This window comes from Ochotona curzoniae, unplaced genomic scaffold (assembly GCF_017591425.1).
Source record: "Ochotona curzoniae isolate NIBS_2020 unplaced genomic scaffold, NIBS_Ocur_1.0 contig_1014, whole genome shotgun sequence".
NCBI lineage: Eukaryota > Metazoa > Chordata > Mammalia > Lagomorpha > Ochotonidae > Ochotona > Ochotona curzoniae.
The window spans coordinates 7994409-8282766 of NW_024464920.1; positions in this window are offsets into that span (position 1 = coordinate 7994409).

Below are 288358 nucleotides of genomic sequence, written 5' to 3' on the forward strand. Positions count from 1 at the left end.
CTAGTATCTATGACACAGTTTGAAGACCTGCATGCCATGTCAGAGTATGTGGGTTTGAATCAAGGCCCTGCTCTGGTTATGCTAACATGCACCTGCTGAGGCAGTGGGGGATGTCTCAGGTAGCAGGGGTCCCTGCCACTTTTCTTGGAGACCCTGACTGAGTGCCCTGTTCCTGGCCCAGAGCTGGCATTTTGGGAATGAACCAGTGGGTGGGAGTGATTTTTGTTTCTTTCTCTCTCTCTTTGCCTTTCAAACAGATGAATATCCACACGAGTTTTCTGCAATATCATTCCTTGTATAGTTAATAGGCACTCATATAAAACAGAGAATAAATGTGAAGGCCAAAACTAGTATATATTTTTTTACTTTGGATAAACCAATTAAAACTGGTTTCCTTTGTTTTCTATTTTCAAATGACTATTTTTTAATTCTTAGATTTATTAACACAGAGAAGACAAAGTGCATGAATTTTAAGAATATAAGGACACCTTTTTTTCCTCATCCCGTGCCCCAGGTATTTCAACACAATACTGAATGTTACAATCCATGAATAGGCAAAAAGATGAGTCACTTCTCAATCTCCTGATCAGAGAATCTTCTTTACAGACACAATACAGGCTGATTATGCAGGGACTAGTCACTGGTAAAGGTCTTTCTACTCTAGGTCTTGAAACATGGATATTCACAGCATAAACGTGAGCAGAGTATGAATAAATTCATTTGGTTGTGGGTATAGGTTTATCAAAATATAAGTTCCATCACACCTCCATTATCATAAGCAAGAAGAAGGAGATCTTTGCAAAATGTGTTGGCATGGAAATTGCGAAGTGCTAAAAAAAAAAAAAAAAAAAAACCTAGGGGCTTCTAGAGACATTTGATGTGATGTTATGGTTGAGATGGATAGCCACTGGCTTTCTGGCTTTCTTTGAGGCTGTTTTGAAGAAAAAATAACATTCACCGAACATGCTGAATTTATGAGGGAGAAATTATAAATTCATGGTACTGACCTGATTTCTCTCAGGATGTGTGCACATTTATAAGGATGGCCAAGACGACAAAAACCTTGCCTTTAAAAAACAAAAAGCCAAGAAAAAGTGGTTTCTCCTCCTCATGCCTCACATTTCCTGCTAAATTCTTACATATTACACTCATCCCTTTCTCTGAGACTTCACCCTATCGATTCTCCCGTCCCTACACTCTGCACCGCGTCCTTCCTGCCTTCCTACCCTGAAACACACGGAGCTACTGCTTCGCTTTCTAACCAGAAACCTGCCTCACTTCCTTCCTCTGTCACCTATTCTCCAAAATTAGTCTGCTCCTCTTACTTCCTTTTTGGATTTACTCTTAAGTTTTGAAGGTCTTAAATAACTTCATTTTAGAAAATGTGTTTATTTTATTTGAAAGGCAGGGTTACCGAGGGAAAAAGAGAGTGAGATATTCCATCCACTGGTTCACTATCCAAACGGCTGCCGGGACAGACACTGGACCTGCCCAAAGCCAGGAGTCAGGAACTTTTGAGTCTAAAGACATCTTTGGGGCCTGGCACTGTGGCCTAGTAGCTAAAGTCCTCACCTTAAACGCACTAGGATACCATATGCGCACTGGTTCTAATCTTGGCATCCCCCCTTCCCATCCAGTTCCCTGCTTGTGGCCAGGAAAGCAGTCGAGGGTGGCCCAAAGCCTTGGGACCCTGCACCTGCATGGGAGACCTGGAGGATGTTCCTGGCTCCTGGCTTTGGATTGGTGCAGCAGCAGCCATTGCAGTCACATGGGGAGTGAATCATCGGATGGAGGATCTTCCTCTCTGTCTCTCCTCCTTTCTCTATATATCTGACTTTGCAATAAAAATAAATAAGTTTTTTTAAAAAGAAATATTTGAGCTTTACCTACACCAACTACCCAAAGAAGTTAAAAATTACAGATCTAGCTGCTTTAGCTTTTAGAATATAAAAGGATGAGTTGATATTTTATAAGCTAAATACAAAGACATAAAAAGCAAGAACCATTTATAATACCTCCACTCTTTTCAATGTACTCACATGCCCACAGGTGGGGCAACCAGAAGATTATGAAACATGCAGAGGAAGAGCAAATTCAACTACCTCCCCTATCCTGGCATTCCAGTCTACACTCTGGAAAACTCTACTGAAGAATAAGCTGGGCACAAAACACGGAAATGCAGAATCCTCTAAGATGACAAATGCAGGTATTGCTTTTATGCCGAGAAACAAATTATCTTTGTCACTGACCCATGGAAGTTCAAATATCTTGGGTATTACAACCTAAAAAGGCATTTCCTATTTGAAAGTAGATCCCTACAAATTGCCCTAACCAAATGAGGACACTGGGTGTATGCCAAATATGTACATGCCAATCTGAGAGGCCGTTTTAAGTGATTATAAATAACTATTTTGGATGGCTGACAACTGATGGTTTGTATAGTCACTTGGTTTGTGTTGTCATCTTTCTTAGAGCCATCTAGACACTCTGCCACTATCCACCTTCATTTCTGATTGGTCATTATCTTTAGCTTCAAACATGCCCAGTGCATGAAATTCCAGGCTGCCTTAGAGGGACAGCCCTATTGTATCGGTTAGCAGAGTTAAGAAAGAAACTTTTCATGCCAAAGGAAGGTTTCTTTGCTTCAGTCAAAGTGTGCAGCTAAACAAAGTCTTACGTGAAGTGTGCATACACTTTCAATCAATGCACGACAACTCCTTTCACAGCCACTGAAATCCAAGGATGAGTCTGTATACACAGGAATACTGACAAAATCAGGAATTCTGGCATGAACTCCTCAGTATTTGAAATAGAAATCCTATCCGCACTAATTAATTAAGTGAAAGTGTTTTTAAATGAAGAGATTTTCCATATTATCACATTTTAGCCTCAAACCAGGCCTATGAAAAAGTGTTATATGACATGAAGTTATGCAGTTAGTCCAAATCCTTCACCTAATAGATGAGAAGTGGAGTTTCTGTCCAATCTCATATCCTAACTTACCACTCTTTTCTGCTTCTTCTCAAAGGAAAATCAACAAACATTTACACTCCGGGGTTTTATGTGTATTTTTTTCCCCTCAAGCAGATGATCATGATACGATCCATACATTTTCTTATCAGTGGTCAATGTACTGCCCTAAATAAAGTCATGTCTGAGAAAACTAGATGAGAACAGCCCTTGTGTTGTTGAAGTTTCTTTAGAGAAACAGAACTAACACGAGATATATAGAGATATTTATTATAGTAAATTGGTATCTGTGATTTTTGGAAGATAAATCCCAAGGTCTGGTGCTGGGAGCTGGAGACTCAGGAAGCTGATACTTTAAGTTCAAGTCCAAGACCCAAAGCAGAAAGAGACCAAGGTCCCAGCATAAATGCAGTCAGGCAAGATAGACTAAATTCTCCCTTACTTAGCCTTTTTGTTCACCTGAAGCCTTCGATCCGTTTGATGAAGCCCACTCACATTAAGGGGAATGTACAGGCTAGTAATCTGAATATTAATCCCATTCATAAATACTTAAAAAGAAACACCTAGAATGTTTGGCCAAATAGCCAGATATCCATACCATAGTCACGTTGACACAGAAAATTAACTATCACGATATCCCCAATTTTTTTCAACAGAAGAGGAAGCTAAGACTAAGGAAATTGTCCCCTTTCACCGTGATGAGAAGCAGATGTGATATCTAAAAATTGACCTTCCATTGTAAAATCCCATTTTCTTGTTAGTTCCTTCTCCCTGCTATCCATGCCTGTGTGAACAGGCCTCACCCCTCTTGACGGTGATGAGAAACGAGGCGAGGAGTTAGGGATGGCAGCCATGATCCTACTATTCTAAGCAAATCCCCAAAGTTCTGGAGCATGAATTGTATCATCTCCGTACATTAAATTCCCTTGCCTGAAGCTACGGGCCGCAGATGAACAGGTAAGACATTAACAAATTTAAAAGGTAGTTCTACTGTAATCATAGCAGGAGATGGAACAGTTGTTGCTTACTAAGACTTTCCAGCTCACAACTCCTAATAGTTCACACCCGTCTCCTCATCTCATTCTTTGTCTATTGTGTATATATTTCCACTCTATGGGTTCCTTCTCACTGCTTTCTCCAGAATGAAGTTAAGTCAGCACTATCTCATTCTGTGTGTCTTTTTTTTTTTTCTTATTTTCAATTTTCCCATTATGTCATTGACATACAAGGGCTGCTTATGGCTGGGAAAAGCCACAGTGATGCCAGCACTGCTCAGATCTGCAACTCAGCCAGGGCTGTTATTTTCCAGCGATGTTCTTGGCTCACACTTGTGGTCATAAAAGTTTAAACACTCTACAGCACTTTCTGTGTTTGTGAGATTCTACCAGCACCTCCCACTAACTTATCAACAACCTTTCTACTGTTCTCAACTAAATTTGATGTTTCTCTTCTCCAAAGCTACAGCTTTTCCTCAGTATTATTGGGTTTCAGAGTTTTAACTCTTCAGTCTCTTCATCTGGAAATGGTAACACCTGCTCTAGCAACCCCGTGGATTCATAAAACCAGAATGTAAAACCTTGAATTTCTTCCATGATAGCTTCTATTCTTAAGTTCACCATAATAATGCATGGGATGTTTTGAAGGGTCAAATAAGTACTGTAATATCTATAAAAAGAAAGAACAGCATGGCCACGATTCTCTGCTCTCTGAAGTAATCGTGTCCATTTTCATCTAGGATTGATCTTCTTAGTTCTTGAAAGTTCTTTGAAAGATCCTTTTCAGGCGTCATTTCTATACAGCCAATAGCTGAATTTTATGTTTGTGTAGAGTTCATTATTGGAGGAATTTTTTCATGTCAGGTCTGTTCCCCAACATGTACAGCATCCCCAACTATAGACTCTATTTCAACGTTTCCAAAGAGTAAATATCTTACCTCATCCTATATAGAAATATCCATAAATACCCATATACTCTAGACAGAATATTTTAGTGATCCAATATCTTTAGTCCGAAACTGATCTACTGCTTACTCTACAGGCGAGACTGCTCCAGCAATCTTCGCTACAGTTATGGATATTCATTTAAGTATATTGTTTATGCTGCTTTCACACTAAAACAGCGCAGTTGAAAAGTTGTGGCAGAGACATATTATGAAGAAAGCCTAAAATATTTACTACCTGGTCTCCATGGCATGAATGTTTGTGTCATGCCACAACTCCAATGTCAAAACTCTAATTACCAATACAAAGTTTTAAAGGTGACAGGGCCTTTCACGATGAACAGATGCTGAGAGCAAAACCTTCATGACTGAGACCAGCAACCTACTGAAAGAGGCCCCAGAGAGCCATTTTGCCTCTTTACTGCCACTTAGGTTTACACTGACGAAGAAGAAAGAGAGGGAGGTTCAAGGGGAAGTATGATTATGTTAGAATTGCATCTATGAGGCACATGAAGTCTCTTCTCCTGTTACTAATTAACCCTATCTTTCAGAAAAGTTTACCCTGTGAAGACAGCCCTCAGCAGCCAGCCACCTGCATGCTGGACTGACCAGCATCTGAAGCGATGTGAAAGAGACTCATGCGGTTTATGAGCTGCTTGGTTCATGGTGTTTTATCACCACAGCCTAAACACACTAAGATATATCCCGTTACAGAAAGTTTGTTCAGCTCTTAAACTATCCTTAGACATTTTCCATCACCTGTTTCTAACTCATTCCACTCTACCCTCTATAAAATTCCCTGGCACTTTGTACTCGCACAGCTGAGGAATCTGTGGCACAGTACAAATCAGCTCCCCTCTTACCAATATTTTCCCCACCACATGCAGGTGAGTTTCAGTTTTCTGTCAGTTACTACTTATATCTGAACAGGATCTTCCCCCAAAAAATGTTATCTCTGCTATAGTTTTAACTGGCACTCTTGATCTTGAAGACTTACATCTCTTTTTTATGTTAGTGTCATTTTAGTGTGGTGGTGAAATTTATCAGTCAATTCTGCTCAGAAAATGACAAGCCACTCAAGGTACTTCAAACAGGAAAGAACTTAATTTAAGGAATAGAGAAGTTTGGGAACATTGTAGTAGCAGTTGGGATTTCTTGTCTGTAGTTTACTGTTAGTACTCAGAAAACTGCAGAAATCACCAGAAACTGTCAGCAGTGATCCAGAATTCTGAGGACATGAGCCAGGCGCCAAAGTACGAACTAGCTGATGATAACTGTCAACCTTCGAGCCACTGAGGCTACCGCTCTACACACTCTTGCCAGGGAAACAGTAATATCACACTTGCATCTCTCCCACCAACCACCTAACCAGGAGACATCCCGCAAGTGAAGCTGGGAAATGAGTTCCCAGGGTTGCAGTGGCGGAGGTGCCAGGGATGGCCACCTGTGGGAATGGATGCTGTGCTGCCAACGGTCCTGCACAAGAAGCAGGTAGAAATCAACAAGAGAGTTCAGTCTGCCATGCTGAACTTCTCAAGCTGCACTTCTTCCTCTGTGCCATGAAGGTGGACACAAAACTATGGTTGCCCACCAAACAGAACGCTGCAGTCTACGCCCACACACAGGGGTGGGTACTTGCTGTGATGTGACCTTGTCCCAATCACTGGGCCTTGGTTTCCCTCGATCAAACAGAGAGGCAGAGAAAAGGCCAAAACAGAACCTGGAAACTGACTTTATAAATGCCACGAAGAGAATAAGACAGTGCATGTTAAATGTTTAATAAAGTACAAAATGCCACATAAATGGAAAACACAGCTCCGCAGACAAATTAATTCAGGCTTATGTTTCTGACTCGGAAGAACAGCAATGTATGTCTCCAGGGGTTATGTCTCCTGTCAATCTCATCTCGGACTTCTTTTCATCTGTCCCTTTTTAATTAAAAAAATAATACTGATGCTATTTCAAACCCTAAGCGTAGCAAAATGTCATGAGTATATCATGTTGACATCATTCTACTTCAGTCTATGGCAGATGTTCCATCAGAGAAGACTAAATTTGAAGATTTTAAGCTCAAAGACTTGAAGAAAACTCAAAAGCCTACACAGTCTTATTTTCATGCGTGGCCTCAAGGTTACAAGATGTGTCTTAATTTCTACAAATCCAGCTGAAGTTCTTACTGGCACTAGCAATCACAACATTAAGTGTTACATTCCACCAAAAATAAAACTTTTGTAGCAAAATAACAGAAATGAGTTCTCTCATTAATTTGCACATGTAGCATCCTTCTTTTAATCAATTCTAGTTTTCTAGCTTGATTATAATGATTAGGAGATTAAGAGTGGATTGATAGATGAATCAGGATCATGACCCAACAGAGAACCAATTTTGTGTTTTATGGTCATGCTTTCTTAAAAGGAAGGGGTAGGAACACCATGTTACAATCACAGCAGATGTATAATCCAAAGAGAACTTTCAAATGACTGAAAGTAAACTTAGATTTGTAGCTTATGGTCATCAATGGCTGCCAAAAAAAAAAAAGTTTGAGTTTTAAGAATGTAAGAGGAAAATGTTCCTAAACACTGGAATGATCTTTGGAGAAGAGAAATGAATTAGGTAACTCAAGGCTCACCTAGGCATAGATGTCAGAATAAATTTTGATAAAAAGATAGTATCTAAGAAGATTTATATTCCAGAACAGGGCTTTCCTGAATGTGATCTATGGACACTGGAGGGCAGTAAGCACATGAGGGCAAAACTGCTTCTACAATATAGAAAGGCATTATTTATACTTTCAAACCCTTGATGCTGTTGTGTTGCACAGAGTTAAGACAACGCCTACATTGCCAGCATCCCAATAAGAAATATGGAGTCCCAGCTGCCCCAATTCTAGTATAATTTTCTGCTAATACTCCTGTAAAACCTGGGGAATATTCCCCAAATGTTTGGGCCCCTGCCACCCACATGAGAAATCCTGGCTTAGACCTGCCCAGCCATAGGCACCGTAGTAAGTAGAGGAGTAACCCGATGGATGGAAATCTTCCTCTCTCCTTCTATTTTCCTCTCCTTCTATCTTTATCTCTCTGTCCCTCCCTCTCTCACTGTAACTGCCTTTCAAATAAATAAAAAAAATATTTGAAAATAAATAAATATTGACCCTGATGACATACCACTTTAATATTCTTTCATATTAATTTGTAAATACTCACAGTGGATAACTGCTGCTTATCAAGGATTATCTCATGAGTATTTAAGTTGCAATGGGACTAGCAATCTGTGTCATGCCGTTTCTTCTTGAAGGGAAACAAGGCAAACTATTGTCATTCAGACTTGAGTATTTGATGGATATTTACTCAAGAACATATGATGCCAAGGAACTTCTTGTTATTGGCATTGAAACTCTACAAGCTTCCCCTCAGTTTTTGGACAATGACGGGTGACCGACTCTATCAATTACTGCCAGGAAAATCTGATAGCTTCTGTTGCCAATTTTGGAATGCTTGTACTGGCTACCTTAAAGGCTTTTATGAAAAGCTAAAATTAATATTCATAAATGTGGTGTTTTATGTTGCTTAATGAAACACAGCCAGAAATGCAAAGACTGCATGTCTGAAGGAAATATTATACTTGGCCAATGTGTGATGTGAGAAGTAATATATTTCCAAAAGTAACATGCAGAATCAATGGAATCCCAATCAAAATCTCAACAATATTCTTCTCAAAAATAGAAAAAAATGAAGCAAAAAAATCATCTGGAAACAACAAATGGCCACAAATAGCCAAAACTATCTTGAGGAATAAAAGTAAAGCTGGGAGGAATCACAATTCCAGATCTTAAGACAGACTACAGAGCTGTGATAATTAAAACAGTTTGGTACTTGTGCAGAGAAAAAGATCAATGGAACAGAATAGAAACCCCATGTATAGGCAACTAATCTTCAATAAGAGAACTGAAAATAATCTAGGGAAAAAGGTTGGTCTCCTCCCAAATGCTGTTGGGATAATTGGATAGCAGCCTGAAGAAATAAGAAACAAAGTCCTGCCTGCCACTTTATAAAAAAAAAAAAAATCAGCTCTAAATGGATCAAGTACCTAAATTTGAAACTATCAGATTACTAGAGGAAAACACTCTACAAGACATGGGCATTGATAAAGACTTCTTAGAAAAGTCACAAAAAAGCAGTCAAAGTCAAAATAAACAAAGAAGCTTCTGTACAGAAAAGGAAACGATCAACAAAGTAAAGAAGCAACCAACAGAATGAGAGCATTTGTACACTATAAAACAGATAGAGGACTAATATCAAGGATCTACAAAGATCTTCAGAAACCCAATGACAGCAAAATAAATAATCCTGTGAAGAAATGAATGAAGGAAATGAGTAAGTATTTTTCTAAAGAACAAATTCAGAGGGCTAACACATATGAAAAAAATGTTCAGGTTCACTAGTTACTATGGGTAAAACAAATAAAAGCTATATTGAGGTTCTATCTAACCCCAGTGATTGATCTACATTTGTAACTCTTACTACCAACACCTGCTGGTGCGGATGGAGAGAAAGGTACCCTGCTCCACTGTAGCTGGGAATGTAAGGTAGTGCAGCCATTATGGAATTCAGTATGGAGATTGCAAAGCCAACTGAACATTGTTCTACCATATGAACCAACTCTCCCACTTCTGGGAACATATGCAAAGGAAATGAAACCTGAATTTGAGAAAGCGACCTGTAATCCCGTATTTACAGCAGCACAACATACAAAAGCGAAGACATCAAAACAAACTAAGAGGAATGGATAAAGAAAATGGGATGACTGTACTCCATGGAATACTACACAGCCATTAGAAAGAACGAAATTCAACCATTTGCAACCAAATGACCCCAACTAAAGATCATTACATTCAGTTAAATAAGTCAATCCTCAAAGGATAAATAACATATGTTCTCTCTGATATATGGCATTATCCATAAAAATACAAAAACAAATAGATATATAAGGGAACAAGTATACATATGTAATTACACATTATATAATTTCACAGATTCATTTTGTAATAGAGATCTATAAACTGGCAAGTGAAGGTAGCTTTAAGTATGCATCTCTACTCTTGAATGAAAGGAGGACTACCAGTGGAACAGTTCAACATACCTTGACAGTATGAAACTATTTTTTTTTTATCTTATTCTATACCTATGATGCCATGGTACACTAAAATAGCACAAATTTAAACTTGAAAATGACTATACCACTGTAACAACTTGGGAGAGAATGGTAGGCAGGGGAAATCGGATGAGATAAAGGGGAAAGAAATGGGGGAATTTCTATACCTACAAAACTGCATCATGGAAAACGATAAATATAATTTAAAAAAAGAAGTAATAATCGAATAAAGACTTGTTTAAGTAAGAGATATACAGATGAATTCTCTTTTTTAAAGAGTTATTATTTATTTTTATTGCAAAGGCAGATATACAGAGAGGAGGAGAGACAGAAAGGAAGCTCTTCTGTCTGATTATTCACTCCCCAAGTGATCACAATGGCCAGTGCTGTGCCAATCTGAAGCCAGGAGCCAGGAGTTCTTCCAGAGACTCTTTTAGGTCTCGCACACGGGTGCAGGGTCCCAAGGCTTTGGGCCATCCTCGACTGCTTTCCCAATCCACAAGCAGGAAGCTGGATGGAAAGTGGAGCTGCTGGGACTAGAACCGGCGCCCATATGGGATCCTGGCACATTCAAGGCAAGGACTTTAGCTGCTAGGCCACCTCGCCGGGCCCAAGATATATAGATGAATTCTAATGAAACAGTCCAAAGAACTATTAAAGTGGTTTAACTTCTATATTATAATCAGCCATTTAGAAAGGAACCACTTATAAGTGAACATGGGAACAGATATCAGAGTCCACTATTATCAAGCCAGTAATTAAGATGTTTTACAAAAATAGAAGCCATGGCTTTGTTTTTACATGGTTTTAATTTAGAAACTGTGTTATTACTTTAGAACTTTATTTTTATAATCACATAATTGATGTTAGCATGAAATGAATTATTTTTACATAAATACTTAATTTTTTTATTAAAATATGATACTGAGTAATAAACACAACGTAAGCTAAAGGAGTAGCGACCATAATACTTTCTAAGAGTGTAAAGGAATCCTGGGCCTGCACAGTTGAAGGATTTCTATCCTATTAGGTGGTGTGTTCACTAGTTAGATTATTAAGAGGCAGTGGGTTCATAGACGTTAATTAGGTTATAGGAGCCCTGTCTTCAAAAACGATCAACACTGGGCTCAGGAAGTGGGTCAGTTCTCATGAGATGAGTTTCTGTCCTGACTCCCTCTTCTGTCTGTACCATTTGCTATTCTCACACTTTCTCCTGCCACTCTGATACCATCTATCTCAGCTGAGCAGATACTGGTACCACATCCTTGAACCTCTAGGACTGCGAGCTGAATGAACCTCTTTGTAAAGTGCTCTGTTTCAGGCATTTTGTTATAGTCACAGAAAATGGACTAAAGCAATTGTCTTCTTGATCTTATTTATTTCTGTGTTCACCTTCTTTTAATAGTACCTAACATAAAATAGAACAAAACAAGTGCTTGATGAGAAATAATACTTACTTAGAGAATTTTAAAGTCACTGCCACTAATTGTACACATTAACTCAGCATATTTTTTTTTACCCAGTGTTATTAGATAGCCAGAGAAGAGATTAATATCTCATTTTCTCCCTGAAGGTAAGAGAGAGAAGCAATAAAATAAGGAAAAATGAAATTAGTTAGTACTTTTCTCCAGATTGACAGATTAATAAGTGGCAAAGTTGGAACTAGGACCCTGATTTTGAATTATTACCTAAAATTCCGTCCTATTTTATATGATAAAATAATGCAAAAATTATTGGGATATTCTAACTCTTAATAAAACAATTAAAACAACTATTTAAAAGAAAATAATTTCCATGAAAAAAAAACCTCATTTTAATTTTTTTAAAATGTGTACTATTTTCCAAAGAAGAGCCATATAGAATCAGAGTTATTTTAAACACTAAGAATAGAAAATTTCAAGATGGTGTTTGATTTTGAGCAAAAGAATTACAACTGAGTTTCATTTATTATACAAGGCAGAATGGCATAAAAGATGTATTAGTCTTATTTTCTGAATGGGGCTGTATAAATGGAATGTCTAAAAAATCAAACTGCTCCTTTGAATTCTATGAAGAACGTTAGAAACAAATGAACCATGCGGAATGTCAGGAAATGTATTTCTTTTGGTGAGAGGGCTGAATTTCAGGGTTGGGGTAGATGGTGAGAGAACAGTAAATTATGTTATAGGGTGTAGACTGGACAGCTTGCACATTCCTGCACAAATATCATCTTGCTTTGAGGCAGCATTTGAGCCAACATCTAGTCCCTATCTCCCCACAACACATATTTAACACTGAGTCAACAGAGATTCCTTGGTCGTATGCTATTTCCCCTTTGAACCAAGTTAACCCTGTACTTCTTCCCAATTTTATACAAGTTTAACTAGAGCTTCTCCCTGGCCTATAGCCTCACCCATCTTCCGTTGGCCTGTCTGAAATATGGCCAAGGAATTCTGCCAAACATCAGACAAAGCAGTTGCTGAGCCAGCGTACCTGAACCTGATTCTGCACTAGTGCTCTGACCTACATGTATGCATTGGTTTGGACAAACCCAGTCATCCTTTGGTTTGTTTTTGTTGTTGTGAAAATGTCACAGCATCAGAATACTTTGTCTTACACAAAACCAAGGTTGTTGTTAGTCAACAAAGATTGACTAACCACTAGACCAAAACGAATGTGCAGTTTGCTTTAGTAAATGAAATTCCATTAGTATGTAGCATGTCCATTCCTTTATATATTATCTTTGCCTGTTTGCAACACAACATGAAGTCTCATGAAACTTAAAATGTTTAGTGTCTAGTCCACTAAAGGAAAATGGAGCTGAACTCTTTTTCTACAACAGGAAAGCCTCGGATGTGGTATTGGCTTTTACTGTTATTTACTCTGTCCTCAGAGTCTAGCCAATGCCCTTCACCGTCCTACTTGCCCACCCCTTCCTGAGATGATGAGTCCTACTTTGGCCATCTCAGATGACCAGACAGCAGTGGCTGATGAGCCACACAAGCTGGCTTTTCTTTCCAGATTCTGATTCCAAGAGGAGAGGCAACATGACTATTGCTTCCTCTATGTTCCTCCAACCTAATTTTTTTTTTCCTGCAAATTTCGTTTTTTCTCCCACGTCTCACTTTTCTCCTACTTTCTCACCCATGACAACATTCTCCTTCCCTAACTGGACAACACTCTGGGTGACCGGTGTGTTAAAAAGCAAAACAAAACAAAAAAACTCTTGTTCTCATCTCATCCATGTGTTCAAGAACAGACAAGATTTTTATTGTTTTTCTCCTTTGAAAAGAGGAACGCTGCAGCTTGGCCATGCTAGAAGTGACGCATGATTTGACAAAACTTTCAGTCCTCCACTGTATTCATTATCCATAGCTGTGTGAAAAATTATGCCAACATTCAGCAGCTTTGAGAAACAACATGTATTACCTCTGTGTCTGTGCGTCAGAACGGCAGGTGCAGCTTAGCTGGGTCATCTGGCTCAGGATCACTCGCAGGAGGCAAACAAAGCCTCCCCCTGAGCCTTCATCATTGCAGGTCTCTCTGCTGGAGGACAAGGCTGCTTCCAAGCTCACTCACATTGCTGCTGGCGGGATGCAGTTCCTCCATGGCTCCTGGATGGAGGCCAACCTGAGTTCTTTGCCACTGGGGTCTCTTCATGGGCTCTGGCATCCAATATGGCCACTGACTTCATCAAAGTCAGCAAGCAAGAAATACCAGAAAGAGTACCACAAAACAGAAGCCAGTTCCTCTGTATAGACTCATCTTAGAAGGAACTGTCCCTTAGGCCACATTCACATCGCAAAGATTGAGTCCCCATACTCAAGCACAGGAGAGAACAGCAGGGTGAAAAAATAAGGAAGCTGGAAGCTGCTTGCCACTGTCACCTGTGCACTCCCCTCTAGTACTTAGCCTTCCTCTAGTTCCCTGCTGCTTCCTCACTCTTCAGCACCAAGATCAAATACCTGGCACTCATAATTCACACACAAAATAAAGCTTTCATTACCTCCATAGACTACACTCTAATATTCATTCCATCAGCTGAACCACCACGCCAGGGAGTTCTCACGCTTTATTTCCCTGTGGAATCCGAATAACTTGATATACTTAAGTAAGCTGTTACCCCAACTCAAAGCATATTTATTGCAGAATAGCTACAATGATTGCTAAAATACATGCTTTTAGGCTTCTATTACTTTCACAGGGTTTTGCTTTGTGAGCAAGAATAGGCAGTAATAGGATTCGGTTATGTACATCTTTCGCATTTTTTGGTTGCATATATTGGATTAGTTTTAGCCACAGCAAAAACTCAAAGATTTGTCTGTATGGAGATGTTTCCATCATAACAATGATTTTATTCTGAAGCAATATCATGTAGAAAGTCATGCTTCTAATAGAGGCATTTGTGTTTGCTCGCTGTCTTCTGCAGGAAGAAATGAAGATTAATTTTTCTGCAGCCTAAGCCAAAAATAATACCAATGTTCCTTCCATGCACTGCTTCCCACGGAACTATGCAATTAAAGCCCCCCATTTGCACATCCTCTGTGCTATCTCATAGCTGACTTTAAGGGCCAGACTGAACTCATCTTAACACCAGCCTCCAATTCCTAGTCTACCTCTAATATTCTTATGATACATTAGTCCTCCAGGTATCATCGGGAAAAAAACAAGAGAAACGAGAATTAGAGGAAGTCAGCTCTAGGGTACACGGAAGGACTTTCAAAACGTCTTCTTCACTGCCTCATGAACATCTACGTTTAAAGATATATGCGTATCAGTAAACGGATTCACTCCTTCACGGTACAGTTTCTCTTCTCACACAATCTAATTAGAGCAATTTGTGTTTAAGAAGATATTGATTTTGCATAATGGCTTTCTCTTGTATTTACACACAGACAACATGCTTCCTTGCTTAACCCGTACACCAATCTGGTTGAATGACATGCAGGCACTCTCGTTCAGAAGTCTACCCTGGCATCAATATCTCAAAGAGAGAAGACTTCAAATCGCCTGCTGTTGACAGTGCTAGTGAATGTATAAATAAACCAAAATCACAGCAGAGGGCCGGGAAGGGAAGAGCTGCATTTGTCTGACCTTGTTAAAACTGTTGTGCTATGGGACTCGGCTGCTGAAATTAAAATGAGTTTTGTTGGTTTTGCTCTTGGCTGGGGCCTCCTGTGCTCACTGAATGATAACTCTGGCCCATCCCAGGGACAGGTAGAATTGAAAAGTCTCTTTATTTCCATAGGCTTAAGCCAAAGCCCTCCAAACAAGCTGTTGCAGAGCTGAGCCGGAGCAGGGTAATGCCGCGGTTGGCAGCTCATGCGCGGCCTCCTCCTTGGCGATCCCAGCCACCGCTCTTATCCACTTCAGCTGTCTTTTAAAAGCCTCCTTCTCACAAAAGACGGGGCTGATCTCAAGGGCCTGGGAAAATAGAAAATGTTCCTAGTGTGATGGGAAACATTGTCAAGCCCTGAAATTCTGTCGTGAAGCATCAGACAGCAGTGTGCAGTCACAGATAAGAAGAGGGACTAGGGCTGTGTGCGAGAACCAGTGACAGAGAAATTAAAATAGATGGATGAGCTGGAATTAGAACAAGGGAGAAGCGGCAAGGATCAAGTCACTCTTCAGAGGTGGTACAGCCAATGTTCTTGTTCTTTACTCTTTCTGGTTACACTTCTTTCCTGCCACAGGTGCCCGAATGAGTGTTTCGGATGAACAGGCAAGTCAAGCTGCTGGGACCCAGGACATTTCTGCTGTGGTTCAGGAAGTAGATTGCTTGCTAATTTCAAAAACGGGCATGAAATGCTGGAGCTCTGGTATTGCTTGTTCCTGGGTTTAATCTTGTAGTTTCGGTGGACTCTGCAGCCTAGGAAAATCAATATTCTAAGGAAGCATGGCATCTTAACCTGATCTTTTAGACAATCATGTTTATATCCTTATTGAAAGATTGACAGTCCATTTCTATCCAGCTGTTCATGGAGTACAATGAAACTCAAAGGATAAAGACCACTCACACTGTACGCACACCAGATGAGCCAGAACAGTTGCTACCATTGAAAATGAGAAAAGTGAGCAAAGCCAGGGACGCTGTCTTCATTTTTCATGACATCAGCTTACATAACAAAGTAGATTCCAAAACACTATTATTGTTAATGGCTATGTACCAAAAAACAAAGAGGGTTTTTTGTTTGTGTGTTTGTTTGTTTGTTTGATTGTTTGTTTGCTTTTTAAGCTTTCAAATATTCTGGGAATGCATCTTCCAGCAGAAAATACAATTTCATTAGCATTTATGACTATCCTTCCAGGGATGTTTGCCAAAGGGATAAAAGCAGAAGCAAAACAAAACAAAACAAAATAAAAACCACAGCAGACCTTCCACAGGCCCACACAAAGGTGCTAATTAGTAATGGCTTTGCTCTATGGGCAATGGCTCAGGATGTTAAGACTTGTGACCATAAACCTATTTCCATAATGGGTATATAAACAACAAACTGCATTAAATGAGATGAAAATTTCACTTAGTGCAATTTCATGTAGACCTGCGGCCTCAAAGCATATGAGGAGTTACTTTGCAGAAGATTATGAGAAATTATCTTCTACAGAGAAAATGAGCCCCTGCCTAGGTAGGGCTGGCCTGAGTTGTCCAACAGTGAGACTATTTCCATACAAAATAGATGAGTTACCGAGGGAGCTGGAAACAGCATTCTTATAGTTTTTGGAAAAAAAAAAAAAGAACTCATGGCAACTTTACTTAAAACTTCTAATATCCCGGAGTAATGTTTTCATGAAATCAATGGCTACCAGCAGTGATCATTTATTAAATAGTCACCATATGCCATGTCCTGTAGTTTCACATCTCATTTCATTCTTGTAACAACTCTGTGGAGGCATTGGTGCCCTCATTTGTCAGATGGCAAAGATGAGGGTCTGTGAAGGCGAGCCAGCTCTTACAGTCACATTGGTACCAGTAGGATAGAATCAGGATTTAAACCAAACTCTGCCTTATCCAAAACCAAAGCCTTAAATAGGATGAGGCCGGGCCCCAGTCAGGACCCAGGGACTTAACCAAGATATTCCATGCCCATGTTGTTAAGAGGGTCCCAATTATTTGAGTCATCTCCACTTTCATCTGGAGTCAGGAGCCAGTACCAGGCATCAAACCCTTATACTCTGATATGCAACCGTGGATATCTTAACTTCTAGGCTACACGCCCAACCTTTGTTAACCTGCAAGAGACAGAAATGCGAGGGCTCCGAAGCAAAAAGCCTGTGGTCCTGTTCTCTATTGTACTAGGATTCATATTGTCTAGTGAATAATTTAATTCTAATAACTTAATTCGTAATGTCTAATTAATAAATTCCTATTTTGGTAATTTGGCTGAGAAATTTGTAAGTGGGTTAGTTTGATAACTTAATTCTCCATTGCTCCTGATAGTGTGAGAACAGAGTTCCAGAACTCCTGGAAGCTGAAGCATACATCCAATAAATATTAACTTGGCCCTTGGAAATGGTCAAATATTGTTCTTAATGCTTGATTTTTGAAAATGAAGCCTCATTGCCAGTTTTCTCCTTTGCCTGAGGCAAGGCCTCTGGGAAGCAGGCAGAATGGCAGAGTTTGAGCTTATATTTGTAAAAGAGACAAATAAACAGAATTTGGGAAGGAGGAAAGAACTATGCCTTTGATGAACACAGGAGCGGGACTCCCACACTGAGAGCAGCACAATTCACAATATCCGAGACACACAACATGGAATCAACCTAAATGTTCACCGAAAAGGAAAAGGATTTAAAATATTTCAGCCAATGGACCCTGGAAGGATTTCCTCAACACTGGAGCAACAAGATCAACACATCCCAGAACTACTGAAACCACTTAAAACAGCGCCCTCACAACTTGCTCCCCACTGGGGACCCTAGGGTGACACCAAGTGGCAGTCCGCCATTCCTGGATACTGACGCAGTTAGGCTGCTGGGAGCAACCCTCAACTCTTCTCTCCATCCTTCTACCAGACACAGGAAGAAAAAAAAAAAAAACATGGAAACAATTGTCTCATCCACTTTCCCCCATTCCTTGGTCCTTCCTGTTCTAGTCAGTGGTCCAATGAGCATGCATCCTTCTCAACTTTATAAACATCATCAAAAATAAAATAACTATATAAAATCGTTAAAAAGAAAATGTTGTATAAATATAGGCAAAGGAAATTTACTCGGCCTTCTAAAAGGAAATGTCATTTATAGCAACCTGGATGGGCCTGGAGGACACTGTGTTATGCAAATTAAGCCAAGTAAAGAAAGGAAGATACTACGTGATTTCACTTACGTGTGGACTCTTACAAAATGTGGAATGCAGAAAAGGAGAGAACGGAATGGTGGTTAGCAGAGGCAGGAGAGCTGTGGGCTTTGGCAGATGTTGATGAAAAGATAGAATTTCAGTTAGAAGGAAGGGATAAATTCAAGAGATCTCTTACACAAAACAAGGCTGTAATTAATAACAATGTAGTATATTCTTAAAAATGACTGAAGTGCTGAATTTCTAATTTTCTCAATGTAGAAAAAAGTCATATGAGGTAATGCATATGTTAGTTTGCAAAATATGTATATCAAAACATCATGTCGAAGACCATATATAATATAGTTTTTATATCAACTAAAAAGGATACATAAATAAGGGCCCAGTGCAATAGCCCCGTGGCTAAATCCTTGCCTTGCAACCACCAGGATCACATATGGGCCCTGTCTCATGTCCCGGTGGTACCGCTTCCCACCCAGCTCCCTGCTTGTGACCTGAGAAAGCAGTTGAGGGACTCTCCCAAAGCCTTGGGACTCTGCACCTGCATGGGAAACATAGAAGAAACTCCTGGCTCCTGGCTTCAGACAGGCTCAGCTGCAACTCAGCCCTAGCTTTTGCAGGCCACTTAGGGACTGAACCAGTGAATGAAAGATCCTTCTCTCTGTTTCTCCTTTTCTCTGTAAATCTGACTTTCCAATAAAAATCAATAAATCTTTTTTTTAAGTATAAGTTAATAAGTAGTAAACTGAGTCTAAACAAATAGATGTGGGGTTACACACATGAAAAATATATATGCCACTAATAATCCTTTGAATTTTGAAAAGGGCAGATACAGAAATGAATGAAAAGTATGTTGTGCATTGTCCTGAGAATACATTTTGTTCTAGAATGTTTGGGGATATGGTAGTAAAACACAGTCCCAGAAGTTAAGATTTGCATTAGGAATGGCTACATCGAGAATCAAGATGGCAAAACAGGGTAAGGACACGTTTAAATGAACTGAAAAACATTTAATCAGGATCCTGGAGACTGTCAGACACAGGAAAGCAGTGGACACAACAGTGTGGTGTTGCAGTGACTGATACTCCAGTGCCATTCAGCTAACCGCCATCTGAACTCCACCTGCAGCTGGAACTCCACCAGCAACCAGGTGGCAAGGGACTTTCACCGGGAGCTTGGGAGGTGAACCCAGACAAAGAACTGTCCGTCCTGCTGGTCCGTTTGATTTGACCAGGATCAGAGGCAGAGCACCAGATCCCAGACGGGCAGCGCGAGAACAGGGTGGATGTCATAGCCCAGTCAGCCCCTTAGAGCCGAATTGGGCGCCATTTTGCGTAAGGTCTCAAAAGCAAGGGAAAGGACTAAGCATACACTGGACTGGGAGTGAACTCATTTCTGACTCAGTGAACTGCAGCAACGTGGCATTCTACAAGTTCCACCCAAGACAGGTCTGGGTAGCCCTCAGATCTGATGGCCAGCAGATTAAGAACTTTAGTAGTGGTACATCAGGTGCCATTTTGCACACTGTGGCAATAGCTCTGGGACTGCAGGGGACAACAGTGATCTGCACATGTGCTGAGCTCCCCAGAACTGAGTTCCATGGATTGCACTGGTCCCACAGGAAAATAATACCAACTGTGGCATCGTACCAGTCAAAATAAGTCCCTGTGGCACCTAGACCTAATGTCCAATAGGTTACAACAATATCAGCGCCACCAACAACCTAATTATATACGACACCTGGAGTCTCTAATCCTGGGACCTGCTCCAACCGGAAGTGGCAGAAAGGTTGCAGAGACAATGGTGCAGACTCAGCACGGTATCACAGGAGGTGAAGATTGATGAGTCAGGAGCTGGGGCTATGGAGACCACGGTGGAAATCTAACATAAGAATCCAGACCTGGGGTGTCTCTCTCTCCCTTCTCTTTCAAGAGGTACCCCACCTCCTGGCTTCTTTTCCGGAGGTGCTTCCCCTTCCTTCCCTCCCTGCTCCCCTGGTCCCTTCGCAAATAAACTTTTCTGTTTGCAACAGAAAAAAAAAAGAAAGAAAGAAAGAAAGGAATCCAGACCTGGAACTTGCTGGAGCTTCTGGCCCAAGTGGCTGCAAGCAAAAAGTTGTATATCAACTGCAATAAGTAAAATCACATTGTAGACCTGTGGGTGACACAGCTTAGAAACCTGCCCCAAGAAGAAGACTCTGCTAACCAGAAGTACAATGACCAAGAGCAAAAGAAGAGACAAAGGCACAATGAATATTACTGAAAACTCCCCTGCAAAGGAGCAAAACCCTAGGCCAACTTCAGATTAACTGAGGAAGACATCGAGAAAATGGGGGACACAGAATCCATATGACTCATTTTAAAGATTCTAATAAAAATGAGAAGCTCATGCAAGAGTTTGAAGCATTTAAGGAACCAATAAAGCAAATCAAGGCTGATATATCAGAAATTAAGAACAGAGTAGAGCAAATTAAAGGTACAGTGGAGAGTCTCCAAAATAGAATGAAGCAAGCAGCAGGAAGATTCTCAGAATTGGAAGATATTTCCTGTCACCAGGGGGGAGCAAACAAAAAGCCAAATATAAGAGTAATGGCCAAATATGAGAGTTATGGGAGTCCCAGAATGTGCAGAAAGAGAAGCTGAGTTTGCAAATATATTTTATGAAATAATAAAGGAAAATTTCCCTAATCTGGAGAAAGAATTGTGAAACAAGATCCAGGAGGGGCACAGAGCTCCCAACAGGCTTGATCAAAAGTGATCTTCACCAAGATACATGATTATCAAGCTCTCTTCAATCGAACATAAGGAAAAGATCATTAAATGAGCATGTGAAAAAAAATCAACTGACATATAAAGGAATGCCAATTAAACTCACAGGAGAGCTCTCACAGGAAACTCTACAGGCAAGAAGAGAATGGATGACATATTCCAGATTCTAAAAGAAAACAATTGTCAGCCCAGGACAACATACCCAGCAAAGCTTTCTTTTGTCTTTGAAAATGAACTAAAATTCTTCCACAGTAAAGAAAAGTTAAAACAATTTGCCTCTTTCAAACCTGCCCTACCAAGGATACTTCAAGATGTTCTCTTGACAGAGAAGAGGATTAACACCTGCCAAAACCAAAGGCAAATGGGAAGAACATCCCAGTAAAATAACAAAAGACTATACCAATGAACAACCCATTCCTAAAACGACAGGACCAAAGTACCACCCATACATATTAAACTCTGAATGTAAATGGCTTACGCTCAATCAAATGGCATAGATTAGTAGACTGGATTAAAAAACAAAACCCATCTGTTTATTGTCTGGAGGAGACACACTTCACCAACAAAGATCAGTGGTTGGTTTCATCTCTTCAAAGCACTTTCTTCTGATTAAATCATTCAATGACTCGTAGATCATGCAGTGGCATCATTTTCTGCAAGAATGGTCTTGATTTTCATTTCTTCAGCTACACATTAGTCATTTAATAGCATGTTGTTTAACTTCTTGGTGCTGTTAATTTATTTGTTCTCCCTGATGTTGATTTTGTTTTGGGGCTCTTCATTTCAGGGGATGTATAGTAGCTATGTAATGGAGACTGTCATATCTAGTAACATATCATTTAACTTCATGGCATTGTAAATTTCTATTTTTTTGTTGCTGATTTTGTATTATGATTTTTCATTTAAGGGGAAGTACAGTAGCTGTGAAATGGAGACTAACATCCAGATGTAAGGATGCAGTGTAGTATGCATTTTTGCTTCCAGACAAAGATGGACTTACAATGAAACTGTTTACTATATCTTGACAATAGGATTCTGGACTCTCTGCCATTTTCCATGCCAGCAATGATGGACATATGACTGAGTATGAAGAATTATTTGTTAGTAATAATATAGAGGAACTACGTTGGGGGGGAGGGAGGGAATTGGGGAGGGGATAAGGGAATATTGGAACTGTATCATAAAATGATAATAATAATAATAATAACATGTAAAAAAATAAACCTAATAAATGTTCAAAAAAACAAAAGGAGTGGCTGCATCGTAAATTGGTATTGAAACCAACCCCTGGGTTTCCCTTGAAGCCCACTGATGCGTGAGAATCTGAGTCCTAGGCAGATGCCCTGGCTCGTCAACTACTCTCTGAGCTGCAAGTACCTGCTGATGCTCATCAGCCGCAGACATGCACCATCAACACAGCCTAGAGGTGAACTGTAAGGCTGATTCACATGGAAGAGGCTGGAAGGAGGAATTTGGACAGAAGCGGGGTAAGTTAAGGCAGAGCTTTTAGCAGGGCTCTGAAACCAAGCTGTGGTGCAGACCCACTTACTTGGTGACACAGGTGAAGAGTTGAATGGTGTATATGAAACCAAGTGTGCAGTCCATACAATCATCCCTTAACCCAAACCATGTGATCTCCAACTCCAGGGCCCATGGCAACATCCATGTCCATGGAATGTTCAAATCTGGGGTTCCTGTCTTTAGAGTGGTCAACTTTAAAAGCTGGGGTGACCAGAAGCAATGTTTTTGCCCAGAAGTTTTCTGATTTCAAATGCTCTCAAAGCCTAATACAATGCAATTGATACAAGTCAGAAGCTTCCCTATATTAAACTGCCAGGAGTAACACAATACAGGGTGGAAAAATCACCAAGGAATTGCTTTCTGTTTTTAAGGGAAATTGCTTCCCAGATAAATGTTTATGGTTTCTTAATAATCTATAAGCACAGCAATTAAAATGAAGTTTGCGCTCATCATTGGAATAAAAAAAGGTATCAGTGTTTATGCCATAATTCAAAAGGCAGATATTGAAATGACTTAAAAATATTTAGTCATGTAACAAGCATTTGAAAGTCCTGACTGTAATTATGCCCTCTGCTCAACACATAATGTATAGTAATGAGCAGCTGCATACAGTTATTAGCCTCAGCAAACTTCAGAGTTTAACCAGGAAGTTGTAAAATAAGCAATTAAAAGTGTTCTGATTATCACCATGCGGAGGTCAGAGGATCAGAGCGCCAATCATCAGTGTGGGGCCCCCAAAGCCTCTGACCTCGCTGGAAGATTGAAGATTTCAGCACCTTTTTGCTGAGCTGCAAATGCAGACTGCGCAGTCCGGGGGAGTTCAAGCCAAGGGTGGGCCTGTCCATCTTTCACCAAGGTTTGTTCCTCGGTAATGCTTCCGCACCAGTAGCACAGAAGGCTTATCAGTAGAAGCTATGGCAGGTTGACCAACTTGTTTCGGAATACACAGTTCAAATGAGACTCCCATCAAGAGCCTCCTCCTTCGTACTTTCATTAATGTGTGTCAAGTACTTTTCTGTCTTGTGTTGAGATCGGTGCCCATGGCCAGTACTGCTGGACACCTCCTGACACGGTGATAGGCAGGTTTCCAACAACAATAGTTGGGGTTTTTTTTCTCCTCTCTTCCATTAATCATGGCCTCTTGCCATGTAGAGTCTCACAAATGGACACAAACCAATCAATCACCCTCATAAAAATGTCAACATTCATTCTTCCCTACTGTGAAATGAATACACTGACCTTAACACAAATGTAGAAATAAATTTTTTTTTTAAAATCTATTTCCATGGTGGACCCTGGCTACCACACTTAGATTTCTACACTTTTCAGTTTGACAAGGTTGACATAGCTGAGTTGAGTTTTCTGTTTCTTTTTATTTTTTGTCTTCATAAAGCTGAAAACAGATAAATGGCATTGCCCTAAATATACTAACAAAAACAAATTTAAATAAGGCTTTAGGAAAAGTCTCTGTTCAAAAGGAAGAAATGAGAGGAAACTGGATCAAAAAAGAGTTGGTGGGGGGCGCAGTGTTTATTCTGTACGGCCTTTAAAAACAAAAACTGAGTTGTCTCCATCTAGGTACTTCAAATAGCTAACCAGATATCCATTTTAAGTTGTAATATATGCAGTACAACACTAGATAAAAATGGATGCTCTAAAACCAGCAAATGTCAGCCCAAGTTCTGTACCCTATTTGGTAGATCTGTGTGTGATCTTGAACAGGCCACGTCACCCCTTTAGCCTTAAACTTTCACCTGTCCACCAGGGACAATGATATCCCCCAGGAATCATTTCTCATTTCTCAAGGATTTGAGTACCAAATTGGAAACAGAACTTCAAGGCCTTTAAAGGAACAAACTTGGAGAATAACCTCATAGAGCACATTACCTAGCCTGGAAAAAGATCAAAATTCAGCATGTTAAGTACAGCGTGTATTGAACCTGTATCGCTTTTACACATCATAAAGTAGAAAAAATGTAAGTTTAGTCACAAAGTTAGGGAGCATCTGTAATGGATTACACATTTGGGGGTGTGTGTTTATGTGTGTTTCCTCCTTTAGCACTTATAAATTGTTGAAATTGTCAAGAAGCAGAAAAATAACCAAGGCTGCAAGTCATGTCTCTTCCACAGCTACTGTATACCCACTAGCCTCAGGACAACTCTAATTCTGTGTTTGAGGAACACATCACCTCTTTCCACATATTTCTCTCAACAATATGTTTTCAACCATTTGCAATATCAAATTTAAAAGAGAGTGAAAAAAGGGAGAAAGACAAGAAGGGATAAAAAAGGAGGGAGAGGGAAGTTAGAAAGGCATGAGGGAGTTCTGAGGGAGGGAGGCAGGGAAGGAGAGAAGGAAGGGAAAAAGAATGGGTCAGCCAATGTCAACCTTAGAAGAGGGATTACGTCACATAACTCCTGGTCTCTTGATTCTGTAACTCTTTCACACTCTGTAGTTGCCATCTCCTGGGGATCCCATGGCACCTGCATATAACCATCAGCTCACATTGGCTTCAACATGTCTTCTCTAACAAAACTACATTTATTCAGAAAAATGATCTGAAACCCACTTGGTAAATAACTGATGATAGTTTATAGTTACCCTTCTCATGGGCATTTGCATTTCCAGAGAGAGAAAAACAAAACTTATTCCTCAAGCTATGATGTGGCGTGGGGCCCTCACTGGAAGCTGATCCAATGTGCTTGCCCTATCTTGGACTTCTCAACCTCCAAATCCATGAGCTTGATTGAACTCAGTCTTGAGTATTTTGTCATGGCAATACACAAGAGATTAAGACACCTGTCATGTGCAATCCTCATAATTGCATTTAGGGCATTGTTACACCCATTTTACTGAGGAAAAAGGTGCTCAGAGATCTTCAATAACTTAATCCAAAGCATTCTACTTAACAGTCATGGATCTGGAATGAGATTCCAATTCAAGTAGCCCAAGCCCACGGCTTTGGTTGGGATTTTTCCTGGTTGCCCTGGAATTGTGGCTGTCACTACACAGCATCAGGATGACTCTCGTCCTGGGGGTGAGAGACCCACTGCTATTGACCCAGTATCAGGATGAATTGGAAGCAAGAGAGAAGGCAGCAAAGTGACACAGTGAATTTTATCTGAGTATTTAAAATCCATAACAAGAGCCACCATGAAGTTAAAAAAAAAAAAGAAAGAAAGAAAGCAGAACTAAACTGATTTTCTAAACTTCACAGCAACGTTATGCTAGGCATGTGTTTGCAAGCAATGAATCTCAACTGAACTTGAACTATGGTTATGCAACAAGGTGGAGGAACCCACCATGGGGGGAGGGGTATGGGAGGGGTGGGGGGAATCCCCAGCGCCTATAAAACTGTACTACATAATACAATGTAAGCAACAATAAAAAAAAATAAATAAAAAATAAATAAATAAACTTCACAGCAACGCCTTTTCTATTTGGTTTTTCCATTTCCTCTTTAAAGTTTTATTCCAGCTTTCCATATTATGTGGTTGGCCCTGTGGTAAGGGAAAGAATCCTTTCTAGAATCCTTCTGCCATCCTTGGCTTTTTTCACATTGTAGTCTTAATTTGATCAGCAGTTACAAAAAGGAAACATTAATCCTGGGGAGAGGACATTGTTCGTGGCCAGACAGCTTTGGTATTGTTTCTAAAGTGGAGTGTTTTTTGCTTGGATATGAATTTTGCCTCTTGAGACACTGGAATTCCTTAATGTGAGAACAGAAGACAGGATGAAGTTGCTCAGAATTGGACAGATGTCATCTGGTGTGGAGAAGGCCTGCCAGCAGCAGCAACACATTTTGTACCCTAGCTAAGCTCCTGGACAACAGGTCCCATGGATACTACTGTCTGGGTGTGTGGTTGTACAGTTTCAAAAGGAGGAAAATGAAAAATGAGCTTCCTCCCACCATCATGACATGCTGCTTTCCTGTGCTGGGAGTGAGAGCCGGCATAATGTGTTTATCATGAGCACTGCTACCATTTACATAACCCTTACTAGATTTCAGGTACCTTGTTCAGTGCTTTCTCTAAGTATCTCATTTTTATCCTTACAGTAACCATTAGGGATAAGCACTGTTTTAACAATGGAGGAGAATTTGTTTAAGGCTTAAGCAGCTGTGCAGAACTTGCCATGCTCTTAATCACCTTGCCATATGGTCTCCTGAGTGTCCATTATGTACCAGGCCCTAGGCTAAGCCCCAAGGATAGAAGCATGAAAATAATAATAAAAAAAGAAATGGTCAGAGAACTATCAGTCTAGTGGAAGGAACAGGTGAATGAACGAACTGCAATACCTTCAGCACTTAGCACAGCGCTGGGCCTGTGGGAGACATTCAGTAGACATTTATTACAGATGGATGGATATAGTACTACATTGATGGAGAGGAGAAAGAGGTTCTGTGGAAGCCTGAAGAGACCAACCCTAGGATGCTTACACTCAGATTTAAGGTCAAAGTAGGAGTCCACTAGGTGGGGGCAGCCGTCTCTAAGATGGACTCCATATTTCTCTTTCATTATCATTTCGCTCCAGTTGAGCAGCTCTGAGAATTCTCCCATCACCAGAGAGCAAAGCGAAGCCCTGAACACGTTACTCTTCATTCTCTCTCTTCCCCAGGGTGCTATCAAGCCTCTTCTTGGTTTTCCTTCTTCTCCCCCTTAAGGGCAGGTAAGCTTCCAGGAGTAGAACATGAATTACACATGAACCTGGTACCTCAATTTTTCTAACTAGGGATAATTAGCATTTGCAAGTACAATGTTAAATTTCAGGTCTCCATAAATACACAGCAATAATTAACAAAACAATGGCAACGATAAAACTATCTTGCCTGCATTTACATTATACAGAGCTTTATGATACACAATGAAGTATCAATGTACATTAGATAATGATAGATCCTAAGAGCCAGGTGAGACAGACAAAGCAAAATAGTCCTTCTTCCATTTGCCATAATTAATGTTCAGGAGAGAGGAGATGAAGCAACTGACGGACACGTACACTTGCTAGTTTAGTGCTGGTAAGTAAGCATTCTTACCTCATTGGGATTCATGGTACAGAGGGCTTTGTGGTCCCTTGTTGGTGACTAAGTAAACGAAATATTACTGTATGACTTATCCAAGGCACTGAGGTAGGAAACAGGAAAGCTGGGGTTGAAAATCTATTTTTCCTATCCTCAGTACAATGCTTTCTGCATTCACTCACTTTCTTCTTCATTCCTCAATAGAGTCAGAGTAAAAAAGATATGCGACCAAGCATTTCATCTTTTCAGGGTTTTCACATGCACTATTACTACTAAACGCTAGGTGCTCTGGCAGTCATTAATCCACAGGGCACCAAAACCCAGCTACCTCAGCCACAGATGTTTTGGTTCAGGGTCAACTTTTGACAAAACTGTGAAGTATTTGAAGTTCAAGGTCTGTCTTGACCTCTTCTATTGCCTTTCAAAACCGCTGTGTCTTATCTTTCTTTCTTCTTTTCTGCACTATCCTACTCCACCTAATGTTCTTTCCCTCTTTACTGCTTTGTTATTTCACATAATGCTTTTATTCTTAGGAATGAAATGTGTGTTTGTGTGTGTGTGTGTGTGTGTGTGAGAGAGACAGAATGAACGAGTGTATGTTGGAAGGGGACTTAATGTTTGTAACAATTTTATGACATGTGAAATAACACCCACTGTACCTTGCTACAATGCAGGATAAGTTCTGTGAACCATCCACAGCCAATCCAATTTATCCTCCTCAGAGTAGAAGCCCTTGAATGGTAAGAAAGCAGTTACAAGGATACCGATAATGAACAGATTCTGGCCACACCCACGGCTGCTACCCGAGACATAGGGCAAAGGGGAGAAGGGCAAGAAATCTAGGCCTGGAGATGTCCCGAGGGGATAAACATTTCATCTGTCACAATCAGTAAAAGTGATGCCACCCACTGCCCAAAGGCAATGGCAAGCAATACATCTGCCAAGCCAGGAGAAGCAGGATGAGAAGCAAAACTAAAGGTGCAATAAAGATTTGGGCAGCTCTGCTATGCTATGAATCCTGCAGGCCAAGGGAAGACCTGTAAGCTGGAACAGGAAAGGAGCGTGATCAAATATGAGGTCAGGGTGGAGAGCATCAGGAGGAAGATGGAAGATCAGTTAGCAGTTGAGTGCTGCAGGTGCATAGATACAATATGTTTGGGAACTTGAAGCAAAGCAACAGAAAGAGACTGGAGAAGTCCCAGCTTAGGGATTCCACAGTCTAGAGCTGGGAAAAGTCTTAGGACTGACCAGGGATACCGTTCCAAAGAAATGAACGTGGAAACCACCATCAGAATACAGGCTGCGTAACACATTGCATGATTTTATTAGGCTCCCAGGGCTTACAGGTGGGTCCATGTCCAACACTGAATGACACAGGATGTCTCAAGCATACAAACCATTTTCTTTGCTGCTGTGTCCTGACAATCTCAGGGTTAACACCTCTGATCTCACAGGACGACCAAGGGCATTTTCACTGCCACATCTGCTCAGAGCTTCTGATTTATGCCCTGTCAGGAAGATCTATTTCTTCAGTAATTGTCCTGTTTCCACCAGTGATTTCTTCCCCCCTCAGGACCTGAGATTGCAGCTTAGCTCTATGGCCTCCTGAGGCATATCACCTAAAATGTTCCCCTTGGAAATTGCTCCTGCATATATTCTCAATCAAAACCCAATAAAATGTCTAAGATCTTGTACTACCCTGTAGGCTGGGAATTGCACACTAAAATCATATCCCAGCACATCAAACAAAAGGCCAAACTAGTCCCCTTTGCAACAACACAGGTCTTTGGAATTACAGCTGGGCGAATGCAGGTTTGCTTACTGGATTGAGAGTATATACCTATGATATTGATATTTTTGGAAATTCCAGTATGCATTGGTTACACTAAAACTGTAATGAGTATAAGGGGTCATTAGTGGAAGAAATACATTCAGATTTATCCTTTCACTAGGATGTCTCAACAGCAAAACTTGAGAGTAGAATATTCTTAAAAGCTGTCCCTCCAAATGTTGTAATAGTTCTCTTCCCCAGGATGAACCCTGAAGGTCTTATCAGTTAGGAAGCATCTCACGCTGCTGAGACAGAGAGTAACAAACAGTTCTTGCAGCAAAGTAGAAGCCCACTTCCGCTCTGGGGTAGAAGTCCATATGAATAGGCAATTAGCTTTCACTCTGAGAAGAAAGTTGCTTCTGTATTGTTATTTCACTTCCTTGGGTATTGTTCACCACTGTAAGCCATAGTGGAGTCACTGGCACCACTGCTCTGGTTTAGAATTTTGGAAGGTAGAGAGTGGAGTTCTCATGGGATGAGTTCTAGCAGGTGTTCTCATCACTTGTACTCACATCCCTTAGCACTGAGCCCTGTGAAATGCCTAAGGGAGCTGTGGACAGTGGCTCCTGGCTGACAGGCACTGTCCCTTCTGAAGCTCGAGAGTGTTGGGAAACAATCAGCAAGCCATCTCAGCCCAAGTGTTTTAACCCTAGTCCTTATCTTGGGAAATTATTCCATGTGTTCTGACCACAGTGAAGTTCTTGACCATGTTTTTTCTATGCAGCGCTGCATGCCACCCTATCTTCTTAGAACATCTTCACTCTCCTTCTCAGCTGCGCAACTCTCACACATGCACTAAGAGCGATTTCACAGAATAATTCTTGCAGAAGAACTTCTTGTGAATCCTGTTTTTCTCTCACTGAACAGAAAGTGTTCTAAGACAAACCACGTGTAACAGTATAATGTTTTGTAACTTTTTTTTGGTCTTCCATAAGTTTGCGAGTTTCCTGAAACTTTAGAAAAGAGTCCTTCTGCAAACCCAAGAATCTCTGTAGTTAGCACCCAAGCTTCAGAATTTTGTTTTACTAAAATATTTGTTTATTGCTTTACTTGGAAAGTCAGAAAGAGAGAGGGGGGAAGAGATTGAGAAATCTTCCACCAACAGATGCACTACCCAAACGCCTGCAATTGTCAGAACTAGGCTGCTCCCAAGCTGGGAGCCAGGAGACTCTTCCAAGTCTCCCACGTGGATACAGGGGCCCAAAGTTTTGGGCCATCCTCTGCTGCTTTAACAGGACATAAGCTGAAAGCTGGATTTGGAAAACAGAGCACCCAGGACATGACCTGGACCACAGGGCGTGCCAGCACTACAGGCAGAGGATTAGCCTACTACAACACCATTCTTCACAATAGGACTCTGTGGTGCAACCAGTTCAACTGTCACTTGTGACAGTGGCATCCCACATTAGAGTCCCAGCGACTTCACTTCTAACCCAGCTTCCTGGTAATGTACCTTTTAAGGCAACAAAGACTGTTTCATATGGTCAGATCCTGTCACCTACGCAGAGTTCCTAAACTGGAGTTTTTGGCTACTTCAGCCTAGTCCAAATTTTGCTGTTGTAGCTATCTGGGGAGTGAACTTGCAGGTGGAAGTTCTATCTTTCTTTCTGTCTCTCCTTCCGGAGCAGCCTAGAGACTGAATTATAATTTCTGAAATGTTAACACTTGCATTCCATTTACACTTCATAAATGCTTACCAATAAACAAATGAATGATAAATAGGTTCCTAGATTTCAGTTAAACTAGACCTCCAACAGGAATGAACAACCCCTATCACTTTCTTGAACACAAAACATTAGCACCACAAGGGACTTTTGCCATGACAGATATTCATCACGCCTGACAGAACGGAAGTTGCAATCCAAAAAGACCTCACAGTGAATTCACAGATGACACCATCTCCGAGGATGCCAAGTTCATGGGACGTCACTGTCTCCGACACCTTGAGTTTATGTAGCTGCCCACGATATTAAACATAGTATTCTCCTGCTTCACCTTTCAAAAACAAGGTTAAGCTCGGGCTAGTAGACCTGTTTGAATCAACATGGAAATGTTTCCCACTCTGCAGGTTTCTGATCATTTCGGGGCATTTATTCCTTGTTTAGAACCTGCTCATTATACCGTTTTACTGCATAATGAAGACAAATGCCCACAGTTTAGCTACAGATTTGGTTAATGACAAGATGTGTAATAATACAAGATAATAGGGCCAGGCCATTGCATTCTAATTAAATATTTTTTGTCAGATTCCTCCCCTCATTAATCTTCTTTTATTTGCCATGCTTCACAGCCATTTCACTTTCCACATACATGTAATTTTAAAAACAGAAATAGTTTCATGGTTTTTTTTTATGGGAATTGGGCATTCTCTTCTCTGTGTGTGTTTATCTGCAGATAAGCCATTGAGTTTAGGAGGGAATATATCACACGTAACCCAGACAAGACCTCTAATTGGTATGCCAGCCCACGCAAAGCTATCTGATTGCATTCAGTAACTGGCAGGGACAGAAAGCATTTCCAAGGGAAATAATATCTCACTGTGAATCTGGGAATATCTGTAAGAACTGAATAATTTTACTGTCTCACATTATGCAAAATTTTCAAAAGACAAGGTGTCTGCTACTCAAGCCCACCCCTTAGGGCAGTGACACTACCCAGCGTCTGTTACAGAAGCCAATGTCAAGTGCTTGGGGCCGCAGTCAGAGGTGTAGAGCTTGCACCTTTCCAGATCATTTTCTTGCATTGGCAATAGTATTTACCTATCAAGAATGGTTGAAAGCTGAGATTTCATGAGTGATCTGGCTCCCGGCAATAAACTTTGAGGGGACAGTGTCTAGGTTCTAACAGCCCTTAAAAGCTGCTGTAAGGTGCAAATGTGAAATGATAAAATCCGGACGGCAATGGCCATTTTCAGAATGATCCCTGCAAAGCTTCACTGAGAGATCTGGCGGTTGATGAGGCATCTCCATCAAAATGTGTTCCCAGAAATGCACCCTTCACGATACCTGTTTCATTTAATGGTGATCACTCTCACCCCCACTCCCCCTTCCCATAACTAAAGATGATTACGCTGACAGCACGCTGTGTCTCACCCATCATTTTCTGTCAATTTTCTTGCCTCTGGAAAGGATTCTGTTTGGGTTCTTAGATTAATTCTCTAGGCAAAACACTCGCCTCCTATGCTTGCTATTTCTGTTCAAAATAGATATCCTGAGAGAGTTAACTGTACTAACAAAACCCAGACCATGATTTAAACACAATACGCCAATTACAAGTTTTCATGGGAGGGGTGGAAAAGGACCCAAGGATAACTTTCTTACTGATATGTGTACTAAACATGAAGTATTCATGTGAACATGACTGAACAGCAGGATTGCTCTTCAAGCTCCCACCCAACATTCTAGCTTGATCTCCCATCAGCATCTTGGCACATACTGCACACAGCTCATGGGTGTTTAGTCCCAAGAGGAAATCATCATCATCATCATCATCATCATCATCATCATCATCGTCGTCGTCACAACAGTCTCAGGAGGAGGGAAAGCGAAGTAGGGAATCCCTATACCTCTATAGAACAAGAAATATTTGGGATGTCATCCTAGACATCCTTCAACAGCACCAGAAAATGACAATTTCTGGCTTTGTTGTTTGAGATGTGAAATGAGCTTATTTGAAATTGAACTTTGATTTTCCATAGGCTCCATTCCCATGACTCCAAAACCCACAGCAGTGTCGAGACGTGTTTGTGAAGACATGTCAGATCATCCCTGCTCTGTCCCAAGAGGTCATCCCTGTAAGGATGTTTCTTTCTTTAGGTGAATGTGTTAAATATGCCTTTTAAAAATTATTTTCCATGAACAGTTTTATGGATGTATAAACGGTGTCCTATGCTGTGGTGGCTGAGCTCAAGGCCTGACGCCGCTGCTGCTGACTCCACATTTTCCCCTCTAGACCTCTGGAGTCAGCAATGATGGCTCAAGAGCCATCGGAGTCCTGGATTCAATTTCTGGCTCTAAGCTTTTGTCTTACCACCCTTGGTGATCTCAAGCATTTGGGGAGAGGATCAGGAGATGTGAGCTGTCCTGTCTCTCTGATTGCATATTTGTGTGCCTCTCCAATGTTAAACATTACATTAAAAGAAAATGCTTGATTGGGCCGTGTGCAGCCTATGGTGCTGGCATCTTATATGAGTACCAACTCGAGTCCTGGCTACTTCCATTCTAGCTCCTTGCTAATGGCCAAGGAAAGAAACAGAAATGTCCCAAAGTTCTGGGTTCCTGTACCCATGTTGGAAACCCGGAGGAAGCTCCTGGCACCCAGCTTTGGACTGGTCCAGCTCTGGCCTCTGTGACAATCTGGGAAGCAAACCAGCAAATGGAAGATATCTCTGACTCTTACTCTCACTCTGGAAGCCAAGATACCAGGACTCAATCTAGGATTCCCACAATTAGTAAAGTTATTTTAACCCCTAGGACAACTGTCTGTCCCTCTACACCTTTTTATTTTTCCTTTTTCCTCCAGAATATTATGCCAGAGACTACTTTTAATTCCTTCCACATTATGTGCCTGTCTCTAAAAAAAAAAATAATAATCACACTGCCATTCAGCTTATTGTAAATAAATTATTACAATAAAATCACATTTATACACAATTGTTTACCTCTTCCGATATTTAGTTGGTTTCCTATCAAGACATCTTATTCACATTTCTCAATTCTCAACTCCTTTCTAAGCTAAAATGGTTTCTTAAATTTCTTTGTTTTCATGTAAATTATTTGGTGCTTATAAATTGTAAGATTGTTACCGTTCTGTCCATGTCCTCTCAATTAAAGAACAAAAAGAAGAAGAAAAAAAAAACCAGGGTATTTTGTTTTCTTTCTGAAGTCAAGACCATGCAACAATATATGCCTGATCTCTAATTTCTGTAGTTGTTAGTAATCACACAATGTGTCATAGGGTTCCTACTTTACAATAGTGTTTCTTTTTCAAATGAATTTGACATCTGATTTTTGAGCAACAATCAGTACAATGCTTTGAGGGAGGCTGCAAAGGAAATATGCATTCATATATGAAAATATTCAGATGGCTCCCAACATGTGATGGTTTGACATGCGACTTTTTTTTTTTAAACTTTGGGGATGTGAATTGCTTCCTAAGTACCCCCATGTTGAGACCACTGTGCTTCTTGGTTGTGAATCAATCCTGAAGACCCCCAATGACAGAGTAACTTTTCCTTTGAAGGTAAGCAAGGGTACTGAGACCTGGTAGTTTGCAGGAGAGGGACCAGATGATCTTTATGGGTCAGACTGATATACCAGCCTCCTTTGAGTCCTGTGTGGAACTTGTTATCATCAAACAATACTGACCACCAAATACCAGTCCAAGTAAAAGCTAAGGCTGGGGACTTGTTTAGCAGGACCAGATCCTAGTACCTGACAGAATGATGGATCAGGAGACGCGTCATATTAGGCAGGGCCATGACATTAACCAGCACACGAGAGAACTGTTTCCAAAGTAGATTCTGTGGGGGATGTGTGGGCCAAACCCTGTGGAAATACTAATCCCACTGGTTAGCTCAAGAGTTGGGGTGGTGATGGACTAAGCTAGGTGTGACCAAGGAGCCTGCCATCACTCACAGGTAAAGGAACTGACAACAGTCTGGACTGGTCAAGGCAGCAGCACCCAAATGTACATCCTGAATAGGGTGTGGGGTGGGACAGGCTGCAATGTTCACCAGCTCATACAAGGCCAAATGGAAGTCCAGACTATGCCGGATACAGGCCTAACACCCACTGGAATATATGAGAACTGGGTCTGGAAGTGGGTCAACTGGAGGGAAATTCCCCTGTTGGGTCATAACTCTTGCTGGTGAACACATGGTCCAGGCCTGGGGGTTGGATAAGCTTGGCAAAGTAGCTACAACAGCTGGCTAATGTGTGGGTTGGTAATGGATCAGGGTGGACCAGGCAGGGCTGAGCAAACCTTAGCTCACAAGCAAAAATAGAAATCAGAATGGAGTACAGATCATGCCAAGCTAGGCTTTTACACTTACTGGTCTGCATGAGCCAGAGATGCTAGGCCACAGCATCTAAGGCAAAGGCCAAGACAGGTGAGGTACTATGCCAAGCTGGGTCAGAGCAACCACTGGCATGCACATAATTTAGGGCTGGGAACAGGCCTGGTTGGGGAGCTAAGGAGACACCCTACCTGGGTTGGGGTTCCCACTGAGGAGTGCAGGGGCTGGAGTGGGGGCTGTGTTCTAGTCTGGATATGGCTGCAGTCTCCCTTGGCACAAATGTGGACTGGGATTGGATGTACCAAGCTGGGCTAGGCTCCAACACTATCTGGTGCTCTGGAGGACCAGGGTAGATGTAGAATGGACTAGGCTAGGTCTCTGCCCCTACTGAGCCATGTGTGAGCAGTGTCTGGGTATGGATGAGCCTTGGCTGAGATGAAACATCCAACAGTAAGAACCAGAATGAGTTGAAGGCCGCTGTTCCTGCTAGGACAGGAGCTGGACTGAGTAGGGCTGGTTCATGGACCCACCAAAATGTGTGAAATCTGACACTGGGAGAGGTTCTGATGGAGGAACCTGGGCAACTCCTCTGGCAGGACACAGTCCCTGCAGGTAAGCACAAGAAGCATGATAAAGAACAGCCCAGAACAGGCCAAGAAAGTACCCACCAACATACATTTGGCACAGGCCAGGCTGAACCAGTTCACATCAGCCACTGACGAATACAAGCACAAGAACAGTGTGGGTCAGGCCAGGTATGACTGTAACACATACCAGTACACATTACAGTTCGGATAGGGTACACACTGGGCTGGGCTAGACTGTAACTCTCACCAGCTGGAACTGGGGGTGGGTCAGGCCGGGCCACAGCACCCACTAGCAAATGCCGAGGTGAGATGGGCCATGCCAGACTGGGATGAAGCGCTAGTAGGAACCAGAGATGAAGAGGGTAAAGCTGGTAGGGAGAATGTGGAGGGCCCCCCTGTTGGAATACCTCGCCCAGTAGAGAGCAGGGTTGGGATGGGGGCAGACCACACCAGGCAGGGCTACAACACCTGTGGGCCTCATGCAAGCCAGATCAGGGAAGAGCCAGGCTTGGCTGACTGTCCCTACTGGTGCAAACATAAAACAGAATGGGTGAGGGCTGGTTGGGTTTTGCCACAGCATCAGATAGCAGGTGCTGGCACCGGTGGCTAATCTGTCAAGATAAACTACAGAACCATCCAGAAAGTGCATGATCCGGGAGTGTGAGTGGCCTAGGAGAGAAATAGTAGGCACCTCCCTTTTGGGTTACCACTATCACTGTAGAGCATGAAAATGGGGCAGGGTGGCAGGACAAAACAGCACCCACCAACATGTGTGTGGACTGGATAGTGGAGCTGATTGGGCTGAATTAGGATTCAATGCCCATTGACATGTATGAGAGCTGGATTGGATGTGGGACAGACTGGACTAGTCTGCTGTACATACTGGCAAACATGGGAAGCAGGGCAAGCGGTGGGGCCTGGTGGAGGTTACTGGGGGTCACTTCAAGTAGGCTGCAGCTCCCACTAGTTTGTGTGAGGGCTGAGTGTGAAGTGGACAGAATCAGGCTGGACTGCAACGCCTGTTGGTTCCAATAGAAGACAGGGCTGGAAACAGAACTGGCCCAACAATTGCAACCACCAGCTGATTGGGGCAATGGACTGTGCCGGGCCCTGTACTTGCAAGTACACACAAGAATCTGGTCTGGGATCACCTCAGCAATGTTTCTTTTGGGGATCTCCCCAAACAAACTGCCAAAATCAGAACCCTAACTATGAAGAGAAGTGCAGGTTCCATGGTCTGCCATGGAGTGCAAGTGCCAGAGCTGAGCCTCCTCAGAGGCTGAGATGGAACAGTGGAGAGCATAACCAGGTGCACATGGAAGATATGGCAGTCTATAAGAACCTGCAGAGGATACCTGGCACCATAACAGAGGACAGAACAAATGAATCAACTACCCCAGCCATATATACATTGGCAGTGAAAAACTGGGCAAACAGAGACTCTATAGTGGACTATGTCAATCAGCCAGCGTCCTCATGGTGCCTACAATGGCAAGATTGGCAGCAATTCATAACTGTTGAACTATCAAAACCACTTGAGCAAGACCCTCGGGGCATGCCCCACATTGGGGACCTGGGATGGGTGGGAGACTGGGTGGGACTTCTCCCTTTATCTCCCCCTTTACCCTAGATACAGAAAAAAAAATGTGGAAATAAGTCTTACCCACTTTCCTGTAGCTTTTGAACCTTTGTGCCTAATTAACTATGTAAAGATTGTAAAAAAAATTTTTTTAAAGTTCATGGAAAATGGAATGATGCAACAAAACAGAGGAAAAAAAAAACACCACTTTATGATGGTGCTGTGTGATGTATGCTAAGTAGAAAATGTACTGTTTTGATTCGGATCCCGTCCTGCACTGGTGAGATGCAGTAGTTTCTCCTCCCACGATGCTAGGCAATCACTGTGAACCGCAGACCCGGAAGCCTCGAGATCACAAAGCAAAGCAGCCAGGCCTCTCAGAGGTGCTGTGCTGTGCTGCTAAGATGCGATGCTCAGTAGGTGAGTTGTATTAAAGGAATTGTCAATTTATGATGTGTTTATTGGACTAGAATCTTGTAGTATTATTTTGTAAGAAGCTTGCCTTTAAACCTTAGAAAAAGAAAATGTAATCAAATGGAACATTTGCTACGTATTACCAAGCTCTATCTATTTTACATATATATCTCATCTAATTCCTGTAACAACCTTGCAGTGTGAGAATTTTTATCCAAGAGAGCTGAGTTTTATGGAGATAAATCAACTTGCCTTAGATTATATACCTTCTAAATAGTGAAAGTGGGAGTTGATTCCAGCTATACCTGACTGCAAAAACTCTAAAATATTAAGTCACACTTACTTATTTTTAAGGGCCAACCACCGAAGATGTCCAGGAAGATGTATCAAGGCAGCACCTCTAGTGGTCAGTGGTGGAACAGGAACACGCATGGGGAGCAAAGCCTTACAGACTAGTAGCTATGGGCTTACACTGAACTAACTAACATGAGGTGTCTAGTCAGGGGGATGGGGGGTGGGGGAGGGAACGGGGGGATGCTATATTTTTTTCTTTACTGGTTCAAAAAAAAAAAAGTCCTGTGACTATCTGGGACCATTTGGGCAGTGTGTTAATCCATGAACTAAGTAATGGCTCCTGCCAGGGGGAGTATATTATCTGTTTACATCTGGATACTGGGTTCACCGTCACTGTCTTTGAGAGCACCTGCTCCCTTCTCTCAGTTGATGTGATTCTGACTGAGCTGGGGCAAAGAACAGAGTGCCAGCCCAAAGAGAGCCATATCAACTGAGAGAAGAGAGAAGATATTCTCAGACAGTGAGATGAGGGCTGGATATCCCTGACTACTAGTCTTCTCTCAGAAGTAAGAAATAATTCCTGAGAATATGAATGCACGGTTAACTTCAATTGTGCGTGGTTGCAATCGGTGTCTTAGACTGGAAGCGACAATGGACAAGATTAGTCACTTAGCTCTACTGGGAAGGACTGACAAACAGCAACGACGGAAAGCCAGGCAGCCGTTCGTTTACACCTTCACTCATTCTACAAAGATTCCTTGCTCCAGTAGACGGTCATCTACTGTGTGTCAAGCACTGCCACAGGTGCTAGGGATGGAGAATAGACCCAGCAATTTCCTTAAAGAACGTCCAACTTAGAAGGAGAAAGAAACAAGTCCCCAGGTCAGCTGCAGCACAGGGAAGTGAATGCCTCATTCCATTGTCTCCAGCAGAGGCCTTTCTGACAGCCATGCCCCCAGTCTTAAAAGTATTTGCTAAAAAGAAGGCAAGCACAAGTCATGTATCAGGAAAATGTCACAATCAATCAAGTGCCTGTGACACTCGTTAGGAATCTGTTCACTCTGGGATTCCAACAGTATTCTTCTTCCTTCTTTGGGAATTCTAAAACTAGCCATAATGAACTCCCCCCACCAGGGAAAAGGAGATCAGGAACAACGAAGCCCCAAATCATTTCCATTTGATTTTGAGATAAATAGCAAAACACAATGTGGCCTCGATCCAGAGACTTGCTGTGAGGCTACTGGCAAGGCATTTCACAGCACTGAACCTTTGTCTATGCACCTACAAAATAGGGGGCAATGCGGACTGGTGTGAGAATCAGATGCAACACGTACAGCTCCCAGAGAAGCATGTGGCGGCTTTTACTATGTAATATCAGCACCTGCCACTCTGTTGCACATATACAGTTTTGCTATTATTATTGCAATTGCTTTTTCAATGAAGCTCAGAGAGGGCCATGGCCTGCGTGAGAATTCCCAAGTTCATGAGAAGTGAGGACATGGCTTAGACTCTGGTTTCATGACTATTGTTTGAGGCTTGCAACCTGACATCATTCCTACACTACCACTCATTGTACATTACCCATCATGCTTGACTGAAACTGCACCTAAAGTCATTGGTGTTCCCTGAGCACCTGCCTGCTGAGCGGGCAAGTGTGGCATTGGCAAGAAGAGTTGGGGTTTGTGGAATAGTTTCTTCTGTTCAAATCCCATTTGCATAGATTACCTCTGTAGGATTAGGCATTTGCCATAGATACTCTACTCATAGAGAGTCAAAGTTGGGATTCTCCACCAGTTACTAGAATGAACTTCAGCTTGCTCACAGAAAGACCCACAAGTCAACTCATTTAGGGTAAGCATATTCATCATCATCATTTTCCAGGAAATATAAATCAGTCAAAATTGTGATTGTGGTTTTCATGTCTTATGGGAAAATGGCTATTTCCAGAGATTCATTTTGTAAAGGCGAGGAGGTAAAAAATTAGGGATATGACGTGAAATTTCAGTTTTTACCACTGTTTGGCAGGAAATTGGGAATGTTTTACAGAGTTCAGACTAAGTGAGGGGTTTATACCAGCCAAGGCATGCTGCATAATCCATTTTTTCTTTATTTAAGACCATGGATGAGGCTAGTATTGCAATGTAGCAGGAAAAATTGCTACCTGCAATGCTTACAATATGGTTCATCCACTTGTGATCTAGCTGCCTGTGAATATGCCTGAGGAAGCTGCAGAAGATGATCCAAGCCCTTGGGACCCTGCACCCATGTGGGAGACCTAGAAGAAGCTCCTGGCTCCTAGCTTCAGATTGGCTTAGTTCCAGCCATTGTAGCCATTTGGGGAGTGAACTAGCAGACAAAAGATCTTTCTCTCACTCTCTCCTTCTCTCTGTAAATTGCCTTTCCAATAAAAATAAATTGATCATTTTTTTAAAAAGATCTCCCTTTCCTTTAAACAGTAACAATAAAGAGATTGATATCTCACTGCTGCTGCTTAGAAGACCCAAATCACCCACAGAAGTTCAGAGGTTGATGCATTTGAGTGAAGATGATCCATTGTCACTACTGAGAGAAACCAAAAGCCACTATCTCGGAAGGATGCTACACCAGATGGGTGCTACCCAAGGAGAGGTGTGGTATTCAGGCCATGAAACACCCTGCACATAGTAGGTCCGTGAACCTGGAATAGCTTGGAGGGCCTCTGCTCTTAGAAGCTGCTGTAGTCACTACTGGGAGACACTCCCAGAATGGGGCTTCTCTGGAAGATCCTTTAGTAGAAGTTACTGCAGAAAAGCCCAATGCCATGGAGACTCGGAAGGACCAAATCCCAAATGCCATCAGAAATATAATCGCTCAAAAGTCCTTGTCCAGCCCACTCCCTGAAAGGCACTCTGCCTGGACGAAAGTGTACATTGGCATAAATACATATACACACATTTGAGATGTGGGTTGGTGGACAGCCAGTCAGAAACAGGCAGTGTTTTAGTATTTCAAATGCCATCCACTCCACTGAGAGACCTAATGGGGTTGAAGAGGTCTAAGCAGTAACCGGGCTTCAGGATCCTGGGGTGATGAATGACCGAAGAAAGGGAGGGCTTCACTAACAGTAGAAACATGATGAGAACTTGGATCCTATTTCAGGGCAAGTAACACTAGCATTCCACAAATTTCCAGACAGAATACAGTTAAAAAACAGACTATCGTGCTACAATGGCATCCAAACTCATTGGCCTCCTGAACTGTGCAGAGTAGCCCTTGCCAGTTCTTGAACAATAAGCCTCCTGTACGTTTTGTGGTATATGAATTTTTAAAGGTGAAAACAAAATCCTTTCCCTTCTCATCCCTGCATCTTGCTGCAAAATGTGGCTTCCAATTCAATGCTTTCAATGACTTTGGACGATTTCATTATCTCAAAGTTTTGATTTTCCATTGGGAAAAATACATATGTACTTCAAATTGCATTGTGAAACTTCAAATGCAAAAATTAAGTACTTCATATAATGCTTAGCAATAACCATCATGGCAATGATAGTAATATTTATTAAATGCATAATATATCCTACATACTGTGATTCCAGTTTAATTGCATAATAATCCTCAGATTAGGTGCTATAATTATTATCAGTAACCTAATTTGACAAATGAAGACATTGAGAGGTAAAGATAAGCAATGCTCAAAGTTTCCCAGTAAGTAAGTAGCAGAACCAAGCTTTAAACTCAGCTGTCCTGATGTTTAAAAACAAAAACAACCCACTGGTAAAAACCATGAGAACCAAAATGGAACCATGCAAGCCAACCCTGAGAAAATGGAGTCACTCGAGTCACACTCCTGTGATCCTCACTATTATAAAAGCCCCAATCTTGCATAAAAGGTTACTGCCATCTCCCTCTGTCTCTCCTCACTCTCTATTTAACTGACTTTCAAATAAATAAAAATAAATCTTAAGAAAAAAAATACCTTTGTGAGGACATTAGTCCAACAACTGCGTATTCACCCTGGCATTATACCACCTGGCTACTGATCCTTGGAGCAAAGGAAAATTGTTTCAAAACACCTTATTTTACCATTAACACCCTTGTGTTGGTTTGATTCTCCAAATGTGCCTGTGATTTGTCAAAGCACATAGCTTCCAAACTGCAACGATGTGCTATACTTTCTTCTATATAGAACTGGTATGTTAACACAGAGAATGGCATATTAGTTATATTCTGCATACTAACATGCACAGGCAGCATTTATTCTCTTACTCAGTGCTCACTGTGCACCTATTAAGTGAAAAGCACTGCAAGAAGCCAACCATGAATTCCCAGAGACATTTTTTTTCCGGAAGATAGCTTATTAGTTCAGTATGAAGCCCACAAATTAAAAAGATGCTAAAGAAAAAGGAGTTAACTACTACTGTCTTGCTGTTTTCAGAGCTGAAAACTGGAAAGTAAAGCAAGAAAAAGCAAATGAAACATGAGGCAGAAATAGCTTGGACACCAAAAAGAAGCAGTTTGCACCATGAGCTCGAGCTCTCCACTTCTGTCTTTGCGATGTTGGGTGCTGATATCATTTCCTGGAAAACGTTTTGGAGACTAGAAATCAGGTGCAGTTTCCCCCTGGGCCTCATCTACCACCAGGCCTTCAGGGAGCCCCCCCCGCCCCAGTATTCCCCACATCAAATCAAGCATGTTGGCCATCAGCATGCTGCAGCTCCTCTGGGGGTCAACACTTCCAACACACAGGAACAGAAACATGTTGCATAGCACCACGTTCCAGATTATTCTCTGTGTTTTGATGGCAAAGAAGCCAACAGCTTGGGGCCTGCTGCAACAGGGAGCTATTCCCGTAGGAGAAACAGAACCTGTGGCTGTCCTCAAGGCCCACATGTCTCATCCTGAGGCAGTCACACCCAGGGTACTGGCAAGATGGAACCCTTTACTAAAGATAAAGATGCAGGAAATAAATGCATTCTGTCAGCCAGGCTGCATGCAAAATATCCTGGATGTCAGGACAAACCCCTCAAGTCCTCCTCTAGAGGCGAGGTATCCAGGTGAACTCTGCCTGTCCCACAGAGCTGGGACAGAAGCCTCACTGGCAGCAGGTTCACTGTGCCTGAGATGACAGCTCAGCAGGCCAAGCCACCAGGCAGTCAGCATTACTGCTCTTGCCACTTCAGGCTAGAGGCAAATATTTCTAAAAGAGCATCTTTCAATAACACCAAATCATGATGCCTTTCTAGTCTCTTTCTGTTTTATCACTTTAAAAAGGAAGTTATTCACAAATACAAGGACATATTCCCCTTTTCTGAGTTTTCTGAGTACACAATGCCTGCTTCTCAGAACAAACACAATAGGCCCCAGGTAACATCCTGGCGCAAGAGAGAGGTTTGTCTGTGCCTTCTCCTGGGTGGCAAAGCACACTTCCACCCTCGTGTCTGGGCAGCTCTGCTGCTGACCTGCTCGGCAGTGTCTGAGACCCATGACAGGGGCCATATTGAAACCTGATGTGTCAGTACCAACTGCTTGGAGGCTACAGTCAATCTTATGGACAAGCTAGACTAAGCCAACAGGAATTCATTATGACTTAGAAGGGGGGAAGTTATTAGTTTCCAGACAATTATCAGCAAACTGGCAGGAAGCTGCCTGTTGTGGTGACTCACTGTCTGGCAATAATAATTCATAAAATGTTTCAGAATAGTCCTGATTAGGCAAAGGGAGTTAAAGAAACCAGTCTCTGTGTAGCTCCAGCGTTATTACCCAGCCACCCCATGCATCCTCTCCCCTTGACTTTCTCCAGCATTTATCTTCCCTGCCATTGACTATGCCAAATCATACCTCCCCTTCGAGCCAATACATGAGGTTAAAGTTCTGAAATAGCCAAACTGCTATGTGCTCTTGCACAATACAGACCCCAAAGGCTCACATTTAATATCGTGTCTGCAGAATTTGTGGGATGTTAGAGCAGTCATTTAGGGTTTTAATACCACTTATAAATGCAGTAATTGCACTAGGTAATTAAGAGGTATTATCAAGAGGGTGACATGAGTGAATATGTATTAAGTATTGGACAAAGGCTCTGTCCTGCAGGAGCACTCAGATGTTCTCCAATAGGATGGTAAAAGTGATGTCACATACCCCACCGTCACTGGGGATAAAGCAGGGCGTATGCACAACGGATGTCTTGGCTATCCCTACAGATGAGACACAAAAAAGCGTCAACATCCCAAAGGATAAAGAAGTCACCCCTTCAGAACAAGATGTCTCAGTCAAAAACCCTGGAAAGGGCAGCATTTGAAACGAATTTCAACAGTTGTGTAGGATGTTATCATGCAGAGATGAGATATGGGAAAAGCCATTCCAGGCAGTGGAAACAGTATGAGCAAGGGGAAGGAGGTGGGAAAAAAATCATAATTTATGGAGAAGGTGTAGTTCAGTTTTAGGTGGAAGGATACAGACACATGGCTGGAAGAGCAGTCTAAAAATCAAACCTGGTGGGGTCGAAATATCTACTAGTATGAGAATTATTGGAAGGCAACAGGGAGCTGTTTGTAGTTCTTAAATGGCTACACGTAACACACTTGTACTTGCACGAATTTTCTAACTTGGCATACGGCAAGATTTTTTACAGTTTAGACTAGAGACTAGAAGACTCCATTTGCAGGGCAAGGATGGCAGGGGCCATTAGAACTACTCCTATATGTGGTAAAACAGACAAGCCCAAATTCAATGGTGTGAAATAACAACCACTTACTTAGTCCTGAGGGATCTGTGACTACAGTAGGGTGGTGTTCCAAAGCAGCTGCCAGATCATTTGCACCTATTGTAGGCTGGGGAACCCAGGCTAGGATAGGCTAGGCTCATCTAGAGGGGGGCGTGTTCCAGTGAGCAACCAGTAGTGTGCCAAGTGGCTGTCTAATGATCAGGTGTGGGAGTGGCGCAGTGCAATGACGGTCACGTGGTGCTGATCAGAGGAAGTCCCAGGATCAGACCACATTTAAGGGAGATATAAGAGAGGCTAAAATGTCGAAGGGTAAGCCACCTGGATCAAGAAAAGCAACTTCATCCAGGAAAGGGAACTAACATGTGACTATTTTTACAGTCCACAGAAAAACTATTAGGATTTAACAGATATCGCTGCACAAACATATTCAAGCAAACAATGAATATGAATTCCAACAGACCTTTGTATGCTGTTGAATATGGAAAAGTAGCACCAACAAGGGGGTACTCAGAAATCCTTATGTGGGCTTGTTGCAGTAACATCTGAAGATAAGTAAAGGGTTTATGGCCCACTGACCAAATGTAACCAAATGTGTTTGTGACTTCTTAGGACAAAAAAGCTAAATGTAATGGGCTATGAGAGAAGAATTGATCCATGAAGCAATTTGATAGCAATCGCCAACAGCTTACTGAGAATTAAAGTAATAACAGAAAACTGTCTGAAATGGTTCAAGAGAATAACTTGCAACAATGAAAGTGAGATCATTAAGCAAGGAATAAAGAGAAAGAGCCAGTCCAGGAGTGCTGAGGCTAAAAATTTAAAAAGGAATTTCAGGGACTCTTGATTTCCATTCTATCTTTCTACTATTTTTTGAAATGTATGAAGAAAATCAGACACATCATCACCAAACAGCATGCAATTAAAAGGATAGTCAGGACCAGCCATCATTTTGCTAAATTGATTTTTCTCAATGATGTTTGCAACCCCTCTGAGGTTTGGAAGAGAAGTCTGCTTAGCTTACCCATTTCTTTCCCCCCGCCACAAGCATGTGCACATTGAGATTGGTATTGTTGGACTGCTCATGAATGCTAAGTGCCAGCCATTGATTTCTGTCTGTGTGGGAGGGAATGGAAGAAAGCATTTCAATCTGTGAGTCGGTGATCTCTGCACAGCTTCTGGCCTATTGGTACCCAGAGCTCCATCGTGCCATGACAATGGGACTTTTGTGGGCAGTCTTGGCACAAGCACCAAGGATGAACTAGGCACAGTGCCCCAGCAATTCTCAGCTGCAGTTCTGTCCAGTTCTGGATGCGGCTAAGGCACAAGGGCCAGCCTGGGAAGGCTACATTTGTCACTGCCTGGGACTCACCAGTGCTAGGAACAATCTGTTGATGAACGTTGCACACTGAGGTTTTTTTTTCAGACATAAGCTACACATGGCTGTTAGTGCTATGATTCTGTTGCCAAGAGGTATTTCCAAGCCAGTGCATACACAAGAAGTCACTTTGCTGAGTGACCCACAGCCAAGAAGGTAGTTTCTTCATGTCTTGGCACTTCATTGTAGAATGTATAGACTGGAAACCTAAAGCAAGTGCTTAGTAAATAATAGCAAATGCTTAAGTAATCACAGAGTAAAATTTGTTAGTAATTGAGCATTGCTGCTGGCTGTATCACCATTCTGAGACCTAAAGGTCTGTAAATACACACTTAAATGAGGCAAAAGGCAGAGTATTCATCTCTGCATATGCATGTGGTTCTGTTGACATTTTGGTCTGTTTTGCTTGGTTAGCATATCTTCTTTCTTTCCTGACACACTCCAAGATACATTGTGAATGACGCATTACTAATACTTTAACATGCTAAAATCCTTAATTTAGTTCAAGTTGATTCAATCGTCCCAGCACCAAGATGGGCAAACGATTTAAGAATGACCAGTACGACTACTGAAAGAACCTTGGTCTCAGTCTCTCATTATCTCCTGAGTGACGTGACACAGATGAAGACAATGTGATCTGTAGGATTTTACTGATACTCTTGGGAGAAGGGCACTGTCACTTCACTGGGTTTGCTAAATAAGCAAATTCCAAGCTAGAACTGCTACTGAAAGAAATATTATCCACATAAAAAGGAGACGCAAAGGACGATGATATGAGGAAGATTATTCCAAATGACATATTCTGAGTCCTGGGATATAGCTATGCCTTAAGCCAACACCATTCCTTGACTTTTAGATCACAGACACCAATACATTCCACATCTTCCTTAAAGGAGTTTGACAATCCCTCCTTGAAACTGAAACTGAAAGGCAATTGAAAATGAAAGCACCCCCAAAATCCCAAAGATTCCTTACTTCGTCTATTTTGTCAACATCTTTTGGGTCAGGTGAATATGGAAACTGTTAAAGGTGATGCATAATTGCATATGCTTAGAGACAGAGACTAGAAATAAACTGAATCACTCTATGTATTTCCTCTTTATGGGGATGAATGCCTTAAAAGTCAGACAGATTTTCTTCTAATAGAAATTAAGCTCATTTCCTCTCAACAATCATGCATAATAAATTCCATGTCTTCCTTCTTAAAATCTATATATGGGAGAAGATACTATTTAGAAGATACTATATATGGGAGAAGATACTCTTTCAATCTCTCCATTAAGATAGACTTCTATTCTTCAATACTTTGTTTAAGTTTTGTTTCAACTCCTTTGTCCTCATTACTTTTTAAAAGTTGGGATAGCCCAACAAGACAAATATGTTTTCCCTGATTTATGGCAACTACCATACAAAGTATTTAGAAGAAGCTATATATATATGATCAAAATTGACATTTCTGATCAACATTTTGATTATTGCTTATACTCCCTGTCTATATTCCTGAGGAACAATTTTTCTACTTATTATCTGCTAAATTATTTACTTAGTAGAGGATTAAGATTGTAATTATAAAATAAACTGAAAAATATTTGAGATTGGCATATGTCTTGGCAGTTAAGAAATCACTTGGGTTGCCCACATCCTGTACTGAGTGCTTGGGTTCCTTGCCAGCTCCATTCCCAATCTATTCTCCTAATAACTAATAACATACACTACAAGAAGCAGGAAGTGATGACTAACGTGTTTGGGTCACTGACAGCCATGTGGAAGATCCAAATCAAGTTCCTGGCTCCTTGTTCTGGCTTGGCCAAAGTCCATCATTGCAAGTGTTTGAGTCAACCAATGGACGGATAAGAGTTCTCTCTCTCCTCTTGCTCCTCCTTACTCAATCCCAAAGAAGTAAATTCACTCCATTTTTAAAAATAATTTGAAACTACATGGGGCACTTGTTTGGTGTCTCCATTATATCAGAGTGCCTTGATTACATTCTATTTGTGCTCCTGACTCCAACTTTCTATGAACACAAACACCCTGGAATAAAAACACCGTAACTTGTGTCCTGGCCATGCATGTAAGAGCCTGGATTCAGTTCTAGGCCCCTGATTTCAGCCTGGCCCCGCACCACCTGCTGCAGGTATTTGATGGATGAACTAGCAGATAAAAGGTCTCTCTCTCTCACTTTCAAGTAAAATTCAAAAAAATTAATTTTCTTCTTTATGTGAGAGGCTGTGCTATTTCAACTCAAGGTGTAAAGAAAATGAATGTGAAAGAGACAACATATGAATGGCAACCTTGCTTTATCACAACTGGATTTCATATTAACTAATATAGGACTACAGAAAGGAAGGAATCCCTAATAAGGACTTCTTAAAAGACCCACTTCCCAAAACACCTGTACTGGCAGCAAATTTTCAGTATGAGTTTCAGAGGGAACAGATCATTTTCAAACCAAAACCCTTGGACAGCAAAGTACTTCATTTTCTGTTAGCTGAATGGATTGCCTGGTCCCATGGTGCTATCTTGCACTATGGCCTCTGTATCTATTGTTTCAGTAATAGAAAGCTATTGCTTACCTGAAGTTTGCTTCTGAGTTGGGCAGAACCTCAGGCAAATTCCAGAGGATCTCTGTAGACACAAACATGATGAGTCAGCAGCATCTTGGTAGCACACATGACATGGCCAAGAACATCAGATAACCAGCAGTCAGGTTTGCTTGCCCAGCCTCCCTCCTGGAATTGAATCCAAGCTCTTGGACCTGGAGCAACTTTTTCAGGTGCAGAATTCCTTGGGTCCTGTTATGAACCAGCTACAAGAAATGGGAAGCTAGGAGATTTTAAGGAGTATATTTCTATTGATGAAACTCAGATGGCACAGGTTACAGAGGGGCCTTGGCACCTCAAAGTGTGAGGGTAGAAACATGCAATTTTCTCTGTTATGTAGCGTCAATGCCCAGCACAAATGTACAATATATTTTATATGAATGGACTGAAATGCTTTCTTTTGGTAAGAAGCTGACAGAAATTGCTAGAGGAAGTACAATATCAATTCCAATTTCCCTCACCATATTCTTATTTCATCTGACTCAGAATAATGGTAGCTTTTTCACAATGCAGATGCACATCAAAGCTAGGGCCAGGCACAGTGCTTGAAGAGCTTGTAGCTAACCAAGCAGATGTGAGGTAAATGAATACAGAACGGATCCAAGTTCCTAAAAGCACAAGGCTACAGATGGTTTGCTTTCTCCTTCCATCTGCAAATAGATGTGAAATCCAGTGGTTTGCCTCAGCTTCTCTACAGTACTTTAGTTATGTTCTTAGACAGATCTAGGTTATTTTGCCATGGTAATTCTAACCCTGTGTGAATCACATCATTCCTCCAGGCACAAATCTGTCCTGCACGTAGATCTTCCAGAAACAAGCTTGAAGCTGCTGAGTGCATGATCACTTTCCTTTCTTGACTCTCATTAAATCAACAAATTCCAACCAAAGTACAAAGATAATGAAACACAATAAAATATAATGAACAATCGTATTCAAGACAGAAAAGACGAACGTGACTCCAACAAAAATACATGAATCACATCTGCTAAATATTAAAATGTTAAATACACACATATATAAGAATTAACAGCAAAAATAAATATCCTCAGACTTCTCACAGCAAAAAAAAATCCTCAAATAAAAATAAGAGATAGTTTTCTAAATATTTACACAATGATTTTTTTTTTTAAAAGTAAGACATGACTGGGATTCTGAGGAGAAGAGAGTAACTGTAGTATAATGGCTTAAGCTGCCACTGACAATACTGGTGTCCCAAAAGGATGCTGATTTAAGTCCAGCTCTCTAATGCCCCTGGGAAAGCAGTGATGGATGGACCAAGTGGTTGAGCCCTGCACCCACGTGGAAAACCAACATGACATTTCCTGCTCCTGACTTCATCCTGGCTCTGCCTCCTGTTACAGTCATCTGAGAAGTGAACCAGTGGATGGAAGACTTCCCTATCTGACTGGCCCTCTTGCTTTCTCTTTAAAATTAAAAAAAAAAATTAAATCATTCATAGAGAAAAAGAAATTTGGAAACCCATGTATTTTTTTTTCATGGTTTACATTTTATATGAACTCTTCTATGTTTATTGGATTTTGATTTTTTTTTCACACACAAAAAATGAACTTACCCTTTAACTTCATTTTCTACCAGTTTTCTGAAGCAGGCTCATCTGGATAAACCTGTAAAGCATCCCAAGAATCAGATCCAGTGCTTCCGTGTTCTCCTCCAGGTCCCTCCCTCACAGCCCTTCCACCTGCTCCCCTGGGGTCCCTCCCTCACAGCCTTTCCATCTTCTATTCCCGAGGCAGCCAAGGATTGACTTCTATCACTGTGAGCTGCTTTGCAAGTTCTGTAGAATTTCTCTAGAATTTGAGTGGAATCATACAATATTTTTTTCAATACAATGTTTTTGCTTTTGATCTAGCTTTGTAGCACAGCCACCTTGAGATTTACCCAATACATTGTGTGTATCAGTAGTTTATGTTCTTTCACCAGTACATGGTAAATATTCCAATTTACTTATTTACTCAACTATTAACCAACAATAGGTTTGTTTCCAAATCACAGTATTACCAGAAAACCTGCTGCATGTACTTCACAGTAAGTCCTTCTGTACATGTACTTGGACAACTTTTGGGTGGGAACATAGAGAGGAGTAGAATGGCTAGGTCAAAAGGTAGGTGCATCCTTAACTTTTCAAGTATCAAGCTTTTTTTTGCAAAAACAAAAAAAAAGTTCTATAATTGTTAATTTCCATCAACAGTGTATAAGAAATCCAGTTGATCCATATCTTGGCCAACATTTCGTAGAGGTAAGTTTTGGAAGTTTGAATTATCCTGTACACATGCAGCGTTCTAAGTTACAGCTTTAATTCACATCTTCCCAGTGACAGTACATGCTCAGCATGCTCCACATATTCGCCACGCATTTAGTTTCCTAGGTGAAATATCTGCTACAATCTTGACCTCTTTGAATTCAGCAGTCCATTTTCTTATTACTCAGTTTTGAACATTTTAAAAATATTCTGAATACAACAATATAATAAAATAATCTGAATATCATGTACCAGATAATGTGACTTGTAAATATTCTTTCCCAGTCAGTGGCTTTTCCTTTTCCTTTGACTGATTTATTTTTTATTGAAAGGCAGATTTTACACAGAAGGAGAGAGAGAGAGAGAGCGTCCATCCTTTGGTGCACTCCCCAAATTGGCTGTATTAGCCAGAGCTGAGCTCCCATATAGGTGCAGGGACCTAAGGTCTTGGTCTATCCTGTTCTGCTTTCCCAAGCCATAATGAGGAAGCTGGGTTTGGAAGTGGAGCAGCCAGGACATGAACTAGCACTATATGCAATGCCGGGCCACATGTGGGAGAACAGCCTGTTAAGGTACCTTACTGACCCTTTCATTCTCTTATTAACACCATTCAAAATAGGTTCTTGAGACTGCTGCAGTGGCATAGTCAGCTGAGTCTCAGCGGCACTGCTATCCCATTTGGCAACAAGTTAATGTCCCAGATGCTTCACTTCCCATCCAGCTCCCTGGTTGTGGCCTGGGAAAGCAGCGGAGGATGGCCCAAAGCCTTGAGCCTCTGTACCATGTGGGAGACATGAAGGCAGGTCCTGGTTCCCAGATTCAGTCAGGCTGGATGGTTGCAGACATATGAGGGGTGACCCAGTGGATGCAAGACCTCTCTGTGTTACACACCTCTCCATAATTCTGCCTTTTCAGTAAAATAACTCTTTTTAAAAATAGGTTCTTAATTTTGATCATGTTTTCCATCAATTTTTCTTTTAAACAAGGTCCCAATGATGTGTTCCTATGTGTAGTTCTAGGATGTTTATGATTTTAGCATTTCAACTTAACTTTCTAATCTACTTTGAGCTTTCTGCATTTGATGTGAGGAAAGGATTGAAGATCACTTGTTACACATGCACACCCAGTCTTAAAACACCATTTGTGGAAACTATTGTGGCTGGGTTTGGGCCTAATGCATATTTCTTAGGTTCATGCCTCTTACTCCAAAAAACATTTTAAGTACAGTAATTAATATAGGCTGCAAGTTGAAAAGGCTTATTTTAAAAAAGGAAGTCATAAACAAGCATGGGCCATATCCAGGGATAGAGAGGACCAGAAGAGACTGTAAGAGTGCATGCTTCTACCTACCATCCACCGCGCCCTGGGAAGAACGCACTTCCCCTTTAAGGCTTTTTAGACTTGGGAAGGGGCGTGGCTTTGTGCTACCACCGTCAGGACACAGGTAAGAGGAAGCACTTCTTGGATGAGAAATCTTTTGACTGACAGGTGAGCTGATAGGATTGCAGAGGGTGTAGGAAGGGTATGGGTTCCAACTAAAAGTAACTATCTGTCCCTTATCTAAATGACTTTTCTGGGGGCCAAGGTCTTGGCGTAGTACATTAATCCTCTACTTGTGACACCCACTGGCACCGCCATCACATATGGGCACCAGCGAGTTTCTGGCTGTTCCACTTCCAATCCAGCATTTCTGCTAATGCCCTGGGAGAGCAGCAGAGGATGGCCCAAGGTCTCAGCTCCCTGCACCCACGTAGGAGACCCAGAAGAAGCTCTTGGCTCCTAACTATGAAGGGTTCAGCTGTGGCTATTGAAGCCATCTGGATAATGAACTTCTCTTGAACCTCTCTCTGTGTCTTTCCTTTCTTTATAAGTCTGCCTTTCAAATAAAAATAAAGCAAACAGCCAAAACGATACACTTTCCTGTCTATTACATTGTCTTTTACCTTTTGTTTAAAAGCAGTTGACTCATATAATCAGGTGCATTTCTGAACTTATCAATGTGTTCCATTGATCTAGTTTTCTATATTGCACTAATACCACACTATCTTGATTACTACAGTTTTAAAATAATATTATAATCAGGTGGTACAAATTCTACCAATTCATTTTATTTTTTCAGTTTTTTCACTCCTTACATAATCTTTCTGCAAAAAAATACTTGATAAGCTTACTATTTGAAAAGTTAAGCATACATCTACCATTTGGCCTAGCTGTTCTACTCCTCTATTACCAAACCAAACAAAACAAAAAACCCTGCAGCAACTACTTCAGAGTAAGGCTTTGTGTACATGTACACATATATATTTGGGCACATTTTGGGCATAAACACAGAGAGGAGTAGAACCCACAGCATTATCATGTTTCTGATCTTCAGGGGAAAACACTGAATCTTTCCTTAGTTTAGCATTAGCCACCGGTTTATAAGATATCCTTTATCAGATGAAGGAAGTTTCCTTCCAGTTCTAGTTTACTTAAATGTGTATTAGGAATGGATCAAAGACTTTATAAAGTTTTTATTTATTTGGAGAGAGTCCTGTCTGTGTCCACAATGACCCCAGGACAGAGATGAGAACCAGTAACTGGGAGCCAGGTCTCCTATGTGGGCAGCAAGAACGCAGCCACTGGGTTTTACCAGGAAACTGGCATCAGGGGTAAAGTTGGCAGTCGAATCCAGTCATTCAAACATGCCATGTTGGCAACCTTTCTGCTGAGTCAAACCCATGCCCTGGGATCTTTAAGAGTATTTTTCCAAGGCAGTTTTTTTTTGTGGCCAAATGGGCCCAACTGGAAACCATTATGCTAAGGGAAATGAGCCAATCCCAAAAGGTTAGACTACATGTTTGCTTTAAGATGAAATGATGTCAATCCGAAAAACAGTACCTGTAAACTGTAATATTATTCCAACCCCAAATAGCCTATATCTCATGCAATGATATTGTGAACAAATCAATGTGAGTCAGACTGCTTATGATCTACATTAAAGAATTGCAAAACCTAATATACTTTTAAGATCCTATGCCACTCAGAAATGGGGTGGGAGAGCAGAGAAATCTTCCATCTCCTTAGAATGTGTGAGAAAGACGTGAAGTTTTACCTCTCAGGAATATAACAGGTAATTCATAGACAACAGACTTGAATCAGCATTAGACATTAGTAAAACTACAAAGACATATAGGGGGAATCAAGAGCGATCCTGACAAACTATTAACAGGAGGTCACATGCACAGAGCAGGGGGGACCCCAGAATGGAGCAGGTGGACAGGAGGAGGCTTGTATCCCAACCCTGAAGACTCCCAGATCCTCACCAAGGACTATCAGTACAGGCACCAAGGACTACATCCCAGCTGCCAAGGAGCCTACGGGGAATTGGAGTGCCTTTGGAGGCCAAGAACTCTGAAGTCACTCCTCCCCCGCACCGTTGGGATCTACCACATGGGATGGAAGAAGCCCAAATCCTTCCTGGCAGGGTCCAAGGTCATCAGAACAACAGCTAGGAGCCCTGAGTGGCCGGCAGAAACGTAATAAAAGTAAACTTCCTTCAGGACTAGGGAGAAGAGCTTTCTTTGGTCCTTACTTAGTTCCAACTTTAGATCCCCACCCTCTCTTGCAATGACCATCAGGGTTGCTCCAGAGTCCCCTCCACCAAAAAAAAAAAGGAAAAAAAAAATTAGAATAGACAGAGAACAACAAGGAAAGCTTAGAAACAGACAGAAAATGGTCAGCGCGGATTCACAAATACCTTATTAGGTGGGACACAAAGATTAGTTACTCCTTACTAAGGTATCGAAGATTTCTCTGCACACCCCTCCTAAAACTGTTCTGCACCTCAACAGTTGACATATGCCTTGTTAGAGTTATAAGCCAGTTTAAACTATCCTAAAATTTGCCAAGTTCAGCAAAATTATGATTCAACACTATAAACTGCTAAATATTAAAATGAATATAGACACAAGACAGCTGAATAGTACCCTATAACCATTTTAAGGTGTATAGAAGCTGGTTATATATAAACTAAAATTGAAATGTCAATGAAGTAGTCATAGATTGTGGTTAAGTACTTGCATTTTTTTTAACATATTGGTTACTCAATACCATGTCAATTAATTTCATAATGTTGTAAATTGTTTTTGATGTTGTGTTGGGGCTTTTAATTGATCGGGATGATATTCTGCCAGCTCTGCCTTCAGACCAGAGATGGTCTCCCCAAGAAAGCACTGAATGTATCTGGACAATAAGATGCTGGACTCTGCTTGGTGTATGTTTGCAAAGAAAGAATTTTGACTTAATTTGAACTGGAACACTGCAACAAGGTGGAGAAATCCACCATGGGGGGAGGGCTCGGGGAGGGGTTGGGGAATCCCAGAGCCTATGAAACTGTGTCACATGATGCAATGTAATTAATAAAAAAAAATACATCTTTTAAATCATCTACAAAAAAGAGCATTTTTCCAGTCTTAACTGGTATGTCCTATGGATTTTATTTGGCCTGTTAATATGGTAAATTACATTTATTAATTTTGAATGTTAAATCAATTTTGGACTCCCGGAGTGAGTTCCTCTGGGTGGATTCAATTTGCTGTTGCTAAATTTTGGTTAGGAATTATTGTGTCTGTCTTCCTGAGGAATGTTGGTCTTTGATTTTCTTATTATATGTTTGGTTCTAGTGTCAGAATAATGTTAACTTTATAAAATGGACTTGGAATTATGCTCGCCAACTTTCAGAAAAAGTTAGTATAGTTGATACTTGTTACATATAGCACAATATTGATATCAGTGGTTGAAAAAGTTCCCAATCTTTTACTGATTTTCCTGATTTTTTAAAACATTAACTTTTCAGCATATTTTAAAAAACGGATTGTATGTATGCATATGTGTGTAAAAATGTAAGAAAATATTTATTTTTTGCATATGTTCAGATTTTCCTTTCATTTTATATACTAGGGTGAACACAAAAGTTTTCTTTCCTAGAGATTCATGAATACCCGGATAAGATAATTTTTGAAAGATTTTTTAAAAAATTGACAAGGAAAACTGATGGCAGCATCATAAGCAGATGGTAGATTGAAACAATTTCTAGAAGAACAAAGAGTGCAGACTGAGGAAGCAAGGATGGACTGGGGGTGAGCACCTGGCCTGTGTTTGAAGATGCTGCTTGAAATGCCGGCGTCCCAAGTCACATGACCCAGATCCTAAAACGAGTGTACACTCTTGGGAAGTAGCAGGTGATGATTCCAGCAACTGGACCCCACCCATTCATGAGGGACACTCAATTTTAGTTCCTTTAGCTCTTAATTGTTCACCAACCCAGGTTGGCATACTACAGGCAGTCGGGAGAGTGAACCAGTGGATGGGAGACCCAAGTGAAACAGAACACAGGCAACAGCGTCTATTGCTGTACTCCCTATTGGTGAAATTTTGATATGTATAGTTTTTTCCTTCTTTCCCATGTTTTCTTGCTCATAATCATTTGTGAGGGCAGATTTAGATACCCTGTGGTCGCAGTGGCGTTATTTCCATGAGGTCCTGCCTCATGCCCTGGGGAAAGGCCAAGAAGGGCGTGTACAGACAGGGCTTGCCGGTCCTCTCTAGCTGTGCATGAGTATCAGATCATCAACTCCTGCCAATGTAACAAGGCCTCCACCGAAGCCTCAAAGGACAGAGCCTGGAGAGCTCCCAGAGAGCTGAGCACACAGAGCTTTCCAGAAGGAGAGCACCGGAGAGGTGGCAGGAGCTCTGTATCCCTTCCTGTGTGCCTTGCCTTCTTTGGATCCCTTTATCTGTGTCTTTCGTGACAGCCTCCATGATTATCTGGTAAATGTGTTTGGGTCTTGTGATCTACTCAAGCAAGTCAACTAAATGCAAAAAGGGGACTGTATGAATTCCTAATTCTAGCCTGTTAATCGGAAGCCCAGGAAAGGCTACCTGTAGGATCTGATGCAATCTCCAAGGAGACATGGCCAGAGTGAATTGTGTTAGAGGACACCTAGGTGAATGACTGTGTGTTTGATATGTGGTACAAAGTCGAGCATATCTGCTGACAGGTAGGATCTCCTGTGAGAGGTTGAGGTGGGTTTTCTTTCTGTGTCTTTTGACCAGGCTTACCCCAGGTTTGCAGGATCACACTTGCTCAAGGACATTTGATTTCTTTGGTAATACATGTTAGTGCAGGTGTGCAGTTCACTTCCCCACAGGAACTTTGAGAACACACAGTTTACCGTGTCTGTTCTCTTTGCACAATGCTGCTATGTACAACAAGAATATAAGTAAGAGAGATGAGAGAGAAAGAGAGAAGCTAATCTTTTAGCCTGCTTTCTGGCTGATAACAGATTTCCAAGGCATCCCATAGAAATTCAGATAATAGATTATATGTGCTTCCTTCTCAAGCAATAAAATGACATGGAGCAGAGCAAGAACTGACACAGCACACATGTGATAGACCTCCTTACTGTTAGTCAATCCAGGGGTTCAGGTTTTGTTCCTAGAGTATAGATTAACCTAAAATGACTAACATAAACTCCAATATCAAACAAGGAAATCACACACACACACACACACACACACACACACACACACACACACACACACACACACACAAACAGAAGGTTCTTTAAAGAATAAAACCAAACAGAATAAAAATAACTTGTATACTGCTTCTCCAGAGCATGAACCTTGTCCACTCACATGATTCTCAACCGTCGGTGGCCAGGCCTGTCCTGTAGTGTACCTGCTGTTTCTTGTCCACTGCTAGGGCTCTGCATCAGCTTTCTTCTTGGTTCCTTCTGAATGCTATGAGCAAAGAAGCAAACATCACTGTTCAGTTCAGGGAAGCTGCAGTCTGAGGTAAGACAATATTGGCCATAAAGGATGGTTTCAGGGAAAACCACTGATTCTGAACAGAGCCAAAGATTCCCATCTTTGGAAGGAGAGATGAAAACCTCAAAGGAAAAAAAAAATAGAAGGAGATCTTATTTATTTTCCAAGAGAGTTGAGAAAATAGTTTGTCACTAGCACAAACAAAGCCCAGGTTTTGCTGTTGAAATTCCCCCTACCCTTCTGCAGGTCACCCAGTTGAGCAGCGGGCATGTTCCTTCACAGCTAGCCTTGCCCGGGGACTATTCTCTGTCTCCTTTATGTATGAAAAAATGAGGAGTATAAAAATCTGTCTGAGGCCAACACAGATGATAAGATGATAACAGCCTAAACGGTGACACAGTGGCAAGCAGGCTTCAGCTAGCCAATGGCCCCGCCCATGCAAGTTACATGACTATGAACTCACTTTCTTTCTATTATTATTATTGATGTTGCACTATTTGGGGACCGATGGTGGCAACAACCTAATCCTTAAAATAAATGATTCGAAAAACTAACAGAATAAAGCAAATACAGTGAAATTTACAAAGATAATGACACCCCTGTTCCAAATGAAACATAATTTGAAGAGTGCACACACAGCTCAGAATGATGCGGACCAGGGGATTGGGGAAGGAACAGATAACAATGTATCAGTCTGGAAGGCCCAAAGCCAAAAGACTGGAAGAAATCAAAAGTATGGACAGGAGAAAGTAAAGAAATACATGGTCTTGAGCCTATTTGTGTGACAGGCAAAAATTATTTGGGAATAAATTTTCCTGCCAGATCCCAGGAGAGCTGCGACCTTGACAGGGTGATTAGAAGAGAGGATAAGGTTTCCAAGTGCTGTATTATTCTGTTTTCTGTCTCTAATGCTGACTATAATGATATTTGCAGCTTGTTAAGAAACTATTAAATACACTCATGACTTCAACATTTTTCTCTAAGTACATTACATGTACAGAAAAAATGTTAAGGAATACAACAAAATAGAAGCCATCCCATATGGGTATCAGTTTGGTGTCCCAGCTATTCCACTTCTGATCCAGCTTCTATGGGCTGGGAAAGCCGTAGAGGACGGCCCGAGGCTTTGGGACCCTATACCCTTGTGGGAAACCTGGAAGGAATCTTGACTCCCAGTTTTGGACAGATCCAGTTCTAATCATCAAGACCATTAGGGGAGCGATTCAGCACATGGATGATTCTCTCTCTCTCTCTCTCTCTCTCCCCCCCTGCCCTGTGACTCTTAATTTCAAGTAACGTAAATAAGCCTGAAAAAAAAACAATATACACAAAACTTCTAGCAATTAAGACAGCTAAATGTTCATTTTGACAATGCTAATCAAGTATTTCAAAGCAAATTTCCTAAAAGCAAAAGTAAAGAGATCTCAAAACTAGGTCAAATGGAGGGAAAAAGTAGCCTGCAAACAAAAAAAAATACTGAAAGTAAATAATTATCAAATCTCATCACTGCTACAAACGTCATTAGCCTTGGCGATGTTATGAATAAAAATATTTGTTAGATAGCATCATTCACCACAGCATGCAAAAGAAATCTGTAAAACCTTAACACAGTCAGATATCTGTCAGATAGCATAGTGTATGTGAAGCATACAGAAGTCCCATCATTTGTTGAAAGGAATAATACATCTCCCCTTTTGTCCCTTTGTTTCCTGTTTTAGATTGCTCATTTGGTTTTTGACCGAGCTGAACCTGCACTGACAGTGCTAAATTTTTAGACATAGCCCCTAAGCCAAAGCTCTTATCAAGAAATTAGATAGAAATCATCTCAAAAATTCAGATATATGGAAACCTCAAATGGCTACTCCCAAAAGTAAAAGCCTTTGCAAATGGCTAATTCCATGATCTGACTTGTCAATTCCTCCTAAGAAAGGGAATATGGTGAAAAACTAGTGGGTGGCTATAACCCCATTCTTCAACGTGATCATCGAAGACACATCCTATTGCATTGTTCGAGTGGCTAGGTGTTCAATACTTACCTAGTTTTTCCTTCCAGACTAATCAATTTCCTTGAGCATCTTTTCTGTCTCTCCATTCATTAATTGTGGTTACCAAGTTTGTTTATCAATAATAAATCTTGCTTTGGCTTCCCCCTCTGCTTCATCAACATCCCAAAGTTTTGGTTAATTTGGTTAATTTGGCATTTGCATTTTTTTCCTCAAACCTCAAAGCCTGCTTTCTGAAGTGGAGCCAGTTCACTGTTTCTGAGACTATTAGAACAGTATTCTCTATGTAACATCTTTTCTCTTTCAGAGGCCTCTTCTCTCTTTACATATGACAAAAGTTGTATCTATTTTCCAGGTTCTCATTATTGACCTCTTTCTGCACGTAATGGACTATTATCAACCTAATTTTAAAGGGTAAATTCTGCCAAGAGATGGCCTTTTCTTTGAAATGACACCTTTTAAAAACATAAAATAAGAGAGCGACTGATTTGAAACAATTAGGGAGTTACATTTTCTTCGTAATGGCAGTAGCATCCGTGACAGAAGTCACTGGCTGTTATTTCTTTGCCTTCAATTAGACACTGAACTCCTTTAGCCGGAATCCCTGCCATCCTCTTCCCATTAGTTGGTTCAGGCTGGGGAAATTGTATAGCCTCCAACTGTGTCAATCCTTTGTATTTTATGGCTATAGCCTTGAATAATATTCAATAATCAAAGAGAGTGAAGTTAAACAGACACTTGCATGCTTCTATCTCTTTTCCATGTGTTTCTCATAGCTCAGGCCCTGGCAAATGGCTATGTTGCCATTTTTCAATAATTTATTTGTAGAGTGGCCAATTTACCTCTGGGTTTGTGTGACTGAGTGGAAAAAAAATAACCAAACCAGAAATGACAGGCATGGCATAACCCGTCAGCTGCTGCAATTAAGTAATGTTCACTGCCACAACCATCGAAGGGGGTGGTTCAGAATCATGAAGCATTAGAGGTATGCAGGAACATCCAACCACATCATTTTATATGTGAGAAAACTAGGTATGGAGCTAAATGGGAGTGCTCAAGGTCACACAGGTGCTGCATCAGAGCTTAATGGTGTTGTGGTTTCTTTATTTTCCACCTGCTCACCACACTCAGCTGTTAGAATGACCCTTTGCCAACTGGCTTTGTTATATCGCTCTCCTGCCTAGAAACCTTCAGTGGCCCCTTTTGTTTCTGGTGTCAGAGCCATGAGCAGTGAGCAGTGGCTGGCAGCAGCCCAGGGCTCTGTCGGGGAACAAACACCTGCAATGAAAATAAATGGTCAGCTCCAGCAGCAGCTGGGGAAGTCACATGGCAAAAGAGGCAGGTCATTTGGGTTCAACTCCCAGTGGCATCACTACCCCGGGCTGTCTGGACATTGGCTAAGCCCTTCCAAGGGTCTTGTCTTGCTCATTTGTAAATGCACGACTTAGACTGGGGGGCTGTCTAGGGTGTCCCCGGATCCCACCAAAGGAAGGAACAGTAAAGATCTCTGTGGTCTTTTAGCATTACACAAAGCTCTGAAATGGAGATCTGGCAGGTACAATTTCTGAGCTTTCCTTCCTTTCAGATTTGGAAAGAAGAGTGTGTTTTTCTCCACTTGTGAAGGACATCAAAACCAGGGAAATAACTGACCTTGACATTCAGCTCTTCTGATTGAATTTATGCACTGCAGCATCTAGCCACTCCGTCTTGAAGAAGTTTGCCAGCCTCCTTCTCTGTCTTCCACAGTTTCTTGTCCTCTAATAGACTGGTCTCTTACTGCTGCCGTCTTCTCTCCTACCCTCTGTCTTCTTTGTTTCTCTCATTCTTCCTTCAGTTTTCCTGTTCTGGTGTCAAACAACCTATGTTTCCACACCTGAGTCAATGGAAAAGTTTTTTTTTAAGATTTATTTATTTTTATTGCAAAGTTAGATATATATAGAAGAGGAGAGACAGACAGGAAGATATTCCATCCAATGATTCGCTATCCAAGTGGCCACAATGCCTGGAGCTGCACCAGTCTGAAGCCAGGAGCCACAAGCTTCCTCCAGGTCTCCCATGTGGGTGCAGGATCCCAAGGCTTTGGGCTATCCTCAACTGCCTTCCCAGGCTGCAGGCAGGAAGCTGGATGGGAAGCAGGACTGCCGGGATTAGAACCAGCACCCATATGGGATCCTGGCGCGTTCAAGGCAAGGACTTTAGCTGGTGGGCTACCATGCCGGACCCTGGAAATGTTTTCTTTAAAGCTTAAGCTAACCTATGTGATAGTGAGAAGAGGAATTTCTGAAGTGATAGACCAGGATGGCTTTTCTCAATGCAAACAAATAAGATTATTGTTGGTGAACAATCCTGGCTTTTGCTCTCTGTATTAACAGAATGTTCAACCAAAGCATATTATTCATCCAGCAGAAATGACCAGAATATCCTCTGCTGCAGAATATTGAACTTGCAGGATATGCTAGTTCCTGGTTCATCATAAGTCGTTTCCAACAAAAGAAAGGATTCATTTTTCTCTGTGTTAAGAAAAGTTGGTAAGCAGAGCTGTAGGTAGGTCTGAAACTGTGAACTCGGCATGGATTATCAATCACTGCACGGTTCTCGCTGCAGGAACCTCGAGCCTCTCTCACTGCTACCTTTTGACTCTTAATAAGCAGCCTTTTTTGTGCACTTAGAAACAAGAAGGGAAAATGAGGGAGGAATAGGATACAAAGGGAAAGGGGGGTAAAAACAAAACCAACAAAGTGGGAGAAAGTTTAGAGTGGGAAAAAGGAAAGGGCTCTCACAAGGGAGATATTACTTGATCAGCTTTCCAAAGGAGTCCTCAACAAGTGTGTGTGTGTGGAATACAAAGGGTTTGTTGCATGCCAGTCCGTGAGATTCCCAAGGCTCTTCCTTTATGAAATGCATTTTCCCCCTGTCAGACTTTGCCATTACAGGGGCACTGTTCGTGGGTTGGGATTTTTCATCCACTTGTGACCTTTCTCTCCTGACACCTTGCTTACAAGCTAGTGTTCATACCAGTTAACCTTCTCTGTTTTTCCCAGGTGACCTATTGAATTTCCCGCAGGAAAAATACAAACTAGCCAATTTGCTTTTTCATTACCCAGAGGACAAACATAAAGTGGGGGAGCCTTTTATCTTGCTGCCCCAACAAACCTCCTCATGACTCAGCATCGAATGAACATTGGCTAGGCGTTATCTAGTGTAAGGTTTTCTTTGTGTAGGGAATGTCTTAACATCCAGGGCAATAATCTGCATTAAGGAGAAAGAACTAGAACATACTCATGTTTTATCCATGGCTTCCAAATCCTAGAGAAAAAAATCCAAAAAAAATTTATAGGCAAGAAACCTAATACAAAAATTATTCCCACCTTCAAAGCCTACATTTTGAGTCCTAGTGTTTAGAGGAGAAACCAGCCCAGGGACATGGTGGTTTCACACTCTTACTATGTCAGTTGGCCAGTCTGACTGTTAACACTGAGCCCAATGAATGACCTTGCCCCAGATTCCACAGTTAACACAGACTGAAGTTTAAGAAAGCAAACTCCTGAATTCAGTCCAATGGTCTATAGATTTTTGTAGCTGCCAATCACGAATCCCCTCTCAAGGCTGTTTAGACTTGCTTCCCCAGCTTTCCTCAGCAGAGGTGTCAGTGTAGAAAAGCACATGAAAGGCATCAGTATAGCCAATGGCAGCCGGTTTTAATTTAGCAGTGATCCCCATTTCTGCTAGCCTGGAAGGGCTGTGGTGATTTATTGGATCTGAGTAGAACTCTCATCCATTATAGTTTGTCTTAACTTAATCAAAGGTATCTTCTCCCTTCGGAGCTTCTCACCTACAAACTCTGCGGTCACCATGATAAATGTGCCAGCTTGACTCCTTTCTCTGATTACGATGAATGAAGCATCACAGGCAACTTGATACATTCTGCTAATGCCGAGGCTGCGGTGCTGAGGTGACTATGCGGTGCAGCGATGGCTTTGTGGGGAGCGGGAAGGTGACTGCACTGGGGCTTTGATTGAGTGATGTAATGGGTGATTGGGAGCAGAACAGAATTCACAGGGATGTCTCGGTTGCTTAAAAGATTAAAAAAAAAAAGCAAGGCAGGTTTCCTTGTTTATTGAGAAGAGATCTCTCCATTAAAAGCAATATTGCATCCTTTCCCTCCATCCACACACCACAAACACATATTCACACACATCCCATAACCCCAGCCACTTTCTCTGCCAAAAGGATGAGTGACTCAAAACAGCCTTGAATGCACAGTTTCCCTTATCATGGTTGTTAATGGAAGGGGAGAGGGTGTATCTGAACAAACTAAATCAGGAGAAAATAACAGATCTATTTCATTTCTTACAAGATGTTTTATTTGCAAGACAGGGAGAGAGGGAGAGGCAGAGAGGCAGACTTTTCATCTGCTACTTGAGTCCTTAAATGCCACAACAACCTGGCCTGGGGTTGCTGTGCAGGCTGCTGCCAAAACCATGACCCAGGATCTCAAGTCAGGTACCCAAGCCCTTGGACCGTCATCTACTACCTCCGAGCCACACTAGCAGGAAGCTAGATCATAAGCAGAGTAGCTTGGACTCGAAACAGCGCTCTGATATAGGACGTGAGAAAGTCAAAGAGCCACTTAGCCTGCCGAGCTGCAATGCCCATCCTGACAGCCTTTTTTCCCCCGCTTCTTCCACAACTAATAACTTAGAAGCAAAAGATAACAGAATGATTAAATAACCATCTCTACCTGGCAGAAGTGTCCCTTTTCTTTTAAGTGGCATATGGCAAGTTTCCGGACTTCATTTCCAGACTCCGTTGGCATCTCTTAATAGACAATGGTTTGCAGACACCGATCATGGATTTATTTGACTCATTTCTCTAAATTTTCTTTGTAGATGCTGAGATTCTCTATGGAAGCAATGGTTTTATTTATCTTTGCAACCCCAGCAATCAAACCAGTGCTCAATCTATTCAGGGGATGCATAAAATGTAAATGTTCAATTGAATAATTCATATTTAGGAAAGAAAGCTTATTAATGTTTGTGGCCCACTTTTAGGAATAGTCTAAATATATGGATAGAATCTAAAGGAAAGTGAGGAACTGACAAAGCCTCAGTTCATTGATTTCCTTTTAAGTCGCAGTGCAGTTCAGGAGGAAGTGCCTCTGATACCCACCAGCCCACGTTCCTGGCCACTTGAAGCAGTGCTGCAAGACACTGGATGTGCACTCTTCTGCCACCGTGTGTGCTAACTCTGTCGGAAGAGCGCATCTCCACAGGACAGTGATAGGGGAAATTCTGCCAAGAGAGCGGAGGACATGGAAGGAGATGTTGAGTGTTCAGACAAGCATTTAGCAAATGGAAGTCCAGGCAAATCCTGCCTATGGCCTGTGTTTGCACAGTGCATGAGCTGAACATTACGATTCTGACATCTTCAGAGGCAAGTGAAAAACAATAAAGAACAGACAGCAGAGACCATAGGAGACCCATGCAGCCTAAAATGTTGACAAAAATAATTAAGCTATTTAGAGAAAAACCATACTGGCCATTATTTTCATAATACTAGTCAAATAAACTTTGGAATTTGTTGAGTGAAAAGTAATATGAGGGTCTGGCGTGGTGGCCTAGCAACTAAAGTCCTTTCCTAGAACATGCGGGGATCCCATATGGGTACCAATTCTAATCCCAGCAGCTCCACTTCCCATCCAGCTCCCTGCTTGTGGCCTGGGAAAGCAGTCTAGGATGGCCCAAAGCCTTGGGACCCTGCACCCATGCGGGAAATCTGAAGGAAGTTCCTGGCTCCTAGTTTCAGATCAGCACAGCACTGGCCGTGCAGTCACTTGGGGAGTGAAATATCAGATGGAAGATCTTCCTCTCTGTCTCTCCTCCCCTTTGTATATCTGACTTTGCAATAAAAATAAAGCACTCTTAAGAAAAATAATATGAGCCAGGTGGTTTTTAAAATATGCTAATTAAAAATAATATGGAAAAATAATTGGGTAGAATTTTGCAGAAAACAGGCAGCCCTCCAATGAGATAATAAATTTGCAAAAAAGAAACGAAAAAAGAATTGCACCTTCCCTGAAAAATGCATAAATTCCTTGAAAGTATGAACTATATTAAAACATTTTTCTTTGGGGGGGGAGCTATGATAGATATAATTTTCCGATTGTCTGAACATATATTTATTTCACTCTTCTTTGAATGGGAGAGTTTACTAGCATATGCTACGACTATGGCAACATCCTCTGTTACAAGGGAGCCTACTGCTGCTCCCTCCCGTTCTCATGAAGGATTTCTGCTCCCTTGTCCCACATCACGCTTCCTGTCTTTCACGTCCGTGGTGCAATTGAACAGATTGATGTGCAAGTAGACTTACTTTCATCCTCTGCAGCAGCTTTCTAAGCCAGTGCTTGTTCAATCCATGAATTTAATGGATTGTTTAATTAAGAAAACTTCCTGGCTATTATCTCTTTGAAATCAACTCATCTCCCTCACTCCTTAACACTATTATTAGGGAAGTATTAATGAAATTTCACAGTTGTCGCTTCCATGTTTTTAAGATGTCCTTTTCACCATCTTGCTTCTTCAGCTCTCAGTTTTTTATGCTGGATCATTTTTCTCACAACATTTCCAATCTATGCATTCTGTTATTGGCCATATTTTAATTTGTCCATTCAGTCTTTCGTTTTGAAAATGTTACTTGGATCTTGTTCAAACCTTCTACATTATTTTTCATAGAGCTTTATTTTATAATATTCATTCTACTCTTTTTTTTTCTTTCAAATATTTTAAATATGCTCATTTTGTTTTCTCTGCTGAGGAAATTTATAAACTTCAAAAGAAAAATTATGCCAGTGGAATGTAGCCTGATAACAACTAACCAGATGCAAAAATAAATCATGATTAAAATAATGAAACACTAGAAAGATAAGTTGGGACACTGTGGAAGAATGGATTCTTATGTTTTAAAATACTATTTTGAGTACTGTAGATAATCAAGAGTCTGGCATGCCTTTTTAAGGAGGAATGGCATAGCAAATGAAACCACTACCTGCAATGCTGACATCCCATACAAACACTGGTTCGAATCCTGATTCACTTCCAATCCAGCTCCTTGCTAATGCACTTGGGAACGTAACTGGGAAATCTCCCCAAGTGCTTGGTCCTTGCACTCACCTGGGAAGCCCAGATGAAGTTCCTGGCTAGTGTTTGGCCCAGCCCCAACTGTTGCAGGCATTTGGGAAGTGAACTAGTGAAGGGAAGATTTTTCTCTCTCTCCCCCTCTCTCTCTCTCTCTCTCTCCCTCTCAACTTTGACTTTAAATAAATAGGACTTTCAACATGTTTGTATATTAACTGATGGTCTGATAAATAATTTGTTACAAAAACGAGAGGAAAGCAAATGTTTTGATCAGAAGAAAATATTTTCGGGCCCGGCGTGGTGGTGCAGTGGTTAAGGTCCTCACCTTGCACGCCCGGGATCCCCTATGGGCGCCGGTTCTAATCCAGGTGGCCCCGCTTCCCTTCCAGCCCCCCCGCCTGTGGCCCGGGAAAGCAGTCCAGGACGGCCCAAAGCTTTGGGACCCTGCACCCACGTGGGAGACCCGGAAGAGGCTCCTGACTTCGGATTGCCATAGTATCAGCTGTTGCACTCACTTGGGGAATGAATCATCAGACAGAAGATCTTCCTCTCTGTCTTTCCTCTCTGTATATCTGCCTTCCCAATAAAAAATAATAATAAAAATAAATCTTTAAAAAAAAGAAAAACAAAGAAAATATTTTCATCATTTTTATATTAATTAAACCAGATCGATGGACAATCTCACGCATGCCTTATCAAATTATGAAAGTTGAAGTGCTAAAGTACATATTGTTGCTAAAAAAAAATAAACATCCTTGTTTTAAAAAAAGGCTTTAGGAATCAGGAATTAGTGAAACTTTAAGGAGCATTGGTATTTTGCTCAATACATATACATTCCTGGGAAGGAAACAGAATTTATGAGATAAATTATTTTGCTCAGGAGTATATGCTTGAGAGAAAGTAACACATAGAAATAAGAATAGAGGAAGCTGCAGACATTCTGATGTGTCTTGACGAAATCTTGTGCTAGATTAGTGATTTGTGGAAGAAAAGTCAAAGATAAGTGATGATGTGCAAGGTTCTTAAATGAATGTTTGCAGCAGCATGGGGCAGAAATAAAGTAAAGAGAGTGCCATATTGAGAGCTGAGACAACTGTGGACCCATTAGCATTAAAGTACACATAAATATCTTAAGGGAATATTGAGATTTTTCCAGCACAGAATAATGGCAGAGAGGAGGAAAGCAAGTTGGCACATGGTTGGAATATTATTTTATTATCATAATTATTTTACTTCTTGGAGGAAAAGCGTTGCTCAGTGGAAATAATCTGATCTTTGGAGTTTAAAACATATGCATTCAATTGTGCACAGTATTAGTCCATTTTTCATTGTTACAATAAAACATCTGAAGCAGTGAAACTTGTACTTGTGAAGAAACCATATATTGGTTCACTCCCCAGATGCCCACTTTAGCTGGAACCAGGCCAGGCTTCAGACAGAAGCCCAGAACTCAAAGCAGGTTTCCACATGGATAACACAGAACTCAAGTACTTGAGCCATTGCTTGCTACCTCTTAGGGGAACTAGGATATTCATATTTCCTATCATGGGATGTGAGTGTTTCAAGCGGCACCTTAACTGCTATGCCAAGAGCCACACTCAAAAGAGGTTTACCTAAGAGTTTGGATGCTGAAAATTCCAACACCAGTGGTCCTGATACAACTGCATCATAGCACAGAGGACAGTATCCTGGTAAGAGCAGGTGACGGAGGGAGAGGACATGTGGTAAGATGGGAAGCCAGAGAAAGCTGAAATACCAAGCTCTTGGATTCATATGAACTCACTCTCATGGGCACTAACTGGGGTCCCATAAGAATGTAATGTCTGTTGAGAGAGATTCCACCAGAGGCCTTCCACTAGGCTCGACCTCTTAAAGATCCTGCCATCTCTCAACATTGCCCACTCCAGGTACTAAGCTTCAAACACATGAGCCCTTAGGGCACAAACAAATCATATCCAGATCATGGAATACATGTTACTACCCCTTTAACTTAGGTCTCCCATCTCCCCACATTACTAGAAAATGTCATAGGCACAGTAGGAAAAGTGACATGAGGATTTCTGTAAACTAAAAAGCATCATTATTCAGATGTGAGAGTATTTTCACTGGCCACAATATCACAACTAGAGTTAACCATCATAGTTTAACCATCATAGTTTACTAAACATACATTTTGGAGTCTGAAGCAGCGTTCCGGGCTTTGTTTAGTCCCTATGAACTGTGAAATTGGGCAATTCTTTTCCATGCAGCTATCTGAGTCAACAACATGTGAATAACTACTGGTATATATATGGTTGTTAGTTATTGGAAAAATGAATGTGAAATGTATAAGCAGACAGGCACTTGGTAACTAATTTTAACCATTCTTATTATATTTATATGTATTGTATGGCTGCAACTGCTTACAATCATGTGGCACTAGTGGCAACAAGATGAAGGCAAAATTCTCCCTGAATGTTTAAGGCCAGAAGATCTGAATGTTTTCTTCTTTAAAGTTGAGGATTAATTTGATCAAAGTTGAAGAAAATGATTATAACCTGTTTCTTAGCTCAATAGACACAAAGTGATGAAGAGTGTTAACTTCTTAGCCAACTTTGATATTTGGAAATGAAAAAGTCATATGGGCAGTGCATTCATTTTTTTTCTTATGATCTTGCACTGGGCACATGTCACTTCTTTAAAAAAAAAAATTCATTTTTAGAATATGTAGTTCCAAAGAGGCCTCTTCCGTCTGTTCTGAGACCAACACGTGATATTGGTACTGAAACTGCTCAATGTCTCCAAGTTAGGAAGTGTATGTATTTAAATATAATGCATGGGAATGAGCCACTGTGAATTTCAGGGCTGCTGGACGGAGATTTTTAGGAGTTCACTGTGGCTTAACAGCAAGGAAACTATTAATTTCTAAGATATCATATTAACCTGGCAATGGTACATACCTCACAGGTAGCACCCAGGAAGCTGTATTTCCTTAAAATTAATGACATGCCATTATTCTAGCAATTTTTCTAAGTCTCTAGAGTGTCTGTAATTAAGAAGTTTAACTGTACTTAAAATGATATAAAGTGTCATTAGTCCCATGCTAAATCATTTCAGATTACTGATTTATTTGCCAATGAAATTATCCAGGTAATTTTCTCAACCTGACTAATGTAAGGTTTCACACATGAGCACTCCCACCGGATAAAGCCTGGGCTTTCTTGGCAGCAAAAAGAAAGATGGTGGGGGGTGGGGAGCATACGCAGTGAGAGAGAAAGGAAGAAGAAAGGGGTGGGGAAATCGGCTTTGAAGTCGCACAAAATTGTATTTGAAAGCTCTGCTGTCTACTGTCTCCACGCCACATGAACCTCCTCCCTACGTGACACCAGTAGCTGGTACTTAGCCTCCGAAGCATTATTTTCTCCTGCACGTCATCAGTGGCATCCTTCTCACTCACATACTCCTAACAGGAATCCTCAGACAGCTCTGTCTGAAGGAGGAAATCCGAAATCTCCTACCCAGTTTCTAGCAATCCCTTATCTAGTCTCGGTCCTTCAAAACCTCCAGAATTCCCAGGATCTTCTGATTTTATTATTTGACTTTTAACTAAGGTTTACATTAGCACATTTTTTGTTCTCTGCAGATTTCCCCTCAAGGAAGTCCAAAGTTTAGTGTGTTGGATTAATTGGAAAAGAGAGCCCAGATACAGGTTCTCCCTAAAAAGATGATCTAGTCTTTGACATTCAAACACAATGGTAGTCGATAAGATGGATTAGATGTTCAACACAGAAAGCTGCTTTCAGCAGTGCATCATTCTACTGCGTCCAGTTTTTCCAACTGTGGCTGTTGTAAGAGGGTCAGTCATCAAGAAGAGGGCAGCTGATCACAAGCCCAGCCTTGTGTATAGATTTATTCCAGCTTCCAAAGGGGCAAGAAGAGGTGTAGTGTTTAATTAGACCAGAAACCAGTAAAACTAAAGACAATTACAGGATTTGACTGAATCGAGAATTTTGGAGTTTGCACCATTATCCTAGCCCACCCTTTCTTATCATCAACAAGACTAATTTTTTTTTGTGGGCTGTCCACATTTCACTTTTTCTAGTGATTATCATATCTCCTCTTTATTTTTATCTGAGATTAAAAGGATCTGCCTAAACCCTTCTGTGAAAGTCTTTTTGCTTGAAACATTTCCTTTACTTTTATATGTTTGCTAGGCAGTTCTAATTTTGTACTAGTGTTTTTTGAAAGCGATATCTTCCCTTAGGTGTAGAACTGCAGGGCGGCAGGCCTTTCCTTTCTGCCTTTACAGATGCTCCTTTGTCTGTTCCAAGCTGCTCACTTTGAAGCCAGCAGAAATCCACTCCTGCTCTGTTGAAGAAGACAATGCATTTTTCCATGCTCTTGTTATTTTAAGATCTTGTTGTTAATACTTTAGGTAGGCTTTTTTAATGTGTGCAAGTATAGCCTTGTATTTCTCTTGGTATGTTTTGAGTTTTCTTGAATCTGGTTTGAAGGCATTCATCATTTTTGGAACCTGCTATGTCTTGGAGGCTTATCTCTACTCCATTTTCCCTCCTTTCTTTCCAGAACTTTACCTCCATGCTACATCTTTTCATTGAAATTCATATATTTTCTAGATTTCTTCCTATATTTTTCATTTTCTTTCTTTGTAATTTCAGTCTAGACATTTTCTTCTGGGCTATTTTCCAGAACATCAAATTTCTCATCAGTTATTTCTAATTTATGATCAAATTTATCTAGAGTTCTGAATGTTCTGTTCTAGAATTTCCACGATTCCTATTTTCCTAGCACCAGTTTTCTCCTGAAATGTGCCAATATGCCTTTATGTTTTTGAATACATTAATCACAGACTTTATTTTCTCTCTCTCTCGTTCTATTTAATATAAACTTTTCTTTAATATTTTGCTATTGGCTGCAGTATTCTGATAAGCCTGGTACATTTTTTTGATGAAAATAGACAAAATGTATGAACAATTATATAGGAATTTTTGTAAAGATTTACTTTTATTACAAAGTCAGATATACAGAGAGAAGGAGAGATACATAGAGAGGAAGATCTTGCATCCATCGATTCACTCCCCAAGTGAGCGCAATGGCCAGGGTGCCAGTCCAAAGCCAGGAGCCAAGAACTTCCATCAGGTCTCCCACAGGGGTGCAGGATCCCAAAGCATTGACCATCCTCAACTGCTTTCCCAGGCCACAATCAGGGAACTGGATGGAAAGTGAAGCTGCTGGGGTTAGAATTGGTACCCATATGGGATCCCCGCACGTTAAAGGCGAGGACTTTAGCTGCTAGGCAACGCCGCTGGGCCCTATATAGGAATTTTTTAAGACTCTAGGTCATAGCCCTGGCCCAGTAACCTAGTAGCTAAAGTCCTCACCTTGCATGCCCAGGGGATCCCATATGGGTATCAGTTCTTATCCCCTCTACTCCCCTTCCCATCCAGTTCCCTGCTTCTGGCGTAGGAAAACAGTAGAGGACAGCCCAAAGCCTTGGGCCCCTGCACCCACATGGGAGACCTTGAAAGGGCTCCAGGCTCCTGGCTTCGGGATAGCTCAACTCTGGCCATTACGGCCACTTGGGGAGTGAACCAGTGGATGGAAGATTTTTGTCTCTCCTCTCTGTAAATTTGGCTTTTCAACAAAAACAAATAAATCTTTTTTTTTAATTAATTGCATTGTATTATGTGACACAGTGTTATGGGGACTGGGATTCTCCCCGCCCCTCCCCAAACCCTCTCCCCATGGTGGATTTCTCCACCTTGCTGTATTACCACAGTTCAAATTCAGTTGAGGTTCTTTCATTGAAAGTATTTACCAAGCATAAAGTCCAGCGTCTTATTATCCTAGTGAGTTCAACAATTTCTTGGTGAGACCATCTCTGGTCTGAAAGTAAAGCCAGCAAAGTATCATCCCAAAAAAACAAATAAATCTTTAAAAAAAGACTCCAGGTTATGCTTTCTACTGCCAGATTTAGATTATTCAATATAATAACCACGAGGCATGTATGATTATTTAAATTTATGTTAATTAAAGTTAAATAAAATTAAAAATTATTTCTTGGTCCTACACATCATCCTTCATGAGCTCATTCACCACATGCAGTTAGTAGCTACCTAATTAAACAGTACAGATCTAAGATGTTGCTATCCTTGTAGAAAGTTCTCTTCAGCAGCTCTAGAGAATGTTTTAGGGCTGCCATGGTGGTACATCAGGCTAATCTTCTCTGTGGTACCAGCATCACATATGGGCACTGGATCATGCCCCAGCTCTTCCACTTCTAATTCAGCACCCCGATAATGGCCTGGGAAGGCAGTGGAGGATGGCCCAAGTCCTTGGGACTCAGCACCCATGTGGGAGACCTAGAAGACGTTCCCAGCTCCTGGCTTTGGGTCAGCTCAGCTCTGGTGGTTATGGCTATTTAGGCAGTAAAGCAGCAGATAGAAAACCATCTCTCTCTGTAAAATCTTCCTTTCAAATAAAAATGAATGAATCTTTAAATGTATTACTTAATCTGTTGTTAAGTATAAGCTGAATTTCATTCATTGCCAGGGTTTGTCTGATCAGTTTCCTAATTCCTCAACCGTCACTTTCTACTTGGCCTTCCAGGCTTTTCTGCAGATGCCACTTGTGCATCAGCAATGGTCTTAGATGAAAAAGCATAAACAGAAAAAGTAGCAACTGTTGAGCTGCCCTCAGTGCACTTCTCTTCACTGAGATGAGCATTTCTCAGATACTTATAGATTTTGTAAAGTCCATTTTTTTAGTTATTTTGGAGGGGAACTGGTGTTTCATAAACAGAACCATCATGGCTGGAGCCGAGTTTTCTCATTTTCTGTATAGCTCCCTACTGTGAGGTTCTCTGCCTCTCATGAAAATACAGGAATAGTGAACAGTGACCCCTCTTTTATGCCGTTCAATGATCAGTTCTTAACGAATGTGAACTCAGGGCAGCATTGGAACTGCAATCTATATATCCAATGCTCTACCTGAATTTTCCAAAGAAAACTTTAGTAGACATGTCAAATGTAATGCATCTGGCTATACACTCTTGATCTCATCATGTTGCCTCCTCTGCAATCTTCCATTACCTCCAGAAATGATAACTTTACACAGAATTCCAAATGCACAACCACATCCTTTGTAGCCACTTCTGTTCCTCTCCAGCGACTTTCCATTTTGCTGAAAACACCATCCAGAGCTTCTGCCACAGACACCAGCTTGTTGGTCATCTCTTCTCCTTCTACCTCTCCAACTTAATCTCCTGTACTTTCTCTTTGCTGCACTCCAGTCATGCTGATCTTCTCACTGCTTCTGAATATTCAGAGCCCCCACCTTCACCTGGGTCATACAGCAGCAGCTTCCTCAGCAAAGACGGAACTTTGCATACTATGTATCTCTGCTGAAACACCACTTTACACCAAAGATTTTACCCAATTATTCCATAAAAGTTTGTATTTATTTTCACCACCGTCTGTCCTTTTTCTTTCTTTTTTTTTCTTTGCTTCTTGCTCTTTTAACTACTCAGGAAATTATGGATTTATTTGTTTTTCTGTCTTCTTCACCGGACTGTAAAGTATAACAGAGCAGAAACATGACCTGTTCTGTATCCTTGCTATCAGCCCAATAAGTAAAAGGGGAAAATGTACCATCCCCTTTAACGGATTAGGAATGGAAGAATCAAACAGGTTGAGCAATTTAACTCTGAACACACAGCCAGAGAGTGGCAGAAGGAACAGTAAGCTCAGCAGCTTGACCCACAGTCTATGCTCTTACCTACCACTTCATTGTACCATCCTTTGGAGAAGGAGTTGTGATGAACAACCTTAGCCACATGGACCCACAAAACTACACATGCTGGAGCCAAACCAAAAAAGAAGCCACCGTGCCATCTGGCATGCCTCAAATGCTCCGACATCCTACTTGTTTTCTGAAAAGATGAGGATAGAAAGGAAGGAGAAAGAAATCCTTTTCTTGGGGAATAAGACTGAGGCATATTTCTTGCCATTAGTGTTTCCCATGCAAAAACAAAATCAGAAAAGAAGATAAATGAAAGGCAAGAAGGACGGAGGGATTCAGGAAGTGAAGAAAGGAGAGAGAAGAGACAGTAGCCTCATGCAGGCTCAGATTTTATTTTCTTTATATGATATACTAAGATCAAACCTCAACCTAATCCTGTAATGAAATGAGTACCCTTTTAATTGATTCTGATTCAATACAAACAGAGGAAGAAGGGGCCATGAAAACTCCTCAGAAGCCAAACATGCATACACCTGCTCAATAGTTCCTATTTAAAGAGAGAAGAAAGCCAAAGAAATGTGCAGCCCTGGTTGGAGAACACAGGATGTGATGAGCCAACACCTGTCTTAGAAGGACTCAAAGAGCAAGAAAAGGAATTGTTAATCCAGAGACGGTAATGGACCATGCTTATCAACAGTTAAACTAGAAATGGGTAGGAAACCCACATCCCTTATAGACAGAGACAAGACTCCTTTAAATTTAAATTGTAAGTAAAGGAATTTAAAGGAGGTTAGCAGCCTACTCAGGTTGTGTTTTTAACATGGTAGCTTAAATAAGCTCTCAAAACATGATGCAAAGTCTAGTTATGAAAGGAAGAAAATGATCTGACATGTATTTTGCATGTGGTGTTGTCTCTCAATGTTTTTTTCTGAAAGTCATGGCACTTGCTGCACTGTGAGGTCACGGATTCTAATGATGGAGAATTAGCTATGTGTTAGAAATCTAGGTACATTGACAGACGAAGCAGGACCCCACCTTGCTACTGCTGCCCCAGTCGGTCCCCTGGTTCCCTTGCACTGGGAGACTTTCCGTTTCCACAAGTACCATTGTTTCAGGTGTTAAATGAAAGCTTTCTTATTCCTCTGCAGATACGCTTCCTCTGCTCGCTGGTTTCTACTCTCACTCTGAGTGAACTCTAATCTTACATTCCAATTTTTGGGTAGACATTTTGATCAAGAAGCCATCTTGCTTAAATCTCAAACTAAAGCTGAACAGAATCACTCCCATACTCCTGATTTTTGCATGTATCAAAACACTCAACCCTGACTCTTGTTTCTCTACAATTTCCAACAAGTCATCCTGTCTCTGTGACTCCTACCCCATGGGGTTCTTCCTTCCACTACCTCCGCCTTGGATTGTATCCATGCCATAATTACTTCTCCCTTGGACTTCTAATTGGTCTTCTCACCTCCAACTGTCCTTTCTTCAATTTAATTAACATATCCCAGCTAAAGCAATGTTCTTACTCAAAACAGTCACTGTTTTCTCAGGACCATTAAATAAAATCCAAACTCCTTAGCCCCATTTTCATGGGAATCCATGCTGCGGTCTCACTCTGTGAGATTTGTCTTATATCATATATCTAGAGCAGATAAGAATCATAATAATAATCTTAAAATACTGACTACTTCTGAGCCCTCTATATTTTGTATAATTCACATCTTTTATCTTTTTAAGGGAGCAAATATGTTTATACCATGATTGTGGTGATGATATCACAGATACATATATCCATACATGTTATTTTTGTAGTCTTGTGTACCAATTATACCTCAATAAAACAGTTATTAAATAAGTGATAACCCAGGTGCAGTGTGGTGGCCTAGCACATAAAGTACTTGCCTTGAACACACGGGGATCCCATATAGGTATCTGTTCTAATCCTGGAAGCTCCACTTCCCATTCAGCTCCCTGATTATGGCCTGGGAAGCAGCCAAGCACAGCCCAAAGCCTTGGGTTCCTGCACCCGTGTGGGAGACCTGGAGGAAGTTCTGACTCCTGGCTTACAACTCTAAGTTTGAAAAAATGATCTTAGATTTTTTAATATTCACTAACATTAAGGTTGCTCTGTTTTTGAGAATATAAGCAAAAATGGAACAGAGATAGACTTTCTATAATATCACATTCTAACCTAAAAGAATGTATGGGACACCTGCTATGAGCACAATACTTCCTAAAAGTCTTTTATTAGTATAGTGACCTATGCCATGACACAGTGGGCTAAGACTGTGACTGCAGTGCCGGCATCCCTTATGGGCACCAGTTCATGTCCCAGTAGGTCTAATTTCCAATCCAGCTCCCAGCTTATGGCCTGGGAAATCACAGAGGATGGCTCAAGTCCTTGGGCACCCACATAGGAGACCCAGAGGAAGTTCTTGGCTCCTGACTTCAGTCAGCTTACTCTAGCTGTCATGGCCATATGGGGAATAAACTAGCAGATGGAAGATCTCTCTCTATCTCTCTCTCTCTGTCTTGCCTTCTCTCTCAGTAACTGCCTGTCAAGCAATTTTTTAAAAAAAATTGTTAAAATGAGAACAGATTTTTTTTTTTGCAACATATAGGAACAATACATTCACTTCCCTTGGATTTTACGTTGTCTGATGGGGTAGCCACCAGACACATGTGACTACTCACCACGTGAAATGAAGTGAGGCCGCATTGTTTAGGAAATGTAAAATACCTGTTGGATTTCAAAGGTTTAGTATGGAAAAGGAAAGTCGTCTATCAATAGATTTGTACTCAGCAGATGCCTAAAATGATATTTGGATATAGGAAGGCACTTCAAATGTTCTTAGAAAATACATATTATTTTAAAAAGCACGCAAATATTTCACTATTTTCACAGATATATTTCCCTTTAACTTCATTTCTCCTTAAACTTTTGAAGTTCCTTTTATTGGGTTAAATAAAACATTAAATTTTCTTTTAGTTATATTTTTAGAAAGTTTATAATGTGTATCTTGGGAAATTTAAAATTACATGTGTGGCTTGAATTTGTGGATCACATATTTCTATTTGATAGTTCTGCCTCAGCATGACAAATAAGCATGTCTGTGAACAAAAAAAAATGGAGAGAAACTATCTAAAATTTAAGGCTGTGTTTTAAAAGAAATTATATGGGTAGGTTTGTGTTTTTCAAATTAGCCTTCATCATTTTATCACTGATAATCAAAGGTATTATGCTTAAGTTAAAAAAAAATATATATATACCTTCCTTAAGTAACCTATTTTGTACAACTTGCTTTATTTGTGTAAAGTGCACAAATTCCACCAATTTCACAACACAGATTTAGGAGCCTTCCCTCTGGCCTATGAAACTCCCTTCAGGAATCGGAGCCGCAAATAATCTCTTTCTCCTCTGTTTTCTTCCTGTCTATGGTTCAGAACCTGTTGCATTCAAGCATCCAGGGAATACCTAAAAATATTAGCAGATTCCCAGGTCAATTAACCCAAGTTTCTGGAGTAAGGTCCAGCATCAATATTTTGTAAAAGCCACAATAAGAAATAGTAACAGACCATACTTCTGGCGCTTGTAGATGCTCTCTCTTAACGTGACAATTTGTCTATTTGTTATTTTATCTCCTTTTACTGGACATAAAGTTTGCATCCTCACATCCTGCACACAAAGTCTTTATCATAAGTAGACCATAAGTAAGGGAGAAGTTGGACTTGAACTTTATGTAAGAGCAACTGAGGCCTTATCAGGAAAACTAGGACACCTACCTTTGTGTATATCTGTGGGCTAAAGTAATTCAAACTGACTCCAGATTCTCTGGGCCCTAATTCCAACACAATAACAACATAGAGCTTGAGATTCTACGTTTCTAAGGAGCTTCCAGATGATGGTAATGCTAGGGGTACTCCAGTTACATCCAGACCAATCTGTCTAGAAATCCCACTGAGGATTTTCCCAGTATAGTGAAAACTTTGAAACAGTAACCACAGAACTGCAGGCTGACTCTAGCTCATTGCATTCAATCCATCAAGCAATGGTTTAGCATCTCCTATGTAAGATCCTCAGCATAGAATAAATTAATGACTGACCCATGGTAGTCACTATCAGTGTCTAGGTAATGACTTGCAAGACACAGTTCCTACTTCTACAGTTTTAACAATCCAATCAGCATAAACATTCAGACAATTATAGCCTAGCTTGGTCTGTGTTATGAAACAGCCAACAGAGGGGAAGTTGGGCAAAAGGATATAAAGGGCCACCGAAGTAAAGACGCCCTAGAGGAGGAGAACAATGCAATCTCTCATCTCTTGCATAGAGAGGAAAGTTTCTAGCCAACAAGTGCGATGGGTCTTTTCCACTTAAAACATCCAGGAATCATGAGGGTACCCAGCCATTTTTAATTAGCACTGCCAACAGGAACTAGGTGTCATCTCAGGGAATGTAATGCCATCCATGCAGGAGCCCACCAAAGCTTAAATGTTGCCCTCAATGCCACCACCTCTTTCCCTTCCTAGGATCAGTTGGTTGGTTGCAATCTCCTTAATATTCCTCTGTAACAGCTTCCTAATCTGTCCCCTGTGGTCACTATCTCTGCTGCTACCACTGTTGCTTGGTTTCTGATAAATCTGCTCCTGAATTACTCCACCAGCCTCTTAATGGGCTTTAAGGCCCCATGTTACTTTTCTTTCCACCCCACAAAGAGCTCTCCGTGAGCAGCAAAGCAGACCAGAGCTCCCTGCCTCTGACTTCTAAGTGGCTCTTTATTGCACACAAGATAAAATACAGCTTCTCATTCGGCACACTCTTCACGTCTCTGCTTGAACTTCCTTCTTAGATAGCCTGTGCTCATGACAGACTGAACTGATGCTTTTATCTTGAATCGTGTCCTGGTGGATGATGTTTCTAAAGTGAACATATGCTCCTGCTCCATGCCGAATGCTCTACATTCCCTGTTCACACATCTACACTGGTTTCTTCCTACTTATCCTTCAAATCTCAGTTGACTTGTGATTTCCTTGACAAGCCTTCCCGTACTTGTCAAGTGTGGGTAGGAGATAGTTATAGCGAATGGCACAGTTATAATATTCCATTATAATTCTTCTTCTCACTTTAGTCTGAGTGTGTCTGACTACTTCCAGTACCTAAAATGGTCCCTATTATGTAGGCAGAACCCAGTGAATGCTGTAGCAACTTTTGTAGGTAATTAGCCCTGGAACAAATAATCTTCCTCCTGGAGCAGACATGAGAACTTGATAAGATGCTGTCTCAACTGAACTATTTGGAAGTTAGGGGTTGGATGAAGGTTGTCAAGAGACCTCAGTAAGGACCTGGTGCAGTAGCCAAGCATCTAAAGTATTACCTGAGCCAGGATTTCATACAAGTGCTGGTTCATGTCCCAGCTGTCCCACTTTCCTTCAAACACCCTGCTTGTGGCCTAAAAATCAGACCAGCATGGCCTAAAGCCTTGGGATCCTGCACCTACATGGGAGACCCAGAAGAAATTCCTGGCTCCTGGCTTTGGATTGGAAGATCTCTGACTGTTGTGGCCACTTGAGGAGTGAATCAACAGATGGAAGATCTTTGTCTCTCCTTCTCTCTGTAAATCTGACTTTACAGTAAAAATAAATAAATCTTTAAAGAGAGAAAGAGTGAGCTCAGAGGCTATCTCAGTGAATGAAAGACAAGTGTGCAATATTTACATAATCAGTGCTAACTGAACAGATCAGAAAAAAAATGAGTTTGGAACCAAAATACTGTCCCCTGGCCACTCTAATCTGCATAAACACTGTCCAAATCATCATTTAACTGGCCACTCGGAAATACATAGAATCCCTAAGGCTACATTGGCAGCCAAAACTGGAAAAAAACAACAAAGGAACCTCTGTTTCAATGCAAGAATATAAAATGTATAATCCCTGTACAAATGATAACAATATAGAAGCTTGTGATATGAAGTTCATATTTTATAATGCTTTGTATTTTAATTAGAGGCTGATATAGATGTCAGTAATGTGAATTTTTATGTTTGAACTGCTACTATTATCATTAAAAATATAGCACTTAAGGAAAATTGAAGAAAAGAAAATATCACACCTTTGTTTCTAGAACATTTGCAATGAGCACAAAGAACAAATAATGAGGAATGAAAGGAGTCTTTGTTATCCAGTGATTTAAATGATCTGCCAAAATGTCAAATAATCCATTTAATCAATCAGAAAATTAAAGAATGTGACAAACCTCAAGGTAGTTTGAGATTACAGCTGTGCAAAGCATTTCAACTATAGCATGAAACTAAGTCACAATAGCAATTATTTAATGACTCATTTTTCTATATCTTTGTTGATGAACAATATAATTTAGCTTTCAAATTAATTGCACCTGCACTCTCATTTGAATCCTGTGTATTTTGAGGATGGTTGCACAAATTCCTCCAACTTTCATTTTAACGAATCTCACTTTTATAGGGAGATCATATCAAATTTAGGCTGCCCTGTGAGACTGGAAACCCAGAGAAGATATAAACCAGGCTGAGGATACAGATTGTTGCAATACTTCTGCCATATTGATGTTGGCAACTGGCGGCAGGGACACACAGCGAAGTAGAGAAATTTAAAAGACACATGAGGCAAAAATCAATGTAATTTGATAGTAGATTAGAAATGGGTCCAACTCTATATAAAGGGTTATTGTTAAATGCCTACTTAATATAAATGTCACTGGCCGTGGGGAAAGGAAGCTAGGCAAGTGGTCCAGGTTTAGGGCAGAAGATAATAAAATCATTCTGAATGCCTTACAAAGGATGTACCTTTGAAGAACATTCCAGTGACAATGTTAAAAAACAACTGATACACAGATTTGGAATCCAGACAATAAGTCAGTAAAGAAGGTATTAAAGCCATGGGCCAAGGAGGGATTGCCTGGGAAGAGAGAAGGGAAGCTTCCAGAATGGTAGATAATTTATGATTAAATCGGGAAAGATAAAAAAAAATCTGCAAAGGAAATGAAACTACATCTACAGACATAAAAACAGAAGGTTCTTTCGTCATAGAAGCCAGAATAACACTGAAGAAAAAAACATAAGTGTATGTGCGTGTGTGTAAAAGAGAGTCATAGATTACCAAGTACATTGCTAGCAGGAGCAATAAATAAAATGAAATCTTCAATAATTCATTGCATCTAGTTATATGAAGAATGTTGGTGACCTTAGCAGGAGTTATTTACAGACATGAGTCATGGGTTATGAGGGAAATTGGAATGAAGCAAGAGGACTTAAGTGGAAGGAAAACGGAGATGACCGTTTTCATCATAACAATATCAGCTGATACTGGTATACACTGACTCTTTAAAGTTATATCCCATCAAAGCCCTATAATGATCCTACAGGAATTACATTGTGCTTTTATGATTCTTTCATAGAAGGAATTAATAAATTGTCCATGATCACATACAATGACAATTCTCTGAAGAAATCTCGTACAGAAAGAGGAGGAAAGATGTAATTAGCAAAGTAGCCGGAGGTTGAAGGAAGGCGCTGGGGAGGGCTGTGGGGTTGGGTTGTTTTTACCTTTGCTTTCTGTAGGAGGAGGCAGTGTAGCTTTCTACTCTTGAAGACTCAGACAAATGGGAGAACTGCCAGTGTTCCTCTCGTCGGGAGGTGGTACTGAGCTCTGCTCAGTTAGCCAGAGGATTCAGAAGGGAATATACTCTCCATAAAAGGATGGTAAGACTATGCCTCCTAGAAAAGAATATAAGAATTTTTTCCTACTTTTAGCCATTTTCTTATACAACATTGAAAAGGTACTATTTTGAATCTGTTTATAAATCTTAAGAGTAGAATTTTGGAGACTGAGAGAACATCAGCTCTGTGGACTCCAATCTTATGAAGGGAAGCTGAAATCTTTGCAGCTAGGGTCCGATGGTGAAGGGAACCTGATTCGTTGACCCCTAGGCATCACCCCTGCTCACAACACTCACTGCATTTCCACGGTGTCCACTATGAGTGTTCCCTCCCTTCTATTGGTGCCCACTGGGCACTGTGATTTTCTGTTTAGGAAAAATTCCCAGGCCCTACTTCAGGTCTTGGCACATTCATCAGTAACTGAGTTTGAAACCTCTAGAGTAAATTTCAAATATATTTCATTTCTTGCCCCTTTGATGTCATTTTTCAAGCTCTAGTCCTGTAGAATTTGTAGTTCAGTGGTGTTCAAGTTTACTGAAACATTTCTGATTATAAATTGCTTGAGTTGAGTCTCAACATAACCTGAAGTAGAAAGGATGGTAATTGTCCCTTTACAATAGAAAAGGAACTTGGACTTCAAGGAAGTGACTTTCCCATGGTCTCACACTCAGTAGGGGAAAAATTGAGCCCAGCTACAGCTCAAGTTTTAATTTGTTCCCCAGATATTCTGGTGCTACAGGTTTGGTTCCCAGTGTGCATGTTGTGTTGACAGAACGTTCAAGAGGTGCTGTCTACAGGAAGGTAACTAGGTAATAAAGCCTCCAACTTCACAAATGGCGATCTCAGAGGAATGGCTCCTGCCTGAGAGGGGTTTGTTACAAGAAGAGTGAGCCTGGCTCTTTCCCCAGTATCCAGTTTCCTGTCTCCCCATGGTCATTCCCTCTCAAATGTGTTATCTGCCATGTGGTATTGCACTCAGAAAACCTCCAGGAAAACCAAGCAGATGCCAGCACCTTGCTCTTGAACTTTCAAAACTGTGAGCTACATCAATCCCTTTTCTTAGTAGTATTAGCCAGTGTCAGGCATTATGTTATACCAACACAAAATGGACAACACAGATAGGAATGAAAAATTTCAACTTCCTGGGAATCAGGTTCCTTCTAGCCAAGGGCAGAGTTGGGGACACTCACTGAAATGACACTGTATTGACTGCCACTTGCCAATACACAGTATAATCTGTGTTTCTTTATTGAAAGCTTTTATAGATTGCAACAGGATGTGGAGTCTCTGAGATTTTACTTCTTCATTCCCTTTTATTTGGTTGTTATGCACCCCAGTAGAATGAAAGTACAGGCCTTCCTCAACTATACCGTCGACACAAGCAAGTGAGAAAACGGATGCAGTGGTCCTTGGCATTCTGGTCTCCTCCTGGGAGACCAGGCTAAAGATATTTTGTCCCAATATGGATCCTTCCCTGCTTTTTTTTTGTTAACATCACTTGTATCATTAGTAAGAAATGCAGTTTCAGGGAGATTACTGGGCTTCTCTTTCTTAGGCAGGTCTAAACACTACAGCACAGGAGGACAAAGATACATATCAGAAGGATGGATAGAGTTAACTCACTCTGCTCTCACACATCTGAGAAGCAGAGAAGAGGGAATTATTTGATCATCATGAACAAAATGTAGGAGAGACAATATAATAATTAGTCTGTCTAGAATCAATCATGCCTCCTTCTAGAGGACTTCCATTAGGGCTATGTTAAGGGCTGAAAAAAGCAGCCCTGCCAATTACAATCACTCAACCTCAGCCTCTAAGACTGGAAAACAAAGGACACAGAATTCCTGGTGAGAGTGCTGAGATTAGCGATCAGTATATGACAGACATGGCTTCGAACAGACTGTTGGTGGACTACGGTTTCTTTGGTTTTTATTTACCTTGCTGGAGGAGAGGGTACACAACTGAAGTGAGAGAGACAGAAGCCAGAAACATCTTCAGAGAAAACTGTTTTCTAGACTCCAGAAGTTATAACTGCTGGCATCCCATCTGACTTGGAAAATTCTGGTTGATAATACTGAAGAATTACCCAAGTTATAAGGTGAATAAGAATGGGCCATGAGCAGGAAAGACATTTAAAATGACATGTGCTAAGTATGAACAATGTGCCAAGTCACACACAGTGTTGGTGCAAAGCATGGCTGCACTTAGGTGAGCCTCAGGTCTTTCTGTTGTTGCATATGAACCAGTTCATGCCCCTATATCTGTCTCTTCACACTTCTCTCCATTAGGTTATCTGTTTAACTGACTTATTTGTTATATTTTCCCTAGAGGCATTACTGCCAATCAGTACATAATGTTTTAATCTTCCTTAAACAGTTTGGGCTTTAAATTTTTAGTATTTAAGATGGGCTCCCAGACTGAGGTACATTCATTTAAGAATGGCTTGGTCAGACCAAAGTGTCCTATTTAAACAGATTCGTCCTTAAGATGAAAATGAACAGAGCATAGTTGATTGTACTGGTTCATCAAGGATGTTAGCCACCATTTTATCTCCTTATATTGTGCTTATAACAAGTACATTTGTGAGTAAGGTAAAAATATCTCATCAGAAATTAAATCTTGCTAAGATAGAATATGAACATAAATGCCCTGTACGTTAAAAAAATAGCAGGGCCAGTTTTAAGATTTCAAAGGGAAAATAAAATATACTTTTTAATTTTCATTAAGCTGTATTTATCTACACAAAATGGGAAACCTGTGTTTATCCGTGATGATAGATGTTGACATATCTTTAAAAGTATATATAAATGTACATGCTTGCTAATCTCATAAAGTCTCCAAATTAGCTCCAAAGAAGTACTAACTTTCCTTTTTTAGTGGCTGTAGCTATCTAATTGTTCAGCTGCATTAAATAAATTTTACAAAACCTTTTAGTTCCTTGATTGTTGTATAACTTTGTGACGTTCAGAAAGAGGACAGATATGAAGAAATTAAATTGGGCAAAAGAAGCAAAAGATTCTAGAATGAACTAACACAATAAGCAGGACAGTTAGTACAACTTGAGGTTTATATTCTACATATCTTCAGTATTTATATATTTCAGTATATCTCAACAACAGGGGATATCTGTGTACATGTTAAATTCATTGGACACTAATGTTCATGAGATAGCATGGTGTTCTTGGTTTCCAGTAGGTGGGTCATGGTTGTCACCCACGTTCAGTTTCTGACTTGAGTTAGATGTTGTGACTCCCCGCTATGCCTAACCTCTCTGGTGTGATACAGTGTGGTCACACAGTACATTACTCTATACGTAGAATTTGTGAATTGAATTTAATTCCTAAATTCATTTTTCTCCGGAAGATCTGGAACCATGATTGAAATAATAAGTGAATATAGCATAATCTGACATTCAGACAGAAGAAAGGAAAAGAACAGGGACAACAGAATGATCTCATTTGCACTGCAGTTACTTAAACTGCCACTTGGGATGCCCATACACCGATATTAGAGAACCTGAGACCTGGCTGTGCTGCTTCGGATCTAACTTCCTGCCAATGCACTTGGAAGACAGTAGATGATGGCCCAAGTGTCTGGGTCCCTGACAACCCACATAGGTGCACTGGAGAGATGTCCTGGCCCCTGACTTCAGACTGGCCCAAGTTGGGCTGTTGTGAACATTTGGAAAGTGAACTACTAGAGGATGAATAATCTTCCTTCCCTTTTTCTGTCACTCTGCTGCTCAGATAAAGAAGCAAATGTGTTAAAAACATACTCTCCAAATTTTTAATCTCGTGGCTGGTTTTATATTATTGATTCACAATTAACCATATGAAAGAGATAAAAACAGCACACTGCAACAATAAATTATGGGGGTTAATTATTATTGCCTTAAACAACCCATCTACTTTGCTTTTACAGTGATAAGGATTTATGAAAAGAGAAAAATAGGAAGGTCTAATCTTGCTGTCTTCCATCTCTTGGTTATCACAGTGTCTAAAAGCTTCTTTTTTGGAAACTGTGAAGTGATAGGCCATCTTATCACCAAAGGAACTTTGGTTATAATGGTATACAAAAAAATATGGGCCAGTACAAGCATTTACAAAATGTGCCAAGACAGTATAGAGTACATACCTACTTGTAAGATGCAAATCATGACTTAAAATGTTAGGCTTTTCAATTAAAACCATGGATTCATAGTGTTACTTTTTAGGTAGCCCCATTTTAAGAACTGAATGTATATATCAGTGTTTGTCTGTGTGGGGGTTGTTAAGCCACCAAAATGTAGAATATATGATTACCAGTGTTAACTTCCACTGATTAAAAGATGCTGGTGCAATCTCTGATGAAGAGAAACTTCTGTTAAGGGTGTGAGGTGAAACAAAGTGACAAAGGTGGTTTTGTCCTACTTATGCACTCTTCTCACTTCCTCCTGATGTTTGCATCTTCTGTGTGTATCAAGACAACTGACAAGATTGAGAGATTCGGCCACTCCCCTAATTCAGGAGATCATCTCATTGCAGCACTGTGCTCCACTACGCAACCCAGTGACATCCATCTCACAAGAGAACTGTGTGCGAGGCTTATTGCCAACCAATAATGCCCAAAACGCTAGTGTCTGATGACTAATTTAGTATCCAGAGCTGTTGAGAGATGTACAACCCTGTTTTCACACAACTTGCTGCAGACTTCCAAACAAGTTTTGGAATTTAAACACAGCCATTCAAGAATAAATGTGGGAGGAAATGGGCCAAAGCACGGACATCTTCAAAATGCGGTCATGCTGGCAACTTACATGTATACTATCTCAGATGGGCAATAAGTAATTGCAGCCCACTGAGAAGACTCAGCAGTAATTAATTAATCCATGTGTGTCCATTAAAATGTACTTTCTGCTTCTAATGATACTCATGAAGATATCGAGAAAGAAATACATCCTGCAGTGTAGAATACTCTGCGTTGGGAAAACACCCAAGAGTCACTGCTATCTTGGCTCTTAGCTGTAGACATCTGAGTTTCTATGTCCTGACATGGACCTAGCCTTGATTCTAAAGAATTTTCTCATTTAGATGCCTGTGGTTATTATTTGTATGTCACTTGTATTCCACTTACCACTACTGCAGTGTTGAAATTCTCCTCACACTTGCATTGGACCTTTCTGGAGGTGTGTGTGTGTGTGTGTCCATCCACCCTGCTTCCCTAAACAAACAACTCTTTTCCCACAGTGATATGACTTTTAGTTTCTTTGTTTCCCTTGATTTTTCTCCCTTTCACTCTCTTTATTCCAACTTCTTCTTATCTTCTTTCTCATCCATTTATCTGCAAATATTTTACTACCTACATAGTATCAACGACATTTCTAGGAATGTGGGAATCAGGGATTTGAGGTCTATGGAACACATTCAATTATAATAAAAGAGCCCTAGATATCAACATGCTATTAAGTGATTTTCATATGTTCTATTTGTATAGAAATACATTTTTCTTCATTTTTTTAAAAAGTCTCCATATTTCTGTACTTGGACCATCCTTTTTCTGACCTATAATAATTCTACAAATTTTATGAAGTCAAGTTATAATTTTTATATACTAAAAAGATGCATATATTTAAATATATCTTATATACTTAAAAGATGAATGAGTTTTAAAATTAGAAATATATTACAGATTTTCCTTAATACATTGATATGTGACTACAAAGCAGGGGGAAGGCGGGAGGAGGATGTGGCTTGCATCTACTCTCAGCGGTGGTTTCTGAGGAGGAGGAGCCATCACATGCCCTTGTAGGCATCATTTTTCTAAGCACAAGCTCATATCCCTTTGTGTGTAGAAAATGAAGAAGCAGAAGATAAGAGAAACAATTTTATTAGAATTCTCATTTACAGAAAATCAGTAAAAATGAGTATAGGTCAATAATCAATAACGAAACAGTTCAAGCACAAACAGAGACACAGAAAACAGTCACAAGGAATCTAGGTCAGCAGAAGAATCAAACAGTTCAAGTAAGAGAAACATCGATAAGCTCTTGATCCAAGCCACATATGGAACAGCATGTGCCACTAGAGCTTCTTGAAGATTTCTTTTCTTTCTCAAAGGAGCTGCTTAGATCCAAGGGTGCTGTTTTAGACTAACATCTAAAGGAAGAGGAGGACATGGGAGGGAGAGAGAGAGGAAAACAAGAGGAAAGAGTAGGGAGAGGGGAAAGAAGAAAAACTAATATTTCATGAGCCTTTTAAAATATATATAATGTCAAATGGTTTGTTAGGCACTGTATGCAGCATTTCATTAATTTTCACAACAGCCCTTGCAAGACATGCCTTGTAACTTCCCCTTCTACAGACGAGGAAAAGATGCCCACAGAACTCGAATCCCTTGCCCCAGGTTACACAGTTGAAGTGGCAGACAAATTGGAATCCAATTGTATTCCAAAGATGCCTTTGTTGCCCCTAGACAGCCATGTCTCCATTATGTCATACCCTTCTGTGAAAAACAGTTCTTGGTGGATTTACGAATCTCGGGACATGTTGTTCTGGCTCATGCAATGTATACCTTTTCTCTCTTTCTTTCTTTCTTTTTTTTTTTTTGGAGCTTGGGAGTAGAGAAATCTGGACCACATTTCCAAGAGGGCCAAGTTCGAATTGTATACTTCTTCTTTGTTTCAGAGAGAAACCTCAATAGTGGACGAAAGAAGGCATAGAAGAATCAAGTGCTTTCTAGGAGACTGGTGGGCTAACAGCTCCCCTAGAGCATGTTCATTAATAGAAAACGGAGAAAAATGCATGGTGAACAGAAACGTGAACACTCAGATGTGCATGTTAGTCAATGATTACAAAGATGAACCAACTCATAACCTAGATGCCTTAGCTGTCAAAAACCCAAAGATAAAGAAACTCGAAGGAACACCACGCACGTAGCAGAGCCATACACTAAGTCATTTCTCCAGCACATTCACAGTTCCACAGGCTAACGTCCTCTATCCTGATGGCCACTTCTTAGTTGATGATTTTTCACAATGTATTTCATGGCTTCCATCCCTACATGAGACTTTATTACTATCACATAGGAATAAAAAGCCATAAAGCACTAGAGTGAATTTATCTTGGTCGGATGCAAAACTTATTTTCTTCACATGACTTCACAACCATTTCAAAGCTAACCAAGCATTTCATGCTACATTAGGGAACATTTTAAACTACATGGACGTGACAGGAAGCACACTTAAATTGTGACATCACGAATTAACAAGATTTTATCCTTCCATGCCATTCTCAGCTATGAGGACCAGAAAACAAGACTAGGAAACACTCAGCAACATTCAGCCATTGAGCTCACCAAAAACAAAGGACACTGGGGAGAATTCTTGGAGAAAAACTCATCACTTTGACATTGAACTTGAAAACACACAAGGAAGGACAGAGGACAGACAAGTCACTAATATAAACTGAAACCAAGGGAACCATTTTAAACCCTTGCTTCCAAGGCTTTCCCGGGAAGCTCTGTTCCACTTCTCCAGGAAGCTTTCAAATATATCTACTGTTGGCTTTGAGACTTTTTGTTTTGGGGTAGACAGGGAGGAGGGAAGCTTAACACTTGCTTGTTTTATATAAGCACTTAGACATCTAAGAAACAATAGGGGAAAGAATAAAGTGTGGATCCTCCAACAAACTATGGGACTCCAAGTACTTCTTTTACAGAACTTAACATCGTCCCCACCCCATCTTTGAGAGCACATTTCTAACAGGGCCAGAAATCAACCTGTGCTATAAATATCTCAGTGCTATAAATAAATCAGTTCCAAAACCCAAGAACAATCTCAATGCTGCCCTAAGGTGTCATGGTCCTGAATGTTATTAGCATACCTAAAAGCGGCCACACGGAAACCCAAATCGCCTGGACCACTGAAACTCACTAGCATAACTTACCATGCTTTTTCTATTCCTTAAAACAATGAACTTGAGGTGCCTATTTACCAACTCCAGAAACAGCACTCCCTGACTTCTGGTCACTGCCCTCTGCCTTGTAAAAATATATATATGTATGTATATGTATATGTATAATCTTATTCAAATGCAAATCAAAGAAACAAGAACTTGAGCTGCTCCTTAGGAGGAAAATCCAGGCAAGTTCCTTCCACCTAGAGGTATTATCATGAAATCTCGGTTTAAGAATCGCCAGAGGAGACTGGAAATAGTTAAATGAAAGGAAGTGCATACATAAATTCAATTATCATGCATGAAACATGCAAATGATTTAAGCACTGCATCTGAAACTCTAGTTTATATTCATTAATCTCAGGTTACACTTTTGAAGGAGGAAGACACACTAACTGGGTCCAGATTAATGCACTCCCAATCCTCTCCAATTTGTTTCTAGGTGAGGGTTAAATGATATGTATTAAAATAAACACAGCTGCTCAGCTGCTTGCACCTTTTACCTCGCCCATGTCACTCTACCTTCAGCTGGCTCACCAGCCCCCACCACAAGCCATCCCCTCTCAGTTCCTCTCCCCTTCCCACAACTCCCGCTCCTTTAACATTTTCTTTTTGAAAAATACATTGGAAGAATAGTCTGTTTCTAAGCCATTTTAATACTTTGCTTCCAACCCCCACCCCCGTCTCCCAATTTGCCAAACTGCAGCAAAAAATTCAACCATCTATCAAATCCTGATGTGTAACCGTGGCATTAGCAATGTGTACAAATGGGCAAACAGCCAGGCATTTTCTCAGACAGTGGGTTCTTTCTAAAAAGTTTGGGCCCGAGTCCCTTGGACCAGGATTGAAGGATATTTTCAAAGTGCTTAAGCACATGCTTGCTCAAAGCCAAAATTGCTCAAGGTTGGCATGGCGACCCTGTGACATCGGCATGTGGGAAACTAGAGACCTAGGGGAGTCCATTAGAAGTTTTTGTTTATGTTCAGCCAGCAGCAATGGGCACAAAGATCCCTTGCTTCCCCTCTCCCTCTTCCCAGGCAGGAAGAATGTCATGGACATACTTAGTAATTTACTTGGCATATTCACTGGAGACACAAAGAAATACCATGTTTAGGTGTAAATCTGATCTCATAAGTACTGCAGCTTTGAAATAGGAACATATTCTGAGCGTGCATCTGATCTTTAGACAAATAAAACAAAGGATGAAGAGGTTCCTGGGAGTCAACTCGCCATGGAGCTGGAATAGAAGGAATTCTGTCACATAAGCAAAGCCAGTGAGTTAAGGCTCCAAAAAACAAAAAACAAAAAACAAAAAAGAGGCTTTCAAACTAATTTCACACTGGAAGTGATTTTATAATTTGAATCCTGCTCTCCCCAAATGGAAAAGGTAGGTCTTGTCACTGGAATGTCATGTCCCCTCCACATTCTCCTTTATAGGAATTGAGAATTCAGATTGACCATTCATCATGATGTGACACTTTGTTTTCGTCCTATTCCAAAAATCAAATGAAAGCCCTGGATCACATCTGAGAAGCCAGTGGTTGTCTAATTCTCCCAACTGAAGATCACAACAGAGAGGAGACAAGAACAAGGAGCCATACACACACACACAGAGACACAGAACACCGGACACGCAGGCACTACAGTATACACACAACACACATGTGTGGCCAGGAACAGGTGTCAGCTCCGAGTCCTCCATCCAAATTAGCAATGTAGAATTAGTCAGTAGGCGATCGCAAGGCTGAGGCTGGAGTGAAATCTGTCAGCATCCTGTCAAACACTCAGAGCAATCCTAGCTAGGGAAACACACTTCAGGAGAGTCATCGCTCCTAAAAAGGAAAATGGTTATCCACTAACCAAACCCTAAGTACAAGCTAAGGATATTCACCTCGTGAAGCCATTCCTCAACTAGCCCCTTGGCACTTGCAGGATTATTCGCAGCACGAGCTCCACTTTCTCATTTTCTGCTGACTCCATGTGGGTAATTTCTTTCTCATGATTAAAAGTGAGCTTGGCAGATCCTTCAAAGTGTGGCTTTAGGTGTGGTGGGGTGCCAAGTGTATCCATTGTGTAAGGCAGGTTTCTAATAATTCATCTTGGAGCCATTGGACGGGCCAGTGAGAGGAATGGTCACACACCTACAATAATGTTTTTAAAGGCAAACATTATAGATACATATATATACATATATTTTTCTACCCAAACATGTCATTGAGAGATGAAATGAACTGTTTACCTTGTAAAGAATAGGCAGGCTTTTCTCATCCAAAGCATCATTCTGGCCTTTCTGAATGTCATCCAGAGGCGATTGTGCATCCTTCAACTTATCCAGTGTCTGAGGTTGTGAGATAACCCTGGTAGCACTAGCCTCCTTCGCTGCCCCTTCATTATTCGCCTCCTGGTGGGTGAGATAGAACACAGTGAATGTAATAACCCTACTTCACACAACAGGCTTGCTCTCTCTTTTAAATTGAAAATCCCCTTATTACAAAACAAGGCGTGTTCTTTTACTTCCACCTTTAAGTAGGACTGCCACATTCATTGCTTTTTACAAAAACGCAGCTGCTTTTTAAGCTACAGATAAATAGAATGTGCTAGGCGGTAATTCGGCTCAGTGTGAATGCATGATTTTCTAAGACACTTTGGCGAGGGGTTTTTTATTATAAACTGGAATGAACAAGGAAAGTCCTTTTCTCTTCTAATTATGAATGTACTTTGTTCCCTACTATTAACCTACAATGTCAGATTGATCTTCTTTTTTCTGCAGCCAGTTCAATAAATCAACATTTTTTTCCCTGGAAAATTAGAGGACCAATGATTAAGTCTTCATGAACTTGGAAGACAAAAATTAAAATAGCACAGGGGCAAAGCAAATGCAAATTTCAGAGAGACAATGAAGTAGGCATCTGATGTCCAAAACAACGAATCTGTGCTGATACCCAAAATTAAGATAAAATAAATTTACTTGTTAATTTTAGTTAAATTTCCATGAACTAAGGCCTTTTTTAAACTCATCTAGTGCATCCTTTCACCTAAATATAACGGAAGATTATATATAACTATATACACATATAAAATACATCCAATTGTGTGACATGTTTTATATAGATATATATACATATATGCAACATACTTATATATAAAGATAATACACATTTAAACATAACATATGAGTAACATTTCTTTTTTTGAAGATATATTTTATTTTTATTAGAAAGTCAGATATATACAGAGGACGAGAAAGAGAGAAAGAGAGAGATCTTCTATCCATCAATTCACTGCCAAAGTGGCCACAGAGGCCAGAGTTGTTCTTATCTGAAGCCAGGAGCCAGGAGTCCCTCCCAGGTCTCCCACAAGTGCAAGGTCCCAAGGCTTTGGGCCATCCTCAACTGCTTTCCTAGGCTATACGCAGGGAGCTGAATGGGAAGTGGGGCTGCTGGGGATAGAACTGGCGCCCATATGGGAACCCGGCGCATGAACGGCAAGGACTGTAGTTGCTAAGCCACCATGCTGGGCCCATCAGTAGCATTTCTATATGAGTATCCAAATACCTAGTGTTTGTTATTTACTTGTGTATTGGGAGTAATAGTTGATAATTCTGTCAGTCATTGCCAGACTGCTCAAAGTATTACCTCTGAATATAGTGAGAAGTAATCATGAGCTTCTGATAATACCAAAAGAAATTCTAGGATGTTCATTAACCTAGGTAATGGTTTAACTTTGATCCCACTGTTGATATTTCTGACTTTCATATTACAGTAGCCTGTGTGGCCATGTGCTGGGTCTATACAGATATCTGGCCTTGCTAGGGAAAGGAATTCCACAGGGTATCTGTGGGGCTCCAATTAAGGAAAAATAAACAGTGCTGAAGCCCTGACAGTAAGTGGAGATGATCCGTACACCACAGAAGCACGGGCTGGTGCCCTACACCTAAATTTATGGATTAAAAACTGAAGCTGCTCTTTCCCCTCCTTCAGCAGTTATTGAAGATGAACTGTATGTGGCAGATAATCTCAGAATGATTCATTCTTGTTGGTATTATCTCAAGTTCATTTCCAGTAAGGGTGATTTAGAAAGCAAACGAGCCCTGTGTAAAACACAATGTGAACCTCAATCTCAGATGATAAGTATAATATGGAGATGCTAAACCCAAAATGTATGAGAGAGGGGGGAGTAGGGAGACAGAGACAGTGGTTCTGACATTGTCTTTGCATACAAGACCATCCCACTTTTCCTGTGAAAGTTCTATTTCAAACTTCAAATAGTGGATATACTTATATATTATAACACATATAGATACATATGAGAGGTGATTTCTCACTTTCAGAGAGAGACTATTTCTCACAAGGAAGAATGCAGACCTAATTTTCAGAATCCCCACTCCACAAAGAATGTATTTACAGTGAATGGTAGTGACAGAGTCTTTGAGATTCTACTTCTCTGCTTACACCTGAATCACTTTCCTGTCTTTTCATTTGCCTGGGAGCAGACGAAGCATAGTCAGGTTGTTGGTCTCAGCCTCAGAGGCGTAAGTGATGCTGTGATAACTCAAGGAGCCCAGCTTAAATAAAAAACCTCACTCCTTCACCGAGACACAGATTGAAGGACGAGGCAGCTCTGCGAAGGTGAACCTAAATCCCACACAACTGAGTCTCCATTGAGCTCACATCACGGTAACAAGCCTTTTCTGGTAATACTCATACATAAAGCTAGTAAAAGAAAAGTTATCTCAGTTGAATATTTGAAAGAATTTAACTTCCTTTGTATCTTGAAAGGATAAATTAGGAGCAGGTGTTCCTGAGTTACCCATAAAAGCATATTTTGATTATCTGCTCTTGTCAGTCCATACTCTGCACTTCCCCACTTGAACCCTGAACAATCACTGACAAACAAAGGACAAAGCAGCCAGGGCGAATGTGAACTTACATGTGTAGCACACAGCCACCATCTCCTGTCAACAAGTTATTAGTAAAGTAATGAAAAGAAGGTGATGATAATATAAGTTACCAGCTAGAACTCTTATTTAAAACTTTCAAAAGAATGAAATAAGTAGCTCCACGGAAAGCAACTTCAGGACAAAGAAGAGAAGAATGGCTTTCCTGTCCAAGATGACCCCATGGGACAGCACTTTAGCCACCTGGCCTCATTCGCTGTTTGAGAAAAGAAAATGAAGGAGAAGCAAAGCAGGGAGGAGGAGAAGGAGATGTCAAAAGCCCTTTGAGCACAACAAATGGCTTATTTTCTTCCCTTCCATGTAAAAATAATTCTCGTCACACAATGCCCAGCTACTTCAAAGCAAATGCAGCTTTCACCTCTGTAAGCCTCACTTTCTGTCGTGTAAGTGCAGACCCATTGTGTCCGTGTGAATGGGCTCCTAGGAAGTTTCAGTGTGGTTACCCCAGTTATGTGTGGCAGACCCTGTAAACAGTCATTATCCAATAAGAAGCAGCGATTGTTATTCTTGTGTTGTTCATTAGGCTTCTTACTCCTCTTGGTTCTCTACCTGCAAATTCCTGACTCATTCCCTAACCATTCCCCAAACCCTAAGAATCTTCAGCAAAGCAAAATAATTCAATAAAAACTGATCCTGGGAACATTTCATTCCTTTCTCCCAGCAGTTTCAAATCCCCTTACATTTGCAAAACAAAGTCACAACACTGATTCTTCTTTGTCTCTGAAAGGTAGGAAAGATGGCAGAAATGAGAAAAGGAAGCACTAGACGTGTAATTGTGAAAGCCAGTCTCTGTTTGAAAGGGATTGACAGGTATGGCCAAGTTTCTAATTTACAAAGAGAGGAAATCCATAGGGAGAAACTAGAATCCATTTGGTTTTGGTGTTATCACCTTCCAAACCCAAATTCAAGTTAGCAAGCACATCTCACGCATGGCTGCATACAGGCATAAACATGCACCTGTAGTCACAGCCACTCTGCATTGCAGCTCCACTCAGGGAACAGACGGCTTTAATTACTGCACCTGAAAATCCTCGATCTGCCCAAGCTGGCGACAAAATCCAGTAGGCTGCATTGCAAAGATGGGGCTGATCTCTATTAAATGAAATGTCAGATACCCAGGTTATCAAAGCACATCAGGACTGTAACTCTTCTGTCCAACTAGATTCAATTTCAAATGACAAAATAGCAGCTTAAAAGGCAGACTTTGTACATTTTACTGCAATTTTTAAATGGACAATAAAAGGATACTTATAGATGAATTTGATAATAAGTATATTCAAATTCATTTGAGTAAAAAACACAGGTGGTGGGTGTTTTGCCTAGAAGTTGAGACACCCATGTCTCACTTCCAAACTTGGCTACAACTTGTGGCTCCAATTTGGTGTTAAGACAGACTATGGGAGACAATGATGATGTCTCAAGTAACTGGGCACCTGTTACCATGCAGAAGATGTGGCTGAGGCTCTAGTCTCCTGGGTTTGGTTTGGGCTTCATCTCAACCTAATCCTAGCCATTGCGCATGTGCAGTAAGCGAAACCAGTGGGATGGGATCTCTCTCTCTCTCTCTCTCTCTCTCTTTTCCTCTCTCCCTCACTCCTCTCTCTTAATGCACTAGTGTGAACAATACATAAATAAGCTTGCTCTTCACCCCTTTCCTTCAAATGTATCTTACAAATAATTGTTTCAAATAATCTCATTTTTATATAGCAAAATATCATAGGATGATCAAATTTGACAATCAGTAGATTAAAATAAAAAGACTCAAAATTAAAAATAATAATAATAAAACTCAAAAATCTTCCTCCTCCCAGTGGCTGTTTGGCCATGAACATGCCCTTAGAGCCAGAAAGAGCAGCCTCCAACTTCACTGAGCACAGTAAACTAGCTGACATTCTGACCTCCGCAGAAGGCAGTGCAGAGGCAACGGGGTGCGAGCCACAAAACAGAATATGCCCCTGAATCTGGAGTGCCCTACGAATGACATATCACACACATCTTCCCCAAATTATACTCAGCACAGAGGTAATCTAAAAAAACAAGGCAAGAATTTGAAGTCAAGAGAGAGATGTGTTCCCAGACACAGCAAAGAAGGGGGCCACCTTGTCACGCCTGGATGATCCCCCTTCTAGTAGTCATTTGCATTTTTGACTCAGAAGAAAAATTAAAATTAATTTAACACAAACAAATTTACATATTTTGCCTCTTTCAATTCCTAGAAAATATAGATGGGAACGTTTTCCATAAGGAAGATTATTGAGGCAGAAGTCCCGTAGGCTACACGCCGAGATGTCTGATGGGATGAAATCTAAAAAATAAACAAACCCAACAGGGACTTCCCTCAACATACCATGACCACATTCTTTTTGTTTCAAACCTGGCAATAAGTGGCTGATGATCATGGCTATACATTCCACAGTGTGATTTTTTTTTTTTTTTAGCAAAAACCTGCAATAGTGACCACAAAAAGATAGATGCACAAATTGGTGTTCTGAATGGATGCCAGGACAAAAATGCAAAGATCAGATAAGTTAGAGCTTTGGGGGGAACTAAATTTGATGGCAGACAGTAAAACGGATTGAACCTTATTACCTCTAGTCACCGAGAAATTCCCAAGACAGTTGGATGTAATTTGAAAAATCAGAAAAATATTTCCTGCACAGCATTACTGCTTCATGGTCTGAGGGTGTATACTGGTGAGGTGCCAACTCTAATCATTCTTATTGACTTTGCTTTCCAGAGACAGACAGACAGACAGAGAAGCAATCTGATAAGTGAAACATCCCTCTGCTTTTGTGTCCACGGTCGCGGCTGTGAATGACACTGAATCCTGCCCATCTGAGCAGAAATTACACAGGCGTCACTGAAGACTGACAGGATGGAAGCAAAATTTAGGAAAGTATCATTATAATGTGAAGGAAGCTATTTTTAAATTGCTTTTTATTTAGCTTCTTCTATTTGCTAAGCACTGTGAAAGGTGAATAATGCTGCACTTTAATCCAAGCATGAATGTTTAAAACAAAACGGCATAAAACACACCATGAAATGAGTGGGCTTTAATTTACTGTCAACAGTTTCTTTGAGAGGTGGCTTTAAGAAAAGGGGAAATTGACAGGACAGGATGCAAATTAAACGAAGAATATAAATGTGCAGTAGGCTCTACTTTCATTAGTGTCCTCGCAAATAAAACATTTTTTCTCTTTACTTCAAATTATACCTGGATGCAAAAGAAGTGTTGATAGGAAATACTTCTTTTTTCTCCTTCTCTTTCTCTTATGCAATTAGTAGCCAAAGTATCTTTTCAATATAGACTGACACGAGCCATTCCAAGGCTGCAAAAGTCCATGTAACATCTAACTATTTTTTCTTGCTGTGATGATTCATGTATTCTAGAGACAAACATATGCCTATTTACTCATCTCTTGCGTAGTAGCAAGGTTAAAATTGGTCCATAGCCTTGAGACTTGTTTGCATGATTTCATGTTAGGTTCTTGTACCATGTGGATGTGCTGGCAGCTTTTCAATCCACAGAATGTCTTTGCCTATGAGCGACCTTCATTCTGATCAATTCCACATCTCCCCTACTCAGAGATCCACACTGTACCCTCTAGCCCACAAAGCCATCCAAGCTAGCAACATGAAGAACAAACTATAAGCTAACTTTCACAATGTTGGGTGCTCCAAAGTGAAAAAGCATGTTTATTGGCTAGACATCTAGATTCTTGGTAGTGAGCACAAAAATGTGCAACTTCAAACTGCTGTTTGATTCCTATCTCAGCTGAAATATATGCCATTGGTTAGATACAAGCAGCAAGATACGGTGACAGTTAAAAAAATTTCCTCCTAGTGTACAAAGAAGAAAGGTGTTTGGAAACTTTGTGATGACATATGTGCCTCACATGGATTCTGTTAAAAACCTAAGCTTTCCACATCTTTATCTTTGCAGATTCTGTTTTACTGGAAGGAAAGAATTTAATATGTATCTGTTTTGATTCCCACTATCTATATTGTCCATAAGAAAAAATGCTGAATCTTTTGAATGACTATTAATATTAATTCTAACAGTTCTAAAAGCATGATTAAAAATTGCCATGCTGATGCACTCACTGGACATTAGTAGAACATTTACTATGTGCGAGGCACCCTACAAATCCATCCACCCACTTATTCCTCACAGCCAATTGAAGTAAAAGGAAATGGGACATTTTCCTCCCAGTATGACCCACAAGGAGAACAAGGCTCAGGGAGGCAGAGAGACTCGTTTACATCAGGAGAGTAGCAGGCACCAGCTCTGATGCTCAAACCCAGGCACACCTAATTCCGGGCTCTGCTGCTTCAAAACTTTGAGCTTTTAATCATACTCCATGGACATTACAGAAACAGGAATGCTAATCCTCCCCTATAACCCAGAATTTCATTTCAGAAACTGTGTTGAGACAAATATCACTGCTCATCAAAACCGAGTCATGCCCACCACACACTCACCACCTAGGGCTACATGGTAATAGACAATGACTGGCCATCTTTCCTGTCCTTGTGGAACGTAGTTCATAAAGAGACTAATATCCCTCCAGGAGCCTCCTTAAATGGGTTGCATGATTTAATAGCATCTAATAAATTCTAGAGCCTAATGCTACACAAATTGATGTTCTGGCTGAGTTATCTTTGAATTGTTCTAAAACATGAACAGAAGACAATTTCTTCTTATCTGGGGCTATCTTGAGGCAACATTGAGTTCATTTAACAAATCGTACAAACACAACTATCAGAGCCAAAACAGTATAATGAAAAGACAAGAATGATGGGTCACAATGGTTTATCACATAGACTATTGCAGGTGTTTCATTGTATCATTTATGTACAAAACAAAGCCAGTGTTTAACACAATGCTATTTGGCCATTTATCCTAAACACTTTTTACCAAATGTGTGCCCAGCAATGGTCTTCTTTCCAGAACGATTATAACCATTACGTGTGTTAGTGCCGGTTGGCGGTGCCAGCACTTACCGTCCAGGTACCTGTCTTCACCTGCCCTTTCTTGGCTCTCTCTGAGACCATCTGTCTGGAGGGCAGCCTAGTTTATCCATCAGCCCTGAAAGGAAAACCCTCCAACTGACAGAGCTGTCTTGGAACTCAAGAGGCATTCAAATTAGTCAGGAGAAGAAACACCAGCAGCTGGGCTGCGCTACTTGCAAAGAGTCACAGTTGCGCTCTGAAAGCGAAAACATTTAAAAAAAAAAATAGAAGGAAGCTGAGTGCAGTTTCTGAAAGGTAGAGAGGAATAGGAGAAGAGGGAGTTTGGTAGCGAAAATAAATGTCAGTCTGGAGAAGGAAGACCCTGGTGTCTCTGGCTCTTTGCTTAAACTCAGCACACGGCAGAAAACAACTCATGGAATGTGAGTTGTGATGCTTTTGCGCCATCACTGAAGCACGTGGGAACAGATCCCACAGACTCCATTCCCAACCAAGAGCTAAGTTTAAAATATCCTCCACGGTGATCAAATATCACCCACATTTCTCATGAATTAATTGTTAAATCTCAGATATTTTTAAAAGAACTTGCTGGGGAAAAAAATAACTTTTTCAGACATATTAATTGGTTAAACTTATTTTTAAAGAACAATTTGCTCTCAAATCAAATCACAATGTTATTAAGAATATTGGTAATAAAACTGCTGGAGAAGAATTGAGGTGGCATGTCATACGAGATTTCTCTTTCACCTGCTTCTCCCTGTAAGCACACACTCAGCTTCAGCCACTAACTCTATATGAAATGACTTTGACGACATGATGCGGATGATGGTGACACAAAATTAAGGCGCAGTATTTATAGCAACAGAAGGGGTTAACATGCCTTAGATACTAGGCGGAAATGAAAACAAACTTATCGTTTCTGTCCCTGTAATAAACATAGTGATTTAGCCACTTCTTAAAACCTATTATTAGATTTTTATTTTCATCAGCCCTCTAACATTTCAATGTCACAATGTTAAATGCTTTGTGTACCTGACTGTCCATCTCAAGAGGATTCTGGTAACATGAGAACCCAAATGTTAGCTCAGTCCATTTTCTGTGAATTATTGTACTCTCCAGAGCATACTCTTCCCTACATGGGCAGATAGTATGGCTTCAATTTTTCTGAATCATTTTCAAAATCAAATTTGAAAGTTTTCATGAGAGATGATCCTCCCTGGTGGGTGACAGGAAGCATAACCTAAGGGGACAACAGGAAAATCATTAGCATAAAACATATTAGCATATAGATGTCTTTGAAATAATCAAGAACAGAGAACCAAAATGCTTATCCCCCAAAGAAAGCGATGAGAAAATACAAAATGAACAAACTCTTCTCACATGACAATCCTACCCTGAAAGCCAGACAGAATATTCTCAGTCAGTGAGGGTGGAATGAACACAGACACAAAGACACAACTCCCCAGCCCACACGATTTTGCTCTGTTTTTGTTTTAAGCAGAAAAAGGGGGCGGGGCAGGACAACTATTATCTTTGTTTCCTGAATTTATGAACCAGAATCAGTTTGACAGATGCAGTTTTCTCATTTCTCTGTAATTTCCCCCTTTCTCCACATTTCTATGTTCCTCTAAGTGGGATAGGAAATGCCCCCCGGGTGATGCAATTTTCCAAGAGATCTGAAGGGCATCACTCAAAAAGTGACAAAGAACCATGAATATCACTACTTTCTTCTATATATAGTTTATTACTATTATTATTTTATTTGAAGATCAGAAATACCCATGCTACGAGATCTTCCATTTTTCAATTCACTCCCTAATTATCCACAGCAGTCTGGGCCATATGCAGGAGTTGGTCACTCAACCCAGGTCTTCCTTGTGAGACTGAGTTACTTGAGCCATTAGCTGCTGCCTTCCAAGGGTTGTATTAGTAGGAAGCTAGAGTTAACAGCAAGATGTAGGTATCTGTCCCAGGCAATATCAACTTGAGATGTAGACATCATAACCACTAGGCTAAAAACCCATCCCATAGTTTTATGTTTCACACATCATGGATATAGTCTCTCAAGGTGGTGAAAATATTGGGTGTATCAAGAAAATTAGGTGGAGTTAGCTCTCATTTTAATTTTAAACTGAGTAATCTTAAGGATGCTTTGTCCTATATGCTTGATATCCTGGATTGTGAAGGAGTAGCATACATTTTTCAAGGAATAATATCAAGAAAGTAGTAATTCTAATAATATAGTGGGACTGGAAAAAATGGAATCAAAAGACAGGCATACAGTTGCATTTCTTTCCCATGAGTTCTGTAAAGATTCCTTGTGGTCTTCATCCCATGAATCCAAGACTGAGCGTTTAAATTTAACTTTGCAGATGTCAGAACCCATAACCATTTTACGTGAGTCAAGAGAAGTAAGGATATGTTAATTGCAGTTTAAATTCTTAGACACACATGAACTCCTTGAGCAATTTTCATGGTGGACCATCAAAGCAAAACACGTCCATATCTGGATATCATTTGTCAGAATTCAGTACTTTCAACAGTCAGATATTTAATGGCTAATGAAATAACATTCACGATTAAAAATGAATACTTGCCAATAATATGATTTGACCTTCTAAATTTGTTTTCAACTCTGAACATTCGGTTGATATTATTCAGTCAAGAAATGCATGTTTTAGTCTTGGCAAATAAAATGGAACAGTGAACATTCTTTATAAAATACTGAACTCTGAGGTATTTACAAGTCCATCTTGGGGGCATTGCTATGGCATCGTGGTAGAGCGGAGCCTGTATCCTCTGGTTTGAGTCCCTACTGCTCCACTTCTGATTGAGATATCTGCTAATGTGCCTGAGAAAGCGGTGGAAGATGGCCTAGGTCCTTGGATCCCTGCACCCATGTGGGAGACCTGGAAGAAGCTCCTGACTTCGGATCACCCTAGCTTCGATGAACAGTGGCCATTTGGTGATTGAACCACTGAATTAAGTGGCCATTTGGGGAATGAATCAGTGCATGAAAGATCTCTCTCTCTTTCTCTCTCTCTTTAACTTTGACTTTCAAGTTAAATAAAATGAACCTTTTAAAAAAAGTCAATCTTGTTTATGTCATTTTTGCTCTCTTTCTGAGAAACACAAGAAGTGAATGTATCCTTCATTATTTTGCACATTCTAACACCTTATATGTCAACAATTCCATTTCAACCTAATCTACTCATCAAGTTCTTGAATTTTGATATTTTCTAAGAAATACCTTATACTTGGCTGACATAAAGTAATGAAACATTGACAAGGGAAAATTTAAAAAGAAAAACCCTAATTTGTGTGTGGGTTTTTTTTTTTCTTTTCTTTTTGTTTGTTTGGGAAAATATGCAACCAAGTTGAGCTTGTGATGATCAGGTGGCTGAGACTAAATTAACAGCTCTACATGAACACATAATAGTGGTTCTATTTTTACATTTTTAGAATTAAATTTAACTCACTGAGCCTATGTCTTGAGATAGACTAATACACAGGGCCTTTCTGTCAGAAGCCATTTTGTCCTCCTCTCTCTTATCGACTACAACCTGATAGAAGGGGAGTTTAATGTCCTCTGTGGTTAGTTTTTCAGAAGAAAATGTTTTAAAAAGCACACCAGTAAACAACATAGAAGCTAGAGTTGCTTTTGTTTCCAGGATCTGGAAACATTTTGATTGCCTGCACACCTTCTGAGAATGGCTGCATGCCTTTGAAAGGGAAAGGGCTTGTTTCATTCTACAGATAAACAGGAATTTGTACACAAGACACCCACAACCCTCTGCTGGGCATAGGCTAAACTGAAACTTTTTTTGTTTTGCGACCCAAAAGGATTTGAACCTCTACTAATTTGTTCCCTTAAGAATACTTCAACTTCTCACGCAGCCTTGTTTGAATGGTAACAATGTGGACATGCATCTACTCTATAGTCATTTTCTGAGTCTAAAACCATCCAGGGAGAATAATAGGAAATGGGCAGCCCTGTCTGCCTGCTAATACCAAAACTTCCTTCAGTTTATTGGGTGTTTTAAAATCATATTTGCAGGAATTTTGTCTGTTAGCACTCAGAATGTTAGTGCTCAACAAAATGCCTATTACAAATAAACATTTTTAAATAGAATTTCCATCTGCTATTTTAAAATTCCATTGTCAGACTTTCTATCATTTTTGAGATGTGGTCTATGCTGTATTTTTTGTATTTCGATTGGAAAAGAATTTAAAATCTCCCTGATTAAAAGCAATGTAGCGTTTGGAATAGAAAACTGTCAAAACACCAATAGAAAAACAGCTGCAACTGATAAATACATACACTACACTTTTACGATATTAAATCAACATGGGAAAATGAGAATTTTAACTTATATCAGAAAATTATATGAAGAAATTAAGAAAATAACCTAATTTATAACAGATGAAAGAATATTTAGTATTAAATTTAACCAAGATTGTAAAAGATGCATATATACCAAAATTATCAAAAATTGATAACCTGGGCATGGCACAGTAGCCTAGCGGCTAAGGACCTCAACTTGAACATGCCGGGATTCCATACAGGAACCAGTCTTAATCCCAGCAGTCCCACTTCCCATCCAGCTCCCTGCTTGTGGCCTGGGAAAGCAATCGAGGACAGCCCAAGGCCTTGGGATCTTGTAACCAAGGGGGGAGACCCAGAAGAGGCTCTGGGCTCCTGGTCGCAAATCGGCTCAGCTCCAACCATTGCAGCCACTTGTGGATTGAATCAGTAGATAGAAGATCTTCCTCTCTGTCTTTCCTGGTCTCTGTATATCTGACTTTCCAATAAAAACAAATAACTTTTTAAAAATTTTAAAATTGATAACCTGAAGAATACACAATGAATGGAAAGAGATACACTTTGTTCATGGATTTGAAAACTTGATAATTTTTAAATGTTCATGTGCCCCAAGTGATCAACAGGTACAATGTATCCCATCAAAATTTAAATGCCATGGTTATCAAAATGGAAAAAGTAATCCCAGAATTCATATAAAACCACAAAGAATCAAGAATAACCAAAGAAATCTTGACTAAAAAGAACAAAGGAAAAGGAATCACATTACGTAACTTTACACTACCGAACTGTAGTAATCAAAACAGCATGGTACTGGCACAAAAAAGACACTTGGAATGAAAGAAAAGATAACCCGGAAGTAAAACCAACCTATACAGAATCAAATGCTTCAATTAAGATGCCAGAAATACAGCAAGAGGGAAAGATAGATCTTAATAAATGATGCCAGAGAAACTGAACACGCATCGAGAATGAAACAAAACCCTTTTCTACAAAAATGTGCTCAAAATGGTTTCAAGGTTTAACTGTAAAACTTTAAACTGTAAACTGACTTGATACACAGGGGAAAGTTCCATGACATGTCTGGACAACTTTTTTTGGTATGTCCCCCAAATCACAGGCAACAAAACAAAAAAGAACAAAGTTACATCAAACTAAACTAAGAAGGTTTTTGTACAGCAAAGGAAACAACACAATGGAAAAACAACCAACAAAAGAGCATGAAGTACTTGCAAAGTATACATTGGGTATGTAACTAATATCCTACGTGTGTGTGGCGTTAAACAGCTCAAAAGCAAATATCCAACATCTATCTATTCCCATCTATCTTCCAATATAGATAAAGCATCAATAGCAAGAAAGAAAAAGAGCCTGATTAACAAATGGGCAAAGGAACCTGAATAGACATCTCTCCAAAGAATACATAAACATGATCAACAGTATGTAAAAATGCTCAAAATCACTACCTGAAACACACAAGTTAAGGTCATGATGAGGTAGCAACACACTCCTGTCTGGACAGATAGTCTCAAAAGGGGAGAGATATAACATTGACAAGCATGTGAAGAAAATAGACCGTGGACAATGTTGGTGGGAAAGTAAAGTAGAATGATCATGAAAATCAGCATGAAGATTCCTCAAAAGAATTAAAATAGAACAATATAGGGCAGTGATCCCATTACTTGACATCTAATCCAAGAAAATGAAGTCAGCGTGTGGAAGAGGTGGTTGCACACCCCTGTTGATTGTATCATTATTCACAGAGGCCAGGATATGAAGCCAAGCTAAGTGTCCACTGGCAAAATGTACATACAAAGAAATATGATTCAACCATATTTGCACAATGGAACACTCTTCAACCTTTAAAAAGAAGGAAATGTGCAACAACATGGATGAGCTCACAGGACATATGTTGAGGGAAGTGAGAGATAGAAAGATCTTATTTGTGGGCCCAGCATGGTTGCTTAGTGGATAAAATTCTCACCTTGCATGCCTGGGATCCATATTGGTGCTGATTCTAATCCCAGCAGCCCTACTTCCCATCTAGCTCCTTGATAATAACCTGGGAAAGCAGTCAAGGACAGTTTAAAGCCCTGGGACCCTGCATCCACATGGGAGACCTGAAAGAGGCTCCTGGTTCCTGGCTTCAAATTGGTGCAGCTCCAGTCATTGCAGCTGCTTGGGGAGTGAGTCAATAGACAGATCTTCCTCTCTGTCTCTCTTCCTCTGTGTATATCTGACTTTCCAAGAAAAATAAAGTAAATATTTTTAAAGAAGAAAGATCTTATTTGTATATGGAATCTAATTTTCTTCAAAGGAAATGAACAGTGGTTCCTAGGGATTATGGCTGATGGGATAGCAGACTGGTGAGCTACTATTCATAGGATGCCAAATTTCAGGTGAACAGGAAGAGTTCAAGAGACTTATCATACAACATGGTGAGTGTTACATTATAAGAAATGCATTACATTCCTGAAGGTTGCTGGGAGAGTATAATACAGTGTTACCACGAAAAGATATAAACATCCAAGTAATAAAGCATGTTATATAGACTCATTTCATGAGTATCTATATTGTAAAGCACATGTTATAAATCATGTCATAAACAGATATATAATGTTTATATTGATTAAAAACACTTTTCTTACCTTCTACCATAAAATAATCAAAGCTACAAAAACTTAACTTTGACTTCAACAAATCCTTGATCAAAAACATAGTTGTGAAAGATTACATCACTTCAAGCCAGAAATTAATGTTTGTCAAATATCCCCAATGACTAGGAAAATAAGCCAATGAAACGGCATTGCTCTTCTGCCTTAAATGTACACCATCCAAGGATTAAGATGACATTCAAATTTTGGAAGCATCATGAGAAAAGTAACAATAGCTAGTTGAAGATAGCGATTGGGTCACTTCCCCATCAATTCTATAAATCATCCTCTTATGTTTTCTACTTCCTGTTGCACTCCTGGTAACTACGCACTCAAAATTAGACCAGCAGACAAATCTTACCTGTTATCTGGAATGTCATGTCACTTGGCGAATGGTTGTTCAAATAAGACTGGTAAATTCCCATTTCTCATCCTACCCAATGGCGTAAGTAATTTTTAGAAAGCGTGGTCCACCCATCTCTTCTTCAGCTCTCGAGCTTTCTGACACGTGATGAGCTCACAGATCCTGTGCAGTCTTTTAAACACTGGAGGAGAACTTTGCCATCACTAGGATTTTTTTCTTCCCCATCAGATTCCATGACTGACCATAACTCTGTCCTTGCTACGTTAAGATTCTAATGCAACAGCAGATAGCCCTTTTGCTGCACTCTGAGGTCTCACTCACCTGTAAGAGCCGGAGGAAAGTTGGAAGTCAATGTCTGAGAATCCTCTGCAAACGACAAGCTACTCTACACACACTGGTAACATTTCGGGAGATACAGTCATCATGGTGATGATTATGATTGTCGGAGGAGAACCAGTTGATTTCCAACTATAGGAAAGAGCAGGTAAAATAAAACAGACTAATGAGAAGATGAAGAAAAATTCAGAGTATCATTCAATTTAATATGATTTTATTGAATGGGAGAAAATCATGGCCTTATTCGAAAAACATTGGGCAAAATGGATTTCTTGATTTTATACTAATGTATCTGAAATTCTCTATAAGTAATAGCTGTCTAATAAAGGAAGCTATTTATTGGGACTTGCTACCATGTACCTAGTGCTGACAAGCATTTTGCAATAATTCATAAAGTGAGAACAAGAATTGATAGCTTACCATACAAAGCAGCATCAAAGCGGTATAACATATACATTCATATTGCCTAAAATCAATCAATAAGATTATGCAAACCTATAAAAAAAACCTGTGTCATGTTTCAGTTGGATTTTGTGGAACTGATTAATTCAGGTGAGGGAGGATAGTAACAGAATCGATTTGGATGTCTGGACTGGTCAGAGGAGCTGGCAGGGAAATAAACTGGCATGACCCTACTGCTATTTGAGTGGATGACTGCCAAAATTTCAAGGACATGTACAGGTATGCACCCACTTCACAATTATCATGATGTCTCTGGTTATGGAACCCTGCCCCTCCAGGACAGTACTGAGTATCGTACTATTTTCAAGATTTACCGGCCATTATATTCCATACACACACTGTCCGTTGCAGGTATCTGGAGCTCACTGTCAGCTGCTTTGAAAGAGACTGACAATTTGCTTTGATTTTTCTTCAGGCACTCATCTGGGACAAAGCTGACACCATCAAGTGAGTTCTGAGGTAAGGAATGCGAGCCAGTCTTTACTACCTGCCTAGCCAAATCCAATCGGGCAGACACATTTATGGATTTTCATTTCAAATCTAAATTTGATTGCTGCATTACAATTTGTGTCAGTAAGAATGAACTTGAATTAGCCAAGATAAAATTCTTAAAATGAATTTTTCCATTTAGCTTGACACCATACTTTGTTTGGGCTTGTGAACAACAGATTGCAAGTAGCACAGAAATTCACAGCATTTACTTACAGCACTAATCATCCAGTCTCCTTTTCTCTTTGCCACAGAAGGGCAAGTGGATGGGCAGATCAATGAGCAGAAGCAAACAAGTTGAAAAGTCACTGCCTCTGCTGACTTCTGTTTAGCATAAAGTGTAGGCTATCCTTCTCACACCACTGGGTTGAACTGAACAGCACATTCTAAGAATAGCACAGGCCTAAACAATGGCTATGTGGTTATTTTGGCTAACTGGAAGGGAGAATATTGTTCCTTCCTCTCAGGGGAGCAAAATCATGACAAGAGAGAAGGGCCTCGTATAGTGCAGCAATTTCACCCTATATGCCTTTCACAGAGCTTGCAAGAGTGCCAGGCTGGGGCATATGCAGTGGTTCAAGAGCTCTGTGGCCCACAGGACACAATATGAGGCCAGCCCAGGAAGGAATTTACCATTCTTACTGGAAAGCAAGCAGCTATCACAAATGATGACAATGCTGAGTTTTGGACTAGGATTTGTTGCACCTTTGTTCCTTGTGCAACATCAACTGCTTAAGCAATAAAGATGTTTTAGTTCATCCACTTCACAGATAAGTAAGAGTATTTTGAGAGGTTCAATCTCTGAAAAATGGATCTCACTTCTGAACTCACAGCATATCAGATACATTTGTAAGTAAACTTATCACATGGGGAAAAAAAAGGTGAATAAATTCCTGAGATGACTTGTTTTGAAAACCCAAAGCCATGTTTTAACATCCCTGTGTGTGAGGAATGAACCTGGCTGCTCCGAATCCTGGCTGTCATGTAGCATTTACCTGTTCCTCGATTCATGAAATAATGAGAACACCTCCCCTAGCAGAGGGCTTTTTGTGGGAATTAGATTGTAAGTACTTAGAACAGTGCCTGGTCTACAATAGACATTATATAAATATTAGGTATCATCATTACTACAATTATATGTTTATCATTGAAGACTCATGAGTCTTCAGCGTGAGGGAGAATTAGATGCTGTTTTACTAACTCAGTGATGGTTTGTTCATTATCACATACAGAATGCTCACTACACGCCAATAACAGCAGCATTAAACAGAAAAAATGTCCTGTCCTTATGAAGTCTGCATGCCAGAAGGATGACAGACAATAAACAAGTTTGCACGCTAACATCGTATCAGAGTTGAATACAGTGGAGAAAACCAAAGGAGGGGATATGCACAGGGATTTCTCTTCTCTCTCTAAAATTGGCCATGTTTGGCAAAAAGGCTCAGCATGGTCCCTGTTTTTACCATAAAAGAAATTCTCGTGCTTGCTCTCTAGGTAACTGCATCACTGAAACCCTAACCATTTGGATGCAATAAAAATAATCCAACATATGAATACATCCAGATAGACATATGTACCCTGGCTTGCTCAAATGGAATGTGTATGGAATTTCCCGAATGGCTGGTTGTCACATCCATCTGGTCTTATTTCCATAGCACTTGAATGCACCACGAGGATAGAAACCCTAAAAGTTAGAAAACAGAATCTAAATACCCAAACACATACGAGGTGCGTTTTCAAAAGGAGCAGACCTTAAGCAAGCACTGTGGTTAACTTCATTAACTTCTCTGTCACAGATGGGAGTAGCTCAAGCTACGCGTAAAGGCCACAGAACATAAAAGACATTCCACTGCAGCCCTCATTAAGTGGGCTTTAGACAAGCATGAGAAGTTAATGACAAAAAATCTCATTTGGACATTCTGGACATAAGAACCCTGAACATGTCCAAATATACCAAATCTCTACCATGCGTGCTCTCTGAAAGGGCAATGACCCTGTGTCAATTAGGCCCACAGAGTTCACATATCAAAGCTCAGGAATGGATGCAGTCCTATTCAGCCACCCTGAATGGGAAATGATGTTGTGTGTGTTTTACGTTTGGGCCTATTTAAACTGCACAGATGCTGAAGTTCAGAAATTAACAGTAGTTTCCAGGGAAATGTGCATTGGGTTGCACAGTGTCCAGGAAGCTGTTCTCTCCTCTTGGCAAATTTGACTAGAACTTACAGACTCTAGTCCATATTAAACTCATCTTACTTACACATAAGTTTTACGTACATGTAAGATGCAGCTTACGTATATTAAAATTCCTCAGTTGTTTTAAGTACATAGATTTCCACTCTCCAACCACTTTTATATGAAGAAGCATTCACTTGCAGAAGACAGCAATGACAGCACTTGCAAGCACCAAGCACTGTACCCAATTCCTTAGAAACAGTCCTCATATCAATCTTACTAAAATCAACCCAACTGTATAGACACAGAAGCAGAAAAGCCATGTAATTTGCCAAAGCTCTAATTAGTGGAGAACTTGATTAGGAGATTATATTTCTATACAAGTACCAAGCATCAGGAGAAACAAATGTTTGTGAATGAATCAACATACACATACATTTCTCAATATCCTCAAAATTAAAGGAGTAAGAATTGACCACTTGAACTGCACTGGTAGTTCTGAAATGGAGGATAAGTCCTTAGACGCCCTGAACGTATGATACCCTGCATATTCATGTCCCTACTGGACACATTTCTATACCTCTCAAATGGGAAGTATAAATAATATTTTTTAATCAGAATATTTTTTCTGATTCATAAAATATATGAATGTCTTCATATATGTTTATTGAGAATAAATCAATTCAACCCACCTGCCACACTTGGACAAGGTCTTAGATTTCACAACACGTTCATTCCTGAATCCCACACTTAAACATAGCATCATTCACTAAGACATGACTGTGTTTGCCAACATTCCACAGACAAAACATTATGAGTTCCTCATGTGCTCTTCCTGCATTTTATTACTGCTCCTCATTGTGGTAAGAGACATTAGAAAAGCCCCTTCACATTACCCTGTACCCTATTTATAAACGACAAAATGTCACCTGTTCGGTCTTGTTGCTGTGAAGATCACGTATAAAAACGTGAACAGAATCATTTGGGGGCTATGAATGTCATGTGCTTGTCAGAAACAAAAAAGAGGGAATTCAAAAACACACATCATCACATTTTCAGAAACTGGTATTTAATTTGTGTGGAAAAGATTACACTTACACATATATTAGCTGGGACAAAATGGGCTTGTGTGTGTGTGCTAGTGAGAAACTTTTACTACATAAAGTTTAAGTTAATGAATGCCATATTATAAATTTTCTTCTGAGTGCCTCTATTGGCTTCAAACAGCTCCGATAGTTTGCACAATTCACTGTAACTGACTGAGTATCAATTTCATGTGAGCTCTTTGGTAAAAGTTAGGTAATATACATAAGCATACCACCACTTTCATGGCTGGGGAGACCTATGTCCAATGAGTTAAGAAAACCATCTTGAAGGTGATAATATATGGCCAATATTAGGAGACAAAATCTGAATACAGCATTGCTTGTCTACAAGGCTTTGCAGACCAATGCAGATCCCACTCAATGTGCTATGGTTTTCAGAGAATAAGTCCAAATGAATCCCCTTAGTTGTGAAATGTTAGGGTTCCTGTGCCAGAATGAATATAAAGGATAAAAATTATAGAGCTTTCTCTATAAAACCAGGAGCTTAAAAAATATAAACTGCTCCAATGGTTTGTGGGGTACAGGATTGACAATGGGATTAACATTCAGAGTTCCTACTCATTGACACCCACTGTTCTCTCCAAGAACACCCTGGAAGACCCTACTGTGTGCCCCATCACCTCTCAGGGTTTGAGTTGTGTGAAAAGTGAGGACAGGACTTTACAAAGAAGTAAATTTCCTTCAGGGAGCCTACAATCTATATTTTGGAAAGGAAATCAGAATATGTGAAACAGTTAGAATCAAATTAATCTTAAAACATATTAGCAATACTTAGAAGTAAAAAACTTAATCAAAATTTCTTCAAAGGATTAGTCCTTTCTCCTTTAACTCAGTCAGATCTGCCACCCTCCTATGCCAATTAGAGTTCAAAGAAAAGATTCATACACCTCATTTATAGATCCATTGAACCTTGGGCACAAGTGATAAGTTCTTAATAAGTCAAGAAGATAGCTATATTTATTCCAAAAATGGACTAATTTGCACACTGGGGTTAAGGGATTTGGTTAAATACAATTCACTGGAATCTCTGATAAAATTCTCTCACTCTTTTTCCAGTGTGACATGCCTGGCGTGCTTTCCCACTTCAAACTTACCATGTAGGCTCATTAACATATGTCAACAGAGTCCAACAGAAAACAAGCTCACACAAGGAGAAAACAAAACTAAACTAAACAAAACCAACTGTTACTAAGATATTTAGGGAATTTATGATGAACAAAGGGTGTTTTGTATAAAAAAGCTCCTTTTTCTAAGGAAGGATTTTTTTTTCTCCTTTGTCTAGTTGAGGCTCTAAAAACAGACTTAGCTTTAATCAGCAGTTGCCCTGGGGAACCCAGCAGCACAGAAAGTAACCACAGTGGACAATCAAATTGGTTGACTGATTCCAGTGTCTAACTACTTATGTGATTTTATGAACGCGCGCGCACACACACACACACACACACACACACACACACACACACACACACACACACTTTGGTTCTACAACACTGAACTCTCTTAGACCACCTAGAGAACATTAGGCAAGTTATTTCTGGACTGAAAAAATAAACTCAAGTTTTCATCTCCAAAAAAGAAGAAATTTATTATGAAGCACCTCTGGGATAACTAATGCTTAAATGGTCATCAAGGGCAAGACCATTTTCAAGGTTACTTTCGTGGTTATTTTTTTCTTTCTGCAACTGTACTATTAGATAATCATAATGATAAAGGCCACAGATTCCATCTTTGAATATGAGGATTAGCTTTATTGTTTAGATGGCAAATAGCAATAATGGTTATAATAAGTATTGATACAGAAAATGAAATATAAATAGCCCATCCTGTTAATATACATCTCCCCATCCAATTTGGGTGAAGCAATTTCAAGTGCTTCATGTTTTCCTGAACTAATTAACTAATTTGACATTTGTATAGTAAAAAAAAAAAAGTATCCAGAATATAGTCATTTTCACAAATTCTAGTACTAAATCCCATTGTAATTTTGCTGGATCTCAAATTATTTTAGAGAACCCAAATTATACAAAACTTTAGGGATAGAAATTAGCATAATTGAAATAATGCAATATTTGGTAATTATAATTCTCACTTCAACCTAAATTAAATATGCCAAACTATAATTATGTTCAAATTTGCATCAGGAAAATTATCCCCATTTTGCTCATGGCATCTTAAAACATCTAACAGGGGATCTTAAACTCTTAAGGTTGAGTCAAGAGGCCTTATTTTCACAGCCTTTGGGACAAGGAGACTTAGGCATTTAGCACAGCTAACCTCTTGGGAAATGGAAGATGCCTCCATTATTCCTTCACTATACGATGTGCAGGATTTGTCCTATAATCTTGAGGCACTTCCAAGTCACAGTGCCATTGGTTAATGCTGAGCACCGTAGCAGAGAAAGATGAATGCTTTCCATGCAGAAAAACCTTAAGGACAAAGGATAAGGGAAGCAAAGGCACACACACACACACACACACACACACACAGAGGCTGTGACACATTAGCACTGGGCACTTGAGAACAATCACTGGCTTGCTATCTATTCAAAAGTAATTAAAGATTCCAGATCATCTGGAGGCAATGGCAAGTCAGCTCTCAGCTCTGCACACTGCTCGAGACTGATTCTTAAGAACTGGATCGCCTTTATTGCTATTTGTTTATTCTGGTATGTAGAAAAATACCTGTAAAACACTATTCAGTGTAAGCTGTCCGTTTAACCTTGCAGCTATTCAATTTCATGAAATCAACTAGCTGATATGAATGGGCTTGCCAGACAGTTGATTCACCTTCCACTTTGGGAGAGTGGATAGGTGAAATCTGTGAATATGTTGGTCAAGAAATAGATGAGTGTGGATGAGCAGAGTTGGCACCTTATCAGAACACACAAGTTTCTTACCCAAAAACATATGAACATATCTTCAGTTGAGTAAAATATTCACATTAATAACGGAACAAGGCAAAAGAACCCTGGCTGACATCCCATCTGTTCTTATGAATTAAATTTAGAAATCATATGTAATATAGACGTTTCTGTCTGAATATCATAAAGCCCTGACACATTCAGGCTTTCATTAGAAAGCTCCACAATGTGACTTGAATAACAATCTGTCTTAGCTAATTAGTATTTTCAGTTTAGCATATTCACTTCCAGACATATTGCTGTTTGCACATGGTAATTTAGGTAAACAGATACCATCCACAGCTGCATCAATTAACACTGCTAATCAAAACTGAATTCAGGTAATTAGGCACATTTATGCAAAAAATATGTAATTTTGGAGAAAAGCTAGATTCTTCAGTAATATGTCAATAAGTGAAAAAATATCTTTTTGTATGTGAAGATGAAGAATCAGGGGAAAGAATCATCATGAATATATACATCATGCAGACAGATTAAAAATCCTAAATTAAATCTCAATTTTTAATTGGCATGTATTTTCAGAAATTGGATCATATTTTTCATAAATGTTTTCCTCAATGTTTCCATATAGTAAAGTTGATTCCCATCTGCTCAAGGGTTTAATCACCATCAAGCAGGACTCAAACGGTTAATGAATCACTGGGATTTCCACAGTTGTAACAGAAGTTGGTCTCACTCTTCTCCCTCGCCTCTCATCTTCCAGGGAAGATTCTCTCCGTGTGATTACATTTCTTTTCTCTGGTACAAAGAACATTCTTCCGCAGTTAGAACCATCATTGTGTTTTCTCACTTTCCCACAGACATTCTTCAACTTCCCTGATTCTACACAGTCTCCTTGGTGACTTTTTCACCAATTTGCAAGACAAATGCTGGGAATTATTTTCCCTCTACCAACAGAAACTAAATTAACAACTGTAATATTCTGATCAGTTCAGAAAAACGAGTCGAATCACATGGATTTTTTTTTTCATAATATCCGTTTCTCATGTACTTCCAGAAGTTCTTTTGCATGCATATATTTCAGCAACTCCTTTTCCTCCTTAGGCTAGAACATCATCATAGTTAATGCCAGCCCTTCCCGTTATGTTAGTGGTAACATTCACCTTCCACACCTACTATGTGTCAGCACACTTCCGAGTGCTGCGGGTGGGGGCAGAGGAGGATGTAATTCATTATGCTTTATGGAGCTGACCTTGGTGCCTTTTCAAAACCAACGTTATCAAGTGTCAAAAGGCAGATGGTCACCCAGGGAAGAGTTAATCCGCTCATTTCAAAGCTTGAAAACTTTCTGCATGGGTTCACTTGTTTTGCCTAACTCCCAATAATTCTTTTGTTCTCACAACAGATCAAGGAAATGAAACAAAAATTTGTCTTGCCAAGCAGCACAAAGTCTTGAACTAATTTCATACAACTCTTAGATCTACTTTTTGAATAGTTAAGTAAAAAGAAAAATTCACCAGTTTTTTAAAATGTCTTTGGTACGAACAGACAATTTCCCAAGGCACAGAAGTCTAAACTGCCTTATACCAATTTTCAAGAGCAGGAATTATAAAATATATAGGGACATTAATCATTGGTTGTCAAACTACTCAGACATTCAAACCGAGGTAGGACAGCCACCTCTGAGTTTAAGAATCTATTGAAAAAACGACGATGATTTAGGAATCTGAAATGGCATGCAGGAAGGACAAACATTCTAAAGACAACTTACAGACAACTTTTAAAAGCTGACTTTAATAAACTGGTGACTGCTTTTCAATGAATGAAACAAATAACCTTCTGGGGAGAGAATTTCTTTTCTTCATGAAATGAGACAAATCATTCATTACAGTTCCTTAGGTTTAGTCTATTCCTTTATTGAGGGAGAGGACTTAAATTCATATTCTGCTAATCCTATTTAACATGTTTTCACAAAGTAGAATGCTACAGATATTTCACAGTTTTTGGTGAAAACAAAGCTTAAGATGCAGTGAAGGGGGCCCGGCGCGGTGGCGCAAGTGGTTAAGTCCTCGCCTTGCACGCCCGGGATCCCATATGGGCGCCGGTTCTAATCCCGGCAGCCCTGCTTCCCTTCCAGCTCCCTGCCTGTGGCCCGGGAAGGCAGTCGAGGACGGCCCAAAGCTTTGGGACCCTGCACCCGCGTGGGAGACCCGGAAGAGGCTCCTGGCTTCGGATCGGCATAGTATCGGCCCGTTGCGCTCACTTGGGGAGTGAATCATCGGATGGAAGATCTTCCTCTCTGTCTCTCCTCTCTGTATATCCGCCTTTCCAATGAAAAATAATAAAAATAAATCTTTAAAAAAAAAAAAAAAGATGCAGTGAAGGCCGCTAGGTGGATACCAGCCTCCATGTAGAAGGGGGCCCAAGAAAATGAGAATACATGCATGTGCAATGGATTGACAAGACAAACCCTGAAAACAAGACACAGCCTCTTGCCTGTCTTCACTGGCCCAAGGTGCCCTTGTCTGTCCCTTTTCAAAAGGGATTCACTGAATGAAGCAAGGTTGGAATCACTGGGCTGAATCACATGCCTCTTCCATGCATAAGAACCTTGCTGGGGAGTATTGTAGGGAGAAGTTTACTGAGGGGAACTCCACCTCCAAAAATCCCCTACCCAAAAATTACCAGAAGAGGGAGGAGAGGAGAAGTAACGGGAGGGAGGGCACCCACACGCTTGTCCTTTAAAAAAAAAAACAGAATGCGCAGTGCATTCTCAGGCCTTTCAGACACTCTCCAGGTCAATCGGGTGTAGGAATTTCTATGCTAAAGTCATCTTCTGGTCTGCTCATTCCTTGGCCATATTATTTGTTATGGATTGCCAAGTGCCGGGGGTTGCCATCAGCTGTAACAGTGTCATCCTGCTTTCATTCAGACTGGGCCATCTGTTACCCCGCTTACCCAAATCACTCAATACTCCCTGAGTTTTCATTCTCGCCCATAAAACCTAACTCTTAGACCCCCCTCACTGGGAAGGGGGAGAACCTGGACCCCAGAAAGTGCTTAACAGAGATCTGCAGACACTAACTGTGGGTCAGTCACTGGCAGCCCCAAATGGCCTTGACATGGAGCTATATTTTTAAGAAATTCTCCAGACTCAGAAGTGTAGTCAGCCTTTCCTGTCTCTGAGTTTTGAACCCTTGAGTTCCATATCCAGAAACCCAATCGAGGAACACACATTTTAAAACTTAAAAAAAAAGAGCCTTTTTATAGATTGTTTTTCTCATCACTCCCTAAACAATACAGTGTGAGAAGTATTTACATAGAGCTTATAATGCATTAAGAATTATAAGCAATATAGAGGTAATTTAAAGTTGATGAGAGGATACAAGTGGACTAAAATACAGTTGTGATAGATGCCATTTTATGTACTGAATATGAACACTTGGACATTTTGCATCTATGCAGGTCCTGGAACCTGATTATAGCTCTTGGAGTTCTGTGAACATCTTACAGAAAGTACCCAATTGGTCACATCCTAATAGATTTCTTTCCAACTCACTTGAAAACTAATTATAGGAAACTAATCTTTCCAATTAAGCTGGAAAGTTAACATTGCATTTTCTGTTGTTTCCAGAATATTTTTACATTATTTAACAGGTTACAAAAAGTAATTCATTTGCCTAGGTTTAAGCAAACAATTTAATTCTGCAATCTTTGATAAAGAGCCACAGCATACCTTACACAAGCCTACTTTATTTGCTACAAACAATGCTTAAAAGCTCTGAAAAGTTTGCTACTCTATTTCTCTTTACTCCAGCAGAAAAAAAATTGTGGTGGATCTACTCTAGATTTTTGTAAAATTATATTATATTCATGACTCATTAGCAATGTCATGAATACAATGACACCATAATCACTTTGTTCAAAATCTGCTTTTTAAGCAAAAGGACTTCAAGTAGAATAGGTAATCTACAAAACTACCAAAAGAATCCATCTTGGGTAATCACTGGCAAAGAATATTATTTCACAACAATGAATGTCATTTCACAAGGAAAATGTCATGCCTGGGATGGGATGAGGCGGGGTGGGTTAGAGCGAAATAGTTCAGCAAAAACAAAAACTCCATAATGGCATAAACATTCTAGTGCGTGCTGAAGCACAATAAAGCAAAACAAATTATTGGATTTGGGATTTAGCTTAATATAATCTTATTTTCCTTTGCATTCTCCACAATATTTTTTCTATGCTGAGGCAGTATGAATTTCTTCTTGCCAAGCTACAATTTTCTTTTGTGAAAAGGAGTGTTGATAATTAATAACAATATGGAGAAGAATGCCAGCAATCACTTGGCATTTGATTTTTTTAGCTTAAGAGATTATTGTACTTACAGTAAATTTCACTGAAAATCATTTTCATTTGTTGTGGTGAAAAGTAAAACTAGATTCATACAAATGAGAGAGGATTATGGAATATCTTTAAAGAATTAATAGTCCATATTCCAGGGGTTTAGTTTAGCAGCTGTACTTTTTTTTGGCTATAAATTATCTTTAATAAGGGAACAAGCTGGCATGGAACAATTTTTAAAAGTTTGATCATTCACTGTGCCAGAGTTCAGGAAGATACTCTACATTTTATGAGACAAGGAACAGAACAACGTATGTGCTTACAATTTATGGCTGGTTGTACAATTAAGAATTAGGAAATTATGCTTAGAGCAAACAGATCTTAGTTAAAGATATGATTTATCTATTCTTTGGGGTACTAGCCTGCTCTCTGGAGGACATCAGCGTCCCTTTGCCAAGACAGTTATCCCAGGCTCTCCACCCCAAGGTTTTTATCTTTCACTGTGTCAACCTAGAGTAAAAGTCAGCTGTTCTGAAGGGTGTTCAAACAATACATGAAAAGCTCATGCAAAAATAAACTATAGCACCTCAGGCTTCTCAATTTTTGCACTATAATGCCTTTGACTTTTGTACCTTCATGCATTCACAGTGAATTCTTTGATGAAAAGGAAGAGAAATAAATTACATGTGGAATGTAGAGAGCCTTTATTATCATTTTAATGGTCCATAGACACATGAAAGGAAGAATCCTTCAGTGTGTGTGTGTATGTGTGTGTGTGTGCGTGCGCGCATGCTGGGACCTAAAACTAAAATATTTACAGATTTTGTCATAAAAACAACGAACGTGATATGAAAATGGGAAAGATCTTTGATGTGAGGAGAATGTGTCACATTTCACAAAGCCTCCAAGAAAATTTAGCAAAAAAAAACTAAAACTAAACCATTAAATGGCAGGACAAATAGTGTTTGCTTCTCCTATAACATTTTTTTTTGTACTGAATGAAAACACTGGATATATCTGGGCCGTGGGGAATTAAATTCCAGATATTAAATTCCAGATATTACATAGGATTAATCAACTTTTAGAAACTAGTCATTAAGCCACTGTACCTACAAGTGCACACTTTCAGGAACTGCCATGCAGACTGGCCACAGATCTGACACACAGTATAGGTGGGTTGTATTGAATTGGAACAGAGATGTTACTGTTACTCATTCTTAAACTCTTCAATGCATCTCCAGTTGTTTTCTTATTGAGACCAGTATTGTCAGCATGCGGAGTTTGAATTACTGCTGCTGGTTTTTGCTGGGGTGGCAGCTTGCATGAGTTGTATTGAGGGTAGGGACATGGGGTGGACAGTAAGAGAGTTCAAGATTCTCTTTGCATGGGTTCCCAGTCATCTACACATCATTCTATATTCTCTGCCACTGAGACAGAGCCATGTGCCATTCAGACATGCAAAATGGAAAATTAAAATGGGAGGGCATTTATTATTATTAGAATGACATAGTCTTGTGCAATGTTTGCATTTAAATTGGACAGCATAATTCACATCCAGCTTTTAATTTTAGAAGGGTTAATCACCTTAACGAAGGTCAATCAAGCTTTAATTCTCAATAAAATTGCTAGAGCTCCCATCACACGCAAGAGACTTATTAGATTCCTATTACTACGTGAAAGAATGTATTTTCTTCATTACGCATCACTAATGCAATCCCTTACGTTAGCGCACTGTACAAAACAAAATTTTTCTGAAACTGACAGAGTTCATTTCTCAGAAGATAATGCTGCTTAAAGAAGGGGGGATAGCAAATGTGAACCATTTTTACAGCTGTTTCTAATCCTGATAGATCTGTGATATTTCAACAGAGTCCACTACCAAGACTCAATTACACAAAATATTATGAAGGTTTAGGTTCCAACGTGAATACATTTTCAGAAGTCAGTTCCTCTTATTGACTGTAATTATGTCATTCATCTTGTTCTCTTTATGTTTACTAAATGCATAAAAACACTTTAATTTGGAGAAGGCAAATGTTAAACATTTTTGAATAAGAGTAGGAATCACTAAATTCAGTCATTCATTCACTTAATAAATACATTTTAGGTGCCTTATTGTGACAAGGGAATCAAAGAGAAAAAATGGTCTCTGTAAAATTCTGTTGTTAGAATGATGCTCCAAATATAACAACGGTTTAAACCACTACCTCCAAATTTTATTATCGTCATGAAATTTTATTGAAATTGGAAATGAATTATGTAAAATTTTAAACAAATTTTGGAGAAACCATATTTAAAATGATCTGGAAACATGAATGCTTTCAAATTCATAAGCCCATAAAATTATTCATTTTTATCTGATGATATGAAATTTGTCAAATTTTAAAAGCAGTGTATTCATTCTAGTCTCCCGCAGTTAAGAATAAAACCATGAGAATGTTTAAATGGGCTTATTTAAAAATCATAGGCTGCGCATTAACCTGCTCCCAAAATGTTATTTCATGACATTTAAAAATTGCTAATAACACAAAAGAAAACAGCTAATGGGTAAGAAGGAAATTGCCAGGTTCTTTTTTTTTTTAATGGTCTGGACAGCTACAGAGAGAAGGCAATAGGATAGGCACTCTAACGTGAATGCCCAATTATAATTGCAAGTTGACAGCCTGGATATTCTAATAGTCCTGTGATACAGCCTCAGATAACTCCAAATTGCCTTCTGCATGTGTTTGGAGACTCGTCCTCTTTGTGCATAGTAAAGAAACACATGATATGCATAGAGCTCTGTGCCATTCCTCATCAAAGAGTGACACTTATTAATTAGTCACATGGGAGACTAACATTTGCTCAAATATTCAATGAAGCAAAGCAAATCAGAGTAAAAAGAAAATATAGGTGTAACAGTCAATGGTCAGATTGACATCGGAGACTGCCTGCAATTTCAAGGAACACTGTGTCTTTACAGGTGTTTGGACGTAAGACCCCAGCCCCCTATTTTTTAACATGTCTTAAAATAGAGCACCTCCACATCGTATAACTGCACCTGCTGCCTTCTCTCTGATAAAGCTGGGAGGCACAAGGGAATTAAGCAGAGCAATAGTTTTTACATTGTTGACTAAAAGCTAACCAGTATGCATGTCAACTGATAGCTGTTACCAACTAGCTGTTCTGTAAACTAATAAAAGATTGCCAGACACAACAGACAAAATGACATTTCCAATTCCCCTCTCAGCCTCAAAAGCTGTTTAGTTACATTTCTAAATTTTCAGATTTGGAATAAAAAATAATAATAATACAGGGCTTTCCAGAGAATATTCCATAAGCATTCAAAAGATTTACATGATCATTTCAGTTGTGAAATGAAACAGAACCCACCAGCCATCAAATACAAATGTTAGTAAGAAAATCGAGGATGGAAAAAGCATACCTTTGGCTGAACATGTTTGTAATTTCTCTTGTCCACACAGCTTTGCCGTTCCACCTTGGGGGGAAAGTCTCGGCTGGTCCCCTGTGATCTCATGCCATCACATCACTAGTAAAATGTTCCAATTCAACTTTGCAGACATCGCAGCAACTTCATTAATTATGATATTAACCAGCTGGCGGGTATGATCAGTCACCCACTGTAAGAAAGGCAGACAAAGAGGCATCTCATCATTGCAACCAGAGCTGATAAGTTCTGTTCCTTTCTCATACGTGTCACGAGTCTATCCTCCTGACCCTCTCCTCAGCGCATCGACTGTCACATTTGGATTCTGCAAGCTCCCAGCTTCCCTTTATCCCTGCCTTAGATCTGAAACTCCTGGTTATCAGGAAGGCGAGCGTCACTGGCTGTCTCCGAGCAGGAAGGCAATCAGGTGAATACTATTTATTATCTTGCAGTGCTTTCTTGGGAATGACAAGATTGATTTGGGGCCGAGAATACATTGAGATCTCAGACAAGGAGTTCCCAGGGTTTGGAGTGTCCGCAGAAGGATATGCACAAAGCTGCTCTAGGAAGCACCTCAGCTTCAATATTAGGGCTTCAGGACACCAAAACGGTAAGAAGACTTCCCCCAGAATATATAAGTGTTCATTTTTCAGGTGTCCCGATGCTTTCTTTCCAACTTTGGCCTTGCTTGGCAGTTTCTACTGGAAAGAACCAGCTTGTATTCTTAAGTAAACTCTTGGGAACACATTTTGATTAAAAGTGGTCTCCACCCACAGCTTCTCATAGCAGAGTGCTCTCTATAAACCCTAATTCCTGAAACTGTCCCTTGCAAAAATGTTCAATTCATGTGCACACGGAATAATATGACAAAATAATTTGGAAAAAGGAAATTCGTTTGAACCTGACAAGTAAAAACAATTTATGCAGCTTTGGTTAGGGAGACATACATCGATATGACCTAATATAAAATTTCCCTATAAAGTATCACCATAGTGAAATCATATACAAGGTGCATCCACTTGTCAATCAACTGATTCACAGAGAATTTTCTGGAATTTAAGTAAATACTAGCACAGCTATAACAATAATCCTATAAAATGATACAGCATTCCTAACAGTGAAGCATTTAATCAATGAGCCAAGAACTTGATCTTCATGTAGATTTGGTGTAGTTGTTACTAAAGGCTATTGTCCTCATGGAAATGTTCAAACATCAGCAAAATATAAATGTTGCATTACAAAATTTGAAAAAAGAATGCTACATAATATCATAATAATATCAATATCATAATATTGAATGAATTGCTGCATCTTTCTGGGAAATGAGAAATGTATAACAAATGAAAATACAATTCTGAAATTCATTTTCCATAAAGATTCAACATATTTGACTTCAAAAACGGATAAAACACTTACTTCTATCTGTGAAAACTGCGGCTTACAAAGCACTGTACTAATAAATTATGGTGACTACTGTAAATTCACATTTTTATTTTCACATAAGTATGTTCCTGAAACAAAGGACCAAAAGGCCCTGCATTCAGTTTATTTGGCTCAAAGTGCTGAGAAGATAGATGCATAACTGTATTTAAAGGTAAACCCTGAGCTATGTGCCATGGAATGATGATATAACCACAAAGTAAAATGCTTTCATTCTTATTATAGCAAGAGAAAAGGGTTTCTAAAATCCCACTGTAACTGGAATGGGAGGGGGGAAAACTTGGTTTGGAGGAATTCTTGCAAATATTGTAGCTGTGGTCATATCTAGACTGATCTAGATAAATTTTTGAAAGTAAGACACTCTTCATCCTTTGCAACTTCAGCTGATAAAGAAGTTAAGTCTGATTTCATGAAAGCAAAAGTATGGAGAAGTTGGAAATTACACTAGATGGGGTGAACTGTGACTCAATGGCAAGGACCAGGGATCTGTAACGTGACTTTTCCTAAGACTCAGCTCAGAAATAAGTGGATTCTATTCCACTCACTGTAATAACTTCAGCCACTGCCATACACCTGACACATACTAGCTTCTCAAAAGCTGATACTGTTGAAGAATGAATACTTACACAGTACGCACCATCCTCCTCAAAGCCTAATTTACTTACTTTTAATAATTAAACAATGAAAAAATCACTGTCTTATATTGATTAAAACATATTAATTACCTACATAATCATTCAAAAATTTGTAATATTACCAGATCATTATTAACAAGTTAAAACAGACATTTCTTTTAAGATTACTAAATACACTTTGTGCCACGCCCATTATGGGATTCCACAAAAATGATTCCAACTCAGAATGATCCAAAAAGATCCTAACTCAATAACTAAAGAAGAATTTTTTCCTATAAAATTCCAAGAGAATACAATATGCTACATACACAGTTTCTCATTGCAGCAGAATCTAAAGGAGAAAATGGAAATAATGTCCCCAAAAAAACAAATTGAAGAGAAAATTTGGCAATTATTCATATATGGTCATTATATGCTAGTGTGGAAGAATGAGGAACCATCTCTTTATGACTTCATGGACTGAAAAAAAAAACCCCACAAAATTGTCCAGATGTTGATTACTGAATAAATAAATGTAGATTGCAGAATAAATTGCTGAAATGTAAGTTTGGAAGGAAAAAAAATGTGAAAGTAGGAAATCTCTTTGTATTCAGAGTTCTAGGATTCTTTGTGAATGCAAAAAAAAAACCAGAAAAATCCACAGATGCTCAGGTCTGTTCTATAAGATGATACAGTATTTTCAAATAATGTGTGCAAATCCTCTCATATGTTTCAAACTATTGTTAGATTATCTGCAATAATTTACTAGGTAAATATTACGAGAAAGCTCTTACACCGCACTGTTCAGGGATAATGACAATAAGCATTACATGTATTTGGTACAAACCATTCTTTCTCCCCTAGGTCTCTCATCCGTGGTGCGTTGTGCCCAGGAAGGAGGAGGCTGAGGGCAAACAGGGAGGAGTATATAATAAGTGGGTTCAGACAGCATTTTCTCCCTGTTTTAAAACTTGCTTTTAAGTACTGTAATTGTTCATCTCAGAAGATAATAGTGAAACAATAAAAAGATGCACCTGTCATGAGGTTCAAGCCAATAAGGCATATAAAATTATTTATATTCTTCCTGATCTTTTTTTTTCCCCCATAAAACATTACCAAATATTCACTAAATTAAATGCAGTTTTCTGATGCAAAGGTAACATGACATTTTATACTCAAGAGACCAGAGGGAGAAATACAACCTAGACAGTAAAACTGACTTAGAAAATACTAGCAGTAATAGCAACCAATAGATACAGGACACTTATTACAAACGCTAATTAGTACAAGTACTACACAACTTTCATGATTTCATGGGCACTAGGGGTCTTCCAAAGAGGACTCCAATTTTGACTTTTCTAAAGCTGCCTAAATATGTAAAACTTCTAGAAGGACTGTGATTCAAATAACAGAAAATGACCCAGAGAAAACTGACAACACCTTGAGAATCTCAAAGCTCTCATTTTTTTTTTTCTTGACACTTTTTTTTTTTCCAATCTGGGCACTTGCTAATTCCTGCTCCCTGTGGCCACAAAATCCAACTCAGAGCAGAATCACCTAAGGCTACTCTTCCTCTAGGGCATTCAAGTGCCACCCATCACCACAGACTGTTGATTATGTAAACACAACACCTAGCTGTGGAATTTTTTAAAAGGTTGAAACATTCAGTTGAGGACAAAGCAATCCAGATTTGGAAACACTAGCCCAAGGAGAGGCATTTGGGTTCCATACAGCACAGGGAGCCAAATGCTCTGCCTCCTTAGTTTTTATTGGTGTGGTACACACTGTCCTTACAGCCCTTCCCAGCGCTCAGATCACTTGAATGTGTTTAAGTACCTCATCTGTATATTCATTCCAGTTCTGCTTCCGTAGAGTCAAGTGCCTGAAATTCGTTTCTCTATTCTGCCATAAACTCAGGACTCAGGCATTCTGCTTCCGTTCCATTAAGATTAGATCTGAGATTTCAGGCAAGTTATTAAACCTCATCAAAACCCTTCAACAACATCTTGAGATGCCATGATGAACATTGTAATGCACACCAACTGCTTAACACATGGTTAAGTATCCAACAAACACTCTATCATTACTGAAGTAATCCCATCACCTCTGAGCTGGTAGCGGAGTCAAGCTTTTTGGATGGATTCAAATCCTGGCCTTCTCAAATAATAAAAACATCAGCACTAACAACAGTAACTGGGGCTTCCCCATAGAGTGCTAAGGTAAATGCCTGCCTATAACGTACTGACCACATAGTAAATGTTTCCCAGCTATTCTTTTTATTTAAGTAAATATTTCCCAACTTAGACTGGGAAGATCTAATTCATAGTATGTGCAAGACTAAGAATGAGCTACAAAATCACCAAAGGTAACCATGAAACAAGGTATTTAATACCCATGCTGCAAAATGACATGTACAGACAAACATGAATGAAGTAGGCATGTACGAACTAATAGGATATCATTTCTTTATATAGCAAAGAAGAATGATGCAGAATCATAGCTTTTATGAATTATCCTTTTGTTTAATAAAAAAAAATATATGTAACACTTATGTATTTGCAGAAGAGCATCTCTGAAAAATATATAAGGAACTGTTCATGATCATTACGTCTGCAGGAAAGCCTGGGCCTGGGGACAGCAGAGGAGAAGATTCTTCACTGACTGCACTTAGGAGTTGTATAAATACATATTATCCACGTGGTTCTCATTTGAAAACATTAACAAACTTAACTTTTCAAAAAATGCCATTATCTCCACATGAATGTGCAATCAAGTGCAGTTGATGTCTACCAAGTCCCACACATCCTCTATGTTTCCCAAGCTAGCAGACATGATTTACTGCCATAGGTATGCCTAGCTGATCAGCAATGCACACTGCATTGTTTTTCTGCACAGTAACCTTGTTTTAAAAAGATTTATTTTTTATTGGAAAGTCAAGATATACACAGAGGAGGAGAGACAGAGAGGAAGATCTTCTGTCCGATCATTCACTCCCCAAGTGGCCGCAACAGCCAGAGCTATACCAATTTGAAGCCAGGAGCTAGGAGCCTCTTCCGGGTCTCCCACATGGGCACAGGGTCCCAAGGCTTTTTGGACTGTCCTCAACTGCTTTCCCAGGCCACAAGCAAGGAGCTAGTGGGAAGTGAGACTGCCAGGATTAGAACCGATGCCCATATGGGATTCCAGGGTGTGAAAGGCGAGAATTTTAGTCACTGGGCTACCATGCTGGGTCCCATAACTTGACTTTGATATCTTCTGCTTTCAACCCTCATTTCAGGGCTTTTTAAAATGCATTTGTTGCTTGCGTGGATTTCCTCATCTAATAAATGTCAAAACATTAGCATTCCACACAGCATGTCTTTGCTCTAACAATGTCTTCCTTGAAGCAGTACTTAAGCCCTGGAGTGACAAACAGCCTTCCTACAATTCTAAGTCCTTTCAAGAGTTTTTGTTGTGTTGCAGATGTTTGTCCATGCACCAGGTTGGGTCTCTGAAGGCCAGAAGAGTGGCCAGGACTAAGGGGCTCTGTGCTTGCACAGCATGTCATACGACACATTCCTATACAGAGGAAGGCATGACTGATACCCTGAAAGTTTGATGTGAGTTTAAAACCTAACCTTGTTTTGTCTCCTCACAGGCAAATTTGAGAACTTTTTGAGTTTCTCATTAGGAATGTCATCTAAACAAATATCAGTTGACACTAGCATAGTAATCCCATACTGTCTGTCACGGAACAGTTAATCTTTGTGACTTTTAAACACACAACCAGCAGGACCAGACACTTCCTTGGGCTAGCCATTGGCAGGTTTGCTTTCACTGGTGGGCGATGGTCACAGTCTCAATAGCCTCCCTCATCTCTAAAGAAGTATAAAACTCATAGTGGGAAGCTGAGGGCTCACTGGGTTAGTTAAGGTCCTTGAGGATCCAGCAATGCATGGAAGCGACCAATCACAGGTACTGTCATCAGCAGTAGTGTCACTGTCATCACTGTTCATCTTAAACACCATTAGATAGTCAATCACAGCTCCAGGCTATCAAATCTGCTGGTTCTTTCCATTTGCTCATTTTTCTTTTTCAGAGCAAATGTTAGCCATGAAATGAACACAGGTCTAGACCAGCACTTTCCAAACTTTAATGACATGTAAATCACCCCAGGAACTAGTTAAAATGCAGACTTTGATTTGGTTGGTCTGGGGTGGAGCCTGACACTTTACATTTTTGCCAAGCTCTCAAACGTTGCTGCTCCTGTCACTGCTGGTCATGGAGCACCAAGGTTAAATCCTGCTGTGGATATTAAAGAGAGTGAGAATGATACGCTTGGTAATGAACCCGATGAATATTAAATCATAAACTTAGGTGCACGACCAAATGATAATTTTTTTTTTTTACTTGTAACTCATGCTTAGCTTGCTGAACTGTACTTACATTTTTTCAGTCCTGAGATAAAATGCAAGTGTGCAGTAAAAATGCAATTAGTTTCCTCTCTCTGTTAAGTCTCAGTGGATATAAAGGCAAAAGAAAAAAAAAGTGCATTTTCTAATGAAAGGAAGGGTTACATTTACAAATCTTTAAGTGAAAAGGCAAAGAGTTTAACCTTAAGATATTTTAAAATGTGGCAACGGATACTTCTAGTCCTAACTTTAGTGCATTGTCACAGTTTATTTTCATTATATTTGACCCAACAACAAAATAAGATATTAAAAAATCCTTTTCCTTTGAACCAGTTACTCCTTATTTGCGACTAAATATGCATACCTGTTTCTTATATAACTATATAAAGCTGAACGGTTTCATCAGTAACAACACTGTACTTCACTAAGCTGACCCAGGCAACCTCATAACAGTTTTGAAAGCATTTGCTAAGCTTACATTATTATTTCCTATTTCCACAAGCTAATCTCTTGATTTGCTGAAGGATAGTTGGCAAAAAAACAAAACAAAACAAAACAAATAAACAAACCAAACAGCCTTTGAATATGTTAAAATAATACTCTCAATTGCAAAACCCTGCATGTGGACAAAAGCTCACCAGAGGCTGTACGCTCCAGCTCCGTGTTCTGTTTCAGCCAAGAAAAAACAAAAACTTTTTACTGAAATCCATGGTCAGAAATAGTTAACAACATATCAGTACCTCACATATCTTCCCAAGATACATTTGAAAGGACTGTATTCATGAGTACGTTTACTACATACAATTCACTCTATTTCTAACCCTTCTCTTACATCAAAAAAAAAAATGCTTCTTAAGAGCTATCATGTTTTTAAAAATCACACAGACTTAGGCAATTTGTGGGATCCAGGGGTGATTCTCTGCAAGTTTATGGGGCAGAGATGTTTAAGAAATGAGGCCACAATGTGACGCCACAGAGCAAAAACCCTCATTAGAGAACCCAAATGAAGGCATTTTAGTAGAAGTTAGAGCTAGAAATCAAGTTTCTACCAATACACCCAATATAAATATATTTGCTCTCTATCTTCTCTGCAGGATAATATAAGAAAGTCACCTTTCACTTTTGGTAGGACAAGGGAAGTGATCTTAACTCTTCTGACAATATCAACCAATAACAAGAAAACAAACTAAGAACAAATATGGATCAGAATTGTTCCACACAAGGAAATGTGCAGGAAGCAATTCAGCATCTGTTAAATCAATTCTAATAGCAAGCAAACTGCATCTTCCTGGGAGCTACATCAGTGGGTGAAATGGACATTATTCTGCGGAAATTGGAACCTAGAAGTTGTAAATCATAAGAACACATGAAAATAAAATGAGAGATTTTTGTTTAGCATCAATCAATTTCCTCAGGGAAGGCCGGATCCCAGCTATCAGAAGAATCATTACAGACTTTCAGGCTTACTTCCATAGAAGCAACATGGCAATAAGGTGTGTGTTATAACAAACGGAAGTCAGGGAACCCAATGATAGACATTGAGGCCACATACCTGCATGGCTAGTCGTTAGATTCTTTCTTCAAAACTCAAGCATTCATGGAAAACGAGGTAAGCAAATAAATAAAACCAGATCCCGGTTGGTAACAGACAGACAAAATACATACAGGGGAGTAAAGCTCTCTTTGGTGAATCTCAGAGCACTTCATCTGCCTAAAGAGTTGAGTAACCTTTCACATTTCCTTCCTGCAGAACTATTCTCAGATTCCATATGGAAAGCACAAAAATAGTGATGAAAATTCCCTAGTTTACAGTTGTTGAGTACCATGCAGGGGCTTGCAAGATCACTTATGAGTGAAAGGAAGTTAGGTGAATATTTTTTTAAAGGAAAACATTGCAGAGTTATGATGAAGAAGCTAATTCTTACTTATTTAATTGTATTGCTAAGTAAAATGTATATTCTGGCAACTCACTAATAGCAATGAGGATAGCGACCACACACATGCTTGGATAAAGCACAAGTTGAGTGGACAGAAGGTTCTTTCATAATATCCTTCCTCTTGGACAGAAGAGCTCCCGGGTCTTTTTTTTTCTCAGCTGAAATATTCTGACATCTGATATTATATCATCATCACAAGCTCAAGGTATGCATAATGATAAATGAAAACTGGTGGAAGTTAAAAATAAACATTCATTCTAATCTCCAAAACTGTCAAGATTGGACTATCAAAAGTTTATTCAAATAAAATACTGATATTTTCTGGTTCAATTATTCATAACCCAACATTTGTCTTGAGGTAAGAAATGCATCCCAGTCCTTCAGCATCCTTCCACTTCTACCCAGGAAGGTACATATTACAGTTTATCCTTTGCCTTACAGAAATTTTTTTTGCAAAAGATGATATTTTAGCATCTTACAACTTGGACCAATTTCTCTGCATGGATTTGCTGTGGTTCTGCATTGTTCTCTAATTCGATCTTTTTCACTCCTTTCATGGCAGGATCTTTATATTTTTGGGGGGTGGGTTTTCTAAGTGGGCCAGATTTATGCTGCTCCCATATGATGTATTAATAATAGGCTATTGTACAACTAGTTAAATTCCAAACACTGGAGATTCTCTCTCTCACTGTCTCAAATCTATCCCTATAAAATGCACATTCATCAGCATACAGTTATATACTCTCAAGTCCTGTAGTCCCGTACAGAGCAAAATGACACTACTTTGAGTATGTTCCCAGAAACTTTACCTTGCCCAAAATAGAAACTGGAAGTCCAAAATAGAGTGAGGACTGTGATGCCGTTTTCAAATGATAGTTTTTATTTATAATTACTAATTATTCTATGGAGCACTAGCTGCATAGTGGAAGTCTGCATTAAGAAGAAAGATGAAACAGATGCAATACACAGTTAAGATCAAAGAGGCCCATCAATTCATTCTGAGCTTAAAAATCCCACTGAGCCTCAGAGCCCTGTCTGCATAATGAGAAAGGTTGACTAAAACATAAGGATTAAACAGATGAGCTGTCTCCTGTGGAGGCATGGGAAGGATACCCTGCTGAGACACTTGTAAAGACACTTTGGAAGCACACACCTGCTACTCCACAGTCAAACTACAGGAGACCAGCATGGCCCAAAACATTCCACTAAGATGATAAACACCAGCTTGAAGAGAAATGAGCCTGCATCTGATGTGCACCTTTTTATTTGTCAAGACATGCTCAGTTGAGACAAATTATTTAATCACTTTCATTTTTCCAAGGTGATTTCCAAGTGCTTGACTTTCAGAGTTAAAATTAGTGAAAACTTGGCCATGACATGCAACACCTTCAGGGAGATGTCACCTCATGATCAACTTTTCTACGAAATGTATGCATTTTTCTTGATGCCATCTCGAATAACATTTGTATTGTTTTTAGCAGCATGAAGTGCATTTCACTTTTTCTGCACTCATTACTAGGTTATACTCTTAGCTTTACTTACAGATTATACAGTCTTTACCACTACAGTAAAGGAACCAAATGCACCTAGGATTCTATACCTGTGACCAATATTAATGTATCCTAATGACATTACTACATTATAATGTAGATATCAATAAGATATGCTGAACATAAAAACAACTCTCTAAGAAACCTAACTTTTTTTTATATTTAAGTAAAAGTTGGAGTTACAGAGATGAGAGAGAGAGAAGCTTCCATCTGTTAGTTCATTCTCCCAAAAGAGATGCTATACACGGTAAGTTCTGGGCCAGGTGGAAGGCAACAGCCTGGAGCTTCTTCCAGGTCTCCCATATGAATTCAGGTGCCCAAGCATCTGGGCCATCCTCTGCTACTTTGTCAGGTTCATTAGCAGGCAGCCGGAACAGAAGTGGAGCAGCTAGGACTTGAACCAGCACCCATAAGGGATGCTGGCATTGTAACCCCAGAAATATTAACTCCCTTGAACAAGTTAAGCAAACAGTGTCTTTAACAATGTATATCAACTGTGTGAAGATTGTACGGTGTTCTAATACGAGCTTGCAAATTTAATTTTTACACTGTAACTTGAGTATGGGTGAACTTTTCCAAGCTCTGGAGTGTGACTGAGATGAGGTGGAGAGATCTAAATATGCAGTTAAAAAACTCAACTAAGTAAGCAGAATTAGCTTTTGACTTTTTTTTTTCCTCCATCAAAATTACAATGCCCAATTTGAAATGAGAGCAACAAAACTTCCCTACAGTAGAACAACACTGAAAATGTCAAGTGGCTTCATGGGACTGAAGTGGGGATTTTGATCTTTGTAGTCTAATGGCATCCTTATCACTCACTGAACCAACACACTTTTACAGCACTGACTAAGGTACTGTGAGGGACAGAGAGAACTGCATGTGAACCAGAAGGAACATTGCTATACCTTAGAGGCCAGATGAACCATAAGACAGGCAGTATAGAAGCTGGCCACTAAAAGATGAAGAAATAGAAATACCTAATAAAAACTTGAGATTTGACTTAGTACTTAATGAGGTAAAGGCAAGGGAAGAGAGAAAAATGAATTGGCTTCTCATGGGTAGGAGAACAGAACAGAGGTAGAACAGCAAAGAATCCATTGAGAGAAAGTGACTTTGGTTCGATTTGGGAAAGGATGCAAAGAGATACGTGTGAGTTAAAATGAAAGATAATTAAGAAAAATCTTTCTACTGCAGAAACATTAAATGCTTTTTTTTCCAAATCTATCTTCAAGATGTGGTCTGGAAAATCAACTAGTGTCCTTATTGACAATAGGCTATTAGGGCCACCCTAGACATCACAGTCAGAGACTTCAAGAACAAACCCTCGACCACTCACAAGTCATGATAATATTTTTCATCTCTGTGAGGCAGCAGGAAAACTTTGCTAGATTTTAGTGGACATCAACTAAGGGATATCTCAGAAGGACTTCAGGAAGGAAAGATTGAGAGACAATAGGAAGAAACTGCATGACAAATCCACATCAGTTTTTATCTTAATCCAGGCATGTGGTAAAAAAAAAAATACTCATCTTTGCACCCAAATAAACAACGTGTTCAGCTCTCTGACAAGCAATAGCCCTCGATCCTAAATATCATCCCATTGTCTTATATATCAGCAGTCCTGTTTATTTTTAAGAATGATTCAAGTTCAGCTGATTTCAACCAGCTTTATAATCTTAAGAAAAACATTATGAAAGCATGCAGTTGCACTTCTGATAATTCTACTCCTATCCACCCCTTTCATAAGATCTCACCCAATCCTGTCCATTCAGATAAAGTTTCAATATTAGAGAAATTAGGAAATCATCCTTATGACTATTCTAAGACTCAAACATTAAGAAACTCAGTAATACTTGCTGATGGTGAAGGTACTGGGAGGAAAATATAAACTTACATGTCATTCCAAGGGACAAGTTATAATATATAACAAACAATCCAACTTATTTATAACAATACCATAGGAAACCAAAGAGTTTAGGGAAAACAGAATTAAAAGACATTTATTTGGGTGCAAAAAAAAAAGGGAAAAAAATATCTTTTTTCCCCATATTACTTACATTCCAGAAACTTTTTGAAGATTGCTTTTAAGAATGCATTTCACATTTTGTTTTGCACCAAGATAAACTTAGCTTTGAACTCCATTTCCATGAGTCTTTTGAAGACTACTTTAGAAAAGTAACAGGGCACCGGCATGATAGCCTAGCGGCTAAAGTCCTTGTCTTGCACACCTTGGGATCCCATATGGGCATCGGTTCTAATCCCAGCAGCTCTACTTCCATCCAGCTCCCTGTTTGTGGCCTGAGAAAGCAGTTGAGGACAGTCTAAAGTCCTGGGACCCTACACCTGTGTGGGAGACTCAAAGAGGCTCCTGCATCCTGGCTTTGAGTTGGCTCAGCTGCAGTCATTGTGGCCACTTGGGGAGTGAATCAACAAATGAAAGATCTTCCTCTCTGTCTCCTCCTCTCTATATATCTGATTTTGCAATAAAAATGAATAAATCTAGGAGTAATAACAGAGATGCAAGTACACAGGTAATAGGAAAATAAGTAGGTTTGAAGATGGAACATACATATGCATAAATAAATTTTCATATAATCATTATATTATAAGAAGTGTGACAGACAAGGAACTAGAGTATTAACATGGAAGTAGTGACACAGACCATGAAAAATTATACAGCCATAATCCCAAATTCTGAAAAGTTAATGTTATTGTACAATAATGTTTCAAAATGAAAAAAAAAATTGTTTGCCAAAGAAAATTTATAAAAGGACATAGAAGATATTCCAGCTTCAATGAAAAAAAGCAATGTGTTCACATTTATGATTCCTTGTGGAGACTCTAGTTGGCAGTAAAGCTGGACAATGAGACAAGAAGTAAAAGTGGGGCTTTCTACTTTTAATTTACATGTGACTCTGTTGGGTTTGTCACCAATCAGCAAAATTCTTCTATAACTTTAAAAGTAAAGCAAAAATATTTATATATATTAGTTTTGTAACAACTGGGAAATGCATGCACTGTTTGAGAAAATCTATCAGATGCATGCCAAGGATTCTAACGGACTTCAGAACAGAGTATCATTTGAAGATGCTACAGGACAAAGATTGACTTCCTTTCCTTTTGATTAGTTCTCAAAATACAAAGAGAAAAGTTAACGATGCAACATTCTGAAAAGCTTTCCACCTTAATGAATCTGTCCATCTTTCTGTTTGACAGAGGAGACGTTACATCTTCAAAAACTAGAGTCAGAAACACACAATACTCTAACTTATTCAATTAATTGTGTAATTATGCTACTTGAGACACTTTTCATAAGGCTGCTTCCCATCCATTCTCTAATACTGTTACGTATTTGGAACTCAATAAGTATTGAAAAATAACAGAATGGGAAGTGGCTTAATAGCAATTCATTTTAAAAGTGACAATCTCGGGCCCCATGCGGTAGCTTAGTGGCTCACATCCTCGCCTGCACGCACCAGGAACCCATGAGACACCATAAAGATACTATTTAAACGAATAAATTCTTCCATGTAAAGGCTATTCTGTTTTTCTATATTTAACGTATCAAATTTTAAAATAATTAACAGAAAACTAGCCTATGTATTTCTCAAAACTCAGAAAAATCCTTATAACTTCTAAAAGTTACAGAGAACATAACATTATAACATTATTTACTAGTAGATAAAGTTTAGTATTTTCTAAGTTTCACTTTTGAATTTCTGCTTACCTTATTTTAACCTGAGTTAGCTTCCTTCCATTCAAAGAAATATGGAAGGAAAATCGAATCATAAAAATAATTATGGTATAAATTAAATCAAGTTCTCAAATATATGAGTGTTACAGATGTACTCATATCCCTTACTAGTTATACAGAAGATATCTTCAAACTGCTCATACACAATTCGTATGATAAAAAATATCTGCATAGCTTTGAAGATATTTTTGTGCCAAAATAATTATCTTCTAGAGTCCATCTTCCTGTATACTGTCTGAAAGCTCCATACACATTACAAGAGTAACAGCAGCTCTGCTCACCTGTTCAGGTAGGATGCAGGGCTCCACAGAATTTGTTGGCTGTTAGCAATCTCCTTATCTGCTACATGCAGTTACTTTGAATGACACACATCACAGATTGTGAGAATATTTGAGCAAATGTTAAGTTCTGAGCAAAAATCTTTATAACTATCAAATTAGATAATTCAAGAAAACTAAGCAAAATAACATAAAAGAGTCGACTGTGTAATTTCATAGTTACGTTAACACAGAGAACATGTAAGAAGGGCTTAAAAGGTAATACTAGCAAAAAAAAGAAGGAAGAAAAAGAAACACCTTGCAAAAGAGATAAAATATGCACCTATAAATTGATCACAAAACATTTTATAAACAATAATAGACTATGACTAAGTCCAGCACAATCATACAATAATAGGGGGGGCCCAAAACCCCTCAGCATAAGTATTTGCCCAAATTCTTAAATATAGCTGTTTTTCCTCATAACTATAACAAGTACATAAGCCTATTTTTCAGAAAATGATTAAATATATTTAAGATTTATTTTATTTATTGGAAAGACAAAGTGACAGCAAGAGAGGCAGCGACCGAGAGAACAAGATTTCCCGTTCACTGGTTCACTTCCCAAATGGCTGGGATGGCAAGGTCTGCAGGACCCGGCCAAAACTCAATGACAGCAACTCCCTCTTGGGTTCCTCACCGCGGTGGCAAGGCCATCCCATGTGCATTAGCAGGAAGCAGCATCCGAAGGACTACAATACTGGTGTATTAAGCAGTGGCTTCATCTAGTGCACTATAATGCCAAGCCCCTAAATATGTTGGACACCCGCTTAAGCTTTATCAATGTTCTTTACTTCCTCTCTATCCTACCCTCCCTGGGGCTCACTCTGTTGCCAGGAACAATTTAAACACAAAATGTGAGTATTCCAAGGTAGAAATCAGTAGCTCAGCAAACATTGCTTGCTGTGACTACTTTGGTTTCTTCCCAAACGAGGAAGTACATCCATGTATTTCACAGCTGTCTTAAAGCTCTTAACTACATGCTACATACTCCTCCTTAGATACAAGGCTAGGGGATGAAGGCTGAAGATCATGGGCAAAGCCACTAAACAGATGTGGGCTGGTTTCTTTGTTTTATGATTTTTACAGAGAAGGTAACTGTATCCTCTAGCAGTCTAGCAGTGTTCTAGGTATATCACATACCATCTGAAAATCTGACATATGCATTCTTTATTGCTTATGTATTTCTTTTTGCTCTCACAAAGCATAGGATGTATTCAACACATCCATTAAGCTTGAGACAAATTACATCTTTTCAAAATTTCTTTGAAGTTGTAAGGTGAAGGGTCCTGGACAGAAACACACACAAGAAAAAGCTCTGTCTCTTGTTCTACTTTAGATTTACCTGTAAAAAAAAAAAAAAAGCTTACAGTGGAAAGGGAACCTGTTTAATTTTAAACACAGATCGTCCCCCACACATTTCTCAATGTTTCAAATTTAGCGTCCATGGATCATGATTTGCTTTTGTCCCAACTTAATTGAAAACTGTCATTCAATAGAACTGCCTTTCCGTCGCATGCTGTGCAGTGCTGAGGGTCACTCACACAGCTTTAGGGTTGAACACGGTGACTATTAACTTTTTAAGGGTTTCACAAATAGCACTAACATGGGTCTCAACTCTTAGCATTTGTACAGCCATTGAACTTTTCTTCTACTTCATCAGCAACAGAGGAATTCATTAACTTAATTATTCATTGAAATGATTTTTTCATTTTTGTATACTCCAAAGGTTGTGTCACCAACATCAGCACACTCTTGTTGCCTCACTCTTGTTCTCTCTCTCCCTCTTTCTCTGTGTGTGTATTCTGTAAAAAGTAATCAATCTCTATTACAGTCATGAAAATACTATTTGTCACTTTGCTGAGAAAAAAAAAATCAATATATCTTCCAAGGCTGAACAGGCACTTAATGCAATGAATTGAAGACTGTTAGAGAAATTTAGCTTGCCAAGAGTTTAGGACAAACTAATCGAAATAAAGAAAATTCACAGAAGGCTGGCTGATGAACTATATGGATATGCCATGAAAATTAATATCTGGGCATTAGAATAACCTGTCATTTCCAATTCTGACAAGAAAATGGATTTAGACGGGCAAAGCTCCCACGGGTCACCGTTTTGAAAGACAAAAAATGAAATCCATCGACCAAGAAAACAGTTCTTGAACATGGCTGACAAATAAGAAAAGCTTCATTACCTTCTTCTATAAAATTTAACTGGTAGGGAGAAATCAAAAAGGCTATAAACCAACAAGAGTGCTGTCATCTGGAAATAGGCTGGCTCTAAGTTTCTGGAGCTGTGAATTATCTCAGTGGCTAACTGAGCAAAAGCAGAATCCAAAGCGCTCCTTGACAGGGTCCACCCCAGACATGCCCTTCTCCCTGTCCATCCAGGTTCCACTGAGCTGTGCAAGCAGCAAAGAGAAAGCAGATAACAACACAAACTCTTCTTTACAGAATAAATCTTCTAATTAGAAAACTATCTAAATTGGTCTCATATCTACCTTTCGAAAATTTTCACTCTGCCTATGGGACTAAATAGATTCAATCATGCTGTCATGCTCATACCCTAAAGGATCCAACTCTAGAGCAAAGGGAAAGGAGTGTTTGATGGCCCAAGTACTCGGCCCCTCCCACCCATTTGGGATCCAGAGAGAGTTCCTGGCTTTTGTCTGGCTAGTTCTGGACATTGCAGCCAACTAGGGAGTAAATCACTGGATGGACGATCTCTCCTCTCTGCCAATGCACCTTTCAAGTTATCAGAATAAATCATAAAAAACAAAATTATGTACTTCAGAATCCAAATCCTTATGTTTTTTCCCCCCAAATTCTAGGCAGTCTTTTTATTTTGGAAAACAGAAAGATAATATTAAAGAGAATCTTGGAAAAAGGAAATTTATATTTTAGAATAATTTATATTTGCCCTTAGGATCAGAAGCAAAATTTCTCAAAAACCATCTTTTAAAAATATGCATTAAAAAATCAGGTCATTTTCTTCATGAAGGGAGTGAGTCAAAAGGGAGTAATAAAATGCTGAATTCTTAAAAAGTTTTGGCCATTTTTGAAGGTACCCTACAGAGTGAATTTGTATGCCAAATGTTTTTTTCACCTACCAGATTTCAGAAAGCAACCCCTTATGGCAAAAGATTACAGTAATTTTGACCTATAAACTCAAGCAACCGTAAACTTACTGAAAATACTCCTGTCAAACAGGCTAACAATCTACTGAGAGGAGTGAGATAAGAACTTCTTAGGATAATGACATTTTACCCACTCAAAGCACCAACATCTTAGGTATCTTAGAAATTTAGTCTACTGGGCTTGGCGCTGTGGCGCAGTGGTTAAGGTCCTCGCCTAGCACGCCCGGGATCCCACATGGGCGCCAGTTCTAATCCCGGCAAAAACCCGCTTCCCTTCCAGCTCCCTGCTTGTGGCCTGGGAAAGCAGTCAAGGATGGCCCAAAGCTTTGGGACCCTGCACCCGCGTGGGAGACCCGGAAGAGGCTCCTGGCTTCGGATCGGCATAGTATCGGCCCGTTGCGCTCACTTGGGGAGTGAATCATCGGACAGAAGATCTTCCTCTCTGTCTCTCCTGTCTGTATATCTGCCTTTCATATAAAAAAATAATAAAAATAAATCTTTTAAAAAAAAAGAAATTTAGTCTACTATTGAATAACACCATAGGCTGGCCAACCTATATCTGTAACAAATCTTTGTATGTTTGATTTGTTTTACAACTTCTTTAACTGTAAAATAAAGAAATGACTCATGGAGATTATTTATTAGATGACAATGATGTGAGGAAAATTAAAGATCCTGTTTTTTCTGCAGGATTAAACTGCCCCTCTCTGATTTTACAGTGATGTCTGCATTTATTGTTGACACTTTCCAAAGTCCTTCTTTTCAGCACTTTTACTGGAACTGTCAGTTTCTTTTATATCTGAGGTCAAAGAATAAATCAATTTAATTAAATGCATTTCTTTATATTTAACGAGCCAGGCAATTATGTTATCTCTTCCATAATTGATTTCCATGTTTTAAGCCTCAGGTTATACATAAGTGCAGATATATGAATTAGTCTATTGGCTAATAACTTTTCCAACAACTTCTCTACTGTGCGTCAAACACTGCTAGACAGTGAGGTTTTGAAGCAATGAGTCAATCTTTTTCTTCAGGTTGCTACAGTCTAGTGACTAAGTCATAAACACAAACCGACAAATCTTAACACACTGAGATAAAAGCAGCATCAGAAGACCATTTAGGATCACAGATGTCACCAATTCCCACAAAGGGGTTTACGTAGAGTAGGCACTGGAAAACTACTGGCTTCCTGGTTGAACAGTTGAATGAACCGTAGTCACACTAGAAACACAGCAGAGAAGCACTCTAAGCCATTTAGGATCCTTTTGCTGGTGACTGGAGTCATGGATCAGGAGGTGATGTTTGACCTTACATATAACTGTCTCCAGAACATGTTGAATCGTTCAGCATGAAAGAGGACGGAAAGATGGGTTTGAAGATGAGAGAAAGTGAAAGAGACAGAGAGATGCAGAAGGAGAGTCAGGAAGACAGAGACAAGGAAGGGATAGAGAGGAAAGGAGAGGAGGAGAAGGAAGGGATGAAGACAAAGAAAAGGATGGATGAAGAGCAGGAGAGAAAGAATATAGAATGTTCTTATCCATTTCAGGTTGCTTTGGTGTAAGTTATTTCTCCCATATGGCAGGCTTTCTGCTTGAACCTTGAAGGAAAGCAGTTATTTTTTTCTGATTACACTCAAGTCCTAAAATACGAAGTGACCTACTCGGGTTTAAGTGGTTGAGGGCAATGCAAGTTCAGTAAATAGTCCACTATGTCACACCCCATAGGACAAATTAATGAAAAAGCTTTTTATACTTGAAGGGGGACTTCAACATTTCCATTGGCAGTAAATTAACGGTTTGACTTAAGATGCCAACGGAACACAGGAACTTGATTATCAGCTGTAATGCTACAACAGCATCTTTATAAATAAATTTATAATGATCTCTTCCCAAAGGTCAGTCTTCATTGCCCTGTACTAACTAGAATGCAAGGGAGAACTCAAGCCGTTACCAAGATAGTTGCTGAGACACAATAATGATAGTCTCCCGGTTAAAATCCTATTCCAAGGGTGAACCTTCAGAGAACTCATTTTACTACACAAATCCAAGAAAATTAAGCCAATGAGTCAAGCTTTGCTCCATTTAAACTGCCTTACACAATGACGAATCTACTACAGAGGAGCTGATGCCTGTCTAAATATTTGTCTTCTTGTAAAGCTGTCTCAGAATAAATTAAGCCTTTCTGCCTACACCTCAGATACTGTAGTAAAACGTAGTGAAGTCTTGACTATTGTGTCCCTGTCACAGTTTGCTACTTTTCAACGTCTCTATGTTGTCCCACTGTCCTTCTGTCCTGGCCCTGAATTGATCTACTTCAGTCTGTTAATCAATACAACTTTTCTACACCTGTTCCCTAGACATTCCATGATTCTGAGAAATGTCATGATGCTACTGGGCAGATCGATGCCCTTCCAAAGGGCTGATGTCTCACTGGTTCATAAAATCCTTCTAGCACCTGCTCAGCTCCCTGGCCTAGTTCTCAAAGCAACTGTTCCAAATCTTTACTACTCTCCTCTTACCATCTGTAAGCTAATCACCTGACTTCCTACATCCTAAAGGATGGAAGAGCCCAAGAGGAGGAAACCTCTTCTTATTGCCCTTCAGCCACCCCTTTGCTTCCCAAGGCCTCTTTTCCCGGGTGCTACATTCACCTCTTTCACCTCCTCCAAGAGTAGCTTCAGGAAGAAGTCATTTCTCTCTTGGCTTTCTTCTTTATTATAAATATCTTCTTTTCACATGTGCTCAACTCTCTCCTTTGTAAAAAGACTTTTCTTTTATCTACCACCCACAAATACAAAGAAAACATTGCTAGCTCTTAACTTTCTTACCTGGCATATTAATATTTCACTCATTCTCGTTCCTTTCCCACCAATTCCCTCTAAGAGGACCACACATTCCTTCTTTTTAACTGAAGGCTCGTGGCACCTCAGTCTGTCCAGGTGCTGTTTGGCAGCCAAGTGAAACCTGACACCAATAACACTTCTTTCTGCTCAAAATCCATTTCTGCTTTGGTTTCCATGGTATCACTCTGGCTTCTTTTGGATCCCTCTAACTCTTCTGCTCTACTTATTCTTTAAATGTGAGCTACTTTGCCAAATGTTTTCTTCCATTCTCTGATTCATTCTTCTAGATTAGGGCTTGAAAGATGTCTACTGTCACATAAATACTTAAACTTGCGCAAATCAACAATTCATATATTTTAAATATTTTATTTTGTATAATTGCTTAACTTTAGTAGGACTAAGATTGATTTCTTTCAGTGCCTAATTTAATTAAACTTTATAATGGATATATGTTAGTCTGTATAGGGAAAGGTATAAAATATATATTTGTAGCTTTCAGTCATCCAAGGAATATCTTAAAATGTATCTCCACATCTAAGAGGGGGCTACTATGTCTTCCAGTTAAAACAGTCATAACCTATTACTAGCAAAGTGAAATAGAAGTGCACATAATATGAAGATTAAAACAAGAGATTCTCTGTCAGTGGTGGTCAGGTTTCCCAGGAAGGGAATACTTCCAAAGTTATTTTCTTGACTATGTTTTCTGTAGTAATCGAAAGTCAGCCTGAGCTTTTTGCCACATATCCAAAGGGTAGAACTGAGAATAACAAGAAATGAGAAGAGATCATTTCTTCCACTCCTGTGTTTTGAATATAAAACAAATTGCAGTCTGAAATTATAGTAGGATATCCAAATGCATCAAAAATAAATTACCAATAAATATAAGTGATTCCTTTCTGCAAATGTAATTTACTAAGATTTTTTTCTTTGTGTTCACAAAAGGAAAAACAATATTCAGATCTTGCATTATTGGAGGAAAAAAAGCTAAAAATACACAGCAAAGTTTTCATGACAGTGTGCAAATATAAAGATTATTGTGCTAATAGCACTTCAGGGGCAACACTTTAATAGGAAAAGAAATAATATTTTAGGAAACTTAGTCTTTAAAATTTAGATTAAATTCAGTCACTACACCTTGTGTGTCTGTGCATGCCTAATCAAGCATTTATATCTTCTTTTATGCAGCTTGTGATTTTCATGTAACTTAATAAGACAGAGCCAAAATAATAAACAATTGACAAGGTTCAAATTTCTTGCTCATTTTAAGAAAATGTCTAGGACTCCATTAAAAATAACAATAAACTTGCCCTCTGTATATGTATGGTTGTAAAGAATTTGAGATCAGAGAACCAAGAAAATGAGTTTTGGCAGGCTCAATAGGTATGACAGAATGCACACAGCTGAAGCTGAGCAAGATGGAGAGAATAAAGAGTAAAACGGACAGAAACAATCCAAGGGAAATGAATGGACAGGAGGCAAAGGCAACAGAAAGGAGACTGAGATAAAGGCTTTTGACTTGAGGTGGTATGTGATGGGAACTACCTGAATTTTTTGAACAAGGGACTGCCACAGTCAGTTGTGAAGTTGTCAAACATGATTCTGAAAGCCACATTAGGTTTCACAGAAGGAGAAAAAGACATGAGAAGGGTAAGCAAAATGACTTCACAGGCTGATGACAAAGAACATAAGCTGGCCATTTACTCTCGTTGATATTCCAGCCATTCAGTCCTGTCTTTGTGAGCCAAAGAAAATGGCTCACCTGTTCAACACTGACATGATTTTCACATGATGTAGGGATCTACTTACTCTTTTGTACCTGTCTGAATCTGATGTCACAATCCACAAGCCAGGATGCACAGATTTGTGTGTGCAGCTACAGGGGACCATTTCACATGGACCCAAGCTGTCACTGCTGAATATTTGAACAAATTACCAACAAAGTTCACAGGAACATGTATCTTTCCAGGTGAAAGTTAGGGTCTTTAAAAAATACATAATTTCAAATGACATGTGGCATTGTTGCATTCATATTCTCCCATTGCCACACACTGTCTTGAACTGGGGGTACTGCAAAGCTTTTCCATATCACTAATTTGTTGAAATCCCTTTTATAATAATGGCATCCTTCTGACTCATTTGAGCTTACCATCTCAGATCTGCTCCTATCAGAGATGGTTTCTATTTTGAGTCAATTCTCTCTTCAGGGCCACAAATGCCATAGGGTAGGGGTAGGAAGCAACTCTGTCTCATGCACCCTTAGTATCCCCAATCCTTACAATCTTATCTAGATACAAAACAGTGTTTTCCTTGTATCAGTCTGTCTCCCTAAGTGAAGACCAACTGACATTTGTCCAACAGTAACTTCCCACAGAACTTCCCATCCTGTCATGTATGGAGGCTGGAGGGGGACTTTGGAGTTTTCCATTCTTTACTATTTAGTCCGTGGTTCTCCCAAGCCTGTGGCAAGCTTTCAATATGACCGAGTGGTTGGCCGATTAGGAGTGTTTATTCATGTCAGAAGTGCAGTGTCCTAGACAGGGACAGAGTGGGTGTCTGCACAAAAATACGAAAGTGAGATTGACTCTTGCCACCTTCTCAGTGTTCACAGGCTTTTGCCACCTTGACACGTTTGCCGGCATTTACTGCTGTTTGAGCACTGATGGACTTGCAGCTTGCGTATGAATCTTTCAGTGTCTGATTTGCAGCCAAACACTACTATGTGACCTACTTGGCTCACTTGGACTTTTTTTTCCCCTTATTATTACATGTTCTAGCTTTTCCTTGTCAACCTTGTCAATAAAATCTGCCAGCTAACAGTGCCTGGTTACAGTTTTTATTTCTTACAAGCATCACGCCACCCACCGTTGCGATCTTTACAAAAGGAGCAGTGTTTTAAAATATCTTCTGACTTCCCTATAAATTACTTACTCATTTTCTTTTTGAAACAAAGCCTCGATTTTGCCAATATGCCTGTAGGTTCTATTGAATATGCATAAGCTGATCTTAAGTGTGCCTTGCCTTGAGTTCCTTAAGGCTGAAGTTCAAGTCCCACTTAGTAGTGAGGAGCTCATTAACTGCGGATGAAATTTGTCCAAGAGGAAGTAGGGATAAAAACAGTCAGCAAATCATGAACTTCAGAAATGAGAAGAAAGCTGCTGATAATCAAAATAGCGAAGGCCAGAGTAGAGTGACACTGAAGGTAGAAAGAAAACTGTGCTTTTAACCACCCAAACTCTCTCCTATCGTCTAGTCATGGGGAATATAATATAGAGCAGAGAAACAGCATGAAAGCTTTCATAAGAACAATATCGAGTTCAGAGACTGAGTCCCCAGAAAATAGGCCATGGATGAAAAGAGCCCATGGGAAATTACATACTTGCTTATGTTTCCAAATCTAGGCTAAGTGTCAAGCATTTTGTAGATTATTTTCTGCCTCCAGGGCCTGAATTTGTCATTTTCTCCACAAGCACAGGAAGGCCAGTCCTTCCGTTGATTATAACAAAGGCTACAACGTGCTGTGTCTACCAACCAAGGAGGAACCTCTTGGAAGGCGGAAACAAGTATTTGTATCTTCAAGATGTAAAAGTGCCTGTAGCACCAGGTGCATGGTGGATACTCCACTAATTTGTGATCAGTATATAAATTAATCTGTTAAATTGGATAGTGCCTTGTATCACAATATAAAGCAGTGCTTAGGAATAAGAATGGATGGGGCCAGTGGTTGTGGTTCAGTCATTTAAGCCGATGCTTGTGATACCAGCTTCCCATATCAAAGTGCCAGTGGATCACAGCTGTTCCATAGTTCCCTGCTAGCGCCCCTGGCTCAAGTCCTTGGGCCACTGCCACCCATGTGGGATAACAAGATGGAGTTCTTGGTTTCTGGATTCAGAATGGCCCTGACCCAGACAGTGCAGCTATTGGCGCAGTCAACCAACAGACGATAAAATCTCTTTGTCTCTCTCACTCTGTAGCTTTGCCTTTCAATCAAGTAAATCTTAGAAACACATACTGACATATTTTGTTTACTAAGACTTTATCTCTCATCTATTTTCACATAGTTTTTGGTGGAAGCATGCGGAGATAGGGCTACCTGCAAAGTTCTTGCTCCTATTTTAACTTTTATTTTTAGGAATGCTGAAAAAGGAACAAATGCTCTATCAGCAAGGAAAAGCAGGAGACAATATGGGAGCTAATGACAAATATCTGCTTTGCTGGCTTCACCATGCTTCTTCTAATTTCTTTAACTGTCTTGGACTCAGTGGAAAAGATTGGGAATTAATCAAGTCAACCCCAAGCATATCCTCAGGAGAGAATAAGCTAATTTACAGTGGTCATGTAAATTCTGAAAGAGAAACCTTTAAATAATCGATGTAATATTTCATTTCTTTGGATGCAGGCCTTCTACTTAACTCTGATTACCTTAAAAAACACACACAAAAATATGAGCATTGGCTCTCAACATTAACTAGTTTTTTTGGTATATTTCCTACTTGGCTATTATGCAAGATCACACTGATAACTATTGAAATTAAGCTCACAGACACCAAACTTCTGCTAATTTATGAGTAAAGTGCCTTATCTTCCAGTAGATCATTTTCCAAAGGTCTATAGCTATGCACTTTAATGCCATTACTTTGTTCACAGATAGGTGCTGGATCGAGCAATGTGTTCCTAGTCATCCACAGGACAGACACAAAACTGGTGACCACACATGTGTCAGCACCTATGGCAATATGACAGGGCAATTTAATGGTTGCCAACTCCAATAAGAAAAAACGAGTTTGTAGGAGCAGGAATTGGGCACAGAGTACCCAGATCTCAGTCCTGGCTCCGACTCCAGCTACATGCTCATGTGCACCCTGGGAAACATCAAAGTGGACGCAGCAAAGGCCCACACCGGGTTCCAGGCTTCTGGCTTTGGCCAGGCCCAATCTTGGCAGAAATCTGCTGACTGAATGAAAGGATGGCAGCACTGTCTCTATTTGCTTCTGTCTCTTTATTCTTTGCCTATCTGATAAGTAATTTTTAAAGGAGTGTCTGTCTTGTATGTCTGTGCTTTCATTTTATTTTTCTGGTAACTCGGTTTTGCTCTCCTTTCCAGGCACTTCCCAAGTTAAGACATTTGAAGAGGCCATAGGGTGTACTGTGCAGTGTCAGGACAATCTGGATGGGATCCTGAGTCCTCCACATGGAGCTAAGTCCTTTTAACCCTCAGTGTCCTCATGACCACAGCTGGAGTACATACTCATAATAACTGCCTTTTGGGATCCTTGGGAAAACCTGGCAGAAACTAGTTTTGAAGTCACTGTCTTAGTTTCCTTAATGAGAAAATGGACCTAACAATACCAATATCATGGGATGCTTTAAGACTAGACAATGTGGGAAAAGTCTAAGGCTCAGTGTCTACTTATTGCTAAGCAAAAATCAAAGTTAGTAGTTCATATTGCAAGTGCCTACTACATAGTAGGTACCCTGAATGTCCACTTTTCTCACTGCAAAAAGAATCCTGAAAATACCACAACTCATGGCCACAGTCCAAACATTTGAACAACATGGCAACATCTCAGCCTGACCACGCAGAATACACAAATGCTCTGAAGAATGACCTAACCTCAGAGAAACAGCACATGGGTACAGTCCGGCATTACAGGCCCCTTCCAGTCACTACTGGATCTTTCTCTTTCAAGATTTTCATCTGAGAATACTCTTCTTGTGTTTGTGCATGAATGATACTGCAGGAAGAAGGCAAAGGCCGGACACAAAACGGCTATTTCAGGTCATGGGGGAGAGGTCCAAGAGAGACAACCCGAGCAATTCACAAGGATCTAAAGTGTGTCTTCATATCCCTTTCTAGAAGTTGCTAGGGCTGGCAGTGTACACAGTGGGTGAAGGCCGCCCACTGTGATATGAGCATCCTTCCTGTAGGAGTGCCAATTTCAGCTCCAGGTGCTCTGCTTTTGATCAAGCCACTGATGCTCCTGGGAAAGCAGTGAACTATGGTCCTTGTGCCTGGGACTCCTCTGCTGCTCTGATGGGAGGCAAGGCTGGAATATCATGCTCCCCACCATTGAGGCCAACCGGGGAGTAAATCAGGGGCTAGATGGATCTCTCTTTATCTCTTTTCCTTACTCTCTATAACTCTTCCTTTCAAACAAACAGGATTGATCTTTTTAAAAATATTACTTGAGGAGGTAGTTATAATGGGTAAAAAGAAGACAAAACAGCTTCTACACCACTTCTGAGGTTAAAAACTCCTTGAATCCAATTTAATTTTTACAATGAAAGGGCAGACCCTTTTATTTCCATGTTATTGATAAACCAAGGCTGAGAAAGTAAATGAGTTTGAAGCTTAACTTACTGAAAAGGCATATTGCAAATGAGAATGCAGCCCTTCAAATCCTAAAATCCATGCGCACACAATACAGTTGGAGCAAGTTACATAAGAAAAGGTTATTTCAGCAGAATGTCTCAGTAACATAGTTTGAAGTGCAAAACTTTAAATCATGAATACAGAGCTTTGTAAAAGGGATACAATGGATGACTAAGGATAAATATATAGATAGGGTGTGGGTAGGAAAAAATGGATGTATATCCAAAATAAGAAAGCATATTAGAAAAAAAATGTTCAAAGTATTACAGCTTGTGTCTAAGGCATAACTAGATCTAAAAACCACAGACATAAATGGGGAAAAAGATGGAGAGGCTGACAGACATTCCTAAATGGCCCCAGGCTCAGAGAGAGGCAGTCTTTGAGGACATTGGCAAACCCCATGGAGAGCTCCAGCAGGCAGAGCTAACATTACCCCTTAGCCCAGTTTCCTGTTTGACTCTAGGGAGATCTACAGAAGGCAAAGGGTAGATTACCCTGGAAGACAAATTTCTTTAAGGCTTGAAGCATCAGCCCAGTATTTGATCCTTGACAATAGGTCAATGACCTTTAGAAGGGCTGCCCCTCCAATGTTCTCTACCATGAAGACCTTTGTGTGAATGAATTGCAGGTTTTTATCTGATAGGACATTTTACCAGTAAAGGGAAGTAGACAGGCCACTTCCTCAAAGTTGACTATGCTGAAGGCAGACATTGCTTTTTCAGAATGTTCTTTGATAACACCTTTATAGTAACTCATTCTATTGAAAATGTTCGTATAGGGACTATTTGAATATATTCACAAACACATAACAATAGCAATAGTAAGGATCATTGCCAGTGTTTATAGGCCTTACACCATACGCCAAGCTTTTGCATTTAGTTCATTATCCATTTGATCTTTACGGTCACCCTTGGAGGGAGGGGGTATAATTACTTCAGCCATTTCATAGGTGAAGAAAACAGGTTAGATCATGTTTACATGATCATCAAGCCATACAGCAGGAAATCAAATCATTGGATACAATTCTAGCTTAACCACTCCATGTGTGTATGAAACCTGAGCTGCAGTGCCTTCATGATTCACACACACATCAGGTCCCAGTAAGGGGGCCAAGGGGCCTTCAGCCAGTGAGTTTCTCATCTCTTAGTTTAATACACATGAAGTACACAAAGGTGGACTAAGAAGAATATTTCATTTTCAGAAAAGACAGGAAACAAAGTGGGGAAAGGAGTAAAAACAGGATTACAATCTTAATGTGCAATGCATTTGTCAATGGTGAAAAATGGAAACAAAGAATTTTCCATATCTCTGAAAAGCAGATAGCAAAAACTTAAATTCTTAAGCATTAAGTTCAACAAAAGCTGCAAATTATAATGGAGCTTTCTTTTACATTTGAATGATCTCTCTCTAAAATCTCTGGATTGCAAAATGACTGTAGAATCAAGTAATTATGGGAATTTATAATTCACGTCTGTTGCTACTTCATCTGCCTCATAATCTGATCATATAGCCATGATTCTGTGTATTTCAGATTTTTACAGGTGTGTCTGAGATATGAGAAAGTGGCAGGAGGGATAAGTTGCCTGGTACACAGTAGAAGCTCAGCAAATGAGTTCTCAAAGAAGCATGAGACGGTAACAGTGGCTTAATACTTACATAGGATACCAACTTTACACAAATATTAGCAAGTCAAACCTTTTAAAATGCATCAAGCAATTATATATGTATACATATAGAGAGATATAGATATATACAGATACGTATAGAATACATAGAAGTGAATGCAAATGTACCCAATGCTTCAAATTAGAAATGGTCTTTCTTTTATATCTGCTTAGGAAACCACAAGCAGGCTCCCAGCTGTCCTGTCTCTCCATCATTCTTGTTACTTGGCTAAAATACTGGGACAACTCTGTGAACATGACTGTGGGTGGAGGCCATCATTGTGCTGTGGCCTAAGTCTTGGTCTTCAGTGACGGCTTCCCCTGTGAGTGCCAGTTCAAGCTGCAGTTGTTGGGCTTCTTACCTGGCACCCTGCTCATGTGCCTGGGAAAGCAGTAGAAAATGGTCCAAGTGTCTGCCACTGACATTAGACACCCAGAGAGGGTTCTGGGTTCCTGGCTCTTGCCTTGCAAAGTCCTGGCCATTGCAGCCAGTGGGGAAATGAACAAGTGGATAGAAGAATCTTTGTCTCTTCCCCTCTCTTAAAAATAAGACTGCACAAATATTTAACATGATTCCTGGATCACTGGCTTTCATATTTTAAAACAGACCAATTCAAGATGACTGTGAGCTTTATGTAACATCAGAAAGAAATGATGCATTCTCCTTTGTAGCTGAAAGCTTACGGACAGGTCAGGGTGGACCCCCAAAAACACCCTGGTAATCAAAGACTGACTGCCTTCTTCCCAGTCACCTCACCACCACAATTACACAGTATTTACATGGCATGAGATTACATGATCCCCAAACCTGAGAAAAATATTTTATTTTCCAGCATGTTTCATTTAGCAAATTAGAAAAATACAAAAAAAAAAATCATCATATCATTCTTTTATTCCACCCTCCAATCCTTGCCCTCCTCCATGACTATCCTGGGGAAGGGTTGTGAAAACCAGAAACATCAACTAAATAAACATGTTATCAGGTGACAGGGAATCCAGTTCACAGCAGTGCAGTGAAGGCTGTCCTGTCCAGGGTCTCAATGCTTCAGTGAAATCCACAATAGTATTGTGAGAGTCAAGCAGAGCAGCACATGGTAACTGAAATATTTTGAACTTATTGATTCGGTACCTTTCCCTGAAAATAAATGAGTATCAAGATACCTCATGGACCCCAAAGGACAGTTATAAATAGAAAATCTTGGTCAATTTGAAGGCAAACTGGTGAAAGAATTTGTCTAAGAGCTAAAACAGAAGAAACCTCATGCCCTTGAAAAGATTTTAGCTACACTTGTGGTCCTGGGCATCTATTGGCCTTAAATCAATGCCATTTTTCTTGCTAAACTTCAGAGAAAACTTTTACTTTCCACCAAATTGCCAACATTTAATCCAGAGTAATTTCAGATAAGAAATACCCATAGATTATTATATCACATAACACAAAACCAGTCAGAATTATACTCTGTGTTAAAGAGCTGCACACACAGGCTCTAACCCAGGGAAAGGACAGGCTTTGTAAAAGTTTATTTTGAAATATGAGCATGGCAGAACTAGCTGGTGTGTACTTTAAGTCATTCTTAAAATGAGTTAGGATGCTATCACCATCACTGGCAAGTCTCAGAATTTAAGTCTTCCCACTGTACACATGCATCATATCCATTCATCCTAGATGAACATCAGTGGTTGTCTAACCTTCCTTAAAAAAACAAACATTCATTAGGTACACACACTGAGCTTACTCAAGCTGATTTCGTAACAGGCAGGGGGAATGCCCTTTGAGGAGCTTATTCAGAACAATAGCTTTTCCTAACTCTTTCTGCTCCCTAAATTTCATTTGTGTGGACATGAGGAAAAAGACAGCCAACATGGAAAACTGATACGTGGAAAAGTCAGGAATTAATACAATAATGTGCTTTATAATATTTGCTTAAGCGAGCTCCATTAAATACTTAAGGTTTATACTTACCACATAGGAAATAGTCGTCAAATTAGCTGTACACAATAAAATCAGTTCTCATAGAAAATGCACGGTATGAAGAACTTGTTTACAAATATACACACACCACAGGAATTTTTACCTCATGTACTTAGTTTCTAATAAACTAGGAGTTACTATTAAAACTATTTGGAACTTTTCCACTTTATTCTATTTAGGCAATGGAAGAAAGTAGTCCAATAACAGGCTGGGTAGATGGGGACAATCACTAACAAAATCTAGCATAGTTAAAACTCAAAAGCACAATTTTATATCCTATAATGAGGAGTTGCTAGGCATCTGATTAAGTACCGTAGGCATTTAATCCCCAATCTACTTTGATTTCTTAGCCCCTACCCATTAAATAAGAGAAATGTGACAAAGACTCTGGAAACAAGAAAAAAATAGTGTGTCCTTTCATACAGAAATGCTTTTACCTGCCATCCTGCTGGGAACAAAATGGGCTGGGCTCTGAAAATGTTTGTCTGCTTAACTCTCAGTAGGTGGTACTGGGAACATGTAGCCAGGCAGTCTCATTGCTCTGTTTCTGTTCTTTAACTGCCAACTGGAATACAATAGAGGAGTCAGGGGAAACAAAAGAGAGGTGGATCCAGAAAGAGCCAGAAGGATGACAACAAAGCAAGCAAATCCATGATAATGAGCCCAAGACTGTGTGCACAGCAAAGCTGGCATCTGGACTATTTTCACACGGAAGATAATTGTGTTTCAATTCACTGTCAGTTTTCACTAGAAATTTACAAGGCACGAATTATGAATTCTGTAGTAGATAACTCATCTTTGTACCATTTTAGGAAACATATGAGATGTTTGATCCAAAGAGAGAAGACTTACACTGTTCAGCTGTCTGAGACTTCAACAGAAACATACAGTGTAGCATTGTCCAAAACACAAATGATTTGAATTATAGAATACCTGCATGTTGATGGCTTACAGTAATACACCAAATAAGAGGCCGCCGTAATGTTGTATCCTCACCTGACATTTCCAGGTAATGGGGATTTGACTTACATCCGGCTACTCCATCATTCCCCCTTGTCTCTTCTCTTGACACACAGACATTATATTTTGAGCAAAATAAACACAAGGTTGCTACTTACCAAAAAAAAATTACTTCCCCCTTTTTAACTTTTAAACACCTTAAGGTATGCTATTGTCTTTGATTTGTTCACATAGAAGTATTTACGCACCAGAATTAAACTTCATTAAAGTTTAGAAAACATTACTCTTCCATCCAAAGATACATAATTTATATATTTCATTTAAATATGCTGCTAAAAATAATGATTATGCTAATATAAATTTCATTTATGTATTTTAGATATGCTGAGTTATAAGTATTTTGAGTTATGGTTCTCTAAGTTGCACAGAATGGAAAAATATTAGAAAAAAGTGACATACATAAATAAAATATGCTAAATGTCACAAATATGCTACAGATTTCTGTATCAAACTAATAAAAACTTTCTTGAGGTTACTGATAATGATCAGTAAAATCAAATGTGACGTGGAGATCTTACCTCATCAGCTGGGACATCCAAAATGTTGCCTTTTCTGTTAGTTTATTAATAATGCCATAGCACTCTCTTAAAGATAATCTTTTTGATAGAACACCGTCTTTGGGTTTAAGTAAAGCCAGGGTATTTAGTAAGATGATCTAATTTTGAAGTAAAAAATATGGGAGAAAAAAGCTTTTCATTGTTGCTCCAGCCAGTCTGAAAATTTAGGATAAAGAGAAAAGTAAGGATTTCCATTGCCAGTCAAAAAACAGTCATTATATGCACTACCATGACTTGGCTAGTATTTTGTGTTTCAATTTTCTCATAATCAATTTTTTGATCCCACAAATTACTAAAGCTCAAGCCATATCTTTCTCTAAGCAAAGTAAGGTGCTAATTCAGTAATTTTCTACATTGAAGCCTGAATTGTCTTCTTGAATCATCTACTCTACTCAGATCCATTACAGACATGACCAATTTACCACCTCACTTCACATGAGGAAGACAATACTGGGAAATGTGGGTCCCTGGATAGAACACCCAAGTGCTACCTGGGGACAGCTGAGGAGGCAATTGTGTGAGGAGCTCAAATTATTCCAATTATTCTTTTGCTTATAAAACAATTTCTTTATTGCCCATTACAGATTCCCCAAAATATATACTTCAAAGTAAGGCACATTAGCATACAGCATTCTCTACTGTTAGATGCCAACGCACAATAAATCTCTCACCTTGTAGAGAGATGGAACAGCACCAGGCTCATAACAAGATGAGCGATGCATAAAATGTTCCGCAGTTGGCTTCCCCTGGGATTGATGCTTCCGACCTAGGAACACGGTCTGCCTGCACGGCTGGAATGCTAACCAATGCAGGAAAACAACCAATGCGCTAGGTACGGCTTTTCCACTCTGAGAAATCTAGAAGAAACTGTAAAATAAGTAAACAGGCAAACTTGTGTCCAAATGGATTGCACGAACTAACTGGAAACATATACTGCTTAAACAAGGAAGGGGTCATGAGGGTTTTTTCAATGTGGTTGCAAAAATAATATTCCTTTTCTTAGAACTGTAGAATTACTCTATCATGAGTTATAGGACTATTACAGTTTCCATAGTTTAATTCACAAGTATCTCACAAGGAAATCACTAGATCTGAATTACAGATAAAATGTTAGACCAAGACTTGGGTTTTTTTTCTAAAAGTACATAAGGGAACAAAGAAATTAATCTGAGAAAATACATGAGAATATTGCATAAACCTGAATCCTAATAAAATCCCAATATTTATTTGTTTAAAAAAATTTCCTAAAGATACATAGTTTCTGTTCAAACCTGCTTCCAACCTAAATTTAGCTTCGATTCCTGTGTCATATTTCTCCAGGCGCAAGAAGGAAAATCAATGATACTACTCACCTTTGGAAGAATTTCACCGCCACGTCTCTGTGGTTCTACAGCATCCAATAATCCGTGGCTTGGCATTGATTTTTCTATGACACCTGTAGAAACAGTCTCTCCTTCCTTTCTAACAAAATACAGCCACAGAAATTGTGTCGTTTCTTAGTGAAGTAAGCATAGGTTATTAAACCCAGCTTCATCCTGCAAGGAAACGTGGTGATTGTATTTTCTAAAGATAATACCACTACCTAATTTTTTTTTTGGCAGGGGGAAGTCAGTAAGCGCTAAAAGACAATGCAAAGATGTATTTAAATGATCATTTTAATGTTAATATTGTAGGTTTCTTGCACCTAATCATATCTATCTATCTATCTATCTATCTATTTATCTATCTATTTGCATTTACTACTCTATGGAAATAATATCAATCATAGAATCTACTGAAATTCAGTGTACAGTTTTAAAGTATCACTAAAACTGAACCCTTCTTGAATAGGGAAAAAAACCACAATCATGAGCCTTATTAAAGTTTTGACAAGATAGAATAACTTCAAGGGAGCAGCACAGGAGAGGTTAAATCATAGGAGAGAGAGTTAAATTTTGCTCTTTCATAGTATTACAAAAGTTGGAGGAATAGGCTAGGACCATGAGCCTTCCCACTTTTTTTTTTAACAAATTTAAATACAAAAAAGAAAAACAAAGCATTCAAGAAGCTATGTTTCCCACAGTTCCTCACACACCTGATGTAAAGCTCAGGGGTATTTGTTCGACGCTGGGCAGACTTCTCAGGCATGTCTGAGTACGTGCCCCGCAGCCATTCTGCACGGAATGCAGCAGTCACTGTTGGCAACGCACTCCATCACTAACCGTATCAGCTAAGAATCTGCAAAAGAAAAATGCCGTCAATGTTTAAAAAAAATCCTTTTTACATTTGCTTTTCCCAGTAAAAGTCCTAGGCAAGGAAACACAAAGGCAGCTATTTCTCACAGTAAATGGGACATCTTGGTAAAAAGTGACACTGCCATGTTGCACCCTGACAGGTTTAGTGTCAAGACTTGACAGATCAGAACCTGCAAGAACATCCCTGACACAGATATTTAAATGCACATTAAAACTTTGAATTGATACTCCCGTGATTAGTTTTCACAACAGTGAGTACTACTGTCTTTCAACTTCATTATAAATTACACTATTCTTCACATGCCTGTCAATTTAAGTTCCTGTTTCCCTAAACCACAGGCATTTTAACCACTCATCAAACCTGTGCACAATTCTGGGTTAAAGGAATTAGATCAATCCAAACTCCAGTTCTCAAGAGAGAAGTTCCATTGTTTATCAGGCCATGTCTACACTGGCTGAGCAAAGCGCTCCGTTCAGAAGGAGAAGCGCCTTTGGCAGCTAGAGTGCACATAGCTGACCCATGGATGCTCGGGTGGGGCTTCTTCACCTAATTACACAAGTGCAATAAAACCACTACAGCGTGGATGAAGATGAGCCACAATGACAAAAACAGGACATGCTTACTATCCTAACATGTTTACATAGCAGTCACTTAGAGTTTAATGCAAAGGCCCTGCAAGTACAAGAATACTTAAGCTTTACAGAGGACAATAACATGATTGATAATGCGAGGTTCGGTTCAACCCAAGTCAGCTTTCCTAAGCAGGACAGTGGAAAGACCGTTTCACAATGTAATACTTGTTTTCCAAACTATTCTAGACTAAACTGACCATTCTCATCTTTTATTTATAAAGAAAAATGCTTAGAGTTCAAATAATTAAAAAGATTCAAATAATTTAAAAGATTAAAAAAAATGAGTAACAGAAACCCACTATTTTGGAGGGAGCACTTTTGTTGTGGCGGCTTACACCACTGAGATCTAGCCATATTCATGACCTTTCTACTCTGATGGCAGCACAGTATCCTTGAATCATCTCGGGCATTAAGAGTGCTTCTACAGTTTTTAAAATAAAAAGAGATTTTAGCAGAATGCTCTGCTGACAGCTATAAAATTATAGGGTTTCCCTTCCATTCATCCAAATGCATTCCACCTTGTGACATAACAGATATAGCACTAATCACCTTTGGAATTTCGCCAGCCTTTCCTACTGGTAAGCAGGCCTAGTTGGACCCAACTGCCCAGAGGGAACAAAGCCCGCCTCTCCCCTGTGAAGGTCTGCCAAGGACGTCAGAGATTGCCAGTTCCAACGCACTGAAGATGGCAGAAGTAAAATTTTGCATATGTGAAAATCTATCCTAACTATGAGCTATGAGATAAACATACTTTACCAATACCACCCTGAATAACTAAGCAGGGTCAGATGTCCAGTGTCTCACTGCATCACTTGAACATCACAGGCATGAGGATTTCATGTTTTTTTCACCTTTTTCCAGGTTTCAAGGTAAGTGTCCAGTTTCAGTTTGATAATCATGCAAGTTTTATGCTAGATTCCCTTTCACAAGATGCAAATTTCCATTTCAGATTGGGTGACAGCAACATATATATTGATTAGGTTTGTAACTGAACAGGTTAATTCTCCACCTGAAGGTGTCGGCATCCAAAATGGCAGCGATTCATGCCCCAGCTGTTGAAGCCATTTGGAAAGTGAACCAGTGAATGGAAGTCTGCTTTTCCCTCCTCTTTCTTTCCTTCTCACTGTAGATCTGCCTTTCTACTAAAAATAAATACATCATAGAATACTGCCAAATTATAAAATAAAAGAATTCTAAAAGATCCAAGCTTGCCACCACTTCACAAAATTCATCACAGACAAACTGAGAAGAATATCCTAACTTTAAGCCCATTGTCATTGCCTTTGCCGTGCATGTTCTAATGATCTTGGGACAAGGATGATATGACAATGGCTAATTATATGCCAACTACTGTTCTAAATGCTTTCTATCCATCACCTCATTTAATACCAGCACAACTCGATGAGGTCAGTACCTTTGCCCCCACTTCACAGATGAGCAAACAGAATGACTGAGCCAGTGATAACTCGACCTGGATCACACAGTACATGACAGAGCTGTATTCAGAGCCAAACAGCCTGACTCTAGCGTTGCACAGTCACAGGTCACCAAACTGACATATCATGTTGTGTATCACGAAAGATGTCCATGGGAAGATGCTGTTATGATGCAGGCTCTTCCCTTCCCACATGAATGAAATAGATGTGCCTTACACAGAAGCTTTACTCTATGACATCATCAGGAAATATCTTCCATTTTGAACCAGTGTCTCCTTTTAGAATAAGTGAGATGTATTTAAAAACAAAAATAGTTCCCTAATTATCATTTCAGATATCATGTACAACTTTTTAAAAAAGTGTTTATTTACTTTCATCTACTTGAAAATCAGAACAAAAGAGAGAGAACTCCATCCAAATATCATACATAGGTATCAAGGAACCCATGCCACAGGTACCCAAAGCAGCAGGTTCATCCACTGTGCCACACTTACTCCCCACTTACAGCCTTGAAACTTACATTTTGAGATACTGACCAATGTGGTGAATATCAAATAAGAATAAAAATGATTTAATCGCATAAGACCTAAATATAGTCTTGTGAAATCAGCTCCCCGTGCTAGCATTAAGAGTCGGACAAGTCATTTAATCTCCCTAAGACTTAGTTTCTTCATTTATAACACAACAATAAAAATGGCACTACTGCCAAGGGTTATGAGGATCAAATAAACTAATGCACATAAAATGCTCAACCTGAAACATGCTTAATCTGGTATAAGACATAGAGAAAAATATTCAAGAATAGTAACAGTCAAGGAATATAGAGCATATTATTATTATGTTTAATTTGTATCAACCAGACTCCAGTTACAACTAAGCACTAACAGTTTGAAGGATATTTTTTTTTCCAGTGAAAGGATGACAGATTTTAGAAAAGAAAAATGGTTTGGATAACCAGAAATCCTTCTGGAACAGCAACAATTATTTGGCTTTAAAAATTTCATATGAGGTGTGTTACTTTAAAAATTATTGGATTTCTTTCATTTCTTCAAGAACAGAAGCAAAGTAGCCTTTTCCATACAGTATGACTGTATGTAACATAAAAAAGAACACTGGTTTAACTATTTTAATTCAGATTTCTACACGAAGCCACCAAAATCAAATTAAGTTGGACAGTACTGATGGAATTCTATCAACTGTGTGATTGAATAGTGCTGAAACTGCCCAAGCATTCAGCTTTTCTGACTCCTTGCCTTCCCAATATTTTAAATGCTGACATTTGTGCTGAAGTCCAAACTCTCTGAAGCCACATGGGCAACTCAGAAATGGCTACTCGGGAACCTAAAATAGAAATTTTCATCCCAAGATGAGAGCAATTTAAGTACTGGGAGAAAATGACCCGCTGAATGCCCACTTGCACAGGGCTATGCCCTAAGAGCTATTCAAAGAAAATAGAATGGATTGAAGCCTTTCTCTTTTCCGTTCTAAAATGGACACCATCCCCAGAAGAAAGACCAAAAGCCCAGAGCCGAGCAGCAGAACCCAGAGAAGCTATTCTAGGTAAACCTCCTGGGGAGCAGCGCACACTGCCCATTTTCTGGTGGTCTAGGCTCCATGGGAATAGAGAACTACTTGCTGGTTCCCAGGAGGCTAGCATGGAAGACAGAGAAGCTTTCGCCTCATTGGCTGGCACTACAGAATTCAGACTTTCTTTGACAATTCAGAGGACAACAAAGTCTTGATGTATAAAATAGCACCAGCATGAAGAATTAAAGTTTTGAAAAAAAGGGGGTGGAGGGTGGTTAGTGGGCAATCTCATCTAGGATAATAGCACAGATTTAAAAAAAAAAGGGAGGGGAAGCAAATATGTTTTGATGGTCAATTTGAATGGGCTCATTCATTACTGTCAATTTCAGGTATCTGCTCAGGTTGTTAGGAAATCAAACACACGAGACAGAAGACTTTGCTCTGAAATGAGATCTTAGCCTCCAGTTCTCTGAAGGAGGAGTTGTGTTGCCCTAGAGATGGCTATCTGCTGAGAGTCTCATCTAGAGATGGTTTATTAAAATCCATGAAGATAGAAGGAAGTAGTTTCAGGGGTTAGAAAAGAAATACCCTGACAGTGATTCCACTATCCGGTGACTTTAAAAGTTTATGGAAACATGGAATGAACGGTAAAGTTATGACAGTGATAAAACTTTTGAAACTCATGCATAACAATTTCATAATATAAATTTCCATACACTTCTTCAAGATCTCACTATATGCATGGATTTCCAGAAATTCTGGCACCAAAATAAACATGTCTTTTAATTCCATTTTCTAAAAACTGTTGGAAATGCCATCATATTGGAAGGAAAATGGGAAGGGCAAGAGAGACACAAAAACCTAATGTCCATGTCCCCAACTGCAAATTCTTTTTTTTTTAAAGAAAAATACTTATTTACCTTTATTTGAAAGATAAATAGGCAAAGAGGGAGATAGAGAGATGGCAATAGAGAGGGAAAGATCTTTCACCCACTGGTTGCCTCCCCAAATGGCCACAATGGTTTATTCAATTTGAATCTAGGAACCAGGAGCCTCCTCCAGTTTTACACAAGTGCAGGGTCCCAGGGACTTGGGCCATTCATTGCTACTTTCCCAGGCCACAAGCAGGGCGTTGGATAGGAAGCAGGGCATCTAAGACACAAAGTAGCACCCATATGGGATGCCAGAGCTTAAGACTTCTCTGCCAGGCACCACCCCTTCCTACCACACACACACACACACACACGCGTGCGCGCACACACACACACACACACACACACACACTGTAAATTCTTTATGCAGACAATAAAACTAGGCAGAGGAGGCAGAGGAAAGCACTGACTGGCAGGCAATCTTACTTTTTGCTGTATTCCTGGCAAAGAAAATGCGCTGGCTCAGTAACAACCAAGGAAAGCTACCTCATACTCCAGCTTTCGGAGAACACTTCTGCACTACCTGGACATAGCATTAGACACAACCTTCTCTTCATTTGCTTCAGCAGACATCACTAGCAGCTGCTGCTGTGGCTGCCTCATCACTCTCCTGTTCCCTTCAGGCCCCATTCAATGTGATTTTTCATATTTTTCTCACCAAAATACAAACTTGAACTTTCTTGTGACAGTTTTATTATTGCATTGCCATATATCTGGATCTCACTGAAAGCCATTTTAAATCCTTTAATCCAAGTTATTTTGCAAAGGATTCTAAACACCATTATACAAAATTAGGAGGAGGAAGCCAAAGAAGGGGAAGTGAGAGAGGAGGCAGAGAGGGAAAAAAAAATGAAGAGAAGGGGAGGAAAAAAAGGAGAAGGAAGAGGGAAAAGAGAGAGAGAGAAAAAGAGCTGGAGAAAAAGGAGACGGAAGAGGATTTGTCCGAGCATCCTCACTGGCTAGTCTGTGGACCATTGTCATTTCTTGTTGACCTTGTCTTGTGATTTCGTATACAAATTCAGCTCAGGTGATTTGGCTTTTAATGCAATGAATGTGAATTAACTCTGATTATACATTTTAATAAGGCAGCCAGTCATATGGTCTCAATTATTTCAAATGCAAAACTTGTGTTTTTTTTTTCCTGTGGTGAAACTGGAAGATCTTTTGGGAAGAACCTTGATTGTGTCACTTCCAACTACTTCCAACAGAATGAAACAATCTGCACATCGGGCAGCGGACATAGGGCTAGGAGCTCAAACATTCCTCCATGCACACCACTGCTATACATGATTTACCTCCTTTTGTTCACAAGTCTCATCATTTCACAAACGACAAGTCATACCGCATGACATCAAGCTTGCTTTCACCATTATGCCCGATTGTTCAAAATTACACTCGTCCCAGAATGTTGTCAGCAATTCCTTTCAATATTTTCTCTGTTGGTTTATTGAGTGGCAGTGTCACACTTTAAAAAATGATCATTTCTGGGGCCAGTCATTTAATTCTTTGTGCTGATTTCCCATTAAAAATTCTGCTCCCCCGATCTTCTCCTTTTCTTTCTATCCCCAGTACACTCAACATGTCAGAAATAATTATAAGTGGATTAATAAATACAGGGGACCTTTCGCTTTAATGCTCCAGAATGGTGGAACAGAGAATTGCTTTGTTATTCATTTTATTCTAGTTGGGAATTTGCAGTCAGCATCAGTCACATCTCATGAGTAGGCAGAACTCTCTGGACCAGTCCCACCTCCCAGGAACTGTTTGCTCCTTATAGAAAATAACTAACGGGGAAGGTCCAGCTTCCTCACAAATGTCCCTCGCCTTCTTGTGCTATTTTTCATTTAAGTATCTTCACGGCAATGGCATTCCTATGTCACTTGCTTATACCAAGGCAGCTTATTTAAAAAGAGCTTTCTGATAATAATGGCAACGGAAAAAAAAACACAGGAAGTGATTACAAAAGCTTGCACTCCATTATCTCTTATTTCACTCACTCCTTAGAATGGGTCCTGCTGGTTCTTTTCATCAAACAAAGACAGGAAATCTATTTCGTATTCAAGGTAAATGGAGAATGTCCGTACCTGTACTGGCTTTCAAAGCTTACTACTCTCATATGTGGTAAAAAGCTATTACAAAGAGTCCTCCTCTACCATGGTCCAGGTTGCATTGTAGGATAAATAAAGTCATCTCTCCACAAAGATGATGCATGCCACAGGCCTCTCTCCCAGCTGCATAGAATGCAATGTCACACTGGGCAATGATCCCTTTCCTGTATTATCAAGATTAAAACAAGCTCCCTGAATCTCTGATGTGTTGGTTGATATCTCTTCTGACACGTTTTAAGAAAAAAAAATTCTCCATGAGCCATGAAGGCAGGGGCCCAAGGCTGAATGAGAACCCCTGACACGAATTCTGAGAGATGAGCTTCCAAGATGACTGTGGCTTTGATGGCAAAAGTTCCTGATTTGAGCAGAGGAGATAATGTTTCTCCTCTGTTACTTATCAGCAATGTAGCTTGAGCAAAGTACACATGCTCCCAGGGGCTTATTTCACAAAATGCTGGCAGTAAAACCTTCTGAGGTTTAGATAATAAATTACACACTGTATGTAACAATGCAAGTACTGGCTTAGAATAAGGTATGATATGGAAGCTCAGTATTATTTTAATAGGATACTGTACATAATAATGAAGGTATTAGTTTAGAAAAAAGACATGATATGGAAGGCTCTGTACTATTTTTCTTAAATAAGAGCTTTTGGCTAATGAGCAAGTAAGTCAAGATCCACTGACATCAAACAGAAATCTTAAGGAATATTTCATACATAATATAACCATATTTATTCAACATTAGAAATAGGACTTTCCCCTAAAGAAATATTGCTGTGAATAAAATTCAGTCTTGTGTATATATCACACCTACAGGTAACCAACTTTCAAGGAATGGCAATGTAGTAATACACTTGAAACCACATACAAAGTTTATATAAATTAGCATCCTTTAATTATTCAGGAGGTATTTCACTGTCTTATGGCACCTAAGGTTGCAATTATGATTATTAGTGGCTAATTTACTAGAGAAATGGATGAAATCCAAGGAACTCTGATATCACAGAATAATTTTTTAAATTAATTCATACTCCATTTCCAATACTATTTCATGTGTCTCTTCTTAGAAAGATAATATTATCTCAATAATGCTAAGCCATCTCTTCTGAGCTTTTGATCAACTTGTGTTCCAACCCGTAAATCTGAGCATATACCCCACATTCTACGACATCACCAAGCACAGAGCCCAAGCATGCTTTTGGGTGGTGTGCAAGGCCAGGAGCCCTCTCTGTCTCCGACTTGCATCAGATCGGAATAGAGAGGAAGCAACTGCAGGGATGGAGCATAAAGAGGAAATAATAAGCTCCTTGCTGTCCCATTAATGAGACTGTCAGAAAGATGACATGAATGAACAGCTGAGGAAGACTCTGTGAGATGGCACTAGACAAGTGTAAGGTGCTATTCTAATGATTACTATGAATAGTCTTACCCAGTTTACAAAGGGTAAGTTATATATAACTGGAAAGAGAAGAGTTCTTTTTCAAGTAAGGATTCATTTCCTTATTTATCATCCAATTCTTGCTCTGCTTTCAGCTGCTCCCTCAGCCAGCATGAGTGGCATGTAGTCTATCCTTGTTTTCTTCTGTTTTTGTCTCAACAGTTTGACACTGTTGAAGTATATGGGAAGATCATGCAGAGAATAAGGCTGCAAGCAAATTCAGAAATTTTAAAAATAGCTGCTTCTGTATTGTCAGGTCCCTGTACCTAGGAGGCTAAAGCTTCTCTTTGTTAATATGGATAAAAGAATGTAGCAATTATTGCAAAAGGGTAGAATACTCTTGAACATCTGTACACCATATCTGTCAGGATGCCACTGTCACCATAGCCAGATACATGTCAGGATGATCTCCACTTCTTAGTTTAGCCATCTGAGTTGTCTCCTCGTAATAAAAAAAAACTCAGCATATGTACATGTGCCATGTGCAGGCAAGGGCTTTTATGGCTTATAATGATAAACACACAGTTACACAAAAACCTGTCACTGTAAGAACTGAGGGCTCTTCTGCCTGACTGCTATAAAACTCTACAGCCCCATCAATAATCATTCATAAATCTCTTAAAAGTAAAACCAGACCAATAAAAGTCAATGTTCATTCTCCCTCCATGGGAAGGTGGGCTGATTTTATCTTCTTAATTAAGGAACACAAGCATCTTTAGAATACAATAGCAATAACTGTGCCCCAGTCCATAGTGCTTAAGGGGGAAAAGGAGGAATGATTCTATAAAGGTTAGCACATTCAGAAGCAGGATGAGGGAAGCTTGCAGCTTCTACCATGGAATGATTACATTACATATAAGATGGAGGAAGCAACTTGTAGAACAGATGTACAGGAAGAACCAAGTGTAAAGTGACAAAATTCAGTCTGCTAATGAGTTGCGCCCTTAAAGGTAATTAGAATTGGGGGAAGAGCATCAGGAGGCAATGGGGGAATTCCTTTTTGCTTTTCACATTTCAGTATGACTATTACTATTTTCATAACTGACGTTTAAGGAACAAGGTGCATCTATACTGAAGAAAACTGAGTGCACCATAAGCTTCTATGATCAGTCTTCCTACCATCGGCGCAGCTTACATAGTTCTGGAACGGTTTTTTTCAGGAGTTATTTGAATTGGAAAGGCAATTTATAGAGAGAAGGAAAGACAGAAAGATCTTCCCTCTGATGGGTCATTCCCCAAATGGCCAGAGTTGAGCCATTCTTCTCCATCTCCCATGTAGATGCAGGAGTCCAAAAGCATGAGCCTTCCTCTGATGCTTTCTCAGTTCATGAGCAGGGAGTTGGGTTGGAAGTGTAGCAGCCAGAACATGAAACAATGCCCATGTGGAATGCTGGTGCCACAGGCACAGGTTTAGCCTGTCACGCCAAAGCACTGGCCCCAATTGTGTGTGTGTGTGTGTGTGTGTGTGTGTGTGTGTGTGTGTGTGTGTGTATTGCTAAAAACGGCACCCTTTCTTGCATATGGCCACTCATCCTTCACAAATTCTTCAAAAACTTCACTCAAAACATTATTCCCAAATCTAAGAAACAGACAATGCTTGAAAATCCATCATGCTGAGCCTGCATTCCCAACAATCAGTATTTTTCTCCCTGTTTTTAACTGGACAGATTCAAAGAACTAGAGACTTGAATAATACATACTTATTAAAAACCTACCTATACATGCATCTCAATAAAAGTCCCCTAAGCAACAGAACATGGCCTCAAGGAAATGCACATATTATTCTCCCCACTATTCCTTCATCAGTGCAATTAACTTGGTTTCCTTTGAAGTACAGATATCCCTGAAACAACAGTAAGACTAAATATGCCACTCATTCATCCAACTAAAAATATGATTCCACCCCAAGCCAGGCACTTGAACACTGCTTTCTTCAAGAAACTTAACAGTTGGGTAGGCTTCATCTTCAAATACAGGAAGCAATCTTCAAAGCTATTGATCTTTCCTGACCCAAGTGTTTACCTTTCATAGGACCTAAACTTTTACTAATAGTAAAAGGAAGCCTTCATCTGTATTTCCATGACTGTAAAGTAAAAATCAAGATAGAGTTACTAATAGGAGATGGCAAACAGCAGCCAACGGACCACTGCCTGTTTGTTTATGAAGTCCTGCTGAAACACAGTCAGGCTGATTTGTCCAGGCACCATCTCTGACTGCTGGCAGACTACAACAGAGGGAGATGCCCCTGCTTACAGCAGAGACCATATGCCCCACAAAAGCTAATATATTTGCTAACTGGTTTTGTAGAGCCCAAGTTGACCCACCCCTAACACATTAATAAAAACTGGACAGTGTGCTTAAAAAAAAATAGAAGGTACCTCCCTTCCAGTCTAACATATTGTTTTGAGCAATCTATTTCAGGAATGATTCTTTACAGCACGCGCGTGTGTGTCTCCATGTGGTTTCCTCTCACAATTGGGAGGGACAGAAGGAGACGGTGAATCAATCGCAATACGAAGAGAAAACAGCTTGGCTTTCTAAGCAGTGTTCTAAAATCTGAACTCTCCCACTTCATTTATACCCATGCTGGCGAAGGACTGCGTCCTGATGGCAGCTGAAAGACGGGCTGAGTTGAAGAATGAGGATCATAATGGGTCTCATTTAACTAGTCTTTGGAAATGTTCACACTGTTGTGAGTCCTGCTCCAATTCTTGAATGTCTCAGCTTTATCCTGAAAAGAATCTGGTTCCCCCCAAATTTAAAAATTACTTAAGCTAAATCTTTGCAAAACATTTGCATGGAGGGAGCAACACAATCTACTGCCAGAGATGCTCCAATTTAATTCTGCCTGGCAAGTTGGCTGGGCTTATCTGGCATTTCATTAACAAAAAATAAACCTCACTTTCCCTGAGAAAATACCATGTGCAATATTTTGGTACAGCATAGCTCAGTGTGCTACTTCTTGATATGAAAATAATTTATATCTGAAATGTGGATAAATAAAGGTTGTAAAAGCTTTTCTCTGGCATTTTAAACAGACTACTCTGAGAAACCCACATTTTAGATAAGTGACTGAAATGGGACATGAAATATACCTTCAAATGTCTAAAAATCACAGAGCAGCGATGTCTTCACACTAAATGTGATGCTCTGTGCAAATGAACATGTCTGCATTTTCTTAATTTTAGACTCTCTGGGGATAAAATATAACCAAAATGTAAATTTAGGGAGCGCAGATAAAATAAAGGTAACTGCTTGTAATTCAGCCACTGTTCCTGAGAAAGAATGAAAAGTAAAGTTCAACAAAAATGCATTTATATATATGAGGGTATTCAAAAAGTTCAGAGAAACAGAATAAAAAGGTAAGTTTACTTTGGTGCAACAAATGGTTGAAATTCATATAATTTTTCATATATACATTTTCCATGAACTTTTAAAAGACCCTTTCTGTGTAAAAGCATTCTAATATAAATAACAGCTTCATGATTCATTTATCAGCATCCAATGCCAAAATATTGTTCCAACAACTCTGAATTCAAAGAAAAGAAGTTGGTATCAATATGAGAAGGACTATACCAGCTCACATCAACACAAACTAGAAAATGACATATGCGCTCAATGAAATGATGGGATTAACTGCAGCCAATTGATAAGGTAAGAATATCTACGATGGGAGTGGCACCAAGATACATAAAGGAAAAGTTTGAGAAGAGGTGATGCCTAATGTGGACTTTAGGAGGCATCTAAGTAGGCCAGGAAAGGAGTGAAAGATGAATGAGAAATTAAGTGGACAACAAATGCAAATAAATGGTATGATTTATATGTTGTTGGGGAGTGAAGATTAAGACAGGAACTTGTTAGAAATAAGAGTAAAGAGAGGCAAGAAGCAGTAGATTTAAGGATAGAATTGTAATTAGGACCACTTTGGATTTTATATGCAGGAAAAAGAAACATTAGAGGATTTTAAGTTGGCAAAGAGTTAATGCACTTTAGTTTGCATGCTAGGTGGATTTCATTATATCGTTGACTGAAGGAAATCCATTTAAATGGTACAAATGGAACTCAGCACAATGGCTCAGTGGCTAAATCCTCACCTTGCAGGATCCAGGAATCCATATGGACACCAGTTTGTATACCAGCTGCTCCACTTCTCATCCAGCTCCCTGCTTGTGGCCTGGGAAAGCAGTGGAGGACAGCCCAAAGCCATGGGACCCAGCATTTGCATGGGGCATCCAGAAGTTTCTGGCTCCTGACCATGGACTGGCTCAGTTCTCCTGCATACTGAACATCTTTCTGTCTCTTCTCTCTGTAAATCTGCCTTTCCAATAAAAACATACAAATCTTTAAAAATAAATAAATAAATGGTGCAACTATCCAAGCAAAAGATGAAGCATCAAATGTGTTAAGAGTACTGAACCACACCAGGGGGAGTGAAGAGGTATCAGAATAGGATTCAAGAAAGACTCTGCAAGGAAAATCAGCAGGTCTTGCTAATAACTGGATGAGGAAATAGCAAAAGTGAGTAAAGGAGAGCCAGACATGACTCCACAGTTTCCAGAGTGGGAGAACTGGTAGGCAGTGTTGCTTGGAAAGGAGACAGAGACCACAGAAAGTGAAACCAGGTCAAGCGGAACAATGATAGGGCTAATTTGCATATGTGGCACCTGATAAACAGGCAAGCTGCTAGAAATTGGATCTTGGACTATCTGAACTTCAATAAAGGGACTTGAGCACAGATAATACATATAAGTAGCTGCAAACATGGACATGTCAAAGAGTAACCAGCGAAATGGTGAAACACAAGAGGAGCGAAAGACTGAGGAAGAACTTAGGGGGACCAGGAGGAAGAGAACCATTTGTAAAGGGGACAGAGAAGGAACACAGGACAACAGGGGGATGTGGCACCATGGACACCAGGAGACCGGGAAACTTTGAGGAGGGAGTCATCAAGGAGACTGAACGCACAGGGACGGAGGAAAGCTACACAAACCCAGGGGACTGAACAATTCAGGAAGCATTAGTAAAAGTAGTTGCCAGCTACTTGAAATTAAAAAAAAAATGGAGACAAAGGCAGTCCAAAAAATACATAGAAACCAAATTTCAAAAGGATTGAATGACAGGGGAAGAAAGCAACCTGAATGAAGATGCCGGTGGACAAGAAGAGAGAGGTGGATTAAAAGGGAAAAACCTGTGGCTGCCCTGCGTCAGTGACTACCATGCTAAGAACCAGCACAGGTCACAGCTCATCGACGATTGCCTCACTACCATTTTTCTTTCCTCCTCTAACCTTTCTGTTCACTACACTGACATCTGAGAAACACTCTGGGCAATTTTCCCTATTACAATAATAGCACCGAAAAAAAAAAAAACAAACAAACCAGAATTAAGATGGAATCAGAGTTGTTTTCTTTATAAATCTGAGAAAGTCAGAGAAAAGGATGATTTCTTCCTTAAACCATTGATATGTTTCTTTAAAAAATATATATCTTCACTCCTTTGTAAGCGCTTTCGGTAATCATCAGGCTTCATGCACTTTATTTAGAATAATACATTTGTGACTAAACATAAAGACACAATCTAAGAACACAACTTGAGATCTGGTTTATTGGTGAATAGCAACTACGTTCACTTGCGTGTTGCACAGCACCGAATCCCGGCACTGGGAGGGGAGTGCCCACACATCAGAGTTCCTAAGCAGCTCACTTGTGTAAGAGGTTAGAGTTTTTCTTGGCCATGTCACTGTCTAGCCAAGTGATACCAAACAATCCCTTCTCCAAGTTCAGTCTTCATTATGACTATGAAGTGAGGTGCTGCTACTAGGCTGTTTCTTCTTCTAAACTTTTCAGAAGAGAGAAAACTGACAGGCAATTCAGTAATATACATCCCATGATTTAAGAAATTAAATCCAAACATGCCCCGTAGAAACTGAAGGGAAGATTGAGCCATTCCACGGTGGTAAAATGATGGCACGTATTTTAAGGCAGAAATGCCTATGGAAAATAATATGAAAAGATAGCCTGATAGATAGTTTTTTTCTTTTTCCAATGGGAAAAACTCATTTGAAGTGTACAATATTTTCCTTTTCTTTCAAAAGTCCAATACCAAGTGTTTGATGAGAAATCAAAGTGGGATCGTTCCGGCCTCAGTACACATGCCAGTGTCTCCAAAAGCAACACTGGAATGACAATTTCTGGAGACAAACGAATCATTTCTGTTTCTGCCCTATTCACTAGCAGAACATAACCACAGTTGAGATTCAATCTGAGGTTCAATAATACAAAGTCTATGCCTTGGTTACCACACAGACAGCAGATTCACTCTGCAATGTTTCCCTAGACGATGCTGAATAAAATGACCTCAAAGAACCCTGGAATGTGGGGGCTAAGAAATTTTTAAAAAAATGCTTTTGCCTTTATGTAAAAACTCAATAGCACATATTTGTGATCCCAGAGACAAAACGGTATAAATTAAACTCTGTAAAGTAAAAAAGCCTAATTGCTTCTCCATGCCAGACAGAAGAAAAAGCATGCATGTTCGGGCCCCTTGGGAGGCTTTGCAGAGGTCTTGTGTATTATCCCACAATCTCACCCAGTATGTGGCTTTTTAAAAAAATTTTATTGGAAAGTCAGATATACAGAGAGAAGGTGAGACAGAGGGGAAGATCTTTCATCTGTTGGTTCACTCCCCAAATGGCTATAATGGCCAGAGTTGAGCCGATGTGAAGCCAGGACCCTGGAGCCTCTTCCAGGCCTCCCACGCGAGTGCAGGGTCCCAAAGCTTTAGGCTGTCCTTGCCTGTTTTCCCAGGCCACAGGCAAAGAGCTGGAAGTGGGGTTGCTGGGATTAGAACTGGTGCCCATGTGGGATACTGGCATGTGTGAGGCAAGGACTTTAGTGACTAGGCTACCACGCAGTTCCCTACCCCACCTTCCTTTCTAAACTATCACCCAAACTATGTGCTAAGCTGGAGGGCTGTGTCTTCCATCCTCCCAGTCTTCCTCCTTTCTTCTCTCGGCAATGCCTGTTTTTAGATTTCTGCAAGAGGTCTGAATGTGTTGGTATTACCTGCAAAGTAACCAACTCTTGCAATTGCTCCAACATGTTTCATTCCTTACGCCTTTTCCCTAAGCCTAAAATTACTCTGGTTTGAATATTTCATGACTGTATTACTTCTGTGATATTTTCCACCATAAATTTATTACATGTGTATGTCCTTTCTCAGAACATGTCAAATTCCCCAAGTGCAAACAATAAAGAGCTATAAATCAGTCTCTTTGAGTTCTGGACAGTCATTATTTTAAAACTGTAGAAACCTTAACAGTGATAATAAAAAAGAAAGTTTAATGCATATCTGCCTGTATTTCCACGCTGGACATTAATGAACAAATAATCTTGGATACCACATAGTTTGGCTGGATCAGCTCCCCAGGAGGCCTTGAAAGCACTCAGCCTGTTTCTTACCTTGCTCTGGGTCCTGTGGAGCTAATCCAACCCCAGACTTGCCTTTGAAGTCAACTGGAACAACATGCATGGGTGAGCTCCACAGAGCACAAAAATCAAGAGAAGAAAACTGACATGTTATTCTTAACCAAAGGGACTGCACTACTTCTAAGTTTCTATACCCACTTGGGCACCCCGCAGACTTCAAGAGGCTACAGATGGAGTAGGAGAAGAAGCTGAAGTTAGCAGTGTCCTGCGAATGGGGCAGCAGATAAAGCCACAGTCAAATCAAAGTTTTAAATGACAAGTAAATCATTCTTAGCATTTTTTTCTTTATCAAGAATCATACAAAACACAAATATGGAATTCTTTAAGGCTTTAAAACCATCCCCCAAGAATGCCGAGCTCTTCTTCAAATGGCATCCACTCTTCATCTACGGTATAAAAAACCGCCTCACGGACCAGCATTCAATCCCATGCACCAGACATTTCTATAGAATCATTACTTTTGAAGGAGTTGACTCACCAAGATGAGAGCACCACCAACATCTTCAAACAGAAAAGCACAAAGCAGCTCTTGTAGCATATAGCCCTCCAAGGCTACTTACACAGCAACTCTCAAACAGCATCAATATATAATGCAGCAGCATGGGGGAGATAAAAATTACAGTCTTATACTCTAGTATTAATACTGAGGTGTTATTCTCATCTCATACTCAAGGGTTTAAATCAATGGCATTTTGGCAACTAACTACATGCATTATGTATATATCTTTTGACCCTGTCAGTACTTCCCTAAAACCAAATTCTACTTCAATAAAAGAGCTAACAAGAAAATCAATTATTAAACAACTGCATGGATTTTTGGAGTGGGCTTTCTCTACCCCTGCAAACCTTCAAGTAATAATTTATAAGCAGGGGATAATAATAACACTTTCCCTATAGCCCATGGAGGTATGACGGCTGACAAATCGGAAGTGGTCAAGAAATGTTAGTTAGGTTTTTTTTTTTTCAGTATATAATCCTTATTGTATAGAGAGAAGAAACTGCTCTCAGGACTGTAAGACAGTTTTAAGATCTTTATCTAATTTCATTTCTTTCCATCCCCTCACAGCCACAGAGGTTTCTGTTTGTGTTAGAACCCTACAGTAAACAAGAAGACAGAAGTTTGAAAATTCCTCCCAAAATCATCACACAAGAATGTCTGATTTCTTACAATCCTCACTTCACATGTGTTCTCAAATACTACACGATCAGACTTTTGAAAATCATTTCAACTCCTCCAATCGCAGGGCACTGAATGCCAATGAAAAAAATCGGCTAAAGGTCTGACCAACATAGTCTAGAAAAATAAGCATATCAGAAAAAGGAGATACTGTCTGCCAACATATGGATTAACCAGATGTGCAAGAAAATCACATCTCACTCCTGGAAACGCTGAAATATTTCAGGATGAAATCTAAGAAGCTCGAGTCTCAGCTCTGTTTCTAATCTCAGCTTGCTAAGCATGTGTACTCTAAGAGGTAACAGGTGAAGGTTCAAGTTGGGGTCACTGCTACTGCCTTCAATCCTGATTGAATTCTAGGCTCCTGGCTTCGGTCAGCCTGACTCCTGGCTATTGTGGGTATCTGAGGAGGGGAAAAGGCATGGGAGAGCAATCCTTTTCGCTCTCTCTTCCTTTCAAATTTTTTAAAAATGCCTTTAAAAGTTACATTTGTCATCACAAACACCATTAATCATAACTTGACTACCTTACTGATTGAAGACCAAGGTGCTCATAAGCAACTAATGTCTACCCCAAATCATATTTACCTTTGAGGGGTAGCATTAAAATTAACTTTGAAGAAGGCACTGGACATCATGATGCAGTTATGCTGACAGGAAAATAATAGGTAAAGCTGTCATTTAACACAAATTTGATTTTTCTCAAAAATATTTTCTTTCTTGTGACTCAAAAATATAATTGTATACCACATACTTAATCCAATGTGTGAGACTTTAGTCATTTCAGACTTTTAAAATGTATGTCTTTTTTCTTCACATGATAATTTTTTTTTAAGTAGGTAAAAATAATGTCTCTAACTTTCTTATCTTCATGTTCCAAATCACCCTGTAGGGAGTAGGGGGAAAGCAAGGAAAAGAAATTTCATTGAGGAATGTCTCGAATATGCCTCTTACATTGCATGGGGTTCAAAGGTTGTGGAAAATGGCTGTCACGCCGGGCCCTGGAACATCAAAATGAAATGTAGATCGGAGCAGACAACACTAAGAGAAGTTCCTTTCACAAAAAAAGCATCAAAGATACCCACCAGTCAGAGGCAGAGGTGTGCTGTGTGTCTACTGTCATCATCTGTTTAAGCAGGAGCACGGGTTCCTTGCATCCCACAGACACTGAGATGTGAGAGCTGCCGTTACAGAAAAAGATGCTGCTGTCTGTTCTCCAGGTGGGTCTCATTATATGCCCCTCTAACTGATCTCAGCATGATGTGTCTAGTGCAAGGCCCTTCACACAAGAGGATACCTGGGTGACTCAGGCCTTTGCTATCCTCACACCTTCCCCTCTATGAAATGGCATCCGTCTTCCCTCGCACGGAGTACACTGCACACCATCCACAGGAGCGATCTGGGAGGAAGAGCTATGCACTGTCCTATCCCGTGTTTGCCTTCCTGATCACAGAAGACAGAAGCAGCCAAGTCACTTTTTGCCTGTCTACCAATGCAAACTCCACACCATAAAAGAGGAGAATAATGAAGCTATTACTGGGCTTTTTGTTTTTCAACACACAAGTTAATTAAGGGAAACATTTCAAAGCTTTTGAAGTGAAATTAAAGATTTATTTGGGACTGGCTAATTTTTGGTTTCCCTGGAAAACAATGACCAACATTCATATGAATGTGTCGTTTTTTTTTTCCCTTAGGATCTTAAAAGTTTAATCTTTTGGTAGACTATATGAGTCAAATTAGTCCCACAGCTCTGTGCTCAATGTTGGGAGAGTATTTTTAATCTATGTGGGTAAATGACACAATATGACTGGCAGAGAATGAAGCTAAGGATAGGGTTTGTTTGACACATGCGGGATATCTTTGAAGAGATTCCATCACCAAGAATGTGCTAATTTCTATTCTAGAGGTAGCAAGAAAGTATTTCAAAGGGCAGATATCTGAACAATTATGGCAGCTACTGAAATCACTTCATTTTAGGACTAACTTGCGGAATAAAATTATGAAGTAAATTTAGGGTAATAATCAATTCATTGACCCCCATCCTTCCTAATACATACACACACACACACACACATACTCACAAATCTTCAATAAGGTAAGCTATTTATAAGTTTCGGATGGGTTAATCATCAACAGTAGGATATACATGATTTTTTTAAAGTTCTCATAAAAATGAAAACTTTGTACTGTGCTGATCTTCAAAATCAACTGAAAACACTTATAGCCTCCTTTCAAGAGCTAGCCCTTATTTCAAATAGACTCATTATCGTTTTCGCAACAAACAATTTAAACCAATATTCTGAGGCTAAAAGCTGTATTTTATTGTTAATATTGCTTTCTACCTGTGAGGAAATAGCCTTTTTCTTCATAATACCAAAGCATGATTGCTAAGAGTAATTTCACTGTATTATCCAATTAGTTCCTTAAGATTCTCTCTCTCCCTTTTTTCCTCTCTCTCCCTAATTATGCTATAGTTGATGAAGCAAAGATCATATTTTAGCCTTTTATAAAATCTTCCCCAGTGCCTTTAACAACACTAGTTAGGAGATAGCTAAAGCTAAAAAAAAAATTATGTGTGAATGAATGCCTAAAATTTTTTTTCTAAATGTATAAGAATATATTCATGGTTATTAAGCCACTAAGGTGGCATTGTACTTATAAGTACAAATGTAATACACTATACTAACTTTCATCCTATGGGAAAAATGAAATCCCCCAACCACACAGAGCTATTGATTTCATAATTGCTTTTTGCTTTCAGGGAAAGATGCACAGAAATTCCTTGACATACAATGTCCGTGTATCTTACTGTGTTTGTATAAACAAAAAATAAAACAATACAGTCAAAGAGACAGAAGAATTTAAAGTATTCATCAGTGCTAGAGCTACTGAGTAACTCAGAACTCGAAAGTGGATTTAACTATATTGTGTCAGCAGGACTAGAGGAAATATCACTAACTTCTGGATTCAAAACTTTCTTGCATTACAGAAGTTGTAGGCTTCAAAAAAAAATTCTATCCTTTACAGTGATGTGCTCTTGTATACAGAGAAGTCTATTCTATTTCATTTTCCAGCTTGTTAAAACTATCTCCCTGGCCAGAGCGGAAGCACAACACCTGAAGAAAGCCAGTGTCTCCCGTTTCAACCCGGGAAGCTTGTACTTCTAAGGAGACGTGCTGGAGACTGCAGAGTTTTGCCATCCCAGAGATTCTGTATAATTAAAACTAAAAGTTGCTAACATGGATCTATTTTTGTAAATGCCACCAAGTGGGATTTACTTTAAGGATCCACATGCCCATCACGCAACCTGCCTACCAACGGGACGGTAGTATTCGTGCATCGCTGGCCGACTTTTACCTATGAAAGTCAGTCGACCCACAAAGAGAGGACTCAGGAACTGTTCACAAAATCTTTTGACCAAAATGAGTTACTAACTTAGCATGTGTGAAAAGTATTTGTGCATTGATATGAATACGCAATGTGCCAAAGCTTGGGAGAAAGTCAGATTTACTATCACAGCAGCAAAGTGTCAGTTCATTCAGAGGGGGCACTCATTCTCCTACCAACTTTACTGATTAGGACTGCAATGAGAAAAGAAATGCCTGATTAAAAAGTTCCCTTTCCAACTGCATGTGGTTGTTCTTATGGCAAATGGCAGGGACTAAACGCTGGTTCTCCATTGGCTGTTCCCCTTTGCTACCATGCACCTGGACACCTGGAGGGAGCCTAGTGCGACATCAACACTCACACACTTTCACTAAGCCAAGGCTCATGGCTGAAATTCATGTCCAAATCATAATTTAAAAAGCACAGAGTGTCAGGGCTGCAGGGGAGCCAGGATCATCCCCTGCATTTTTACTGACATCAACACGGCATAAGAGAGGCACTGGGAGTCCAATTCATTTGGCAAACTCTCAGCTTCTTAACTCGTTTCAATCAAGAAAATCAGTACATCCTACCAACAAGTTGTAATGATCATTCAGATCTCCCTGTACTCACAACTGTGTATACAAGTTGTTCAGCTCTTACAACAACGGCAAAGGACAGACGTGATGTTTGCTTTAAACAATATTCATAATCAACTGGATTTTCCTGCAAAGTACAATTTCTTCTTTAATAACTCGACAGACCATACAAATACACAGATACTTCTCCTGATATTTCAAGGCTACATTTTTAAAATACACTTGAACAGAAATAAATAAAATCAGTTGCAGGAGCTCCTGGTTAAGAGAAGAGATTTGCACTACCCATTCCACAATCAAATTAGATTTTTATTCAAAGTAAAAAACCCAACATGTGTTACACAATAAAATCTTACGATACTTAAGGAGAGGGTTCTTTGGGGGAAGCAGAGGTTAAGCAACTGCTATCATGCTGCAATACTTCCTAGAGAATAGAGAAATAATCAGATACAGCACAAAACAATAAAACCAATCTAGAATCAACTCACTGTAACCCAAATAATGAAGGAAAATACATACAAATAGAATACAATTTGCATTTTCTTCTAAAAATTCCAGAATGTTCATTCTGTATCAGGTATATCATTATTGATAAAAATGACAACTTGTCCCAATGAGGAGCAAACATGTTTGTATTTGTATATTTCTTACTAGGGTGTACTATAAATGTTTGAAATCCTTTAAATATCCTGGGTCATGAATTTAGTAATATTATTTTTTCAACCCCTGCTAGCTTTCCTCTGATGCTCAGTCTCCACTTTCTCGTCTCCCTCTTCCCTTTGTCAGAGCTTCAAATGTGATTGAGAGAGTCTTCAAAAAGTTCTAAAAACTAGGCAGTCTGAAAAATGCTGCATGGATGTTGAATCAATTTGCAGCAAAATAAGCTTACGAAGAAAAAAAATACATATAAGCTTACAGTTTAATCCTTTTTCTCCAAGAATTACAGTCCACTATAACTGTGCACCCTAAGCCAGACACCATGCTGGACAACAGGGCTTTTTGGAGCCCCCCCCCAGTCCTGTTTAACTTTCTTCTTTTTTTCACTGCTGGTTCCCTTTCCTATTCCACAACACGCCAGTTGGGCACATCTACAAACACATCCTCAGGAAATACGTGTGCCATGCGTCAAATGATCAGCACAGATAAAAGAATTTTAGGGTTTCATATCTCACATATCCTTCCTGGAAGCCACTGAGCTTTCACCCACACATTGAAGGAAGAAGGGTTTGAGAAAGCAGTAGCAACATTGTTTCAGGTGCAGGAATGATCAGAGAAGACACACTGCAAACTTGGTGGGGGCAAGGAGCCTCCTGGCATAGAAAATTCTCACCTGGAAATAAACAGTGACGCAGTTGCACTGGCAAGTTGAAGCCAAATGCTAAGAGATCTCAAATGGGTGTGACAATGTTTAATCAGATCCTGTCTACTCTGAGGAATCTCTGGATGCAGGTACCTTTGCTCCTAGAGCAGAGACTTAGGTAATGAGGTGTAAAACTTAGTATATACTCGGCTTTGTCTTGAGCATCTCAGACACCAGAAAGGTATAATGCTGTCGGTCAAATGTCTAGAAAAATGAGTGGAACCGGAAGGACCTAGGCTTCCAGCTAGGACCTAGGACCAGCTGCTTCCTAGCGCTATGAACCTGAAATACTTATCGGAGAACGTTGCAATGCCTCAGTTTCCTCTTTTACAGACAGGGATGGGGTTGTTAGCTTTCTTGTAAGCTGAGAATATTAAATTAGAGAGGAAGAGGAAAGGGATGAGCACTGTGTCTGGTAAATAGGAAATGAAGGTGGACATGAAAAATGAGAACTAGAAACCCAAGAGGCATCAGAAGAAAGCGTATGAACAATAAAAACCGTTTAGTGTTTGCTGCGTCATAGTTCTGAACAGTAGGGGGAAAAATGGAAACATTTAGGCAAAAATTTTGAATTTAAATCAATAAAATAATTTCTTGAAGCACATTCTGTCTGATACACACACACGCAAAGTCTTCAAAAGAAAGGAAAAATGTGTATTAAGAAATAATTATGCCTGGGTTTAAAAATAAATGCAACAAAGATAACCTTATGTTATAATGTCGTGCTGGCAGTCCTTTTCAAGTGCCATCAAATTTTTTTGTAAATTGATCTGTAGTGCTAGGAGATGTCTTAAGCCATTTAAAGAGTAAACCACAGAAATACAAGTTCCACAGGGATATGGAAGGTGATGCGATTAGCTGATGTCTGACTAACTAGAGGAATTCCTAGAATCTTCAAAATCGGGCAAACAACTTGAAATTTTGAACTAATGGTGACTATTAGGGGACACAAGAACAATATCCTAGACATTATTTCAGGCACAAAAAAATTGTTCAATGAATTACGTAAATCCTAAGCAAGGAAAATGTTTAAGAGTTTATTTGATTTTCAGGCTTCCAAATTCCAGCAAATTTCAGATATTTCCTGAAAATATTTTTAAGATGTTTGCAGTAAGCTTTGTTAAGACACTAAGACTGCGATAATTATCTACCATATGTTCCTGGTCATTGTCTATGAACTTTATCTTTTTTTATCTAAAGAAGCACCTAATTTAACAGAACATTTGAGCATAAGCATTTGAGCCACAAACTCAACTGTCACAAAAATGTATGAAGTTAAAGGACTTCTAAATCCCAAACTTATTGTGTTTAGATACTGTCCAGCAACAGAAATGGACAACTTAGCGCTCTGTCCACTGTATGTGACAGCGTTACAAAAATTATCAAGTCTTTCAACTTTGGAAAGACTCATGGCATAGGCCATCTCTGGAAAAAGATTACAAACATCAGTAAGTAACTATAACTTGCACATTCGTTACAAAATCTGTGCAAATTACTAGTATAAAAGTGTGTAATTTTAAATTTTTTAATCATTCCAGTATCACTTAACTAAAAGATATTTAAATGAGAATCATATAAATTAATGCCTGTTGCTGGACCAGAATAATGATTACATATAATAACCAATAGATAAAACTTTATTATGTTTACCTGTCAACATGCTAGAACTATATTGGGGGTGGGGGTTAAGCTCACTTGGTATTTAACAGGCCCCCTCCATTGCCAGTTCATTCTCTGTAATAATTTTCTGCATAATGATCTGTTTTGTGGAAAACAAATTAAGAGACCTAAAGGAAAGGTTTTAATGAATTATGCAAGGAGCTTGCTACAGCTGGGAAAAGTCATATCCTAAAAACCCCTTGAACAACACCCCAAGCACAAATCTTTTAGCACTTCAAACACAATGTCTAATGGAACATATTTGGGGCTTTTTTGCCCCCTCAGAGTGAGCCTAATTGATCAGATGAATAGGTTGGATGTTAATTTAACTTTCTAGAAGATACCTCAAAAAGACAAAAATCAAAATTATGCTTGGTCAAAAAATGTGAACAACTAGTTTCTCTATAACTGCATTATTGGGAAAGGAATATTAATTACAAAAAGAAAGCAAACTTGCAGAAATTTTGTAAACATATCAGGGAGAGAAGAATAATTTAATCATTTACAAGAGCTTAATTTTACCTTTATAAAAAATTGTGCTAATGGCATGTTAATTTAGCAGTATTATATTCTGACTTTAAATATTCACTGTAATCAAGCTAAATTGTATTTTAAATTTTTCTAATTAGCATTGGAGAAACACAGTTTGGGAGCTATTGGCTTTTGTGTAACTAGTACTGAAAAATTGATGCAAGATTTCATTTTGACTTGCATGAAAATTGATCTAATATGTCACAACTCGAGTTCCCGAAGGATCTGATTTTTTTTTTTAAAGCTGTATGATGTCTGCTCATCTTCTAAGAGAAAGAATTAAGGGAAAAGAACTGAGGCAGTTCTAGCTCTAATCTTATTTTTCCTATGGTTATCTATCTCCACTGACCTACTCAATAAGCAAAACTTTAACATTTGCATAATTACATACATTTTCCTTTCTTGGTCCAGCGTAGAATAAACACACACAACATTTGTAAAGCAACATAAAATGAGTTTTGTGATACCACCTAGCATTTATTCCATCTATTTTCTCTCCTTTTCCTGACTTGTATCACATTTCCCTCCTGCTTAAACCACAAACTATCATTCTGAATACTGTTCCCTTTAATACACCTGATTCCCCCGAGGAAGTGTCTACTAAACCAGAGGCAATCTGGAAATACTCACTCTTTTATCTCAAGAATTCAATGCAATTGCTTCAGCTGAGATAAACGCAGGAAGACTTTTCTGAAATAACTTTTGCACAAGGATAAAATGATTCTATATAAGAAACAATTACCAGCCAACATTACTACCAACCGAAAATTGTAAGCTAGAATGAGCAATAAAAACATTGTATTTGGAATGAGATATTAGAGAACAGCTATTAAAATATTTTACTCAATTGCTATTACACCTTAAAATGAAAGTCATCAAAAATGTCATTACAGGCCTTTTCCCCAGCTTCTCCAGAATGAGTTTAATCATTTTAGGAAATTGAGCGCTATCCACCATTCACTCAAATCATTTCAAATAACAGCAAAGCAAAACACATTCTGAGATTTGTCAATGTTATATATTAAAATATACTCACATACATATATAGATACATACCAGAGGAGATTTGTCTTCAAATGCCTAGAATTAAATATTTCTTGTGAAATTACCAACACATGGAAAATACTACCTTTTAAGATGACTTCAACTAAACAGCCAGGTAAAGGGGCTAGGAGCTGAGATCCGTAAGACCCCAGAGGCAATAAGGCGGGAGAGTGTCAGCATTTTTAAAAAATACTTTTAAGAAAATCAATCAACTGGAAATTAAGTCTAGCCATAGTTAGACTGGTGCAACCCAGCACAGATGACTCCAGAGAGCTAAGCGGGAGTTGCAGAACAGCAATTACAATAATAAAGGCATCCTTTTGCGTTCTTTCAGAAAACTGATACTCTGGTGAAATTTTTTCAAGCGGGAAGAGACATTTAGCATCACCTAATCCTGGTTTTTCATTTACTGCTTCTAGAACTGAAATCTACATGAAATAAAGATCATTTTTTTATGGAGTCCGCCAAAGTGATCATTTTTCTCTAAAGAAATAATAATAAAAGAGCTGTTTATTTCCAACGCTGAAAGCCAACAGAACCGGGGGCATTGGGCTGTATTTTGTTAACAAAAGCTGGCCAATCTTTAGAAAATGACTGACAATAAAACCGTTTGCATTGTTTGCTTTCAACCAGATATTTCTTTAAAAATTCTAATTTTAAATAGTTGTGGTCAGAGAGCAGTTTTCTGATACTACTGGCAAGAAACACATGAATTTGTTCAAAAAATGCAGTTTAAAAGAATGTTGAATTTTTACCTTTCTCTTCGAGAGGAGAATGCCACTTCTTTAGGGAACCGATTTTCTGGAGGACACCCAGCGCTGGCCGATTCAGAATGAAAACCATTAGCACGTTACTTTTTTTTTTTTTTTTTTAAACTACACTAGGAAGCCGCAATCTGCCTCGGAAGTAAGCTGACGGTGCACACAAGCAATCAATGCCTTTCCCGGCACCTGTTTTGTCCTCCCCATCTTATTAGCAGAATGCTGCTTTCCCTGCAACATTAACCAATTGGCAATTTTTAGGGGAACAGAAAATGTGTGAGATCTCTGCTGAAGACCCCACAGCCTCTTCAACACTGTGGTATGCCTCCTTTCTAACAAGGATCTAGAAAGCTAGAAGTCCAGGAACCATCCAGCAGCATAAAAACAGAGCCTTCCAGGGAGTCCCCAATATCAGATACAACTTCCTTTGCAGAAACCTGCCTGAGACTGAGGGCAGCAGGCTCCCCTGTGGCAGAGCCCCTGTGCAGCTGCCACTTGGTGCCTTAGCACTAGGCACCCCGGCCAACGCCACAGGAGAAACTACTGCTGACTTCTAAGTGCCCCGAGCGAATCATCCCAGCCTTGGGAGAGGGCGGGTTTCTCAGACAGCCCCAGCCAGTGAAGGTGAGGAAATGGAAGGTTACCCTTTCATCATCAATCCAATCCACCTAGGGCCGTATCATCGGAATCACAAATGAAATGCTAATACACGAGAAGATGAATGCCAATTTCCTCCACTTTGCTCCAACTTCCAGTGGCCCCCGCCACGATAAAAGATAGCTGTTTGTGGAGGCTGCCTGGTTCCATATCATTAACTCAGAACAAAACATATTTTTAGTGGGACAGCAGTGTTTGCTTGTAGAACTGATGAATTGTTGGGCACCATTTGTCACTGGCAGACAAAGACATTGGGCCACAATTTTGGACATAAATCAAGATATATGCTCTCCAATAAAAAAAAAAAAAATGCCTGCTTAAGTCCCCCAAACCACAGAGATTGAGGTCAGACTGGCCATAGCAACCGGGAACAGAACTTGGGTTTCCAGAAGGACCTAGCAACGGATAAATGAGTTCGGATCTCTTTTCATCTCCACTGGTGTGAAAGTCAAAATTAAAAAGATTAGATCACCCTGTACCCATTACAAAAGGTGCCACAATGAAAAAGTCATTTCCAGCCTTTGAATCACATCAAATAAATAACATTCATCCTTGCTATAATGAACAACTTTCAAAGTAAATTGAATCTCCATAGCACAGCTTTCCCTGGCTGCACGGAATTTACATAACAATATATCACAGGAAGCCCCGAATGGGTCTTGCAAATGAGAAACTGGGGATAAAAAACATCCTTCGCCCAGAATGTGGTACACTCCAGACTGCTTCCAGTCCTCCTCCTTTAAACAATGTGCTATACCAGGAACGTAAACAGTGTTTTTTAAATGGTGGGAAATGAAAGTTTTGGGTACATTTTTAAATGTCTGGAATCAGCCCAGTGGACTCCCTTTTGTAGGGCACTGTCATGGAAAAAAACACTTCACCTCCTAAATGCCTTGCCTAGACTCATCTTTCGGTGACAAAGAATGCTCATCTATGGGTACCCCTGCTTCTTTGTTCATGCCAGCAATTTCTCATCCTAAACAGCTTGTGAGATTTTATAGATGACTTAAAATGAAAACACATTTTCACATTCATTATCTGTCATTTCCTCGAAAGTCTTAAGACAATCTGTATTAACAAAACAATTTTAAGTTGTAGTCACATCTTCATCTAACATGCTCATTCTATACAGTCTAATTTTCACTCAATTTCTCCTGAACACTCCCCCCCAAAATTGCACTTAACCTCTGTATGCATATGGATGCTCATAAACTATCACACATTTCATATATTTCCCACAGAGTAATTCAAAATTAAATAGTTAAATCTATGTTAAAAATATATCAGCTTAGTCTTATCTTTTTCTGTGGCAGCTCCTGTAGATAGTACTATTTGAACTCCACAGGGAATCTCATTAATTTTTAAAACTCTCTGACCTCAGTACAGTTGAATGTAAAAATAATTACAAATTAAGAATGAAAAAGCATCTCTTGAATTCTGCCCAGCCATATGCTCTATGTTGAACAAAACATTGCTAACTATCATCAAACAGAATTTTTTTTCCAGATCTAATTTTCAGCAGCATGATGAATGCCATCCGACAGACACAAAAAGCAGCTCACCCTTCAGTCAGCCCGCTCACACCTCACCCCTGGCGATTCCAATCACACAAAGCCCGGAGAACACAGGTTTGCAGGCGAGTGACAGCCCAGATGATACCCTTCCGAACGGATCTCCCTGCCTTTCTCAGTGTCTCAGCCACAGGGATGCAGAAACACCGGAACCGGGGCGAAAACATGTTCTTACCTAGAACTTGTCACGGTCTTGTCATTGTTGTCACCTCCGGTGCGCCCTCTCACCATCGTGGAAATTGGCTCCACTACGTTTATTGCTCTGTGCCTCAGCTACAGCTGTGACACTCATCTGCCTGCACAGAACCTATGAGGGGGAAATAAGAGAGAGGAGGGAGGGAGGGGGGAGGGGGAAAGAGAGAGAGAGAAAGAGAGAGAGGATGTGCTGATGTGCTTGTGTATGTGTGAGTGTGTGTCTGTGGCAGAAAAGAAAGCAAGAAAGAGACTGACTGCTGACTTGAAACTAAGAATCTAAAATCTCTGGCCAAGTCAAGCCTGAACAAAAATGATCAAAGCTCTGTGCTTCATCAAGAGAGTAGACAGGTTTTTTTGTTGTTGTTGTTCCTTCTCCACTGAAAGTGGGACTGCCTGTCATTGGGGAGTCTGACCAGGAGAGCGCAGAGAGAAGCAGACCTTCTCCGGAGCGCTAGTGCTGCCCAGCAGCCCGTGCAGAATACAGGTACCTATTGTTCCGGAGACAGATATGTAGCCAGCCAGTCAGACTCTGACAGATCTCAGCAAACCAGAGAGCCTGCCTTCATTTTAACTCCTTATTTACTAGTGCTTTTTGCTCTGATGCAAAGGTCTTCTCATTACTCACAAGCAATAAATGGAGATGATGTCGATGAACTCATGGCTGGAAACTAATCCTCTATCTTTTTTTCTCTTTTCTTTTTCTTTTTTCTTTTTCTTTTTTTTTTTCACAAAGACCTGTCTATTACTATTGTTGAAAGGGTGAATTTGATAGAAATGTGTTGTTTTTCAGGACTAAATGAAGCATTAGGTTACTTGAAGAAGACTTAGTGAGTGAAAGAAAACACTATCATTCAGTGTAATTTTAAAAGGAACAGAGAAATGGCTTTTAAAAATGCTGAGTGTAAATGTGTGTACACCAACATTACACAGGGGTTACCTAAACCAAGTGTCCCAACATTTTGGATAGGGGTGTGGCACACTGAGAATGTTCAACACAAAAATCACCCCAACGGAGCTGTTTCCCCTGGGACGGAGCTGTTTCCCCTGGGACGGAGCTGTTTCCCCTGGGACGGAGCTGTTTCCCCTGGGACTGGAATCTGTTTTTGATGTTCTTTTGTCTAAACCTCTCTGCTTTCTCAAGCACCCCCCAAAACATCTCCCACACCGTGTCTCACCAAGTGTCTAATTTCTGCCTAAGGCAGTAAAACAAAATTCAAGAATCTCTGACAAAACAACTTGTTCTACATTTTTCCTGATGGATCCTGGAACTCAGGGAGGAAATTTGAGTTTTTAAATTCCTGGACTTTAATAGACAGCAATAGGAGTCCAACTGTCATCTTTGTATATTAATTGAATAATTTTTGTTTAAGGAGCGAAAGGAGAGGGAAGGGAATGCCTTGTATTTTATTGTTGCACAATAACAGTAGGAGCTGGACTTAGGCTCCAACAAAAGACTCCAGATAGAAGTACTCTGAATTTTCTGGAATGAAGATCAACTCTCATTCATCCATTGCTCCTCTTTCCTCAAAACATCCTGTGCACATTCCGACGGAGTGTGTGTAGTACCACGGTGTGTAGAATGGTTATGAAATTCTTTTGCAAACTCCACACCCAGGCATCACTTTACAAAGCCAGGGGGCTACATACTCAATGCAACAGGGGAAGGTTTAACCATGCATAGCTGCTAATGGTAATGAGATATGTAGAACATATCTGTACACTGCTCAAAAGCTTCTTCTTAGCATCTAGAGTTTCTTTATTCATTTCAAAACAAGAAGCTAATAAGAGACTGCACCATGATGTTGCAAAATTCCATTTAAAAAGCAGCCTAGAAAACACAGTTAGTTCTGTTCACACTGTCTGTTACTCTTAAATGCTAGCATTTGTGAAGAAACCATTTCAAGTCGTGTTAATTTAACTAGCACTCTGAGCAATGAATATAGGTTTTGGGAACTCTTTCAGAAGTTAAAATTGCTTGACTTGGTGACTTCTGAAAAGGCTGCCGTGTGGTTTGTACTGAGGAAGAGCGTCTATTATGCTCAAAAAGAAGATTCTCAATAGGCTGTACCTGCACAAGAAGTGTCCAAGGCTTCGTACTAAGCTTTTCTTAACATATAAGGTAGGAACAAAACAAGAGAATCTTAAAGCCTGTTTTCTTCTAAGTGGATAAAGTGTGTTTTGTTTTATTTTTTGTCCCAGCCCATTTTAAAGACCATGCATATCTTAGTAAGTTCAAGGGATCCCCTTGGTTATCGTGACTTTTAACAGCCAGATAGCAGAAACCCATTCAATGAAAGATGACAGGTACGCGTGTGGAACAGAGCTGGGTCACAGTGGAGGTGACAGTCTCCACGCACAGCTCCTGTGACTGCTCTCATGCTGCAGTTTCAAAGGGGCATGAAGGCTCTCACTTCTGGCCAAGTGATAATACTTACAGGTGTAAGTATACTGAAGTAGAGCATGACTCGGGTCTCATCCAGATGATATTACCTTTTCTGTTTCTTTTTTTGTCTTTTGATCTTTCTGTCCTACTTTTGTTATCTTCACAAAAGCAAGCTTGGTGCACCAAACAGACTTTAAATATTCTGTTATCAGTGCATTTGGAGGCAGACCGTTCTCATTTGGAGCCCTTTATATTCTGCAGGCCTATGCAGAGGGTTATCAACATGAAGGAGAGCCATGTGCACATGTAAATAAAACACATATGCACCATGCGGAGTGCGGTGGCAGTGCGAGAAAGACACACATTTGCAGGTGCCTCGTGCGTCTGTTCTTGACACAGCCAGCTTATCAAGTCCCTGCTAGGATGTTACTGTCCCTGATCTGAGTTTATAGTCACACTTCAATCCCCGATTTGCCGAATGATTCGAGTCAAGCAAGAGTCTGGCATGAATACCCGTTTTTTTCTCAAGTTAAAAAAATTAATAAATAATAAAAAATGTTTTTAAAAATTAAAAGCCCACACAGCCCAAACAGGTTTTATACAGCGAGTTATTAAGGAATAAACACAGGAGAGTTTGGGACGGCACGCATGAACAGGAGCAAGGAGGAAGCCAGTCCTTGACGCACGGAGGATTTATCCTTTTTCATCCAGGTAGTTTGATCTGAGAGACATGAAATTAGGTTTCCCAGATGACATGTGAAAGGAAAACAGAATGTCTTCCTTATGTTACAAAATATTCCAATTTCTTTAATTTCCTCCCAGGATTCATTCACACGATAAACCACACACTGATTTAACTTCTGAGGGACTCTGGAGAATCCTGAGAGCCAGCCAACGCCGGCGAAGTTCCCCACAGTCTCCCCACGACACTAAACATCAGCTAGGTTCTCCACATGTGATTACATACGCAGACGATCACCTCTGAGCATAATCTACAAATGGCCTAGATTATATATTAAAATTCTAATTAAAAGCTTTCATCTCATCTCGGCTGGCTGAGATTTGAGATTAGAGGGTAAATTCTGGTTTGAAACTTACAAGGAATCTAGATTCCTGATGGCTGCAAGTTGGAAAATACAAAGAAATTCTAACAGAAGGAATACAACACAAAACCATGAACAACTTCCGAGATCCTTTGTACACTGTAACATTTAGGGCCATGAACGACTGACTCCCTGGTGCCTTCTATTTCACAGAATTTACTTTCTTCAGAGATGGGAAAAATAGGCCAGAAAGGTGAAATTGCTATAGGTTATGAGAGAGAAGTATTACCACAATCATATTCCAAAATGAAATCTGCAAAAAATCCAGTCATGCAGTTTGGCTGACTAGGAAGCATACTAGAAAAACAAGTGAAGGTTTTTCAATACTGAAGATCTAGAACGGAGTAATATTACTTTTCATGTAACCCTTAACTAACTGAAAAGCACGTATGAGAGTAATGTTCAGAAAAGTCATGAAAAATCTAATGAAAAAATATGAAAGCCTATTCACACCGCCCCAAACACGAAGGAAAATTTTTTTTATTTTCCCAGTAATCCTCTCCCTGGAATACAACAATATATACTGTATAACTCATCAGCGTTCCTGACAGACAGTTTAGGTAACCATTTGGTTTCAGAAAAGCCCAATGAAATATTTTACTCATCAGTAAAGCAAACTGATATTTTCAGGTAATGGTTGTCCTGCCAGCCGCATTCTACCAGTTGCTGAGAGAAAACTCTTGAGAACACACAGACACACACACACACACACACACACACAACAGAATGTTCACATCTTGAACTGTAACACAGGGATCGTCTTTGCAGGGTTGTGTATGTTAATGAAAAGTATGTTTCCACGTCTCTCTGAGGGTTCTCGAACGTTGTCTCCGGGAAAATAGAAAATAACAGGTAGCTGATTGATGAGAGCTGGTATTCAACACAAAAGCATTTCTTAGAAATTGGGAGACTCTCAGAAGGAAATCAAATGGAAAAATTGGTAAAGAGTTTACTTCATTTAATTTGCATAACTTTTTTTTTTAATCACAAAATGTTTTAGAACATGTTTCCTTTAAAAGGAACTGCAAAGTTGGACATTTCTCTAGGAAATCTACATTATTTTGTGTCTGTGCTTTGAGTGAAACAGGATCAACCTGATTTCTCGAATGGCTGCTTCCGGAGCTTTCCAGCCACTGGTAGAACATTCTCATAAAATTTGCTTCCCCTTTTCTCCTATCTTGCACAGTCTTCTCCATCCAAAGCCCACACCCTCATTTTCTTTCTTTCCTTTTTTATTTTATCATAGTCAGAACAAAGCATGACTTACCAACAGAGCAAAGTTGCTGCAATCCTAAACTAAAATACTATTGAAATTTTCCTTGGCTACTGACGTTAAAAGAAGCCTTTCAAAACCAATTCAATTTCCTTCCACCTGATAAAGTTTTCTCCACATTATATGCACATTATATATCTCATTATATGCACAAAAAGCATCAGTGTTGTCAGCATCAAGAGATATTTAAATATGTTTAAGCATATATGCCCATATTTATGTTTAGGGGCTCAAATACATATTTTCATTTGATTCTGTGTAATTATTAACATTCTTATAAAGAGGGGAATAATAAAGATTAAACACACAAAAAAATCAAGTTAGAAGTTTGGTAAAGTCAGTTTTATAGGTGTCATATTTTCTGATGTTAAAAAAGTAATATATAAACCAATGTACTCTCCTTGTTAATTCTGCTGATTTTCTTATGCTTACTACTATAACATACTGGCTTTATTTTCCATTTTTTTCTATTATTTAACTAACACCTCTTTGAGGATTTATAAAACTTAACTTATACTATTGTCATGAAAAGTGTGCCTGAAATGTTAGTACAGAATTGTTAATTGTTTATAAAGAATCTTGAAACACTAGATTAGCAATGCAGTAATGTTCTTAATTGTCTAAATAGAGCATGACAATATGAAATCAATTACCATGTACATCGGTCTTTGACGTTTTAATGTAGTACAACTGTAGTCAAGTTGCCATGAACTTCTTTGCAGAAGTAACAGCTACTACAGCCTGAAAACATAACTCATGAACTAATATTGGATTTTAAACATTGGAGAAAGAAACATAATGGTATAAGCAATGGTGCAATCTGTCTACTTACTTGAACATTCATCTTGCTCTGAATTAAGACTCTATTCTCCAGTTTGCAGAATCTCAAAGAACTTCTCCTTGTTCTTCTCTTGAATCCACGTGTCTTCCTTGGTGAACTGTTAGCAAATAAAAAGAGCCCTACTGAAATAACAAAAGACACTGAACTTCTGAGCACTGACTAATATTCTAGAAGTTTCTCCTGGGCACAGGTGTCTGTTGCTGTCCATTCCCAGCCTAGTCAAAACAGAACTCATGCAGTCATGATGTCCTTCGATTTTTTGTTTGTTTGTTTGTTTTGTTTTCATCAAGGTGGTGAAGTGCGAACTCCTTCTCCTTGGTATTAATTTGCCTTTTGATGGGAAAGGGAGAGTTAGTGTTTTTCAATCCGAGATCAAAGTCAGAGAGACATCATGGGACAAAATAGTTTGCTGAGTTAAATTGTGTCTGAGGTTTACTCCATTTCTGATTGAAAAATAAAACACCCAACAGAACAACTCAGTGTGCCCGATTCCATCAAGTCACTGTGACTTCAAAGAAGACAATCAAACTAGAAAAGAAAGGAAACATTCTAAGCAAATTAGTTTCAGTTTTCAGTCTCACAGTCCCTTAGTCCCCCAGACCTGACGGCAGACCAGGGCCTTCCTCCTGGTGAACGGTAACTATTCCTGAACAGACAGCACTTAATGAAGCTGAGGTCAGGCTGCATCGAGTTGGCATTTGACGGTGATAACAAATCAGAAGTGATAGCATCATAGAGATTTATGAATTTTTTAGCCCTGCAGTCACAAACATCAGACGTTTACTTTATAAAGAGAGCTTTTAGATCCTTCCTGCAGTTTCCATAGTGATTTCATTTTTTTCCCTTTTATCACAGATTGGCTGAAGAGCTGCTACCCTTTGTGCGTTAAAAGGCTTGTGCTACCAACTGTCGATATAAAAGGTAGCTGAGGCAGAGACGCAATATATACTGCCAAAAATAATTGAAACAGAGACACGGTGGTGAAAGGTTCTAAAGAAAAAAAAATTTTTTTTTCTTTATCGATGTGATAGTACAGGAGAAAAATAATTTTGCCTGAATTCTCATAATTACTTTGAGTTAAATGTAGTTTCTATTTTACGCTGTGTACCGTACTTATATTAAAACACTCATCACACAAAACATAATCCTTTCATAAAAGGCTTTAATATAACTTACACTGTTCCAAGTGTCTGGGCTTGTTAAACATAAAAGTTCATTATGAAAACATTTTCCATTCAGTTACTTTAGCTTCAGCTGCACTGGTTTTTTTCCACAGCTTAATCTCTATATCACTCTATATCACTCAACTTGTTCCGCTTATTTATTTGTTTAATTTTTCTACTAAGGAAAAACCCACTCCATTTTAAATCAACCCGGACGACTCAGAGCAAAGCCATCAAACCTTTGCGAAAGAAACACCCTCGTTTCACAGCAACACTTTAGAAAGGAAGGGCTCTGTACTTACTCTAGCTCTTTCTTGTTTTATGTCGTTCTTTCCCCTATTCAAATGAGTTTTAAATGTTATAGTGGTTTTTATTGCAACTCTCATATTATTTCATAATGTTGGCACCTAAATAATCCTACTCATAGGTTGCTAATCCTAGGAGAAATATCTGTTGTCTAACTACTTACGAAAGATGCTGAGTTTTTGGTCACAACAATGCAGATACATCACAAATTAAACTAGGAGCTCTGAGCACGTGGTTTAAAGACTGAGGAGAGTCACACGGGTGCTAATCACTACTGCACTGCATGCTCGCTGTGCGGACGGGGATCTGCACAAGTCTCATGGAAAAGCATGGTATAAAAACTTGGGTCACAGTGTTCCCAGTTTTTTGTTCCCAAATAAATGGTAATTCCATTCTTCTTGACATTTATGAAGTTCTCTGCAATATTAAGCTATTGAAAAGGCAATAAATATAAAATAATGGTTATTTCAGAAAAAGAACATTTCTGTGAAAGCATTAAAGACATCAGAATACATTCTTGCACTGTACCATAATAAAACCTTCCAATCTCTCTATAGACACAGAGATCTGTGGACTCTGGCCTATGGTTATTACAACATACAATTTATCCCAGTTCATATTTTATAATTTCCAAAGAGCTTTAAACCTAAATAACCCAGCTTGTCCCCGAATTTTCAATCTGTGTCAACAAAACTAAGCACCATGGTAAGATATCTACTTCCTCTTCTTTTCATCTGACTTTCAGCAAGGAAGATAAGCTGTAAGTAGATTGTAAAAGAAGAGATATGAATCAACGTAGGTGTTGAGAAACCCTAGGTGGTGAGACAGGCAGATATGATATAAGGATACAGTTTCAGTTAAATTCTTTGAAGGTCAAAGGATTTCTCTGACTCCCTTTGGCAAATGATATACACCCAGGAAAACACGAAAATGAGTATGAAAATTGGCTTCCAGTTTATAGCCTCTTACTTGTGAGCTTCATGGGGACTAATCCGAGAATCAGTGAATACCACAGATCTGCTATCATCAGATTCTGTTTGAACATGTCACATGCCCGACACGTTGATGTTGTGAGTATGTGTGTGTGTGTGTGGTGTGTTTGGAAACAAAAGATACCCTTGCCTTCATGAAGCTTCCAGTCTTGGGAGGAGGTGGGGGAAGGAAACAAAAGTACAGAGGAAAGAACCCACCTAATGGCAATGTCTTTGAGAGTGGCCTTTTTATCTGAGACCTGCAGTCACACACGTGGGGATGCATGCGATATGTCATGCAGGGCAAGCTTGCTCTGTGTCTGAAGAGCTGAAAGGATGCCTGTGTGCAGGAAGCAAGGTAAGAATAGCCCAGTTCCAGTCTTGACCAGAGACAGCGTTAACTGAGGTTGCTCTTTGATCATGCAGGATTTTAAGGAGAGGAGCACCATGGTCAAATTTCATTTTTAAAGATTGCTGTGAATGTTTTTGCAAAATTAATTAGATGAGATGAATGTAGAAACAAGGTGATGGATTAGGAGATGACTGCAAGGGACTCAGGAAAGAGATGCTGACTGGGGAAATTCTGTCAAGAGGGGATGAAGAGGGTGTATTGGAAGAGATAATGGAAGCAGAGCTGTCAGCAAGTAGCAGTGGAGAAGGTGTGGTCAGTGAGTCAGAGGAGCCAACAGCCGCAGGCTTGTGTGATGGGCGTGGGGAGTTATAGGAGAGTGAATGCATCACAAGGGAAATACTTGGGTCTAGCTCGATGCTCAGGGCTGGCATCCCATACAAGCACTGGTTCCTGTCCCAACTGTTTCACTTACTTTTTAACTCCCTGATTGTGGCCGGGGAAAGCAGTGGAGGATGGTCCAGAGCTTAGGGACCCTACACCTGCGTAAGAGTTCCAGAGGAAGCTGCTGGCTCCTGGCTCGAATTGTTGTGGCTACTCCAGTTCACAGGACAGATAATCTTTCTCTCTGTCTTTCTTTCTCTCTGCAGATCTGTTTTTTCCAATAAAAATAAGGAAATCATTTTTAATACAAGAAATACTTGACAAGATGGTAAGGACAGCTGTTGCGTTGGAGACATAATAGGTTTTAGATATGTATGACACCTCAGAAACACTGTTTATGCTATAGACAGATTTCTGAGGTATAAGCAGATAGCTAATATGTAGAAGCCTATTCTTTTTTCAAATAAACAAACAAACAAATAAATAAATAAATAAACCAGCTCAGGAAATCTGTTAAAAGAATAAAAGTCCTAAGTTGGAGGTATAAGAAATGTCAATATTTAAAGGTCTGGTCAAAGGAGGTGTTGAGAAATAATCTGGAGGAAGGAAACCAAGAGCCTCAGAGGAGAAGCTACTTCCACAAGCAGGGAATGGTCAATGGGGCAGAGACTGCTCAGTGGTCAGGGAAAACAAGAATAGACAAGGGTACTCAGGGTGAAGTACATGGAATTCCCTGTGGTTACCTGGGAACAGCTACATCCGGGAGGACTGCGGGGCGGTGAGTATGCAAGGAAATGGAGTACATGTTGAGACAGATGAAAGGAAGCCTTTTGTCTAGTACCCGTTGGAATGAGTAGGCTAAAGGAAGTTCCATTTTCTTTCTATTTTGCATTTTTTAACTTATTAATTTATTTACTTGAAAGGCAGAGCAGCAGAGAAAGAGAGGACAGATTGATCTTCCATCCATGATTCATACACCACATGCAAACACAACAGATACGGCCGCCCAGGACTAACCCACAAACTTCAAACTTCACTGAAGTCTGGCAGATGGGTAGGCACTTGAGCCATCAGTCGCTGCCTCTGCAGTTCCATGAGTAGGAAGACATGTCAGGAGCAAAGTAGCAGGGTTTCCAACACCAGCACTCCAAAATGGGAGGCAGGTGTCCTAGGCAGTGGCTTTACCCCACTCTGTCACAATAATCACCCCCATTTGTGTAAAATAGGAAATTCTGTAACATGATAATACTGATGGCATCAAATTATCCACAGAGTGCCAGCACAATAACCGTGCCCCTTGCAAGTGCTAGGATCCTATATGGATGCCAGTTCCTATTCTAGCTGTTTCACTTTCCATCCAGCTCCCTGCTTGTAGCCTGGGTAAGCAGTAGAGAAAGACCCAAAGCCTTGGGCCCCTGCATCCACGTGGGAGACCTAGAGGAAGCTCTTGGCTTCTGACTTCAGAATGACTTAGCTCTGGCCATTGTGGGCACTTGTGGAGTGAATTAGTGCATAGAAGATCTTTTCCTCTGTATTTCCTTCTGTCTGTAAATCTGAGTTTCCAATAAAAATAAATAAATCTTAAAAAAATCAGCCACAGAGAAAGAATCAGAGAAAGTCCTTGACAACGTACAAAGGGATTGGATTTGGAACACAAGCTGAAAAACTGCTATTTCCTAGAGGAAGTAATTCCCTAATGTGATAAGAAAGAGAGTGATTTTCTGGTTCATTTTATAAATGAAGTATAGGCCAAAGTGATCAGCTAAAAAGCACGGAGAGAAGAAGAAAAATACAAGTTTAAAAGAGAAAAGTTTATAGATATGTCATCATACATTAAAGAAAAATTACTCAAGACACTTGTTAAAGATGGCATGGGAGACTTTAGTCAGGAGCTTCTACTGCAGTGGGAATTTCTGCAGTAAGGGGAGAGAGAACATTTCAACTGTGGATACAGCTGAGAGAATGGGGATTTATGACCAAGATGCAGGGGGTGGAGGAGGGCAGTGGATGTGACTTATCAGAAACATCACGGTTAGATGTATTCTAGATAAACTGATTGAGGTGGTTCTTGCTAAAGGCAGGTAAGAGTAAGATCCTGAGAGTACCGAAATATTAAAGGTAGAAGATGAGGAACTTGATCAGATACTGAAGAGATTAAATGAGGATGATCAGAGCAGGTTCTGCTAAATGAATTCCACACCAGTCCTGCTAAAACTGTACCAAACTGGCCAAGGATGGAGGAAGGTCAGGGTCTAGACAAACAAGGACTGCGAGGAGCTGGCACAGAGTGCAGTTAAGAGAAACACTAAGTTATCTACAGTAGAAACGCAGGTGGACTAAAAAATACAGAATTTTCAGGCTGTTGAGAGCAACCATTTGAGGTTTAAAATCTTGGGTTTTTTTTTTTAAGATTTGTTTACTTTTATTGGAAAGACAGATTTACAGAGAGAAGGGGAGACAGAGAGAAAGATCATCCTCTGGTTCACTCCCCAGGTAGCTGCAATGGCTATAGCTGAACCAATCCAAATTTACGAGCCAGGAGCTTCCTCTGAATCTCTTATGCAGGTACAGAGTCCCAAGGCTGGGACTGTCCTTGACTGCTTTCCTCGGCCACACGCAGGCAGCTGGAGGGGGAGTGAAGCAGTTGAGACAAGAACTGGCAGTCTTATGGGATCCCAGCGCAAGCAAGGCATGGATTTAGGCACTAGGCTATCGTGCCAAGCCCTAAACTCTTGCCTTTAAAGTAGAAGAAAGTTCTGAGTATGTGTTTGATTTTTTCCCCCAACACAGTTTAAGTACTTGATTGGAGAAAGTACGAGGCTGGGGCTTTGTCAGGATAAACATCAGGAAAATAGTTAAAATATGAATGAAGAGCCTTTGCTGGGTCACTATTATATTAATGGACTATGAAACTCCGTGTTGGAGAGGAGGAGAGATTTTATCTAGTTGTCCTCAAGGATGAAAATGGCTAAGGTCCAAGAATTGAAGGTTTAGATAAGGTGGAAGATGAACTATGTGAAAGACGGAAGGATGGGGGACAGAAGCACAAAGATGAGATTCTCGAAACTGAGATGTCAGAGGTATTACAGTCTCCATCAAGGCCAAAGCCAATGGCTGCAGTAGCACAGCACACCCCTCTTGTGGTTTGTAGTAGCCACAATGGGAAGATGCATCACTCTAGGCATGCAGGCTTCAAACAGCTCCAAGGAAACACACACAGGAGTCTGTACTCAAGGAGAACACCCAGAGGACAGAGAAGATGTCCCCAGGGTCGAAAGAATGTATCAGAAACTCAATTCTGGGGAAAAATAGAATACAAACGATGAAGACAAAATCAGGGCAGTTTGAAGAAAGCAGTATTGTTTGATAAGATATACTTTCAAAGAAGATGATTGAACCAAGGCATGTAAAGAACATCAAGGAAAAGTACATCTCCAAGGATGGGAAGAACAAGATAGCAATGATTTTTCAGGAAGAAAAAGACAAGAATGAGTTGAGCTGGGTAAAACTTAGGGCCAACAACCCAGGCTTTTGAACTTACATTTTGAAGAATAACAAAGAAGGAATCAGCTCACTACTTCCGGCAGCTATCTCACAAGTTTTACAGGGCTCCTTTGGGGTGCAAGTTATTAAAGCATGGAACATGGGACCATGAACCTTGGGAGCCTAGTGTGTATGCTTCTGTTTTGTTGTGGAGTGCCTAGCCTAGTTCTGCCTACCTGCTAATGTGCTCTCTGAGAAGCAGTGGCAAAGGTTGAATTCATTGGATTCCTAACACCCAGATGAGAGCTGTGTATTGCGTTTCCAGCAGCTGGATCATGCCCTACTTCAACCTTGACTACGGTGTTGGTTTTTGGAGCGTACAATCATAGGTGGGAACTCTACCTGCCTGTCTCTATCTCTAAAAAAAAAAAAAATAGTGTCTGCTTTCTGCTGTGGATGCTGCTTCAAAACCCAAAAGCTCCGCTCCAATACACCTCCCTGTTAATGCACCAGGGACAGCAGCAAAAAGCAGCCCCTGCCACCCATGTGAGAGACCCAGAAGAAGCTCCTGGCTTCATCATTTAGGGATGATGGATTCTTTCTCGCTGCCTCTCTTCCACTTTCTCAGTAACTCTGCCTTTAAAGAAAAGAACTATTAAAATATCACAAAAGACAAAACTTGCCTAGAAACAAAATCACTCACAAAATAGTTAACAGTCATAGCTACTAATTAATAAGTGATTACCATGAGATGGGTATCCTTTTGAGAAATTTCCATACAGAAATCTTTCAGTCTTATTAGCAATCCTATATATGAATAGTATTATTTTAATGTAAAAGATGAGAGCTTTGGGCCCGGCGTGGTGGCGCAAGTGGTTAAGGTCCTCGCCTTGCCCGGGGTCCCATATGGGCACCGGTTCTATCCCGGCAGCCCTGCTTCCCTTCCAGCTCCCTGCCTGTGGCCCAGGAGAGCAGTCGAGGACGGCCCAAAAGCTTTGGGACCCTGCACCGGGGTGGGAGACCCGGAAGAGTCTCCTGACTTCGGATCGGCATAGCATCGGCCGTTGCGCTCACTTGGGGAGTGAATCATCGGAAGGAAGATCTTCCTCTCTGTGTCTCCTCTCTGTATATCCGCCTTTCCAATAAAAAAATAATAAAAATAAATCTTTAAAAAAAAAGATGAGAGCTTTGATGCAGGAAGAAGTCAGTGTCACATAACTTATAGAGATGAGGCAGGCATTGCAGAATTAAGAAATAGCTCTTTCTTTTAAAACAACAATAGGAAACACAATATTATATTATGAACCATTATTATAACATCACAGAGTTATTGTAACTATATATATAAACACATAAATATATATAAAGTTGGAGTGAAAAAGAAGAGTTGGAGTAATGATAATAAACATTGATTGGGAGCTTACACGTGTCAAGTATCATTCTAAATGCTCTTCTGCATTCCTAAAACTATTCTTTACCGTCACAACAGCTTCAAGTAAGAGGTGCCTGTATTACCTTCAGCTCACAGATGAGGAAACTGAGGCAAGGAGCAGCTGAGAAACTTGCAGCTAGCTGAGCAGTCACTAGGTGGCAGAACGAGGATTGAAACCTGGGCAGTGTGTGACTCCTGCATTCAAGCGCGAGACTACCTGAGAACACACGATTGTAAGCGCAGCTTTCAGGCTGACTCCTCCTAAGATGTGCACCTGCAACCTGGTCTCCTGCATTTCCGCATCCTCTGCATGGTGCCCAGGTCATAGCAGATGAACTGCTGCTGTCATATGAGAGAAGGCCAATAAGACACCGAGCAACTAGCAGCTGAACGGGAGACAGGGAGCCTAGACAGAGCCCAGTGTTGAGCAAAGATATGGAAGCCTTCAGCAGCAACTCCTTCTGTTAGTCCACTTCAGAGAAAAACATCTTCAAATCAAAAGCAGTGGAGCTAAGGGGGTTGGAACCTCAAAATATTTCATGGAGCAATCCGATAGCAAAAATGTGTAGGAATTCCGGGTGAAGAAAACAGGAAGCTTAGCATGGACTAGGAGAACCAGAGCCAGGACGTCCAGCCCATATCCAGACTCTCTGAAGCAGTCACCTGTTTTCCATTCTTCCAGATAGAGGGATTTATAGGTGCCATGACAAAAAATGCAAATAAAGGAAAGTCAAACAAAAGCATGTAGGAGCTTTGGAAAAAAGTATCCGTGAAAGTTAAAGCAATGACTTGGATAGGATCTCTTTATTCAGACAGGGGAATGGGGGGTGGGGGATGGACAGAAAGAACTTGGATCAACCATGTTCCCTAACAAGAAAAAAGAAGATAGTCAAATTTTTGGGTCTACAAAATATCTTACATTTCCAATCTCTGGAGAAAATTCTAGCAGAGATGATTGAATACCTAAGTTATGAGCAATTAGCAAAGAAGGCATAAATAACTAGAAGATACCTTGGATTTTTTTAAAAAAAAATATTCTGCGCTAAATTGATTTTCCTTTTTGATGTGAGCTTTCCAGGCTAACAGTGCATTGTTTCAGGACCTCTTGTGTACAAGAGGGCAAATCCCAGGATGGCTCTGTTGCTAAGAAGTCTTGGTCTCCTTCCTTATCATGGTAAGGTCCTACTAGGAGTCTGTGAGCAGGAGAGTCACCTGGTTCGCTGCCAGGGCAGCAAAGGAACTCAGAAACACTCATTGTGTAGGGGAAGAAGGATAGTTGGCCTGAAGAAACAAAAGAATAAGAAGGACTAAATTACTTACTATCTTTATATCACTTATGGTATGCTATGCACCAGAAGAAGAGGAGATACAAAAGTCTGTGATGGGTCATCATGTACGAGAAAGGCATCCCAGATGCCAGACCCCCATTTCTAAGGTGAGAATGTCTTTTTAGTGAGTTGGGGCAGAATCAGAGGTCTGGTCCTTCAGCGAGACTCATCCAATTCTGTAACTTTGCTACCAAGAAAACTAGCAACTGAAAGAGAACTGTGATTTTGTCCAATGCCATACGGTGCCAAGAGAAAACCAAAGATTCCAAGTTTACAGTTCAATGTTTTTTCAACAACTCTACAGCACCTGGAAGCTAATTTGGCTCCTTCCTTGAAGTACTTGGAACTAGAGGAAGATAACGTTAATTATCCAATTAAACTCAACTATCTTTCCCCAAAGCTGTAGGGTTCTTAGTGGAAAAAGCCAGAATCTGCAGGTTTGAAACAATATTTCAGCCTAAAGTGCAATGTTCCTTAAGTGTCATAAAGCAACTGCTTCCTTCTGAAGAATTTAGTCTGCTTCATGAGGCAGACTGAATTTGCTGGTTTGAAGTAAAAGAAAAAAAAAATCTGTTATTTTCAGGTTGATAGTCAAGCCTATTAAACTGACAGTACTTTAAACCAAGTATGCAAATACTCTCCATCAATACATTAAAGAAAGTTGGGTGTTTCAGTAAGCAGCAATTTTGAATAACAGGAGCATGTACGTTTTCCTGTCATTTACAACAGCAACCGCCATAGGGGTCATTTTATAAACCACTTAAATGCTTAGCACAAAAAATATTCTCAGTCTTGTTTTATGTTAGCCAATTTTTATATGAAGCATTTCCAATGGTGCCTTGCCTAGAAAGATCTCCAATAACCTGCTCAGACTTGGACAGAAAACTTCGCCCAAGCACAGCTAAGCAGCTGCACCAACTTTAGGAAAGATGTAATTAAGTCACACAGATTTTGTGTGTGTGTGTCAGGTACTTTGAATAAGTATTTCATTTAAAAATATTTATTTATTTCAAAAGCAGAGGAGAAAAGGGAGAAAAACAAAGAGAATGAGGTCTTTATCTGCTAGCTTACACCCAAAATGGCTGCAAAAGCCAGAGCTTCCAGGGGCCTGAGGAAGGCGTTGGGTTGGTGGAGCAGCTGGGACTCCAACTGGTGCTCATAAGGAATGCTGGCACCTCCTGAGGTGACTCTACCTGATTTTCCACAGCATCTGCCTCAGGGAGTATTTTATTTATTGCATATATATATATATATATTTACCTGCATATCCATTTACCAAAAATAGCCCATTCAATCTGCTTGTGAAGCAAAATCCAATATTCTAATTGCACAGATAAAAGAAACTATGGTTCAAATGTCTAAATCCTTTGTCCAAATGTCACTCTTAAGAGATCTAGAATTCAACAGTTAAACATATTTCAAAAAGTCTATGGAAAAATCAAATTAAAGGACATGTTTATTTTGGAACAAAAATATTTCTTGAGATGTACACATACCAGTGGGAGTCCTAGTTCATGTCCTGGGATTTTCTGCTACTGGTTCAGCTTCTCGCCAATATGCCTGGGGAGGCAGTAGAAGATGGCCCTTGCCACCCATGTAGGAGATCAGAATGGAATTCCAGTCTCTTTACTCTGGCCTGGCCGGGCCCAGCTTCCATTGTCATTTGGGTACAGAACTAGGGAATGGAAAATTCATTCTCTCTCTCTTCCTCTTGCCTTTCTCTGCCACTCTGCATTTCAAATAAATTAGTCTTAAAAATATATCATCTCTTAATGTTTTGATACTTCTTGAATGCCTGAGTCTCAGAATTTTTCTGTCAAAATGTATTTCTTAATTTCATCTTCCATGAACATGCACTCCTGTACATCAGATGCTAAAGATCTGTGTCTTTCTGCTACAGTTACCATATAGATCAAACCTGGTATCTTTTAGTTGGGGGCAAAAGTCAAGTTTAAGAAAAAAAAACGGACTTTAAAGTTGACAGGTGTTCATGTCATCATTTATATAGAACTGTGTATTTTCAAGACAAAAGTTTTGCCATTCCAACTTCCAAGGGTGGCAGAAGGGAAAAGTAGCTTTGATATGCAAATAGCATGTCACACTCCATCCAAGAGGAGGGGTAGTTAGGAACACATCTGGGAAAGAGGTGTGGACACTAGAATTCTTACCAGTTGGGTTCTGTGTCCACCCGTTCCTTCCTCTGCAGAAGGAGAGCCTTGTAGAGGTGATTTCTGTGGTCACTTCTGCTCTTAGATCCTGTCGTTTTAGTTTGTTCATTTTCTTCTCGCAGAAATGTACAGCAGCTGTCTTTGAGGATAGATCCAGCAAGTGCTGCAATATGGGGGAAAAAATGAGAAATTAAAATGGAAAACCCGAAGCCACTTTTGATGCGCATCTAGAAGACAAAGGCCTGGATCACAATACATTAAAACATAACATACATACCCCACCGCTTGCTAATGCAGGCTTTCATGTTTAGTATAGCATCAAGGGTAGAAATAGGGAATGTGTGAGAAAATTTGATCCACTTCTTATAATTCTAATCCAATTACAAGCAGAAAATGCCAAATATCTCTTCTAAAAGCCTGTCATTAAACTACATGCTCATCTTTATAAGCTTAAGATTTTAGTTTTAATGTAAATTCCAGACTCCTGGGTACCTTTCATATTCAAGCAATCTAAGAAGTAAGCATGCAAAACTTTTACAAGATCAAAAATTTTTCTTCAAGGACATTTCATTAGACTCATTTTTTTCTTTTTTTTTTTAATTGCTTCATGTTTAAAATGAAGAACTGCCTTTGTATTGAAATAAGAGAAACGTTTCACGCATTAGTACTCAATGACAAATGGCATCACTATTAATTAATTAATTCAAAATTCATTAATAAAATACCTACTATACGCCAGGTGTTCTGATGATAAGCACAGAGAATGAAATGCTGTATAAAAACAGGCACACTCATGGAGGCTTCAGCCACGGCAGGAGAGGTAAGAATTACAGTGCGAAGGTATAGATTTCTGTGAGATGATGCAAGAGGAAAGCTATCAAGGAAGGTAAACCAGAAACCTTAAACAGGAGATACGTAGGGCTGACGTCTGACGATGAATATGATTTCTTCAGACAGACATCTAGGATAAAATTCTTGAGAGGGAAGGGAAAAGGTATCCAAGTTCACCCACCAAGTATGATGGACGGAAGGCAGATTTTCCAGCCCCGAGAGAGCAACACATGGGCATAACGAGAGATGGGGCTGGACACGTGGTGAGAGCCAGACCGCAGACATCTTACTTGGCTAAGTTGAAAGCTCTGGTTTGTAGCCCAAGAGGAAGGGCAATCACTGAAAGATTTTAAGAGATGACATGGATAAAGGACAAAGTGAGACAGGTTGTCCTCTGTAGACTTAGTACTATTGTTTCACTAGTATTTTTGAGAATCTTTTTCAAGTTCCCCATTTATTTCTAATTCATGCAATTTGGGCAGATTTGTCTATTAAAGATTTTCCAGTTAGACAGGACTATCAAAGTAAAATGAGGCCTAACTAAGAGCTTGGATTCCATATTTTGCGGATACAGTCCAAACCCTATGCTCCTTTTATGTAACCTGATACAAGTCTAGGTGCATACATTCAGAAATCACATAGGGTTAACAAACATCATCAGCTCTATGAAACAATAAAAAACAGTAATTAAAACTAGGCATTTAATCCTCAAGATCTTGGGGTCTACCATTTCCTTCTCTTTGTAATGACTAGGGGTATGAACTGTATTGCAAAATAGTTTTTTTGTAATCATTACAAATAATCATAAACAACACAGTAGTCATTAAAAATTAATTAAAATTAAAGGAGAAATTACCACAATAATTGGTAAATGAAAGCATTTTTGTCAGTTTGAGTCTGTGAGATATGGTTGCTTCTGGTCAGTTGTAAAAATTATTGAAATGCCTTAAACAAGTGTCTGGGCTAGATTATTGAACCAGATCTACAAATATTTCTGGTTCAAATATGGTGGTTTAGCTATGTTGAAACTATATCCCTCCTTTAAGGAATTAGGCAAATAGCAACATACATTCTATTTCAAATGAAATTGGGAGGCATCTGACGGGGCTGGCATGGTGGCATAGCAAGCTAATCCTCTGACTACAGTGCCAGTATTCCATATGGGCTCCAGTTCTTGTTCCGGCTGCTCTACCTCCCTGTTACTGGCTTGGGAAAGCAGCAGATGACGGTCCAAGTGCTTGGGACCCTGCATCCACAAGGGAGACCCAGAGGAAGCTCTTGGCTCCTTGGTTCGGACAGGCTCATTTCTCGCCATTGCAGCCACTTGGGGAGTGAATCAGTAGATGAAAGATATTTTTTTCTCTTCTCCCCTCTCTGTAAATCTGCCTTTCCAACAAAAATAAATAAATCTTTTTTTAAAAAAGGAAAAAAGGAAAGAGACCCAGAAGAAGCTCCTCACTCTATGCTTTGGATGAGCTCAGTCCTGGCATGGTGGCCATCTGAGGAGCCAATCACTGGATGGAAGATCTCCCTCCCAGTGTCTTTCCTGCTCTCTCTGTAAAGTCTGTCTTTCAAATAAGAATGAGTATTGTTTTTTTAAAAAAAAGCGCAGCTCATTGGGAGGCACACTGTTATGTAGGAGGAAGAAGAGGGAAGTTCTTTGAGCATCAAAACAAATAAAGAGCCAATGAGTTGTCCTCGCACAAACATAAAATAAAAACCCAACCACTGATGTGTTACCATGTGGAGATAAATATCAGCAGGGCACAGGAGATGCCCTGGATTGGATGTGGTTTTGAAAAGAGTCCAGCCAAAAAAGAAGAAGAAATAGAAAAGCAAAATTTTACAGAAAGCAGTCTGTGGTATGAGGAGAGTTTACATTATGAATTGCCATCCATGCTCTCTCCATTAGCTGGGGAAACATTTAAAGGCTAAGTGAAGCCTCCTTGGTTAAAAAGGAAATGTGTCTTTTTCCTCACTCATAACCTGCCTGCAAAAACAGTATTCAAAGAATGTTCCATTCCAAGATGAGCTACCTTAAAGGAACAGAAAGGCATATTTCATACAGACAAATTGTAAAAAAAATAAGGACATAATGATGAATGTGATGACAAAGAATACTCACATATTTTTTTCTGAGGTTTTAATACAGAAGATGAAAATGCATTTAAATATGAAATAAGTAATAGTCAGATGACTATTACTATTCTTGCCTATGGAGCAAGAATACAACCTAGAATGTAGAAGACCCCTGGGAGGAGAGACTCAGAAAGCAGATTTGGCGTGAGCTTCCAGAAGTCTAGGATAGAAAGTGAGAGAGGCATAAAACCAAGAAAGGAATGTGAATCAGGAGGAACATTAGTCATTATGAAGACACTACTCGAAACACAATTAGGAGATAGAAAAAGGAGAAATAAGAGAAGTGGATAAAAACAAGGGAGAAGGAATGAAGAAAGACAAGAAATGCTTGGAGGAGAAGAGGTAGTCAAGATACAAGAGAAGGAAGTATAAAAAAGAACATAACAGAGCGGAGAGAAGCACAAGAAATCCAACATGTATATAATTGGACACACAAATAAATGAAACAGAATAAGTATCAACACGTGTTCAGAAAAAAATTTAACAGAATAATTAGAAAAATAACTGTCAATGTTCAACTCTATGGAAGTTGCCTGAATACAAGGATAAAACATTGCTGAAGTAATTTATGACAGTTCAAATGAAAACTTTAGGTTGGCTCACACTTATAAACTGATCAAACTGCCATTTAGGCTTAAAGAAAATCGATGCTATGACTGAAACTGTGGAATAGTGGGTAAAACCATCAGCTGCACTGCTACAATTCCGTATGGGCACCCATGCAAGTTTTAACTGCCCTACTTCCAACCCAACTCCCTGCTAATGTGCCTTGGAAAGCAGCAGAGGATGGCGCGGGTGTTTGGGCCAATGTACCCACACGGGAGAGCTAGAAAAGCTTCTGATTCCAGGCTTTGATCTGGCCCAGCCTTGGCCATGGCGGCCAGTTGAAGAGTGAATCAGTGGATGGAAGACTTCTCTTTATGTCTCTGCCTCTCTCTCTCATCTCTTTTTCTCGCTTTCCCCTCTCCCTGTAACTTTGCCTTTCAAAATAAAATCAATCTTCAAAGAATCTTTTAAAAAGAATATATTTACCCCCAACTAAGAAATAGGCAGAAAAATTATGACAAATTTTTTAAAACCTATCTAACTACATTATCAGAATTTTACAAGTATGGGTATGGTGTTACAAGAGAGAAGATAATGGTATAAACATGTGAAACTTGAAATACAGTAACTAACCAAAGTTCAGAGAAACTAGAATCAAAATGAAATGTTCACTTGCTTATTATATTCTCATCTTTAACAGAGATGAAAGAAAATCAGTTAAAGCTGACATATCATGGAAAAGAAGTAGATTTAATATTATAAAGATAGTCAAAAAAAGATAAAATGTTCATCTAAAATTTGGTAGTACAAAGGGGAAGGAGAAGAAATTTAGAACATACCACTGTTACTCTTGCTAGGGAATTAACAGTAAATGCCAAAAGAAGTGGAGCATTAAGAAAGTTACACAAAGTTATTCTAATGGTAAGCAAATACAAAATGTATAATCTTTAAACTTATCAGAAGAAACATGCTCCTACACACATAGAACTTGGTAAAAATACTTTTAAATGATATTTTTAAAAAGCAAAATACTAAGTATCAAACATACCTATGACCAAACATACTTTCGTATCATTGAATATAAATGATCTAAACTCATATTAAAAGTACAAATATTTGTTGATAGTATCTTGATGACAAAAGTACAAATGAAACGGGTATATTCACATTAGCAGAGAATGATATATATATATATATATAGTGGTAGCCTATAAAACAGAATTATAGATATTGCATAGACAGTAGTAAGACCCTGGTGATTCTGATTATTACATGTAAAATCCTACATCCTAAAACAGAAAGAAAATCAGAACAAATCAATTGAGTATCCTGTTGATCTGGATTGGGTCTGGCTCCTGGTCCAACCTAACTGGTGAATCTGGGAGTGAACCCAGCTTCACAGACAGGGTAGATCTCTCCTAAGATTTCACTCTCTTTCTTGATCTTTCTTTTTCTCTCTCACACTTTCTCCTGTCTTCTTCTGAAATTAAAAGCAGAAATCCTATTATCAGGATTCCAGTAGGGCATATCAAAGCAACAGATCATAACCAAATGAGTTTTATTTCAAGAATGGAAGATTGGTTCTTTCCCTGGGAATCTATAGCTATAGTTACTATACAGGTGTTCTTGCAATCCACGATGCTCTAACTCCCAAGTTGCGAACTCTGACAGTATAAGAACACTATGCATTCAGCAGCAACTGTATTTTGTATTTTGAATTATGATCTTTCCTGGAGCCAGCCATGTGTGGGTATGATCCTCCCTCACAATGCTGGGCAACAGCAGTGTGCCAAGCTACCTGTTAGACGCTGATAACAAGGGCAAAGAATCAACACACATTTTCCATGTATGATAGATCTGTCAGGACCTAGCCTAGTCATGAATCAAGGCATCCTCAACAACATCCAAAAGTAAATGCCTGATGAAGATGAGCATCCATTGTTGAGAGATGTTCTTAATAAAATAAATATGTGTGGAAAAAAATATATATAAATATAGCAACCTGTCTTCCAGCCTTCCAGCCTACCCTGGCAGGCTGTCCTCCAAGTGTCAACCACAGGGAGAAGAGATTTTTCCATGGAAGTAAAATCATATTATTCCTCAGTTCAGGATTCTATTTTGTTTTCCTCTCCAACACGCAATTTGTGTCCAATTTTTGCTCACATTATAGATAAGAAGCTTACTTCCTCTCCAGATTCCAATCCTTTTTTGTCACTTTTTAGTGAGACTTTTTCTGATTTTTTAATCTAGTCCTTGAATCTTATATCATATCCCCTTCTTGTTTAGCTTTTCTGCATTAAGTTGGTCACCTATCACTCTATATAATTCTCTTCACTATTCATTTTTTTTAAAGATTTATTTTTATTATTTTTTTATTGGAAAGGCGGATATACAGAGAGGAGAGACAGAGAGGAAGATCTTCCATCCGATGATTCACTCCCCAAGTGAGCGCAACGGCCGATGCTATGCCGAACCGAAGCCAGGAGCCTCTTCCGGGTCTCCCACGCGGGTACAGGGTCCCAAAGCTTTGGGCCGTCCTCAACTGCTTTCCCAGGCCACAGGCAGGGAGCTGGAAGGGAAGCGGGGCTGCCGGGATTAGAACCGGTGCCCATATGGGATCCTGGGTATGCAAGGCAAGGACCTTAACCACTGCGCCACTGCGCTGGGCCCTTCACTATTCATTTTTAAACTGCTTCTATTAGAATACAATGCCAGAGGGTCAGATTGTTGTGTATTTATTTTGCACTGGTGGCCTGACATATAATAAATACCTAATATGTATCTGATTTAGAAAGAAAATAACAAATTAGATAGTTAAACTTTATGGAATGGTTGATTAACATACACCAAACATAGAAAAATATATTTAAATGACTGAAATAGCATCTTTGTTTCCCAAAGTTTTATAAAGGAGAGAATTATTCCAGAAGATAATTATAAATGACATAATTAGTATATGTATATATTTGTTAAGATTTATTTATTTTGATTGGAAAGGCAGATTTACAGAGAGAAGGACAGACAGAGAGAAAGATCTCCTGTCTGCTGGTTCACTACCCAAGCGGCCACAACGATTGTAGCTGAGCCAATCTAAAGCCAGGAGCTTCTTCCAGGTCTCCCACGCAGGTACAAGGTCCCAAGGCTTTGGGCCGTCCTTGACAGCTTTCCCAGACCACAAGCAGGAAGCTGGATGGGAAGTGGAACAGCCAGGATACAGATCAGTGCCCATATAGGATCTCAGAACTTGCAAGGCAAGGACTAGCCACAAGCTACCTTGACGGGGCCAATTTAGCATATATTTTGATATATATCTAAAGATAGCTTCAGTGGACTAGGAAGTTTTTAATCTTTGAAACAATACTTCAGAAAAGTTGATCTATTGGGTTTTTTTTTAATTATCATTTTGGTGGTGTTTTATTTATTTATTTTTCCCCTCTCTGCTCAGTATGCAGTCCCTTCGGTTTTGCCTTTGAAGAATCACACTTCCCAGCATTTTCACCAGGGGCTTCAGGCAGAGTGACAGAGCATGTGATGCCAAATAAACCAATGAGTAAATTCCAAACTCTCACCATGGTTATGACTCATAACCAACCTGGGCGATTCAACGACAAAATGATTTAACTCTGCAACTTGTGATTCATGTCCTGAGGAAGCAAATATGCTCATTCTGGTCAAAACGTGGTGCTGCCAGCCAAAAGTAGACAGGAATCACTAAGAGGAGCCCCGATTGCACTCCACCAGATAAAGCACAGCTGAGGAAGGACTATGTGTGACAATATTTGAGCTCTAGATCAAACCACAGCTGAAGGTTTCACACAGCTCTACCCACAGACTTTTCAATTCTCCTTTTTTCAAAATGTATCGTTATCCGGTGTATAGAACTGAAGAGACTTGACAGACAGTAGCCACTGTCCTCCTGCCCAATAAGCTCTAGAACACCACAATGCCGAGACATTAAAAAGCTTGTTCATCGCTAAAATCAAAGTGTGAATTTTGATAGTTTGTCTCTAAAGCTCTCATTCTTTCCAAAATAACTTGATATTGAGTTCTGGGATACCATTGAGAAACAGGGGTATGTTGTTGGAGAACAACTTCACATATAACAATCAATAGCCAAAATCCTGAACAAAGCTGATACAAGCTTTAAAAGGAACGGTGTCAAACATTGAAAGGTTATTTGTGTACCCAGTAGCACTCTAACTGCTGAATGTTTTTAAATCACATTCTCCCTTATAGGATGTGAACAAAGACTCTGGAGTATTCGGGAGAGGATGATATTTCATCAAGTGTTTCCTTCTTGCTTTTCCCCAAGCCCCCAAAGAATAGGAACATAAGAGATAAGCTAATGAAACATAGTTAATAATTTAAGTTATGACTTTTTCTTTACAGCCAGCATTTCTTTTGACATTTTCTAAAAACGAATAAAAAAAGGTGAACAAAAAACTTGCCCCAGGATTCCAAACTGCAGGTGGCATAAAAGAAACTAAAACCAAGAGGAAAATTCCATTCATCAGCTTCCCACTGGCCAACAATGTCTTATGATAAGAGCCTGTGGAAGACCACTATAAGACTCAGTCATCTATGTTTTCACACTGTTTCCCTTGACAGCAACAGTACTGAATTTCTGAAGCATGCTCTTAAGATATTTGTACACTACAAAGTGCCGGCAAAAGGAAGGAGCAATACGAATAATTGTTCTCATTATTATTGAAACATGGTTTAGAGTAGAGTGATTCTCTACTAGGGATGGTTTTGCTTTCTATAGGAAATCAGGCAAGACCTGTAGATACCTTTGGTTGTCCCAACTGAAGGTGGGAGATAGTGATAGTCTCATATGATGCATGGTAACCAAGGTTGCACTTGTTAGGGGTTATCCTAGAATTGTTCAAGTCAGGGTTTGAATTAGGATTATCTGCTTCCTTGGCTGTCATTCTTTCAACAACGCCTTGACATCGAAGTTCATTGTGAAAGAGAGGAAGAGAGACAAGAGGAAGAGAATGTGGAACAACAACATCACAGAAGAGAAGAGAAATAACCAGGGGGAGGTATTTGCCCTGCACTTAAGACATCATTTGGACTGCTCCATAGCACAAATCAGAATGCTTCCTGCTAATGCACATCTTGGATGAAAAGTAGATAATAGCAGAAGGAGTTGGGTCCCTGCGACTGTGGCTCAGCTCCAGACATTGTAGACATTTGGGGACATTCAGGGCATGACCAAGCCCACAGAAGTTCCCTTTCTCTGCCTCATAAGTCTTAAAATGCTTTGAAATATCAACACGTGAAAAGGCTACACAACATAGGCAAAGTTGAAATGCACATGACAGTCTACTAAAGCAGAGAATTTCTAGCCCAAATGTTCAATGAAAAACTTGATTTCAAAGGAATGTCCCATTTGTTCTGTGCTGTGTTGCCACAGTGATGTGATGTCATTGTGCATCTGTGTGAGAGGAGGCGGGGTTTGCATCTGCTGGGCAGCATTTCACTAATCAAGTCATCATCACCCACTGGCAATTTCAGGCTGCCCTTAAGGGTAGATAAACCAGATGTTTATACAGAAAAGATGGTTTTAGAAACATGCACAAGATTAGCTTCAAATTTGATTCATTAAAAATATGCCCAGGTGGGCTTTTTGGTAGCTAGAGTTGAGGGCAACCTCTTCTCATTATTTTGGAAGTAGCATCACATCACTGGAATTTGTTTTGTCCTGTCCCCAATTTTAGCACCTGTTCATCCAAGGAGGATGAAAATTACTCTCTTTAAGCCTACATTGCCATTGACTAATTTCCTAAGCCGGTCTGGTCTCCCTCCTACATTACGTCTCTACTCAGCAACATGAATGAGTAAATAATCTTCCAAATCACTTTGGCCACACTTCAACACATCTTGAGAGGTTCTTAGGAAAGGCTTTGTAAATAAACTCATTAGCAAGATTAAAATAATCAAATAGCATGTTTAAAGGAAACAAATCATTAAGAGTAGGTTAAGTAGCAAAATGTTGACCTTTTCTTATAAATGCAGAGGATCCTTCCTCCAGAATTTAGGAGTTGGAGCAGGGAAACTTTTCTATATTGCTGTTCCTTGATGAGATTTAACTAATGGAAATATGAATTGCAAAGATACATTAGTGAATATCTTAGTTCCAAATCAATCTGAGTGTTTTTATATAGTTTTATACTGTAGCAAGAAACGTAATTCAAATTTACTATTTCTTTTTTATTTTTATTTTTACATATTTTGTTGTTGTTGGAAAGTCAGATATATAGAGGAGGAGAGACAGAGAGGAAAATCTTCTGTCCACTGATTCACTCCCCAAGTGGCTGCAATGGCCACTGCTGCACTGATCCCACTGAAGCCAGAAGCCAGGAACTTCCTCCAGGTCTCCCACATGGGTGCAGGGTCCCAGGGCTTTTGACCATCTTGATTGCTTCCCCAGGCCACAAGCAGGGAGCTGGGCGCTGGATGGGAAGCAGGGCTCTTGGGACACAAACTGGTGCCCATATGGGATCCTGGCATACAAGGAAAGGAGTTTAGTCACTAGGCTATAGTGCTGGGCCCAAAAATAAATAAACAAAAAAAAAAAGAAGAAAAAAAAGAGAGATCAGAGAAGCTAAAACTTCAAGGATATGACAAATCCAAGTATATAATGGGGGAGGAGAATCTGATGATTTGCTTTGCATTTCTACTTAATAAACAAGTAAATCAGAAAGCTAACAATTAATTTATAATTTTTTTAAGATTTATTTTTTATTGGAAAGGCAGATATACAGAAAAGAGATACAGAGAGAAAGATCTTCCATCTGTTCTTTCACTCCCCAGTGGCCACAGTGGCTGGAGATGAGCCATTCCAAAGCCAGGAACCCCTTTCGGGTCTCCCACATGGGTGCAGGGTCCCAAAGCTTTAGCCTGTTCTCTACTGCTTTCCCAGGCCACAAGCAGGGAGCTGGAAGGGAAGAGGAGCATAGGGATATGAATCAGTGCCCATATGGGATCCTGGCTATTGCAAGGTGAGGATTTAGTTAGCAGGCTATTACGCCAGCTCCAAGATTTATTCTTCAATAAATTAACACAGGACAAAATTGCTCTCTGAATCTCCAACTTCATTGAACTTACCATCAAAAGGCAGAGATATTAGATACAGCTAATTCATTTTAATGTCTTCCTAATACTAGATCATGACATATATTGATATTTATTTCATCATGTCTTCATGGATGGATGCTTTGGTCACTTCCAATCTACTATTATAATCACTGCTCCTGATATCTTTGTGTGCCTATGGTGGCACATGGTTTTGTAGACATTTTCTGACATTGAACAGTTAGCCAAATGATGATACAATTTTTAGTGTGTGATTCACGGAATTTTCATGTTGCTACGTTAAAGATTCGTATTTCCACTTTGTAAATGTGGAGAACCATGGCACAGAAAGTTTGACGAGCTCATCCAAGACTACACGATGGTAAGTGGCAGCTAAGTATCTGGCTGCAATATCAGTAGTCTGACTCTAGTCTGACATATCCCCTCCAAAGGAGATTTTCTTTTCTGGCTATAAAAGAAATATATGTATTTCTTTTATATATTTTTTCTATTATATAGATATAAAATATATATATTATATATATAAAATATATATAATATATATATAAAAATATATAATATATATATAAAATATATAATATATATATCTTTAGTATTTAGAATTTTAATATGTAAAAATAAGAAAGCAAAGATAATCATTTTTCATTTTTTTTTTACAGCAACTGGCAACAAAAATATCTGTTGTCACTAGATCCTCAGCTTGTGGGGGCAGCATCCCATTTCGTTACCGGATTATGTCCCAGCTACTTGACTTCCAATTCAGCTCCCTTCCAATGGCCTTGGAAAGCACTGGAGAATGGCCCAAGACCTTGGGCGCTTGCGCCATGTGAGAGACCCAAAGAAGGTCCCACATCTTAGCTTCAGACTAGCCCAGTTTTGGCACTGCAGCCATTTGGGGAGTGAAATCTGTGGTAGGAAAATCTCTCTCTGTCTCTCCTTCCCTCTCTGCTATAACTCTATCTTTCAAATTAATTTTTTTAAGAAAAAATAAATCTTAAAAATAAAAAGGTCCTGTGACATAGTCCAGTCTCCTGTCATGTTGACAGAATCTATTTGTAGACCAGTTGCACATACACATGCAGGCACTCCCTGCCATGAATGAGTTCCTTTACTAAAAGTGGATTTCCAGCTATTCTACCTGGAGACTACCAAACTTCTTCTCACATTTCCCAAGAAGTACAAGGAACCTAAATAATGATCCAATGACACCTTTTGTGATAAAGGTCAGTGACCCTAAGTCTCAGATTCCAAAGTACCTGGGAGTTCAGTGTTCTGCTCAATGAAGCCAACCAAAACAGAGGTGGAGGAGGCAGGCTCTGGAGTCAGTTGGTTCAAGTTCAAAGACATGTTATCTTGGACAAGTGACTTAATCTTTATTGTTGGCTTCCTCATGTATAAAATGGATCTCACATCGTAATTGCCAATTACTGACAATACAGTATTTGATGTTTTAAAATCACTTATCAAAGTTAGAGTTAGCACAGAGTAAACATTGCTGATTACTGTGTTCTAGTCACTTTAGGCAACTAAGACTCCCTCTGTGCTTTTGGGAGAGACCTACACGCAAGATAATGCCAGAGAATAAACTGAAGGGACACAGGTGAAAAACCCCTGGCCAGTGTCCACGACCACTGTTTTCTATAGATGGCAAAATCAGAGTGATGTGTGTCCTGCCTTTGGTTTTTCATTGTTTTCTAAGTTGTCTTTGCTGGATTCATGTAGCTTTTAAAAAATCAGAATTTAGAAAACTACTTATTTCAAAATAATCTTCCTCTAGCTCAACTGAATAAGAGAGATTGAAATGATCAAGCCCAATGCTGAAAGTAGATGTTGCAGATCTTACTCATGGTGACTTAATTCTTAATTACTTCACTTCTCATGGCTGTTGGCTATTACCATCACGGTCAAGAACGCTATCTTTTTCATTGTCCCCATACCAAATGCTTTCACAATGAGTGATATCTCATAGAATTAGGACAAGTCTCATATTAATCATATCATTTTGACAATTACCACATTTGTCACATGGGGTTAATAATATCTGTTCTGCCAATACCAGTACTTTATAAGAGGATACAATCATACAAAATATTATAATGAAATGATGACTTTGACATTGAGGCATATATTCAGAAAACATTTAATTAGGACTGCCACAGTTACACTGGATATTCTTTCACTCTGACAAAGATAGAAAAGAGCTCTTCCCCACATAAGGGACAGGGAAACGAGAGGCAGAGAGAATACAGTGAGCTTGCTTGCTTGCTTGCTTGCTTGCTTGCTTGCTTTCTTTCTTTCTTTCTTTCTTTCTTTCTTTCTTTCTTTCTTTCTCTTTCTTTCTTTTCTTTTCTTTCTTTCTTTCTTTCTTTCTTTCTTTCTCTCTTTCTCTCTTTCTTTCTTTCTTTCTTTCTTTCTTTCAAGACTTATTTAATTTTTATTTGAGAGGCAGAGTTACATTGAAAGAAGGAGAAACAGAGATATCTTCCATCCACTGAGTCATTTCCCCAAATGGCCATAATAGAACTAGGCTGCTCTGAAGCCAGGAGCTTCTTCCAGGTGTCCCACATGGTGCAGGGGCCCAAGAACTCAGGCCCTTCTCCACTGCCTTCTGTACAAGAAGCAGGAGCTGCTGAGGCTCAAATCAGTGCTCATACAGGATGCTGACATTGCTTCCAGTCTTAGCCTCAACATAGTGGTGCTGGCCCTGCCATGGGGGGATTGTAATTCACACAGTGGATAGTGGTACAGACCAAACTGAAACTCAGTGTCTTCATGACCAATACATTCTTCTGATTTAGCATTTATTTTCACTAACCTCAAGAAACCTTCCTCCAGCATCTGGCAGCTTCTAGACCTCGAATGATGGCAGTCCTACTTTGGAGCAAGCCTTGGAACCCTGGGGAGTTTTTAGAGCCATTTAGAAATGAGCTAAAGTCTCAATGACCTTTTCAGCCCAACAATAACAGAAGACAAGCTGAAAAGATTTAGAAAGCATGGTAGGAAACAAGTCACTGCTTAGCACTGCTTCTTGCCTCTGAAAACTCAAACTTCCAAATCTTATGCAAAAAGGGGTCCAACTGTGGTAGAATAAAACATAAAATAGAACCTAAAACTGAAGATAGGCATATGAACAGATAGGCTGATAGACATACACTAATATTTTATTACTGTATCATTGAATAAAAGATGATGTATCAAACACTCAGGATATATGACTAGTAATCGCTAGAAAGTGAAATTATAAATGATCTTACTGATTACACTTCAAGATGTTTCTCGAACTCTTATGCAGTGAGCATAAATTACTTCTGTGGTCACTGTTAAGACACATAGATAGCAATGGGAGTTGTGCTGCCTGGCCCCATAACTATGAGACAGAGGTAGCCTCAACAAGGGGCACGACACAATCCCTCTCTATCTCTAGTCACTGGCGTTGGTTTAACTCAATTCATTTGAACATGTGTGTTTCAAATCTCCTCCCTGGTTACTGGTTAAGCAAACGTAGATCTAAGCAACTCAACTGATGGAGTTCTTGGCTGGAGGAAATGGTCCAAACTGAACATAAAGGGCAGTTTCCTGGAACCATCTGTGGAAGTAGGTGACAAGTTCTTCCAAGAGAGTCAGGTTTTTTCTTTTGATCAGCTTGGATGATATGTAGGTTTAAAATTTGAAACTATCAGTGTGTGCTGCCACCATGGTAGAATCAGTCCCAGAACAAAGCTCACCAGAAAAAAAAATGGTAAAGAAACAAGAATCTTTATGACATGGGTGAACAGCTGGATCAATCCAATCCCACAACTCTACATGCTTTTAGATTTTCTAATGAGAGTGCCAACAGATCTTGTTGAAGTCAGTTCATAAGCTGTTATTAGTATAGAGACAGATATATGGGTATATATTAAGGGCTACCTTCCCCTATGAGTCCCTCAAACTTGTAAATAAATACTTCATTAAGAATAACTTCCCAGTTGAATTATTTTCTCTGCAATACTTTCTTTTTTAACAAAATCAAAAGGAGTTGGAAGAGATCATTTGTGAAAACGCTTCTCAGGTTCAGAGACTTGGAAATTCACACTGTAATTACGTGAGATTTGTGAATATCAGATATTTCAAAGAAGCTTCAGGTACTTCATGGCACTACTTGCTTTATGACAAACTCCCCCAATTTAGAGAACATTTCTGCCAGTTGTGGTTTTATGTACATTTGTAGCCTTCAAACACAGATAGAACAGACTGTAATTCTAGCAAGAGGGATGGAAAATAAAGACAAAGCTCATTAGCCTTGTCAGACATTTGATAAATCATTATGAACCAACTGCAGTAAGATTTGTGTATAAAGCCAAACTTTGATCTCTTAGGAAAACAAATGTTCTTACAACAATTTCAAACTTTAATCACACTTAATGTATCTTCTTCAAGTATACAACATGCGGACATTCTTTCCTGAACTTGGGTAATTTCCCACACGCTTGTTAAGAAGCGGATTCTACCGCATACCACATATAAACAACGAACTAAAAAGTTGGAGACTGATAAACAAAACATGGTCACGTACTAAAAGTAATCTTTCTGACATTAACACTGTTGTTAGACTGTGAAAAGATTAACTATACCAAAGAACCATACTCATTAGCTTCTAATGATTGTGATAGATACCACGGTTTTAAATTGCTGTTCCAAGTCTGGATTCCATTTTCTATAATCAATGCCGCAACTAAACATCCGTTTTTATGAAGACAAATCCTCTAAGTCATACACATATTCGTGTCTCTCTCTGACACACATTGATTTAGAAAGGAAAAACTAGATCCAGCCTCTGGGAAACAGCTGGTCTCTTTAGATAAGGAAATCATTGAACTGGCTTTTAATATTGTAAGAAAAAAAGGAGAGAGAAAGGGAAAAAGGAGAGATTTACTGCAGACGCAGACAACAAAAATCTGAACTACCTAGAAGAGACAGCCCAATTTACAATTCGCAGATTGTAATTTAATTATCACCTTTCCTGAAACCTGACTTTAAACTGAAGGCTCTGGCTTTCTCCCAAATTGAAACTGCCTATGTTACCTTGATTTGAAAATAAAAATGTTCTGAGAAAAATCAGGAGGCATGAAAGGGTTAAAAGAGGACAGTTGGCGTCTGGAGTAGTAGGGAAGGTGCGGGAGGTGACACACCACTCCTGAAAGCACAGGTAGCATTAAAAGCTAAATAACTAGGAAAATGCCTCATTTCCTTGTTAAACTAAATAAGGCTCATGTTTGCACAGCGACTTAATACACACAGATGCACAGAACTATTTTAATTTATGCAAATTTTGCCCACTAATTAATGAGAGAGCGCTATTTCCTTTAACTTCAGAAGTTTCAGACATGAAGGCACATTTTATTTTGGTTGCCAAGAATGTTCCCCCTTAAAAAATTAAATCAGACTCTTCGTTTCCAAGTTGCCTCAGTGAAAAATCTCTATTGGGACCTTTATATTATCAGCCTTGAGAGAAAAATTATATCATGTCTTCTGCATTTGGAAATAAAAGCTGCCTTAAAAAGTAAGCATATGCATTAGGGAAAGAACATTGTGAGGGCCAGTAGCACAGCAGAGTTGGTAAGGCAGCTGTCTGTCATGCTGGCTTCCCACATGGGCTAATTCATGGCCAGCTGCTCTACTTCTGCTCCAGCTCCCTGTTGATGGCCTAAGGAAGGCAGTGAGAGACAGCTTAAGTAATTAGGTTCCTGCACTTACATGGGAGATTGGGATGAATCCCGTGGCTTTGGTCCGGTCCAGTGCTGGCCACTGTGGCTATCTGGAAGTGAACCACCAGATGGAAGACTGTTCTCTATCTTGCCCTCTCTTTCTGTAACTCCCGCTCTCAACATAAATAGATACATCTTTGAAATGATTTCCCATTGTGAGTTATGTTTTATCAATAGGTTCTCTTGGTCAACCATCGCTAAGAATGAGGAAATTTGCCAACTGACCTCATTTTCCTAAATCTATAAAATAATTTGAGACTCAGGGTAAGGAGGTATCCAGTGAGAAAACCGAGGAAGTTACTTAAGAAATTTTAATTATATTTTGCCACCAGGAATCAGCGACAAAGAGAGCAGGTGCTTCTATTGTATGTCGAGCTGCTCATTCTCAGCATATATTTTGTTTTCATATAACTAAAAGTGGTTTTAGGAAATGCACTCCTAGGATTACATGAGCCAATTGCTAATTTTCAATTAGCACAACTCCCTTTGGAGGAGTTCACCAGCATGGATAATACAAACCTAAAGACAATCCCCCAATCTTTATTTTGGGGGATTAAAATGTATTATATGATTAAAAAATAGATTTAACTTCCTAATTATATTTACCCTTCCCTAATACTAAAGCAGGCTTACTTTCCCAGACCACACATCAATGGCAACCTCTGAACACTCCAATGGTGGGGGAACCTCCCTGGTATTAAATAAGTAACAATAAATGCTATAAACAAACACAAAATAGCTAATACTGATTTTGGAGGGAATTATAAGTATACAACCTACAATTATGTTTTATTGAAAACACAAATAACATTGGAATGCATTATGAGTATAGACTATTCATGACATCATCCATAATTCTATATTTCAAATATAATTATATATTTACCTTCAAAATTATAGATCACCTTTCATGTGCATTATTTTGCTTGAGATTTATGTATTTAAAAGACAGAAAGAGACCTTCCATTCGCTCATTCACTCCCCCAAATGGCTGCAACAAGCCAAGGCTGGGCCAGGCAGAAGTTACGAGCCAGGAACTCCATCCAGATTGTCCTCAGGGATGGTAGGGACATATGCATTTGAGCCATCACCTGCAGCTTTGCAGACACTTGAGCAAGGGGCTATGCTTGAAGAAGAGCTAGGCACATATCAGCCCTGGGACTCCAACAGGCACTACATTCTCTTCTGAGATACAGTATCTCAAGTGGCAGCTTAACATACTGCACCGCAATGCCCACCCCTCATTTGCATCTTTGGTTGTTGTTAAAAATTTATTTTTTTATTATTGGGAGGTCATATATATAGAAAGGAGAGACAGAGAGGAAGATCTTCCATCCACTGACTCCCCAAGTAGCCGCAACAGCCAGAACCAAGCCGGTCCGAAGCCAGGAGCCAGGAGCTTCTTCTGGGTCTCCCACAAGGGTGAAGCTTCCCAAGGCTTGGGCCATCCTCGGCTGCTTTCGCAGATCACATGCAGGAAGCTGGATAGGAAGCAGGGTGCTGGGATTAGAACCAGCACCTATATGGGATCCAGGTGCGAGCAAGGTGAGGACATTAGCCATTAGGCTACTGCATTGGGCCCTGTTTTTTAAAGAGAGAAATGGATAGACTGAGCATGGAAGACAGCCAGTGTGGATAATAAGGGAAGAAAAAAATTGAGAGTCACAGATGATGAAAGAGGGAGAGAGAGAGAGATGGAAAAGGATGTGGGAGGACAAAAACTAAGAGATCAGATAAACAGAAAGGAGATCAAAAGGTAAAACAGTTGGTATATACAGAATTTAGAAATAAGTTAAGGAATCAATGGTCAGGTGAAATTCCAACAAAAGACTGTATGAGAGGATTTGTGTGTGTGTGTGTGTGTGTGTGTGTGTGTGTGTGTGTGTGTGTGTGTGTGTGAGGAGATAGACCAACATTGGTATGAGCCCTGTTAACTTTTTGTTCCAATATCCTAACACATGACTTAAAAGTCAAGGACATGTCATGTGATTAAACCAACAGTCCCACCTAAGCTGCGAGGCAGAAGAAGGGAGGAAGAACAGAGGCCCCAAGAAGAGGTGCCTCTCCGTTGGTTCAGCTTTCCACCCATCTTCCTGGGATTCCGACTCAACACTTCCTCTGGCATCCCACTAGCCAGCGCCCACTCACAGGCCACAGGTAGCAGCAAAGTAGAGTAAGCAATGTAGTCTAAAATTGAGCTGTAATATGAGCAGTCAACTTTGAGATCTGCTACTGTACAGGAAACAGAGAACTGAACAGCAGCTTCCACCACACTGCACATTCTTTTGTTGGTACTAGTACCATTTGCAGCAGACTGTCTTTCTTGAAATCCCAGCTCAGTGCCTCACCAGCGCTGTGAGCTTGTGCTGATTCTGTGTTCTGTTGTTGGGAGAGTTAACTGAATGAAATCACGTAAGTCTTGGCAAAGTGTCTTGCCTTCAGAAAGTATTTATGATACACAAATTAGTAAGTGTATTTTCAAATGGTAGCTTACTCTAGAAATAACCACTGCTTCTTGGAATCCTGTGTATGTTAAATATATGCACAGAAACACATTACAACTTTGACGGCTTCTTGAAGGTCTTAGGTGGGTAACTCTTTTTAGTTGACAAACCTCTGAAAGCTCTAGGACCTTAAAAATCAGCCAACTTCTCAATCTCTCTCTCTCTCTCTCTCTGGCCCGAACAAATTTCAAAATTCTAGCTAGTGATAACAGTCTGTACTCCTCTGATTGTATTATCTCTGTTCTTTGCAAGGTTACATAGAGGCGTTTCACGGATTCATGTCCAAAGGTTATGAAACACTGGAAATTTGCATTTGTTTCTTATAGTTGATACTTTCACTAATGTCAACTCTGTATTTTTGTACTCAAGTTTGGGTCTATTGTACATAATGCCAATGAAAGGAGACAGGAATTCCTACCCAGAAAACAGAAGGTCGAGTACTACTAACAAGCCCACGTCTATTCTTCTTTCAAGGAAAGATAAGCCTGTATTTCTAACTTTTTTACTTAAATTTTTATTTTAAAAGCAGAGAGACAGAGACTTTCCATCCCCTACTCATTCCCCAAAGCCCACACAGGCCTTCCTGGATCTCTGTCCAGGTCCTCCTTTTGGAGATTGGGAACCTAAGTACTTGAGCCAATACCTACTGCCTCCTAAAACATGCTTTAGTAGGAAGCTGGGGTTGGTAGTGGAATCAAATTAGGAATCAGGAATCACATCCAGGGACTCCAATGTAGGATGTCGGCATCCCAAACAGATCATTAATCCCTACACCCAGCACCTGACCATGAACTGTTCCGATGAACTCTGAGGAGCAATCCACAGTCTTGCTGTGGACCTTCACCCATGGAGGGGTCAGACCTCTCTCTGAGCAAGCAAGGAGAATTCCAGGAATTTTCTTATTACACTTACATAGGCTGCCTCCCCTCTCCTTTTTTTCCCCACCCCTAGCTACCTGAGGCCCTGTATTCCTATCTCAACTATGAGAAAATCCTAAATTCGAGAAGACGGACAACAGCCCTGGAATCTCAAGGTGGTGAACAGCTAAGCCCAAATTCCAAACAATCTCTTCAAATATAATTCCCAGCACCACTTACAACTTCATTGATTTCATTCAACTCCTACAAAGGATTTGAAAGGGATTGAGCGCTTCAGAGAGGCATACAGCCAGTGGAGGGCAACCTTATCTCTGACTATAGGATGTGAGTTTCTGGGGTTTAGCACAAACACACCATTGTTGTCAGGCCACAAAAAGAGCAGATTAATCTCTGTGTTTGCAGAGGGCATCAGTCATCATGCGCTGCCATGCATTAAAGATTGCACGGTTTATTTTAGGGAGGGAAGGGGACTGTTTTGTTTTGGCTCAAGGAAGAGGATTTTATTGTTGCTTCATTTTTGGATGTGCGTGAGTGAAAAAGAGAAAATGAGAGAGAGGGCATGTGTGTATGCGTCGGGGGTACCCAGGAGAGGGGAAACGAAGCAGATGGCATAGAGGTTGGCAGGATATCGAAGGAACATTAGCTGAAGGGTGTACTTTTAAGTCTTTCTCACAGAAGGTGGGACTGGGTCTAGAAGCAGATGAGCCAGGTTTCAGAAAGACTGCAAAATTAAAGGTGTCAGCAACGTTGCTCAGAGGAGATATATACTAAGCATACTCTTCAAAACTCCAGGGAAAGGGATTCCATTGACTAAAAAGTGTGGTGCTTCTAGTATTCGGGTTTGTATTAAAGACCCACTGCACCACACAAAGTTGTAAAAAAAAAAAAAAAAACTGCTGACTGGCCCCAGCATGTCAGCTCAATGGCCAAATCACTCATCTTGAAAGCACTGGGATTCCATACGGATGCCACTTCTTATCCTGCCTGCTTCACTTTCCACCCAACCAGCTCCTTGCTTATGGCCTAGGAAAGCAATCAAGGAGAGCCCACAGCCTTGGGATCCTGCACCTGCATGAAAGATCTGGAAGAAGATCCTGGCTCCTGGTTTTGAACTGGTTCAGCTCTGACCATTGCAATTATTTGAGGAACCAGCGGATAGAAAGACCTTTCTCTCTGTGTCTCCTTCCCATGATATCTGATCTGCCTTTCCAGTAAAAACAAAAGAAAACAAAAAAGCAACTGCTGATTGGGTTTGGCATTTTCAAAAATGACTAGAGTTGAGAATGTCAGGGAATCTGGGTGTAGGAGAAGGCATCATTCTTCAAGTTTAGTTGCTTTCAATCTAGAACATAGGAACAACACAAGATAATTTCTCTGTTTAAAAAAATAGGGCATATTCATACCTTATGGTAATACCCCTTGGGATGCATGCATCTCATTTTGGAGTGCTGGTTCCAGTCCCTGCTCCTCTGCTTCCGATCCAACCTCTAGATGCTGCTTCCTGGGAGCCAACAGAAGATGGCTCAATACGTGGGCTCCTGCCACCCGCATGGCAAGCCTGGACTGACTCCCAAGCTCCTGGCTTCAGCCCGGCCCAACCATAATTGTGTTATTGTGGGAATTTGGAGAGTTAAGCAGCAGACAGATTTCTCTGTTTCTCTCTCTCTCCTCCCTTTCTCTTTGCTTTTTCCTTCAACGTAGTAGAAATACATATTTGGAAAAAAAAGAAAGAGTGTCTGTCCGTAATAGGTAATTATGTACCACAGCTACAGCGATCAAGACTTTCCACTACCACTGGCTGTAACAGGTGGGCATGAGGGGCACAGAGATGGAAGGATTCATAAGGCAACCTAGATGGCAACAGAGCTCTTCTGCCTTTTTGAAATAACAATAAATCTGTAATAACAATAATCAAACAATACTTGACGTGCACAGTGCCAGTCCCTACTCTAACCCAGGTAGTCCTTAGACCATCCTTTTGACCGAAGAGCCAACAGGCACCAGCCATTATGAATCCTCCTGCGCTGAGAAGGACACTGCCACACAGACCAGTTGAGTAACTCACCCTGGATCACACAACTAGTAAGGAGGGAACTGGGATTTGAACCAAATTCAAACAGAACTGGGTTAGTCTATGTATCTAATATGGCAGAACAGCCACATCCCTATTGATCTGGCTGGAAACTGTCTGGAAACATCTGGACTCCAGATGACAGTTGATAATTTTCCTAATCACTGTTGGCTCCTGGTCTGTGCTTTTGTTGAATGATTTCACTTTGGGATTGTCTTCTCTTCTTTCATATGTTACTTTTGCTGTGTGCCACCATAACATTATGGATTTGATAAATTTTTTTTTTACTTGATTTATTTGAACAATCCAGTAGCAGAGAGAGACAGAAAGGGATGGAGAGAGGAAGAGATGGACAAATGGCCAGGGCAGGGCCAGATTGAAATCAGGAGCCCAGAACCCTGGCAGGATGCAGAAGTCCCGAATACTTGAGTCATCTTCTACTCCTTTTCTAGGTACCTTATGAGGGAGCTGAGTTGAAAGAAGAGCAGTCAGTACTTAAACTCTAATATGGGAAGCCAGAGACATCATAGGAAATGGTACAACCTGCCGGGCCACAACTCCAGTCCCCACTCCCCTCGCCCCCCCTATGTTTTTTCTTACTTGGTGGTATTTTATGATCATATATAAGTACATATGATCATATTCACACATGACATTCATATAAATCCCAGAATTGGAAGGTCAAATTTTAAGGAAATTCCATCAGACAAAATATTAGATTTAATAACAAAATCAAACTTTGGACCTCATATTTGAGATTAGGAATCTTAACTACAAAATAGTATTTCCAGGCCTGGCAATAAAAAAGTGACATAGGGACCTGCATCATGGCATAGCAAGCCAAGCCTCTACCTGCAATGCCAGCATCCCATACAGGTGCTCGTTTAAGTCTCGGCTGCTCCACTTCTGGTTCAGCTCTCTCCTAACGTGCCTGGGAAAGCAGCAGAAGATGCCGCAAGTGCTCTGGCTGCTGCCATCTTCATGGCAGACCCAGAAAGAGCTCCAGGCTCCCGGCTTTAAGCTAGTCATGCAGCCATTTAGGGAATGAACTAGAGGAGGAAAGCTTTGCTCACTGTGTCTCTCCTCTTTCCGTAACATTCTCTTGCAAATAAATAAATAGTTAAATCTCAAAAAACAAACTAAACTGTGTTCTGTTGATCCAACATAACTTTTTAAAATGTGATTTTAACTAGTTTTGGACGTGACAAGCATTTTCCAGTAGATCTCATGTCCCACATCTTCTTATGGCTACAAGATACGAAACAGGCAAAATCCCCTCACCTAGTAGGCAAAGTTAGACCACACATCATACAGCAATTTCAGAAAGAAGTTTCCTCCAAAAGGAGGTTTGAAAGAGCTACTGTAGGGCCCGGTGTGATGGCATAGCAGTTAAAGTCCTAGCCCTGAATGCACCGGGATCCCATATGGGCGCCAGTTCGTGTTCCAGGTGTTCCACTTCCCATCCATCTCCCTGCTTGGGATCGGGAAAGAAGTAGAGAAGAAGCTAAAGCTTTAGAACCCTGCACTCGTGTGGGAGCCCAGGAGAAGCTCCTGGCTCCTGGCTTCAGATCAGCTCAGCTCCAGCCGTTGTGGCCGCTTGGGGAGTGAACCACCAGACAGAAGATCTTCCTCTCTGTCTCTCCTCCTCTCTGTATATCTGACTTAGCAATAAAAATAAATAAAAATATTTTTTTTTGTTTTTAAAAAAGAAAGAGTTATTGTGAATTTTACTGAAGGTTTTGAGGGACACAGGAGGTAATATGACAGAAAAAACATTCAATATTCAATATCCAGTTCTAATCCCCAAAATGGCGACACACTTTTCATGGCTCATGGCCAAAATCTACCAGTGGGTTAGTCCTATTTTTTATTCTCCTTGTCTTTATCTGTCCCTATTTATTATGTATTTAGGACAGTTTAGTTATTATTTGTTTTTACTCTCGCCTCTTAGGTTTCACTTTCCACCCCGATGATGCCTATCAAGTTATTTCCCTTACTGAGCCAACAAATGTATAGCAAATCATGGAGCCATTCTGAATTTGCACTTCACTTCTATTCTCTTTCTATTACTCCTACTTGGTTCTTGAGTGCCCATGCTGAGCTATTGTGCACTCGCTGGAGAAGCAGCTGGACTCAAGCCATGCCTTGCTGTAGTCCTAATTTGCACAGTGACTTTCCTCACTCAAGCACAAAGAACTTTGCCTGACAATATTTTAGATGAAATGTGAGGGTGATTTCCACACTCCTTGTTTTTGTTAAGGCCATAACAAGCATTCTGGAACAAATGCGTGTAGCTATTGCAGGAAAAATGATTTCTTTTACAAAAAAAAAGTATTTCATTTTAGGAAGAACTTTTACTAACACGATCATACAGTTAAGAGTGGTAACAGGCATTTAGTTATGGATGCTAAAGATAATAAAGCACTTTTTTGCTTTATCACTGGAAACAGCCAAATCATTATGGGTCTCAGTAACACAGTAAGTAACGGTCTAAGACAACAGGGTTTGGCAAATGAGTATTTGTATAGCTCAGTGATTCTTGAAATGCAGGCTGGACCATTCAGGTTACTTAACTATTATCCAAGGCCTCTTCAATTGAGCAAATGGGTCTATAATAATTAAAATACTGTAAACAGGGTGCCACAGTTCCTGGGTTTTCAAAGAGCCCCTCCTTCTTCCTCAGGGAAGGAAATGAGCTGTTACCTTGTTAGGAGTGCATTGTTTGCATAGAAAAGCAGGAGAAGTCTCATTTGTGAGCTGCAGGCCCCATGGTTCTCTCTTTTGCAGTTCCCCCCAGACTTAGATTCTGGGCAGCAGAAGCTGGGTCTTGGTGGCTCTTCTTTCTGGAATTTTCAACATCCATGAGCAGTCTGGCCTTTACTTCTGGAGTCAAACTCCAATATGTCACCCTCTACCCCAAACCTCCACGCTTCAGGGAAATAAATACTAGCTTCTATTTTATATTCTTTTTAAGATGACCAGAGATACTCTTCATACAGAAATGTTGACCATCTCTCACCTTTTGTTGGCAATTCCAATTTCACAACAGGACATTTTCCTCTCTGCTGGAGAAAGGACGTGTCCAATGAAGCCAGCTTGTTGCTATATTAACTGCTGGCAGGCAACTGGGAGAAATTTCTATTGCTTCAAAATATTTAAAGAACAAAAGCCATATCGTTAATTATAGCTCTGAAATATTTTGTTGACCTTCTGCTAAGGGTTTAAGAGAACACCGAGCCAAAGAATAGCAAAACGGTGTGGAAAGGAGGTCAGGCATTGCGGTTAGGGGCCAGCTTGTTGAAGTTTAATTAGTTGTAGCTCTGAGGTTGGAGAGAAGCTACCTGAGTAACCACACTAAATGGGCTTCCAAAAAAAAAAAAAAAAGACAAGAAAAAAAGAAATCCTTTCAGGGTCATTTTTCCAGAAGACATGACCTAAAAAAGAATACAGTTGATGTTTGATCAACTCTTTGGGGAAAGTCATCTCCTACAGGACAGGCTTTGTGTCTCTTTGCATTAATTCCAGAGTTAAACCCGCCCAGGGCGCTTAGCAGATAAAGATTTCAACCATTCACAGAATGTGAGGCTGAAGGAAGCTCAAGAGACAGTAACTCCCTTACCTATAGGGGGATCTGATTCAGAACATTTATTTTTTTAGAAACGTAAGATCCTGTATCTTTTAAAATTTTTCTTGAAGGCAAGAAGTTCTTCCTAGTATGTCATGAAGACCCCTCATAACCTGTCAAATGTAGAAGCAGAGAACAGCTGTTTAAAAACCACTGGAAGAGCATGCCTTGGTTACCATGAAGATGGTGATTAAGTTCGTCCTCGCCCCAGAGTTCTCATCTCTGGAGAGAGGAAACGAGGTCTTTAACAAGGTTTCACCAGAGTGTTCCCCATACCATCAATAACATTTGAAAAATGATGCCTCAGAGGTCCCCTACAAGCTCTGCTCAATACACTTCCATACTAAGATTTATGTTTCTGTAGGCACTGGCTTTTAACATTCATCCCTTTCTGATTTTAAGCAGAGTTCTCCCTTCTGAAAAGCCATTTTTGTGTTCAGTAGACGTTCGGTGACCACTTTCCCCAGATTGCTGGGTATGTGGAGTTCCCGGGACACAGGGCTCTGGTGCTAAACACAGGAAAGCCCCAAGTTTCCTTGAGTGAATTGGTAATCTGTACAGACTACAGTCCTGCCTGCCCTGCCTGTTACTCTTGCCCCCACCCTTGTTACCTGCAGTGGTTCCTAAACTATCTCACAGAGTTCCCAAGTCTCCAGGGAATGCAAACAGAATATCATACTTCAAGGAACATTTCAAAGAGTGCTACACAAATGCAGACTTTACTAACATTTGAATGCAGGATAACTCCTCATCCTTGTGAAACTTTCCTAAGCATTGTAGGATGTTATGCAGTGTCCTCAGCCTCTACTCCTAGATACCAATCGCACCCTCTGACTAGTGACATCTGTAAAACATCTCTGTGTATTGTCAACTCTTCTGCCCTCTCTTCTCTTGAGGACCACTCGGTTAGTTGGAATAGTGCTCTCATTCCTTCCAGGTTGCAGCCCAGTAGGTGAACCGCAAAAACAAAGTAGTAGGAAATTCTAATATTGAAAAAAAAATGCATAAAGACAAGTGTAATAGGATACAGTAGGATAGAATGCAATATAATGGGATGGAATGGAATGAAATGGATAGGCTAGGTTAGGCTAGGCTAGGATTGGATATCTCATATGTGATGAGGGTACATACTATTTTGTTAGATTGCTTTAGTCCTACACATTTGACAAAGCACATGTTCTAAGTCACAAGGCAAAATGATTTTTACTAAGACTTATGACCAAATATATTCAAAAAGCTTTATGCTAGCCCCTGTCCACATTTGTACCTTGTCCCATTTGCACATTTGCACATTGCACACTGTCCCTGTTAGGACACCTCCATGCTCTGCCTTCATGTGTCAACTCCACATCCCCTTGGATACCTTTCTCCCATAAAAAAAAATCTTTGATTATTAATGCTACCAGTAGTTTGTCCTTACAAAGTCTGAACAATTCCCCATGAATTATCTCTAGAACTTCTCCTTTCTCATTAGGTCCAACTTCTCCACATTAGCTCAAAGTTAAGTGCAGAAATACAGTTGTCTTTGACAAACTTAATATGGTATGAGGGAACTTTCATTCTATTTTTACAAAGTATAGAATATTTTACAGAAAATAGAATGAAAAATAAGTTTATTTTGGTATAAAATTTAGAAATCCACACAAAGTATCTTTTAATTATCCATGGAAAATAAAAAATTCTTTGCACCAAAAGCCAATTTAACTTTCAATTCTATTTTTTTTCCCCTACAGATTGTTCCATAGATTTAACCTTGTATACTTTGTTTCACCATTTAAGTTATTCGCCGTGATTGTGTAGGCTCTCAGAGAAATCCTCTTGGGGTAGTACCATTCATCTATGTCCCCTCAAATTCGGTGGAAGCAGAAGGTGCTCAGATCAGAGCCATTTCTCATTCTGAGCTTCATTTCCCTCCCTTTCTCTGAGCCAGCTTCTATCAGGGGAAGTTAGTCCATCCACGGCATTCTGCCATAAATCAAGGTTGTTGAGCATTCGGCTGATTTCTCCAGATTATGCACAGACCATACCTCACTGCTGCAGAGATCATAAAGCCAGGAGCTGGGGGACCCCAGCCAAAACAGGAGCTAATATTTCAGCTTTTCTGAGGCTCTGAGGATGAGATCCAGGTCAATCTGTGGGCCTTTATCAGGGATGATGTGGGCCATTATCAAGGAATGATGGTGGGTTTAATTTTTAGTGGGAATAAACCTTGCAAGTAGTCCATCAAAGATCATTTGTCTTGGTCCTCCATTAACGTAGGGTCAGGAAGTAAAATCAGTAAAATGGAATGATTTGTGTTTTCTGAAAGATGCTAAGCATAATCAGGCTGGGCTGGTGTGACCTCAAGGCAAAGGGATAGGAATTCCCAGGAACGATTTCCCAAAAAGAGTTTGATTGCCTCCCAGAGTGCAAGGATGACAGGCAGTGAGGTTCAGGACCCTCATAGTCTTCTCATTTCTAGTTTCACTGTGGAAATTGTAGATTGAAATCCCATCCCCCATCACCTCAGAGCATGACCTCTTTTTGTTTTCTTATGGTAACAAGATCATTCCTGAGCAATCACATTTTAAAATGAAATCATTAGGGCGAGTCCTAATTCAGGCAGAACAAGGGGAATTTAGCAACATAAAGTGCTATGGTTTGAATAGATGTCTTCTCCAGCTTATGCATTTATTTTTCAAAGTTTTATACTAATGATATCAAGCGACTGGGAACTCATTAGTGCTGTTTAGAGGTGGCAATCTGGGGATTGCCTAGCTTGTCTGCAAACCACGATGATTGGTGACTTCCTAAGAGACCACAGAGATAGAGAAAGACAAATGCACTTCCTGTACCATGTCATGTGACACGCCGTGCCCTGGACACCAGGAAGCCATCTCTTAGGGGCTGAACCAAGGACTCCACATGGGCTTGGAGCATGACCCTCTAGGACCCTGAACCCAAAGAGCTCTTCCCTTTAAAAGTGAGGAGACATCTTCAGATATTTTTTTTTGCTGCAGTAATAAAAAGCTGGCACATAGGAAGACTGTGCTGTGCTGCCGTAAGCCATGAAACTACCAGAAACAGAGACAGAGACCAGGCACAGATCCTGTCCTAGCACCCTCTGAGGGAGCGTGGCCCTGTTGGAGCCAACATGTCAGACTTCTCCCCTCCAGAATCATGAGAATAACACCCTGTTGTTTATGTCTCCCGCTTTGTGGGACTTCGCTGCAGCAGTCCTAGAAAACTAACAGACTGGAGAACGGAACCACACCTTTCACATCACAGATGCAAATCTACATATCCCTCACATGACACACAGACTACATAGAGTGCCCCCACACAATAAACACGTACCACCTACATGAAAAACACCGACACGTTCACTTCTCTTTAGGACTGTTCTTTTCACCATCAGTTAAAGATCTCTTTAAATACAACTTGAAAAATAAGATATTATACAGACTGACCTTCTTTTTCCTATCAGCAAATGAGGAAAGAAATTTTAAAATACAACTCTGTTGCCCACACCATCCCAAACTGTTTGGAGGCACTGTTGTAGAACCCCCAGCCTGGATTGACTTGCTTGATGTGTAACAGTCGATCAGGGACATCAGGATGATAGAAAATAGGTATGTATTGCAAAGCTCAGAGCAAGGAGCCAGGCAACTATTGCTTAATTCCTGGGTTCCATGAGGAGTTAGAGGTGAAGATTCTTATACATTGAAATGTGTGGCTAAGAAGTGCATGATCAGCTCATTTCCAAGTTCCTGGGTGATCAGCAGTGCTCATGACTTTCCTGTGATTGATCAGTGATGCCGTGCTCCTGAAGAAATTTATGGTGGCCAGGTGGGCTCCAGTTGATTGGGAAAGTCACGGGAAGGTGGTAGCCAGACCCAGACCTGGAATTACACTTCACAAATCACTCCAGCACAACAACACTGGTCCTTGGAGTTCTAACGGAGAAGCAAATAACTCCTTGACTTTGGTTAAAACCAGGTAAGGGCAACTGGCTCACTCCCTTGTTCATCCCTCTTGATAAAGGGAAGGCAGTGACACCCTGGGCTAATGGAGACAGACAAGAGGCTCTCTCCTGCTTTTTTTATATTACGGAGGTTCAGTTTCTGTCTCCCCTATTTCTTCTTACTCCTCAATCCTGAGGGAACAGGGACAATCACTCAGTCTGCTTCATGCTGCTGATGGAGCAAAGTGGGGGTGTTTTCACGATCAGAGGAGAGCAAGTTGTCAATAAACGTCCAAGTCCTGAGTTCAGCCATGGAGATTCTCTGTGTCATGGTAACAACTGGCACAGTCTAATCTTGCCAATATCACCATACCACAAGAGGAAAAAGGCAACAGTATACTAGCGTCCTCAACATGTCAGAAAAGCCAGAGAAATCAGTCATTTGTTCCATTGGAAACGTTCAGTTTTGAACCAGGACTACAGTCACTAGTTAAGGCTTAGGGCTATTGTTTGACAGCAAGTTCTAGGATACATTTCGCTAACAGAAATATCCAGAGCACAGCCTAGGCTTTCTGCTCACAGGTCAGTGTTCCTCATAGAACTTCCTCAGCTTTCATGTGCTCATGCTTGAAGAGCTGATGAAAATAGGGACTCTGGGGGATGGAACAGGTCTGGGGTTGGGCCTGAGATTCTGTATGTCGAATAAGCCCCCAGAGGAGAAGGCAAGAGCTGCTGACCCAGAGACCAAACCACATGTTACACACTTTACAGGCAAGCAGTGCTGGCCAAACTGGCCCCTCAGCATAATCCATCTGAGGTCTGCTCAATTCAGAATTTGCAGACATGGGGCCCAGGAATGCGGTTCTTTGGCTTTAGATCATCATTGAGATGTGGAAAACTACTGTTCCACTTCCTACTGCCTTCCGACTGTATTTTCACTGTGTGAGAATAAGGTTCCAGAATGATGCAGTCCAGGCCCAGATGTCATGGCAACAAGGTCACAGGAGGATTCCTGCCCTAACTAGGTGTGTGTGAGTTACAAAGCGTAACAGCAACACTAGCTAAGCATCTTGAGCTGTGCTTGGAGGAGAACGGTGACAACAGAAGTGAACCAAAGAAGGAACAGGAGGAGGAAGTGAAAATACTAAACTGAATTAGAAATTTATCATGTAACCAATACATGGCCTACTTTGTTTCTGGAAGCACAATCAAGATTACTTGATAGAAATTTTTGATCCATGTTGGAAACTGAAGAATTTAGAAATGGTAATATAATATGCATGCCAGGTCAACACACAGCATAGAAGTGGGCTTCCCAGAACATGGGCCGATTTATACTGTACATGTAAATGTTACCATAGCAACAACAGTTTAGTATCAGATTTAGGAGTTGACACTGTGGTACAGTAGATAAAGCCACTGCCTGCAACATAGGCATCTCATATGAATGCTGGTTTGAGATCCAGCTGCTCCACTTTTGATTCAGCTCGCTGCTAATGTGCCTGCTGAATCCATGGCAGTTGGTCCAAGTGCTTGGCCTTCTGTACCTGAGTGGGAGGTCCAGAGCAGCTCCAGTCTCCTCAGTTCAGCCTAGCCCATCCCTACACATCATGGCCATGAGGGGAAGAGAAGCAGTGGGTAGAGGATCTCCTTCTGTCTGTCTGTTTCTTCTTCTCTTTGTGTAACTCTGGCTTTGCAATAAATGATTTAAAAAAACCAGATTTCATTCCAGCTTCTGGATTAAGGATAAATAAGACAGCGCTTGCCAGTATGAAGCTCTCAACCATACTTCAATCTCCTACTCCTAGAGCTGAGCTGTGAAAGGTTACTGTTTATGCCTGGAGTGCTGTTCAAAGTTATGCATGACATGGGTGCTGGATAAATACTTGCTATCTGATTTAACCCCACCATGAGAGCTGCGTCTCTGTGTATTTTCTATAATCATATTGGACACATTGGATCCAAAGCAAAGCCAGGGAGGGAGAATCTTCCCATCTCTATTTCTGGGCAGGCACTCTCAGGGTTGCTTATAAATATGCTAATTAAACCTGCATCAAAGAGAAACGGTATTTCCATATTCCCAGTTTGTTTTATGATCAGAGACTGGATCAAAGAGCAAACATGTCTCCCTCATTCCTGTTTTTCCCCTCATTCCTGATTTGGAAGTTGGAAAAGGCTCGCACATGAGAATGGAATAAGCAATACACAGTCCTTTTAGGGACAAAATTCTGTATTTCCAAATTTCTCCTCGACATGCACTTGCAGGGATAGAGAAATGTCTTTACTTTCTTGCCTCATATATTCTACTTTACCGAAGGATAAAAATAATCATTTTTATGCTTTAACAGTTGAAATAAAAGGGAATGTATTATGAGACTTAATATGGTTCATAATGATCAATAATATTTTAGTCTTAATACCCAACTTTAAAATAATACTCCAGATTCAATTAGACCTTAGGTATAATTAAGAGACCAAAATGAATTTGTTCCTTTTAATTAAAAATGTTCTAAGATCCATTTCAAAAATGACTCACTTCTTGTCTAATTGATGATGAGTAGGTTAAGTTTGAAAATTTTAATTGCTGCCTTTTCTATCAATATTTTTATGCCACTTTTTTTTTGTTTTAGTTTTACAGATTCAAAAATAAGAACCCACGCTGTGAACAGGAGTAATTTTCCTAATAACTCTGTGTGAATAAAGAAATTAAAGTGTGCTGTTGTATTTGTTTGAACAGTTCACCCAAGATTACAACAGTAGCATTCTGTTTTCTTTTTGTGAAGGTGCTATTGACCCTAAAACAATCTTATCACACATTTTAAAGTACCTATCCAGAAAACAAGTAAGCTATTTTACTTTATGGTCCAATCAGATGAGAGACTGAGAATAAATTTCAATGTTTTAAACAATTAGAGTCTTGTAACAATCTATTGACGATAGTGAGCTACAATGAACAGGATTTCCAAATTCCTAAGAAGAAATCGTTCATCTGTTCTTACAGGTGTTACTAAATATACTCTTTCAACTTAAAAGAGAAAGCAAGAAGAGAGGGAGAGAATGAGGGAGGGAAGAATGCAAGCAGGAAGGGCAGAGGGAAGGGAAGAAGGGAGAGAGGAAAGGAGACAAGGAGTTCTGAGAAATACACTCTGAGATCTGAGTTCTCTCTGCCACATGAGCCAGCTCAGCCATGTCACTATGGTTGCAGCAAAACTACCTTAAGCTTAGGTTCCAGAAAATGAGGGGACTGAATTAAATGGCATTCAAGATTTTGTTTAGTTCTACCACTCATGTTCTTTTTGGGGGTGGGGGGGGAGGATTGAATCAGTCTGAGAGTTCATAAAAGCTTCCACTCAGATATTTGCTACTAGGGATATTATCTTGTTGGGGTTTTTTTTTTTTTGACTTAGTTTTTGTTTGTTTCTTTGTTTAATTGGAAAGGCAGATTTACAGAGAGAAGAGATAAGAAAGAACTTCCATCTGTTTATTCACTCCCCAAATAGCCACAGCAGCTGGAGATGAGCTGATCCAAAGCCAGGAGCCAGGTAATTCTTCCAGGTCTCCCGTCTGGGTATAAGGTCCCAAGGCTTTTGGGTCACCCTCCTCTGATTTCCCAGACAATAGGCAGGGAGTTGGATGGGAAGTGGAGCAGCTGGGATATGAATCAGTGCTCATATACATGGGGATGCCAGCGCTTGCAGGCGGAAGATTGGCCTATTGAGCCACTGTGTCAGCTTGGAATTTTACTTTTGAAAACAGCATTTCTAGAATTTCCCCACATTTCTGTGTGGTGCTTCTATGTCATAACCAGCTCACTGGGCCAGCTGCTCCCTGGGCCAGTTTTTCCACATTCCTCCAGGGCAATACATAAGGTACTCACTCAGGGCTCTGGCCTGATCTGTGCCGTACCCATCCCTGCCCACTGCTTGCTTGCTGTGGGCTCTGTTCCCCATAAAAGGCAAACCCAGAGCTCCAGTCTCTCACTTTGCGTTCTTGAAAGCTGACAGGTCTCAATGCCCCTCCAAGGTCAGTACACTGCTGTTTGCCTGTGGTTCTAGGCATATGTTCCTGTAACTCACCTATCTTAACAAGCATCCCCAGAAGACTGGGCTAGAACCACTCACTCTGCTGTTTCAGAGTCAAAGTGGCTATCCCAGATCCAGCCACTCCAAAGTGGCTCCGCATCCTGCTCCTAGCTCCAGCACCTGCTTTGAGTTCCTGACTTGGGTAATGGCTGATGCACTGTGTGCCTCTCAGAGCACTACCAGTTAGGCCGGCTTCTGACTCCAGTGCCTCCCCAAAGAGAGGACTGGGGACCTACATGACAGGAATTCCAGCAACTGCAATGAGACACGGAAGCACCCCAGATCCTACTGTGGATACCATGAACTCTGGCAAAAAAAAAAAAGTTACAAGATTATACTATATTATGGATTCTAAGCAGAACTAAAGTAAAAATATTCTATCAAATCAATACCCAAAGGCATATTGTCTGAAAAAGGCCTTTGAACAATGAAACATATCCTTGAAAAAGAAAAGAAATAACAGATCCCCCAGACTAATGCAGGAGCACAGGAGACATGAACAAGGCAGGATTATCTCCCAAAGGGGACTTCACAATCCTATCACAGGCTCTGAGCAGAAATGTCCATGGTTGGCACTAATCCTTTAACGTTAAGAGGAAACTCTCTTACTGTAAGTGGTCTCACGGTTCCCCATGTGGAGACTCAGCTAGGATACCCCGGAAGAAGCTCCCCACTTCCTCTCATACCCTTGTCTGTTGCAAGCAAGCACGACTTCTTCACTAGTGATCTTTCTGAACTCTCAGGTCCCAGGTCTTTCTGCCACTCATCACAGACAGATGTCTTGTCTGAGTCTCTCCTTTCTTCTAGGTGTTTCCACAGCTATTGATAGCATCATCTCATCACGGCTAAGTAAGCTTCCTTGGGAACACATGCACCATTTTATTTTTTATTGAGGTATAACTTCCATATGGTAAAGTACACAGTTTGATGAATTTTAATGAACACACTGTAAAGTGCACACATTTCAGAAGCAACATATGCATTCACCAGTGTAACCACCGGCCAAATACAAACAGGACGCACTTCCTGGGCCCCACAGGATCGGCTTTCCACCACCATCACCTAATTGTTGTGACTTTATGTTTCCAAACGAGACATCGACACTGGCTAAATACAGAATCTTTACTCAGCTTTGGGCCATGTCATAGTCTGCTCAGAGTATCTTGGCTTCACAGCTCCCTCGTCATTTTTGTTCTTTCCAGATGGCTCAGGGATTAGATTCTTGCTCCAAACATTCTCATTTTTTTTTTCTGGGCACAGCAGACAGTGTGCTTAAGCATGATATGAACAGCAAACATGTTACCTTTGGGTATCCAATCTCTGTCTATTCTAAAGCTATTCTTCCAGAAACCCATTCTGATCATGACACAGTCTGCCATTGATTGGGCACCTGCTGAATGCCAGCCCACAGAGCCACCTGTGGAAGAACGGAGCTATTACAGGCTTCATGTCTATAATTCATGGAGAGCTGTCACACACAGCACAGTAATGAACAGGGATATTTCTCACTTTGCAGGTAAGGAACACAGGTGCAGAGGTTGGGTGGTCGTGCCTGGGATTGCAAAGAAAGTAAGTGGCAGAGACAGAGACTTCAACCTCAAGTGCAAAAAACACTTCCCATTCTTTTTTAAATTCAGTGTTTTCACTAATTTGTTCAGAAATATTTTTGAGTTCCTACTATGTGTTAAGAGTTGTTCTATGCATTGGGGTTGCAGCAGTGACAAAAGGCAAGATATGTGTTCACGTGGAATGGACAAGCTATGGAGGGAAGGCTGTAAAAATACAAGCTGAGTGAGTAAAACATACAGCATTATTAGATAGTGCTCAGTGTCCTGGTAAAACATAAAGGGAGAAGGAGGTGACAGTTGTTTCGCACTTAAGTAGTGATCAACATTGGCCTCACTGGCAAGGAAGGATGCGAGAGCACCAAACTTGTGGTTGACAACAGGAAAATATGACATGGTTTGAGACTGCGAAGTGCCAAAAGTCTGAGGGAGGCCTGAAGCTCTCCCGTGGCTAGGATAGGGTAAGTTGAGTGAGGGAGGAAACACAGAATAGGAAGCACTGTCAGAGAAGTAGCACCAGCTGGGGTGTGGAGGGAGCAGGGCCTCGCTGCCCACTGGGTGGATCTTTTGCCTTTCTCTGTCCTTAGGCCTACAGAAGAGTATGCTCCGTGCGCTGGCATTGTTACACTGTTACAAATACAGATCCTCTTTTATATTGGTGTGGAGCATTCCCCAACTAGATTATGAACTTCTGGGAGGCAGAAAACATTACCTTCATTTTTGGGCATTTCTCCAAGATTCCAAAGTACCGAACTAAAACAGCAAGTACACTCTCATTCCCTACTTCTTACATCCATAGCGTCTATGGCATTAATCCTTTTCCTGCCAAGCACTACCATGGCCTCAGAATCCCAAAGAACTAATTGCACTTCAAAGTGTTTCTGCAATTCTATTACCTTTCTTCCCCCCGCCAGCTGCTTTCACAGTGGTAATCACTCAATCATACATCAAAAACCATCAAAGCCTAGCATTCGTCTCCATAGAAAATTTCTGGCTACATTACATCAACAACTGTGTGCATTATATTATGAACAACACTCATCCACAAGGATGGTGATATTATAATTGTGCGATGTGGTGTACAAAACACACCAGAAATAAGACAGTGAGCTAATGCTTCATTTGCCAGCAGCCATTAATAGCATGACTATAGATTTTTGAGAAGATATCACACTAGTTCCAACATACCGTGCCAGTGCAAACATAAAATACAACCTAAGTCAGAAATTCTTGCATTCAATAAAATAAACCCACATGCTATTTTTTTAGTTTTTAAAAAAGTTGTCTGTCGAGCCTATATTCCAGATTTGAGAACACAACGATAGCAAATATGACTCAGTCAGTGCTATGATAAGCTTCAGCCTGTGGTGCCAGTATCCCATATGGGTGCCTGTTTCAGGCCCAGCTGCTCCAATTCTGATTCGGTTCCCTACTTACAGCCTGGGGAATCAGTGGAGGTTGGTTCAAGCCCTTGGACTCCTGTACCAAGTGAGGGGCCTGGAGGAAGCTTGTGACTTCTGGCTTCTGACTGATGTAGCCCTGGCTGCTACAGCTGTTTGGGGAGTGAATCAGTGGATGGCAGACCTCTCTGTCTCTCCTCTCGACAACTCTGCTTTTCAGACAGAAAGGCAAAAGCCCTATTCACAGGCCCCGTGCCAGGAGAAGCACGGCAAGGGCATTTCAATCACAGGTGATTTCACCACATTATTCTCATGGAAAATGTTGGGAGAAAAACTGAAGAGAAAGAATGCCGATGTCAAATGAGAGGTCTTCTGGGTGATTATTGGCGAGAAATCTGATGGAAGCTGGAGTAACCTGTCCTCTGTCTGCAAAGAGTTCTTTGTCACTCCTTTCCAGGCTGGGCCCTTGATGTCTGCCAAGAGCTTTCATTTTATTTAATACTGGGTATGCTCACAACCCCTTCACAGAAGGATGCCCTGAGATTTAAGAAATGAACAAATGACAGGATACATTTTAGCAAGTTAGTGAATTATTTAGAGAAGGCAGAGAGAGAAGAGCAGGGTCCTATGATAACTGGACATGGTTCTAGAGAAAAAAATCGACTTCCTAAGACTCTACTGAACCCCAAGATACTCCAGTAGCCACTGTATTCTTAGGACTAGGCAAAACAATATTTCTCTTGGAAAGCACATATACTTCAACCTTATTATGATGATTTCTTACAGTTAAAATTAATATCTTGAGAAAAATGGCAATGGTTTTGATGAGAAGCCTATGCTGAAGGAGTTTTCTGTACCTATGGAGTCCTGAATTATTTGCATATTATGACTTTATTTACTAACGGACAATTTCTCTGATTTGGCTTACAAAATATCAAGCAACCAGTGGGAGAATTGCTTAGTTATCCCAGTCTTGAAGTTTTCCTGTGTGATGAATCAGAGACCCTGATGATATTTATTCATTACATTTTTAATGATATATCAGGTTACCATAGCAATCCTTGTTCCCTGGAAACTTCCTTCTTGCAACACACATTTATTGTGTGCTGCACTAACAGCCTGATCCTATTGTTTGAGCTGTCTCATTAGCCTGAGTAATCTGAAGCTATTTCAAAATGTTAAGCAGTAGCAATATATTAAAAATACGCTTGTTTTGGAATAACGTGTATTTGAGGAAAGGACCTACCTTCAGATCACCCTTTATCTGTGAAGCTTTCCTTGACCCTCAGTCATGATTTTTAATAAGTCTCCACATAGTTAAGAGTTGATGCCATTCAATGTAATGATACTCCTTTATGCTGTTCATAAATTATTTTTATCTTGGTTTCATATACTCATATAGATTAGGGCTTCCATAAATTAGAAGCTGTTGCAGGTTCAACTGTGCTCCTAGAAACGATAGTAAGTCTTTATCCTAATGACCTGTGAATGTGACTTCATTGGAAAACACGGTCTTTGTGGATGACAAGGTTGAGTATAAAATGGGGAGAAATAAATACACAAGAAACAGACAAATGTAGGGGAAAGATGATGGTGAGAGAAAAGGATAAGGTCATGTGATGATGAAGCAGAGATCACGTGATTCTTCTGGAAGCCAGGGACACCCAGGACCACCAGCAAGCACCACAGCCAGGAGAGAGGCACTATCATAAGGAACCAACCCAGTGAATGCCTTCTTGTCAGGCTTCCAGCCTCCAGAACTATAGGACAACAAACTCCTGCTGTGTAAACCATTCAGTCCATGGTACTTTGTCACAACAGCCACAGACAAAGAAAAACAGAAGGCAGGAACAATAACTTCATTGCTATCCTCCTTTGTTTCTAATGCAATGGCTTTACATTTATTAAGAAGTAAAATAAATTTGTAACAGAGTCTATTGCAATAATTAATTCACTTACTTGCTCATTCATCTATTTAACAAATATCATCACCTCCTATTAGGCAAAGCCCTAAAAATGAGGTCAAGGTAGTGATATCGATGGGACTCTTTATTCGGGTTCTAATCATAGTTTCCTTGTAATTTTTAACTGTTATCTAATAAAAATCTAAGCTTTATGCTTCACATGCTTTTTTTTTTCAATTTAATCAACACAAATTAGTAAACGCAGGCATCGTTGTTCCTAATTAACAGAAGAAAAAAATCACCAAAGCACAATGATTTTAATTGCCGATAATCTCAAAGCCTAAATAAGCAGCACAGATTTAAAGTAAAACCAGTTCCCACTGTGCTTTCATTTATTTTACACCAGTCTGCATCTTGTAAGGCATGAGAGATATAGAATGTGAGTAACCCTTATATAAGGTGAGCTAACAGAGCCAGAGGGATGAAAGAAGCACTATGAGTGTTCAGAGGACGGCATGATGACTGGGTGAATTAGAACTTATTAGAGGAAGTTACCCTTCAAATTGATTGCACTGGATAGAATATCTAAAAGCAGAAAAAAAATTCAAATGTTAAAAATGATGGAAACCAAGAGTCTTCTTCCGTTACATTTCCCCCTCCCCTCCCGCTCCAGGAACATAGGGTAAGTGTAATCCTATTTATAAAGTTTAGAACACTATACTAAGACAAGATATGAGGGTTTTGATACAGGAAGTCATTACAACAATTATAGAAGGGGATTTTTTTTGGGGGGGAGGTGAATTGGGACATCATTATTATAGTCCAGAGATAGTAAAATTTAACCAGGATGACAGATCTAAGAATGAAGCAGGAGAAGTAGAGAAGTTGATTGTGGAAAATATGAACTGAGCTTGAAAGTGACGCTTTGATGTGATAGGACTGTTAGTAAAACCAATACCAGAGTCAGAGAAGGAAGGAAGACAAAGTGGCTTTTGAAAGATACCGAATTTAGGGATGTGGACAAAGCATGTGAAAAAGCAAAAAGTAGAGACAGAACAGAATTAAAATTAATGGTACTTATTATAAAGTAAAATTCATTAACGTAATTGGTGAAGCCATTCTTATGAATATACAAAGACATTCTCATGAAGCACCACACCAAAGGACAGAAAAAGAGAATGAAAGAGATTCAATGTAACACTATTAAATGCTTATTACTTCACAATGTGCCTGGTATGCAGCAAGCACAAATTCACAGGGATTAGGAGGATGAAGAAAAGCCCAATGGGTAGAAAAAGGGACCAGAAGAAAAGTGGGACATGGAAGCGCCAAGAGAGAATTTCACAAAATGGAGATTGGGTCAAAGTATCTAGTGAAAAAGAAACACTGAATTAGAAGTTGCAAAAGAAGAATGAGGCTAAGAAAGCACTAGGAAAAGGAAGCACAGATTCACAGGTTATCAAAGCACAAAGCAAGAAAAACCAGCTACAAGATCCTGCCATCAGGCAGTGCTGACAGAGGATAAACAAGAAACTTAGGGCAACACTGGTGTGTGCCAGGGGACTGGTTTTTCTCTGAATATTATATCCATTTTCAAGAGGATATACATACAAAGATATGCCAAGTACCAACAGAGAGCAATGGTTGATCTCTCTTCCTAAGCAGTTGACATATGATGAGTTGCATAAAAGGGTTCCCTCCAGAGGAACATCTTCTAAGCAAGTGATGTCACAGAAAGCACACATTTTAGTTATGGAGGGTAGAAGAAGCAATTACAACAAAGGTCTCAGTGAATTTAAACGTGAATAAATAATCATGATAACATAGGTTATTATGTCAGGTAGTGGTAGAAGTGCAGGGGTGGTGCAGTGGGCTTGCCAACGATCTTTCCCACACTAGTGACACAACTCTTCTATAGAAAGATCAAAATTATAAGCCCATCAATGAAATCTTCTTTCCTCAGTGGGAATTTACGGCCTATGGGCAGTGATGAATGGTACATTTTAAGCCTTGGTAAATCATGACAAAGGAAGATTAGCACTATCAGCTCTGCCCCAGTTAAAAGCCTGAAGCCTTCTCTGTTCAGCCCTACATTTCTGTTTTCTCTTCCTGTTTAAAGCTTTGGTGATGATCTTCATCGTGTCTCATGAATCCCATTGAACAGAACTTGGTTTTGAGGAACAAAAATAGGATCTGAGAAGTGTCACACACAGGCCCATTTTTTCTCTTTGCTGAGTATAGGCAGGATGAAAAGATGTGGAGGAAACAAATATTTGATCATAATACAAATGTTCAATAGCACTTAATGTCATTAATAGTAGGAAATGTATCGGTACCATGTTCTGCCTTAACATTAGCAGAGATGGATGTTAGAACTCAAGCCCATAGACTTAACCTGAAGGAAGAAAGTAACAAGAGAGATAACAACTAAAGAATGATACGAAGGCGGGTATTTGGCATGACAGCTTTCCCATTTGGGATGCTCAGATCCTATATCTTATTCCTCATTCAAGTCCTGGTTGCTTTGCTTCCTATCTAGCTTCCTGCAAAGGCATACCCCGGACTTTTTTTTTTGGAAGAAAATAGTGAGTGTAAGCCCTCAGGGTAAAGGAAAATTATCTATAGTAACTTGCTCTTGAGCACAGAGTTGAGTTGACCCAATCATGGAGCAAGGATGGAAAAGCGGATCTACAATCTTACATATCCTACACAGAAGAGCAAAGAAAGATCATTTCATAACAGTTGTGAGTTTAGAGGATATTTAATGGCAAAGAATCTAAAACTCGTTGCTTGAGACTGGATGTTATGGTCCATTCACTGCTGGCATTTTGATCCATTTTGAACAGAAAAGAAAAAAAACAGGCTGGTCAAAATCAACATGTGAGATTTATCAGCTGTTGGTAAACATAGTTGGAATGGTCTACAACTAAGGACATCCTTCTTCTTTAAAGATTCCTTCATTTATTTATTTGGAAGTAGAGTGACAGAGAGAATGCCTGTAATGCCCAGGACTGGGCCAGACCAGAGTCAGTAGTCAGCAACTCCACCTGGGTCTCCCCCAGTGGTGGTAGGGACCCAAGTCCTAGAGTCATCATTTTCTGTCTTCTCAGTTTAGAATGAAGTTGGAACAGAAACAGATCTGCTGGGAATTGACCTAGCACTCTGATGTGGGCTGCTGGTTTCATTTGGCTTAACATACCATGCCAATACACCAACATGGAAGCTTCCTAATTCTGAATCAAGCAATGCCAAGGACTACTCACTGGACCACCAGCAGCACCATGACTGCAGTTTCCTACGTACCAGACAGAATGGGAAATCCTGGTTCTGAAAGTTCAGAGGAAAAGCAAACACTCAGCTGCATGTCACATCCTGCTTCCAGATTTCCATTCAGATTATGCACGCCTCCACCAGCAGGAAGAAAGGCAGCAGGAAGGAGAGGGTGACAAGCTGATGTCTCTCCACAGAAACATGAAGATGAGGGAAAGAAGGCTCCCACCTGAACTCCCCATCCCTCAACTCTACAGTCCGGAATCCTCATTGTCTTGATGGTCCTCCTTAGAAAAGGAGCTAAAACTCAAGCAAAAATGAAAACAGGCCTCCTAGGGCAGGGTAAGAACAGGAAGAAATTCATCATTTCTGTCAGCGTATACACAAAGACCCACTACAGACCAATTTGTACCCACTGCTCTTTTAGTTTCATTTTTTTTTTCCTCACAGAGATTGAAAAGTAATTGAATTCGATTCCAACCTTTGAAAACCAGAATATGGAACTTAAAGAAAACAAAATTGGAGTTACTGTCTTTTGTTGAAACCCTCGGTGGTCCAGTTCCCAGAGCCCAAATTCTAACAAGACAACATTTAGCAAACAAATTGTTCCTATCCCTTCTACCCAGTTTCCAGCTTGCTTTCTGGACTCTTTTCCGAGCTCATCTGGCCCTTGGAGGAATTTGGGTTAGCAACCCTTCTCTAAGTAACAAACAGATTGCTTGTTTTGCCTTTGGACTCCTTCAGAAAGGTAATAAACAAGAAAACTCAAGAGGAAACAGATTGGGATGGAAGAAGAGTGGAAGAAAATTTTCCAATATGCAAATTGGATACTGGCACACTCAGAGGAACAAGGGGGAAAATTAGCAATGGAAAGTAACAGGCAAATGGCAGAGGAGCAGTCAAGATCCTGATTCTGGAGAGAAAATTTCAAGGATGGAGAGAGCTGCTAAACAAATGACAAAAGGCAGCCGGGAAGACCAATGTGGAGAAGATTATAATGTTGCATTTAGCCTGGAGAAATACTACTTTGAAAATCACCAACATTCTTGCCAGTTAGTCTTCGTAAAAGACACCGTTCTATATAACCAAGTTCAATTTTAAACTACACTCTGATTTAAGAAACTTCCATTGAACATAGTGCCAAATTTACCAAGACTTTGACTTTAGGACAGATCTGGGTAGCCCAGTGCCCCTGTTAAGAAACACTGTCATCTTCATTAGGGAGAAACTGAACCATCATAAATGAATTACATGCATAGAACATTCCCCAAATCCACCTCTCTGGTTTAAGTCTTTCCCAAATACTTATTAGGCAGCAAAATGTGATAAAATACTGTCCTTCCCTGGCTTATACATCTCTGAAGCCTATTCAAAGTAATCGATTACATTGCTTAAAAGTTATTTACCTAGAAACTTGGGCCTGTACTTCAGTTAGCTTGCACCAGATGGTGGACCATTTGTTCAACAGCAGTCACACTTAGCTGCAAATCCTTAAGGTTGGAGGAGGAGTAAGAGTTTAAAAGGAGGTAGTCTGGATCCCGTCTAAAAGTGTACTGAAGCCATAGGTTTCGACAGATTGCCGTTGGAACCCAATATTCCAACCTCCCCGTCCTCCTGGGGATCCTCACTTGTGCGAAAGTGAGGAAATCACTGCTACTACAAACCTGGTTGCCTCAGAAAATGTTAATTACTTCAAAATTAGAGATAAGCACAAGCATATATATATATATTTTTTTTTTCAAATACTATCCCAGAATAGACTCTTCAGAAAATGTGTAGGTTTACTGAATCATACAAAGCAAAGGTGTAACAAATACATTTTTCTAGACTCTTTAAGCTTTTTACAAACTAACTCCCTTTAGAGGGTTTCTACCCTAATTATCTACAACAAGTCACCATCTCACAGTATCAAGGGCATGCATTGGCTTCTCATGCCACATTGGGCCTTTTATAGAGTAATGTTGAATCATGTCTCATGACATTCACTGTTGAATTTAGTTGGATACCGAACACCTTGTTCATAGGAGTTTATCAACTAAGTAGCGAGTTATTAGTTTCCCTGGTCTCTGATATGTAAAACGGATGATATACGACCCTTGGGAACATTCCATGACGAATAATTCCAAACATGTATATAATATCAAGCACGTTTAGATTTCAAGCATAAAACAGCTTCCTATACATATACCTGAGAAAACAGCAAATGAAAATCCAAATACGTGGGCTCTGGCTCCCCATGTGGAAGACCCAGATGGAATTCTGGGCACCTGAGTTTGGCTTGGCTCAGTCCCAGCCTTTACAGCTATGTTGGAAGGGTGGATGGAAAACTCCCAGGCTCTTTCTCTTCCTCACTGTCATTCTGCCTTTCAGATAAATAAAACAAATCTTAAAAGATACAAACTTAATAAAACATAACTTCTATATGTAAGTTCTGACTGTAATAAACATTTGAGAATCTTTATGTACTGGGCTCTTCACTAGCATTGGGACTTCAAAGACAGACTGGACAGAACTTGAATACAAGGTCTTGCATCCAAGCAGGAAAACATGGGTATGACACTTCCTGTTGTACAAATTATGCATACATGTAAGACGTGTGTTAAGTTTATAAAGAAATTTTTGGAGGGGGAATATGTATTATTCCATCAGATATATTTTAACAGTGATATTTCATAATTCAGTAAGAAAAACATATGGGCCTTATGTAATTCACTATGTGCTAAAACCTGGAAAGAAAATTAATGTAGATCTAGTAATATAGTATGGGGAAAAGCAAAAATACAAAATTATTGATATTGATAAATACGTATGTTCCTCAGGGTTTTAGCAACAATAAATTTGAATCTCAAGTCATAGACAAAAAAAAAGACCTTTCCCACCTATGCATTCTTATCTTAAAAAAAAAAAAGTACAGTACACAAAACAATGTTTTGGCTGATTTCTCTACTGGATACACTTTCTGGATATAATATATGCTCATTGGCTAAGCTGATATTTGGAAACTCTTTTTGGAAGTAAAGAGGGATATTAATATACAGCAATAAATATGATATTAGATAACTTACTATTACAAAATAGCTAAAAAATGTTACAATTAATGGTCATACTTTCATCTTTGTGAAACGAGATAAAATATGCACAACTGTCAGCTGGAGTTTAAGCTTTATGATATGCATGCATCCTAGAATAATTAATCAAAGTGATAAATGGCAGAACTGCTGTAATATTATACTTTAAACCAGTCTCTGAAAAAGTCTCCAGAATGTAGGGTACAGCAGCATTTTGCCCAGGAGCTAGGATGCTGATCAGAGTATCTAATGTTCATTCCCAATTTCAGGTCTTGAATCTAATTGCCCTCCAATGCAGACCCTGGGAGGCAGTGGTAATCAGTCCACTCATTGGTTCCAGCTCAGTCCTCTCTGTTCTTGGCTTTGGCTTGCCCTGGCCCAGACCCAGCTATTGCAGCCATTTGAGGCGTGAACCACTGGATAAGACTGCTGTATTTCTTTTAAAAAAATACATTTTATTTTTCAAAGAACATTTTTCTAAAAAAAAAAAGCTATTCATTTATTTGAAAGGTAGATTTACAGAGAGAGTGTGAGACAGAGAGAGGAGAGGTCTCCTATCTCCCATCCAAGTACTAACCAGGCCCGACCCTGCTTAGCTACCGAGATCAGACGAGATAGGGCGCGTTCAGGGTGGTATGGCCATAGACGAGGTCTCCTATCTCTTAATTCATTCTGCAGATGACTGCCACAGCCAGGGCAGGATCATGGCAAAGCCAGAAGTCAGTTTCTTCTGGATCTCCACATTGAGGGCAGGGTCTCAAGCATTTGGGCCATCTTTTGCTGCTTTCCCAGGTACGCCAGCAGAAAGCCAGATAGGAAATGGAGGGAGCAGCTGGGATTCCACCTGGTGTGCATATGGGATACCAACACTGCAGTAGCAGTTCTATCTACCATCCACAATACCCATCCCCTCAAAGATTTTTTTCAGAAACATTTATTCGAAAAGCAGAGTCAAAAAGGGTGGGGGGAGGGGAGGGAGTGAGGGAAAGAAAAAGAGATAGGCAGACAGACAGAAACCTTCATGTCCTAAATGCCTATAGCAATCAGAATCAAGAACTCAACCTTTGCCTCCCATGGGGGTGGTAAGGAGTCAAGTACTTGAGCCATGGTCTCTTGCCACCCAGGCACATTAACAGGAAACTGGACCAGAAGAAGAGGTGGGATTCCATTCCAGGCATTCTATATCTCAGAATGTAAATGAAGTCCTATTATCCAACACGAGTTGGGAAACTCAGTGGAAAAAGTCAAGTTAGAAAGGGATAATAAAAATAATACATATTTTACTCCAATATTTTACTTCAACTGCATTTTTATATGAGACAAAGCTTTTTCTTATGCATAGTTCTAAAAGGAGTTTCTTTCATGAATTTAGCTGCCTATTTTTAGTGACATTCCTTCATTTAGGTTTTCCAAAGCAATTTAACTTTTCACAGAAATGACAACTCCCGTCATCTCTCTCTCATGTTTCATCAGCTTTACATAATATTTACTTAAAATATATCCACTTTACCAAGAAAAAAAGGAAGAAGGAGGAGAGAGAAGAGGATGAAGAGGAAGAAAGAACAGGAGGGAAACACACGTAACACATAACTGCTAGTAAGACTATGAAGCAGCAGTGGGGTAATGTGCCCAGGCAAACTGAGGCGTCAGATAAAAGGGCTTTGGCCAAACTTCCTCATCTGCATTAGATACTTGAAACACACTTAAAGAAATGCACCATTAGGGGCCAAGAGCAGTGGCCTAGTGGTTAAAATCTTCACCTTGAACACGCTAGGATCCCATATGGGCACCAGTTCTAATCCTGGCAGCTCCACTCCCCATCCAGCTCCCTGCTTGTGGCCTGGGAAAGCAGTGGAGGACGGCCCAAAGCCTTGGGATCCTGCACCCACATGAGAGACCCGGAAGAGCTCCTGGCTTTGGATCAGTCCAGCACCGGCCATTGCGATCATTTGGGGAGTGTATCAGTGGACAGAAGATCTTCTTCTCTGTCTTTCCTCCTCACTGTATATCTGACTTTGCAATAAAGATAAATAAATCTTAAAAAAGAAAGAAATGCACCATTAGGTATAAGAAAAATAGAATGATTTTTTTCCACATTGAAAAGCTCCCTTTGGGAATCAATAGTTAGAAGATATCCAACATTTACTTGAATGTGCTCAGCTCCTTTGGAAGTCTTCTCAAATGCGAGGTGCTCCGCATGTACGTCTTGGAGCTCTGGAGGGGCAGTGTTTCTCTCCGTAGGAATCCCCTAGTCTTGTTTTCAGGTTTTAGTTGTGGGATGCATCTGACTTTACCATACAGCTATTGATGAACTGAGCTCATCACACTTTTCAGGGAATAATTACGTGATAAAATGGACTATACCATTCTCATACACTTTGCAAAGTCAAAGTAGTAGGCCTTGGTAGCTGTTAGATTGCACTGAAAGTGTGTGTATTTGCATATTTGTGAGCAGTGAAATAGGAGGCCAGGAAAATTCAGGGTGAACAATCTATATCACCTCTCACTCAAATGCCTATATTCAAATGGGATAAATGCAGCTGTCAGAAATTCCTACTCATTTCTTTTCATATTTTAAATAGTGTCACAAATAGTTTTTGCCTTGAATATTTCTCCCAATAAACATGACAGTACTATAGACAGTATTTCAATTAATACACTAGAATCTCTCATGGAGACTGCTACTATGCTATGTTGAATAAAACTTAGAATGAATTGACATATGCAGGAGTGAATAAATAAGCTTCAAAGTTTCCCAAAGCTTCAAGGAAGACAGGGATGAAGGGATTACAGAATCAAAAACTAGAAAAGTGGGCCTGGCCCAATCTTGACTAACTGGGGTATACTAATATAATTTTTCCCAAAAGATTTATAGAATGTCATTACAATTTTTAGCCATGGAGGAGGTTTTCAGAGATGATCTAGCCCACTTTATCTTAAGATGAATTAACATATTGGCCCAGTGCCACCTGCCTTGTCATTAAAATAATACCACATCAAGTCATTCTAGCTGCATCAACTTTAAAGGCATGATGCAAAAGGTGGGATCTATAAATAAAATATCTTTGCCCATCAGTCATTGATAGGAGTGAGAGTGGACTTTGCAATAGAAAAACAAGGATGAAAAGAGAGAGCCTGTGGAAGTCTCCAGCTTGGATATGTCTGATTCTTGTACTGCTCTGAAATGGTACTATGTTTTGTCGGAAAGTGATAGAATTGTACTCAAACCCAGGTCTCCAACCTCTATGCCATAATCCTGACATCTCAAAGAAAACCAAGCCACCTGTTTATAAATCCATATTATCTAACTTCTGGAAATTGGTAAGCCTACTGAACCCCAAAGACAGCCTCTGCAGAAGTCAACATCACTTTCTCCTTTCACCTGTTGGTAAATTTTCCATAAAACACAAACTATCAAAGATCACTAAGAGGACTAAGAATGGGATGATTTAGAAGAGCTCAACAGTTTTCCAAACTTCTAGAAATTCTGACACTGAAGTGGGGGAGTTGCTGGATGAAGCACTCTGGTTTTTGACACCTGCAGCTCAACATAATAGTGGAGAAATAATGATGACACTATAAAAAGCTAGTTCACACCTGGAATGAAGGAAAATAATCTGAGGGAAGAGAGAGGATTCTGTTGCCCCCTCCCCTTTTTTTTAGTGAATGTTTGAGTTTGAGCTCTCAAATTAAATACCAAAAAGTCACTTTAAAATGGCCCAATTAGTTAAGACCTTCTCAAGACACATATTTTAAACTCTTTCTGCAATATTTTCCCGCTATGCCAATACCAGTTCAACTGGTTGCCTACTTTTAAAGATTCCATTGGTTTCTTGCACAATTGCCATGTAACAGGCACTATTAATGAAATATTTGTCAATGAAATAAACAAGTATCACTCAGCACAAAATGCTTGCGATTTGGGGAGGGAATGATGCTGCTTGAAGGGAAAGTCTGTCTACTGTTCTCATTAGAGAGAAACATCTCATGCTAGAGGCTTAACTGTTTCTTCAACACTCTGCTCATTTGATTTCATTTACTAATGCAAGCAAATACACAGTCACTTAAAAAAGTTCACAAAAGATAAAATTTGGAAAAACAAAGATTTGTTTTGGTGCAAAACAATCTGAAAGCCAGGCATCCTGTGGGGTCTTTCAAGGATCCACCAAAATGCATTGTTCAAAAACACAATGCGCAGATGTCAGAAAGCGTTTGCACCAATGAAACTTTTCTTTTAATTCCAGTTTTCCATGAGCTGTTGAAACCTCCTCGTCAGCTGGCCAAAGGCCCAGTGAAGATATTAATGAGTACACACATGACTGCAGCCCCGCAGGCTGACAGGGCAGAACCAGAACTGCATAAAAGTTCAGTTCAATAATTTTTTTTCTGTGTCCTACGTACAAGCTAGGCATGACATCAGTCATATGGAAAACAAGACTGAGTTGAGTTGAACAATCAACCACCATCCACTGTGTGGAGAGAGGGACGAAGTCACACTTACGTCTAAGAGTTTGCATTTGTTTTTTCAGGAGACATGTGCAAGCTCAACAAGGACCAAGAACAGGAGAATTCAGGCAAGTTCAAAGGAAGTTTCAGGAGTGGAGGCAAGTCACAAGAAAATGGATGAAAACGTTAAAGCAAATGGCAACGTTTGGAGGGGAGGAGCACTCCAACACTCCCAGATTATGTGAAAATATTTATTTGACTAGACACCAAAAGAACACTAGTAACTTTTATGACTAACCAACTGCAGTGTGGCATTATGGAACGACAGCACAGATCAACTTTCTGAAAAACAGCAGCTCCATTAGGAGAAAAGATTAATTGCCCCAATGTCATGCAGGTTTTCTTGTCTCTTCCTCTCATTCTCCAGAAGAATCCACACTACTGTCTCTTTAAAACCACCTTCTACTATCATAGACAAAAGACATTTCAGATCACTCACTCATTCATCAAATATTTGTTAGGACTTCTTCCTGTGTCCATTTTCTTTCTTCTTCTTTGTTTTACAAATTGACTTAATTAGCTGCAGAAGGTGGGTTGAAAGTGTGCTTAAGTTGAAATTTGAAGTGGAGAGCTGGCAACATGGAGACCCCCTGGTAAAATCTTGGTAACGGCCCAGAGCCCCTAATGGGTCATCCTCTGGCCACATAGGACTCAGTTCTACTCATCCCTTTTATTTCCTCCTCTGCTTTGTAAGAAAAATTTGCAGGTTAGTATTTGGCAGCGAGAGAGGTAGAGTTGTTTTTTGAACTTACTGGACGGTCATCCTCTCCACAGCGCCTGCTGAGGGTTCGGGTACGTATTCAATAAAAGGTTTGATGCTATTGGGAACCAGCAGCATCTCTGGGGTTTTCTTGGGAAGCAAGCCACAAACTTAGAGATGTCAGGCTTAAACTGGCTCAATCACTCAAACTGCTTGGGGCCATTTAGAGGAGAAGCTGCTCCTGGCTGTAGGGCTGTTAGAATCCTAGAGTCCCGGAGAGAATACAACCCCAGGGGCTCCCCACACAGAAGGAACTGGAACAGAGCCTTCCTGAAACAAGGCTGGAGTTTTTTGAGGCTGAAGAGGCTGTCTGAGCCCTAGGGCAAATGAGAAGTAGAAGAAAAAGTGGGCAGGCTGAGGACAAGGCTCCAAATCCACAGGTTACTTTTCAAAGGGAAGAGAGTGCAGGGAATTATTATTCTAAGAGTATGGCATTCAAATTCAACAAATAATTACCAAACACCTAAAAATACTATGGGACTGTGCTGTGTGCTGCCCATACAAACATGCATCAGCTCTTTTGCTGGAACAAACTAAATACCCTTCCTCCCTAAGTTAACCTTTACTTTGCCAATAAGATGTCTAATTTACTTCAGGGGATGGCTCCCATTCTGGAGTTCTTCAGAGACCCATTCCCTGGAAGAGACGCAGGCTGCTCTGTGATTAAGCTGCCACAGAGCCCAGCAAATGATGAGCACGCAACATAACAGAAGACTGAGGGAGTCAGACGCCTGCTACAAAGTTCAGACAGAGCGAATTAACTCACCAAGATTCATTCAGTTTGTCATACTTATTTACAAAAAAGAATTTTGCAAACCTGAAAGGTTAAGCAATTACTCATATATGATGATACTTCAAAAATTCACAGAAAAATAAAATGAAAGGAAACTATATATTATTTCTTAAACTACACTGACTTTAAAAACATTTTTTGCACCAAAATAAATGTGTCTTTCAATGTTATTTTCTGTGATTGTTTTGAGTATTCTCAAAAGTAGGGGACCCTTTTAAAATGAGTTTAAACATTATATGTTTTGAGGGTTTTTTTTCTTGAGAACAGTGTCATTCCAAAGAATACACATCTATTAATTTCTGATAAGTACTTTCCCACTTTCACCACTGCGTGAGGCAGTCCCAGCACCAAACACCCCATCTGACCAGTAGAAGGAGACCTTCTCTACTTCATCCAGGTATGATGTACATGATGAGTACTGTGATAAAACATTACATAGAAATATTGGCCAAACGGCACTTTGTTCCTGCAGTGGCCCCTAACAGATCTTCCTGTCCCCCAATCCAAAAACCAGTGACTATGACCTCATTTGGGAAGAAGATCTTCCCTGAGGTAACTAAATTGGAGATCTTGACATGAAAACTACTCTAAATTCAATGACTAGATTTCTTAGATGCCCAGAGGAGAAGACGATTCATGGAAGGGAAAGCCTGTTGCTGATGGAGGTGGAAATGGGATGTAGGCTGCCCTTGCAGCAGCCAGTAATCCCCAGGGACTAGAAGGAAACACAAGAGATCTTCCTGAGCCTTGGGAAGGAACATGACTCTGTCAACACTTGTATTTCAGATTTTCAACTTCTAGAACTGTGTGCGAATAAATTCCAGTTGTCCTAAGACACTGACTAGTAGGGCATTTACAAAAAGTTATAATATGATAGTACTTCAAAGAGATCAGAGAAAATTTATATTAAAAGATAAGCTTGTGCTGTTGCAAACATTTTTTAAAAACCATGCATACAGAATCTTCAAATATTACACAGAAATTGCACACTATGAAGAACTCTGCATGGATTTCAAAACATTTTTGACCAAAAGTAATTAATTCCATTTTTCTTAAATTTTCTAAAGTATCCCGGCACATTCTCCAGGGGCAAGGCCTGCTCTTTCCACCACAGCCAATCAACCTTCTCTGAAATGTCATGAATCTGGTCATTTCAACACTGTGCAGTGACACTGGAACACCACGGTAGTTAACAGTCATATTTTTAGTGTTTATTTCAAAGAGTTCTTTAACTTTCTAAAGGAAAGTGAGATTATTAAGAAAAGACTATTTGTCCCTAGCTTTATAATTAAAAACAAAATCTCCCTGGTTTTAAATGTAGAACTTTCTTCCATCTTACAAATTTCCTCCCTTAATTGGTGTCCTGAAAAATTCAACACAGGAATAGATATGAGAAGGCAGAAAATTAGCCTAGAGTAGCTTTTCGCAACAAAAAGCACCTGCCTAGTCCAGGCTTTCATTATTTTCTGCCTTGATTGTAAATATAGCCTGTCTTAATGTCTCTCTACTTCTCCAAACTCTAATCCAATGTTTAGAAAATAGTTTCTGAGATTGTTATCGTCCATGACATTGTACGAAATATATCACATTGCAGTGCTCTAATCAATGTACTCATATACAGAGAGAAAACAATGTGTGCTAATTTTTCTATTCTCCTTTCCTCCAGCTCTCTTTCACTCTCACTAAAGCATGACACATGACCCAAACTGCTGTGATGCATACTACAAACTATGTCTCACACCAATGCCAGGGTCACCTTCCTAAAACAAGAATGTCATCATTCCTCTCTCTCAATTAAAACCCTTCAATATTCCTCATTTACATCATACATTTCAAAGATACTTTGTCATGAAGAGCCTACAAGGGCCATTCTACGATGAGTGAGGGTTAGAAGGACAGAAGTAGAATGGGAGAAAATCTTCACACACTATACAGCAGATAGGGAACTAATGTCAAAGATCTACAAAGAGCTTCAGAAACTTAACCACAGCAAAACAAGCAACCCTGTTAAGAAACAGGTTAAGACATGAGCATTTTTAAAGGAAGAAATTCAAATGGCTAATAGACATGTGAAAAAATGCCCAGGCTCACTAGCTACTAGGGAAATGCAAATAAAAACCACAATGAGGTTCCATCTCACTGCAGCAGTAATAGTCTCCATACATAAACGAACAAATGACTGGTGACAAAGATGTGAGGAAAAAGTTACCCTGATTCACTGTTGGTGGGGGTGTCAACTAGTGCAGGCACTATGAAAGTCAATATGGAGAGTGCTTAGACAACTGAGAGTTGATCTACTGTAGCCTGGGACACAATATCCTGTATCCTGTCCCTCTCTTAGGAATATATCCAAAGTAAATGAAATCTCCATGCCAGAGAGTGACCTCCAACCCTGTATTTATAGCACTACAATTCACAATAGTGAAGGCATGGAGACAACCCAGAGCTCTATCAACAGATGAATGAACAAAGACACCATGGTATATCTACTCTGGAATACTACTCATCCATAAGAAAGAATGAAAGCCTATCGTTTGCAACAAAATGGTTCCAACTGGAAACAACCAAATTTAGTGAAATAAACCATTTCTAAAAAGACAAATACCATAAGTTCGTTCTGTTATGACAGTCTTTAGGCAAAGAACAAAATAAACACATATAGGTAGTCAACAATACACATATTTTCTCACAAATGAGTTGTATTACAGAGACTAGCACACTGGGAGGTAAAGTCAGACTGTAGTACATGTACCTACTCCTGAATAAAAGTAGGACTTCCACTGAAACATGTAAATCTACCATGAAGTATAATATTATATTTTCTAACTTTGCCTAAGCCTATCATTTCATGATACCTTAAACAGCAGAAAACAAATTGTGTAACAGTTACTAAGGTATGATACTACTTTTGTACATTGGGAAATGGTAGCAAGAGGGGAAGTTGGGGTGGGAGGAAGAGGAAAGGTAAGAGAAGAACCCTTATACCTGCAAAATGGTATCATGGTAATATATATTTTAAACAATAAGACAGGAATATCTATTCTGTGGCCTGACGAAGCATCATGTGTACACATAATCTGTAATCTTAATATATACATGAATCCGCAAATCTTTCAAGTTGTGTTTCCTGCATACCCTCTCAAGCAGCTCAACTCTCATAATGTAATGAGTTAGATGGCTAACATGCCAATAGGGCCAGGTTCCTGTTAGAATTGTGAAAAGGGGGATCTCTTTCAATATACGCAAGGTCTTGCTTCTCCCTTATTTTTCCCTTTGGAAAGCCAAAATACTAAATTCTTCCTAGTGTCTAGTCTTATCATAATAGCAACTGATGGGCCCCAGTGCGATAGCCTAGTGGCTAAATTCCTTGCTTTGCACACTGCCAGGATTCCATATCGGTTCTGGTTCGTGTCCTGGTTGCTCCACTTCCTGGAAGAAGCTCCTGACTCCTAGCTTTGGATCAGCTCAGACCTGGTCTCAGTGGCATTGTGGCCAGTTGGAGAATGAATCATCAGATAGAAGATATTTCTGTGACTCCTCTCTGTAGGGCTGCCTTTCCAATAAAAACAAACAAACAAACAAATAAATAAATAAAACAACTGATGGGCACTTGGGTGGAGTGCCTACTGGATTATGAATTCCAATAGTTTCACCATAAGAAGTTACCAATCACACCCTTCTGATAGCTTTTCATTTTGAACTAGACAAAATTATGGATTGAGATTCCTTGATGAGTTTTATTCCCACCCTTTAATTGATCCATTTTTCTCTCCCTAAAATTATGTTTTAAAAACCCCACACTTATATACATTTAGATAATGTTTAAAATCCCCTTCCTGACTGCTGCAGTGCAGAGTTTTAGACTTCATAATTCTTGCTTTGCTTGTTGAATTATCTGCATTAACATTCTTTCCTGTGAGACAAGAACCAAGGTTGCCTCCATCCTTTGCAACAGTTTCCTTGTAACAATATCAAGGACAGCCTTCCTCATTTAGCTGCTTACTCATTCTTCTTCTTCAAGACTTATTTATTTTTATTACAAAGGCAGCAATACAGAGAGAACGAGAGACAGAATGATCCGCCATCTCGTGTTTCACTACCCAAATGGCCACAATGGCCAGAACTGAGCCAACCTAAAGCCAGGAGCCAGGAGCTTCTTCCAGGTTCCCTATGCGGGTGCAGGGTCCCAAGACTTTGGGCTGTCCTCTACTGCTTTCCCGGGCCACAGGCAGGGAGCTGGAAGGAAAGTGGAGCAGCTGCAACATGAACCAGCGCCTAGATGGGATCCCAGGGCTTTCAAGCATGGATTTAGCCATTGAGCCATTGCACAGGGCCTCGGCATAGAAACTCTGACTGGATTCTTTATTCCTCCTCTTATTCTTTCACTCCGCCACCCAGAAGCTCCTAATGTACTCAGTCCTCTGAGCTTTATGGAATTTACAGTCTAATTTAAAGCCAGCTCTCTCACCGACTGCCTTACGCAGCCCAACGGGAACTTACCAACAAAATCACACTTATCGTTGTGTCATAATGGAAGCTGCACATTTCCTGACCATCCCTATAGATGGGTACTTAAGTCTTAAAGTCTAATCTTGGATTTATCTTTTCTCAGGGCCGGGCAGTTCCACATCTTCCCACTCTGTATCCCCCCACCTCAACCCTGCTTGGTTTATCATGAGACTGGACAAAGAAAAGGAAAGCAACACAGAAGGAAAACAGAGTGAGATCTGTTTAAGTCTACTAAAATGACCTCCGGTGTGAGAGAAAATAAAACCATCACGAAGAGGAGTTCAGTGCCACTCAGGACAGATTAAAAATCAAGGGGGGGGGCAGGGAGAGGGCAAGCAAACACCCTCACACTTTCAAACCTCAACTAGAGGTATGTGCAGAAAGAATTTCAATTTTTATGAAGCCACAGACCATTCAAGTCCTTACCCCACAATGCAAAACCTTAAGTAGGCACCACGAAATGTGCTTTCTATTTTCTAGAAGTCACACTTAAACATTCATGCCTTCCCAGTCACTTACCATGGAAACAATGGCTGCCCCCACATGATGGAATTCAGGGCCTGATTTCCAGAGTTTTAAAGCGCATTTTGATACCCTTGGTCCTCTGCTCCACACTCTGATTCCAGAAGTGCCACACGAGCACTTCAAAAAAGAGCCATGCTTCACTCACATCTTGCTTGTGTCATACAGAATGCTTAATACCCTGTAATACAGACTTCTGTTTCGCTGGAAGATTTCTCGTTTGTTTTGCACCAGCAAATCACAAATGGCCAGGCTTACTCACACAGCTGGGAGCAGGGTTGGGACGGGAATCACTTCAGAGAAGAAAGATGGCATTATTACGGGAAAATTGATGCAAAGGATGGAGGCAACCTCTCAGTTCTTATCTCCCATGAAGAAAGAATTTCCACGTGGACAATTCAGTGAGCAAAGTTAAATTAATTAAGTCAGAAACCTTTTGCCGCAGCCAGCAGGAGGTGGGAGCTCCCGAGAGGAAAACCTAAGAAAATGGTGGATCTTGGTGTTTTTTAGGCAAGATTTGGGTGAGCAGGATAACAGCTAACAAGGAATGAGAAGACAGGACAAAATCTGTCAGGAGCCAAATCTGTAATCCTGTCTGACTTGCTCAATGTAAAACAAAAAGCTATCAAGAGGGTGTGATCTGTAACTTCTTTTTATCCTCCTGATAGAACTAGAAGCTAGGAGGGTGGGATGGCACTTTTGTCTTGCTAAAAGCAGCTCTGTGCAGAAGCAAGCATCTTGCACATTTTCAAAAAGCTGCCCCCTTGTCTCATTCCAATGGGGACATGCCCCCAGCTACCTGTTAGTCCATCTAACTGTCACCCAAGTAAGACACCTAACTCGTGTGGTCACTGGATGCATTTTGCTAACAGAGCTGAAGTCAGGAAAGTAAATGAAACTACTCCTTCCAGACAGACTCACTGAAAATCACTTGACTATAACTTCACATTGCTTCCATCTCTAAGTTAACAAGGCATCCTCAATTTCATGGCATTTAGCAATTACTCCCATTAGATACCAGATCACCTTTCTTTGAAAAAAAAAAAAAAGACGCATGTGGGCAGATATTCGCTTGACAGTAAGGTCTACCAGGGGATTTCAATGGCTTCACTTCAGTCTGCAGAGGTAAGACTTTCCAATGTCTGAAAATGCTTTGGAGAAAGTCTGGGCCAAATTTAAAATTGGAGATATTTGGGTTTAAGCACATTCATCCTTGGCAAGATACAAAACACTCCATAGTTATCAGAACAAGAGGCTAACTCTTTTAAGAAAAATTGTATAATGGATTTGCCTGCCTAAGGAAAAGGGGGAAAAGCCCATTTGTGCTAAGTATGTGGACAGTCCTTGTCAGGTGAAATAATACTGAAGTTAATGTTCCGCTTTGGAATTGAAACGTCTTTGTTCACGATGGTCATGGTGACCTCTCTGCAGTCAGACTTGGCTCTTATCAGTTAATATTTTTCTAGCCTGTTATCCAGATGACTTATTTCTGCATTTAACTTTTGCTTTAATTTTTAGCCTCTTATCCCAAAAATGTTCTATTCATATACTCTCTGTGTGTGTGTGTGTGTGTGTGTGTGTGTGTGTGTGTGTGTGTGTGTGTGTAAGCAGTCAGTGAAATATTCTAAATGCTCTGTGAGCAAGGGGCTTTTTTACCAGGAGAAAGGAAGGCAAATGAGACAGGATCCCGTTCTTTGCTCTTAAAAAATAATAGAAAATACATGAAACCAACGTGCACAGTAACAGTGAGGAAAGAATTTGACCCAAAACACAATGATGACCGACAGTGGCGAGTGAGGAGAGTACTACAATCGAAGCCCTCGGAGGGTCAAACAGAAGGCTCAAGGAGAGGTGGAATCAGGAGTTTCAAGGCCTGCTTCCTGGAAGAAGCGAGAATTGCTGAATACAGTTTCATTTAGCTTTGCCATTTTTTTTGTGTTATTTCCTCTCTTCGCTATTTTAGCTCCCTTTACTTGCCAAAAGCACATTGATTTTATTTATCTTGATATTCATTTTCCCCCATTTGCAGAGTTCTAAATCCTAAAACAGAAATTAAAGCGACTTCTTTCCCATCTGCTCCATCATTTGTATTTCCTATTATATTCATATCACTTCATAACTATTTAATCTGATGATCTTATATGCTACTGAATATTCATATTTCAGTCTCAATATGTTATTCATTTCCACTCAAATCCACTTTCATCTTTTAGAATTCATTCTTTTTTTTTGATTCCTACATCCAGGCTCCTCAAGTTTGTTCATTACCTCCTTTCTTGATCTCTGTTATTCACCCGTGTAGGTTTCCTGACATCCTGTCTCAAAACGCTACTGAAACCCTATTTAAAACCTTGAATCTCAAATAATTTATTCCCTCACTCCATCAACTCTGCTGATTACCCGTTCATCTTTGCCTCACATTTACATGGCTGACTCTCATCTCCCCCCAAGCACTTTATAAACCTTTAACTCACATTATCTATTTCTTCCACAAAATTACCATGTATTTTCATCTCTTTGTGAAGCCTGTTTTCTAATTGGTTTCGTTGATTCAGCTTATCTCTCCAATTTTCTTCTTTTATGGTCATTTTTCATAACTCTCCTTATTGTGCCACTTTTAATCACAGAAATGCACCTTGGTTTAAATGGCCTGAAGATAAATATTGAAAATGCATATGTGAGTAGTCTAAACTTGATTACCTAATGGTGTGGGTGAGGATAAAAGGAACATGAAGATAAATTGTCACCAGCCAGATTTAAATACATAACAGTCTTTAGCATTTATACTCCCATGTCCAATAACCTTAATGCCCCTTATACTGATCTTTCTAAAGCCTAGAAAAGGGGAAGTGTTATGAGATGCAGTTTTTCCTCCAGTTCAAAAGTTGCTTTCTAGGGTAAAAGCCAGTATCTTCGAACATGGAATAGATCATTTATAAATTAGAAGCTGAATTTAGAGCTAAGGCAAAGGAAATTGAGGACTCACTTAATGGTTCCACTAATATTTTTTACACTGTTAGGGTTTCAAATCACATCTATGATTATTACTTTATTCAATCCGTGATATTCAACCAAAGATGTTAGTTTAACAATCAGATGAAAGCAAAACACTACTGATTAATAGCCCTGGGAACATGTTTTATTAATGTTACTTCTTAAAATCATACACAACTTTTTTCTAGAGTTCAACAGATCTCAAGAAACAATTTGTAATATGAATCTGTTTAGAACATAATGCCACAGGGCATGATCATGGTTCAAATATTTTGAATTCAAAATCTGGCTTACATTGGGAAAGACAAAATAAAAGTCTAAGACCTATTTTTCTTCACTGAAATGGTAGATTTACAGAGAGAAGGTAGATGCACAGTGAGAGAAAGATCTCCCATCGTCTGGTTTATCCTCCAAATGGCCACAATGGCTGGAGTTGAGCCTATTTGAAGCCAGGAGCCTCTTCCCAGTCTCCCATATGGGTGCAGGGTCCTGAGGACTTGGACCATCTTTGGCTGCTTTCCCAGGTCACAGGCTGGATGAAAGTAGGGAACCCAGGACACAAATTGGTGCCTGTATGGGATGCCAGTGCTTGCAGATGGCAGATTAGCCAGTTGAGCCATTGTGCCTGCCCTGCCCCTCCTCTCCATGTTTATCCCCACTAATGTTTACATCATTTGCCCTATCTAGGCTCAGAGCTCCATCTATGGTTTCACTGTTTTGTTGTTTGTTTGTTTTGTTTTGTTTTGTTTTGTTTTGCCAGTGGCTATTGCCTTGCATATGCAATGGGAGCATCTTTGGGAATTGGCATACATTGTACATTGCATATACTTGCCTAAATGATGATATCCAATCTAGTAGTTTCAGAAATTAAATTGAATTCTGGGTTTCTCTTGGGGGAAACTGTCTTCCTAAAACAGGTCATAAACTCAAACAACTAGGTAGAGGGTTTAGACAGATAATATAACAGAGTGGAGTAGGCAAGGTACCAAGTTTTAAAAAAGAATAAGATAGGGTGGGTATTCTGGTGGACAAAGAGCAGGGCCTTGACACTAATCATTGAGCCAAAAAGTACATCTCTGAGTCACAGACAGCTGGAAGGCAGGAGCCTTCCATTCTTATTACTATCCAGGCAGAAATTCCCTTTGAACTCCTCCCACAAACACAATGACTCATTCATACAAGGAGGGTTGTTGGCTCCCAGGTACCCACACCTCCCTCCTACTCAAGTCCCCTACATGTCGATGACAAACAACTAAGGCATTTAAATTCCATCAGCCTGGAGAAGCAAGTAGCTTTGACATGGACTTGGTAAATTATAAAGAAAAATTCATTCTAAGGAGATCCTTTTCTTTGACCAAGACTTTTAGAGTGGATGCTTTCAAATCATCCATGTCTCTCAGGAAGAGGAATGCAAAATAAAACAGAGCAACAGGTTACACTTAAATTGTAGATTGATAATATGTAACTTTTTAAATTTATACCTCACACATTGCATTAGCCATACTTAAAGTACCATTATTTATCTCAAATTCAAATGGAAGCTGGCATTTTGCAATTCTGTTGGTTAAATCTGGCAACTGTGCCCCAAATCAGCACCTCTTTGTGGGTGGTGCCCTCAAGTCCAGATCCTCGGGGCTCATGTGATGCACACGAGCAGAGTGTGCAAGCAGTTGGAACGTGGATTGTACAGTCAATTGAATTGCTTAGATTTAAATTTCAACTCTACCACCTCATGTAAATCTGTTTAATTATTTTGGATATCTATGTTAGTTTCCCTTTCTGTAATATGAAGATGTGGTAAATGTGCTAACTCACGCTATTATAAAATACAAAAAGGCCGCTTCTCGGCCTTTTGGCTAAGATGAATTGTAAGAGACAAAAAAGAGACAAGAAAATACATGTTTGGTGCAGGATAGGTACACAGTAAATACCAGTTACCATTATGTGGCGTAAGAGCCTCAAAAGTTGCCTTATCCAGTACAGAAGTAATCAATCTGCTCATTAAGACTGCTTTCAAGCCAACATGCAAAATTATTTCACTAATTTGACAGACAAGTATTTGGCATGCCTCATCTGACCCCTGAGCCAGGGGAAAAATATGATTTTACATTCACATTTGGAAAAAGCTGGTTTTAAATTTTAAACAAAGGATTCCAGAAATTCTTAAGGCTGGTTGTACTAGTCTTACATGATAAGACAGTAGGTTCTTCATCTGTTGCTCATTCCCATTTATTTTTGCCTTCTCATCTGTGTCCTTCTTTATCTTATCAGAAGGCAAGTATATCAGCAGCACATAGTTACTGGTTTTACTCACTAGACAGAGTAAAATGTTGTTCCCACTACTTATCATTTACTTGATATTTAGAAAACAACCCTTCTAACATGCATGTGCACGCTCATGCATAAACGTATCTATCTGTCCCACCTTTACCCTGAATCACTGCATCTTGGCGCATTGCTGTTCTCTTCTTAATAAGCTGGAAATGCGGACAGAGCAGTTAAGAACCTGCTCAAGGGGGCACAAGGCAAGGCAGGCAGACAGCTGAAATGAGACTGTCCTAGTTCTTGGATCCCGCCCAGTACTCTGTCCAACAAACCATAGTGGAAACCTGGGTCTGCTGAGTGGGAGCCTCATGGTTGCTAGGGCACAGGATGAAGCCCAACTTGGAAAACTCTTGTGCCGCTCCCCATGGTGATTAATCTGTTTGAAGGTCTGGGCTCTGAACCTTGCATTCCAGGTTCACATTTCTTCATAAAAACCTCGTGTTTTGAAAGCCATAGTCAGTGACCCTGTGGATTTAACTAGATGCATCCTTACAAAGCAGGGTAATAAAGGAAAGCTCCTAAGTGATTGGAATCTGAGAACATGCTGTCTTGTGCCCCTGGCTCCCAGTATGGGGGCCCGGGAAAGGAGAATCCCACGCCAAGTCAATTTTCACTGCTTGGGCTACCAGTGTGGAATGCTGGGCTTCCTTCGAGGCATGGCTGTCATTTTGGATGCTCTTCTTAATGAAGACTTAGGCAGTAATCTAAAAGGTCAGTGCTTGCTCACACCACAGTAGTGGTGGCCATGCTTAAATCACATATCCACAGCTGACAGGGTAGGGTCTATGTCAGGCATGAGGAAGCTCACATCTCTTTAACCTGGTAAAATGAATTCTACAAACACGTTGCTTCTATTTTAAATTTCCATGCACTTCAGTGAGCAAACTAAAGAAAAGGTAAAAATCAACTGTCACAATTGTCTCCTAGAAAGGGAACCGTGATCTTTGTCCCCCACTCAATGTGTTTTTGTGTATATACATGTGTATATACAGCCGTTTTCATGAGAACTAGAAAGAAAATCAAATGATTATTTTAGAAAGGAAAATATTCTCTACTTTGCGCAGCAATATATAGAATGGTATCTCCAAAGAAAGCTTTTGTAATATTTAACCTAATTAAGTTTTATTTTTTTCATTCAACCAGCCCTACCTACTGATCTACACACTACCATTGATAAGGACTTTAAAGCTGAACTGTCTGAGTCACACACTGCCCACTCACTTCAGGTAACTGTACTTAGTCACATATGAGGTAACCTGAAAGGCTATGAAAGAAAAACCCCACTGGTAGACTCATAGTTTGTGCCTGCCTGGCCTGCATTTCACTACAATTTGGTAGCAACACTCTGGTTTTCCTTTGCAGAACTATATACCTTTCCTTATTTTTAATACATGTGGCTAAGATGAAGTTGATCCCATATGCAACGGGTCATGCAGTCGAGGCTGAAACACCATTTTCTTCTTCTCTTGCCTAAATAATTGGTTTGGGATTGTACTGGAGACCCAGGTAAGGCAACGATGGTTAGTCCTAGATCATTCATTTCTCACCAGATTTGAAGATTGGTAGGTAACACATACCTGCCTTGAAGATAAAGTGAGGGAGAATGAAGACTGACAGAAGGAAGCAGAGGGAATAATGGAGAGAGACTCGTTTCCATTAATACTGCACACACAGTGAACTTCAAAACAAGTTACTGACAACCAGGGTGTTTTCAGATATAAGAATCAAGGCATCCTACTTGTTGCTTAAGCTGGTTTGGATTTAGTTTTTAAATACTTGTAATTGAAGGGTTGGTTAAAGTGATGTGGTGATAGGCGAGGGAGAGGCCCTGCAAGAGGCTAGCATGACTGGCTAACCCTCTGCCTGCAAGAGGCATCCAACATGGGCACCAGTTTGTCCTGTCTGCTCCACTTCACGTCTAGCTTCCTACTTCTTGACAAAGCAGCAGAGGATTGCCCAAAGTCTTGGGACCCTGCACCCACACAGGAGACCCAGAAGAAGTTCCTGGCTTCTGGCTTCTGGCTTTGTATCTGCTCAGGAGTGGGGAATGAACCAGCAGATGTAAGAGTCTTCTTTCTGTAAATCTGCCTTTCCAATAAAAATAAATAAGCATGAGAGGAGCGAAGATGGCCGACGTAGGAGGAAGGCTGTGAGGGAGCGTCTAGTGAGAGAGGGATAGAACGCTACAGAAGCAGCAAAGAGGAACAGCAGGGAACCGCAGGGAGAGGTCTGTGAAGCTCCCTGGGACAGTGTGGAGCCAAAAAGATCCACGCAACTCGGAAGAACAACGAGAACGGAGCAGGGCAAAGGTAGAGAAACCGACATCCCACTCCAGACCTACTGAGTCACTTTTGAAAACGGCCTGACGGGAGACGCGGCCAGCTCGGAGACAGGGAAATCGGAGGGATCGTCGCTGGCGGAGAGCAGCAGAGGCAGACTGCAACAGCCGGACGTTTGGTGAGCAAAGGGTTAATATAACAGCCTCCGCATTCCTCAACACCTGCTGAGGTTTCAGCCTCTGAGAATTCGGGGCAGGCAGCCTGAAACTGTCGGGTCGTGCCTTGGGAACTATGCACAGTGGTGTTAGTGGCTGAGGGGGCCCCCGGGAAGGCGCCTCGGATATTCCTGCGCTGAGGGGGCCGGTGCGTCTCGGTGCGCAGAGGCTGCTGGCGAGGGTCTGGAGACCCCCACACCCTACCTGGTGGGTGCGCGAGAACACCAGAAGGCCTCTGAACGCTGCCCCGAGCGGGCTGGGCGGTCCCGCCTGCAGCAGCCGCCTCCACAGCGCAGCTGTCAGGTGCCAGGAGGGCTCTGAGTTTTGGGAAGTGTAGCGCTGTGTGTCCCTGACACGCAGGTACCACTCCCATAGTGTGAACTGCTCACTTCTCGCCTCCCACCCCGCAGTTCTGAGCGTGGGTGACCCACCAGGAGAGCTCTGAAAACTCCTGCACCACACTGACACGGCATGAACCTGCCGTGAAATCATTATAACAGGGCGCCTGGGCCACTCCTCCGCTAAGGGCCTGTGTGGGGGAGCCACACGGGAGCAGGGGCTCTGAACACCCACACACCACGAGTGGTGGATTCACTGCACAAGAGCCACGCCTGGAAAGTGCCTCACCCACAGTCCCGTGTGTGGGAGACGCACCAGGTGGGCTCTGAAAAACCTTGCAGTCCCTGACACGGAGAACGCAGGGAGAAAGCACATAAAACCTTCTAAGTCCTGTGGATTCCCGTGCAGGGGGCACACCCAGAGAGCGCCTCCATCCCTCCACGCCCTGGGGTGTCACACCTGTAGAAGAGGTGCCCAGAGTGTGCCTGGAATCCACTGGGCCCCCAAGGTGGTGCTCTACAGCCCCGGGCCCTGAGAACGCACCAACGGTGCCTTGAAAATTACCACGCCCGGCAACACCACGCCTGCAGGCTCCAATCTCTACAGGAAAGCACCTGACAGCCCCTCAACACACGGGTCCATTTGCCTCACCAGAATACACCAACGCAATGGGAAAAACCACCAGAAAGAGTTGTGCTCCAGATGAAAGAGCCAGCACCCCACCAAACAAGGGCCAAAAGCCATTATCAATATCGGCGATACGAGATGAAGACATGGAAGTGTTACCAGCAAAGGAATTGATGAAAATAATGCTAAAATTTCTCAGAGACGTGGACACAAAGCTGGAAGACCTCCAGAACCGCATAATCACCGAAATACAACAAATCAAAACCAAACTGGATGCCCAAGAGAATAAAATTGAAAGCCTCATCAACAGAATAAATGCGGCAGAGGAAAGGATCTCTGAAACAGAAGACACACAAAATGAAAGTGCCCAGCGAATTAAACAGCTGGAGACAAACCTCAGCAAAACTAATAAAATGATGCAAGAGATGAAGGATTACCTTAGAAAATTGAATATTCGGATCATCGGCCTCCCTGAGGGAGTAGAAAGAGAATCTGGGATGCAAGCAGTGCTTGATGAAATTATACAGGAAAACTTCCAAAACACTTGGAACACGAATCCACCCTGCATACAGGATGGACAGAGAACTCCCAACAGACATGATCCAAAGAGATCTTCACCCAGACACACGGTGCTCAAGTTCTACTCCAATGAAGACAAAGAAGGAATCCTGAGACAAGTACGAAGTAGAGAAAAGATCACATACAGGGGAAAACCCATCAGAATCACTGCTGACTTCTCCGAAGAGACCCTACAAGCAAGGAGAGAATGGACAAAGATCTTCCAAGTCCTGAAACAAAACAACTGTCAACCAAAAATAATCTACCCAGCAAAGATCTCATTTGTATTTGAGAACGAAATCAGATACTTCAATAGCAAAGAAAAACTAGAAGAATATGTCTACACAAAACCAGCCCTGCAAAGTCTCCTTAGAAATGCGCTAGTCCCGGACAAAAAGGAGGCAAATCACAAACAAAGTTGGCAAATAAGAAGGTCTCCAAACTAAAGGCCGCACAAACAAGACAATTACATAGGCAACAACACACACACAACACAATCACATGGCAGGGCAAAATTGCAACCTCTCAATTTTAACTCTCAACACAAATGGTCTAAATTCACCAATCAAAAGACAGAGATTAATAGAATGGATCATCAAACAAGACCCAACCATCTGTTGCCTACAAGAAACGCATCTAACCAGAAAGGATGCAAAGAAACTGAAAGTGAAGGGATGGAAAAAGATATTTCATGCCAATAGACGAGAAAAAAAAGCTGGGGTAGCTATCCTAATTTCAGACGAGATAGATTTCATTCTAACTAACATCAAAAGAGACAGGGAAGGCCATTTTATACTGGTGAAAGGAATGATCCATCAAGAAGCAATCACCATCATTAATGTTTATGCACCGAATCTTAATGCACCTAGTTACGTAAAGCAATTACTTACAGACTTAAGGGAAGACATAGACACCCGCACAATTCTTGTAGGCGATCTCAACACACCTCTAACAACAATGGACCGGTCTACGAAACAAAAACTCAACAAAGAAACAACAGAGCTCACACAAACAATAGAACAACTGGACTTAGTAGACATATATAGAACTTTTTATCCTAAGGCCACAGACTATACATTCTTCTCAGCGGTACATGGCACCTTCTCCAGAATCGACCACATGATAGGACATAAAGCGAATCTAAACAACTTCCAAAACATTAGTATCATACCATGTACCCTCTCAGACCACCATGGGATGAAACTGGAAATCAACAACTCAAAACTCCCCAGGAAGTATAGGCACGCTTGGAAATTGAACAATATGCTATTAAACGAACATTGGGTCAGAGAAGAAATCAAAGATGAGATCAAAAAATTTATGGAAACCAATGAAAACTCTGATACAACATTCCAAAACTTGTGGGACACCGCCAAAGCAGTGCTACGAGGTAGATTCATTGCAATCGGAGCACATGTCAAGGCCCAAGAAAGACGCCAAATACAGGAACTAACCTCACACCTCCAGGATCTGGAAAAACAGCAGCAGAAGAGTCCCACGCACAATAGGAAACAAGAAATCATCAAAACAAGGGAGGAGATAAACCAAATAGAAATCAAAAAAACTATACATAAAATCAACAAATCAAAAAGTTGGTTTTTTGAGAAAATAAACAAAATAGACACTCCACTGGCCCGATTGACCAAAAAAAAAAAACAAGAGAAAGTGAGAATTAATAGCATTAAAGATGAAAAAGGCAACATAACAACAGACACTGCAATCATTAAGAAAATAATTAGAAATTACTACAAAGAACTGTACTCCCACAAATTTGAGGACCACCAAGAAATAGAAAAGTTCTTGGACTCCCATCACTTACCAAAACTCAGTCCGGAGGCAACTGCAGAATTAAATAAACCCATAACCGAGGTAGAGATTGAAACAGTCATCAAGGATCTCCCAACGAAAAAAAGCCCAGGCCCAGACGGCTTCACTACAGAATTCTACAAAACATTCCGAACAGAACTAACCCCAATCCTCTACAAGCTCTTCAAAACAATAGAGGAGGAAGCAACCCTCCCAAACTCATTCTATGAAGCCAACATCACCTTAATCCCAAAACCGGACAGAGAACCATCAGAGAAGGAAAACTACAGACCTATTTCTCTGATGAACATTGATGCTAAAATTCTCAACAAAATCCTAGCCAATAGAATTCAAAAAATCATCAGACAGATCATTCATCCGGATCAAGTAGGATTCATCCCTGGAATGCAGGGATGGTTCAACATTCGGAAATCCATAAATGTTATAAACCATATCCAAAAACAGCAAAACAAGAACCACATAATAGTTTCAATAATGCAGAAAAAGCTTTCGACAAAATCCAACACCTCTTCATGCTAAAAACTCTAGCCAAAGTAGGCATAGATGGGAAAATCCACAACATAATCAAAGCAATTTATGAAAAACCCAACGCCAGTATCATACTGAATGGAGAAAAGCTAGAACCCTTCCCACTGCGATCTGGAACAAGACAAGGGTGCCCGCTATCACCACTGCTATTCAACATAGTCCTAGAGGTACTTGCAGAGGCCATAAGACAAGAAAAAGAAATCAAAGGCATACGTATAGGAAACGAAGAAGTCAAGCTTTCACTATATGCAGATGACATAATCCTATACATAGAAAAACCAGGAGACTCAATACAGAAACTGCTAGAACTTATACGAGAGTTTGGCAGAGTGGCGGGGTACAAAATTAACGAACGAAAATCAACAGCCATAGTGTACGCAAATAACACCAAGATGGAAGAAGATCTAACCAACAGGATACCATTCAAAATAGCAGAGAGAAGTATGAAGTATTTGGGAATAAATCTAACCAAAAGCGTAGGAGACCTATTCGAAGAAAACTACAAACTATTTAAAAAGGAAATTGAACAAAACCTCAAAAGATGGAATAACATCCCGTGCTCCTGGATAGGCAAAATCAATATCATTAAAATGTCTATACTACCACAAGCAATATACATTTTCAACGCAATTCCAATCAAATTGCCCAAAACATTCTTCACGGAACTGGATACAATGATTCAAAAGTTCATCTGGAAACACAAAAAACCACGAATAGCTAGAACCATCCTGAAAAATAAGAAGTTAGCAGGGGGAATCACAATCCCGGACCTCTGGACATACTATAGAGCAGTAGTTATCAAAACAGCCTGGTACTGGCACAAAGACAGAAAGGAAGATCAATGGAATAGAATAGAAGCACCAAAAGGGAACCCACACAAATACAGCCAATTAATCTTTGACAAAAAGACCAATGACAGCTCAAGCAAGTGGGAAGGCCTCTTTAGTAAATGTTGTTGGGACAACTGGCTGTTAGCCTGTAGAAACAAAAAGATAGACCCACATCTATCACCATACACCAAGATCCAATCTACATGGATAAAAGACCTAAACCTACATCCAGAAACCTTCAAACTCTTGCAAGAAAATGTAGGAAATACCCTGCAAGACCTAGGAGTAGGTCCCGACTTTCTAAGAAGGACACCAAAAGCAATAGCAGTTGAGAACAGAATAAACAAATGGGACCTCATCAAACTAAGAAGCTTCTGTACAGCAAGGGAAACAATCAACAAAGTAAAAAAGCAACCCACAGAGTGGGAGAAGATCTTTGCACACGATATAGGCGATAGGGGGCTAATTTCCAGGATATACAAAGAACTTCAAAACAACCAAAAAACCAAAGCAAACAAACCACTCAAGAAATGGGCACGGGAAATGGGCAAACATTTCACAAAGGAACAAGTCCAAATGGCAAACAAACATATGAAAAAATGTTCCAGCTCCCTAGCAATAAGGGAAATCCAAATTAAAACATCGATGAGGTACCACCTAACACCAGTAAGATTGGCCCACATAAACAAGAACACCAACGACGCTTGCTGGCGAGGATGCAGGGAAAAGGGAACCCTACTCCACTGCTGGTGGAGCTGCAAATTGGTACAGCCTCTATGGAAATCAGTATGGAGAACACTCAAACAACTCAAAATCTGCATACCATATGACCCAGCAATAGCACTCCTAGGAATATATCCAAAACACCTGTTTTATGACAAACCAACATGCATCCCTATGTTCATTGCAGCACAATCAGTAATTGCAAAAACATGGAAGCAACCGAAATGCCCATCAGCAGAAGATTGGATAAGAAAGCTTTGGTTCATCTACTCCATGGAATACTACTCAGCTATTAAAAAAAACAAAATGCAGTTCTTTGTGGCTAAATGGGCACAACTGGAAACTATAATGCTAAGGGAAATGAGCGAATCCCAAAAGATTAGATACCACATGTTTGCCTTGATTTAACCTGTAATTTTTTGTTTGGTTGTTATTTTTTGAACCTGTCATTGATACTGTCTCAACCCAGATGTTTCGAAGAAGGGAACTTGCATTATTTTTAACATATTGTTTACCCAATACTATGTCAATTAATTCCATAATGTTGTATATTGATACTGAGGCCTTGTTGGGGCTTTTAACTGACCGGATCTTTACTTTGTTAGACCTATCTTCAGACCATAGAAGGTCTCCCCAAGAGGCCACTGGACTTATCTGGACAATAAGACGCTGAACGTTATGCTAGGCATGTGTTTGCAAGCAATGAATCTCAACTGAACTTGAACTATGGTTATGCAACAAGGTGGAGGAATCCACCATGGGGGGAGGGGTATGGGAGGGGTGGGGGGAATCCCCAGCGCCTATAAAACTGTACCACATAATACAATGTAAGCAACAATAAAAAATAAATAAATAAATAAATAAATAAAAATAAATAAGCATTTTTAAAAGTCCTGCTCAAACCCTGTAATGAAAGTATATGTACCAGGTACCACACAACCTCATATGAATCAGCAACCACAGATGATGTTTAGTGACTTCTGCTATTGGTCCCTGTTTTTCCTCCCCTAAGCGTGGGATTACACTCACGTCCCTCTATTCCCTCCAAGGCAATAAAGCAAACAGATTTTATTTTTCTGTGCTCTTTGTCCTGTCCCCTACATTAAGACCCTTCCAGACAACTCCAGATAGCTTAAATTCCTCGTTGGTTTAATTAAGGAATCAGAAACCATACAAGGTAGACCAAGTCTTCCTCAACACACATTTTTAAAAACAGTTTCACTGAAGCACAGACCCATTCACTTAGTCTATGTCTACTCCAGTCCCACCAGGGCAGAGATGAGAACTGTGGTTGCAGTGGAGACTAGACTTAGAGCATCTCAAATATTCACTCTCTGAGCCATGATAAAAAAAATCTTCTGGATCTCTGGTCTAGATCATTTATCTGGGAATGATCACAGCCCTTTCATATGTCCTGTCTTGGGTACTTGGGTAGCTTTTTTTTTTTTTTTTGCCTTAAAGTCAGAAAATTCTTTTCATAGAAGAAATCATTTCCAACAGAACGCGAACCCTATTAAGGAATTTCCTCTCCTGTCTCCCATCAAAGAATGAAGAAATATGTAGTTTGGTGGCAGTTGGAACAAGTTTTTCCCCCACAGCAGCTCCTGCATCAAATAAACTAAAAACATAGGAACTACATTTCTCAGAATTCCTTGCCAGTTTCCACACAAGAATATACCAATAAAGAAGACAACTCTGATATGCAGACAGCAGAGAAGAAAAAGCCATGTTAATGCTGTCCCAGCAGAAGTGGACACTGCATGGGTTTCAGCGGTCAACAACAGACTTCTCAGTGAACTCTGCAGCTACTCTAGAGTTTCAGGCAGAATGTCCATTGTATGAGTCCATCAGGAAACTGAGAGTGAGCGCAGCCTTCTTCTGACACTTCAGTCTCCAGTTCTCCAATCCTCCAAGTCCTTCTTGCTCAAAATACCTACAGTGATGTTTTTCCTGTTTGATCCCTGGATAAGCCCATTAAATACTCCTTTCAGCATGAGAAGCAACAAATGACTGCATGGTGTCTTCGTGGTAAGGCCTTGTGCCGATATTTAAAATCTTTAGGTTTGGTATCAGTGGTTATTCATTCAACCATTGTTGGTGAAGCATTCTATGCAGCCTATAAGTACCAACTGTTGCCACTGTTATGCTTTTTCAAGAAGGGGGTATGGCATATATAAGGAAGCAAAAATGGAATGGAATGTGAGTAATGGACACTGGCAGAATTGGGGTCACTTGTGTCTCATAAGTTAAAAATCCCTGGGAGGATGGCAGAGAACATTGCCTGTGGAGCAACTTTCACACTGATCCAAGATCTAGCTAGCATTAGTGTAACTGCCCCTTTCCTTAGCCTCTGGAGAAATAAGAAAAGTCAATTCATGCACAATTTGCTGGCTTTCGTCTATGCTTTCAAGCAAGTTCAAAGTGACATGGCACTAGAGATGATAGGAAGATGGAAACGGTAAGCTGTGGATACATCCTTTGTGGCAGAAACAGAAAGAGAAGCTGAGTACTGCCTCCAGGAAATACATATTCCAGTGTGGCTACAGCCACAGCTAACCAAATGACCTTGGCTGAGTCATTAGCTCACAAGGCCAAGGTCCCTTTCATCACAAAACAAACTGCACAACCACAAAGACTATTTTTTAGGCTGGTATTCGATTATCTATGGCTTAGAGGGAATTAAATCAATGGAGGCCTCAGGAGCTGAGAGCCAATTAAGGCTACAGAAGTAGAAATCTCATCCAGCGCACAAAGCCCTTTCAATCCTTGATAAGTTATCAGAGAATCAATCTTGCTCCATGGACACCAGACACAAAGCCAAGGGGGCCATCAAGATGTTTCTCCCTTGTGCCTTGCTATTTCATCTTCCCCAAGCCCTTATCCCCCCTCCCGTCCCCTTTCTTTTTGTACACCAGAACACCTGATTTCAGGTGGGGGAGGAGAGAGGAAGCTATCAATACAGAGGAAAGACTGGAAAGAAAACAGATCTCATCCTTCCACATACCAGCCTCTGGTTTTCTTTCTTCTAGGTGTGCACTGTTGCTGCCAAACTTGTTTTCCCATAAAAAGGAGTGAGAGGAGGGACAATCGTAAGGATGCTGACACGCACAGTGAGGAATATCTTAACATTAATCTGGAGTAGAATCTATTCTAACAGGAGCTTCCTTGTAGAGGAAACACTCCAGCTATTTTTTTTTTCAACTTTTGACTTCCATAAAAATTAAGGCATCTAAGATGTTTTCTTATTTTCTAACCATTTATAATTGATTCTAAGTTTTGTCTCTCTTTTGGAGGATGCTATCAAACTAACGCATCATACGGTTGAGATTTGAAGTAGCCACAGAATTCATCAGCAGAGATTCAATGCTTGATTCCAAGTCCTTCCCCCACAAACCCAAATTATGCTTTAGTGTTTCCAATTAGCCAAGTCTTTTAATTAAGGGGAAAAAAGCCCTGTTATTTATCATGTATTTCTTCTTACAACTCCCTAATTTATTTACAAACATTATTTGTGACCATGTGTTCTGTTCTGTTGAGGAAGGCTGAATGGTTGTCATCTGTTTTGTATCTCTAGAACTCACTGTTTTGCTAAAATAGGACATTGTGCATTTATAAGCATCAAAATGAACTTCAACAGGGACTAAAAATTATACTTGCCAGCTGTGTGTTCTGGGTAATGGGAATTCAAGGGCCTGTCTCACCATCCTCTGACTCTAATCTAACTACACTTGCCTAAGCCAGACAACAAATTCCAGTATCTGAATCTCACTGTGTGTGTATACATATATATATATACATACATATATATATACACACATGTATATACCTATAATGTTTGAAAAGTGACCCTATGATCATTTAGAACTGGATTTAAAAATGTGAATTTCTAAATCAAATCCACATTTGTGGAACAAACAACAAGCTGGATATCCAGGAATATTTGGGATGAGAAATGAGTTATCGTTTAAACACTAGGTTGGACAGCCATGAAACTGACATCAACATCATCCTGACTCTCATTTCCCATATCACGACTGTGTGTAGGCACCATACATGGATTTCATACATGTTAATTTATATCACTAATCACAATAAGATTATATAGAGATGACTAATGTAGCATTTGACCATGCTGAGAAGTCAAGACAGAATTAGAAGCCAGGTGCAAACTATGACTTATCTATACCAAGGCTTTGTTTAAATGAGAATGGACCACCCAATGGTGCACAGACTGTGCCATTTTTCAGCCCTGTTTTGCTCAATGATGAAATCACTTCTAAGGTTAGTATCATTAGGCAATTTTGTTGTGCAAAATCATAGAGTGTGCTTACATCAACCCAGATGATATAGCCTACTATATGTCTAGTCTACTATATATGTATATATAGAGTCAGCCTCTCTCTCGCTTTCTTCCCCGCCGCCTCGCCTGTTCCTCCCGGACCCATGATAAATAAAACAATATGACATAAAGTCAAGCATAGCAAAAGTAAAGTAATGGGGAGAGACATAGTGGGAATTAGAGCCATAGGTTATTAGGTTAAGCTGTAGTCTGCAAAGTTGGCATCCCATATGGGCGCTGGTTCAAGTCTCAGCTGCTCCCTGATAATGTATCTAGGAAATCAGTGGAAGATGGCCTAAGTACTTAGGCCCTGCCAGTCATATGGGAGACCTGGATGGATGTCCAGGCTCCTGGCTCACTTCTGGCCATTGCCCATTTGAAAAAAGAACCAGCAAATGGAAGGTTGGTCTCTGTCTCTGTCTGTCTGTCTCTCTCTCTGTCTTTCCTCTATCTTCCTTTCTCTGTAACTCTGCCTTACAAATAAATAAACAAAAATATTTTTTAAAGGCACACAATTAACATGAAATATTTGAGATTGGTGATGACAATTCAGCATACTGTTTCACAGTAAATTTTTTTGTTACAATTAAACTATATGTTACAGAAATCACAAAAAGTACACCATAGTAAATAAAAACCAGGAATAACATGTTATCACTATGTTTATGAAGTATTATCATACATAATTATATGTCACATTTTATGTAATTCATAGCACAGTTACTGTATATTAGCAACACCACAAATGTGAATTAATGTGTCCAGTTACATCAGGAGGTGACAGGAATTTTTTGGCTGCACAATGATCTTATTGGTGGCCCATACTCTATATAACCTAGTGTTGACCATATCACTATGTACCACACGTTTGCACTGCACAAAAGGCCCCGTTATAGATGCACAGCTGGTAAGGGTTATGGTATTCAATGCCCACTCATTCCTTCTGTAGAGCTCTTTTGTGAACAGTTCTCCTTAGCAACCCTTTGTGGCAAACCAGGGGAGTCTAACCTTAATGCGTTGGTTAATTTCGTGTGTCATCTTAGCTAGGCCACTATTTTAGTAGCTCTGGCTTCCATAATAGTATACCACAACGTGGCTTCTTAAATAACAGAGACTTACTCCTTGCATTTCCAGAGGCTGAAAAGTTCCCCAAGAGAGTGTTGGAATGCTAAATTTGGGGGCGTACTCTTTATTATTTTTTTTTATTGGAAAGGCGGATATACAGAGAGGAGAGACAGAGAGGAAGATCTTCCGTTCGATGATTCACTCCCCAAGTGAGCGCAAGCAAGATGTGGTGGTAGTAGGCAAGTACTCTAGTCTTCTTATAAGAACACTTGTCTCATCACAGGGGCCTAACTTCATGACCTCATCTAAACCTAACTAACTCCCAAAGGCCCTATCTCTACATATCATAACTTTGGGGGTTAGGGATTTAATATACAAATCGAGAAGGAGACACAGACATTCAGGATAGGTTACCTTATAGTGCTCAAGTATTTAGTCAAACACTCTAGTTGCTTCTGTGAAGGTATTTCCTTGGGTGTGATTAACAGTGGACTGAACAACAAATAAACTTGTGGTGTGGTATGGGACTGAGAGATATTAAAGCAATGCCTGATGTGATTTTAAAGGCTTGCTAAATCCAAAATTTAGGACAGCCTGGCAGGTTGGTGATGGAGGAAAAGAAAGGCAGTTTGAGTGCAAGCTTCAAATTTTTATTTATTTGAGATGCAGAAATAGAGTGGGTGAGCAGAAGAGAGGGAGAAAGGTTCTGTTTGCTGGTTCAATTCACAAATGCATCCAACAGCCTTTGACCAGGTTAGAACTGAAGATATGGAATTGCCAATCTGTATCCCTCACACAGTGGCAGGAACCCAATCATTTGAGCCATTCATACTCTCTCCCAGGGTCTATATTAGCAGGAAGCTCAGGTCAGGCTCATCAAATTTGGGCACTCTGAGGCGGGACACAGTGGTCTTCACAAGCATCTGAACTATTAGCTCAAATGGCAACTCCTAAAATGATATTGTAATTCTGCCACTTGACACAGATCATGGGAAAAGCTTCACAAATGCACACACAAGGGTGATTCCAAAAGCTCAGGGTAGGTTTGCATTCTCTTTCAATCACCCCCCCCAACACACACTATTGCTCCTTTGTCTAAAGAATGCTAATGTACCCAGAATTTCAACATTTCTCGGAGTTTCAAAGTTATTCTTGATATCTGTTGAAAAGATCACCAGAGTAAAAATTTTAAAAATTCTTAAAACCATGTCAACACAGAAGAAACCTTTATGACATGTTTCAGCACTCCACGCTGGGTTCTGCCCTGTTCAACATTCTGTCAGTGGCTTATGATGTAGGATCATGTAAATCCCATTTGGGGATAAAATGAAGCCAGGAGGGATAACTGACATGACAGATGACAGGATCAAGATCCTGACAGGTTGGGTTAAGCTGCTGAAACTAACAAGAAAAATAATGGTAAAACCCTACATTTAGATTTTTTAAAAAAATCAATAGTAATACAATAGCTACAGGTGCAGATATATAAATGTGTATTTTAAATGGCACCATTGAATTGTGTTCTGTGCAGGTGCAAAATGAGCCAACCTTATCACATAGCTCCTTAAAATGTTCACAATATGAAAATCAAAATATAAAAACGGGACTGCCTTCCAGGTACCAGTCCTTCTGCAATCTACAGAGGGCGTTCCACATCAGAACAATCACAGTTAATCCTAATGGAGCCCAAGCTTAGGAAGGGGCACAGCCCTGGCAGGGAGATGCTAGATAAGTTTCAAAATGATTTTAACACAAGAGCAGTGTGGAACTGGGAATTTATATGATAGAAGAGAATATCTGAAGGAAGGCACAAAAGGATCTTAAAGAACTTAAAAGAAGTGGAATCAGTCTTCCTTTTCTGGTCTTCCAAATGGCAAAAAATGCAAACATGGAAGGATAATATCAATATAAAGAAAAGTTCCCCAAAAAACCTAATGTTACTGATAAGAATTCCAGGATACTTGGCAAAAGAAAAGCAAAGATTCCCCAGCTTTAAAATTTCCAAGTCAGGCTAGTAGGTAGCCTCATCCAGCGTCTTTCTGAGATGGACAAATTATACCAATAAAACTTCTCTATACTCTCTTATAAAGCTATTAAAAGGAATAGGATCTTCATTTGTCATGATCTGTTCTTAGTGAGTCACTACCCACTGTTGAGGAAATATCCTTTTGTTGAGTAATCACAGTTTGGTTAATAATTTTCCTGGTGATTGATGTCAACTATGCTAATTATATTTAACAATTACTTTCCAATCATCATAAACAAGATGAATTACCACTATTATTTCTACTATCCTAAGACTATGACATCACTACAATGTTTTAAATATTTCGTTTCATGTAAATTTTCAACTACCTGCAGCTTCGAGGCTTAGCATCCAAGATTTCAAACAGTAACGCTAAGATTTAACCCAAATCTTTCTGGTTTCAAAGTCTTTGCTCTGAACAACTACTCTTTGTGACTCTATCTACACAAATGTTATATAGAAAAGGGAACATGGACAAGTTCATGGGAAGTGGAATTAGAAGTTGTGGATTTTGGAAGTGGACTTTTAGCTCAGTACACAAAATACCAGTGAACACAGTCACGACCCACATCTGAGCACCTAAGGGGTTCAGTGATGAACTTTGGCTCCTAATTACAGCTTCCTATCCCTTCAGACCCTGGGAGGAGGCAGGTGCCGGCTCAAGGAGCTGGAGTGCTTCCACCAGATGTGAAAGCTGAACCAAGTTCCTGGAGCCCAGCTTCAGCTCCATTCACTCCCAGCCATGGACAAGAGCTCTCTATCTCCACTTCTTTCCACCTCTCAAACAATAACATGCTTATTTTTCATAAATGCTTTTTGAAATGCACACATATACAGAATCTTCAAAAATTCATGGAAAATGAATATTATTGAAAACTGCATGGATGTGAAACTTTTTATATCACCAACATCTCTCAATCGTACTTTTCTGAAAATTTTTTTTTTTGGTGCTTTCCCTTACATCCTTATTTCCAACTCTTCTTCCTTTCCGCTGTCACCTGCAACGCTGTCTGCCCCACCTCTGTGTATTGCCCAAGATGGGTTCACGTACACCTTGGAAACCAAGTCTTCTCACCCTGACTCTTTCCACCCACTGTAACCTTTTCCTTCTGTACCATACTTTTTGGTTATAAGTAAAAGGATCTGCAGTTGAACTATTTTCTTACAAAGCAGAATAAAAACTAAATAAAAGAAAAGAGTTAGATCTTATCTTGGAAACAAAAGGACTCAGGGACAAAACTCTGCAACCTTTCCTTCTCTTGACACATACCTTTTTTATCCCCCTTTGGTGCATGAGTTCTTTTAGCTTGGCACTCCCCATGCAGCTAAAACTCATGTCCAAGACAGTTCACATTCTTAGTTTCCTATCCCACAGAAAAGACTGATGACTTTCCTTTTTAATTAGCTATTTTGAGATATATCTGCTATGTAGAAACTATGGTGTTGTTAAGCATTCATTTCACCTACCCATGGACATCATGGCACTTAAAACAGATCATCTCCATTGTGAAAATTTTAAATAAACAAACATGAGAAAGACTCTGGTCAGGCTCAAACCAGTATCTGCTCTACTTGTCATTCACCAGGAGATGGAGAGCCAAGTCATGTATCCTCGCACAGGCAATGGCTGCAAAAGACTCAGAGTTCTGGGGTGCAGACTGAAGCCTTGACATGACCCCTGGAAAATCAGCATGAATTAGAGGAGGAAGTATGGTGGGCCCGTCTTCAATGGGTGTCCAGCAAAAACACTGAAATCACACAGTAACTGTACCAAATTAAAAAAAAAAAGAAAAGAAAAAATATATATGAAAGGCAGATTTACAGAGAGAAGGAGAGACAGAGAAAGATCTTCCATCCATTTCACTCTCTAAATGGGCTGCAATGGCCAGAGCTGGCACAATCAGAAGTCAGGAGCCTGGAGCTTCTTCCAGGTCTCCCATATGGGATGTAGGATCCCAACTTTTGGGGCCATCCTCTACTGCTTTCCCAGGCTATTAGCAGAGAGCCTGAAGGGAAGTAGAACACTTGGGGCACAAATCAGTGCCCATAAGAGATTCCAGGGCTTGCAGGAAGAGGATTAGCCTATTGAAGCATCACACTGGTCCCACAAGAATTTATTCAACATAAAAAATTACTAACCATAATTGGACTATAGTAACAGGATTGGCTAATAAGTAGAGAACTCTAAAAAGAAAACAAAATAACTGCTATACAGAACAAAGACTCTCCCTGGAGCTGAAATCCAGATCTTGGCAAGGACTTAAGGCTGGCTCACAATATGACAGGCTAGTATCACATTGGCGATACTTGCTGGGAATCCTTTCTCTGGTACTTTCCAGAATTCCATCACCCAAAGTACCAGGGAAAGTAGTTCACCAGGAAGTGCCAGGTGCGAGAGAAGTAGCTGAGGGATACCCAAACCAGCACATTAGACCAGGAAGCAAAACCTTTTCTTTCCACAGTAACAAAGCTATCAGCTGGCAGAAGAAAAAATCATGTGAATGGTCCATATCCATTTTAACAGCCAAGTAAAAACGGTGTTTGCACAACAGAGAAGCACTGTTGTTTATAGCATCTAAATATCAACGATTACCTGGTTACAGACTGACCTTCCCAACTTTCTGGGAACTCCCAAAACGAAACAAAAATGCCCTAATCTTTGTATGCTTCTCAATAGAATTTAGTACAATCCTGGATCACAGGGATACCTTTATCACAGGTCTTGCAATATCAGAGTTACAGGGAGGAAACCTCAGGTCAAGTTTGTCCCATAGGTATGTTAGTTTCCTTTTTTTTTTTTTCTAGTTTCAGCTGCCCAGTGATTGTTCTAGCTAATGTTTTGAAATGCTAAATTAGTGAAATTAGTAGCCAACACACAAAATTGGAAATTTCACACAGACATCAAGTATTCTTAAAAACTGGACGACAGTGCAAGCATGAGCCTTCAGCACATGGCAGGAGTAGATCCAGGGCCTCTCTCTGCTCCAGCATTCATCATTCCTGCCCACAGGCTCAGAGGACCTCTCCATTTGCATCAAAACCTAGATTCTGTACACACCTGAGTTTTCTACCCAGCTCCATATTCAGAACCACTTAACCTTTTTAAAAGCACAGAATGTGAAAATAAACATCAAGTATAGATAGAAACAATTTGCAAATACTAATGATTTCTCAGTTCCTTCTTTTCACACATATACCACAACTGCTGTCTTTAAAATGAACAAACCAAGCAAGTTCATAAGACAATACAGGTTATGAACTTAGAACCATCGATGAGGTATTAAAAGTCAAACAGGATTATGTCAAGAACTATTATCATTCCTGCTGTTATCTAATAAGCAGTACAACCCTATAGCTTCTTTGACCCTCAGCATCCTGAAGTGATACTTGGTGACTCCAAGATAACAGACAGAAGCTCTATGGATTAGAAGCACTATGAGACTCTGTGCCTGGTAAAAGAAAAACACTAAGGACACAGCATATTACCCCTAAGATACCAGTGTATACTTATGTCATCCTGTTCATGGTTAATGGAACCAGGGTAGAAATTTGCTCAAATTGTGATGGCTGGAGGTTAGGGGTGCTGGTGACAGGTACCTAGGTCATGGGTGAATTCTCCTGCAATGTGGTTCTCATGGGAGGGTTGGTGAGTATTTGAGTTCAAGTGGAGTCCAGCTTTCCTTGTAATGGGATCTCCACAGCCACCACAGTCAGCTTTCTCAGACACCCAACTCTAGGGCTACCTGAACCTAAGCTGATGTCATTGTATGTGAAGCTAATATACACGATTTGTTTCTGAAAGCAGCTTCTCTCAGGGAATTTAGTTAAGTAATGGAAAGCAGTCTAATGTATACAAATTTGAATTAATTGCTCCTTTTTAAAAATATAGTTATTTTTATTGGAAAGTCAGATTTATAAAAAGAAGGAAAGACAAAGATCTTCTGTCCGCTGGTTCATTCCTCAAGCTGGCACAAAGGCGGAGCTGAACCAATCCATAGTCAGGAACGGTACTCTACTGACTTTCCAGGCCACAAACAGGGAGCTGAATGGCAAATAGAGCAGCTGGGACACAAACCAGTACCCATTTGGGACCCCGGCTGTACAAAGCGAAGAGTAGCCACTAGGCCCTACATACTCCTTTTTTTAAACTTCTCTGCTGGTTTAAGAGATCTATTTGCTACCACCAACATCTCTTGTGGCTTGTGTCACCACCATACCCCTTGGAGTGCCAGGCAAACAACTAGGGTGCATTTTAAGAGAAACAGAGCGAGAATAGGGTGACTCAAAGGAAAAGAAATGAGCTCTCCAACATGCCTGGGTTTGTTCAATGGGTCCGGCACAGCCCTGGTGCTCTGGTGCATGCTGGCAGGCATTTGGGTCACTGCTTCAGTTATGACAAACTATTCACCTCATTTACAGTCAGCACATGCTTGAAGCTTGTGTCTATGTTGTTAATTACACTTTTAAAAACAAAAAAATTGTGCTTTAATCAAGTTCATTAAAAATAGACACTTTAGAGTGTGACTCTTCATTAATGAGGTGAGGTCACTAAATTACTTGGCACACATTCAGACATGTAAAGAAAATGTAGCTTCCTTTACTTATTGAGTTGGTGTTTCATCTGAGTCTCTCCCTCACAGGCAGAACCTTTGAATCCAACAGGTAATGGTAATATTGGGATGACAGAAGCGATCCTTCACTCAATGCTGTATCCCTGTATCTGAGCTCCTTGTCTCCAACACTCTGCTTTCAGGGGCTAATGGATATGGGCAGTGGGGAGTATTTTATGTGCCAACACAGTCTTGGTTGGTCTGTTACTGAGGAGCTGGGGAGGCTGTGCTATTTCCCTTGCACTATTGGCAGCACTGGGCATCACTGGCTACTGCAGCTTCCTCCAAGCACTTTCTCCATTTGGCCTCTGGTCATCCTCTCTTGATTCTCCTCCTTAGTCAACTCCTCTCAGTCTCTTTGGTTAGCTGCTCCTGCACCGCACCTACAGCCTTACAGTGGGACAATTCCTTCCTTTTAGCACTTGCTACTCACTTCCTGCTTGATTCTACCAGCCTAGTGGTTTTAAACAGCACTGATACGTAATAACTCTAATTTGTATGCATACACCAGAACTTCCTATGATTTCCGGACTCATTTATCCAACTTCCTATCCAGTATTATGAATTCAATAACTCCAAAGTCATCACAGATCCTACCCAAGCAAGGCTGAATTCCTGATTATCCATAACCTGACTCCTAGGGGTTCCTTCTACACCCAGGCCATGACCTCATTTTAGATGCCCAGCTTCAAACCTTGGAGTCATTCTCAGTTCCTATCTTTATTTCTTATCTTTCTTTCATCTGTAAACCTTATTAGCCTTGCTTTCAAATACATCCAGAACCTGAGCAGTTTTTACCAGTTTTTTTCCTGCTGGTCCAAGCCATCATTATGTCTCACATGATTGCAAAGGATCCTAATTGACTGCCAGCTTCCACATTTCTCCTGAATTCATTTCCTTTTCTTTAAGATTTATTGAATTTTTTCAACTTGAAAATCAGAGTTACAGACAGAGAGAGAGAGAGAGAGGAAGAGATCTTCCAGCAGCTGGTTCATTCTACCAATGGCTGTAATGGCCAGAGCTGTGCCAATCCAAAGCTGGAATCCAAGAGTTTCTTCCAGGTCTCCCACATGAATGCAAGAATCCAAGGCCTTGAGCCATACTCTGCTACTTTCCTAGGCCATGAGCAGGGAGCTGGATCAGAAGTAGAGTAGCTGGCACTGAAACTGGCACCCATAAGAGATGCTGGCACTACAGGTGAAGGATTAGCTTGGTATACCACTGTGCCAGTCTCTCAATCTGTTTTCAAACATCCAGTGTAGTCAGTAATATTATCTCTAACATACATTGTCCAAAATCTTCAAATGTGTTTCTATTCTAATTAATGTAAAAGTCTGGGTCATTATTTCTCAGGCCTCCCACTACACTTTTCTGATCTCAGCTGTTACCATCTCTCCCTTGCTAATTCTAGTCAAAATGACCTCCTGTCTCTTTTAGCAATGGAGCTCCATTTCCAGGCCATTCACACTTTTCATTCCTTTAGCATGGACAATATCTCTAAGACAGCTGTGTACCTTAACGTTCCCTACCACCTCCTTTTCCAATGTTTTACATAGCACATATCATCTGACTTATTTGTTCTTTTTATTTACAAATTCTTTCATTTAGTTTTTGTTGTTGTCCCTCCCCTAATTCCTCACTGAGCTCTAAGTTGTTGTTATTGTCAACTGCATGGACTCAATCTATTTTGTTTAACGTATAGGAGCTGATCAATAAATATTTGTTGAATGACTGAACAATTGGCTTCTTGGATCCACCAGCCCCTTAACCCTTGGGTAGCTTTCCAAAACCCGTTTTTGTGGCCTTTTGTCTCCTAACTCTTGGCCATTCTTAATGGCCTCTTCTGCTTGACTCCAGATCTCTGCCATTCCTAGACACCTCCAGAAAACTCCACGCCTTCCTGCTGGGGCCTCTCACAATTTCTGCATAATGAGCACATCTCAGGCAAAGCATGAGGCTCCAAGAGTGTTGCCTTACAGCACTCCATAGAGTGCTCTATATACCCAGTTTCTGCTTCCAACCAGGGTCTTCAACTTACATGATGCCAAGATAGTCACGTAATCAGTTTCTCCTGAAAACCTAGTCTTCTCCCAGTAGCTAAAGAAAGCACGCATTCACACTGAATGTGCTGCAGCTCCCCATATCTAACTCAGCATTTACAGATTTTTCTCTTTTCAAAAGTTTAAACATATAACAAAAGCTGCAAGAATTTTACAATGAATCTCTAAATGCATACCACCCAGTTACCACCATTAATATTTACGGAAACTCTGTCATAGATCTGTCTGTACATCATTTCATTTATCCTTCAATCTGTCCTGTTATTTTGACATTTTTCAAAACAAATTGCAAAAATGCATACACTGCTCCCTAAATACTCTAGCCTCCTTATTTCTAACTAGCTATATTTATTTTTATGTAAGAAATTTTATGCAAAATACTCAAATGTAAACTGTATTTATGGATGTTGACAAATAGATGCAGAATATCACCACCACCTCTAGAAATTCCCTTTTGTTCTTCCCCATTCAATTCCCACATTCAACTACCTAGAAGTAATTTGTACCCAACTTCAATTAATGTTGCTTTCCCTAAAGTTATAGAATACTACTTATATGTGCTCCCTGTCATAAAGTTTCTTTCACATAATCATGAATAATAGAACTAGTTAATGCTGAGTTTGCTAAAGCATTTATGGGGGGAAATATACAGCTGTCTGTGACTTGTGTTGGAATGCACAAAAATAAGATCAGTGGATAGATGGATGACAGATTGATGGACAGAGTTAGAAGGATGAATATTTACTATTAGATTCACCCATGCTCTTATATTTATTAATAGTTCATCTATTTTTATCATTAATTAATATCTCAATGTATGAATATTTAGTATTTTATATTTCTACTAATGGCCAGTAGGGCTATTTCCAGATTAGGCCTATTATGAAGAAGTATCTGAATATTCCTGGATAAATATTTTTATAAACATTTATTTTCATTTATCTTGAGTAAAATGCCTAGAATTGAGGTTTCTGGGTCATAGGATATAAATATTTTTGGTTTTACTTTAAAAACTTGAGACTTCTGCCAATGAATTTATACATGACACATTGCTTATAACCCTTACAAGAGTTCCCATCACTCTTGATTGGGCAGATTTAAAGCATCAAACCCATTTCCCTGCTTCTGTCATGGAGAAATGGAGGTAAGAAATGATCATTTCCCTTTAGATCCATTTCCCTTTAATCTAACATCTATTTTCCAGACTTTACAAGTTGTTCATCATAAAAATAAAGTAGGGCAGTTAGTAGACTTCACATTTTTCCAGTTTGAACCCACAGCAGTTTGGACCTAATCAGGATATGGAAACCAGGAGAACTAAGTATGAGATTTATTACCTATGCTTGCAGAGAAACTATGAAACAAAAACTCTGTATTGGACTTTGAGATGAGGGAGAGCACCCAAGAAAGGACTAACTTGCAAGGGGCCAGCTGTCCTTGAAGATGAAGTTCTGTCCCAGCAATATAGATAGGTTATCTGACTTAGACCAGAGTCGGTCTAGAGTTGCAAGACAAACACTAGTAAGGGAACAACGTGAGCTTGCAGATGGAATAATATTCAGGGTGACACTCTCTGAGATGCAGTCTCTGGCTTGCATAGCACACAATTTTCTTGTTTCTGTGTGGAGTGAGCTGGGGAAAGAATATCTCCAGGCTGTAAAGGCATAAACAGCAAGCTCTAGGCATGTGGTGAAGGCAGGCTGTATGGGATGTCCTCACACCCACATTACTGGCAGAAGCTCAGGTCACCTCTTACTGCACTATTCTTTACCACCCTACTCACTCCACAAGGAGCTATTTAAAGGAATTCCACTGCTTGTCACAGAACACACATACATTGAAGGGTACATTCAGAGGGGAGAAGGAACAAGGTGATAGATGACACAATGTCCTTCTTCTCAAATCCAGGCCTCCATTAAATTTAATGATCACAAGAGCCTTGTAAAGAAAAAAATCATATTCCCAGCTGTGGCAGACAATTTGCAGAAGTAGGTAAAATAATTCCTCCTTTGTTTGCATTCATGGCCATTTGTAGTGGGACTTTGTACTTTTACTATCAAGAGGAATATATTTTTCCATTCCTTGAACCTGGGTCGGCTATGTGTTTTGCTTGGGCCAACAAGATGTTAGTAAACATTATATAAGCAGAACACTTGGGAAGTGTTTGCTCACTGTAACTTGCTCTGTTTCAGTGCTGGAAAGCTTTCTGCCGTTAAGTGCAGGAACTGGAGCAGCCTTCTGGGGGATGAGAAAGCATAGATAGGGTCCAATCATTCCCAAATTTTCAGTAGAAATTGTTCAAGGGCATCCATCCCCAGTAAAATCAGCTGGGGGGAAAATGCGCATAAGCGTGCGCGCACACACACACACACACACTCAAAAACCAAAAACACAAACCCAGAAATTCCACAGAATAGAGAGAAATAATAAATGTTTGTTATCTTAAGCCACCATGTAACCTACCATGCTCAGGTTTTGTGATGGAATAAAACTGATGGCCAAGGAATAAAAACCTCACTAAGAGCTGCTTTGTGAAGGCATACTAACACACTTATATGATAATAATATGTGTGATATGTGTATAACAATATATGTTAATGAAACAACTTAATTATTGGGATAAAAGCTTAGTTTACTCTGAGGAATGGGTATGCTTGCTCCTGGTAGACCATTTTTTCTTATGCAATTTATCCTGTT